The sequence below is a fragment of the Chiroxiphia lanceolata genome, chromosome 3 (genome assembly GCF_009829145.1).
Source record: "Chiroxiphia lanceolata isolate bChiLan1 chromosome 3, bChiLan1.pri, whole genome shotgun sequence".
NCBI lineage: Eukaryota > Metazoa > Chordata > Aves > Passeriformes > Pipridae > Chiroxiphia > Chiroxiphia lanceolata.
In genome coordinates, this window is record NC_045639.1 from 29,408,209 (window position 1) to 29,696,566 (window position 288,358).

The 288,358-nt window shown below is 39.0% G+C and overlaps 1 protein-coding gene across 3 annotated transcripts; it reads left to right on the top strand.

Moving 5' to 3' along the window:
• The first annotated feature begins 17,655 nt into the window (after nt 1-17,655).
• Nucleotides 17,656-174,140, top strand: LRFN2 (leucine rich repeat and fibronectin type III domain containing 2). Of its 3 annotated transcripts, XM_032684349.1 has the most exons (4): nt 17,656-18,008; nt 18,524-18,731; nt 134,333-135,725; nt 172,409-174,140. In XM_032684349.1, the coding sequence occupies exons 3-4, from the start codon at nt 134,353-134,355 to the stop codon at nt 173,325-173,327; spliced, it is 2,292 nt and encodes a 763-aa protein (XP_032540240.1). In that variant the 5' UTR covers nt 17,656-18,008; nt 18,524-18,731; nt 134,333-134,352; the 3' UTR covers nt 173,328-174,140. The 3 variants fall into 3 exon arrangements, with proteins under 3 accessions (XP_032540240.1, XP_032540239.1, XP_032540241.1); XM_032684348.1 differs by lacking the exon at nt 17,656-18,008 and having other exon boundaries at nt 18,170-18,731; XM_032684350.1 differs by lacking the exons at nt 17,656-18,008; nt 18,524-18,731 and adding an exon at nt 96,755-96,977.
• The last annotated feature ends 114,218 nt before the right edge of the window (nt 174,141-288,358 follow it).

A 288,358-nucleotide genomic window follows, 5' to 3' on the forward strand; every position in this document is an offset into this window, starting at 1 on the left:
CATCCTGGTCTGCATCAGGAACAGTGTGGTCAGCAGGAGCAGGGAAGTGATCCTTCCCCTGTACTCTGCATTGGTGAGGCCACACCTTGAGTATTGTGTTCAGCTCTGGGCCCCTCAGTACAGGAAGGATATTGAGGTGCTGGAGTGGGTCCAGAGAAGAGCAACGAGGCTGGTGAAGGGACTTGAACACAAGTCCTATGAGGAGAGGCTGAGGGAGCTGGGGTTGTTTAATCTGGAGAAGAGAAGGCTTAGAGGCGACCTCATCACTGTCTTCAACTACCTGAAGGGAGGTTATAGCCAGGAGGGGGTTGGTCTCTTCTCCCAGGCAACCAACAATAGGACAAGGGCACATGGGCTCAAGCTCTGCCAGGGGAGGTTTAGGTTGGGTGTTAGGAAGAAATTCTTTACAGAGAGGGTTATCAGGCATTGGAACGGCCTACCCAGAGAGGTGGTGGATTCACCATCCCTGGAGGTTTTTAAAAAGAGATTGGACGTGGCCCTTAGTGCCATGATATAGTAACTGGAGTTAAATCAGGGGTTGGACTTGATGATCTTGGAGGTCTTTTCCAACCCAATCTATTCTATTATTCTGTGATTCTATGTGTAAAGACGAGTAATCAAAACAAGGTCTTGATTACAGATCCAGTCTTCATCAATCATTTTTCTTAATTATCTTGTTGTTCAAGCCTCATGATTTGAGTAATTTACTGCTTATGACAGTTTGCTGCTGAACTGAGTAACACTGTGCTGCTGAAGTGCCCCGTGGACATGATTGTACCAGACAGTCCATGGTCTCAGTCTGTGTCTGTGGGACCTATTTCCCTGTTGTACCTTGATTCCATGAAGTGTCATCAGATCTCCTTGTGGTTTAATAAATCCTGGGCTTGTTGAGAGAAGAGCAAAGACACATCCAAGAACAACAAAGTTGTCATTTCTTGGGCCATAGTTATCACTTTCTTTGATGAGGAAATGGCTTTATTTATTTTTTGCCCTTGACAGCCTTTGAAGTGTAGGGCCCATTGCTGATGGCTCAGCATCTTCTGTAGGCTACAGGCTGCTTTAAGGGGCAATCACTCATCTAAGTGTCCTGTGGAAGAAAGGAGTGAGGGATGGCAGACCTCAACTTCTATTATGACCTTTTGAATTCTAAAGCCATCTAACAGCTTGTTCAACTTCTAAGGCTATGATTCTTCTCAAAGACCTGCACGTGAAGTCTATTCTTGATGCTGAAATCTGAATAGGCCAACAGTCCTCATGTATGCTTCATAAATAACAGGAAACCAAGAAGAGGGATCACAGTGATTTGGTATCACATTGGTATCTGTAGTGACTTCTGAGAAGTGCTACCTGCTCTGCTTCTCCAAGGAAAAACCCACTACTCCTGTAGGTGAGGCAGGCACCTTGCTTCATCTGTTTCTCTGAATACTGAAATGCTTTAGAGGTGAGAGTTGCTGCTCAGATGACAGAAACTAAGGACAATATTTAGGCAAATGTCATGACTTTTGGGAAGAAACAGAGAAATACCTACTTTCAGAATATCAGTCTTCATGGTGTATGCTGTTTTCCTCAGTTTTTGCCTTGCACTTGTTCAAGTTAAATGTTTAAAGAAAACACCTAATTATTGATTTAAAATGTGTTATAAATTCACGACTGTTTGATTTCTGCAGAAATTCCTTACTAGGGTTAGTAAATCATATTTTTCACTTTAATTTCTGAGCAGATCCAGCTCATGCACACCTGATTTGCCATCACACAAACTGGAGCAGAGTTTTGGTAATTCAGGTCAAACATCTAATTCTGGCTAGGGTCCTGGATCTTGAACAGATGGTTTTCGTCTGCTTATCTATTCATCTTTGTAATGCATAGATTTATCATTCCTCCTGAGAAGTTTTTCATAATACGCAGGCATACTCCAGAAAGCAGAAAAAAATAGCTTGCTAGTGTGCACGAAAGATCCTTGTATATGGCAGTGTTATGTGTGGGGATTGCTTGACTGGAACACCTGGAGAGGAGCAACTTCCAGTTAATGTCTTTCCTGTGATGATGCATTTAAAAATTTACACTTAACAGGGTAGAACTTCCCAGCTAACTAACTCTTATATAAGGACAAAAATAAATGGTTTGTTCTCCCAGTTGCTAGTTTTTGCAGTATTAATAGTTCCTTTGTACTTCTAAGGCCTCCGTCTGCCTGTTGGATTTAACTGACCAGTTGGCTAAGTTATCTGGGAGAGAATAGGAAGAGGGAAAAAGTAGGATGGAAAGATGAAAGAGTATTATGGTAAAGCTCCCTTTCCCTAAGACGTTTATTTCCCCTTATTCTTAAGATATTCTTTTTCTTATCCTTAAGGTTTTTTTTCTTTTTGTAATTCAGATTGCATGTTTCTTTCCTCTTTTAATTTTGTGCTCCACCAATATATGGTTTCTAAACTTTGAAGAAATATCAACACAGACTCATGAGGTTACCATGTTGTATCACCGTGTTTTTTGTAAGGGATCGGTTTGCTGGTTTTTTATTTTCCTCTGTTTTTTTGGAAGGTGCATACTGCAAACCCCAGCCTTTTCAAACTAGAAAGAATATAACACAGGGCAGAGCACCTCTGGCCCTGCTTGTCACTTTATAGTGGAAAGTCAATTTCTGGGGGCAGAAGTTTGGCTGCTCTTGGAAGACAGCTTGAATGTGATTTTAATTTTTTCAGTGGTGGTCACAGTCCTAAACAGCTATTTAAAGTTACCCAGTTGCCTTGAGCCAAACACTCGCACAACCTAATTTAACAAAGCTTTTGATCTCTCATTCTCGGCAGCCTTGTCACTGTTAAAATGAATTAAAACCGAAATGGTCAGGCAGTTGGCCTGATACTTTAAAGGGACTATCATGCTCACCAACACATTTCAGAGAAGGAAGATGATCTCTTCTTCCCCTCCCATGGAAAGTTAAGTCCTGAATTGTCTCTCTCACACATCTTCTGAGGCTTGTTCTATGAGCTCCTATGTTCCTATTGCCAGCACACATAGTGCGATAAGGGTCACTGTGTGCCACCAGCACCTCTCCCTTTGGGAACTCTGGAGAGAGGTTTGAATATATACTTTCCAATTAAATTTTCAGTTGTAGAACAAAGGGTTAATTAATGACTTTTCCATGTGGAGTGGGCAGTTCTGATCCTTCTGCAGCCCAGCCTGGGCTTTGTGCTTCGGTAGCATGACTGGGTGAGCGGCACTGCACAGCGTGGCACTGCCCATCAGAGGGAACCCACTTTTCCATTCATGAAGGCAAAGAAAACAAGGAGAGAGAAGCTGCCACCAACACCCCAGAACACACTCTGGTGTGAGTTATAAAGCATGTCTGTGCTCTTTATGTGGGAGGCAGGCAACATTCAGTTAATTAAGGCTTAAGATATGGTTTATTACACTATGTATGTTCTTCAAGGGAGAAAAAAAGGGGACTGAAGTCTTGCTGTGAATACTTTTCTTTGCTCTGACCTGAAGTTAGTCTGACTGTAACAGCAACCATTCTTTTTAGTACTCTAAGTTTCCTCTACATATAGAACAGGCACTTCATCTACTGCACAGCACATGGCAATAGAGAGAGAACATATTTTTCTATCAATGCAATAGAGGTATATTGGGAATGACAACAAAACTTTAATATAAGGTCTAACAAAATATATTCCCTAGATCCTACTAAACTCTACAGTCTCAGAAAATATCATGAGAACAGGCTTTAACTATGACATTCTTTGGTTCTTTAACAATAAAGAGTAGAAATATTTTTTTTTCCTGAGGGAAAATACTTTTCAAATAAATTCTAGATCCTCCACATACAGAATTTGTAAAAATAATTGCAATTCTCGTTATAAAATTGACCAGAGCTGTTCAAGAAACAGTTGCACATTGGCAAATTCCCTCTGAGCTGTACATTTCAAGAGTGATGTGCATCCCTTTGCAAACAGCTAGCATGGGGTGACTAATTTGCTAAGACATCAGGAATAAGCATAATTAAGATAGTCAGTATGCTGATTCTCTGCACAGGAGTGAATTGAATAGTCAGGGAACGGATGGCTATTCTTTTCATAAGCCTGACCGAAGTTACAGCTGCAGCTCTCTATAGATACAGATGGGCAGACCTGTGAACAGAATCCAAATTTATTACATTTATTAGATTTATTAGTCTCCTTACAATCATCTCCATAGGCAGAGGATGTTCACTTGGTCTGGACTCCTCTAGCCTTCCCCACCCAACTAAATATGCAGTTTATTTCACAAAATGAAATAGACTACTACAAAATGACAGCCACTAATAAGGTGGCTTTACTGGGATCTGTAATTCACTTCTTGATAAAGGCAAGAAACCATATGATGGAGACCACGAAACCTTTGCTACCACTTTTTGCATTATTTTTAGAGCTGATTCAGACATTTATGTAGGTTTTTTCAGATTGGTTTGTGCGGGGCTTGAATAGTAGATTTGTATCAGTTCTGCTGTGTCCAGTACTTTACCACAGTTTAAGTGCTTAAACTTTAGTAATTTTGATCCAGCTCTTTCTTATTTGACTGTACCTAGAAGATGGAGGTGGAGAAAACCTGCCCACTCATCATATTCAATGCAGGGTTTTCCTATGGGGCATTTATTAAGGCATCATCCAGGGGAGCTCCAAATGAGTGCACTGATAGAACTGAAAATGTTTCCTTTCAGGAGACTGCATAGAGGGCACAGTACACAGGTCACATGCATGCCCTGCTCACAGCTACTCTGTCAGGTTTTATACATCTGTTGCATCAAAGAGCAGCCACTACACAACTGAAGTGATGAGCAACAGCAGTTACCAAAGGGGGAATGTGAGCTTAACTGTGTCACCTTTTCTGCCTTTGATAAAGACCTTGTGTCAGGTTCTTGAGGAAATTTTGACTTGCAGCAGCCTCCTGAATCTGACAACTGGACTCTGCAACCTGGACATCCAACCTTCAGCTGAATGTATCTTCCTTTTGGGAGCATCTTCTCTAATATAAACAGTAAATTCAGACTCAGTCTTATATGCCTCCAAATTACTTGCTCTTCTGGAAGATACCTTTAACAACAGTTTTATGAAATAGTGCCATTACTGCAGAAGTTGTGTGATGTGCATAGAGCTGGCGCAGAGTAAAGTTTTTAAAGGTTGCATATGTATTGTACCTTTTTTCCTATAAAAATCAAGCCTTCTCAAATCCACTCCTGTCACAGATCTCTGAAACCTCAGTCACACTCTAGAGAGCATAAAAAGTGGCCAGATCTACATGCATTCACAGACTTGCATTAGTGATGTTTCTCCTGATCAGGAACTCAGGCTGTAGATGAAATTAATAGCAGATATTATAAGCTTGAATCTTAATCATTATATGTTTATTGGTCTTTCTGAAGTATTTTCACCCCACTTACTTGACAATGCCTAACAAATGCTGTTTCTACAGATTGTCTTTGACCTTAATTTCAGTTTAATTACTTCCCACCAAAGGAACTTCCCTCATTCACACTCTGAACTTAGTTAATAAACACTTGAACTTCCAGGTTTCTTAAATATTTTTCACAATTAGGTGTCTTTTCTGCCATCAGGGATAGTAGTTTGTGTGTACAAGTACTCGATTGGAAATATGGCGCAGATGCCATGTATTTCAGGTGAACTTCAGTACACTTGGGATCTTGACTTTGTTTTCAGTGCTATTATGAGGCTTGATTTAGCCTTTTAGATATAATACTAAACTAGAATTGGCAATTGAACATTTAAATTAAATTTAATGCAATCAATTTAATTTTCACAGTTTTACATTTAGACGCCTTGTGACTTAATCCATCTTCAGAAAACAGTATACCAAACTGATAGCTTTCATATGAAAATCAGTAGAAATAATATTTTTAGAAGAGGTCTGTTTGCAATATGAAACTCTCTTTTGGACAAAAATAAGACTATTTTGAATTTTCAGTGAAACTTAGGGTTCCGACAGCTTAAGTACGTTTGAGAGGAGCCCAAACCTCTATAGCATTCAGAAGGAAAAAGATACAAACTCATTTAAAATGAATAAATTGAGAAGAGGTGGAGAGTGCAGCTGTTTCTTTTTTTGGAAAGCACCTTGTGTTTCTGCTTGGCTTAGCTCTGTACTTAACTGTCTCAGCCCTTTTACTGCACCTAAGGAAAGCTATACTGCGAGTGAGAGTAGATGAGGTTCACAGCAAATGGGTTGGTCCCCAGCACTAGGAGTGATTTCCTGTTACATAAAAAGAGCATACTTGGCAGTACATGAGCCTATTTGGCTAAATTATTAAAATACACACCTCAAAGAGAAGGAAATTTATCAAACATCAAAGTAAATGGCCAACTTTATGTGTTCAGTAAGGTCTGATCCAAAATCCACCAAGGAAGGTGAATTACATTTCTGTGTGATTTGAAGGACTTTGGTCCATGAAATGTCAATGGTTTGACAACTCAGATCAAAGTTCCATGCACATTTGCATTCCTGACAGTGTAGATAAGTGGTTAGTGGGCTCTTTTGCCTGGCCGGAGCAGGTTTGGTGTCTGGCTGTTACTGGCAGCCATGACAGATCCCTAACTCATAATCTTGGTGTGTGTTCCCTTTATCCAGGAATAAGGGTGCTTTTTATCACATAATTTCACTCTTGGCCTGTCTCAGCAAAACTCCAGATGTTATGTGGGTGCATAAAGGTAAACACTGGCACCAGTTGCATTTCCAATCATAAGTAACTGGGCAGTCCAAGAATTGAGCGGAAGTCTTAGTTAATTATTTAAAGTGAGAGTGAGTTTCATGTTCTGTGACCGGATTTTGTGCCAAGCCATGGTGTAGGTCTCACTGTTTTTTCCCTGGCTGATATCTTTTTGAATGCTGTCTGTGGCTGAGCCATGTTCCTTGTGTAAATGAACAGACCTTGTTCCCAGACAGAAAAATTAATTGAGAGTGACACAGCTGGTTTTTGGTGTCTTCTTGTGCATCATACTGTTGTGCAGCCAGTGACAGGAGCTAGACCTGAAGCCACCACTGAGCTCCCACACAAACATTGGAACAGGGAGGGGAGGACTGTGCCCTGGATCCCAGCACTGAATGCTGCCTTACTGCTCTTTAACATCTGCCTCTGTTTTTGCTCATCTGTCCTCTCTCTGAGCAATGCTGTGTTTGATCAAAAAGAATGCTCTACCAAAATTGGAACATATATATATATACTTATATAAATGCCCCTTCTGCCTGCATACATTAGAGAAAAGCACTTACACATATCATGTGAGAACAGAAATAATTAGGTGTTTGATTGTACATCAGGCTTCCCCAAATGCATTCTCATCATACATTCAGTAAACATTACAGTTTATTACCAAGGGAAGACTTTGCTTTTATTATTTTTGTAGGGGAAATTGTTCTGGTTTCTATAAAATACAATCTTCTAACTAAAGAGTCTCTTTGTTTTGAAACCTTTGGCATGAAAGAAATTAACATTTCAGTTTCACAGCTTTTACAGCTGTAGTGAGTATCTCTAGTTAGCTGGTGTGAATAAGGGAGTTTTTGTTGTTTGTTTGGTAGCATCCACCTCAAGTTCACAGCACTCAGGGTTGATACACTAATACAAGATGTTGTGAAAGCATTAAAAAAAAAAATTGCATACTTCATTGATGTCCCACAAAATTATTTGTGTTGCCTGGTGATGATAAATTCATCAGCCCATATTTTAGTTGCTGCCCAGAACAGTAAGGGAGAAGAAGGCCATAAATGTCTTCTGTCCCCTATGGCTCCCTCATCAATTCCCTTTTTGACTTCCCACATCTTTTTTCTTTACCTTTATTTTCTCCTCTGCTCTACGCGCCCTTGTTTTCACTCAAATTCTCTGTTCTCATACACATGTAAGTCTCAACACCCTTTGTGATGTTCCCTTTCATGCTCCACCTTTCTGTTTCATGCGTGTACTTTTGGTGCCTCTTCTCTCTCCACATTTGATTAGTTTGGCTCTATCACTTCATCTTTTTTTTCCCCTAATATTCATTCATGACTGACAAGTTCCCTTCTTTTCCCAGAAACCCTGCTGGGAGACCTGTCAGTACTTCTATTTCCCTCTTTTCCTCTACTGCAAACCAGAAATTAAAGCCTTAGGATGGGTTGCAAAGCAGTTGGGCAGCATGGAAAGAGTAAACACACAGGGGCATTTGTACCCTTGCCTTCCTGCAACACCATCTTCTCCTACACTGCTGTAGCATGGGAACATATGCGAGAGACAGAGACAGGGATGCTTTGGAATGCATTCAACCCTTGTCTTTGTTTATAAAGCAGGACAGTGTCAGCTTTACATTAGGTGTAAGTGTTTCCGTAGCTAGATCTAGGCAGGAAAAGCAACTTCCAATTAAGTTACAGCAGTACAAAGTGTGAAGACAGAGATATATATTAACTTAATGGACACTTCAGGGCTGACCAGAGAAGGCCCTTTGTGGGATGTTAGGTCATCAGACAACCACAGTTCTGAAGGCTCTGCTGCTGGGTAGGCCGTTCAGACCTAAATTATGATCAAAGGGCCCAATTCTGTACATCAGCACACATTAATTCATCTCTCTGACATCTTACCTGGTTTAAAAGCTCTGTAGACAAGTAAGATTCCACTTTTAATGTAGCTGGTCATGTGTAGTGTACCATAGCCTTTGAAGGACCCCAAAGTCTCTGAGGCAGCTATCCAGCTGTCACAGAACTTGTATGCATTCCTGTGTATGTATGTACATGTCTATTAATATAATTTCACCTTTTCTTACACTTATCAAGGCTTTTATACTTGACTAAATTACATCCTATAATGCCCAGCTGTACCTTTTCTACCAGTATCCTCTACCTTTAATATTTTCAGCTACCTAATTATTGTGAAATAATTATTGTCTCCACAGTTTTTCGTCTAGCTATACAGTAATTGTCAATGTGTTCTAAATATTCCATTTTATGCCCAATTACAGAGACAGTGATTTCCAGGTACAACATGGAAATATTTCAGGCTTCTGCTCTGGTGGCCTCACATTCAATCTTGTGTACAGAAGAAGGGGCAGCTGTCAAAAAGAAAGCAAGAATTGCTCATTCTAGTTTGTACGTTTATGTGCCTGATTTCTTAGAGATTTCTGTAGCTTTTTCAGAATAATTTCCTTTTAACTTCTATGCAGTATTTATTCCCTCTGTTGTGCACCAACTTCCAAGCCTTATTGTATGTCTTTGTTATGCCTGTAACCACAAAGGCATTTTCTGTCTCTCCTATAACACAGCTGTGATAAAGACACAGCAGTTGATCAGTATCCAAGTCCTACTGAAAATTGTGGTTTTCCTTTATTCTGGTGTGAAACTGAGCTTGCATTGAACACTATTAGATAAAGGTGAGGTCTCTTGAGGTAGGTCACATAATGACAAGACAGGTAACATCTGAAGAGGACCCAAAGAGGTGAAAAGAATAGTAACAGAAGAAACTCACTTCATTTGACATAGCTATGAATATTTAACATTTTATAAGGAAATACAGAAATGGAGTCCACCTTACTATGATGCTCTAGGACGTGCAGACTCTCTTCCATGTGTTATTTCTGTGAATACGCGAGACTGAGGAGGCTGGGGAAGAGAAGTGGCAGCTCATGCAAAGATTGTCCAACCTCTATGGAGCAAACCTATTGTAAAAATTGAATTCCCAAAGTTTTTACATTGGGTGTTAAAATATTGAGCTGGAATACACACACCTGGCAACAGATTATTAAGTTTTTAATAAATGAGAAAAGATTTCCTCCACATGCGCTTATTACTTACATACTCTGCTGCAGTGTCTCTGAGCAGAATAGCAGCAGAGTGAAGACACTCTGAGATGCCTTAGATATGCAAGGTCTGACTGAAGAACCACAGATCCCACTTCCCTTTGGAAGCTGAGAGCACAGAGAACAGTGAAAACCATGTCAAAATACTATGTATTGAGGTTTTTCTTAAAACACAAACTTATCTTCACTCTATGCTCGAGAAAACCCAAAATGTCAGAAATTACCCTTTGTCCCCTGTTGTCCTCACAGCCAAGTAGTTCTTGTTGTGTCTCTCTCTGATTGCAGCTTAAATTTATGTACTTTGATTTAGATCTTGCATTCGCTGATGTTTTTTAAGATAGCTACCATTCTCTCTTTGATTTCTCACAACATTAAGAAGTAAATAAGGAAGAAGATGTGGATCAAGTATTAAGAAGATATGAGGTAATTTTCTCCTCTCTTCTTTTCATCTGATGGAATCAAATAGGAACACTCATGCACATCCTGCACAGGCTTCCTAGGTCTCAGACAAGTGCCAGGAAGGAGCTGTCAGTCCTGCCTTTCTATAAGCACCCACTTTTATCAGTATGAGGCTCAGGGAGAGGGAGCAGTAAGGAGCCCATCTTTACCCCAAGCTGACCCCAGCATAGCAGACAGAGATCATACACTGCCTTCTAAGGGGTGGCATTACCTCTGAGGTTTTCACACCTTTTTTCCTGTTCCTTTTTGCATCAAACTTTCCCAAGTCAGATCCCAAGTTCATACTGCCTAGTTTGTGGGTTTTCTACATGCATTATTGCTGCTTTTTTTCTTTTCCACCAAAAATATTTTGTTGAAGTAATGTAAAATTTGTTTTAGGAAGACAAATCCCACTTTTTGCATCATTCTTATGCTTCACTAATAAAAATATCATCTTGTATTATTTTTTTTTTTTGCTCTGTGTACTGCAAGGCCAGTGATACAAACTTAACTCCTTTCAGAGATCTGGGGTTGTTCCTTTTAAGTGCCTGTTCCCATACTTGTTGTGGTGGGAGTTAAAAAAATGGTAACCCCCAAGGGGGTGGTGTCCCTTGGGGTTGATCTAATCAGCCCTCATGCAAAATTTAAACATGCCACAACCAGACCGGAAAAGAAGGATGATGTTGTAGCTGTAGGAGAGAGTGGCCATGTTCTAAAGCCATGAGGAGAAGGGGCAGGAGCCCCATTGGGGGCTAGCCCCCCCCCCAGTCCCCTGCTGGGGGGCTGCAGGAACTTGGAACAGTGTTAAACTGGGCCAGGTACTGTAGTTAAGAGCTGGGGGAAATATCTCCACTGCGAGCAGCAGCAGGAACGTCAGCAGAGACAGCAGTGAGCAGAGGCTATGGCTGAAAGCCAAGAGATAAGGAGAAGCGGTAGAGATGGCATGCAGCAACGCAGAGAGAACTCCTGCGAGGAGAGAGAGACAGCTGGCAACAGAGCAGAACTAAGCTCTACAGAGACAGAGTTTTGGGGTAAGAACTGAGCCAAACCTCCCAAAACCCTTTTGAGATTCCTCCTAAGTGGAGGGGGTGGACTCCTACTGGATGAAAGTCCTAAAATGCAACATACAGCAGAGAGAGGAGCTAAGAAGCTCAGACGTCCTGGAAGCTGGACCAGGACGTCCAGACGGAATGTGGAGGGGGTGACCTTGGCATCCCCCGCTGCTGCTGCCAGGCTGGTAGTTTGAGACAGAGCACAGGAGCTCTGATAGAACTCTTGAGACAAAGACTTTCAACTGAAAGCTGCTCGAGACATTCTGACTCAGACGTAAACCCCCTGAGGAAAGGGACCGTCACGAAGACCCCCTGCACTTCGTAATATGATGTGGTGAGGAGAGCTTGTCCCTGCTATTGCAGTCCATGGGAGAGAGGGGTGAGAGGAGACCCCCTTGTGTGTATTGGAAAGAGATCCAGCTACAACAATCCAAGTACAGCTGCTGCGTGGAAGAAGAGAGACACTGCTGCCATGAGAGTGGAAAGGATCTTTCCTTTTCCCTTCCAGACTTTTATTGGAGGGAGAAGAGATCTGATCCATTGTAAATACTGCTTTATCATAGGAGAGATAGTTAAGATTGTATATATAATGTATTATAATATTTATTTGTGTAGTGATTGTAATATAATTCCCTTCCCCCCATATTGAGTCTTATGTTGTGTCTGGAAAACCCATCTCACATTGGGGTGAGATGTGAGAGGGGGGCTTGGACTCGGGAATTGAATTTTAGGGGTCTCAAACCACAACACTTGGCAAGCCTAATAGCTTGCAGATAATTGTGACCACAGAAACTAAGTGCTTTCTCAGTGGGAAGAATGGTCCTCTCTTCCCACAGTTTACAATGTAGATTATTGAGGTTATTGATGAATGTGTTCCTTTCACATCTCCATGCTATAACTGTTAGCAAATATTGACCTTCTGGTGATGGCTGTAGTTTTCATACAAAACAAGAGTTTGGCCAAAAGATTCTCACCTCTACTGTGTACTTTTATTAATTTAGATACAAAATTGTAACCATTCCATTCCATGGTTGAGACATGCAATTTTGAAAGGACCAGAATGATTCCTAAACAGCTTAAGCAGCTGACCTTGTCCTAGATATAACTCTTGTTCATTATATGCTAGACTACCTGTCTTCTCACATGATTAGCATAAGACTGGTTTCACAACATTATCCCTGGTTGACAAATTATGTATGAGGGTTACCTGTCCCCAGTCTCTCATGATTCCTCCCTCTTTAGAGGTTGGAAAATGACAAACAACCTTCTCTTCCTCCAAACAATTTTTTAAGTGACAATTAGAAAACAAAACAAGATCTGTAGCATGTAAAGGGCATGCAGCTGGTGCAAATATGGGATTGGCAGGGGAGTCACTGCAGCAAGCCCCAGTCAGGGTAGTGGACAGCCTGACCTCCTTTACATTGCTTCTATTGCCTGCGGAATTGCAACAGAGGATCACAGCCTAATGGCATCCTCTTCAACCAGGGACCTCCTGCTGCATGACAAGAGCACGTCCTCTTTCAATAGTGAAAAACATTTACATCCCTTATTCTGTGTGGTAAGGGTCAAAATACAGAATGAAGTCTCTTATTCACACTTCTCTTGTGCCATGCCTTTCTTGTACTGAGCATCTGCTGTCCCTCTGGATTTCGCTGGTGGCTGGGAACGTTCTGTGGACAGAGTGAATCAATGCCAGAGGTTGCAAACCTACCAGGATGAGGTCCTGTTAACTGATGGGCAGGTGACAGAGTACTGCTGCCTCCAGATGTACTGTGAAAGCTAGTGCTGTATTCTTCATCAAATTAAGAGAATTGGGAAAGCATTCCTCAGGCAGTCTCTTTATTCTGATGAATGCTATGCTGAAACAGATGGCCATTAAACAAGAAGTTTGCTCGTTTGTTTGTTTGTTTGCTTGTTTGCTGAGTAAATAGATTGCACTGGGCTCAAATAGAAGTCATTGTCCCCCAGTGGAACCAATCCACTTAGCTGGGAGAAACTTCTGCTATTCCTCATTCTAAGTTTTCTGATCAGGAGATACCCAACTATAGCTAATAATTATCACTTTGGGGTTTTGATAACATACCCTGAGTATATTCTGAGTAACAAAATGAGGTGTGGACATTTTTTGACAATGGCAGCAATTAAATATTGGATAGATTTATAAAAAGAGTGAGGAATGAATGCTCCATCGCTTCAAATTTTTAAATCAATCATTTTTAAATAATCTTATAAAAGATACTTTTTGTATCACCCAATACTATGATGATAGATGCAGAAGCCACAGACAGGATTTCTATAACTGAGGTTATGTGGAAGGTCAAATGAGATGGCCATAGTTATCCCTTCTGGTCTTAACCTATCAATCAAAGGGTATTAAATTTCATTCACTGAGCTGGACATGTGATTATGCAAAACAGAAGTACAAGGATCTTTCTGCTTGTAAAGTGAGCACCTGGAAAGTATAATATCTCTGGGATAAAAATATTATGATGACCTTCTTTCAGAGCATCTACAAACTTAGAGTGGATCCTCTTAAGGTTACTTAAGTATCCTGGTTATCCCAGATGAGATGAATGCTTAGAATGGAGTAGATTATGAATGTATAATTTATTCTATGACCCGAAAAAACTTTTTCCTGGTATTTGGAAACCCTTCTGAATTCATCTGCAAAACAGACAAGGGAGTTGATGAAGCATTTTAATGAAGTTCATCTTTGTATTTCCTATGGGATATTGGTCTATGCTTTTTATAACAGTGTATTGCAAAAGGAACCTTCTGTGATGCCTTTGTCTCATGAATAGCCTCAAGAACCCTTATTCTTCCACTGCACTGTGAAACAACACCTGGTCTGGAAATTTGGGATTAAGTTTTCCCCATGCTAAGATGCAAGAAACTGAAAGAAAGTACATTCAGTTTATCTGTTGGCTGGAGCTACTTTTAAAAGCAGAGGGATGTGTGGGTGGAGGATGTGAGAAGGAAATTTTATACCAGTGTATACATGTATAAACAGACATTCAATGATTTGTAAAGAGCTGAGCTGTACAGCACCCAAGACATATACAATCTTTCCTCAAATCTCCAATGTTTCAAAGCTGGTAGGTTCAGTTCCTGGTAACTGTTTTCATCAGTAGGGCCACAGGCCAAAGTTTTTTTAATTGTCTTTCAATCAGTGTAATTGATTGGCAGCCATTGATTAAACAGTCATGTGGACCAGTGCCGACTGCTTCAGTTTGGAAGGGAATGGACAGGAAATGGGAATTACCAATGTCTACGTGTACATGCTAAATTGTATTGTCAGTTAGATGGCCAAAGACTTCAGCATGTTGTCTGCTATGCTTAAGAAAGGAGAATTATATTTGTGGTAGGTAAAGTTGTCCTAGAAGTCACAAAAACATCTCAATTTTATTTTTGTCTTGCTCTGCTGTCCTAGTTCAAACTTTTCTTAGCTTTGGTGTTGTACCTGGCACTGTATGTCAAAGGAGAGCATCCTCATTATGTAGTTTCTGTGTCAAGCTAGGTCTTTTGGGTGGTTTCCACTGTACAAGGGAACTTGTGTGAATGTGGTTTTAAGTTCTTTATGAGTTGTCTTCATATAGAAATTATGCATTCTGTTGGGGAATGGGAATAGCTGCATCCCTTGAAAGCTTCAGCTGCTCAGCAAGGTTCACAGAGCACAGAGTTAGTAATCTGTATTCCTGGTCTCTCATGAAATTTCTAGATCTAAGTCAGGAATGGGAAATTGAACCTCGACAGTCCTTTCAAGGGGTGAGTGTTGTGGGCCTGAGAGATGATCATTACCTAAGCAGAATGAGAGTTCTTCTGTGGCTCTTTGGGTGGTGATGGGAATTCTGTGAAGGTGGAAATAAGAGCAGATTTAGCTCAAGAAACCTTGTTGGTTGACTGTGAACTAAAGCAGGATTAGAGAGAAGGGACACCTGAGCGAAAGAGATGAGTGGGTGTGGTAGCCTGCTAGGAGGTCCAAGTAAGAAAGAGGTTGATTGACTGAGAAGCTCTTTACTTTGGAGCAAAGGAATATATATGTCAGGGGTGGTTGGTGAAGAGGAGAAGCTAAAAGGCAAATGCCAGAGACCTCTCATTAAATTCCAAAGGGCATCACAAAGCTAGAAAGCACACTGGCCTTGCACAGTGGGGAGCCACCACACCATAGCCTCATGTAAACCTTTCTTTGGGTGATTTTTTTCCCCAGGATTATATCATCTTTTATTATTCACTGGTAATTTTCACTGTAAAAACTGTAGCTGGTGAAAGATTTTTGGAAGATTTTTGGAGTGCATTGGTGGAGTACATTGATTTCTGTCATTGCAAGCAATATTTTCCTTTCAAATCAAACTCTGAAACACTAGTCTCAGAGTCTATTATTAATTCCTGATGTCATTAAGAGAAGTCTTCTCTGTCTGCAATGCACTGACATTTATTTTGTAAGGCACTGACAAGATTAGAGCTTTGATTTGGTTTTCTAACCAACATGCTTGATCCAGGATTCCCAGGAGTTATGTTTAAAGTTAGCTTCCTAAATTCACATTTCAGTCATCTAAAATAAAGTAAGTTTTAAAAATTTAATACCTAGTTTGTCAGCTTTCAGGTTCTCAAATCTACCTTTTTTCAGGCCATTTATTTCAATGCCTAGTGAGATTACTGACTGTGGTAACTCTTAGCCTTCCTTCCAAAAGGGCCCTTCAACACTGTTCCATATAAAGCCAAGGCTGCAAAATAGGCAACTACTCTCTCTGCAGTACTTCCTCCTCTGTTTAACCACAGTCTATCTCCCATACGTGCGACATCTGCAGTCTTCAACCTTAGGGATATGTAGATAGAGCCACTGGGAATGCAGCAGGTGTGGGTAAAAGGAGTGAGACAGGTTACAGTAAGGTATCTGAAGTTTGCAGCAGAATCTACCCCTCAAAAAAAAGTATTTCTTACTCTATGCAACCATTCTCAAAAGTATCTTCAAAGTTTTAAATTAAGTCTTGTTTTACTTTCTAGGAGCCAAATTCGTTATTTGCATAATATTTGGGTGACCTGGTTCTTCTACCTTCACTGGATGGCCTCTTGAAACATATTTAATATTTCCACCAAGAGTAAGGAGTAAACAAGGAGAGTAATTAGCCTAGATGAGGCTATAAAAATATACTTCTCACCCTTCAGACTGAAATACTATAGCTCTTTCTGAACTCTTGCCCTTTTTTTCACACTGAGATGTTTACAAAGCATCAGAAGAGTTTAGTCTTTAACTCCAGGGTGCCTAAAAAGAGCTGTACTTTGTGCTAACTACAAAGAACCTCAGAATCAGACCTTACATGTTTAATCTGGACGTGCAGAAGCAGACTGTTCCACTGCTCATGCTTCAGTGCATTAACTAATCTTTAAAGAACAGGGATTAAGGAGAAGCTTTGCCCACAAACAGGTTAGCCCTCTCTGTCTAGCTCTGGCAGCAAATGCATTCAAATTCCTCAGAGGTGTGTAGTGCTCATCCCTGTCTAGAGGCAGCATACTGGATTAGATGGACCATAGGTATGACTCAGGGCCACAGTTTCCAGGTAAATTTCCACTGAAAAATTGTACTACTGTCTTGGGTTTTGTTGGATTTTTTTTGTTCCTTCCATGTGCATTATTAAATCTTTTGTCTGTTGTTGAATTGATACTGGTGTGTGGCAATTTCGATGAGCTGGGTTTTTATCTCCTCTTGTTTAGTCAGCACTCATCTTTTTCCTGGCTCTGTCTAGAAGTCTCTTCAACCAGGAGAGGTAGAAGAAAATGTGTGTCTCTGTGTCTGGAGGATTGGAGAGTAGAACCTGCCGGTAAATGGGAAAGGCTGATCAATCCTCCTGAGTTCCTTTATCTCAATTCAAGTTTTATTTAGACATTCCAATGCTGTTCAGTACAAAGGAAGAACTACTCCTCACCACCAGCACTAGAAATAATAATATTTTACATGGACAACCTGTTCCTCTTTTTGTCATTCAAGTTGCTAAAATATAGCAAGGGAAAATTGTTTCTAGTATTGAATAGCATGAACGGAGCTGACAGTGTTATTAGAATTAGAGAATTGTTTAGGTCAGAAAAGACCTTTAAGATCATCAAGTCCAACTGTTAACTTAGCACTGCCGAATCCACCACTAAACCACCTTCCTGAGCACCACGTATTGTATTTGTCTATCTCTCCCTACATAGATACAGATAATATATGACTTCCATGATAACATTTCAGGCATCGGCACACCTGAGAGCTCTTTGCAGCTGCAGCTCTTGTATTTTGCAGTAAAATTTCTCTTCCCTTCCCTTTTCCCTCAGCTTCCTCCGCCCCCAGAGAACTGACACGCTTTCTACTGACAAATGTTGAGTGTAGCTCCTGCGGATTTAGCATGTCAGGCTGTGTCTACACAGCTTAGGTTTCTATTATTATGCAATGGCTTAGAGGGCAGTGCTTTGTCACATAATTACAGAGCCAATCTGTATTAGGACCAGGAGTTTGGATGCCTCTTTCTGTACCAACTATTCGCCTCCCGCCCATTCAAGCCTCCTCTCTGACAATCTTACTCTTAGCTTCTTTTTGTATCCTTGTGCCTCTGGTTTCTGGTTTTCTCCCCTTTCCTATGATACATATTTGTTTATTTCAGAAGTAAGGGGTCTGACTGAGTCGTGCCTGCACGGATTCCTATGCAGCACAAAACACTTGCTGTATGTTGCATCGTCAGAAGAGGTAAGAAGAAATTCCTGAAGCTGCCTGCTAGTTCTCTCGGGTTTTTCACTCTCTCGCTTTTTTTTTCCTCCCTCCCTTTTTTTTTTTTTTTTTGGTGTGTGCACATTGCTTGTCTTACAAGCCGTGCAGGCTCTGCCATCTAGAGCACTTTGTGAGATCACTCCACTTTGCTGTTTTTCCTTTTTCCATCTCTGCGTGACTGTGTGTGTGTGTGTCTCCCAGTCTCTCTTCCCCCCACGGTACAACTCGGCCCCCCACCTCAACACACACACACATACACAGAAGCTGGGCTTGCTAGTATGGAATTGAAGACTTGCAATACCAAAATGCATGTGTTACCTTGGGATGCACTAGGATCAGAATGCTCGAAAAGCCTGCAGGCTGCTTAGTCCTCCAAGACTGGGTTTTTTAAACCAGACAGGAAAAGAACAAGTTATTCACTTTTTTGTTCTTTCTTTTTCTTTTTTTTTTTTTCTTTCTTTCTCTTTTTTGTGCTTTGGATACTACTGAACAAGGAGTCTCAGGGATTCGCACGCTCGGACTTCATTGAATCAGGCTGCATCTGACAAACAATCTTGTCTGCATTTTGGTTTGCTAGAGATCAACCGGGATTTTTTCTGATTCTATCTTCTTTTGAAAAAAGGATGCATGGCACAGAGAGAAGGTCTAAGTGCCTGTTTGAGACTATTTTACTGAACCTAGGATAAATGTTACTTCTCAAAGGTAAGTACGAGGTTTTTTTCATATATATATTTAAACTGTATAGTTATAATATAAACCATATATAGATATGTACCCAAAACATTTTACAGTCAGTTACCTCTGATGGTAAAAAACCCCTCAGTCATGCATCTTAAAGCATCAGAGAAAGGTATAACTTTATCTCCCTTTTCATGTTAGCTTAGATAAGATTGTTCATGTGGAGAAATGGATCTCATTTTGGTTTCTGCTTCTCTTCATATGAAAAGGCACTTCAAAAAGAATATTTATTTTTTAAATGTCTATAGGATTTTTTTCCTGGTAGTTTTAAAACAGTGATGGAAAGATGTTTAAAATAAAGGGTAGTTTGGTTTCTAATACAGGAGAACTGAGGAATAAAGCTGTGAAAGTGATTTCAGCTTTCTGGAGGAATTTGTAAATCCTGCAAAGCTAATGAAGAACTTTTCTGAACAGATCAACTCTGCTCCCTATGAAACCACACGGTAATGAGTGGGGACCTTGGAAAATGTCATATGAACAAAGAGAAGGCATAGGAACAGCTAGAGACGGGAAGGGAGTGAGAGGTGTGGTGGGGCAGTAGGCACCCACTTCAGTGTCTGCTATCACAGAGGCTGGTGTTCTTGGTAAAGTGATGCCTCTGGTGATGGACATCCAGAACTGGCAAAGTGGGCTTGTGGGGGATGGGGTACACAAACAGGTATATGCTATGTCATGACTGTCTGACGTCAGACATGTATGCTTTCTGCAAGATTAAGTGTAATGAGAATTGAGGTGGGGGAAGCATCTAAGTGGCAGCACAGGACAAGAAACAGCAAAATGGAAACTGAGTCTCTTCCTGATTTGCATGGACATATGCATACTTTTGGGACACAAAGCAAGTGCATGACTGAATAAAACAAGAAACTAATGAAGTAAAAGAAATTGTCAGTGCAGTCAACAAGTCCCTGTATGATAGATTAGCAACTGGAAATGTAAAATGATCAGTTGTGGTAATGTATGTAAGGAAGGCTTCTTAAACTGGGTAACTCCTACCTATCTAAAAGAGACAAAGAGCATTGATTTAAAGCAAGAATATTTTTAATTTTTTTTAGACTAGCTGATCTAGTCTTTTTGGGGTAATGTCGTGGAGATACTAAGATGAGTAAGTTTTATTTATCTGCTCCATCTTTGGGATTAATATGACAGAAAAACTCTTTTGATGAGAAGAGGCAGCCAAACAGTAAGCATCACTTCAGTCTGTAAAGTCACAGTTAAATAAATTGACACCTCTTAACTTTATTGTACAATGTTCACCATGAATAAGTCCAGCAGATGCCACACAATAGTTACAGGGATTTTCTGTTCCTACAGAAAGGGGAAACATTATCATGCAGGGGATCAATTTCCAATTGGACCTTGATGTGTACAGAGGCTGTACTCAGGCAAATTTGGGCTTGTGGTGAGACGGAAGGGAAATAGATAGTTTCTTTTACTGGTTACAGTTTTCTTGTTTACAGCTTGTCCTGTGTCCATAGTGAGTTTGCATTGCCCACAGATCACCACTGGAGCACAACAGAGTGCTTCTTGTGTGTGCTCTGCTAGGAGCTGCTGCATCGCAGCAGCACAAAGAAGAGCTTCAGACCTTCTCTGAAACTGCTTCTAATTCTCAGTGAGAGAGTGGATGCAATAAAAACCAAAGTGCTAGGAGACAGGAAGCAAAATTATCATGAACCAAGTAATTTTAACCCATGAAACCCAGTAAAGATCTGTATCACCTCTTGGATCAGAGATAGTCTCTGTCCTGTTCTCTCTAGAAATGTGACTCAGCCTCAGAGTCCCTATTTGCTGCTGTCCTCTCTGCCCCATGCTGGTATTCACAGAATTAGTGTTTCTTGTTTAAATTTACAGTTGGGCCACAACTGATCATTTTTGCCAATGGGAGGTGTAAATGGCACATATAGACTTGCCCTGTAGCCTCTGTTCTGCCTACTGCTCAGGTGCACCTGAGCTGACAGCTCCCTGGTAAACCTAGTCAGGGTGCTTCTGCTCCCCCTCTTTGTGGACTACCCTGGCCACTGACTCGATTTGCAGTGTAATGACTACAGACCCATTTGATCTGTCTCCCCCTCCCCCTCACTCTGCCTTTTTTTTTTGTTGCCCTTGTGGGAAAAAAACCAAATAAAACTGGAGGTTGAATCAAAATTATCAATGTTTAACCAGTAGTAGGTAGGAATATTCTTCAAGTGGCTTAACTCCCTGCTGAGGGGTTGTGGACTGATAACCCTTGGTACTGCGTTTGCCATACACCCTCACAGAGGGGAGGGAGGGGATAATGACAGCACCTGTTCACCCCCAAATCCCTTTTTGCATTGCTAATGCATTTCAGCCTTGACCTACAAAGATCACCTTTGGGAAAGAAAGGGTAATTTTTTCCAAGTGTGTACTCAGTCTTTTTTTTCTGGACTGAACACTCAGCCTTACTTTCTTTGTGTTTGTCATAGTGTGCTGTCATAGATTTGTTTCTGTAGAGAGATTAACTGTCCTCTAGGTGCTGGACTGAAAAGCATTAACACTCTTTTTGAAGGGCAGAAGGAAGACTTCTGTGGCTCCTTCAAGTCAGTCCAGATGACTCTGTAATTCATTGTCCAACAGCAAATATGCCATTGCTGTATTCCTTGACTCCTCTTTGCTTTAACCATGTAGAATCTGACTGTAGTAACTAAGGATCTCACCAAGGGGCTGAGATTTACTCTGTCAGTGTCCAGAGGCCGCGTGTGCTTGCAAGGGCTGAACAGCTTCCAGTTATCAACTGAAACTTGTGACAAAAGACAAGGTTTCATCTGAGTGCACCAGAATAATAACAAAACCCACAAATCACAAATCAGTGTGATGCAGCACTGCAGTGAAGGGCCAGCTGTTACTCTTTGCCCAGCCCTACTCCACCCAGGATGCACAGAGGGAGGAAAGCCTGTAAGAGATACTTTTGCTTCTAGGAGCTCAAACCTTGGCATGAAATTAACAGGTCATTAGAAGGCCTACAGTGATGTCTCATGGAAAACTGGGAAAAGGGTACATAATTTAGAAGTATTTTTGCTTCCCTTGCAGTAGCAATTATCACCTTACTTCAGAATATTTACATGACAATGTTTCTGACTTTTCTCGCTTCCTGTCATTTGTTTTGTCCTACCTGTGATACAGGTCTCTGATGACATCAGAGACATCCCTCATCTTCGTGGGAAAACATTTGTGACAAATCCAGGATGCCAACTTCAGCATATGAAATGAGCAGTCACAGGAAAAGTTGGAAAACATATCTTCAGTTAAAAAAAATGCTGATTTGAAAACATGGGAGAAAGGGAAAAGATGCGTTGGCGGGGTCTGGTCCTATGTAGAATCACTATTGACCTACATAGAAGGCAGAGTTGAGTGGGAGTTTTTCAGTATAAATGTTTTTGTTTTTCTCAGGAAAAACAATTTTTTATCAGAAAGAAACACGGTTGGAAAATTGTCAGTTTTATGAATTTCCTGACTGAAAAGACTATAGGGACAAAATTTCCAGAACATCCCATCTTACTTTGCTTTCTGGAAGATAAATTTTATTATTTCTTTCCAGTTCATGCATTTTATATGAAAACTGAAAATAATTCATATGTAACTTGATCATAAAATCCCATTTTGTTAAATGACAAGCAAATCTTTGAGTTGAACTGGAATTAAACATTTCTAGATCATTAGAAGGCTGACATACTTTCAGTTTGGGACAAGGAAACTGTAGGGACTTTCTTTTCAACTCCTGGGACCAGAAAACTTTTGTCTGCCAAGCCTTACCTGGAAGTGAATTTATTTGGCTAAATGGGATTATTCTAGGAACATCTTGACAACAAGTGCTGTGAAATATCAAGGCCTCTGACAGTCTGCTCTTGAAATCTTTCTTCCAGCTATGGAAAACTTATGTGCTGAGAGAATATGGCAGCTAAATTACAGTAGTTAGGAGAGGATGGCTGCAGCAATAGTACAAGCAGTGCAATGGAGCATTTAGGAGGCTTCTGCTAATCACACCTCAAGAAGGAACTGGTCTCTAATCCTCCGACAGATCTGCTATCAGTGTGGTCTTATGGAAAGAGGTGAGATAAGGAGAGAGCCCTGGAATAGCAGTAAATCCTGGGTCCTGGACAATGGTTGGTCAGAGGGATAGGGTAGGGCTGGTGCACAGCAAGGTAGAGTCTGAGCAGAATAGAAGGTGGATTAAGGATAAAATCAACAGAAAGTACATGATGGCTGAAAGCACCTTGGCTATTTTAATAGATGTGATGTTGCACTGAAAATCCCTGGAAAACACGTGTGTGGCATTGGTGTAGAAAATTATTGGTGTTACTCTTTTCCTGAAACCAGAAGAGGTAGGTCAGGACTGTGCATAGGTCTTTATGTGAAGGACTCAGACAAATTGCAGCAGTTGTCCAGTTAGGACTGTAGAGTTTGAGTTGACTTAGTTGGGAGACTTAGTTGGAAAGACTATGGAAAACCTAAATATGATCAAGTCACATGAATTGTGGTGATCAGACACACCTTTGATATTGGAGGACATAGATGCATTGGTGAAGAAGTAAGGAATTTTTCTTCTTCTGCCTTTAGAGTTGCAATTTGCTTTAGCAGACTGAGGAGCAAGGGTGCTCAAAATGGCAACACTTACCAAGGGTCCTTAGCCATTCTCTTTTCATGTCTAAGCTCCTCAGAAAAGCTTCAGTATACATGTCAGTCAGAATGAGTAATCCTTCTTTTGTTACAGCCTAAAGATAAAAATTAAGAATGGGAAAGGAAAAGAGGATATCTTAAACATGCCACATCCCCTGTTGCAGTGGTAGGATGGATGGGCTCTGATATCAGTGAAAGGGCAGCACCTCTATGGCTGCTAGAAAGAAAAAAACTGAATGCACCAGGATTTATATTAGATCCCTCTAACAGCCTTTAAAAAAATGTATCTATTCTTTCAGTACAGAATGAAAACAATGAGCAGTCAAATGGCAAAAGGAAAAGTCGAGGAAAAAAATGTCTGTCATGGCTCGTTCAGTATTCCCTGTCTGGCTTGAAAGTAGCCAACAACAAATGTCTGTCTCCTTAGAGATAAAAATCAAAACCTTCCCAATCATTTAAGTGGTCATTTGATCTCCATCCATTTGTGAATATTCCTGTGACTAGGTAAATACTTGTGATACTCAGAAAGCTCTGCATGGTTTGGATGTGAAACAAGTATACTAAACTAAGAAAGAAAAAGGCCAAACTGTATTGATAGAACGTAAATTATCTGGACTGAGACCATTTTGTTGGCTTCCTAAACTGAGAGCTAGTTGGCATTTTGTATGAGTTATCTTCAGTGTAAGTGAATGTTATCACTGCTGCTGGTAGATATTTACTGTATATTGTTTTTTAAATAAGGGTACAACATTGATTACTTGCTCTCCAAATTATTGACTGCACTTTCTCCCTGTTGTCAGGTCAGATAACTTATCTCCTTTGGAAATGTTCAGTAGAAAAATGTGTTTGCTCCTAGAAACTCTCATGGAGAAGAGGATCAAGGGTTTTTGGGGGTTTTGGTTTTTTTCTTTTTTTTCTTTAAGGCTACCTATAATCAAAATATCTTGTAGTTGTCCCTGAAAAATCTCAATTTGTTTTTCAAGTACCACTGTGAGGTATGTGAATATTTTCTAATCCTGTTTCACATGACCAAGTAGCACACTGAGCCATGAAGTCTTCAGCCAACAGTGCTTTGGAAGGACAGTGTGACTTTTCTTTATCAGTACATCTACATCTTCTGTTCACAGCTCCCCAGATGCATTTTGACAGCGATAACTTCTTGAGGTGAAGGGAAGGTTGTTGATAGGCTTCAAAATTATACTGTGTGGTTAGAAGTCTCACAGAGAATGAGCTTTCCCCTGTCCACTGTCTCTCAGCACCCTACCCTGACTGGACCTGATGGTCCTCCGGCTGGTGGGAGATGAAGTTTCAGGGACAGCAATTAATGACATTTCCTTTAAGATTCAGGACTGGGTGACAGCAGTTTCATGTGAGAAAGACTGGAAAAATTTTGGCAAGATGTGAGGGAAGAGAGAAAGAAAAATCAGCTGTGGTACAGCTAAGAGCTGTCTCTGTCTCTTTAGTTATTTCTATGACCCTTCTTACTACTGAGCCAGAGTGTCAGGCTAGGCTAAGGATAGACTTATGATGTGTGTCTTTGGTCACATTATACGTAGCTGATACTGCCCTCGGCCACTGTAGGTTGTTTTATTTGTCACATCTAACCTGTTTTAGCCTTTCAGTGAGCATGGGAAAATGTATTTAAGCCCTCTGTGCATTTGTTTCTGTTGTATCAATTTTTTTTATTCACCTCGCTGGATCAGTGAGCTGAATGAGAATACTGTATTGTTTTTATTTTTCCTGAACTGAAAGAGGTTTTTGTTATCATCTAGTACTTATAACCACTCCATTCTTAGTAGAACCTATCAACAAGCTTTCAAGTTAATGTAAGAGACCTCTAAAACTTGCCTGGTCCATCTTCGTATGGTCTGTTCCAGAATGAGTGCTGAGATCTGTCTCTTCAGTGCTGGGTGTCTAATGCTGTGACAGCAAAATAAATGTCTGTGATGATCCTATTGGTCTATGGCTCAGGAAACTTCACTACATTTGAGATTGTACCAAGAAAAGGAAGCAGTCCATCCTCCTGCAAGAAGGCTGATATAGGACATGGTGAATTTCTGTGCACCAGTGACTTCTATCCTACATCAATGTCCTACCACAGAATGGAAAAATCAAAGTTATGTCGCATTCTATCTCAACTATATGATTTAAATTTAAAAATAAATAATACCCTCAGGCCAAGTAACAGCTGCTGCAGTTCTTTCCAGCACAGCTCATTGATCTCGTCCTCTCATTTGGCACATCCTCCTGCTCCCATGGCGCTGTAGTTAACATTAAATCACAGACAGATCACATGGTGACCTAACTGAAACTGAGACCCAGTTGGGGTACACTTTGTACACACAGATATATGGGCCCTTACACCACCACCTCACCACACACTGGAGAAAGACCTCAGAATAAGGTCTTTGTTAGGCTATGCTCTCTCTTTCTATTACTTACAAAGGTTATTACTTATTTTGCGTTAGTCTAATCATGCTCATTTTAAGGAATTGCTTTCAATTTTATTTTTTTTTTTATAGCATCTGTTGTTTTATCATGAAACTGTGATGAGCTTAAAGCATATGTTGGAAGCACAGTTTTCCACAAAAGTCCTTCTATTATGGAAATCAAGTATCTTTTAGGAAATCCTAAATAAAATGCCTTCCAAGTTTAGTGTGTGATGTAGTTACACTCATATGTTCTCATAATAATTCCTCCCTTTTCTTTATATTGACAAGTACATGAAGGGCAAAAATGAACTCTGCAGCCAGCTGTTCTTCCTAAATATGTCTTGTCTTGATGGCTTAGGTAAAAAGAAAATTGCAGTTTGAACTTCATTTGTGCAGCAAATCAGGTCTGTTTTCAGAAGCCTGTTTCTTCAGTCACAGTATTTCAAGATAGGAAGCCAGGATGTGTTCATGTCCCAGTCTGATTATGCCATATTTGCAGAGAATTTAGTCACAGGTGGCAAAAACATTTAAGAACAAAAGAATATAGTTTTGGACCTTTGTTTCCATTCCTTCCGCTCCTGATTAAATTTTCAAAGCCTTTCTGACATTTAAACAAAACATTATCTGAGAGCTGTTAGGAAAGAATATGGGATCTTAGATTGTCATTCTCAGAATAATTTCCACTTTGTTTCAAAACAATCTCTCCTATAGCTATAAACTTGCTTTAAAACATATTTTGGGGCCCTTTTTTTGTTATTGGTTTGTTTTTAATTTTGCTTGGCTTTTTTGTTTATTTATTTCGATAGTCTTACCAGGAACAAGAAAAAAAAATTTGCCTTGCCAACACACAGTTCTTTTTGTTTAATCATATTGTCTGTCACGTATTGGCCTCATAAGCCACCTGCGTGCCTGTAGCAAATGTGGATAGTGCCTTCCCAAATCTTCGTTCGCGAAGCCCAGCCATTATTGTAATAGAGTATCATATATTACTGAATGCTTATAAGGCATCAAGCAGTAAAATCACAATGACTTCAGTTAAGAAAAGGACAACTGAGCTTACCGGTAGGCATTTGTAAATTGAGGAAGTTGGTTCTATATAATTCTGTTGATAGATGTTAAGATCTGGGTGACATTAAGTGATATAAGTCATTGGGATTCCTGCTAATTTGCCTGAGATTTCTTTGACAAATGTGATATTCAAATGTCCATGCTTTCAGGTGTTTTAATCATTCAGAGAAGCAGCAGTACCCTTGGGCAAAATAAAAAATAAAGTAAGAATTAAATCTTAATAAATTTTTTTTTAATTGATACTTCTAACCATCATTAAAAATTAATAAAAATAAAATATAGACTGGATCACAGTAAGTGCATGTTAATATTGTTATGCAGTGAATCCTGGCATTGCACAAGGGAAAAGAATAGCAGTACCAGCCCCCGTGACATACATGTGTATTGGAATATATTCATTTATTGTTGGACAAAACCAGAAAAAAAGGTTTGAGGGAGAAAGCATAACCTTGCAACTAAGGTTTTGGTCTTAAAGTCAAAGTAGGCCTGCAAGAAACAGTCTATGCAGGACTTAATAAGGTTTGCAAAAGCCCACATTTGAATACAAATGAAAAGGGAGGACAACTGTCATGATTACAATTTGCTTAATTTTGGAAAGGTATTCTCCTGTTGTGTATTATACATTAAGTCACTTCTAAAATGGAAATGCTAATTTGAAATTAAATGCTCTGATAATTAAATTTCCACTGCAGAATCAATAAATGTTTTTGGAAAGATGAAATGAGTCCAACTTAAAGAAAATATTTTCTTTCTGTTTAAATAAAGTATCACAAGTCAGCTCAAAAGAATATATATATTTCATTCTTTTCTATCCCTTTTAATTTCTTTTTCCAAATCATTAGACATATATGTTCAATACATATGTGTGTACATATGGTCAGATGCATTCTCAGCCGTGGGCATAACTTTGCTTTCCACTTCTGCTTTTGCAGTCAGAGCTAATAGTAACATATGTTAGAGACCTGTCTTAAGCCTAAGAGTACTGATGTTTATGAAGGGTTTATAAGACTAGTGAATAAGAAGGATACACTCAGGGGAGTAACTGTGTTGGCAAAAGGAGAGAGACAACTTAATGAGAGCTGGTAAAGAACTTCCAGTCAGCCTGGGACCTGGAGGAGCTCGAGAAGTAGTCCCACGGCAATCTCATGAGCACAAGACTAAGCATAAGCTGTGGATGCCCTATCCTTGGAAGTGTTCAAGGTCTGGTTGGATGGGGCTTTGATCAACCTGGTCTAGTGAAATCTGACCCTGTCCATGGCAGGGGTGTTAGAACTAGGTGATCTTTAAGATCCTTTCCAACTCAAACCATTCTATGGTTCTGTTAACTTTTTTTCATTAGAGAATAGGTTTTGTTTAAATTAGTTTACTATGTTGTGGGGGTGGGAGTGGAGGTGTGTCTGTGTGGGGTTGTTGTCAGTCAACAATATCTTCATTTGTTTTAGTTTTAAATACTTTTGGCTAGAATGTTTATGGATTTTGTTTTAAAATGAAATCAGACTTTATACCATGTGAAAAGCTTTCATGCGGCATTTTGTTCTATTTTTAAAGAAAATAAGTTTTTGTATTTTCTGGAAAACTGATACTCTCCAAATTATAATTAGTTAGTCTAATATAAATAAGTCAAAAATTTCTCTCAATTTCTCATAAAATATGCTTTCCTAACATTTTTAGGGTTGCTGATAGCCATAGAGAGATAGTTCCACTTCTCGTTGTAGAATTTTTTCTTTCCTGTTTTCTCATTTTTTTGTTTTCTTGCCCTAGTAGATCTGTTCTTTGTGGATGGTTATGCACAAAGGGAACAGACAGTTTATGGCTTCTCTAAACAAAACAGGCTGCAAAAACGCTGAATTTGTTTTAAGGTTCATGAGATGGGTAATATGAAGATAAAATGGCAATGAACACATGTGTAAGCTGTCACAATTCCTTATCTCTAGAGAGAATTAACCTCTGAAATGTATCTGTATGGAAGCAACGGAGGGTGAGGGTGGACACAAATGAGTGATCATCAAAGAATTAAAAAGGACTTCATCACCTGAGACATGAAAAGTAAAAGAAGCAGCTGAAAAAAGTAAGAAAGTTTCCTGTGCTAGAGGAGCTACCTGTTCAATGCTCTTAGTACTGGCAGTGCTGTTGGCTGGTCCATGGTTCATATTCTCTTATGTATAAAAATGAAGCTTGCAAATACTCCACTTTTAAATATGTTAGGGACTATCCTTAACAGGTGATTCATCTCTCTCAGCCATGGGAAAGGGGAATGAGGAGTTCCTGATAGCTTAAATCAAAATCTTCCTAGAGTGCAGAGCCTTTGGAGACTCTGTATTGGCATGCTGACACTGTAATAACAACTTGATCCACTTTTAGCACATCTTCCACAAATATTAATGAATTGATCCTTGATGCTTTCCATATAAATTGGGTTTGTGTTACTACTCCAAAAGCAAGATAACTGGCACATGGATTTTGGCTTAAAGTAGTCTGAACACAGGCAGTGTCTTACAGCAGAGCTGTTGATCGGATCAACCATTAAACTGGATGTCCTCGTGCTGATGCTTAGACAGTGGTGAGGTGGTGCTAAACTGGTGGAATGGAAACCAGATCAAATCCCCCAGCTGTGCAGCAACAGCAACAAAGTGAGCTATGTCTTCACGAGTAAGCCCACTAGAAATCTTCATTTAGACTTTTTATATCAGCAAGACTATTATGAAAATGGTACTCAGATAGCAAGCATTAGCTAAAGTAGGAGCCACTGAACCCTTTTGTACAATTTTTTGCATGCTTTAACTGAGTAGAAAAAACCAATCGTGACATGCATTATGTTTATTTTTGCTAGGTTTACTTAATAGTCATTTGGGAGGGATATGGATATACCAGCATCTGGAATTATCAAAACAAACAAAAAAAACCCCAAAAACAAACAAACAAACAAAAAAACCCCCACAACAAAAATAGCTACACTTAGTTTTCTGTCTTGCTTGGAATGCTATAAATCTTCCAAGCATATGTCCAGGAAAACCCCCTGTTCCTCACGTATATTTTATTTAATATTGTGAATGGTCATACTGACTGATGAAATTCACACTAAGAGAAATTCTACTGATACAGTTATTTTACTCCAGTGATGGATTGAAACCTTTTATTTATATAAAATATACAGCATTTGTGCTTTTATTATGCTACACCTAAGATTTATTTGGCCTCTTAAATTTTAGGGCTCCTTATTTCAGCTGAAGTTCTGGAGGATGTAATTTGTGTTGGCTCATGGCTGACTTATTCCCTAAGTTTTCAGATGAAGAGCTCAAGGAATTCTAGTCTCCCTGTCCTCATTCTGCAGATAAACATAACCTCAGCCTCTGATAGTGAAAATGGTCAAACTAGCAAAATCAGAAAACTCACGTAACCTAAGATTATTGTCGTAGTTATTCATTAAGAAAAATGCAAACTGTTCATAAATGGTTCATATGGGGAAAAATGTAGAAGTCACCTTTTATAAGATTTATAATTACTCATGTGAACTCATAAAAAAAAATCGTAAGTCCCTTGATCAAATTTTTTTTTTATTGCTTTTACAGGAATGCCTTTAAGTCTGCACTGACAAACAAAAAAATGCCCTCAAACCCAATAAGGTTCTGCACTGCAGATGCCCCTCACCCATTTCACATTTGGTGTGATTTGTTTGAGTTGCAACTAGTCCCTCATTCTACTGACTACAATCCAGTCTCAGCTGTCCAAACCTCTGTTACCCAAAACAGGGTGATGGTCCTTCTGTGTCTGTCAGCTGCAATGATAACTCCCATAATTACTCTGACACACTTTATCTCTCATGACATTCAGTTGCGTGAAGATGCACTGCCTGGGAAAAGCTTTTTTTGATGTCCCACTCTAACTCCCCTCTTTGTGCAGTCAGCAGCAGCATTTTAACTTGTTCTTCTTGATATGAAAGCTAGTATGTGACTACAGCGGAGACAAAAACAAAATAAATATTCAAAACCAATCAGTGTGATTAGCACACATAATCCATAAGAGAAGTAAGAACAGCAGTAATTATTAACTATAGACACTTAACTCCCTGTGTCGTCAATAAACGTGATTTCTGATTTCCTGAGATTTTTCAGGCAGTGATTCATTAGAATGGCAGAAGGAAGAGATTTTGGCTGACGCCACAAATATATCCTTATTTGCTGAGATGCCTTCCCATACTCTCTATCTTAGGAAAGGTTAAAGTTTAGGGGTCTAGTCCCTGTAGGAGTATTGGACATCCCTGGAAAGTACTGTGTGAGCTTTTCTGTTCAGTACAAAGTGGTACTGCTCTGTAGGTACAGCAGTTGATTATCCAGTTACAGTAAATTGGTCATTGTCTTTAGTGGTAACCATGCATTAACAGGGATTAACCAGTACAATTCACTGTCTACAACAATTCATTTGGGTGCAGCTTGAGCCGTTAAGAGACTTCAGTGCTCTTATCAGTGATGTTACATGGTTCTGGTCTTGGAAGAAGAACTGGAAAAAATGCAGAGAGGAGCAGCCTGGATGTATTTATGGAGCATTTCTCGAACAAATAATGATTGAATTGCCTTTTTACTCTACAGCTTGGAAGGAATTTATTCTGGCTTGACATCATAAAGATATCTAAGACAATGAAAAATATTTTTGTTCCTTGTCTCTTCCAATATAAGTCTTAGAGGACAACAGATTAAACTGGCAAGTGACAGGTCGAGAGCAAAGAAAATGAAGCATTTCTTCACTTGGGACTGTGAAAAGCTCTGAAACTCTTTTCTGCAGGATTCAGGGATTGCTAATTGTTTACTTTGATTTATAGACCAATTGGAGAAGTAAACAAAAGAAAGACACAGGGTTTTTTTATGTGCAAAGACATTATCTTCAGCTAACAACATTAGCTGGACCACAAGTAGCTAAGAAGCTGACAGTATTCTGGAAAATTATCACCACAGACTTGCATTGCTTTTAAGTTTTTTGATTGGCTTCCCTTATTGAACTAGTAGCAGAGACAAGATACTGGGCTAGATATACCATAGCCATGACATAAGTCAGATTTGTTCGGACTGATTTGATTCAGGATACTCTGACTCCTACAGTCCCCATGGTACAGCCTGATGCCTTGTTTGTCTGAGTCCACAGCTGTATTTCAGCAGGGTGCAAGAAGGTGCAAATTACTCAGTGCTTACACATGTGGGCAGAAACAGTGGTCTTCTACCAGGCTATTGAAATAAAGCTTCCCTGCTGAATTTACTAAGTTATTAGCACCCTGGATTCAGAAATGGTGCTGATATAATCATGGTCTCTGACTCAAATACTTCAGATAGTTTTTATAGTATTTCACTCCTTGTCAGGTGAAAATTGCTCTCTCTGCACCCGCTCTATAACTTCTCTACAGTTGCAGTGGCTGGCTCTGTTGGTGGAAGCACAAGGAAGTTACTGCTGAGATCTGGTAGTGGGAACTGGTAGGCATTCATGTACTTATTGGGAAAAAAAAGTCAAATTGTATTATGGGTCTCTTCAAGCTGGAAAGAGGAGAAAAAGTATTCTGCTTTCTCTCTTGAGAAAATATTGTTCTAAAAGTCTAATAACGATAAATTCTGGGTGTACGGACAAGAGGTCTCTTGGAAGGCTGTATTTCCTTACTGTGCAGGAATCTGAGCTCTTGGATATAGTATTTAATCCCTGTAATGAGTTAGAAGGTATGGTAAATAGGGGAAACACTTTCAATAATTTACTGGCACCTGCCTTGCATCACCAAGGAAGTTTTTGCTTGGGCTGGTGGAGGATCCTTCAGAGGAGACTTTTCAGACAGGCAAGAAGAGAGGAAAGGCTGTGAACCAAGAGAAGAAAGATTGGGGAGACTAAAGAAATAACAAAGAGGTAACCATTGTCAGAACAGTTCATTTCTGTCTAGGCTGATGTCTTGTTTTGTTACAGTTCTTTAGTTATGAACCATTATGGTTCATAGTTATGATTTTAGTTATGAAAATTATGGTTCAAATAACTAAGTTACGAGACTTCTCAAGACTCAGCACATAAGAACATCAGAAAGCAGGTATAAGTATATAAAGGAAATATAGTAAATGTGGTAAACATTATATAATAAAATATGTCTATTTCCAGTAATTTTTCTTAGGCTAAATTTTTAAAATCTTTAATCAGGTGCTGTTGAGGTACTCTGAAAACCTAAGGCAATCCTGAATTATTTTATGAAATAGCTGGGTCCCAGGAGGGGATTCTTTAGCCAAAATTCTCAGTGATTATTGTTTTCAATAATAAATAATGAGTTTAAGTCGTGCAACTGCCTGCTCGTCTAGACGCATAGATAATGACCATTGTGGTTTTGACCTGCAATGTAAGAAAGGCTGACTGCGTTGCCTACCCTATTTTTCTCTCCCTCTCTCTCTCTCTTTTTTTTTTTTTTTTTTTTTTTTAATGATCAGAATTTCTAGATTTTTCTAATGTGGTAAGATAAAAGAAGCCTGCCTCCAAGAGAAAGCTGCACTGATTCTTTTTCTAATACAACCATTTACAGAAGTGCTAATGTGTCCTAGGAAACATGAAGGCACAGTTTTGTTTTTAGAAATTGTTCTACAGAGTTATCAGATATGATTTTTTTTTTCCTGCTCAATTTTTCAAGGATTATTTTTAGGCTGAACAGAAAGAAAAGATTTATTGACCTCAAGATTCATTAGACTCAAGATTATTCCACTAATCTCCCAAGGAAGTTTATAGAAACTTTGTGATTTGAGATTTTAAATATAGCTTACTGGGGGCAGGGGAACCCAAACCTTTAAAATGTGACACATGAGGAAAAAAATGTGTTAGAAGAGAGAGAATGGACTAACTGGCTTGATAAGGCTATTTTTTTTGTACATAGCTTCTATAGATATTTGCACAGAAGCAAGAACATTGCTAATTAACTGCTCATCTACTTCATGTGCTTATGGCTTACCAGCTATAGTCAAATCCCATCTGTCACTTGAGGACAATTAAGTGGGCTGAGAAGTATCCTTTTATGAGTGCACCTGGCCAGGAGGTGGTATTCCAGATGGACAGCAGGAGACACCTAGAAGGGGGAGGGGGGGAGGCTGTCTCTTCACTAGGCAGTTGCAAGTTGTTTAACCTGTTCATATTAAACAAAAAAAAATTGTTCTGGAGTGGTACTGATAGGAGCATAACTCATACGTGTGCTTCCAGTATCAATGCAAGAGCTGCGCAGTTTTCTTCAGACTGCCTAAGGTTCTTGTCTCCAATCTTGTATGAGTTTCGACACTGCAGAAAGTCAAAGATCTTTGGAAATTGCAAAAGCAAATAAATGGCATGAAGAATATTGGAGTTGAGGAAAAGATAATATGCACCCAGGTGATCAAGTGAGACCCAAAGCCTGGAATTGGGCAGTGGCCCTGCAGCATATGTATATGATACTGTGTCTTGGTTCTGCCTGGGACACGGTCCTGGAGGCTGCCCAACTGTGTTATAAAATAATCAGACTTGACTTTTCATGGTGTTGTCATGGCTTTCATTTTGTGCATATTCATTCAGGTTGCTCTTGATGTCTGTTGCCTGTGACTTAAGATGCAAAGATCCTTTCATTGGAGTAAGAAAACATGTGATGCATAATTGTATTTGTCCCTAAATACAATGTTTTCTCAAAGCTCTGAGCAGTTTCAGTGGCTCTTTAGAGGCCGTTTTCAAAGTTTACAGCAGTATGCTTGACTAATGAGGTAATGATAGGACCTCAATTATGTGCTGCAAGTTAAGAGGAATCCTTAAACTGCCATTCAGCTTCAGTTTTACTGCTGTAATTTTAAAAGTGTCTGCCCTCCCTTTCTCTTTAAGCAAAATCATCCCACCCCATTTGTCAAGATAATGACATCCATGGCCAAGCAGGGCCTCTCCTTCCAGTGATAACTTTCTTCAGAGGAATGCCATTAACAGCCTCATTTTGTAACACCTGAATATAGATAGTTTAATTTATCTCAATTCTATTTTTTTTTCAGCTGTTACTTGCCATATCTGTCCATTATACATGATCAGGAAATTGAAAGAAGGGTCATCAGCCTTTGTGCTGATACTTCCCAGTAAAGATTTTCCATATGCACACGTACACATACATAAATAATATATATAGTTTTTGTCTATAAGTAGATGTACATGGAAAAGAGATTTGCTTCTTGGTAGGCAAGAAAGAAGGACTGTAACTTTTCTGGAAGTAGATTTTGCGAATCCCAGAGTGGTGATAAATTGCAGTGAGTTCTGTGGTGCCTCCTGGCAGGGCTGCACTGTCTGCAGCCCCTGGTTGGTGCTCAGGCCAGAGGGAAACATCAGTAAAGCTCTGTGGCAAATGTACCTTCCTTCCCCTCTGTGGGAGGACAGATGAATGTCTGACTTCTCTGCTCCCCCTTACACAGTCTCATATGGGAAAAGGTTTCAAATAAAAACACTTTTCATTTTTAGAGCTGATGGGTCTGTAAGGTGGCTGTGAAGAAACAACAGGTAATACTGTCTTATTAACCATAACTATTCAGAAATCATCACTCTAAACATCAGATGAGATAGATTATGTCACATAAGCTATCTTTTGTAGCACTGCCTATTTTTAAGCTCCCTTCTTCAATTTCTGAACTATTGTGGATCATCTCTAAAAAAAAAAAATCTTTCCTAACCACATGACTCCAGTATTTGGCAAAGTAAAACTAAAAACCTCTTTTTTGAACCTTGCAGCACATGCAGAAGTTAGTGGCCCTTAGTCCTTACAGTCTATGGTCCTTGTGCAGCTGGATAAAGGGCCATTTGATATTATTCACTCTTTGAGCATTTTAAATGGAAACAAGACAGTTTCCCAAAACAAGGCTATGCAGGATTTTGTGGGGTTTGTTTGTTTTTTTAACCTCCTGTTAAAAGCAGATTACATAATAGCAGCAGAGATTGGGGGTTTTTTTGGGGTTTTTTTTCCTCCCTTTTTTTTCCTCTATAGTATTTAAAATATACTTTTTAAAGTTGTTGCTTAAGTATTCTGAGAGCCAGAGACTTGAACATCAGTGTATCTGCTTGTTCAGGAAAACAGTGAAATGAAATGGATTCTTGCAGAGAGGGAAACTCGTTTGTCTAATCCTGCTGATCAAGTCAAGAAAGATGAAACGAAAGCCACCAACATAACAGGTAGAAAAACAAATTAAGATACTTTCATTCTACCTTAGCAAAAGGATTAGTGTAAGGAATGTAGGAGAAAATTTTGAACAGAATTTTGTTTAATTTGGGCTCTTCTCAATTTAAAAGGCCTACCTGAACAGATTTTTCTCAATCACAAAAGTCAGGTATAAAAAACAAACAACAACAAAAATGAGAAACAAACATAAAACCTAAAAATGTAGGTATACTCTTTCTCACCTTCCAAATTAAAAAAAGATTTTTTTTTCTTTTTTTTTCTTCTTTCATCCTTCCATCCTAATTTGAATCAAGGTCTTTCATAGTCCTCCATGAGGGATATGTCATATGTATTTTAACAAATTTTTTTAATTCAGTCTTCTCGATTAGCGAAACTCTCTCAAGGTAAAAATCACACTTTGATGCCTGTGTCTGGCACAAGCACACATAGTAAATAATACAGAAGAATAATTGGGCATATCTTGACAAACTAGATACCCAGTTTCAAATGACTGTGATTACACTTTTTTTCCCTCTTACTTTTCTCACTAACATGACAGCAAGCATGTTTCCTTCAAAGAACAGATTTTGAGCCCGTCAGAGAAAAAAATTTAAGCTCAGATTTTTCAAATGTGCTCAGCATACTGGATGCAGATGGGGTGTTAAGGGCTCCAGTGTTCTATGGGTTGTTTTTTGATTGCTTTTTTTTTTTTAATGATCCTACAATAGTACTTCTGGCTACAAAATAATTTCGAAAATTCAGCTTCTATGTAAATGCCTCAGGTCTGTGCTAGACGGTTCTTAATAATCTCTTCTCATTTTAGAGAAAGCACTTTGGCTGTGGGATTTTCAGGTGTTCTCCCAGTTGGTCAAATTCTGCTGTTATTGAGATTGCTGAAAATAATTTAACTTAAATTGGTGTTAACTGCTGTGGGTGCTTGGTCTTGCTTGTCATCTTTACCCTTCATCCATAGGTATATGTTTAGGAATAAACATCTGAGCTCACAGAGGACTAAACTTGTGCCTTAGCACAGGTCCAAGCTGTTTGCTCCTCTATCGTAGGTGGATCAGGCATATGTGATACCACATGACTTACATCTGTCAACAGGTGTACTAATTGTAGCTTTTCCGTAAACCTACAACAAACATCTGGGCTTTAGATGCCTGTATAGAGGTGTTCTGTATGCAATCCTTTAGGATTGGTGAAGAGAAGTACACTCTCATGGTGCACCTCTGCTCAGCTATAGTAGATGAAGCACTTAGTAAGGTAGATATCTATAGTAGGCGTAATAATGAATCGTCGCAGAACTGCTTAAGTCTTTTGATTTACTCACAGTGGTCATCAGACAACAAATGTGAATGTCTATATAACAGGCCTCAAAGCTGAGATCAAAGCCACTGCTGGATGTGGTTATCATTGTGGATGGAAAACAGTGGTCATTCAGTGTGCAGAAGCTCTTCGTGTCTATCTTCATTTTACATCCTTATGTTATTTTTGCCCCCCTGGTTTCACTTGGGAAAAGCAGTTCAATATTAATTGCTTCTGCAGCCTTTATCTACAGCTCAGATGCTGTGTAGCTGTACGCTCCACTATGCTTTTTTCATTGTGAAACAATTTGTCCCTGGGACTGTTTTAGTACCACAGACATAGAAATGTAGCAGTGACTAACTGATTCACTCTTTAAGACATTGTTTATTTCATATTGTATCCATCTATGCTATGATGATACCCTTCCTCTTTTGGTTATGTTCCTTGAACTCTCTAGATGCTAATTTAGGAAATTCTTTGCTTAGCTTTTTTTTTGTAAGCTTTTGTGTTGGTGGTATCACTATTATTTCTAGAGACAACAAGCAGGAGATTTTTGGTATCTTTGCTTGGCTGGTGATTTTTTTTCTCAATACATGAAAATATTTTTATTTTTAACAGATGAACCTAGGATAAAAGAGACCAGATCCTAGCACATCAGCGCTTTCTGGTACTGCTATGGTAAAATGAACACATAATTCCTTGACTTGTCACAAGATAATACATATCTGTGTGATTTTTTTCTCCACCTCTTCTACCTCCTATTTTCTTAGAGCATATGCTCAGGATGCCACCCACAACAAAGGATCAGTGTAAAGGATCTGTTGCAAATTACCCAACTGAGATTGATTGATTTTTCAATTTATGCATTTAACTCTCTTGGTTAAATTTCAACTTAGACCTCAAATGAATTTCAATAATGATACATGCCAAGACCTACATGCTATAGAGCTCCTGAAATTCGATAAATCCAACATAAGTAATTAATGGATATTTAGTCACTGGTTGACCTTACACCTTTCTAATAAACCTCTAGGAAAATAATAGGTTAACATATAAAGACCCCTTCTGAAATGTCCCTCATGGATTAGGCTTCCAGTGGTGGCAGGCACTGAAGCTTGCAACCTTCCTGTGTTTGAAGCCGTCTTGTTCTGGAACTCCTTGTACTTCTGAGGTTTGCAGAAATCCTTCTAGGATTTCTTAAACGGGATTTATAGCCAAGCAGTAAAACAAATTGCAGTAGAAATTCCTAAATTATTGTGCTAGGAGGTCTTCTAAGCTGTACTGAAAATGTAATTCCTTTCACTTATGACTCTTGATTTATTGTTTCTGAAAGAAGCCCTGTATTCTGGTAGCATTTTAGTTAACTTGTTTTGTTGTGGCAATAACTGCATTTTACCTACTTTTCTTCCTCTATATCTCTCAGTATTTGCTGCTGTTAGAAGTGAATCTCATTCAGTTCAAAAAAGTTAGCAAGATAAAGGAAAAGAAGGAAATCCACCTGTGACCATAGCATTTAGAGGAAAGGATAAAGGTTCCTTTGTAAGACAACCAAGTGAATTGGATAGTGTTTCCCAGATCAATTGGAATATTGAATATTTGACCAGCAAAATAATTTTAGAGTTCAAAATCTGCTTCTGTTTCTATTGGAAATGTGAAAAAGTAATTTCTCACGACTTCCATGAAATGTTTGTAGATGAGGGTGGCAAGATATCTAGCCATACAAGGCAATCATAGAACTCTTGGGGTTTTTTGCTTTTTTGTTTGTTTTGTTTCTCTGTGCAGTGAAAAGTTAGGAATATGGAACTCTCACAGCCTTTAGACTCTCTGTTTTTCCTCTCCCCAAAAGAGACAAGGTGACCTGCATGTAGTGTTTTCAGTGCTATGTTATGAAACTGCAAAGCTTGATGAATAGGCAACTGCAGTTTGTTTACAGAATCTTGGCACAGAAGGTCACTAGGGCTTTGAAACTCAGCTGAGATCCATACATTGAATGGCAGATCTGTGTAAGCACCTGCACTGTTGTTGCAAACTCTGGCATAAGGAATCAAGAGTCACATTTTCCCTGAGATTATAGGCAATTTTTATGTTTCCAGCTTTCTGTTAAACAATAAATCTGCAGTTACAAGTTAGTTCACAGTAAGAAGAAAAGCTTATTACTTGTGGGATCATTGAATCTGGGGAAGGTACACAGATTCAAGCCATACTGCCAGTGAATACACATTCTCAGTTACCGGCTGCAGAGCCTGGGAAGCAGGGCTTTCCCAAAGCACAAAGTCAGGAAAATAAGAGTTCTCAGCACTGCAGGAGGTCTTTGTCTCCACCACCACAGGAGAAAAGTGAAGTGAGGTAAGCACACAGCCAGGCTTTTCCCTTTACTCTGCCCTTCATCAGGAACATGAACACAGACAGCCATCATAACCACTGATTCACAGGGAAGGAAAGGCCTGGCGAGATGCAGTCACCAATGCAATATGCTGCTGCCTTCTGCTTCCAACCTGCCTTGCAAAGGTTGCCTTTTTCTCTTTGTTGTCAATTTGTTAGTAGCTGAGCCTTCCTTGTTGCATTGCATTTCAGTGGGTGCTTTTGTTTCCTGTAACACGTTTCTTTTATGTTGTCTTATGCTGCCCCACCTATACTGTGGTAAGCGAAAAGTAAATCCTTTATAAGTGACTACATGGCAAGCACAAGAGAGACATAAGAGACATTGTCTGTTCTATTCTTGTGGCTGAGAAGGGATTTGAGTTCTGTACAATGTGCCACAAAAGATTTCATACAGTGTTTGGAGTTTCATTATTTGTATCCAGAGATAACTGAGACAAAGACAGTTAGATGCATCTGCTCTTGTCACCTGGATTCATGTTTTGTTACAAAGACCAGGGGGAAAGAAAAGTCAGTCTTACTACAGTAATGCTGTATGTCATCCTTTTATAATATTTTATAATACTATAAACAAAGTCCTTCGTTTGAACTGGGGAATTGTAGTGAAAGAAGAGATTTTCACTGAAGTGTCTTTATGGTTTTAGTTTTGTTTTTTTTTTTTTTTTGAGAAATGAAGGAGGCAGTTTAGGTTTAGAATTATGTCTATATAAAAAATCTTTAGTGGGTAATATTTTTTCAAAAACGACTTAATGTGAAGATGCAGACATACTTCCCACCCATGACCATTTAAAATAATAAACACTCTCTAGGACAAAACCATCCTCTGTGCATTGCACTTTCCCATTAACAACAGTATTGAAAAGGTGCAACTAGAAGTACTCAAACCTTTGCTTAACATGCACATAGCACTGTTTGGGGAAGTTTAACACTGGAGATCTAGAATGTAAATCATTCCATCAGTTTCTGCTTTGAGGAAGGTAATTAATTTTCTTCTAGTATGATAATGATGTATTGTTTTTTTAACTTGGTAAATCATGCAACAGATTGGTTTTGTTTCACAAAGGAACAAGGAAAGGAGTACAGGCTTAGAGGACAGATAAAATGTCCTAAATCTCCTGTTAAACCTGATTCAAGTAAACCTAAACTTTCAATTACAGTTCAATGATAGTTAAATAAGTCCTTCCTTTCCCCAAGTCCCAGAAGGTATCCTACCTACTGACAGCAGTTCTTGAATCTCACTAGAGCAGATAATTTGAGCTAAATCATACATTGTCCCCTCATCATGCGTTCTGAAGGAGAGGAGGTGATAAGTGTTTTCTGAGGTGTTTGATATTTGTATTTCCCTGAGGTTGTGAACATTGATTACAGAAGCAAGTCAGAATCCATGTAAAAGGAGTTTTCTGCTAGATAAGCCTCTACAGTGTGATTTGACTGCAGGTCAAAGAATGACTTCTGTCAGAAAGGAGAAACCATATTAAATTCCAAGGAGGCCCTCAGAGTTAAAGGCCAGGGTAAAAGGCAGCAGTACTATTAGTGGACTAGATACCATTTTACCCTGCGGAGCAATTTTGTGGTTTCAGACATTTTCCTCTTGCTTCCGCAAGGAAAGGTGGAATAACCAGACTTGGGTGTTCAGTTAGAATATTACAGCCCAGTTTCAAAACCTTGTTCCTCTTGATGTAGACTAGGAACATGGACCCCTGTTTCCCATCCTCAGGCAAATCTCTGTAGTCTCCCAGCTGCTCCGAAGTTTGCTTATGGTTGCTTCTGCTGCACACGCATCATAAAAAATGGGCATGTGTCCAGGCCAGAGAGAGCGAGTGGGTGAGCATGACCAGCAGTGTGGGCATCTGAGATGCAAGAGGTGCTTTTCTTGTCATGTGTCTGAGTCAGGAAGAACAGAGACCGTGTCTCCTGCCTTGGGTAAATGACACTCTGAACTAGCAGGTAACTAAAGGGCTCTGGTTTTCTTCCCCCCCCTGTGGATTTCAACAGACTAAGTGTAGAGATTTGCTGCCCTCTTTTATGACTAGCCTCTCCCAAAAGAAACAAACATCCTGTCCAGCTATTGAGGGGAAATGTAGCTTATCTGGATGGCATGAAACTGGCTGAAAACTGTCACATGTGAAAAGTTAGAGTAAGTCTCGGTACCTTCTATTTGAAGTGACACCCACCCCTTTAAAAACTGGCATGTTTCCAAAGAGATGTAAAAACCCTTATAAATTATGAAGAAAAAAATTCATATTATATTTAATGACATATTCAAGGCTATCTTCTTTTTTTTTCTTTTTATTGAAATCTCTTCCCCCAAAAAACCCATTTAAGCTTGAAAAATCTCGTTCCAAATCAGAAATACTTTGGAGGAACAAAATTAACAAGCAAGAACCTATTATCTCCACATCTGTAGCTGTGTAATCACAGTGCAGATGATTGATTGCCACTTCCATGTGTCTATAGGAAGACTCAATCTTTTCTTTCTATAACTAAAACTGAAATTGATGCTATCAGAAGTTCTGTATTTGACAAATCTAGTCTAATGTTCTCTTGCAGAAGAGCACTGTAGACAAGATCTGAAATGATTTCTTGTTGCACAGGAGAAATGTTTATCTGGGAGTCATCACCATATCAATGTGGCTTTGTGTTACATCGCAGTACTACGTCAAAGAAACAAATTTTTGTGGCATAATATTTTGTTTACCATGAATAGCAAGAATTCATTTTGAAACCTTGTTCTGGGTTCTGTTTCTTTAATATTAAAAACTTTATCCAGTCTTCTCTGGGTTTGTTTGGTCAACTAGTAAGACACTATGGAATTTCTTTGCTCATATCTCCTGTCTGATGAGCAGAAGAAGATAAATGAGGAAAAGTGTTAGAATGTATTTTTTTCCCAAGTCCTGTATAAAACACACAACTTAGCCTAATTAGCCAGAAGATGTACCTTTTTTTGTGGAAATAAAGGTCAATTTGGGTTAATCAATTTTTACTACCTATGCCATCTCTAGATGGAACGGGGGAAAGAAGAAGAAAAAATTTCCTTGTTCTGCTCCTGTCTTGGAAAACCATTTTGCCACTAAGTAAAGCAGATGCTGCACAAACTTCTAGAAATTAGAGAGTTTATTATTATTTGGCAGATGGATGTGCTTGCTTCTAATGGCCTGTTTTGCCTTGATTACATGCGTCATGTCACTTCTGGCTGAGCACAAGGAATATGTTGGCACATTTCAATGCGGACTACCTGTCGGTAGGAATATGCTTACAAACAGTACAGTTACAGCTGGAACTAACATATTTTTTATTGCTTGACCGAAGCATAGCATTGCTTTTTGGGCCCTGTGAACTAACTAGTTTCTACAGTAAGTATCTTAGCAAGACATGAGCTCCTTGCTCCCAGCATCCTCCTAGGAACATGCAGTGTGATGCCGTATGATGGTTGAGTGCCAGCCTCATATCATTAATGGGTCCCTCCTACCTGTCGCTGCCACCTGCTCAGCCAGAAGGTAGGTTGTTTGTTTTTTTTCAAGGAACAGAGACCAACCCCAGGTTTCTGAACATTGTTCCTGTGCTTAGTAACATGGCACCTGTTCATACCCTTATGGTATTATTTTGTACTGAGAGTTTTACAGTGTCAGCCAGCAAAATTCTCAAGGATCACTTTAGGCTCAGGCAAAGTGGGTGCTTGCCAGTAAAGCAGACAACTGCGGGGGAGGGCAGGAAACAGAGCACCTTGTGGTTCTCTGTACTGTTTTGAATGTGTTTAGGAGCCTGGAAAGCTGAACCTGAGAGAGGGCTTATGAAAAAGAAGCAGTAGTCACTGCTGCAGAAGCACAGCCGCCATCCTTCTCCCTGGCAAACAGCAAATTCAGCTCTCTTGATGTCTCATCTGTTTCTGTCCATTATCTTTTATCTTGTTTCTTTCCATAGCTGGAGTTATGTATCCCTGTTAGAGGCTTAACTTTTCATCCTTGGGGATGTGAAATTCTCACCGTGTTCCTCAAAAGCTTTGAGGTGGCCTCATCTGTCACTGTATATCTGGTTCCTCTACCCCACTTACATAGCTATGGAGTTTCTGGGAGTTATGGGTGCAATGTAGCAAATTATTTGCTTTCCCACATCCTTCCACAGAAGACTGAGTGGGTTTTTTTTCTCAGGCAGGACTGGTACCTTTGAAAGCATGCACATTTCTATGTTCCTCTAACATCCAAGGACTGATGGTGCCTTTAGCTTGCTCCACCTCACATTCATGCTCTCTGTGCCCTCTCTGAATGGGCTTCACAGAGAAAGCTCTACAGCATATGGGGAAGACAGGGATTTTGAATGTACTTCATGAACACTGCAACTGCACATACAGTGGAGCTTTTTCATCCCATGAGAATGAGGAAGGACCTAACATTGTGTTAAATGTGAGGGCAGAAATAGACACAAGTGACTGCATAGTCCAACCCCCCTTCTGCTGAAGCGCAGCGTGCCTGAGCAGCATGAAGGGAGCGAGAACAGCAGACAAGTCCCTGCACAGATGGATTTTGGAGTGGTGTGGGAGCACCTCCATTCTGGAGCAGAGCAGCTGGCTCACAGTGTCCAAGCAACGCTAGACCAATCAGCGGAAGTGCCAGTCTCGTGGAAAACCTGGGAAAACTTTGGCCAGCTTTCAGCATTTAATGCTGTGATGCTCAGCAGAGGGCTGTAACTGACACACGTGATTATGTTGTCAGTTCTCTCTCTGTTGCCAAAGAAAGTGGTGTGGATCCCGTGGGTGACGTGCAGCTACAGCTGCTGAGCCAGCCAGCTCTCAGGCCAGCCTGGTTGCCTGCCACCCACGTACCAGCTGAGCCCTGGCTGCTGGGTATGGATTCCAGTGGGTGTTTTTCCTTCTCGTTGTGGGGTATGTTAATTTTGCATCCTGCCATACCTCTGGCTGGCATTCCTTCTATAATTTTTTTGGGGGGGAATCTCTTCAAAATAGCTCCATGTGGATGTCTCTGGGCAAATAGTCTTTTGCTTTCAAATGCTGTTAATGTACTTGAAAAGAGCTGTACAGTGCATGACCATTAGCATTTGTTAAATGGATGGGCTGTGCTAAGTCCCAAACAATCAGATGTTTACATTAAGCGGACTTTCCCCACACCTGCTATACTGGCGTCTCTCCAGACAGCTCACCGTGAGGGCACAGATCACATGGCTCTCCTTAGGTACTCTCTGAAGCTAACCCCTTGGTACCCTGTTCCCTCTTTGGGTATTCCTTTTATAGCAATTCCAATGCCCCACTTTCATTTATCATCATCTTTTTTTTAAAGCTCCTGAGATCAGTGTTGGTGAAATATTATTTCTTTTTTCATTGCTGGCAAGAAAAACTAAGCAAATTACAGAAAATCAAGTCCCAAGAACATGGTAGTATACTTCACTCTCATGGTGACTGTTGTGTGCACATACACAGATGTATGTACACCTGCTTTATCCAATGTAGCGGTGATCACAAACAGTACTGAAGTTAGTTTTCCTAGAAGTTTAAATGGATTGAAACAATAAGTTTGCTAGCTCAGATTTCTTTCCTGGGTTCAATTTGGTACCCCACAAACAATACCATAGCTTTAGTTACAAGAGTTCTATTTAAAACTGAACAGTTTTTCTTTGCATTAAACATCAAAGCTCATGAATACTCCCACCTTGCTACGACTGTACCACGCAGTAGAACCCTCCTGAATTTAAAAAAGAAACAAAATAAGAAAAGGGCAGAGAACATGACATGATACTGCTGTTTAGCATGATCTCAACTTCACTCATGCTTCTAAGTGTTTATCAATTAAACAGCAAGAAAATGATAACCAGTTCTGGCTTCCTCTACAAGCAATGCCAGGCTCTTTTCAGTGGTGCCAAGGACAGGACAAGAGGTAACAGACACAAGTGGAAACAGAGGAGGCTCCATCTGAACATCTGAAAACACTTTTTCACTGTGAGATTAACCAAGCATACTAACAGGCTATCCAGAGAGGCTGTGGTGTTTCCATCCTTGGAGGTATTCAAAAGCCATCTGGACTTGATCTGGGCAGCTGGCTATGGGTAACCCTTCTTGAGCAGTAGGACTGGACAAGATGACCTGCAGAACTCCCTTCCAACCTTAACTGTTCTGTGACTCTGTCATTTCAACTTTAGTCCCTCTTCACCCTTATTTTTTGAATATTTTCTTCCAGGGCAGAGGAAATGATGGGAGGAAAAGAGAAGAATGACACAGAGTGATAAGGGAAATCTTTAGGAACGTTGGCACAGGATAAGGAGAAGTGATGGAACCCCTGAAATGTTAGGGAACAAGAGGTTGTCACAAAAGAAACCTGGAAATGCAGAGAAGCAGAATGCCAAGGATTGGCCACAGATGCAGAAAATTTAGCCCAAAAAAGTCAATAAACCTATAATCAATAAGTCAATAAGCTCTGTGTGTGAACACTATTGACTTGCACATGGACATAGCCCCATAAGGAACTTCTTGGATGTTGAGTCCTGTTCCTTTTTATGACACACAGCTGTTGTATGGAGCAATGCTGTAGCCCTTAGCATCAAGAGCCTAGGCTCCCTGGCAGTTCTTGCCATTGAAATGAGTTTTGTTCCAGGTCCAGGAATGGATCATTTGTTAATAATTGCCATGATCCTGGACTGCACAGATAATGTCAGTCCAGACACATAATGAACACAAACTGAAAAAAGGGCTTCTCTTTCTTTATAACCTGAAGAATATCAAAAGAAGCTGTAAGAAAACAGGAAGCATTGTGCCTTCATCACTTTGACATAACCAGGAATGCTGCCTTTTTTTGTGTGTGTGCTTGTTTATTTGTTTGTTTTCTTATTTCCCCCCTTCTCCTCCCCCCCACTCTTCCCCATGCTGATGTCATTATGTCTTTTCTTTATGTGACCTGAGGGGAGTCACTGATGACCTCATTATGGGAAAGATCCCTCCATACCACAGAACAGATTGAGACTGTGCCCTTTCAATAATTTTTTTTAATTGAGTTTTTTTTGTTCAGTCATCCTGCTCAGCGGTAAATGACAGGTGCCACTCCTCTGAAGAGAAATTACATTGAAGTGTGAGCACAAGAGTCCTTTTAGGAGGGCATTATATTAATGATAGCTAGCTGTGTTAATGCTTAATTCTCTGGTTCTTTTAATCTTCTTTGAATAAAAGTATGAAACAGTGATATTGCTATGTCCACTCAGAGTTTATTCACAGCACTTACTGTGTTATTTATCTGTCCTTACTAGCAGTGACTTTCTTGGTTTCCAGCGTATTGTTCCTGAAATTGCTTTCTTTCAAAGAGGCAAGACCATCTGTTCGTAGTGAAGAGAAAGAGTTTTCTGTTTAGTGTAGGGGGTTTTGTTGTTTCTTTTGTTTGGTGGTGGTTTAGGGGTGGGTTTTGCTTTTTTATTTTGTTGGTTGGTTGGTTGGTTGTTGTTGGGTTTTGGTTTGTTGTGTGTGCGCGCTCTGTTTTTTTTTAATCTGTTCTTAATTAATAGATTTTTGGTGCAAATTAGCTGCATCAGAGGAGGTCTTACTGCTCAAGGCAAGAGAATTTCCTGTAGAGTCTGCTGATGTGTGTGTGTATGGGGTAGCTGATGTTAGGGGCTGGCATATCTTGGCTATAGAGAGAAAGTGTTTTAGAGGTATCCACACCAAAAACTATCACTGCTGTCAGCAGGAGAGGTTAGCGGGCTCAGTGCATAGATTGAAAAGGACCCTCTTTGATATGATTTCTCCTGTTGAGGGACTTTTCTGGTGGAAAAAAGCATTAAGATGCCTAACATGAATGGGTGAGTGGATTGGGTATGCAAAGAGGTCTGACAGTAACACCTGTCCACTTTTGCTGTCATCAACCTCTCTCTTCTCTCCTAGTGTTTGTACTGCACATTCTGCTGACACTTTAGACTTCCCTGTTTTGTTGGCCACCTCTTGTGCTTTCCATCAGGTCAAAAGTTCTTGAAACTAAACATTCTTTTTTAATGCTGAGATTGGCTCGGTTGGTTAGAGCAAGGTTATGGTCTATGGGTTTCATCTCTGTTTGGGCCATTCACTTTAGAGTGGGAGTCACTGATCATTGTGGGTCCCTTCTAACTCACAATATTCCGTGAAACTCTGTGAAACTAATTCTCCACGTTTCCTCTTCACAGCGTTTCTAATTTTTAACTTTATCAGTACATCTTAGTGTAAACCTGAAGTGTCCCATGAGATCTGCCTTCTGTTTCCTGAAAAAGTGTCCTCTGAAGTGGCCTCAGAATGTTCACTGAAATTTCTAAGGTAAAAGGCTTTTTTTTTCAGGGCTTGCAATATCCAGACAAACTTGATGTGTTTTCCAGAGATGCTCAAATGTTCTACACTGTGTTTCATAAATGTTGTATTGTCTTTTCCCTTTGGCACTCACATAGTCTTGTTTCAGTAATTAAAAGTTATAGAAATTGGAACTTTTTCATTTAATAACCTTCTTACTTGTTGTTTGCACAGATGACTATGTTCTGGTTAAAAGCATGTAGATATCTTTATAAACAAAAAGTAACCAGTTTGTAAAGGGAGGAAGGCCAGAGCAGGAATACGCTAAGAGACAAAAATAATATACCTGAGACATGAATTCAGAAAATACCAATCAGGTCCAATTTTATGTGGAAACAGTGGATGTTCTGAATCTTTAAAGACCATAAAATTCTTGCTTTCTTTTAAAGTGCTAACCTAGTCTATTTTGATTGACATAAAGTGAGAGATGCCTTAATATCTGACCAATCTCTTATTAGGGCACTTTATTTACACTTGTCGAAAAGATGGTCTCTTCTGTCTTTTATGTCTGTGATCTAAGATCCAGCCCTCCACTATAGATTGTAGTTGGTTTTTTGAAGTGCTGCAATATAAATCAGCAGCAGAAATGGAATAAAAGTAAATCTCTGGCTACTTCAATAAGGGGGAGGGCAAGGGCACCTGTTTGATTCTCAGTCTGAGCATTCAGCTCTGAGCCACTGCATATTTCATGTGGTTATGAAGCTGTACATTACTAGCAGAAGTCTCTTAGCATGAATGTATGAGTACTTGATAAAGACCTGGTGGTTTCATCAGTCTGTAAGAAAGATCAACTTTTTGTTGTTGTTGTTAATTTTATTTTAAGGAAGAGGAAATATAAGGCATAATTTCATCTATTTTGGGGTAATTGTCAGTGGAAATAGGTGGTGTTGGTGGCTGGGGGTATTCAGTACCTGGAAAGAAAGTACTGAAGATTTCAGTCCAGCATACCCTCCAGATTGTTTTGATAGAGGAATGTGACAGTAGACCAACTGCCCCTACATAAAGAAATATATTCTCATGCCCTCTGTTGACAGTGAAGGACAAAGTTTTTCTAGAAGAGATGCCAAACACACTGTGCTAACTATGCGATGCACAAACATCCTAATAAAATAGTTAGGTATGATTGTATTTCTCTCCACTCCTCAGGTGATTAACTGAATGTTGGTCAGTGAGCAACAAAGTCCATGTTTTCATGGGACTGTTCTCTTGTGGCTGTTTTTCGAAAGATGCATAAATCCATGAACTTTTCTATCCAAAATTAAGATCTAGTTAACTGTCCTACCTCTATACATCGGACTAGCTTTACCCAGTTTCTGCTCAGAGGAGTCTCTAAATCAACATGTAAGGCAGATGCAGAGACAACATGATTTCTGCCCCCAGCCATCTCCTTCCCAGGGCACATGGTATATATTTTATTGGAAATTGCTCCTGGCAGTATGTGCCACTTATTTTCCTTTAATCCTGTTTTCATCTCACCTCATAATGATTTCAGGAATGTTTTTAGTTTCCAAAGCCAAGGAAGCAGTTTCTTCTAGGCAGCAATTGCATTTGCTGTTAAATAAAAAGAAATGCGCTTTTCTGGCTAAGCTCTCTAAAGACGATTGTACAATCTGTACTGTATGCTTGGAAACTGCTGCAACAAGAAGTGTACCATATGGTGTATGTGGCATTCCCTTACCTCAAGTGTTTCCTTAGTCAGGCTGGAATGGCTGGTAATGAGCTAATTTTTGAACAAGGAGAAATATGGGTGATTTTTTTCTTTTTTTTTTTTTGGTCTTTTTTTTTTATGGGAGGTGGGGGAAGGGTGTTGGAGTGAGAAGCAGAAATCTGTACGTGCCAGAACTAGGAGAAGAAATGTTGTTATTCCTCACCTCTGCTGGTTATCTCATCAGCTTCAAATATATAGAAAACAGGAACCTCTGTTGAACAGAGGTTAACATGATGACATCATAGGAAAATAGAATTTAAGTAAGAATGGTTTTAGCTCCTCCTTCCCATTGGCAAAGGTATAGCCCATAAACATGTGGGAAATGGGCATAATAAGAAGGTGAAATGTAATGAACAGTTGTCTTTTACTGTGTGAGAAAAAAATGGGAGACATAGTATCCCTGGGAAGCACTTCTGCGGGCTGTATTCTTCTTGGAAGTTGCCTTAGAGTAAAACCCTAGGAGTGTGATACAGTTAAAACTGAAATTTTCTGTACCTGTGGGCTCCTGAAAATGACAGACAGAGAGGGAAATCCATTTAGACCATCACTGCTCTCCAGCAAAGTAGTTTTAGTGTATGACCATATTTGCCTGATCTACCCTAAACAGAAATAGCCAATTCAGGGAAATTGCTGACCTGTATGACCAAGTTGACGTGAAAACTGTTTTAGACTCCCTAATACCAGATGTACTGGTCATGGTGTGTATCCTAGTAAAGGATATTCTCTCTGAAATAAGCAAGTACTAGACGACCTGACCCTACAAAAGCTTGAGATGGCTTTTTTCTCTCCCACTGAAATGTTGTATTCTACATTTATTAAAGATGAAGTCCATCTAAAGTGACATGCTGCTGCCACTTAAGAGTGTGGAAAAAACCGGTATGAATCTAAAGCACTGCATTCAGAGAAATAAATTGTGCCAGCTATCCCTATAAACTAAAAGGTAAATTGACCTAATGCCTTGCAAACAGCTAGATTTGATCTAAATTTGCTTCTCATAATGGAAATAACATGTCCTGTACCTGCAACAATGTAGTAGCTCCATAAGCAGCTGTGAGTCCCTTTAGGCTATAACTATCCTTTCCCATTTTCCTGATGAGCAAGTGTTTATTCCAGTATTTTTGTAATCAGATTTCTGAAGACAAGCAAAAAGAAAACAAGGAACAAACTAAGTCTTATCCCCAAACCTTTAATACCCTCTTCCCCTTGTTTATCATGGTAGTCATCAAGTATGCAGTTGGAGGCACATGCCAGCCGAGAATACTGCTCTACTGCTTGTTCCTCTTGAAATGACATTTGTTTGCTATTGCCAAGTCCACTGTAAAAGTTAATCTGAGAAGTCTGAAGCTCCTTGAAATGTCTGTTTTGGTCTCAGTTCTGAGAATATGGGATTTATGTGGTGGTAACTAGTTTGCAAAGATACGTTGTTGGTGGAGACTCAGTTTGGAGAATTTCCAAAAACTGGTAGATTTAATTTGGAGAAGCATCTGTTGACTAGAGTTTGCAAGGCCTGTGGTCAATAGCAATCTCAGTAGAGTGGAGTCAGGCACATTAAGGATAGATGTCTGTGATTCATTGTCTTGCGCAGAAGTCTAGAACCTGGATAGAAGGTTCTTGAGCTTTCATATTCTTATTAGTCTGTTCTGATGTCCTAACACAGGATAAATCATAAGACCAAAAGCAATACATTGATCCTAAATAAAGGGAACATTCTTTATCAAGAGCCAAAATGCGATCTTTTCCTACAGGCTATAAGTGTTACAAATCCTGTGTAGAATTTTCTGTCAAGAATCTTGAAACTAACTTGAGAAGAAGATGTGTGGATTGTGGAAAACAGGGACATTCTGGGGGCTGAAACTGCAATTTTGTATAGTGCAGGCTGCATGAAAAGTAGGGTGAAACAGCAGCACCCACTTATTCATATAGTGATCAAAACTAGTCTGCAGTTCCAGTGTAGTTACACCATGAATATTGTTAGTGCAGTCAAGAGCCAGCAAGTGAGGGGACTCCTATAGAACTGCTTTTGCCATGAGAGTTGTGAGGAGTTGCCTTGGAAAACAAATTGAGCAAGGGACTTCCCTGCTGATGGCTCTTGTGCAATGATTCAAAGCCCCAGGATCCTTCCTTGAATGCAGATGGTCTCATTACTCCCTGAACTTTAGGGTTATCCTTTATTTTGAATTTTGGGTTCTCACTTGCATTACTTGGGGATAAAGTAATAAAGTATGAACAGAAAATGGAAAAAAAGGCTGAATCCCTTTTGTGTTCCTTTCTTATCATTTTAGCTAAAGACACTACAATGGGGATTCATTACAAAATAAATATGTATAGTATTAAAGGGCAAAGAACAAAATGCTAATTTCATGAGTTTGAAGAAAGGCATCAAGAGCAGAACATTTAATTATTAGACAAACAAAAGCTGAATTTTCTAAGCTTATACAGACATTTTTAAGTGAAAAATAGATTTATATTGTAATGACTGTTAAGAAACAGACAATTATCTGTGAGTTATCACTAATTTATTGAAATGAAGACAAACATGTATTATTTAATTTGTCATTACCTGAAGTCTCCAGAAGTTCATAAAGGTTTCTCACTATGTGTTTTTTATGTGTGTTAGAGAAAGGAAAACACGCCTGAGCCAATTAAATATATTTTCATAGACAAAAAAAGTAATTACATATATGAGTATATCTATATGCTCAGGTAAGAAGTCAGTAAACACTTGCCCATTACTCTGTATGGAATCAGGCTTTAATTCTCCACTATTATACTTCTTATCATTTATAAACCTGCAAATCAGAACTTAAAATGCCAACATGTTGATTTGCAGTAATTTGCACTGGTGGTGTTAAGAAAAGGAGAATCAGAACATGAAACTTCAGTGTCAGTTCAGAAAACTGTCAGACAGGAATATGTGTCCTTCTGCTGCCACGTGGGAGTGGAGTTGAATTACAAATGCGAAGTTGTGTTTACACTGTGGCTCACTATCTCACTTCCTGGAATGCTTAAACCCATTCAAGGACAAGGATCATTTCACACTCTGAGGTGGAAATGGAACCAATTTCACCAATAGTGAACTATCTAGTCAGGGGCCACCGGAGATAGAAATGATTCAAACTCCTGTTTCTTCAGGAATACTCAATCATGCTTTACAGGACAGACCAGGACAATAATAAACCTTTGGGGGTTGTAGTTTGGGCTCCTTGTCCAAGAGCTTGAGAATATATTATTTTATACATTTATTATCTATAGAACATGTGTTGTAACTCTTGGGAGAAACAGCTTTCAAACAGAATATCAAACATTGGAACAATGAGACAAATTCTTAAGACTTTTAATAATATACTGGCTTCCAGTGGAAGCCTCAATGTAAATAAGATGTTGATCTAATTTGAAAACCAAATACCCCATGATATTACATTGGTAAAATTCAAGATACGGAATATATTCAGTTTCCACAAAAATTTTCCTTTTGGGTTTCAAATAATGGTAGCTTCAAGGGGGTTTTGTTATGGAAAAACTCAGCTCTGAGGATGGATTCATTTCCACCTTGGGATAAAGAGGAGTGTTTGCTTTTGTATCATTTTCAAAAATCAATTTGACCACAAGGCTTACCATGGTAGATGCTTACCTGCAGTTCCATGCCAAAAGCATTAAAGACACTGTGCTACATTCTAATTGGTCTAACACATGTGAGCCTAAATCTTCCTTGTGGTTCTGAGCTGCAGTGAGTGAAAATCTTCCCTATTACGCAGACATGGGTTTAGCTGAAAAATCACTGGATTTACTAGGGAATCTGTTTAAGATGCTGTGTGTCTCTGGACAACCTCTTGACCTGAACATACCCACTACTTCTCACGTTGTGTTACGTCAGGAAAGGATGAACTTGAGAACAGTATCTTAGTTGTACTTCCAAAACTGTGCTTATCAGCTTAGTATTGTCACCTTCCTGCTGTTTCATTTTAACACACACTGCTTTGCACACATGTACTGTAGTCCTTATAAATACTTGCTCCAGCTGAAAGCCAGATCTGAAAGCAGATGTGCTGAACCACACTATAATCTGCATCTTTTAATTTTTAGCGTTATCTGAACAATCTGTTTGTTGACATGCTTCTATCTAAAACTTGAACCCTTTCTGGACTGTATTCCACTCTTACAAATATCAAACTACTTACTCTTCTCCCAGCTCCAGGAGATAATAAACAATGCTACAATCTCATTTGCCACTAAAAAAAAAATTATTTTTTAGTCTTTATTAGTTGTGAGTGGAAGCTTAGGAATATGTTCCCTTTCTCCACAGCTCAAAAAACCAGAAGCAAATCAAAAAGCATCTTGGCATGATAACAGTATTGAATTTTCTGGTTTTTTCTGTTGGCTCAATTTATTATTTTGTGTGTGTGCGCTTTTGATATTTAAGCTCCTGAATGACAAAGATCTTATTTTAGACTTCCTGAAATAAAATTCCATAATAACTTGCAGAGGTTTTTGGTTGAGTGAAAATTCAGTGAAAATTAAAATTGTAGCCCCAGTATTGTGCCACCACTTTGAGCAGAGATTAACTTAATTTCTCTGAAACAAAGTGTGATGCCAGTTCTGTGTCTGAGTGAGGACATCAAGATCTCAGTGGAGCAGGAAATATGGGCCCACAGTGTAATTATCTTCTGGCCTCTAAAGATCAATATTACTTTATCCTGCAACCACTCAAATCTTATTTGAAGCTAGGAAATACTGATATATTGATGATGATCAGGATAACAAGCATAAGGATCCAAGCTGTGATAACCTAAAATCAGGTGAGCACTATTTTTGGCTTCTTCACCATTCCCAGGAATTTCTAATTCTTCTTTTTGTCTGATTCATTTTTGATCAAAAACCTTCACCATGGGTGGCTTACCTGACATCTGGAGGAGTCACATCATCGACCAGACCATTGTCCCACATGCCACCTTCATACAAGTAATAACAACATCCACAAAACACGTTTCTTGGGCATGGTGAAGTTTTAACACCCTATGGTTGTCAGTGTTTACAAATGAGGTGTGATTGTCAGTCACTTACAGAATTGAAGAGGAATGGACTGGATGAAGAGGGAGGAGTGACCTTGAGTTAACGGAGACTATTGTGGCATCTCCTATGCAATGAATAATCCCATAGTTAATAACTAGCTTGTTCTCATCCATATCCCTTTTCATGTGCACCTTCTTTTATTACATCGATGATCAAGTAGTCGGTGCATATGGCTGGAGGCAAGGAATTAAAAGGTATAAATAACACACACTTTAATTGAAATCCAACTGTGAATGCCTGGCCTCTGTGATTAAACCTTTTATTGCATGGATTGTCCCACCACAGGTACATTCATACTACTGAGAGAACTACTTATCTTAACAAAATAAAAAAAAAAAGCATTTTGTCTTTTCAGATGTCCAAATTGAATCGTTTGAGAATTTCTTTCACAGTAACAGGGCAAGTACTATGGATATAACGAATGCCCTTACATGGATGCAAAATCTTTCTCTAGACTGTTCTGCTCAGATGCTCATGGCAAGCACTTTGAATACACCAACACTGCACAGAGAGACTGAACATGAGATCCAGCATTAAGTATATTGAGGATCAGCTGCCTTAGGGTTTTCCACCCCTATTACTGCTCATTAATGGGGTCCCTAGGATTTCTTAAAAATAAATTCAAAAAAAATCTATTGGATTGGGTTGGCTGCCTAGGGTTGCCTTAGTACAAAGGCTTGATGCTGGATTTCTCCAGGCTCTCTGCCTTTATCAAACTTCAGTGAACAGGCTTGATGAGCAGGCTGCTGAGTTAGCAGTGAGACTCCTAGGGGGATTTAGCTGTGAGAGTAGATCAACATTTGCCTGAAAATAGGGGCACTGCTGGTGTCATCCTTCACACAGTGTATAGCAGAATGGGACCTTGATTACTGTCATAGAAACAGGAATGGATGATATTTATTATAGATCACTTGATGGGTAGACTCTCTGCAGTGATGATGAATTAATGTTTTCCAGGGGAGAGGGATGACTGGCTGTTGCTAAGCCTCAAATTTAGGAGGTTGGTTTGTTTATAGCTCTGTCTGGAAAGAATTCTCCAAGCATTATCCAAGATTTACACCTGTGTGATATGATAACCAGACTGAAAAAAACACTGTTCTTGACAGCAGTATCCAAGTATTTTTCCAATTCATGTGTGTCACATCTGCAATGTGATAGACTTCTTTTAACAAGTCAGTGCTGATATGAACTTGATGCTTGGTATTCCCCAAAGAAAGTTATGTGGAGGAAAACCTCTGTGTCCAAGCTGCACAAAAAGCTGATTGCTGCAGAGAATGCAGAAAAATAACCCTAAACCAAGCTCACTGTCTTGCATTAGCAGTGAATTACCCTGATAGTATATTTTAAATTACTCAGTTAAAGATATTTGGCTTCTCTCAAGGAGATTTATCAGCTAAGACAAGCTTTTGTGAAATGTTTTTGAACCTAAACTACATAACAGAGGCCAGTAAATACAGCCCACCAAAAGGAGAGAAGGGCCCTGGGAGCCGTTAGAAATATAAATTATTTGGTTTTACTGCAGTATTCAGCTGGAAGGTTCTCCCTTGATTTAAACAGATGCTTTGTTTTCCCCCTTGTTGTCTACTCCATTTGCACTTGTCCTGCCAGATATCCAAAAGCAGTTAAGCCAGGTAAATCAAACAATTGGTTTGTGTTGCTCTTAACAAACCTGGTCGTATTTCTAGCACTGCAGTAAATGTGCCAATTGAATATGGCACTGTGTAGAATTTGAACCTGAGCTGTTTGAGCCTAAATTGTTAGGACTTTCTTAAGTCTTACAATTTTTTACCTTATTTAGGTTGCTGGAGCATGTGTTTCAAGAAGAATGCCCTTGGTATTTGAAAGTAGAGAATTTAGTAGTCTAAATTATAGAAAGAAATAGATTAGTTTGGTACCCCACAATCTTCTTGTAGAAAGGGTTCCCCAAACCCTTTTCAAATCAGCAGGTTCCGTTCCAGGGAAGGACAGGATGAAGGTTCACCTCGCTGCAGCTTACACTGGGATTTCTCTAATGTATCTCTATCAGCTTCTCTGAGACTGCTTTTGCTTTAAAGCAGGGTAGGAGAAAGCAGAATCCTGCAGGGACTGTGTAGGTAAAAGCAACTGCTCTGATGTACTCTACAGTGGTTCATACACAGCTGGGGATGTATAAAAACTGTTTTATTGGCAAGGGGACTGTTAACCAAGGCACTATGGTTATACAGTAGTACTATGGGACCAGTAGGTTCCACAAGAGCAGACACTGTGAATTTTGAATTACTGTCACCTCTAAAGCATTATACTGCCAATAGTGCTGTACCTCCACACAGTAATTTTCATTCAGCACTCAGATTTTACCAGCTATTTTGAAGTTCCACTTCAAGTTAATGTGTCCTCTGTTTCATAACACCACATCTTATTGGTTCAATGTCATCCTAAAACAAACGAGAGAAAGACTTTATCATATAAAAAGCTTGGTGAACATGACAACATATATACTAGGGGGAATGACTCTGTCTCCTGACTGCTCAGGAGACTACATATGCTTGTTCTATTTTGGGCCTCTGAAAATAATGCTGAAATATTTCAGCTTGCCTTGAACATTCTTCCCGTCAGTACATACTGGGTTAAAGATAAAGCAAGGAAAAGGTATGAAAAACCCAAACCAAACAATCTTCACAAGCTCAACCCTGAGCTGTTTTATTAAGCATGCCATTCTACAGGGCAGAGGCTGTAGAAAGTCTTCAGTCTAAGGCAGAGTGAAGATTTACTAGAAGGTTTGTGATCTGTTTACTGTGGGGTAAGAATAAATCAGGACAATGTACAAAGATGGATTATGACCCCAAGGAGTCCTTGTATTCTGCAGTCCTTTTGAGTCTTGTTAACCTACAAGATTTGAATCTATTCAGACCCATCAGTCCAATTACAAACTACTTGGCTTTTTCACCAAAAAGAATTACTTTTTTTTCTTTTGGTTTTTCTCTCTCCCATTTTCTGTTGAAAAAATGGTTACCTTACATACATGCATTAGGTCTGGTCAACATGAGGAAGTTTTGATTTTTAACTGTGCTGATATAATTGAACTGGCCAAAAACTTGTAGTGTGAATACAGTTATCGACAATATAAAAGTCAGTATCTTCAGTATATCTTACTCCATTTCAGCAGGAAAAATAATTTACACACCTATAAATCACCTTACGTTGTTCAGACTATATCTACACTAGGGCTTTTATTGTAGCACTTCCCTGGTAGTCAGACACCAACTTCCTTTTTATCCTGGCAGTGAATCAGGATGATTTGGCAGTAGGCACAGTACCATACTTTCCTGTGTTTCAGTTTTCCCAGAGCAAGTAAAAGGTAATTGTTAGATGTCAGGAAAAAAAGAGTTTTCAGTTCTTGAAAAGTATAAAATCCTTTTGATCTGAAAAAGTACATAAGTTTTAGCTAGAAAGCTTCGTCTGAAACCCAGACATTTAATTTCTGAATTATTCCTCTGGGTTTCTTCAGAGATACTCAGATTGTTCATTTTGCCAATCCGCTGTGCCAATCTGCTCTAAAACCCTCTGTGACACTCACCTTCCAACTACAAGTCCTTCTTCTTTCAGACATGTTATAGGTCATCATCAATGTCCTTATTAAAGGGCAAAGGAGCCAGGTGGTAAATGTAGCTCATAACAGAGGACTTCTACTACCTGAAAAGTCATGGAAGTACTTGTACATGAAAAATGGGAGAGGAAAACTATTTGCTATTCATAACTTCTTTTAAAAAACATTGTGTTCTTGTTCTCAATAAAAAAAATTTCACAAGGAAAGGACACTTTGGGGAAAGAAAAAAAAATCCTCCATCTATCTATGCCCCTTCTTTACAGCGTTTTTCACCATGTTATCTAAGATGAATGTGTAAAGAGTGAACTTCAGGAAGCCATTACAAGAGGCTTCTGAAGCATTTGGTTTAAAAGCAAAGCATATTAACACACTGCTTGCAAAGGATAAGTTCACATGACTGTCTGACCCATCAGACTTCCACTTCACTCAATTCTGAGGTTTTACGTGATTCAATGACAAAAACAACTGTGCTGCAAGGTGCTGACAGAAGAGGTAGCAGAGAGAAGGCTGTATTTCTCAGGCCACAAGTACAAATTCAGACTTCATGCCACACCAGAGTGCTTTTGGACTCTTTTACAATGTTGTTGTTAGAGTTTGAGAATCACTGTACAGAGCGTACTCTCTTCGGCCTTAATACAAGTTTACAGTAGTATTATAAATATAAAAGATAATGTTCAAAACATCCAAAAGTTGTTGCGCACCTGATTAATTTCAATTAGAGTTCCCTGAGTCAGATCACTACCAAACAATTCCTCTGAAATATAGAGGGTTGTATAAGCCAGGGACCCAGACTGAAGCACTCATGGACTTCTAGGTAATTTAAATCTGGACTCAAGCATGTTATTGACATGTTTATTTGATGTGATTTTTCTTTTTTTTTTTTTTTTTAAGTCTCTGTCCCTTTATTTGTGTGATTGGATTCTGATGCCATATTAAAAGAAAACAAAGCATTTGCAACTTTCACAGCCTAGGTGGAACCAGGAAAGGTTAAAAAACATTAAGAAGCCTTTTCTGGGTTTGTCAGATTCTAATTTTCATTTTGTATTCCCAGGATTTTGGGACAAAAATCTGTAGTTTGTGTCCTTGCACAAACAGAGTACCCATGCCTTTTGAAGCAGATACATTCCTACTCACAATCTCATCAAATTACAGACGGGCTGAACACTGATCATCCAAACTTTTGGATTTTATTTGCATGACGGAGTGTCATCACTATATTACCAAGATCAGTAGTTTGGAAAGTCATGATTTGATTGCCTTCATTTTAATACAGCTCTACCTTGGCAATCAAGTATTCATAAATGCTTTGACTGCAGTCAGTCTCTTGGGAGGCTGTGCCTCCAGTTAGTCCAGTAGCAGAGCTGGCCTCTGAGTCTGAGCAGCAGCAAGACGAATCTCACACATCTTTAGCTGTACAGCCTCTGGCATGGAGCTTATTGCTGTTTTCTAGCCCTGATGCCCTCTCCTGAGTGCTTTACCCTTGCACAATTTTTATAGCATAGCCGTATTTATGCCTACCCTGTACCACTTCATATTGTCTCCCCATCCTGCTCAACTTTACAACTTTACTCCTGGTCCTTATCTGCTTAGCTCTGTGCTTCTGAAATAATGCAATGGCCTTGCTCCAGCTCTTCAAATTTTTTTCACTCACTTTTACAGGGATTCCCATTGTTCTCGAGTTTTGACCTTCTTTCCATCTTAACCCTCAAACTGGAATTTCCACCCCCGATTCCAGACTCTGCCCACTCACCATACTTTATACCATATTGTAGTGGTTTGCTATGGATTTTGCCTTCTCTGTGTTCCTGGTTTGTACTTGGTTCAAAGTTAATACATGGATCTGTCCTGTTTTTACCATTACTGGTCCAAATTGAAGTCTACAATTTTCCACATCTTTGTGAAGAAAAAGTCTACTGTTCCAAAGTAAAAGCATTCACTTCCATTACCCTTGATCGGAAGAGCATTTGGGCTACAAGGGGCTATATTGCCATTTTCTCCAACTGCTCCCCATGGTCAGACTAAAGGAATTGATGTCCCCTCTGGTTCAGCTACTGGCCATTCTGTTGTCCATCCCTGTACTTCACTTTTATACCCCTCTATGACATATGGAATGATCCTGCAGGCAGGCAATTTATGATAAAGGATCTCACAATGCATTTCAAATTGTTACTGTCCCCAAGATGCATTTTCCAGACAGCTGGTTCAGCATGCAGGGGCTCACAACTCAGTATTTTCCATCAATGTCTTATGCACATTAGGATTGTCAAGGGAATTTCATCAGGACCATTTGCAGAAGGAGTGAGCTAATAGAGAAATGTCTGACTCAGTTTGCAAAGAATTTGTCTGGCGATGCCTATTAATAATAATGGCGATGATGATTGTTATTGTTTATTTCACTGGGATGTATGTCATTCAGATGTAGATTTTGGTCTGTTGTGACAGTTTTATTTGTGATCTGATTTTCCCAGGGGTGTGAATGGATTGCTGTTTATACAATGCAGCTGTGTTTTGGGTAGACTAGTACATAAGCTCTGGACATGATTCTTCTCTGAGAAGCTCTGGTTTTATTTTCCTGTGACAACACTAATATGCAGCTTTTACAATTGGTGTGAATGGTGGATTTTCTGCAAATACATCAGAAAATTTAGGAACACAGAATTTTTAAGCAATTATAATTAGTACCAATTATGGAGCTACTATAATTATAAAGTGAAACAAAAAGAAAATAAAACACAATGAAAACTCAGGCACAAATAAAGATTTGTATCCAGAAGAGTAATTTTGAATTGGGCCCTGTCGTTCAAAACAGATATTTAAGTCAAATAGTACAGAACAAGTGGCTGCATATATGGCAAAAAGTTATTAATTTATTAATATATTAAATGCTAATACAATTTATATAATAATTTACAAATAATACAATAATGTATTGTATTTAATTATATCTAGCTATATGCCATTATTTTGTAATATTATGTTATTATATATGTCATATTATATAGCCAACATAAATTATACATTAGTTTTATTAATATATATTTATGTACATAAATTTAATGAGAATCATAGAATCAACCAGGTTGGAAAAGACCTCCAAGATCATCAAGTCCAATCCTTGATCCAACACTGCCATGGTTACTAGACCATGGCACCAAGTGCCACATCCAGTCTCATCTTAAAAACCTCCAGGGGTGGTGAATCCACCACCTCCCTGCGCAGCCCATTCCAATGCCTGATTACTCTCTCCGTAAAAAATTTTTCCTAATATCCAACCTAAACTTCCCCTGACAGAGCTTAAGATCGTGCCCTCTTGTCCTAATGCTGGTTGCCTGGGAGAAGAGACCGACACCCATCTGGCCACAACCTCCTTTCAGGGAGGTGGAGAGAGTAATGAGGTCTCCCCTGAGCCTCCTCTTCTCCAGGCTAAACAACCCCAGCTCCCTCAGCTGAAGATGAAGATATATTTTTAAACTGTATAATAGATTAGATCAAGTCAATCCCCCATTAAAGCTAGTATCATGACTCTAGCAGCAGCTAAGTTCTTCAGCTGGAAAGAAGAATAAAATCAACCTTGAATGTGTTTAGGCAGTGGTGGTTTTCTGTTATCAGGGAACAGGAGCTGACTAAAAAAGGGAGAGTCAAAGACTTGAAACAGTTCAAAGAAACAGGAAAGAAAACATGGGAAATGGTTTCTAATTGAAACCCTGATGTTAAAGCACTGAGGGAGGGGAAAATGATCAGGAGGAAGAATGCTGCATGGCTGAAGAGTCCTACCTCTTAGAATAACAGGGTCTCTCATCTTAAGGTAGTAATTAGCATGCCATGTAAGCACTGATGTGTTGCCTTTTCATTTCCATTTCATTTTCTCTCTGGTTTCATTCTTTTTTCAAGGATACTTCACATCCCAGCACTATACAGCATTAGAGTAGGTAATTATAGGTATGTGCTTTCGCATGTTTGTGTCTTCACATACACGCATAAACACAGCGTGATACATGAAGGATTCCCGAGCTGAAATTGGTAAATTCAGACCTACAGAGTCAATTTATAAAGCAGATCAGACTAGACTACCATAATCCTATAAATCTATGCATCGACCTTGTGAATCAGAGCCTCCTGTAAGCTACAGATAGGATAGTGGGGATTTGCCAGTGTGGGCTTGGAATGATTGCATTACTCACAGGTAAATAAACCTGGTCTCTATGAAAAAAAGAAAACATACAAGGGACTCAGTAACAGATGTCATTCAGTCTCAAAGCAGCCATTCAGCCTGTAAGTGTATCTGTGTTCACGAGTGGGGAAAGGATTCTGTCAGGCCAGAATATGTAGCAGTGGCACCTTTTCATATGTACCACACATAAAGGTACACCACTGAAAAAGTTTGGATGGGATCTCACACTAGATGTGGTTTTTTCTCGGTTATAGGTTGTGATTTTTGAAAATGCCTTGTTATTTGTAGTTTTACTGCTGTATCTGCGTGCAAAACAAATTTTCATCCATCCAGGCAGCATCTGCAGTGTTACTTGCATTGGCATTTGGCTGCGGGGGAGGCAGAGGGTTCTACACAAGGCATGTGGCTTTAGGCTCACCTTTTCTGTTGCACATCCCTTTCCTTTCCCTGGTTTGCACTATCCTACCAGACCTAATCCACAGTCACAGACGTAAGAGCTTTATCCTCTGCTGTGTTGTCCTCAGTGGTTCATCTCAGACTAATCCAGTGTCAGTATAAAAACAGATTTCTCACTTTGCAGAGAGGCTTTCAGCAGCTTCCTACTGGATCCAGACAGCAAGAGGTGTGTGGTGTCAGAAGAAAGAGGGCTGTGATGAACCCTTGGCTCTTGGAAAAGCAAGAAAACCAACGATGAAGTCTTGCATGTCCTCTAGTGCCTTCCATCTGTGCACCTATTCTGGTATATGAATCAGCTCAGCCACAGCACACTGTGAGCAGAGAAAGGAGAATTGACTGATTTTTGCTCATGAGGCAAATGAAGTGTAATCCCATAAATGCATAAGTATATAAATTTTAAAAATTGAAGGAATTTCAGTAACTTTATTTTTGGGAAGTACAGGTGAGTTAGAAAGGATCTGTAGTTTTGAGTTACAAATATCGGGATACTGTCACTAATTTCAACGAGAGTTGAAAAAACTCAGCATCTTTGACAACTTAAACATCCGGTATGGGTCAAGGTCAGCATTTAAACTCAGCCAAAAATCTTGGGGAAAAGTGATGCCTCTGATTTATTGTAAGGTCATGTGGCCCTCAGTCCAGGGAATGAAACCAGGAATCCTGACTCCAGCTCCTAAAAAAGCTATTTCAGCCAGTTTTCACTCCGATACATAGCAATGGAAAAAGCATATCTGTGGCCAAACCACAGAAGAGAATTTGTTCAAGTCGAAGGAGCATTGTGGTGTGTCTGTGGGCTCTCTCCTCGTATCTCGTGGACTGTTTCATGTGGTTAATGGTTTGGCAGAGGAATAATTGATTAGGACGAGCAACTCGTGAATCTTGGAGCATTTTGATTTTCAATTTAGATAACTATCAGAAAGGTCAGATGCTTCTAAGGATCTCCTCCCATTCCTTAACTGGAGAAATCAAACTGACAGGTGTGTCACCTAAAGAACTCTACCGCAAACTGTATCAGAAGTGCCAGGAGGTGCCAACTTTTTGAATAAATAAGGAATCTACTCTGATTATTTGAATCTGTGAGACATTTTCCTGATTTGTTACGAGAATTGTCAAAACTTTGAAGGGGGAAAAAAGAATAGAATCCTAGCCCTTACATCTTAGTTTATTTGATGTCCAGGTTTTGGCTGGGGTAGGGGTTTGTTGTGGTTTTTTATCTTATTAGCTTGTGGAGTGCTCTGTTTTGAAAAATTTGGAAACTTTTCCAGAAGTTTCATAAATTCCTCAAATAACTGCAGAAACTGTAATAACTACCTCTTTCAGAGATAAACTACCAGCACCCTAGATCTTCAAAAAACAAAAGCAACAGTAAAGATGAAAGATTTCTGTCAAATACCATGTAGATAAGCTTGATGGAAAACCATGAAACTGAATGATTGTATCTTACCCAGTCCCACTTTATAATCTAAGGATATCTCATGTCAGTCAAAAGCCAATGCAGCTCTTTATGCTGCATTTCCCAAGTTTTGCTCAGTCAATGCCCACATGCCTCAGATGACAAGTCTTACAACAACCATCTGATCCATCATCAGGAGACTCCTGCTTCCCCCACATCCTCATTCTTCTACTTAGCCATGACTGCAGTTTACATACTATTTAGTTTTGTCCCATTAAGTCATTGTTTTAGATGTTACTGTATAATTAATAATTCAGAGTAATAACCTTTGAATGAGATACCTTAGTGGTTATATAATTGTAGCTACCCCTTGTTCAGATTTTCTATAAACTTTTACACTTTTGTTTCATGAAAGTTTCCAAAAAATAAATGATTTAGAGTAAAGTCGTGTCAGGTCACAAAACTTTAGTAACAGGAGTCTCCCTGACCCTCACAGTCTGAAGTATCTCTGACCTGACCTTCCTAAAGAATCTAAAAAAGCAGACCCCGAATCTATACCTTGAATGTTTCAGTAAAAAAAGTATTTGTTTATCTCTGCCCATTATGTTTCTTAGTTTTTAACAATGATGGTAAATGTGAGTACGAAAAGGCTATTCCAATGTTATACAAATGTGAATTGCCCAACTCCTGAAGTCCAAGGGGGGAAGGCAGTTCAGATAAAATTATGATAGCCAAGTTTATTTCAGCTGTCAACACTATGAAAGGTGTCCTAACATTGATACTCAGAGCAACTGCATCGAACAGTTAGGAGGAGTAGACGGCGTATGAGCAGGGGAGAAGAAAATAGAAATGCTGCAAAATAGTTTTTTCATTTATTTCTTTTCAATAAGTATTTTCAGTGTGTCTCTCACATTTGATTACTGGGCTTTTGTTTAAATCCAGAAGGACACAGAAATTGATGAACTTGAGCATTTTCAAGAGAATTCATCAGGAAATCCAGCAGAGGTGAAGATGTTCATCTGAGCAGCAGCTGTAGTCTGATCTCAGGCATTTCTCAGCATTCTCCTGTAATACTCTTACAGTCAGGATTGCTGAAGCAACAGGCAGCACCCAGGAAAGTTTCACACCCTTGGGAACTGATCAAAGAAGAAGTAGAAATAGACTTTACTCCACCAGCGAGGTGACTCTTCCTCTCTTGAGGCACCTTCAAAGGGAATCTGAGGGTGAAAGGATTACCCTTTAGTAATCCTTCAGTCTCATCTCTGTGAATACAGTCCCCCTGTTCTTTTTCACTTCTTTTAAATAAAGTTATTGTTTAATAATAATCTCATCTAGCTGAACACCTATTTTGCCAGTAGTAAAATGGTACCCTTATACAAATTTACTGGAAATATTTATTCATTTCCAGATGTGCATAAGTGGGTTTAATTGGCACCACTGTAATGAAGTTAGTAATGCTACAGACTTCTGCTGAACTGTGAAGTGAGCTTATAGAAACAGAGAGGTGAATTTGGGGAATTTGTGCTGCCTTCTGTCAAAAGGCAGACAGGAAGGAAAAGCAGCAGAAAGACTTCTGCTTGTTCACTTAGTGGAACTAAATAACTGTATTTAATTTTCCAGATATTCATATTGTTAGGTTGTTTTTTCAACACTTGCTGATTATGGCTGGAAATTCCATGGGTTGATATGGTGCAGTACCAAGAACTTGTGAATGATCTGCGGGTAGAGATTATTGTTTTATTTTGGTCTGTGTAGCATGACATCAGTAAGAAAAATGATACGACCCCAGCAGTGTGTGCAGGGCTTTGTGGCAGGCTGTGGGCAAGGTGGACCAAGACCTATGTTCTCATTGTACAGATTTTGGTCTTCTGGCTCTGACATTCAGTATTTCTCAGCAAGCTGCCAAGAAAAAATAAATGTGAAAAGGGAAAACTTAAAAGACTGTGAATCATATCTCAGGAACTGCTAATGATTGCCCTTCAGCTGCTAGCACAATGCCTGTAAATGCCTATTTAGGAAAAGAGCAACATGAATTCTAATGCCAGTGATCAGCACTCTTATGGTTAGTAGTTACAAGTGTGGTGTCATTTTGTGAGGTTAAATCATATCTCTTCTTTCCCAACCAAGTGTTCAGAATGATTTAGTCTTTTTTTTTGTTGCTCATTAGAGAAATCAGAAGTGGGAAAAAGCCACAGTGGTTGATGTATGACACCCTCTGATACTAGGAAAGCTAGAACAGACTAAACTATTTCAGCTGGAAGAGATTTACAATGATCTTCTGGTCCAAGTGCCTGACCAATTCAGGGCTGACCAAAAGTTAAATCATGTTAAGGGCATTTTCCAAATGGCTTTTAAGCACTGACAGGCTTGAGACTGTCAATCACCTCTCTAGGGTGCCTATTCCAGTGTTTGATCCCCCTCTTGGTAAAGAAGTGCATCCAAATATCCAGGCTGAACCTCCCCTGGTGCACCTTTGAACCATTTCCATGCATCCTTATACTGGATCCTATTGAGAAGAGCTCAGCACCTCCCTCTTCACTTCATCTTGCCAGGGAGCAGAAGAGAGCAATGAGGTTACCCCTCAGACTCCTTTGCTCAAAACTAGACACGCTCAAATTCCTTGGCCACTCTGCATAGGACACATTTTTTTCAGCCCTTTCACATCTTTGCTGCCTTTGTCTGGACACATTCAAGGATTTTCACATCCTTCTTAAATTGTGGGGTCCAGAGCTGCACACAGTGCGCAAGATGAGGTCACACCAATGCCAACCTGTTTTCCTGTAGGAATGTTCTCTCTTTCACACTGCAGGGCTGACAGCAGAAACACAGGATACAGATTACTTCAGCTTCTGTTCTGTATGGATACATGGTCATAATACTTTATCATGGTCCTATCTATCAGTCCAGAAATTTTCTTCTCCATCTCTTTGCAAACATAGTGCCAAATAGTTGTCATGATCCTTTTCTGTGAGATATTGCTCTGCTGTCTCTTATTTCTCAATGTTATGATACTTTCCTTCTGTTAATTATAGATTTAACTGCATTTGAATCCACATCAACCCCATAATCTCTTCCCTTTTTCACCCATCTTGCTGATGTGTTTCAAACTTTTAATTAACTAGGCATATTTTATGTTCTCTTATTTTTCCCTGTTTCCTTTGTATAGTGGAATTCAGAGAGTCCAACCACAATGTCTAGGCAGTCCATAAATACCACCTAATAAATATAAATAGGAATGTTCTCTGGATTTACTCCTGTGACTTGGCAGTGGTTGAAGAGCCTTATCCAGTCTGTAGACAATTAAATTAAATGTAGTTTTTGGAGGGGCCTTTTGTCAGAAATCAGATATACCTTATAACACTTTTTCATACATCTGTATATTTCCAACCAAATTCATTAATGATTTTCATGAATATTAAAAAGAAAAAGAAAAACAAAACTCCAAAATTAAGTCAAGATGTTTATATTAACTTGTTTCTTATTCAGAATAGAAAGTACGGATCCTTGTTTTTCAAAGACTGTATAATGTATTTTTCTCTCCTAGGCTCAGACCTTCACATACCAAATTTCAGTCTGAAACACTGTTTTTTAAACTACATACTGTATTTTTAGTCTAGTTCATCTGTTTCAGTATTTAAGCAAGAATTAGAGCTTTGGACTCATGTTCAACAACATCAGTATTGTTTGAAAGGCTTGGTATTTCTCTTGAAACTATCTGGGGTAGAAGACTCAAAATTATCCAGGACACTTACATTTTTCTAATGAATCAACACTGAGGAAAGAAACCTCTGACCATACACGCAGACCCAATAATGAATCACTAAGAGGCGAAGGGAGATCTGAGGAGGGCAGTTGATACTTTCTGTTGCATGGGTTTTGAATGTTCTGATAGCAGGGCTAAAGATGCCAGCTTTGAGATATTTATCAAGTCATTCTTTTTGATTAAAAAAAAAAAAAAAAAGAGAGAGACAAATAAGTAGTTGTTCCAGGGAAAGTATTACTGGTGGGAATTTACAGCCAGAAAGGTTATGTTTCACCTTTAACTATAACTATATTGGTCATTAGCTCTTCCCCTTCACCAGCTCTGCTACTAAGTATAGTCCCTGGCTCTCTGATTGCAGCTAAACTCTCCAGAGGGAGAGAGAGAGAGTTCCTGTTTCCTTCTCTCCTAATGTTTCTATGGGACATTCTAGTTTCACAATGGGTGTCCCAGCAAGGTGGATCACAGGCGTGTAGTGAGAGAACTTCCCCTGACCAGATATGTTGTGTGGAGAAAGCATATTTCCAGCAATACCATTAGTTTGTCTAGTACAGTCAATTAGCAGATGTCCTGTCATTATAATATGCTCTTTCCCCTCAGTTTAGTCGTGCTATTACTTCATTCTGAAATAAGCTCCCTAAACAGAAAAGGAACTAGAAGATAGACATACTTGCAGGTCAAATGCCATGCCAAAATACAAATATGCCAAATAGTAAAACCAAGCTAAAGTGACTTTCATTTCAGGTGAGGGGAGGACTTTTAGGTCTGCTGGCTCTCACTGTACCATCAGTCAGGCAGCAAGCTCAGCAGCGTCCCACCAAACCATTTGCCTTAGGAGGTGGAATAGCAGGCAGTCAGGCAGTGGGGCAACGTTTCCTTGTCAATAACGTTCCTGCAGATTTCAGACACATTAAGCTGGTGTTTTTTCAGCATAAAATAATTCTGTGGACATTTCCGTGCAGCTGCTGTTCTGACAATAGTGATTGACAGAAACAGGCTGGGAAACGTGCTCAGAGCTCAAAAGAAAGGCTGAGGAAGGCAAACTGAGTGCAAAATATGGGGTGGAGGGAGGAACTGTGTAGAGCAGGAATCTGTGAGGAGGTTTTTCTGTATGCCTAATATTTTGATTATGTGGAAAAAACCCCTTTCCAAAACCCCCCTTGATCCTTGTTGTTCTTATTCTTTTGTGGAAAACACAACAAATCCACAGGCAACAAAGATTGGATGGGATTGTATCCACTGTTTCTCACTATATCAAATGCTACTTTTTTTCTATTAATTAATTCAATTAATTTCTTCTGTCCTTCCTCACTTGTTCATATCTTGTTCTCGTGATTGAGTAAATACTTTCTGTTCTGAGCTCTGAAAGAGTATGACACCTCGTTTTTAAACAGATGGGAATGGATTTTAAAAGCAAATCATGGTTTTTTCTCAGTAGTGATGCTGTCCCACTTAAAGAGATATGTCTGAATACGATTGTGGATAGATAAGTACACACTTTTTGTTTATACTTAATGGGCTTCTTTGTGGTGCTAAGAAATCTGTGAAGGCATCTATCTGTTAAGATATGTGGTACCAAACTAATAGACGGAAATCATTGAGGATATTATTTTCACTCTGACTACCAGTTTGATTTTATAAGTTTCCTTATCAGAAAATGCAAATGTCCCAGCAGTATTTTGTTAAGGGATATTTTGATATTTTGCTTAACCCTAGAGAATGAAATCAAAAGGAAGCTTTATTGGTTCAATATAAATAGCTTATACAAAACACAGCATCCTACTCTGATGTATAGGATTACAAAAGAGCAGTATAAATCTGCACTTTTAATGCTATAACACAGAACTGTGCAGATGATAGAGGTGCAAAGCTACATTATTACAGGTCATTCCCAATCTGTTTTTAAAATATAGACTATTTCTTCCAAATAATATCATCCTCAACCATTTTGTTTATATACACATTCTGAGCCATATTTTCTGTAAATTTAGGTTTTTTTTCAAATTAATCTGGGTGACATTTAGCCCTGTGAATTGGGTAGAATGAAGACAGCAGAATTTTGAGATTTAACATGGCAGAGGCAGTGCCTCTTTCTGTGTCCTTATTCACAGCCCAAACTTCATCGTTTCCACGTTCATCATAAAATCCTGACAGTCTTAAGATGCCTTCTCCTCAGAAGTGTTCCTTGAAAAAATATCAAGGAACAACTTTCATCTTCTGTTTTAGCTAATGTCCCGTTAAGTATTTGTAATGTTTTATTTGTGCAAATGGTCACCTGATTTCCTCTTTTGATCACTTGAAACAGGAGGATAGACTGTTGGCAAGATTATTACACAGCATCATAATGGTTAGATTTTTTTGGTCCAGAAAAGGTATTTTTCTTGGCATATTCCACAGAGTAAAAATTTTGAAGATGCATTCTATTTATCTATATATGTCTCTTCATGACAGGGAGACCAAGAAAGATATTATTTGAGACAGTGTTTGAATTTCAGAAAAACAAAGTAATCCTTGCAATCAAAAGAAAGCAAATCAATCCCCAAAAGCATTCAGTGCTGCTTTTGTGGCTTATATGGCTGTGCCTGCACTGACGAATCTTTCTGTTTTCCCCAGCCTTCCTTCACAGTTGTCCGAGGGGGGCAATTTCTCTGAAGGAATTAGGATTCTCTTCCTGCACATTTACTCAGATTTCCTTTCAAAGGATAAGTAGCACACCTAGGGACTGGGTGTCTTGACTGGATAACTTGACATCTGTTTAGATAAAACTTACATTTAACAGTAAGCTGTGCCAAGACTCGCTCTTCCTAGTAGCTGTCTGTCATAACAATTACTGCAGATTATGTTTAATTGAATGATGGCAGAATGGTTCACTTAGCTCCATTCTTTTGGCTTTGTTGCTGAAGATCTGAAACTGCATCTGTGGTACAATTTGCAGCAGAAAATGTGTTTTCATTCCAAGGAGGTTGAAGCAGTTTACCAGGTTTATCCATTTGATAAGATCAAAGGGGTGGAGAATGAAAGAAGCTGTTCAGATTTATTATCATTATTATTAACTCAAATGACAGTTTCTGGTCAGCACTGTTTTTCATGATGAATGGGAGGGTATTTCAACCACATTCACAAATGCTTCTAAAAATATCCATGCTACAGGTGATTGACAGCTCTTTGAATGTTTTAAAAGAGAATGGGAGTCTGTTACAAAAGACGAACATGCATCTTGACTCAAGTTTGACACCTCTTTTTTTTCTCTCAAGTTCCTACTCACTTTCTAAAACATTTTCTTATTAGATGATCTATCTCATCTTTTTCATCTACAGTTAGAGCAGTATTGGAAAGTTGCCTTCATTTTTAACTCAAGTGATAACCCATCTTAGAGACTCAGATTGCTCCACTGACTCTTGGAGATTGGTCTGACATCTTATTATAAATTATTGCTAACCTGTTTCTGAAATTCACAAAGAATTTAAGCCTACAAAACCAACTGGTATTTAATATCAGTGTGATTTATTTATGATGAAAGTTTCAAGCATGTTAACTAGCATTTTAACATCAAAACTCTAGACCCTAATATAGGCAAGTACTGGTATAATTATTGGTATATATCCTAACATTTCTGAAAAACTAGAAAAACTCTAAAAGTCTAGTATGCATATTGAAAACTAAGACAATATGGTTGAGAGGTTTAAAAAAACACTCAGAATTAGGACACGTGTATTCAATATCCGGCAAAATTATTTTCTTTGTATTTATTATATACATGGTTTGCTTTTGTTAGAGAAAAAAATAAATTAGGAAGTGACATAATTTCAACAATAATGTACAATTTGCAAAGAAAATAGATGGATTCCAGTACCATAACCCTTAAGAAGTCAGATGGTTTTCTTTAAAAAACAAAACAAGACAAAACAACAACAGCAAAAACAAACCAAACCAAAAACAAAACAACTCACAAACAAAACAAATGAACCCCCCAAAAAAACAGTGCAGTTAACAAAATAAAATTTTGTTGATATTTGTGAATGAGAAAAGCTTTGTGCTTCACATAGTCAAAAGAGCTGAAATGAGAAGCATTCCATTTAGAGATGATTTACGGTTTTCACAGCTTTTGCTTCTGCTATTGCTTCAAAAGAAACCATATTTTCTCTATTCTATTCTTTCTTGGATGCGAAACAATAACATTATATCATAAAAAATTACTTTTATTTATTGCTGCTTGACTTACCAAATCTTCCTAGATGCTTTGATTAGTGTGTTTATTATTAACCTTTCTCAGATAAAATCTAAGTACAAATAAATCAAAAACCTTTGGTCACTTGGACACAAAATTAAAATAACCTTGACCTATATTGTTTTATGTTTGCTGCCACTTATCTCCTAAAATTAACCTTCTCTATACAGTCAATATGCTAGTGCTCAGCAGTCTCCTATAGAATGGACATTTGATTCCATGTCAGGGTTTCTTGCTTTCATGTATTTTCTCTAGCCTTGGGGAAATATTTTTTTTTCTTTTCCTTCATTTTCTCAACAGTTTGAGAGATTCTTATCCATTTCTACCAGGCAGCAAAGGTGAAAGCATATCTATAATAAAAATGTGTTTAAGGAGAGCAGAGCAACGTGCAGTGTCACAACATTATGACACTGGTATCACATCATGAGATGCAAATGCTGTGCTCCCAGGCAAGGAGCATGCCACACAGCCACTCCTGGCAGCATGTCAGAACTGCTCCCAACTTGTCTTGTTCCCTCCTGCAGAAGTGATAAAAACCTTCAACCCTCATTATCCAGTACTATTAGAGCACAGTATGGCAAAAAGCAAGGGGGAATGGGTAAGATAGATTGTCTTGAGGTTTTTAAGGAATATTAGCTGTGTCACTGAGGGTTTTCCACTTTTAGTTACGATCACCGAAGTAGTGCTCTTTCTGGGTCTTAACTTTCATGATGCACAATTTACTTTTTGGATAGTCGTTATAGGGTATTGATGACCAGTTTAAATCTCTTTCAGCATTTGGGCATGATAGCTCTGCAACAGATGGATGCAGGGAAAACAACCCCACGAGCTGCTGAGCAGCTGGAACCAAGCTCCTTGGTTATGTTGAGAGCCATGTTGTGATTTATGGTTTAACCATGGAGTTTCATTTAGCCACACATTTAGCTTTAGAACTCATTAAATGTTTCAGCTAAAGAATGGATGTGAGCTCCTTTCCTGTCCCCAAACTCCGCATTTGCTTTTCATATCAACCACAACTGGTCATACAGCCTTTCCTCTTGATAGGACAGCCCCAGTCTTCTACTAACATCAAGAGGGTATTAGTTGCCAGGTTAGCACCGCAAAACAGGCTCATCTGAGTTAAGAGCAACAACCATAGGCCACAGAGAAGACGTCTGTGAACTATCTGACAATCATCAAGGAAAACTTCACCCTAGACAGTCAGACACATTCTGAATGACTGTGCAGTCAAAAGTGTTTGAGAATGGTGCTTTGCATTTCTTATACAAAGGACTTGGGGAGGGGAGCGGGCACAAGAAAGGGATCCATCCCTCAAAGGGTGGACATGTAAAGGCTAGATACAAATAAGCAATATCTGCAGAGACCAGGTCTATGTCTGACAAGCTAGGCCTTGCATGGAGGGCTGTGGAGAGCAGTTGGAGAACTTTACTGATGTGTGGTTAGAATTTTGTAGCAGTAGAAGCTATTTGGTGGGGTAAAACTCTTTTTGGTACTAATGATTTTGCATAAGCACTCAAAGCAGGAGTTGCTCATGTTATCTTCTTACCCTGTGGCTGCAACAGTGGCTGCTTATCACACCTGCCTTCATGCTTCCACCATCCCCATCCCCACACTTCAAACTTGATACCAGGAGGGGTAGGGAAAGAATGAAAACAGAGAAAATGAAGGTGGTCTAAATCTGACCATGCTATTACACTGAACTCTATGTGGCTGACTGGAGGAAATAGTCTGTGTACTGCGCAGAGGAGTCCCTTCCACAAACAGAAGTGTCAGCAAAGAAATGCTCAGGAGTAACCACATGAGGGGCAAGCCTTAGCATCCATCTTGAATTCTTGTCACTGAAAATTTTCTAGTGTTTTATAAATAGTGGCTAAGGTGGTAGTGCTTATTTAAGTACATGAGATGTAGAAAGAAGCAAGTAGGGACTTGTTTCAATCAGTGGAGAGAAAAAAAAACAGAAAAAAAATCACTTGTAGTATAAATATTTTTAATCCCTGCAGTGATCGTGTAAAAGATACCTGTAAAAACTGGATTCTTATTAATCCCAGTTGGTTCTTAGTTGTTGATTAGCAAACAAACCTAGACCTATTGAAATTCTTGCCATTAAATGACTCCATAGAAACCAAGGAGCATACTACTTTCTCCACCTAACAAAAAGATCAGCTCGAATGCTTATAGTCCATCATCTTCTTTTCCAAAGGTGTGGCCATTGACTTCTTCGTCATTGTATGGAAGATAGTGCTAATGGTTGAATTTAGCTGGTCAGTCGTGGTTGTCAGATAAAATGTGTTGTTCAGAACCAGATCTCAGTAGTATTTGCTCTCCAGTGTACATTATGAATAACTACAGACCTTGATAACCCCTTGATCTGTGCAGCTGCTTACCCTCTCAGAAACAGGTAAGTGCTGTGCTGTGATCAAGCCCTCTGTCAGAAACAGAGATTCATTAGAAGGAGAAAGGAAAACTCACTTCTAAACAGTTTGCACTACAGTTTGTTCAGGATATGAAAGAGCCTGTCTGCTGTTTTGAAAATTGAAGGGATAGTTCCTTTCACAGTCATTAAACCTCAGTAAGGATATTTTAAAAATAATCAATTGTTTTAGTCGGAGTGAAATAAAATGTCTTGTTGACTCTGTATTGTAAAAGCTCCTTTGAGATTCCCCTTCTTCAGTTAGATATTTTGGCTGAATTGATTTAACAGGACATCTTTTTCTTGCTATGAATACAGAAGTGGTATATGGTTGAGTTACACTGTGTGCCAGGATGCTGAGGCTCAGCATAAATAAGATAACCTCACAAATAAACAACAGATGGCCGATGGCCTAATGCTTTGCTTTGGGTGTACATGACAGGGATTTATTCTTTTAACCTGAAGAATGAGCCTCAGAAAGGCTGAAACTGCAGAAATGTACGACATGCGGGCAGACACAGTTTGTTATGGGGATTTAGTCTGACCAGATGGTATTAGAATACAGGTCTATTATTAGGCATCTGTTTCCCATCTCAGTTATATGATGCGTAAGACTTAGATTAAATTCCCCAAGGAAGGTCTGGATCGTTTACTAATTTGTACATGCGCATCTCTATTTGTCTTTCTTTGAATCCAAACAATGGGCTACATCCTGACCTAGGTTACAGAGATATACATTTATAAAGTGACAGAAATGTAACTGCTGGCAACATATGATCTGTGTTTTCACTGCACAGAGAACTCCGTAGTGATAAACTATTAGTTAAGGATTCATACCCAAACCAGAGAGAAGCCTCTGCGCTGAGTAAATGTGCATGGATCCATTCGATAAAAAGGCAACAACATGTAAATGTTCTATAAGACCTGAAATTAGGTAGAAATAACATAGATTAGGATTTCTTTCTGCCTTATCTCCATTTTCCTCTATGTTAAGGTACATCACGGGATCAGTACTACGGATGTCTTCATGTTAACCTCTGCTGGACTTCAGACAAGAGCTATTCCAGGCTCTGAGAGGTGGGCTTCAAAGCATCTGCAGTAATGAAAATCCCATGTCTTGTAACAAGTCAAATGTCTTGTAACAAGCCAAAAGGGACTTCTGAACTGTGCTTTTGTTCACTCTTGTGAACAATGTGGAGCTGATCAACAGACCCAATGGCTTGCCCAGAGGGATCAACCCTCTGCTGTCTCACCTACAGCAGGGTTGAGCACAGTCCAGGATTCTGTAGCAAAACCATACAATTTCCCCCTGGTCTGGGTGACCTCACAGGATTGCATGCAATAATGGGAAGGAGCAATAGCCCTCAGCAGGACCTCAGGCCAGTGACTTGCCTTCTACAAGAAAGCTGGAGCTGCTGATAGCTGTATAGCTAAGAACAGACCAAGCTGGGTCAAGGATTTGACTGTGTTTTACCAGTATTCCCCCACTCCTTTCCCTTCCTGCTCCACTTCTATCAAACTTCATGCAGGGGGAGGACTGTGAGCTCTGAATCTCCCTTAATTAACACTTCCACTCAGAAGCCTTGGAGCATGAGACAAGCATCCACAATACTGCACAGCAATCCTTCTGGTAGCTGTGTCCAAGCCCTCCCAAAGGCAAGAGGATGGCAATTTCATCTGCTTGACCTCTCTATGGGACAGGTTGTGTGAAGGTTGAGGGAAACTAACCAACTTAATTAGATAAAATACTCCCAACCCAGTATCTCAGTCCCTTATCTTCTAATATTTAATAACAATTATGGTTTAGCGCAGCAAAGGTGTTGCCCTAGATGTATCTAAATTGTAGTTGAGGCTGTTGTGGTATCTCCTGGGTTGCAGTGGAAGGGAGAAAAAGATTACTTTAGCTCCAGCAAAGTGTTTCTGATAAATATGTAAAGCAAAATTCTGATTACATCAAAGAAAATAATGTACTGTTAAGCTCTACTTCTCTGAAGAAATTTCAGGCTAGCAGAAGTTGCTCTATTAATAAATAAATATACAGATCTAACAAGCAGTTCTCTCTCCTTACACAGAGAATCTGAGGACTGATATGCAACCACCAAAGTAATTTTTTTGCCTTTGAATTTCCACCGTCTTCTGCAAAGCAAAATAGTACAATAAATGGCTGTCCTTATCAAGTTTGTTATGTCATTTATGATCTAAGCTGCAGTGTTTAGGAAGGGGCGTACGTTACCAAACTTAGTAGTGTTCAGGTATGAACAAGCTCTTATATCTGATCTCAGCTAGAGTGGGAGAATAAGTGCTGAAATTCAACAATTTACCCAAAAGCTATGTTCTCACCTCAATGGTGAGTGAGCCTGCATCCTAGGGCTGCTAATGTAAGTGAGAGGCCCATCCTATGCGGCTGAAGGCAATGTCTAACTCACCAGTAATTCAAATCTTCTAAGTGTATTAGGATGAGGCTACTACAGCATTGAAACCACACAAGTATGGGACTTGTAGAGTTTAGGGGCTGTACATCTATTATGATGACTTTGCAGATCAACCTGAGTATGCAGTCACTGTTAGTCCGGGATTTCCAGGAGTCCATCAGCTTTGTCAGACCTACAATTACATAAAAGTCCATGTCATTTATTCAGTCAGGCAAGTATCCCAGCTACCCCAGACAATGCTTATGGGGTAGAAAGGAAAATTGGACACCTTTTCCCTGTTATTTCTGTAACTATAAATCAGTCTGGCTCAATTAAACCCAGTTTATTGCATATCTCTTCTAGCTGTAGAGTGGTTACAACCTTATTTAATTGCATGGTACTTCATTTTTCCTAACTACTGAGCCAGTCTCTTGAAAAGTTAGAAGACAGATGAGGCATGGTAGTAACATAGTAAGTTCTCTAAGGAAAGTTTTCTAAGAACAGAGTAGAAAGAGATGGATGTAGATCTGAGATCCCAGTAAGCCTTTGGAGGTGGGGAGGGCAGTTAACAGCTAGGGGACTAGTCAAGCTATTACAGCCCTGAAAAAAAATCAGTGCCAAAGGCCATTGCACTGATCTAAAAAATGCTGTGGATTATTAAATTCTGCATTTTCATTTCCAGCATGAAGAATCATTCTAAGTGAAGAGAAAAAATAAATACAAAAATGGGAACGGAGAATAAAGCCTTTTTCATGAAAAGAGACGTAATGAGCAGAGAAAATTGCCTCTTTTCATTACAAACTTAAACCTGACCTCATGCTCTGTCTCACAAGCTGTATTTTTCATTATTATTCTCAGAAATATCTTATATTCCATGTACTTATTCTTCCTATTGAAGAAATTTAGACGATGGCAATGACAGTGATGAGGAACCCTGTTTTATGGGAGCTAACCTGTGACCATCCACTCAAGGCTTCTAAAGAGCCTGAAAGTGTTTCTCTCCCAGTATTTATAGTTAATTAACACTTTTCACCCTCAGCTGATGATTTCAGATTGAGTAAATTGTATCTATCATTGCTAAAGTGGAACTGTCAGATATATGAACCCCAGTCTTCTTCCATTAAAAAAAAAAAAAGAAAGGAATAAGCTTTACAGATAGATAAAGCAAGTAGGAGTCTACCCTTGCACAGTCAGTCTGCAGATGGCAAAAAGAGAAACTGTCAATCTTGTATTAATCACCAGCAACAATTGTTTCTCATTAAGCCTAAAACTTGGCAAAAGTACTGTATCTAATTCTCTCAGTATTTTACTGAGGTGGTAGAAGCTGATGGGAAAGAGTGCCAAAAGTATTTATGCCTCCTTCATTAAGTTAAATAGAATGAATTTGAGTACAGCATTAGACTTCAATAGAAGCAGGGGCATTTTGAAAAAATAAAAGTCATTAATGTAGTTAAAATCTTAAGTTAATGACATAATGCGATATCCAGGTAAGGAGATGTAGAATGCTTAAGTGTCCAGAAACATACTCTGAAATGAGCCTGAATGAGAAGAAACACATTTGATTTTTTTTAAAATTTCCATATTCCATCATTTTCCTTTAATGACAGGGGATCAACCAGCACTACCCACAAGTCTTCAACACCATGCACCATTTTAGGAGCTTGAATCTGAGTTGCTTATCAGTCATAGTCCAGAGGCTTATTTATGAGCTGCTGTTTCCCAGCACATGGGGTTTTTTTATTTTTTTTCCCATGTATGTACGACCCACATTCCTGAGCACACTCCTGTGCATTTGGCCATGTCAAAAAGTTTCTGAAACAAATAGTTAAGATTATATATGGCATTATATTATTGGCTTATCTCATCATCATTCATAAGCTTTCTTGAATCTTGTTTCTCCATTCTTTTCTTCTCAGTCTCTCTTCGCAACACACAGTTTCCGGGTTATTGATGTCTTGGGTTTTTTGTGAAACTTTACTCAGTCCTAGTTTTTTCATCTATTTTGGAGATATGTATCCACAATATTCCCTTATTCCAGATTAAAATTAAGTGGCTGTAATAATTTGAATTAAAGGAAAGTTTGTAATTTGGTGGAAATTGTGTTGCTAGTATTCACCGTCTCTAAAATGTTTCAATTTTCTTTCTTTTTTCTCTTTTTCTTTTTTTTTTTTTTTCTCCAGAAAAAGTAGATTCAAAATATAATCTTTTTGGCCAATGAAATAATTTCTTTTCCATGCAGGTTTTTTAATGGAAAAAATATTCATTATTAATAACCAAAATTAAAGGAAGAAAAAATAATTTTACAATTTAGTTTTTCTTCCCAAAACCTGAAAGGTGCAGTTGTTTCATGTGCAACAAGCATAACTCCACAGTAATTCTGCCAGGTTACACCATTTGGGAATCTGAAGCAATGTGTCAGAGATTAAACTTGTTTTTTTTGTTCTGATCTGGTTCAGTTGTGCATTGCTTGAGTATGAGCTCTCAAGCCTCTTCTAAGATGAGCATATCACTTATCCAAAGTTCAATAATTTAAGAATTTCAGGTGCTGCTAAAAAACATGATTTAGAAGACCTGACGTGTTTTCAAACTTGGCTGACACCTTGCATCTTCAACAGAAGTTGACAAGACAGTTCCTGGTCTTCCAAGTTTCTTTATGTGGTCTTCCCTACTCCTATGTCTGTCAGGATCAAATATTTATCATTAGACAAGATACATTACCCATTATTTTAGGGGAAAAAATGGTAGCAACGTATCCCATAGGATATTAACACATACAAAGAGTCTGGCAAGGTTAATTCTCTGTGCACCACTGCCTCCAAATGAAATCTTTGTAATTGAAGAGGGAAGACCTTCTCTAGCAAGTATTTTCCTTATTGACATGATTTTTTTATTGTTTATTCATGCTCACTATAGCAGGGAAGACCTATTTTCCTCCAAAGAGCCTATGTATACTGCTTTCTAATTTTCCATTTCAATGGCTTTATGACTTGTCCTTCAGCTTTGCAGAGTTTTCTCTTCTAGAAGAATTTTCCTCCTCTTGAAAGAGGCACAACTTGAGAAAGAGTACAATGTAGACTCTTTTTTCCAGTTAAAGCAGTTACAAAAAAAAAAGCCCCAAGAGGTGTGAATGGGCCTTCTGTATTTCCTGCGGATGACCTGCTGGCCAACCAAGTGATTTAAGCCTCAATGTAAAAAGCACTATTAGAACAGGAAGGAGTAGTAATGCAAAGCCATCTCTAGAGAGCAACAGACTCAAAGCTTTTTGCAACTATTTTGCAGGTACAAGACTGGTTGGTCTGTGCTTGTTTGGACTTGGCAAGAGTAAAGGACCCCATGGACTCGGGCTCAGTGACTCTGTGATTTAGGAATCCAGCTCCATACCAAATGCTGACATAACTTGTTTTACTTTTTCATTCAAGTGATTCCTGTAATTTCCCATGAAACCAGAGTGATACATTTAAGAAAAAATTATAGATTATTTCCTTTTCTTCGGGACCACTGTGAGCTAGAAATACCCAAAGGAAACCTTAGGTGATTTTTTGATTAAAATTCTGGATGTTTAGGGAATTCATTATTGTTATGTTTTGGTGGTTTTTATTTTAGGATTTACTACAAGATAGGGCATTGTTCCATATAGGGAAAGTAAAATTCTTTTATTGAAAGCACTTTGTAAACATGATTAAGCTGTTGCAAAGTACACTGCTAGCTTTCTGTATGGAAAGTTAAGGCCAGATCCCTCTGTTATAAACTGTGTTGTCTGCAGCTTGGGGCACTGGGGACAAAAGTCACAGCCTCTACCTTCATCATCACAGCAGCCACCTCTTTAGCCTCTCATGTGCTGCAAAGATTTCTCAAGCTAATTTTCATTACTCTGGCTGAACAAACTTTTAGGCCGTAAAACTGCAAAAATACAATGTGAATTTCTACTCCCCACTGTCTGCACACATCACACAAAGGATTGAGAAGGCCACTGTTGTAGATCTGCATTTACTCCACATGAAGTTTCAATAAGGACTACATTTATTTACTCTCTGAATGCTTTGTTATACGATGGGAAGCAGTCCATAATCAATATCTTTATCATACAATCACAGAATAATATGTTTTGCAAGGGAGCTTGGAACTCAGGAGGTCTTTTGACCAACCTCTTGCTCAAAATGGAGTCAGCTGTGAGGCTGGACCAGCTTAACCAGATCTTTATTCAGTCAGGTCTTGCAAAATTCCAAATATGGAGACCACTCCAATGCTTGACCGGCTGTCTTCATTGTGAACAAGTTTCTTCTTATACCCAACTTGAAGCTCTCCTGGTTTAATTTATGACAATTTTCTTTTTTGTTGTCCCATCCTGCTTCTCAATAAAGAGCTTGGTGCTGTCTTCTCAGTTACTTTCTTGGACATATTATAAGACTAGGACCCCCCTAATATTTTCCTTCTCTATACTGAAATTGTATGTAGGCAATTTTCCTTCTTTAATCATTGGTGTCACAGTCAGTTAGTACCAAGGTTTTGGTTATTATTATTTTGTCTATTTGTTTCATAATTAAATAAGTATTATAAGTGAAATAAATTCCTCTGTTATACAATGATAAGTATGAGTAAAGTGACCCACAAGTCTATAGACACTCATCAGTCTAGCTCAATTCCTGTGTTTAGTCAGGTGGAAATTCTCTGAGATTCAGTTTTATCTTCTTAATATGGAAACTTCATCTGCTGAGCCACTGGAGGTACAATGCTCCTCTGCTCAGCAACACAGTGTAGGTCTCGCTATTTCTTTGAAAATGTGGTGGGAGATGATGTAGAATTACCCATTCACTCATGGGGCACATCATCTGCAATGGGCTGAAGGCAATCTTCCTAACAGGACTATATTTTTTAAGATTTTGGTATAATTGTTTCAGGAATAGGGTCATGGCTCTCTGCGCAAGAAATTTGCATATGAATTAGGAGACATGGTTTCAATTCCCTGTTCCACTATGGATTTCTTTTTAGACTGCATAGGTCTAAATAACAGGGCTATTATGTAACCTTTCCTTACAGACAAAGAAACAAAGCAGGTATTTCCAGGGAATGGTCAACTCCTTCCTAAAACAGACACTTAGAGCAGTTCAGCCCTATAAGCACCTCTTTTTTCCTCATAACTTACAGAAAAGCCTTTTTTTCTAGCTTAAGTGCAGAAACCTACATTATAGACTTCTAAAGTCAGATGAATTCTTCTCTCAGTTTTTCTGAGCCTCAGTTCTTGCCTTTAAAATTGTCACTGTGTCTCAGGAGGGATTCATTGGAAGGATAAGAGCCTTAGGGATTTTGAGGCATCCAGTGCCGTGTAATAGACTGAGCTAGGGCCTGTGGTTTAGTTACATATATAAATCCATTAATGTATAGATAAAACAGCTGTGTTGGGTAAAAGCAGTACAAAGATTATAATGGAGGATCTGTAGCTGAAGTCCTTTCAGAAAAAGGTACAACACACCTCCCAGCTTCTCCCTCCAGGTAAGGGCATGGAGAAGGTGGTTCTGGTTCTCCATGCAGGTCAATCTGCCTCTCATGAGCAGCACTGTGCTAAAACGGAGGAACCAAATTAATGAAACTCAGAAATTCACCTCAGCTTTCTCGGTTGCAAATCGTGCTTTAAATTTTTATGTGGAATGGTGTGATGGGTATAATGTACGATTCCATTTCAGGTAATTACATTCTCCCTGCTTAAAATTCTCACTGTAGTTTCCACGGGGAAAATGATTCTTCATTCCTCTCTCCTGCACCCCACTGGGTAGGTACTATTGCTGTCAGAGAGCGGCTTTTGTGTGCCACCCCATGTCCTCCACGAACATACATACACAAATTGTGGTGATGTTAGATTGAGCCCTGCATATTCAGCCTTTTGTCCTGCCTGCAACTGAAATTGGTTGGAATTGCCTGGGTGTAGCCGAGAGCAATATTTGACCTGCAGTTTTAAAACCATAGGGGATGAAAGAGGCTGTGAAAAATCAGTGTTATATTCAGTCTTTGCATCTAGAGAACAACGTTTTATCAAGAATCCAGAATCATATAATTCTTTGTCATCCCCCAGTGAAGCAGATTAATATCATGTGATGGATTGTAAAACCAGATAATCTGAGGCAGGGTGATGTGAAGAAACTTGCTGGCTACCAGGAAATGTGAACAGTCATATGATAGTCAGTGTAGTCTGGGCTTCTCCAGGAATTAACCCCCTCCCAGCTGGATTACATAGTTCTACCAAAAGTGATTTAATTGGCTGCTTTACTAGGCAAACAACCCAGAAGAACTGATACGGTCACTGCCTATTGAAAGATGTAGCAGTCAGAAACCGACTTGTCTTAAAGCTCCAAACAAAACTGGCAGCACTTTTTAACTAGGCACTGAGATAATAGGAAGACATGGCTAAAAGCCAAGTGGATACTACCTTTTCCCTTTTCTGCCAAATCCATCCACAGAGCAAGCCATATTCTGTTTCTCTCAAGGCAAGTTCCACAATTCATTTGGGTTTAAAACTCCCTAGTCGCACATGGGGTTTTGTTGGGGTTTTTGTTGGTTTGGTTTTTTTTCTTTTGGTTTTTGAGAGGGTATGTGTGTGTGTTTATTTGGTTTGGAGAGTTTTTTGCTGGTTGTGGGTTGTTTGTTTTTTTTTTGAGGGGGGGGTTGGGGGGTTGAGATGCTATGTTTATATCCCCAGGCAGCTACCACACTGTGCTGTGTGGTAGAAGTCCTGGAGTCTGCTTCCTGGTGGCATGAAATGAGGCAAGAAGACACAGGTGTTCACCCTACAGACCGTATGGCTTCATTCTTCTACATTCCTACAATTGATTGGTTTCCCCCTTTTTTCCTCTTTTTTTTCTTTTTTTCCTTTTTCTTTCTTTCTTTTTTTTTTTTTTTATTTTTAATTCCCTTGCAAATGTTTCCTTCTCAAGATATATTTACATTTTATTCATGACTCTGTCAGGATTAATTTCAGTGCTTCACGCTGCCTGTGACTCCTCATGTATAATGAATGAAGCAGCAGCTGCTGCAGCTGACAGCCTGGGCATTCCAAGGGCACACACACACCAGCATCACTGGCAGCTTTTTACCAGGAAGGATCTTAATACCCCTACTGTCTCAAATCCACTTCTAGCCAGGGCACGCTTCAGGAAGAATTGTGGCAGCTCTAGCAGAAGACACTTTTCAAATTACTTTCTTGCTGTTTAACTATGTGCATTGATAACAGCAAAGACTTTGGCTCCATCACTGTCTTAAGGCTGAATCTCTGGACTTGATTACTTTGGTGAAATCCTGTGGAATTACTTAGCCATCTCATTACTGTAAGAAACTAATCCTGGATCTGGAGTGGCATACAGACACAGACTCTGTTTTTCCTTTTTCATCACACAGAACAACTTCTTTATATCATAACTCTCCAGAGGACAAGGATGCTTTTGCACTGAATAAGCTCTCAGGGTGTCAGAACAATTCCTGGCTCTGACACTGATTTCTTGAGTAGCCTTGGCATTTTGCTTCCTCTTGGTGTTACATGCTCTTTGCCTTCAAAATAATATTGGCTAATATTTCTGTTTTCCTCCTAGTATTTTGCCTATTTAGATTAGCAGCTTCTTTAGAGGAGTGTATTAGATGTTTGGATGGACCCTAACATCTTGATCTTGGAAATTTTTAGGTTGAACCATAATAAGAGCAATCATAGTAATAAACCAATGTTTTCTGGATTCCTAATTGAATTGCTACCTCAGTCATCTACAGTACTCATTTACAGTCAAGCTAAATGAGAACTGTAGAAGTTATCCCAGCAGTTAGCATTTTGTCTCTTTTTTAAATGCTGTAAATATCAAGTTTGAGGTAATTTGGAAAAAGGTTTTTCAGATTAATTTTTAAAAACCAGCATTTCTAGATGATCAAGTTTGTTTATGTTTCAATATTTCTAATGATGACTCTTTTAATTTTAACTCTATAAGTTTTCCTAACATTCTGGCTTCTTTGCAATTTTGGGGTTATAAAGCAACTTATCAGCATACCAGATTTTCATCTCAGAATTGAACTCTATTTTCAAACCATGTCAGGCAAAACCTCAGATGGCATAACTCTCTTCCATCTTCACGTCCTCTTGTGAATACAGTTCATGAAGTAAGAACACAGAATCCCTTCCAGTACCATGATTAACTATTAAGTTTCTTCTGGCTAATAAAAGTCGTGTCTCTTTGGAAAAAAAATCAATGTTGAGACTTATAAGAGGGCATCATTAAAATTTCTTCCAAAATACTGTGTAAATATTACAGTCTTAGAGAATAATTAAATATCCAATTCCAGAGAAATTTGACAGATTATTTAGGTAAAAAACTGTTCGTCCAAGGAGTGATGTTTTGTGCTGGTTTTTGCTGACTAATTTTAACTCTGTCAATTTGATAAATGACAAGAGTTTGTTAATTTTTCACATCTGGGGAAAATGAGGCCCATATTGTGCAGATGGTTTGCCATAGATTCAGTCACTGGAAAAATCCTGATCAGTACTTGGAAGGATTCTTAGCCTGCAGCAATGCATACGGTCCAACACAGTTGGCTGGCATCAACAACCTGAAGTAAATAGTGAGGTGCCACACAGCATACAGCACATATCTTAATGGTGGATTTTGCAGAGAAAATGTCTCTGGCCCTTCACTCTGCCCACTGCTGCAGGAGAATGAAGTACCACTATGTTTGAACACGGGATATTTTCCAGCTCATTTGTTCAGTACTTTGGTAAAGCAGCTACATCCAATTACTGTGACTTCCACTATTTCTCCCTTCCCACAGTTCTTCTGTACTTGCATCTCTTTTTTTTTCCTTTTTCCTTCTGCTAGCTGAAGACAGCACAAGGTAAATTTTCCCTTTCATGAAGCAAACATCTCTCCAGTCAAGAGGTTCAGATTCATTCAGATAAGCTGTCACTTATGTAATTCTTCTTTACCTGTCTTTTGTACCCATACAAATTTTGTGACCAAGACAGGTCTAAGAGAATTTGTTAAACAGAAGAATTTAGATGCTGGCAACTCAGAAGACACTACTCTTTTCTTTGCAAATGCTAATTTTTTGATCCAGAATGGTAATGATCAGGACACTATGCAGATATGATCCCCCATGCACTGAGTTGTTCATCCTTGCCATTATCAACTGCACAGTAATTCCCTCCTGTGACCCTTAACATCCTGGCTGTGGTCCAGGCTGTACTGTTAATACATTTAACATGCAAATCCAAAAATATACCCCATTCATCTGGGTACTCTATTCTTTATTGGCTGTCGTAATGGTATGTGTTGTTGCTATGCATGGTTAAATGTTGAGGGACTGCTCTGCATTTTTGTGGATTTTGCTATTTTCTGTACTGCATTTTCTGCTATAGAAACATCTAGATTCATGATTCCCAAACTTGTGAAAGCCAAGCCTTTATATCATCCTCAGGAGATAAAGCCAGTCACACATATCCTGACTCCCACAAGACACTGAAAAAAGACTTATTTTTGCATAATCTGCTTCTTGGAGCTTCACATCCCCCAGTGCAAGATACCTTTGTTTTTATTGTTTCTGATATCTGTCAATAACCTGCCATTATAGAGAAAGTCATGAGACCCCGAGTAGAGGGGTAAAAATATTCTTAGAAGCTGAGAGGGCATGAGTGTAATGTAATTCTTCAAACTTTGAAACTCTAACATAGAAAGGTCATTCTGGTGTTGAGTGCCACTGAGAAGAGGACATTCTTTGTCTTCCTTGTCCTACTGTAATTTATTCATATGTATTTATATCATAACGCCACAGGCTTTATCTTTATCTTTGGCTGTTTGATCCCAGCAGTAAGGAAATCAAATTGCTCATTTTTCTGTCATGAAAAATAATCTAAATTCTTGGGAATCATCATTATAATATTTAGACAAAATAACTTGTCAAGAGCACAGTGGATGTCTGGACTTTCCTTCCAGTACCCACCTGAGCCTGGGGAAATGCATGGCTCAGCTCCTGGGGTTGTCTATGCCATTAAGCATTAAGCATTACTTAGAGCAAGGAGAAGACAAGAAGGCATGCCTGCTGGTCTCAGTTCTGACTCTGCTCCCATTTGCTCAGTTTGCTGTGGTGTTCAATGAAGGGCGGCTTATTCTTTTCTGCCTTTGAAACAGTGACTGCAGAAACTTGCTCACCAGTGCCATGACAATGATTGTCTTAAAATTTAGTTAAAGGGCCTGAGTAAACCTCACGTGTTGTTGGCAGGAAACCAACCAGAATGGCCTTGTGTAGTCTCATAGGTTAAAAAGTTCTTTATTATGCTCAAGGTAGCAGTAGGGATATGCTCAGTGGGTTTTCTGGGTCTAAAATCTTGGTTACAAACCAACTGAATGATCCACGGCACATGGATTGATGATATTTTCTTAGTCCGAGTCACCAACAATTCACAGAAAAATACCTCATTTTGATTTCACGCAGAGAAGAGTCAGAACCAAGAACAGAGGCAAACAAAACTCTTCTAGTCCAAAGCCTGGTTAGGAGAAGAACCAGACAACAAGAATGCTTCTGTACACTTTACCTGAACTGTGTAAATTGACCAATGCTCTATCAAAAAGCCAAGGTGACATTTGCCTTTGGCATGAATGATATCTTCATGTTAAGGTTATCTTGCAATAATATGTAAATATGAAAAATGCTGTAGCAAGGACTGTTAAGCCCCCCAGATACTTCCAAGTTAGAAATGAATCTTCAGGGACCTTTTGGGAACTGTTTGTCTCCCCATCTGAGTGAGTTTGTTGTTCTCCCTCCTTCACATTAAGGAAAGATGAAATGACGTGTTCACTGATGAAAGAAAGTGCATCTCGTAATAGTACTATTTTAAAAGTAACCTTTATTTTCAGTTTGCTAGCAATCCCTAATTTAAAATACTATATCTTAAGCAAATTTGGTTCAGCAATGCTGCGATTATTATAGTTTAGGATTTTAAAAAGTGCAAGAAAAGGTTCCTGGGCATCCAGATCTAATTGTTCATCCTGTCACATTGCTAGAAAGATCCCTGGAGAGGATTTGGCTTGTGGACTCTCCCAGACAATCACTCAGGTGTGCAGGGGTCACAAGATTCTCTCAGTATCTAGCTGAGATGAATCTACTCTGTTGAAAGGATGAGGGAGCTCAGCAGTACAGATGTACACCAGTCTGTAGCTGTTCTCCTCAGTGCTAAAGAGGGTACTGGTATAATTAATTTATGAGCATGAGAAGCAAAATCCCTATATCTACACACATAGCTTCCTCCCCCCCCTTTTTTTTTCCTTTTCTCCAGGGTAGATAAGATTATTGCTGCATACAGGCTTCATCTGCTCTTACAAGATTTTAAATTCAGAATAACAAGACAGAAATCAGTGCAAGTAATCCTGATGGCCCAGTGGCAAAAGAGATCAGAGACACAGGAGGAATTTTCTTTCATTTTTCTTAAACTAGAGTCTAAATCCATAATTATTGAGGATTACTTTACCTCTGAAACATCTAAACACCTGACCAGTTCCCTCAAATCACCCAGTTTCTGCACAGTGATTTTCTATCCAGACCTTTAGATTCAGTAACAGTTTATCAAGTAAAAGAACACTGCAGGCAATACTTCTGTGGTTAGTATTTGGAGTGCACTTGATTGCATTAATACTTGTACATGGTGTGTTACATAAGCAGAAAATGATTAAGACACATTTGTTGAACTGTAAAACTGTTGTTCTTACCAATAATAACAGCCACCATTATGCATGCACAATGCAATCAGTCACTGTGCTTCAGAGTGTCAGCTGATTGCTTCTGCTGCTGAAGGTATGGAGGGGAGGGTCAGAAAGCAATTCTTTGTCCTTAAGTATTACCCTAATTTAAGAGTTGAAGAAAGGTGTATGCAATGATCAGCTGGTCTTACAGAGAGTGGCAAACACTGCTCAGATCCAGGTTAGGTTTGCCTTGGTGTTTTGTCTGGGTCATTAGAACCTATAAGGACTCTCTTTTCTCTTTGTGCTTACTGTGCCATGAAGGATCTTTCAGAAAACTGGAATTGCCTCTGAAAGGCCAGTCTGATGTTACCACATTCACCATTATCCTCTGTGCTCGACCCACGAGCCAATTGCTCACCCATGACATGGTGTGTTTATCCAACTGTGCACTGGACATTCTGCTCAGAAGGATCCTGTGAGAGACAGTATCAAAAGCTTTACTGAAATCCAAAAAGATTACATCAACTGGCTTCCCTTGATCAGCTAGGTGGGTTACCTTGTCATGAAAGGAAATCAGTTTTGAGAAGCAGGACTTTCCTCTCAGGAAGCTGTGCTGGTTAAGTGTTTTTCAATACTTCCTAGAATAATCTTCTCCGTAACTTTTCCAGGCACTGAAGCGAGACTGACAGGCCTGTAGTTTCTGGGGTCCTGCTTCTTGCTCTTCCTGAAAACTGGAGCAATCCCAGCTTCCAGTCAGCTGGGATCTCTCTGGATTCCCACAACAATTAGAAAATCATCAAGAGAGATTTTGCGATGACATCAGCTAGCTCTTTGAGAATTCTTGGATGAATCCCATCAGGTCAAATATCCTAAGTGTGTAGAGCCCTTCCCAAATCTTCGTTCGCGAAGCCTAGCCATGATGATGATGATGACTCTTCCTATAAGAGTAACCCTTATAATAATATCAGGCAGGTCCACATGCCCATCCTGCTACCCACCTGCTTCTCCAGGACTTGTCCAAGTCAACCACCAAGGCAGGACAGTCAGCATTTTTATTTCTCTGTAGACCATGAAGATAGTCACAGTCCTACTTTCACACACTAGCACCAAGCAAGCTTCTGCAGCCTAACTCCAACTCTGTGCCAGAAAAAGAGGGAGCAGATTAAGGCCAAGCAACTGTCTGTGAGTGATTAGAAGCAAATGGGATTTGGCAAACACCGAGTTGGCAGGAGGCATTAGAGAGTAGTGCTTCATCAGTGGGTTCCCCATGGTGCTTTGAAGGGTCATTGTGTGTACTGGCGGGATTCTCATGTTTTCTCGTTTCCTCCGTCCCAGAGGCATTTTGTAGAGGAAGATTATTCTCTGCCACTTAATCCCTTCACCCCTCCCTCTCCCCACAGCACACCCTTCCTTCACAGGTTTGTTTATCATGCCAAGCCTTGATACAGGGTTTTGCTGTGCTGTTTCTCCTCTGCCCTTCTTTCTCTCCTTACGCAAATTTTTGTTGCAGAAGCAGAGCCTTAAGAGATTTTTGATCAGTGAAATACTCAGGGCTTCATGAATTGCTTCTGCATTTAATAGGATGCTAGGAAGGAACTGAGTGAATGCTAATGGAGTGCTGGAGGAGGAGGTGCTGCTTCAGGTTTGTCCTCACAGGCATCTTAGGCACTGACAGGAAAAGTCTATAATTCATTACTGTGATAGAGGCACCTTCTTTTACTGAAAAAAACAGGTAGATGCTCAGGAACCCATGGAGTCTGGGGTGGTTCAGCATTTTCTGGCCATTTTCTTCACACTGTAACTGATCTAAGCAAATTCCTCTTGCTGCCTAGGCAAGGATGTTTGTCATATTGGGGCTGTATGGTGCATCTGGAGACTATCAGATCAGACATAAAACCAGGGATTTGAACTCCCCCTAAATTGCTCTATTCCATGCATCTTAGGAGTTAGAAATGTCTAAAGGTATAAACTCAGTCAGAAAAAATATATTAGCATGGGAGCTTGGGTGAAATTTGAGTAATTTGTTTCTGAGTTTTGTTGAATTATTGAGAGTTGTGGTTGTTTTTAACATTAGCAGAGATAAAGTTTTCAGTGGAGAGTGAGATAAGGGTCAATGAGAGGAATTACATGTATGGGAGGAAAAAATAAAAACAACAAACCACATTCAGGCTGTGGAATGTGTATTCATCAGGCTAGAGTAGAAGAGAAGAATGGGACAGCATTAAATGAAGTTTGATTTCAAAAGGCTGAAATAGCTTCAAGAAGGCAACAGGATTTTGCTGCAATGGGGAATGTAGTTCCTCCAGACAGAAATACAGGCTACCATAGAACCATGTGTATTTCAGTCTGCAAGCGTATCATGCAGGTGTGGTATGGTCCCCATAGCAATCAACTGAAAGGTTTCCATAGCTGTGATGGAGCTCCCCAGATTCCTCCTCGATCCCCTGAAGCCTGGCTTTGCTGACTAAGGCTGTCCTGCATCAGGATGTTGGAGGTGGAGTTGTGCATACCTGACCTGACTGCTACATACATTTGTTACTGTTCCTCTATGATGAAAGTGAATAAGTTACCCATGGATGTGGGTGTGAATATGCACTTAACTCTGCTAACAAAATTCCAGGGTTTGTCAATCAATGTTTGAGGAGTTTATCTTGTTCATACATTAAACTGTCTGGTGAATTATCTGAGTCCAGTTTTGCCTGCTTCAGCTGCAGATGGCAAACACATTGAGCAAATTCCTAGTGAACTGATTACTCAGTTTAGCATTTAAACTGCCACATTTAACATTCTTCAACCCTCATAAACATATTGAACTACTAAAAGTATTATGGCTGCCAGGTTTGCTGTGTCATTCCTATAAATTAACCTAGGAATTTAATCAAAGATATGACCAGAAACAAGAATAACAGGAGAATGTGCTGACATGATAAGTATTTAAGTCAGAGAAAAAAAAAGTTGTACTGAGAGTTAATTTTCAAGAAGATTTGCTGTAAGTAAATGTAAAGGACACAGGTGCAATATGTTGCAAAAATACATGTGCAAAGTTATACCGTGTGTCAGGTCATTTTTAGCAATCATTTTCACATTTTCAAATTTCCAAAGTCATCATTGAGGGGAAAACTGGTGAGGTACTTGAAATCAACAGTAAAAGTTTCACGGGCTTGTGTGTTTCAAACCTTATTATTGATGTTTACAACTATAGAAAAAAAAAAGATTGATCAATTTCCATCAATTGAAATCTCCTGCACAAACCCAAAATTTATCTACAGTTATAGAGGCAACACCTTCCACGGGCGACTGTGTTTTCACTGGAATTGAGGACACACAGTTGACCCTTTTAGATAATCAGATTTTTCCCATATTGAGGCAGGACATTCCTGATTTTAAGTGGTTCCAGGACTTGATATGACTCAGGTCTGTACAGAAAATTGGCTCAAACTCTGTTTGCTGAGAACAAAACACAGTGATTAATCTGTGTTGTGTGCATACATAGCTACATAGGTGGGGCACATTTCTACTTCAGAGTGCTGGCTCATAAGGACCATTGAATAGCCACTAGGAGATGCAGAAGATCCAAAAAGAAAAATAAACCAAGGCCATTTAGAAGATTGATTGGTTTGCTGATTTATGAAAATAGCTGCATCTCATCAAATTTACAGATGCTTCATGGTGTCTAGGGAGGGGGGAAACATTTTCTTTTGTAAGGAGGACACAGGTATTAGTGGAGACATATTAGTCCAAACTATCTGAAAGAAGGAATGACCATATGAAAATGTCCTTATTTGTCAATTGCTAAGGGAGATACACTGCAGCAATTGCATGTCATGCTCACTCAATAAAAAGACTTCAACTGTGATCATGACTGCTAACACAACTCAAAGACAACTGTGAAAAGATTTCCGTTGTCCCTAGTGAACTTCAACAAAGACTGATGTTTCTGCTTTATGACCTCTGGATACAACAAGGAAATTTTTCTTTCTGCCAAGTGACTTTCACTCTGTAGTTGAGGGAAGGAAGATTTTTCTCTTGTATTTCTTTTTTTTTGGTTCATGGTTGTTAAAGAGGGTCTCCTCACACTCTGGCTGTCAGGGCTGTGATCAAAGCTGAAAAGGTATTGTAAATATGTTTCCTGATCTCTAAAATGTCAGGACTACATCTCCACAAACTATTCATATAACCCAGTAAAGGTGTATTTAGGCATACTTTTCTCTCCCTTCTGGAGCTCTGTTGTCTTCCACCTTGGGTGATACATCACTAGATTTTACCAAAGAGACGAATAGGGGTTGAATAGTATAGAAAAGGACCTAACTGTACCCTTCAATTCCCCACTAGGTGCCATAACTATCTGCCTCAAATCCAATTCATGCTATCATCCTTCATTACTCTCCTTTTACCCTTTAAGACATGAGTTATGGCAATGAAAATTAATTGTTATAATCATCTCTTAATTTTTGGAACATTTTGCTTTCAGTTTATCCCCTTACAGTTTATATAAAGAAGTTGTTTGAGGGCACAGATTCACTGGTTTTAGTTGTAGACAGAAGATGTCAGCACTTCCAGAAACAGAATCACCAAATGCCATGTTGAATGATCAGAAAATGTTAAAACCACCGTGAGCACTCACAGAAATCTTTGTCAGGAAAGTTGCTGAACAGCACCTAAGAACTCATTGGCACAGGCATAACTTGGACACGGGCATCCAGAACATTATTTACCTCTTCAAAACTAGGCAAACACACATAGCCTTTCTGATGCTTGTGCTCTTTCACAGAAGGTTACCAGGAAAGATATGTAACTCACACTGCTGTTGTCCACCAAATTAGAAGCTCTTCTGTAAGAAGACTTCATCATGGCAAATCCCATTTATATCCCATGATAAAGTGGTTTTCCTCTTAGCAACTGGTATAATGAAGAGATTTTTTTTTTTCACATATTGTTTCTTCTTCATTGCCTTTGCCATCCCACCTCCCCTTCTAATGTTCTTGTCTCCATATTACTTGTATATTTTTGTGAGCAAAAGGCAGGATGCTCTTTGGACATTAAAACTCTAAAAAGCGTTCACAAGACCTAGTGAACTGAGTCTTAGCCCAGGCACAACATTTCTTTGTGAAAGGTTTTATTTGTGAAAGAGTTAATATGAATGAAATACTAATTTCTCTGTTTGTGTCCATTAGAACTTATCTGAATCTTAATGAAAATTAGAGAGTTAACAGATGCTTCACTGGTATTTATTGTACCTGTTCCTTTCAATCCATAATGCATAAATTGTGGAAAATAAATGGAAATGAATCAAAGTTATAAATATGGGTCTGCAAAAGAAGTTGTTTCGCTTGATAAAATGGGCCCTGTGCCTGCCAGACATTGATCATGAACTCCCAGCTTTGTGTGGCATTCTTGTCAGAAGATAACTATAATCAGGGAACTGCATGAAGTTTATCAGGTGGTTGCACGAACTGGCTAAATGACTAGTTATAGATGTTACTGGCTCTGCTCCTGAGCCATTTCCTCTGGAAAGCTCCTTCCTGCAAAGTATGATTATTTCTTATTTCTACAGTGTTATACACACCATTAATCTTCCTTTTCATCCTAGTTGTTGCTGTCACCTCTTTTCATAGCCAGAAGGGACTTAGAACTGCCAAACAAGAAAACTCCTGTCCCGTAATCTGCTGACAATACAACATATCTGCTTCCAGCAGGAAAGCTTCAGAGGCTGTGATCCCTTATGGACATCAACTGAGGAAGAACATTAAGAGTAAAAAATTCCCTCCTAACTCATCAGATAGGAAGGTGTAGAAGAAACAAAAATTCATACAGATATAAGTAGCCACTGTCTGTAGTGGAAGTGGTTCCTTGCATATTGAGTTGCTGGGTACATTTTTAACCTTGCCTCATGGATTCAGAGATTTATTTGAAGTTTCCAAGGGATGTCAAGAATTGGTCTAAAAGTTGTGAGAGCCTGGGGTGGGTGGCAGAAGGTGGAAACTTTCACCCAGCCTCTAACTACACTTTTAATTTCTCCAAATACTCCCAACAGAGAGAGAAGATTCATTAATGTGGCATGACTGAAAAGCAATAATCTGGGAGGCAAAAATAGTAGTATCATGCTGTATGGTGTAAAATGTTGGCTAAAAGTAGGTAGTGTAGAGACCAATGTAAAGTACTCTAAGACTGGCCAGGAAATACAGCTGTTGAAGGAAGCAGAAAATGAGATGCATCTTGTTTGATACAATTCAGAAAAGTGTACAGGGGTCAAAAGTCACAGCCAGTCCCATCAAAGGGAAGCTGTCAATGTGATCTGGAGTAGAAAGTAGCATTTCAGTGTATTTAAACTGAAAGGGATTTTCTCTACTCTCGGCATAAATTATTTCACTGTCCAATGTCCTGCATGTGTGTGTTTTGATCCAGCTTCTGTGATGTGTATTGTCTTCCAGGGGTTTATGTGCATCTGTGGTTACTGAGAGTAGCTACTGCTGACTAATTTAGGCACTTTGATTAGATGCAATGCACTCCAAGAGGTTCTCAAGGTTTCAGTAGAGAAGACATAGGTGCAAAATCAACATCTTAGTAGCTGTTACATTGATCCATGTTTTCTTGAAGGAACAATGCAATTTAACCTTGCTGGCTGTTTGCTTATCACAAAAAACTGCAACATGACAGCAACAATATTCCTGTGATTAATTTTAGATAACATATCTGTAATTATATTTTAAGTGCTTTTCTTCTCTTCCTTTATTTTTTTTTTGCTTTTCTATGTGTGCACCATCTCTCTCCCATCTGAGAGCACAGCTGATGACAGCTCAGTGATACCTTACCAATGTACTAGGAAGCATCACAGTTGTCAAGGCAAAATGTATTTTTCCATGTGCTTGGCCTAAAAACACTCTGTACTGTATAAATTTCCTATGCTTAATACACCTGCCTCTTGTCAAAAGCTAGCAAAAGGTAGAAATATGCTTGCTCTCTACAAAAGGGAATGTTTTGCTTGAATGAATGCTAATCAAATGATTAAATTCAGGTCAAGTTTCTCTTCAATGCTTCAGTAGAGTGTTATGGTCCAGTTACAGGGGATTACTAATCAACAGGTTTTGGATGAAAATCAAGCAACTGAAGACCTCTTTTGACTAATGATCATTAGGCATTATATTGCTAATTATGACCAATGGGATTGTATACTTAGAAATCCCTTCCATACTAAAGCATGCCACATATATTTTTTTTGGCAATTTAATGCAGACAGGCAAACTAAGACCTGGAAAACTTCCATGTGCTCCTGAAAAACAAGTTTTGCTTTTAATCTAGACAAGAGCTTGGTTAGGCAGTGATACATATACTGACACATCAAAGGATTTAGGATGGTCTTATTGCTCTGTACAGAGAAATGCCCTACAAAGATGGTGAGACTAACTCTGGCCTGGGAACAATGCCACTGGGCTATCACAGTGTTTTATTCGGCCAAATAATCTTATAAACCCAGGTGCATTAGCTATGCAAAACACTATGTTACCCTTGTCCTTGAGCCTGAGCTTGCCTGTTTCTGAACAACATTGCAGCATCACATCCATAAACATAGCTGAAGGGCTTAAAAGACCCTGTAGGGCCAACAGACACTCTTTTTGAAAGCCACTTATTGAAATTACATTCACCATCTTAACCTTAAAAAAAATTAAAATGTCTAAAAATACTTGATTAAAAAGGCAAATGGACCATGTATGCTTTATAAATACCATGTCAGCCAATCCAAGTAGTAAAATTCCCAAACAAGTCATATGGGACAAGGCCTGTGATATTTTGCTGAATCTCAGTCCCTCCTTTAACGGGACTGTCTGTGGACCTCTTCCAGCACTAATAGCAGTCAGCATGGACTTGGTGTGACCTTGGTGACAGAAGACTAGAAAATGAGAAAAATCTCAGTTTCTTTCCTGGAAACGGAGAGAGTGATTGAGAAATTATTCATGTTTCTTCCTAGACATGTATTATGAGGCATCAACTGCCACTCAGGTATTCGTGTTCGTAATAAACTAATAGAGCTCCTTCTTCAGTTTTCAGGTAAGGTGTGGCACTCCTTGCCATTGGGCTATTAAATACAAATCACATCATTTATCTCAGAAAGTTCATAATTTACAAAGTCTTGGGTCTTCTGAGAATATTCTAGAGAAATATTGATAAATGCTTGCTCTGTTCCTCCCTAAACGTTTTGGCCACTATAAGATACTGAAAATGGATGAGGTAGTTCTTCCATCTTGGTCTTTCATCTAAAGCAGGATACAAGGTCTAGCTCTCATATGTCCATTAGCTCCTGTGATATTGTTTGCCATTTGGCATAGCACTGTTCAGATAAAATCTTAGGCTGCCCAAAACAGTCAGTTATTAAAATGATCTCCTGTCATTATTGTTTTCTGATATAGGTGATGTAAACTATGCTGCTGGTGTTATGAAAAAGTTTTTTATTCACGTTCTTATCTCTAGGGTAAAATAGTAGTTTAGAGTGTTAGACTAGGAGATTGTAAAGCTAGGTACTACTTTCAGATATGTTACTGGTTTCTCACACAGCTCCAAAAAAAAATACTTCTCTGTGCTTTTTCATCTGTAAAATGTTGTTGATGGCTGAGTTCTTTGAAATTATTTGGCCATATTAAAATGGAAAGCACTGTTTGATAGCTTAGAGCTTGTTATTATCACTGTGCAGAATTCAGGCCCAGCAAAATCAAAGCATCATGTCAAAGCATCATGCCTGCTGTCCTCACTTATATAACTTCATAAACTCTGGAGCATTTTCATCTGATGGAATCAAGTTAGGAAAGATGAGCTTCTGTATCTCTTTGGCATTCTGGATCAAAACACCAACTAGTACATCTGGAAATCACAGCAAGGCTTGTTGATTTTGTTCCTGTTGTATATTATCATAATTCAATTATTGTCACCCAGGGTCTGTAAGCCAATTAAGTCAACCACAAAATCACAGAATTGTTGGGGTTGGAAGGGACCTCTGGAGATCATCTAGTCCAACCCCTCTGCCAAGGCAGGATCACCTGGAGCAGGTTACACAGGAATGCATCCAGGTAGGTTTTGGATGTCTCCAGAGAAGGAAACTCCATGACCTACCTGGGCAACCTGTTCCAGTGCTCTACCACCCACAATGCAAAGAAATTCTTCTTTGCGTTGAGATGGAACTTCTTATGTTTTAGTTTATGTCCACTGCTCCTTGTCATGTCACTGGACAGCACCGAAAAGAGTCTGGCACCATCCTCTTGGCACCCACCTTTGAGATATTTATATGCATTAATGAGACCCTTTCTGTGTTCTCTTCTCTAAACTAAACAGGCCCAGCTCCTGCAATCTCTCCTCATAAGAGAGATGCTTCAGACTGCTCATCATCTTTGTGGCCCTCTCCAGTAGCTCCTTGTCTTTCTTGTACTGAGGAGCCAAGAACCGAATACAGTAATCCATATGTGGCCTCACTAGGGCTGAGTAGAGGTGCAAGATCACCTTCTTCAACCCCTTGGCCACACTCTTCCTGATGCACCTCAGGATACCACTGGCCTTCCTGGTTGCAAGGGCACGCTGCCAGATCATAGTCAACTTGTCATCTGCCAAGACAGGTCCTTTTCAGTAGAACTGCTCTCTAGTAGGTCAGCCCTAAACCTAAACTGGTACATGGGGTTATTCTTCCCCAGGTGCATGACCCTGCACTTGCCCTTGTTGAACCTCATCAGGTTTCTCTCTGACCAACTCTCCAGACTATCATGGTCCCACTGCATGGCAGCACAGCCTTCAGGTGTATCAGCCACTCTCCCCCAGTTTATATCATCAGCAAACTTGCTGAGGATACACTCTATCCCTTCATCCAGGTCAGTGATAAACAAGTTGAATAAGACTGGACCCAGTATTGATCCCTGGGGAACACCACTGACAACAGGCCTCCAACTGGATTCTACTCCATTAATCACAACCCTCTGAGCTCTACCATTCATCCAGTTCTTGATCCACCTCACTGTCCATTCATCTAACCCACATTTCCTGAGCTTACCTATGAGAACCTTATGGGAGACAGTCTCAAATGCTTTGCTGAAGTTGAGGTAGACAACATCCACTGTGTGTAATGAGCCTTTTTCTCCCTCCAAAAAATATTAGGGTGGTTGAAGTTCCCCAGGAGAAAAAGGGTTTGTGACCACAAGACTATTTCCAGCTGCCCATAGAAAGCCTCATCAACTTCCTCCTCCTGATAAGGTGGCCTTTAATAAACACTCACAAGTTTCACCCATACTAGCCAATAAGTTCTCAACTTTTTTGTCTGTCTCACATAAAGAGCAACTCCACCACCTTACCTCCCTTACCTATCCTTTCTAAAATGTACACAGCCATCCATAACAACATTCCAGTCATGTGAGCTTTCACACTTTTAATTATTCTTGTTTATTCCCCATGCTGTGTGGCATTTGTGTACAGGCATTTCAGAGTGGTAATTAAGCACCCAGGTTTCCTAGAAGGGGCATAAGAGGATTCACCATAACCATAAACAGCCTTGATGTTGCCCTATGATTCTCATCTTGAGAGACAGCTAAGGAATGTCTGTTGGTGCACTTGTTGGTCTGGCTTACTTCCCAGGAGGAAACAAGGGCAAGAGTATTGCCACTTTGGACCCCACCCCTTGAGTCCAGATCAAAACAACCAGCCAAAAACGGAAAGCTGATCTTCACCTCTGTATCTGCCTGGCAGCCTGACTTCCTCTGCCCATACAGGCAACACTGCAGCTGCAAGTCCCCAAGGCTTTCCTTCCTCTCACTCGCTGCAAGGAATCGTCTCTTGTATTTTCTGTAACTTTCAGGCATCTCTGCTCCATTCTTTCCATAGAAATAGTTTCTATTTGTAGTGTCATTATGCTGTTGGGCCAATGAGGCTATTTAATGAGCAGATAATCTTGTTCTTTCATAAGGAAAAATTGCTCAGCATTACAGTTTATCCACAAAGCAAACAGATTGTCAAATAAAATAGCATATTATGCCCTAAATAATTAAATAACCACAGAGATATTTGTCATTCTGCTATTCAGCAGACTGGTGTCAGCTGAGAAAGCAGATATCTTATTGCAAATGATGTTGGCTTCTCTTTCAAAGTGCAGTTATAGAAGGAAAGCAATTGTCAAAATGACAGAGTGGGGTTCCATATTTTTTCTCTCTGTGACTTCCTTAGCAAATTTGTTTCATTTATACAGTTACACAGTGATTTTTCTAACTACCAGCACTGCTACCTCAGACTTAGAAAATTGCACCAGGATTCCTCTGTTTCTCTTGTGCCACTACCAGAGAAGGTAGCTCAATCAACATTTAGCTGACAGGTTTGTTGATGAACAAAGCAGAACAGGATTTTGCTCTCTTCTCATAACAATAGTGGCTCGTATAGCTGAGCATAGTTGCTTTTTTTTTTTTTTGGTCATCTCTGTGCCAGCAGCAGTGGAAGATAGGAGTGGTAGAAGGAATATGGTGCTTCTTCCATAATAATGCACAGTATTGCTTCAATGAATAAAAAGCAAGTTTTCAGCTGAAATGGCAGAGATCTTTATTTGACTCATTGCACAGTAAATAGATAAACTGGACAACTGTGCATGTTTGGAATTTAATGCAAGAAGATGTTGTTCCAAATACACTGTTGAGTATTTAAATATTAATAATGCTTTAAAAGTATCTGTGTTACTCATGTAGATTTCAAAAGATCCAAAGCTATATGTGTGTATGTTTATATTCTCTGCTCCTGGCAGATTTTCCTTCTCAACCTTTCATATCTTTCATTTAAAGTAACAGGTTTCAATTCAATCCATGTTTAGATTTGTTGCCTCGAAAGTCAACATAACCAGAAACACCTGCTGTGTCCCATTGGAAAGAGGGACTGTGAGGCTGTGATATACCCAGCATGTGTTTTTTCATTTGTGTCAAGTTGTGAGCTATATGACCCTAAAACTGTACACCACATCCCCCAATAGTAGACACTCCAGCTAAAGTAATATTTAGAGGTGTACAAAATCCGTAAGTACCGACTTTCTATCTCTCCCAGAACTGCGGACATAACTAAATCAACTTATGGCTTCACAGGCATAAGAGATACAAAAAAATTGTAGTAATAAAGATTTTATTACTCTAAAGTATCTCTAAAATAACCTTTTCCCCTCTCTCTTAAAAGGGAAGTAAATGGAATACATGATAGTGTGGCAAGAGTGTTTTATAGGTATGCTTGAGTAAGGCAGCCATTTGAAAGTCATGCCAATAAGAGGTCAGCTCCTGCTGCCATTATTCATTTGTACAGGCTTAACAACTTCGATACAATGATATACTTGAGCAATTTGAGCAGGATTCAGTACAAAATATTAATTTCAGGATGGTTTATTGGAAATTAGAAATTTTTATCTATGATATAAATAATATTTTGGGTTATAAAAAATGAATTGACATTTTAACATCTTATTCTCATTGCTAAAATAATGGCCACCTGTCAGGCTACTTGTTTACTTTTGCCCTTCTGTCTGCTGTGTCTGAAACTGGACCACTCTGCTTTACTTTGGATATTCAATCAATATCACTTTCCTGTTTTCAGTTCAATTATGGGTGCTTCAAAGTCAGAGTAGTTACTTTCATCAGCTTCTTTTCATGGCTTTGTTTGCTCTTCATCTTGAAATTGAAACATTTTCCAATAAACTTCAGCCATAGGACAACTGTTTCAAACAAACCTTTCCCTCAGGGCCTTATCTGTCCTTCGTAAAAAGCACATTGTTGGTCTCTGGTTCATCTCTCTGCTGCAATCACCAGCACTGTAAGTATTAGGGGAGAGCACATTGTACATCTCCAACTCTGAGGCTGCTGGAAGTGGTTTGGTCCCCACAGTGGCTAAACCATCTCTGGAAACCCAGAAACACCAACATGAGACGATCCCAGCCACATGTGTTCTCATCATCAGCTTGTCTTGGAGCATTTTCTGCTTAGTACTAAATCCTGGGGACTCAGAGACCAGAGAGCTGACACAGGTTTTTCCAAAGAACATCTCTGCTGTGCACAGAGCTCCCTGATAATAATGGCACAGCTGCACTACCGTGGTGGAAAAGGGATTTCAGGCAGCTGAGGAACAGGCTCATTGGGCTGCTTCTCTGTGCTTCATTCACCCAGTGAGAAACTGGTTTGTGACTAGGTCTCAGAACTGCTATGGTGACAGAAATTCTGATAGTAATAATAGTTGATGCTTAGAAATTCCTGTATCCAAGCACTTCCAACAAATTTAAGGCTGACATTCCTCAATCAGTATGCATGAATGATTAAATGAAGAATTCCTTCATTGGTTTTCCTGTCTCATTCTTCTTAATCCATCGAACTCCTGCCATTACACCATTTCCTGTTATCAGACACTTGTCAGTCATAAGCAATCAGGCAGGTACTTCACAATTAGCAGGGAGAAAATACACAATTTCTTTGTGTACCAGATGTTCAAAGCCAGGAGCAGAATAAGCCAGAAAAATGCTCCACCATTGATGTGCTGCAAGTCAATGTCCTGTAGCATGGCTTGTTTTCTTGGTTATGCTTTCTAATTTTTAGTAATAACTCAAGAAGAGTGAGGGCTAGCTACTGCTGTATTTGGCTGTCTTTATATAGAACTTAGATTATTCTGTCTCTTCAGTTTACTTAACAAGGGTTTGGTGCTGAGATGCTTCAAAAGAGGCTTGCTATAAAAACAAGAAAATAATATCAGAGAGATTTTTCATTCACAAGGAAAAAAATCACTAGTGTAAGGAAGAAAACAGTCCTGGAAGCATCAGCATGGGCAATTAACCCTTTCCAAACCAATTGTTGGGCAGAATATTTGCTGTACTTTATCAAGCTGACACTCAGGGTTTTCTTTTGAGTAATTTTGCATCTGCAGAGGTGGGTAACTGAGATTAGAATAAATGTCTGGTCTGTGTGATTAAATCTATACTACTTATCAGCAGTACTGAGAGCTCTCAATTGCCTCTGAAGGTCTGTTGCCTGTGCTCTGGTTTACATGTAGAGAGCGAGCCAATGCTTCAGAGTTTTCAGTCTACTCACCCAGATCAAAAGAGGGATGGGAGGAGAGAGAATGGTCCAGAGCAGCCAATGAACACACTGGGCAGATGAATAGCAAAGAGGAGGGGGCCAGATCTCATGAGAGTTATGCAGACCTCACATTAGAGCGTGACACATTTTGTCATTTGTTGGTATCCACCACTGTGTCATATTTTCCTCAATGAAATTCCAAACCATTAAGAACTTGGGAGTGTGTGTCAATTTACCCAGATGAAGTAACTGGGAGAACTGCTATGGAAGAGCAGCATATTAGCTGCCCCTCTTAGGTCTTCCTAGGATAAAATACAGTCCATTTTCAGACATCTGGAACTGCTGCATCTTAAGTTAAAAAACCTGAAATCTTATTGAATCTCAACTAGATGATATCCATGCCTGTTTTGGAGAGTCCCCATTGTCCTAAAAAAATTATTATTTTTTTTAATTTTGGGAATTTGGAAAGGGTGAATGGGATTAAAATATTCACAATTTGTTGCAGAAACTGTATGTCCTGGACAGTAGTAACTAACATCTTGTGATTTGTGTGTTAAATTAGACATTATTTTGTTGTTGTTTTCCTTGAAGTTGAGATGCATTATTTTTGTCCCCCCAGGTATGAAATGCTTTGCCTTGATATTCAACTTTTTTTTATTTTCCCCTGACCTCTTTTGTAAACTTTTTTTTTTTTAATAATCTAGCATAGTTAAAGAGAAAAGAGAAGAAAAGCTTGCCATGCATGTGTTGACAGGCTGTTGCTCGTTTAAATGATTGCAATCAATAGTGCAAAACTGTTTCTCAGAGCCTGGGTGAGGAAGCATCATTGTTTGAGAGGAAACCTGAAGTGAAACAGTTCACGTGCAAGGGAGTGTGCACTGTAGTGTATCCCAAAACATACAACAAACTTTAAACATATTAAGAAATGCTACAGTCAGATTAAACAAGGATAGGGAACTCTTTGTGTTCTTTTCCCTTTGCACAATGTTGCAAAAGTTTTAGCATCTTCACATCCTGAACATGGTTCTGATCTAAATTCCTTTGGAAGAACAATGACAGAGATTGTTTCTAAGTGGCATGGGTGAGATGTTGTTTAGTATCCTCTAGAGTCAAAGCTGAACTTTAGAGGGGACCAGTGGGCTCCAAGGAATTCTTTTCTGAGAAATTAGTTTAATATGTCAGCTATCAACTCCTAAGGTGAGTGCACAGTGTCATGTAGCTACCTCACACAATTATTGAGGAAAAAAGAAGGGCAGAGAACATGGTAGATGGGTCTATTGCATCTCTGCCACCTATTTATGTAATCAATGCCCAGGGATGTTCTGGATCTCTCTGGAATATCCAGCCTATAGCATTCTGCTGTACTGCACATCTGCCAGCAGCTAAGTAAAACCAACCTGAGCCCTGTTTACTGAAGCACCCTCACAGGGGCTACTGGAATAAAGATACACTCAGTTTTGATTAGTAGGCTGAGGAGTTGAGCAGTGCTGTGGGAATACCATATACAAAGCACAAGACAGCAGGCAGAGGTCAGTAGAAGAGGAAAATTAGGGAATATTAACAGCTTTAGAAAAGACTCCCACCTGAATTCCCAGTCTTTATGGAATGGGATCTTTCTAATCCAAATTCATTGGAGCATAACACTATTCATAGTAGTGAAAAATTATGCTACCAAGGACTATTGAACATATCTTTACTAATAATAGATATTTTTACATAAGGTAATAAAACATAATCATTGAACTCAGCTTAAAAATTGTTACACTGACAATGAAGGTGGTCATATTTACTCATTTTGAGGTAGAATATTTCTACTTTTGTGTGTGTATTGTTTTGGTAAATGCTGCTGGTTAGATGGTACAGCCAGAGACCTGGCTGTAAGTATTTTGGAAAAGCATAAGTTTTCATCTTTTTGTGGGAGGAATATGCAGTAAACCAGATTCAGTACAATGGGAGACATTTGAGAGAAATATTATATATGGTTGACAAGCATTTGCTCATGACTAGTAGTGCAGAGGGGTATTGATATCAGGTGTGAGCCAGTGTAGCCGTTTTTATGTTATTATTGGCTGTGGTAGAATGAAGAAGCTTCCTTCCCCCACACCAGAGCACCTCTTAGTTGTAACACTCAAATTAAATTTAAAAACAATTTTTGCCATTTGGCACAAAATATGTTTATTACCTCCCTGTTTCTCAATTATCTCCCATCATCTCTGCACACTGCAATAGGGTGAATCTGAAACCAGTGTACCAGACTATGCTCTTGGGCATTTTGAAATCCCATGAAAATACTTTTCATGGGAGATGTTGAGATTTTTAAAGAACTTAGCTGTAAAAACCCAATGCAAATGATTCATGTAGTTGATGGTAAAAGCTGAGAGAAAAATACTTGTTTGTGTAAAGCCAGAAACCTTCCACTGAGGGAAATCTACTGTAACTTCAGCATTTTTCTTCTGTGTCCCTTGGCACATCCTACCAGGGATTGACATTTTTCTTGACAGGTTTCAATGCTTTTAGCAAACACCAATCAGATAAAAATTATGTTGTCACTTAAGGTGGGTATGACAGAAAATCATTGTTCTTTTATTTTTAGGGTAAACTGGTGCAGGAGGAATTAAATTATTTCCCTAAGGTCAAGGGGCAAGTCAGGAGAGAACGAAAGAATCCCAATTAGAATTTAATTCTGAAAGAGCTCCTAGTGTTTTGAATGTGTTTTCTGAATACCCAGATGCAAATAGTACAGGAGATCAGGAGATCTATGGAGTGGGTTTCTCTTTTTCTCTCCTCACATGTGATTGGTGACTTCTGGAACCTCAGAAATATGACTACCAACCTTTTCCCAGTGTTTCCACCAGAGTTTTCAGCTGTGATGAACTAGCTGAATGTTCTGTTGATGAGACATTTTATCAAAACACGTCCCAAAGGCTTTGGGTGAATCTGTTTGCAATGTGCTGTAGTCATGAGCCTCAGTCCCCACGCTCAGAGTGAATGAAAGTGCTCTCTGGAAGAGTTTGAAAAAGCATCTCCTCCACCTCCTATTAGAAACATGTTAACAAGGATTGACAATATCCATATAGATCAAATTCAGAGTCAGTTACTGCAAGTGGGTGGTTCCTGTGGGCTGTCTTGAAGAACAGTAAGAAGCTTTTTTCCAGATGGCATGCTGAGCAAACTGCCTCTCACAGCTTTATGGCTGGTGAGTTTGGAATTTTATGTTGTATTGAAGTTATGACTCTGGATAGGAAACAGAAAGCAGCATGAATGGGCAGACAAGTGATGCTGGTGTGCCTTCAGGGAGGAGTAACAGCACTGCAGGTCAGATTTCACCGTTTATGATATGACATTAAAGAAAGATAATTGAGTTATGAAGCTAGAAATCATCAGCTCTTTTGCTTCTTGAAGAGAATTTTGGTGCCGCTGAAAGTAGCAGATTGGTAGCCCTTGAGTCTGGAGTCTTTTTGTTTATCAAAGAGCAGGTACTGCATGAACTTGCTCTCCCTGAAAACTTCTAGGGAGATGAGATTGATTGCTTACAGTCTTTTTCAGTTTCTTTATTTACTATTGAGTCTACCTTCAGGGTAGTTAATTTTAGTGGTTGAACCCAGGCCTGCTTCAAAGCCCAATGCATGGATGAACAACTCTTGGTTGGTATAAAAGAGATTTATCTAGAGCTCTATGAATGATGATGAAAATTGTTCAACTTATGTCCTATAAACTGCCAAACATCTGTGTGACAGCACCACCATCCACTTGTGATTTCTGTCTCCTGAAGGACCCATCCCTGCTACCAGGTCTACCAGAATGGTTCCTTCTTTTGATTATAAATGATCACATCACATGTCTTCTAATCTCACTCCAATGATTGCAACTTGTAAGATGTCTACACACCACTGAGCAACAGGAATAGACTCTACTAAACGAGTAATGCTAACATAATGCTCATTCCTGAAAGTCTTGACCTTTCTGGAAATGCAGATAATAGGTGACGGCTTCTAAGTGCCTTAAGCATGTTCTTTGCCTTCAGCTATTTCCCCAGATATATTTGAGACACCCGGGGCATAGAAGAGTAGCCATCAAGCCCAGAAATGTTGTCTTTCTCAAGAGAAATAAGAAAGTAATAAAAGACATAGGTACATATGACTTTCCTTGACACTGATTTTCAAATTTTGTTTAACCCAGTGGTTCTCAGAGAAAGGTGAAAGATGTATTCAAAATAACTCACATTCTGCCTTTCCAGACTAAGTAATTATTTGCTATATACTTTTCTTAACCTAGACCTTTTATATTTGTTGACTGCTTTTGACTTGAAAAAAGTCAAAAGCACTACCAAAGTTGAATGAAGGCAGCATCTGAGAGAAAAAACACTCAGTCTGGCTAACTTTATTGTTCCTAGAGATCAACATGCCACACATCTGCTACAAGCTGATTGCTGCAGTTTCACCCATGCTGCAAGACAAGCACCACAAAGCCTCAACCATACTGATTTTTTACTCTGACATGGGTTGAGTTGAAGATGCCTGTTTGCTCTCTGCCTATAAGGATGCTTGGCATTCTAAGCTTAGCTTAGGCAACTACATTACTTTCAGGCAAGTAAAATTAGATGGCATTCTGGAGCCCTCAGCATGGGAAAGACATGGTCCTGTAGGAACAGGTCCAAAGGAGGACCACGAAAATAGTAAGAAGGATGGAGTAACTCTCCTATGAAGACAGACTGAGAGAGTTGAAGTTGTTCAGCTTGGAGAAGAGAAGGCTTCAGGGAGAGCTTAGAGCACCTTCAATATCTAAAAAGAGATACAAGAGAACTGGAGAGGGACTTATACTTTAAGAGGGCTTATGAGAAAGATTGGGACAAACTTTTTAATGTGGCCTGTTGTGATAGCACAAGGATTAATGGTTTTAAACTAAAAGAGGGTAGATATAAGGAAGAATTTTTTTGCAATGAGTATGGTAAAACACTGAAACAGTTTACCAAGGGAGATGGTAGATGCCACTTCCCTGGAAACATTCAAAGTCAGGTTGAATGGAGCTCTGAGTAACCTGATCTAGCTGAAGATGTCATTGGTCATTGTAGAGGAATTAGACTAGGTGGCCTTTAAAAGTTTATTTCAACCTAAACCATTCAAGGTTCTATGACATCGATTCTATCACCAGTGCACAATATAATCATTAACATTTGTAATAATAACATACAGAGGCAATATTCACCTTCCTTGGCTGAAGTTGAGGTAGGTTGTACAAAAGATTTGCTTCCTCTAAGCAATTCTTACTCAAATGACAGAAGGAAACTTCTGTTTCATGGGGGATAAATCTCACATCATAGTCAGGGAACAGAAAAAGTGTACTTAAAAACTAAACTGAATGAGTTGATTGATAGAGATCATTTAACTTTCTGTAATACGTTCCTTTCTAAGCTGCCGTGAAAAATAAAGTTTTATTCTTTGGTTAGCTTGCTGGATTTTTTACTTTAAAAAAAATCTAAACTTTATACAAAGGGCACACTTCAAAGCTTGTACTAAAATTTAAAGGGTTGTTCTGATGCATTAAAACCATGCAGATTGTGTTTCTTTTTGACTGGCCCTTCCTGTTTGAGTTAGGGGTCTTAGACCTTCTATACCCTACTGAAAGTGAATGTTTAGGTATTCAGAGAAATCAAAGTTTAAAGGAGTCCCCAGAATTTCAAGTGGCATTTCCTAACATAAAAACTCATGGAAACCATTGGGTCAGAATATAAACTAAAAATCCAAGAAAGGCTGAGCACAGACTGAAAGAGCAAAACTAAAGAATCAAAGTTTACACACTTCTGAAAAAGCCTTCTAGTGTCAAATGTCAAAGCTCATCTGGTTTTCCCATCAGCTTAGTCCTAATAATAGAAATAACTTTGAAAAAAAAAATCATAGTAGAACTCTTACTACACAGATTTTTAGGGATTTAAGAAAGGTTTAATACTTAACCATCTTGGTTATGTGTGAGTATGAGCAGAGCACATGCTCTGTGCGATCCCTTATGTTCTAAATCTATTTCAGCAGCTGGGCACTGGAACCACAGAAGAAAAAGTTGAAAAATTTGTTACCAGTAAATCATCTTCTCCACATGTTATTATAGCAGGACCTTTTCCAAATAGTCAGTGAAAACCTATTTTTCCTTTGTATGTATAACAGATTTCTTACCTTTTCCTGAGACTATTACCAGAATTCATAGTTTCATTTTAGAGTTTGAATGAAATTTCTCACTTGACTTATTTCCCTACCTGCTTTATTGGATCTCTAATTGCAAGTTCTCTTACCCTTAATCTTCGAGTCCATGTAGACAGCTGTCATGCTCCTTTTTCCATTGATGGATTTAGAGCAGACATTAAGTCTTTTAGGTTGTTTTGCTTTACTTGGTAGGATCACTTGTAAGGTGCTTATGGGCTAACTCTTGGAAATAAAAATTGGAACAGGCTATCCATCCCTCCAAACATTCAAGGTCAGGTTGAATGGGGCTCTGAGAAACCTGGTCTGGTGGAAGATGTCCTTGCTTATTGCAGGGACCTTTTAGGTCTCTTCCAAACCAAACCTTCTATGATTCTATTATTCTAAGTCTTATCTTGGTTTAGAGACAATACTGTAAGATATGGGTATGTGGGGAGGGTAGCATGAGTTTCCTTCACTTCCTAATACCTATAGTACCTCTCCTCATCCTCCAAATGATAATTAATTTTGATGATGCACGATGAAAAGTATGTGGAGGGAACCCTGGGTTGGAAGTCCCAACCCAAACACAATGTACAGAGATCTGTTTAAATGCAAAGGCATCAAATACTGGAGGAAACTGTGGGCTGCAGCAGTAACACTGTTTTGTCTGGAGTGGCAGGAGGGGAGGATGAAAGAGAAGGAGCCAGCATTACAGTACCAGTGATACTACACATTATGCATACTATGTTTGTAGAAAGATAGAGGATACCTCAGTCTCAAGTAGTGAAACTTTAGGCAGTGACATATTGGCTGAGACAACTAGAAAAATCTGTAACACAACAGGCTTTTTTAACTGATTTTTTATTGGTTATTTTGGTTTTCTAATAGGCAACTGTCACATAACACACAAATGCATCAAATTCATTGGCAAAATTTTACCCTGTAAACATTGCAGAACTTGCTCTTTTCCTTTACACTTAAAACAAGAAACAAAGAAACTCAAAAAACAAAAGCCATACACAAAAAAAAAAAAGAAAAAAATAAAAACACAACAATCCCCCTCAACATTTGGACTTAGCTTAGTTTCAGGTAAAAGTAATATATCAATTTACACCTTGATAAATAGCCCTCTTTTTCTACCTGATTGCCGCAAGTGCAGCTCCAATGTGATGGCAGGAAACAAAGTGAAGAAGAGTGGAAAAGTGAACATATATATTTTCCTCTTTGCTTTTTCCTTAAGTACTTAAAAACAGGATCTCATGCCAAGTTCTAAAATAAAGGTCTAGTAGAAAGAGTACTGGCTGTCAAGCACTCTGAAATAAACCCACCTGTTCAGTCATCACTTCAAGAAAGTGTTGACAGCACTACAACAAATTTAAATGGCAAATGATGGTCCTGTTCACCTGATGGAATTAATTTTTAGGACTGTCCCTAAGGAGGTCCTAGAGATCTTAAACTTGCTGAGGAGCAACATATTGATCTCTATCTAAGTGTCTTCATGCTCAAATTGAGCTTTGGGTGGCAATGCTTGTACGGGAGACAATCTGTCATTTGTTATCAAGCAGAGCTACAGATCTGAATGCAAAGTAAAGAATGGGGAGGTTGTCTGTTTTTGAGGGCTTTTCAGCAAACTTAAAGCACTGATTCTGGTTCCCTCTGAATTTCTGCATGGGTCTTAAAAAGCTTTCGCTTAAGGTGATGGTGGAAATCAACCTTGTATGTGTCATTATTTGAGTGTGCTGTATATAACTGTGTTTCTACGATACTGTTGGAAGAGAAGCACAGTCATCTTGTGACATGTAGTATGAGGAGGGAAGAAATGAAAAATCTCCAGTCTTTGTTGAGTGTTGTCATTACAGCCCTCCTGGCCTATTTTGTCATGTGACTAACTATTATGAATATAGTTAATTCTTTGCATGTCTAGATTTCAATCAAAGGAGTCACAGAATTTACCTGCAGTCTCTGCTTTCGTATGTACAAACTTACAACTGTACAGTGTGAACAGAAGTGGAGAACAGGTAAAATGACCAGGTACTATATTTAGTCAACAATTCACAAAGTTTTTATGAAGTACTCTTCAGATTGTCAAGGTTTCACTAGCAAAATATTCACTACTGAAAATTTGTATACTTCTTGCCAGTAATGTCCCTGCAACTAAATCCCTTCACAGACATATTAATGGCTGCAGATCAGCGGAAGAGGTAATTTGAGACCTCCAGAGCTACTTGAATTAATCTATCCCAAAGATTGAAACCTTACTGCTGGAGCAAATTCTATGCCTTATCCCATACTGACCTAAGTGATAATGTACTAGCATTTTTTTTAATAGAGTAAAGCATTTTTTTTAATAGGGTAAAGATTTTACTTCAGGGCAGCTGACTGACATTTACTCATTCTCTTGGGAAGAGTAGAGTGATTTAGGAAGGATCTGGCCTTTTTTCTACTCGTTTTATCTCCCAGTATTGGATAGAGGATTACTTTGCATCTGAAGTGGACAGTACTGTTGACTAACATTATAGAGGAGTCACAGTTCTTTTCCCAAGTAACTGCAGGAGACTTAAATGTAAAGGTCAGAGATTTCCTTTTATATTAAATCTTTGTTTTTCAGTAGACTATTGAAGGATTCACTGTCCAGTTTCTATCTGTTAATACTTAAGTCAAATATTCTTTTCTCAAGGCCATGCAGTTATATTCAAGGAGGGTCTACAAAGCTCATTTTTATATTAGAAGACTGTCCTGCAGCTGCTTCTTCTGATCACAAAGCTCCCTGAAGCAGAAAGCTATGTCTAGTAAAGCTGTGGCAATAGTATAAACCTATCACATTAAAATTAATTTCAACCTCTGCAATTAAAGCTGGCATATGGACCTGCAACTTTTTAAGATGGAAGGTGAGGTAGTTAGAAGGCAAATATTGGTGTTGCTGCTGCCGTAAGAATAGAATAAAAAATATACCTTCGTGTTCAATAATCTGAAACCAAAACCCAAATATTATTTTTTGAAAAGTCTCAATACATCAGCCAGTTAGAATAAATACTGGTGGCATACAGAATCATAGAATCATTAAGGCTGGAAAAGATCCCTTAGATCATTGAGTCCAACTGTTAAGCCAGCACTGCTGAGTCCCCTACTAAACCATATCCTTAAGCAGCACATCTAAACATCTTCTGAATACCTCCAGGAATGGTGACTTAACCACCTCTGTAGGCAGCCTGTCCCTATGCTTGACCAATATTTCAGTGAAGAAATTTTCCCTAATATCTGATCTAAACTCCCCTGGCACAACTTGAGGCTATTTCCTCTTACTCTGTCTCTTGCTACCTGGGAAGAGACCAACCCTCATTTTGCTGCAACCTCCTTTCAGGTAGTTGTAGAGAGTAACAAGATCCCCATCTGGGACTCCTTTTCTCCAGGCTGAAAAACCACAGCTGCTCCTCACTGGACTTACCCTCTAGACCCTTCACCGACTCCACTGCTCTTCTCTGGACTTGTTCCAGCACCTCAATGTCTTTTTTGAAGTGAAGAGCCCAGAACTGAACAGAAGATTCAAGGTGTGGCCTCACTAATGCTGAGTACAAGGGGACTGGTCCTGGTCCTGGTCCTCCTAGCCATATTATTTCTGATCCAGGCCAGGATGCCACTAGCCTTCTTGGCCACCTGGACACACTGTTTGGCTCATGCTTATTTGCTGTAGACCAGAACCTTCAGGTCCTTTTCTGCTGGGCAGCTTTCTAGCCACTCTTTCCCAAGCCTGTAGAACTACATGGGGTTGTTGTGACCCAGGGACAGAACCCAGCACTTGGCCTGGTTGAACCTCTCACCACTGGCCTTGGCCCATCGATCTGGCCTGTCTGCTTTCCCTTTTAGAACCTTCCTGCCCTCTATCAGATCAACACTCACCCAACTTGCAAACTGACTGAGGGGGCACTCAATCCCCTCATGCAGATCACCTGTAAAGATATTACAAGACTGGCCCCAATACTGAACCCAGGGGACAAAAAGAAACATAGCTGAAGGTTGATCACAGGATGAAAGAAGAGATGGTAGGAAAGGTGGGAAACTGAGGAGGCAATGTCTTTTGGACAGGTATCTGATGTACTGGAGTGTAGAGCTACAGAGAGATGGCAGATACTGTGAGACATTGCTATGGGACTGATATCTGCCCTTCTGTCTGACTCAGCAATAAAGTAGCACAAGTTGGTCCTAGCATACTGACAAGCGGTCACAACATTCAGGTTGTCTGGGGTGAGGACAAGGTATTTTTCTGCCCCCTTGTCCCCACCATTACTACTAGAAATGTGGCATAGTCCATGTCAGAGGCTGCTGCCAGACTGTGAAATAATCCAGTAAAGCTCTTGCAGTGACTGCAGGCTCAAGAGAACTCAGTTACATCTCACACCTCTGTGTTTACCTTGTTCTCCCTTCTTTTAAAAGCTATAAAGTGATATCCGAGATTATATACTTTTATTCTTGGTGGCTTATGGATGTGAAAGCCCATATCAAATAAAATTGATCAAAGTAACTGTAGAAACCAAACCAGGCAGCAGTTTGTCTCTTGGGTGAATTTTGTCATCAAGTGTTCACAGAGAGTTATAGGCTTAGCTGGCCCCACCTAAGAGAGGCTTTGTGAGGTATTCTGCTGTGCAGCGATAGAGACGGTGGTAAATAGCATTAATGGTGAGTGACAGTCATGCCCTATTTCTTCCACATCAGTCAGCTGTAAGTCGGTTTCCTCCATTAGGTGAAAGTTTCCTTATTCTTTGCATAAGACTGAATTTCACACTGAATTATGAGATGCATAATCAGTGAGCAGGAATTTATACCTGTTGAGGAAATGGACTGGTAATTTCGGGTTATGCACATACACAGAAAGGAACAGAAAGAAAAGGAATGAGCATCTGTGAAATCTGGCACGCAGGGGATTCATAAAACTAGACATAATCCGTAGAACAACTGCAAGGGGAAGGGTGTAGGTCAAGAAATAAACTACTTTATTAAAAATGTAAATTACATTAGAGCTATAGAATGAATGCCAACATTTCAGCTTACTTGGGAATATGACAGGAAGGAATGATTGACAATTTTTTTTCTGCAAATTAAAGTCTGCTTTTCTCAATATCCAAAATATAAAGCTGTGGGCTGTATAAATTGGGTATTAAACCTAAAAATGAGCAATTTGAAGATCTCCATGAACCACAGTACAATGATAAATAAGGAAGAATTAAAACAAAAGCAGTACCAATGGTATTATTTGCAGAAAGTCTGAAAAAGAGCATGCTTCTATGATCTTAAATATAGGGATTGTAAGTATGGATAAATACTCAAAAAGACATAACAAGAAAGTGCAGATGGTAGAGCTGACAGGATTAAATCAGTATTGGATCCTGGACCCATTAGTTATACAACAGAAAATGTAGACAACTGATGTGAGTCTTCTGTGTGTGTGTATGTAACCGTGGGTGCAACTGCCTGTGCAATTTGCTTACAAATGCTTTGAGATATTCTATGATTAGTGCCACTAAATAATGTGAGCTGCGATCATTACTTATCATTATTTTATTACTGTTGTAATAAAGATCTAGAAATAGACATATTAGATGTAAATCAGCACTGCTCTGTTGACTTTTAATTTGGGCATGCTTATGTGCATCACCAAGCAATTGTTGAGTATTTAGATATAGGTATAAGGGCAGATTCTTATGCATAGAGAAAACGCGTTTTTCTTTTACCTGAGATAAACTAGTATATCGCTTTTTCTCTCACCATTTTTAAAATTTTTACAATGAAGTAGATATTTACCTGTAAAATACCAAGCATTAAGTTAATATAAATTCAAACATTAGCAAGTGATAAAAATGAATTCAGAGTAATTCTAGTGTATTACTAATAGATTTAATCATATCAAATTTTACTACCTCTTGAGCTGGTGCTCTGTAAAGCTAAGGTAATGGAAACATGAGATTCATCTTTGTTAAAAGAAAAAAGAAGTTTTGATGTTCCTCATGAATTATTTGGCTTGTGCTGTGGTTTTGAGATCATTGATCAGACCTGGTCAGAGAGTTGCTCCTCCCCATATGGGAAGCCTTGTAGAGAGGGGGATACTGCACCAGGAGGATGCTGTCAGGATGGCAAGTCGGAGCCCCTCTACGTACCTGGGCTTAGCCAGAGCCTACAGAATTCTCCATGGCACCTTCTGTAGTGAGCCCAAGACACCTTCTGCAAGGCTAGAGCTCACAGCTTCTATTTTCTTGCAAGTTCTAGCTCATCTGTTTGCGTTTTGCTGTTCTGAAATTCTGCATACAGTTTCCATAACACGGGGCGTCCCCCCAGATCTAACGTATGGGGCACTGGGGGGCTGGGTGTTGAGCCCCCATGGGAAGAGCCACATGTCAAGTAAAGGGGCTCAAAGTTATTATTCCTGCATACACAGTATCTGCACCACCTGGAGATCCAGCTCTTCTGGATGAAAAGAGCTATAAATGTGAGGTACTATTAGCACATGGCTTTGTAGTAAGCCACCCTCAGGCCACATTAAGGTTTTTGATGTTTCTCAGTTGCACTCTAAAGGGATCTTAGCATGATTTCAGAAAAGGAAAGAAGAAAAATAAAGAACTTTCAATCTCTTTTTAAATTTTAAATAAAAATGAAAGCACTTGTATTTTGATTTTGATTTCTGTTTGGAGATGATTATTTGTTAAGATGCAGGCTGAGCATCTTGATTATTCTCTTTTAAAAGTGACCTTGATCTTTTAAAAATGTCAGTTAAAATAAAAGATCTGGTGACCTTTTTATTGAGGTCTTCAGAGAGCTGAGAGAAGCTATCCCTGTCTTCCCCTGTAGCAGGAATACCTCCTGCTAGGGAACACAATATTAGACTGAGTTAAAACTGCCCGGAGGGCCATATTGATGAGGGGAAACTCACTCTCCACGGCCCTTTTAACATTCAGCAACAGCGTAACTTGTTTGTTTCCTCCGTGTTGGAAATGTCAACAAATGTCACCCAAGTTCTTTGCTTTCCTTTCTTATCTTTTGACATATTATTTGATATATGTGTGAGAGTGTAGAGTATGTTAATAAAGGAGCTTTACTCTCCAGTGTATTAACAGAGTGAATGTAAGGCTGCACCGAAGAAAGGTTTCTTATATTAGTTTTGCTGCTAGAAAAAAAATAATGCTCTTCAAAAGACTGAAGAGAGATCAAAAGAAGACCTGTTATCTTGTAGTGTTCTATCCTTCTTCTAGCATTAGGTCTGTGTTCATTACTCTAGGATTTTCCTTGAGACAAATTTTGAGTGTTTTGTCCAGACCACTTAAATATGCTTTTTAGCCATGTGACTCCCATTCCTTTCCTGGGAGACAATTTCACAGATAAGACTTCTGGGATCAAAATTTCAGAAGTCCTTAACTGTCCTTCATACCTTAATAAAAAATTCATAAATTACTTAGTTACCCAAAAGTGAGATTCCCAAAGGTTCCCAATGGTACCCAAAGCTTGTAGGTGCACTGTTTGCTTTTGGAAATATGTCTGCAGTTCCTAAGCCATTAAGATTCTTTGAAATTGTAGCCTTTGTCTTTAATGAGACTGCAGATATTCAGGTTAAATTATCCTTTGAAAACAGTAATTTATTATACATTATAACACTAGGTACATAATATAATCAGACTAGGTAGAATATGACATTTAACATTTATAAGACACTTTTTGTACTAGTATAATTATTTAATTAGGGCAGTGCTGAGAGGCCCCAAAGCAATTTGGTTTCTAATTTGCATATACTATGCGAATGTATAGAAAGAAACAATTTCAGCCCAATCTGCTTTCAAATGTGTTGACAGGACAGAAAAAAAATGAGGAGTGAAAGTCTTTGCTTTCATTGTAAGGACAAAGAACTTACATAAAAAATATTAAAAGAGTTTCCAAAGTACAAATACCAGTTGTCTGTCACAAAGCAGTGAGTTTTAAAAGCAGTGCACAAGATCATCTTTCCTTTTCATCTTCAATTGTTTTATATACACTAAATTCTGATTATTTATATACTTCTGCAATATGTTAAACAATTCTTTTTCATCTTTAACAGTCAGATGTTTCAACTATTTGTAGACAGTTAGTCATTGCTATATATATTTAAATTTTGGTGGTTTTTTTTTTCTTTATTCCAATCTGTTCCCCTAAGAAAAGATAAAATAGTTCTATTAGAACATCCCTAGACCCATCTGTGAAATTAATACCCTGTAAAACATTTAAAGACTATGTACCAATGATGTGCTGTCTCCTTAGTGAAATGTGCTCTGATTGCAGTTTTCAGCAGCCAGAGTGGGACACGATTGCAAGGTTGAAGCTCCAGGTATGCAATCTTGCCACTGTCAGTAATCTCCAGTCTCCTCCCTTTCTTCCCATTTCCAGCCATGGAAATTTCCATGAAAACCTTGCAGCTGCAAGGCTATGAAATATCAGGTATCAGGAATATCCTGAAATAAATAAATTTTGAAGTAGTATAATTTTAGACAATTACTATTAGGAGAGGGTGAAAAACCACACAGGAAAAATAACAAGTCTTGTATAACTATTCTATGTTCTATGATTTGTGACCAATTTAAACTACCCCCTTCAAGCCCTGTAGTTAAGTTTCATCTTGCTTTTGCACTACAGGAAGGAAAACTGTTTAAAATTATGTATAATCAGGGGACTCAGATGGAGAATCTCATCTAACCTTAATTCTGATGACCAAATTTTGTTAAACTGGTGGAACTAGGGGTTTTTTTACTAATTACGTAATTGTAGAATGATAAGCAAGGGTTAAATGCTGAAGGCTTCAACTGATTCCTGTTACAGCACACCTGCAATTGAGGTATAACTAGAGTCAAGAAGCTCACAGCTCTTTTCATTTTTTCTTCACGTTTCCTCTGTCAAACTTCTTATTTAGCTCATTTCTGTACAGAAGGTGGAGGGCAGCCTGTAAAATCAGCCCTGTCATTAAAGAATATTCTCCTCATGCCAGCAATTTCTTGCAGAACACTGTGTGAGTGTATCCGAACTTTACGATGTTTATATTATTTCAGTATATTGCACCATATGCAAAACACTTTCCAGCTGCTTCCTTACTCGTGACAGTAAAGGAGTAACTCACACTTTTACTGGATTTTAAGGGTGGTAAAATCCTAGAAACCGAAGGCTTCTCAGCAGTAGACATTTTTTATCAAGAGAAGTTAGGTTTCTTTCATGCTTCAACAAAACAACAGTGGTTGTCAGGTTATGAACAGTTTGACAGAGGGATTATTTTGGCTGTATATGACACAAAGATGAAAGCTCTCTGTATTTGAGATGAAACATGCTGTAAATATTTTGGGCTTGCATGTCACTGCAGTGATGATATAGCCTGTTCCACAGGTAGAAACAAAACTTGCTTTGCTATCAGGGCATTATGTACTGGGGGCAGTGAAGCAATTCACAGGTGTTCCTAGAAGCTCCATCACTTATTTAGGGTGTGCCTTCCTATTTGCATATTTTCCCTGTGGCTCTCCTCTATCATTTTTCATTGTAGTGTCTCACCATGTTCTTCAACATGAGCTGTGATCTAATGGAAGATATGATACTTGAGGGAAATATTTCCATATTATGCTAGGTTCAGTCTGTTTTCTGACCTTGTTTGTGTCACCCCTGTATTCTGAGGCTCTTTACATGGTGACAGACATACATCTATATTTCTGGGAATGGAGCTTTTCTTTAAATTTTTTAATTCCTTACATTGTATTTATAACCATATTATATTCAACACTTTTTTTGGGAAGACATTAAAATGCACTATTCCAAAGGATCTTTAGTCTTCACCTTTTACCAGAGAAAATTTGCATGTTCGGGCAAGGTACATTGCTGTGCAGTACCATCAAGCCAGGAAAGACAGAAAGCCAGGACATGTCAGAGAGATTGAACTGCCTACCCTTCTTTTGTTTCTGTGTCATAGCAAAGCCTATTTTATCAGTGTTTTCAGTTTCTCTACTTAGAGTGATGAGCTCAAGTTTCCTTGCCTTGATCCATCCCCCCACTTTCTACAATAGGCATAGGAAAAAGTGACATGATGACCTCAATTGCTGCCACAATTTACCTGAAAAAACTAAGGGGGGGGGGAGTAAAAAAATTTGTAATTTCAGTTGATTTAAGTGGGCAATAATCTTGAAAGGGAAAGTCTAAGATCCTTGCTTCCCTAATCATCATTCAGTTGCAATCATTCTCAGTCATTTTGACAAAGGATTGATTTCTAGCAATGGGTTTTCCATAATTTATCAACCAGTCCAATCTGACCCCACTTTGTATATGGAATATTGATCCATGAATGTTGACTGTTCTCAGCAATGCATGGTACCTAAGCCAAGACTGCAAAGTGTGATGGATGAGGGAAATCATTAGCTTGTGGTCTGGAAAGAGGTATTTGCTATAATAAGAGCCAATTTGGCAGAATCATCTTCATTAGAAATTAATTTCCTTGTGAATAGAATTCATTATTGCAGAAATCGCTGGTTACTTGGCTTCATTATGCTCAAAGTTGCAGGAGAGGTAGTGTTGTAGACAGTGCAAGGGCAGAAGCTGTTTTACCTCTGCACTGAGATCAAGAATACCCTTTAGATAAGTAACGTAAAAATATGCAACCCATCTACACCACAGAATACTTGAGTTTGGAAGACACCTTGGGAGATCATTAAGTCCACCTGCCTGCTCAAAGCAGGGTCAGGTAAGACGGGTTGGCCAGGGCCATGTTCAGTCAGGATTGAACATATCCTAGGATGGAGACTCCTTTATTTCTCCAGGAAACTCATTCTGGTGTTTAACTGCCCTCACGGTAAAAAAAGTATTTTCTTGTGTTTAAGTGAAATTTACTGTATTTCAATTTGTGCCTATTTCCTCTTGTCCTGTCAGTGGAAACAACTGAAAAGACTCTGGTTCCATCTTCTTTATTCCCTCTCATTAGGTATTTGTACACATTGATAAGACTCCCCCTAAACCTTTTCAAGGCTGAACAGTCCCAGCTATCTCAGTCTCTATAGCAGAGTGCCTCCAGCCCCTTATTCATCTTTATGGTCCTTCTCTGAACTTACTGCCATCTACCCATATGTCTTTTGCCCTCAGGAGACCAAGATTAGACCCAGCAGTAAAGAAGTGTCTCATCAGTGCTGAGTACAGGGGAAGGACAGCCTCCCTCAAATTGCTGGCAACACTTTACCTGAAGGCTGTTGCTGTTCTTTGCCACAAAGGCATATTTCAGATGCACATTCAACTGAGTGTCCACCAGGATTCCCAGGTCCTTTTATGCAAAGCTATTTCCCAGATGGTTGACCATTCATTGGCACAGCTGGGGCTTTAGGTTGTTGTACCTGCAGTCTTGGAAAAGATCCATTTGATCTCTTTCTCATAATTTCTGATGCTGTCTAGTCTGCTGTCCTTCCCCTGCAGCTCCATCCCTTGGAGACGGCAGGCCCTTCAGCAGCATACACCTGTGGGCAAAGAGCCCATTTAGCCCCAGTCCCACCATGAGGTCCGAGGCACCTCTGCAGTCCCAGATGTGCAGAGCTGCATTGTCCTTTGGAACACTGGTCTGAAGGGAGGTCTCTGATGTACTTGGAATAGTTGCTGCAATGGGTTCTGGAGAGTGTTCCCTGCTGTGTGTCACCACCATTGCAGACCTCCCAGCAGAGTTTCTGGTCTTGCTCTGTGCATTAACTGCTATGTCTGCTGCCTGCTTCTGCTCTGTGTTTGTGGTACACACCAGCATAAATGTGGTTTGCAGCTGAATTAACTACGTGGATGCTGATGGGTATTTTACACTTCCTATTGTGCTGTCTCTTTTCTAGGTCCCAATATGTCATTACTAAAGTGTTATTAAACCCTTATATTGAACATTATGTTTTGAATCTCAGTACTGTATCCTGGGCAACGTAATTTTTCTCTTCAGTTATTGAGGAAAATAAAGCATAAAGGGGGATAGCAGCTGAACAGAGATTACAGACTAAATTATCAGGAAAGGAGATCAAGCATCCTAACCCTTAGCTCAATGTCTGCATTACATTTCACTTTTATTTGCTGTGGATTAGTAACTGTTTGCTGTTACCAAGGAAATGAGAGACTTCTTGGCATCTAACACGCCCACAGTACACCCTTGCTATTGATAAATAGGAAAGGGATCATGAGTATACTACAGTGCATGTCAGAGATGCAAAGAAAAGCAAGCTATCGAAAAGAGATAAAGGAAACAAGATTGTCTGAATGAAATCAAGAAATACTTTCAGAGGGGGTTACATTGTTGTGATTGTTTAGGGTTTTCCAGCCAACTCAGACATTTGATGCTTTTTTGGCAAAGAATGTCACTCACTGCTATCCTGGTAATGGCACCCTGCAGAGGGTCTGTCACAGATGCTGTATATACCATCCCTATTTTTATTGTCAGCAGGTACCACTGAGTTCCTCTGTACTAGAACTGAGATGTTCTTGTAAGACAGCTCCCAGTCACATGATGATACACATTGACAGGAGGTCTTTTTACCATGTTTGGTGTCTTTTTCTAGTAGTCTGTGACTCAGTTGTCTGTGTCTTGAGATCCTTCCTCACATTTTATAAAACTACAGGTTATAAAAAAGAAGACTTCAAAATTTAGTGCAGAAAAAGGAGGGGACAGATCAGTCTCCAGAATTCAGACATACAGAACGTCCTCCAGGAGCCAACAGGCAAGAGGTAGCATGAGTGGGAAAATGTCAAGCAGGAAGTAATTCCTACAGGATGGAAACTTCCTTCCCATTCTCATTTTGAGTCATTACAAGGATGTGCATATGTTTGCAGACCTTGCTGTGAGCAAACTCAGAAGTGGGAAAATGAGTTGGGTGTGTATTCAGCAGATAAGTTTCATCAGGAAACCAGGTTAGGTTGGAGTGTTATAAAATATTTCTTAAACTGAACAGTGTTACTCTTTGATTTGCTTGGTGGCAGTAGTAGATGCTCTTCTTGAGTCATTTCAACATATGTGGGAAAATCACTGAGACCTGTGATTATTAAAGAGGTGGTTTTTTTTTTTATTTATGGATTATGATTATGTTATTATTTTAATCTCTTCTTTTATATGAACATCCATCTCTTGAGAAGAATTTCTGTGTTCTCACACCACATGGTTGTAAATATACAGGTAGCATAAGGGAGGGGAGAGTATTTTTCTCCTATATTTAAACTGAAAAATGCATCTGAAGCAAAAAAATCTTCCATTAATAAGAAAGGCAGCATCTTGACATGATCATGGGAAGGAATGAGGGACTGTCAGGATCACTCTGGATTTCAGCAGCTCTCACATTAACAGGCCAGCACCTCACTCCAGGAGGCCAGCATCTTTTGTCTCACAGTAGCAGATATGCCATTGCAGTTTGAGCCTCCTACCTTGGGGAATGAACACTGTGGTCCTGAAACAGCTCTGGTTTTATCCAGAGGCTCAGTTTCCTTGACACTTCTCAGTCAGGTCAAGTGTAACATTTGTGCTGATCTTATTCAGGCTGGTAGCTTTTGGCAGCAGGCAAGGATAACATGTTCATGCTGGTCTACTTAGATGTGACATCATCCTTGGGTAGAACTGGACAAAGTGGATTGAGGCATTCTGCAGATCCTGTCAAGCATAGAGCTGTATTTAATTAGCTCAGTCTAATTCAGAGAGACCTTTGCCACACCTCATGCTTGCTGAATACATGCAGCTCAGTGGCACAGTGCCTTTACTGTGTTATTGTTGCTGAGCTCTGCGTCCTTCTCTAGGGTCTCCACTAACTGCAGATCCTATGAAAGCGATCAACAGTAACAATCACCATGGACATTTTTCCCACTTTTCTTGGCTGAATATTGCAGTTTTCCCATCCTGGGGAAAAAAATAAAATTGTGTTTCAGTTTTCCATAACATTTTTTGCTGCAGATAGGAAGCTTGTACTCCTCTGTTGATGAACACAGATGTTTGGTTACTAATATGGGGGAGTTTTTAATGTATATCAGACTGGTATTTTATAAACAGAGCTAGCTTTTACCCACTCTGGGTTCCATTAAGACAGTGTGTTTTGTTTTGTAGTTGTTCTACAGGACTCTTGTTCTTTCTTTACAGCATAGATTTGACTTTGCACCTCAAAGTTTGAACCATCTTTCTAATTATTTCCTGAATGGTGGAAGATAGACAGAGAATTTAAGCAGGGAAAGTCCAATAGTGTCGGTTGTTGTTTTTCTAACAGGTCAAGAAAATAAATATAAATATATAGACCTCTAGGTTGTGTTGCAATTTACTGAAAAATGCAATCTATTCTTCGAGAATGCTTATCAATAGTGAAACAAGTGCATATGCTGTAATATGGGAATACCTCTAATTATTTCGCCTTGGTTTTGTGTTAATGCATCTAGACTTAAGGGCAGAGAAGAATGTGTTGCATCTATTGCAAATAAATCAGTGCAATTAACTGCTAATATATGCAAACTGACCTTAAGTGCTAATACATGGGTGATTCTAATATCAGGAATCTAGCTTAGAACAGGCAGTAAAGGGATCTGGCCCTGGATCAATGGAGGAAATGTCTTGAACAAATTGGGACCAGAGAGGTCAGTCTTCTGAAAAACATAATTAAATTGGGCCTGAACTGGAAGCCTCACACATCAAAGAACTGCAGTGATCAAATGATTAGAGAATGAAGGAGCGGGGGTGGAGTGCAGCAGAAAACTCAAAAGAAACAGCAAAGAGTGTATGAGACAGCAGCTTTAGAGATGGTATTTGAAAACCAGGAAGTGTTTAGAGGCAAAGCAAAGGAAAACTAGTCAAAGACAGATTAAGTAGAAAAGCCAAAAATGTGTGAAACAAATATCAGGGTATGTTGGTACACACTGGAAGGCAAAGAGTATGTAAGGAAATGAGGAACAATAAAGCATGCAGAAAGACAGTATTAGGAATGCAACAAGAAAATCCTTGGGTGATGGAGCCTGTTGTTTGCAATATAAATTTAAATGTAGCATATAGCATCTGGCTGCTCTTATCTGATAAGACTGTCATTCTCTGCATAGTTGGTGAGCAGAAACTGCAAAGTGAAGCAGAATATATATTTGAAATATTCAGGTCTTATATATTTTGTTTTATCGCATGTTTTCCTTTCATTTTAATTTTAAGAGACTTGTTCTTTTTTTGCTGACTTAGTGCCAGTAAAGATACTATATGGAGAGCCCTCGGGATTGATGACTTTTGTTTCCTCATAAATATACACAGCAAGTGTAGCAGAAGATCAGCTTTCCTCATCTTGCCTTCCACTCACCTTCCTCTACTCTAACCTGGAAGACTTTCCATCTTTCCTGGAGCAAGATCTCTGCAGAGAAGACCGAGGTTGATGAGAAGCTCACACTGAGCTTGCAGCTCATAAAGCCAACCATATTCTGGGCTACATCAAAAGCAGTGTGGCGAACAGGTTGAGTGAGGAAGGTGGTTTTCCTCCTCTACTCTGCTCTTGTGAGACCCCACCTGAGATACTGCGTACAAATCTGGTGGCCCCAATGTAAGAAGGATGTGGAACTGTTGGAGCAAGTCCAGGGGAGGGCCACTAAGTTGATATGGGGACTAGAGCACCTCCTCTGTAAAGACGGGTTGAGAGAGTTGGGTTTGTTCAGCCTGGAGAAAAGAAGGTTGCGTGGAGACCTCATAGCAGCCTTCCAGTATCTGAAGAGGGCCAATGGGGAAGCTAGAGAGGAATTCTCTGTCAGGAACTGTTGTGATAGGACAAGGGGGAATGGCTTCAAACTGAAAAACAATAGGTTTAGATTGGATGTGAGGAAGAAGTTCTTTACTATTATGCACTGGAACAGGTTGCCCAGAGAAGTTGTAGATGTCCCAACTCTGGCAGTGTTCAAGGCCAGGTTGGATGGGGGTTTGAGCAACCTGGTCTAGTAGAAGGTGTCCCTGCTCATGGCAGGAAGATTACAACCAGATGATCTCTAAGGTCCCCTCCAACCCAAAGCATTCTATGATTCTATCGAATAGCACATTCATGGAATCATAGAATGGTTTAGTTGGAAAAGACCTTTAAGATCGCCGAGTCCAACCATTAACCCAGCACTTCTGAGTCTCTTCCTAAGTGACACATCTACGTGTCTTTTAAATACCTCCAGGGATGGTGATTTAACCAATTCCCTGGGCAGTGTGTTCCAGTGCTTGACAAACCTCTTCGTGAAGAAATTTTTCTTATATCCGATCTAAACCTCATCTGGTGCCACTTGAGCCCATTTCTTCTTGTTCTACTGCTTGATACTTGAGAGATGAGACCAACTCCCACCTCAGCTTCCTTTCAGGTAGTTGTAGAGAGCAATAAGGTTCCCTGAGACTCCTTTTCTCCAGGCTAAACAACCCTATCTTCCTCAGCTGCTCCTCATAAGATTTGTTCCCTGGACCCTTCACCAGTTGTGTTGCCCTTTGGAAAGGGCAAAACCCTTCAGCCTCATTAGCATGACTGAAATGTCATGATACACTTGTACTGTTGTTCTTTATAAAGTAATAAACTAGGGGTGCTTTTTGTTTACTTTCCATTTGCTTTCCTGGTGCCATTTCCTTGTGTACTCATTTGTACTAATCAAGGTTCCTTCACAGTCAGGAAATTTAGAAATGTACTCCACTATATATGAACTTGCTACTGGTGAAAGGTGAGACTCTGAGCTACTGTTAAGCCTTTGAAAAAGAAGAATGTGAGATGTCAGGAAAGCGGGAGAAATATCTTTCAGGAGCTTCTGTGCTGCAGATACTCAGAGCAGCAAATGGGGCACAGGGGATAGAGTCGCTTTAGCCATGAACAGACATCCACTGCCTCCGACTTCTGTTGACTATCAGCCTTGGGAAGATAAAAAACAAATTACTGAGTTAGGGAAAAGGCTGTACAAGCTGTCTCTTATCTGTGATCTTCCTTTCTGTGCCGTGACAACAGACTTACCCATAAACTGTTTTTATATACACACACGGTCTCCAGATATGTTGCAAACAACTGATTGGCAGAAGTCAATACTTATGTTACAGAGGAGAAAGAGAAGTTAAGTGAAACTCATCCAAGACTGCATACATACTAAGATAGTGCTAAGGTAATCCAGGAGCTAATGTTCACATTACGGCCATATTTCTTCCCCAGAGACGCAAGCATCACAGTCTCTCCTTTCAATGTAATTATGCAAACACTGTCCATGACATCAGATTTGTATTAAAAAATTGTACAATGACATACCTTATGCACAGGAACATCACTGTGCAAAGAGAAACTAAGAGAGTTGCGAGAGTTGTGTTTTCAATGAGGGACTTGGTGAGCAGATTATGACTCTTCTTACTCACATATAAAAGTGAGGTAGAAGTTGCCTCTTTTAAGGTGCTTTGAGAGCCTGGTATGAAAGAACAGATATTGCCACCAAAAGTCCATACCTTCTTTCTTTTTCCCATCCGGTGACAGGATGGGAAATAGGTAACTATATAATCAGATGCAACAAAGTCTACAACTTTGAGAAGCTGCTGTTCACATGGTAGAAGTGATGGGTATGTTAAGACGTCCAGAGAAACAGTGAGTCGTCCTCCTGTGTGGGAATCAAAAAGTGATAGTTACTAGAAAAAGAAATTTTTAGACACATCTAGTTCCACCCAAACTAAGTGCAAAGTGAGAAACTACAGTAAAAGGTTTACCAGGTTGATGAAAGCGCCTAGAGACTGTGGCGGCCATGTGTTGTGTCATGCAATGGTACAGCAGGGTTTTTATATTTCCTTCTCAGAACTCTGCTGATTTCTTACTGAATCATGAGCTAACCACAATGACAAACCATATTGGAATTGTATTCCCTGTAAGGGGGGACCTCTACTACCAAATGCCCCTGCTAACATCCTTAGGAGTCGTAATTTGGGGCATTCAGGAAAAGTGTGGATTTTTTTTTTTGTGGACTTCAAATTTGCCTTGTGTGTGTTTCAAAGGATCTTGAAATCTTTGCATGTCACTTTATGTGCCCAATTAAGTTTATGAGAAAAATCAGAAAAAGATCTTTTGGTATGTATGTCTTGGTTTTCCTACCAGTGCCTAATTGCGTGTGGGTTGTATATGAAGGGAAAACTGCAGTCAGCATTTGAAATAAATAATAATTCCTAAGGAATATGGACAGAGTCTGTCTCTAGGGCTGAGTGGTCAATTGAAAAAAAAAAAGAAGTAACAAACCCTGATAAAGAAGAGAATCCCTATTTTAATTACCTTTTTTTCCTTTGATGTAGAAGGAAATAAGAATATATGAAGATTTTTATGAGAATTAAAGTAAGCTAGGGATAAAGAGTTACCTGAGGATTTTCTGTTATGGCTCAGAGCCAAGAGAGGTTTGGATTCAGATCATGAGAATAGGCCTTCAGTTGTATTTTCAGAAAGCAATAGGATCTGTTGATGGACATTTATGTTTCACGCCATAGGCAATATCTCTGAGAGAGCTGCTGCTTAGTACCTTCGCAGCTTCTCTATGAATTCCCAAAATGAGTAAGAGACAGAATAACTGGTAACTTCTCTGCTGTACTGATAAAGCAAAATATAGTATTGCTGTAAAGAACCAGATAAATAAATGAACTGGATGGTTAAAAATAGTAAAGGGCTCAGCTTAGCTGACTCATGATTTTGCAGATAAAATCTGATGGAGATTGGCACACAGCATTAAAACAGGAAACAAAGACAAATGTTGATGACCATTAAATGAACAAACAAAAATGAATGGACCTTCAGATGGTTTGGGGGAGACAAACAAACCATCCCAACACATTTATATTTAGTGCTGTTGAAAATGGTGTTCTGCATTTTTCGCGTCCTTCTCATGGGGAAATCACCATCCTCAGATGTGACTACAATGAAAAGTTCTAGGAACCAGACCAGATAGATCTGTTGCTGATGCAGCACACCCTCCACGCCTGGGAGGACAGGTTATTTCTTTCTCTGGTTGAGAGCTACCAGGTAACTGCTCAGATGATTTGGGGCTTCTTACCCTCCACCAGTGTCTCAACAGCTGGGTCAGGCCATTAGGGATAGTGTCTTCTTGCCCCTGAAGAAAAGAGCCATTATATGGAGCTGAAATAAATACAGTACACATGCATATATCAAGTAGTGTTAGCTAAATGTGTCTGCTTGCCAAACAACTAAAACATCTACCCAAAACTTGGGTTTTCTAAATGGCCTCTTTCTCTTCAGTTTGTTTTTGTATGCTTAAAAGTAACTGGCTGCACATGTAAATTTTGTGAATTATCAATAGCCAGATTTTTGTCCCAACAAATCAGGCACCTAAAGACTGTACTTTCTAGTCAATGAAGTTAGAATAATGTGAGTACAGCTATTTTCACAGGTAAAATCACACCAGTCAACAGAAGTCTGGCTATGATTACAAGGTTATAAGGTATCATTCACAAGTTATGGCTAGAGCTTGATATTTTTTTTCTATTTTGCCAGTAGTTTTACACACTGATAAGTATCAGTTCCTGTTGACAAAACCTGTTTGTGAGATTGTTCAGATTTCATCAGACCACTTTAGGAAAGGTATTAAATGAAGCATTCAAAATACTTGCTTCTAATGTTTCTGAGATGTAACCTTTTCATTTGGAAATGATGCGTTTCGTGTAGGTATTTAGCTAAAGTACCACAATATTTAATGAGTGAGTAAATCAAGCATGCCTATTGGATTCATTCTACAGGGCCATATTAATTTAGTTACTACCAGCACAGCAATTAAAAATTGAACCATAAGCTTCAAGACAGATACAAGTGAAACTGACCTTGGCATTGAAGATAAATATCGTTCTAAAATAAAAATTTCCATCTTCTGCAGCACAAGAAATTTAGGCTAATTACTAAGTGTAATTTTAGGCCCATATTTCTTTTGCTCTGTTCTCTGTGTGTGCATGGAGGCTTTAGAGTTCAAGCTTCAAGTGGCATGATGCCAGATCAGACAAGGGCTAGCGATTAGTTATAAAGATATAGTGGCACCTATACCCTTTGGGTGGAAACTAGAAGAAAGTCTGACTTCCAAAGGATGTGTGTCCCTGTCTGGCCTAGTCCTGAATTGTGTTATGACTGTAGAATGAGTTTACAGCTTATTAGACACTGTAGAGCTCAGAGCATTTTAATAGCAGAGTGGACTACGTCATGTCTAAAAAGGCTGAACTTGGGTTAAAGTCTTTTCAGTAGCCAGGATATTAATAATGACTGTCTTCCATGTGGATACTTTGATGTCCAACAAGAAGATGCATAATTTCCTTTGCAGAAGTCTAATAAAGCTAATGAAGTCTCTTTTCTCTGCTTTCATGAAACTTATTATATTCTATATTCTTGAAAAGTGTGACTAGTAAATATTTCTGAGGCTTCTGCACTTCAGACTTTATCTGAAGTGATGAAAATGTCCCAAATGTATTGTGGGTAAGTGCCAGACAAGCAGATGCTTGGAAGTACACAGAATGTGTTCACTAAGTTTTATTTTCTCACAAAATGAATCTCAGAAGCTTGGCTAATTTTAGACATTTCTTCACACTGAATGGCTTATGATGGTGTCTTCATTTCAGCAAAGAACTAGTAAAAGTCAGGTGGGATCTAACAGGCCTACACCTGGTTTCTTCCGGACTTAACATATCTTGCTGCATTTCCTAGGACCTAGGATGTAAGCACGTTCTAGGATATTAGTGCTCTAGGGAAACTAAAGCCACTAGACAGACATATTGTCCAGCAGCCAGAGGTCCACATCTTTGCCAGAGAAGCTACAAATATATTATTTTTCTTCTGGATCAAAACCACTGTGAAAATGAAAATCTTCATGTACACACATCTGCCTCTACAGTCTAACTCTTCCTAAATACTACCAAACTAGGACTACTTCAAGGGCAGTCAAGCTCTACATCTGGGGGTTAGGTTTCCTATTAACATAAGTTCACTTAAGACAGAGATAAGAGTACGTTAAGAATGAGGAAAAGAGAAGCTCCCAGAAAAGAAAATTCAGTTCCTCCACAGCACCTAAAAAAAATGAAGAAAGGTATATTAGAAAGGTACCGTCCCTGGAAACTGTGTCCCAGGGTACTTGAAGACAGTAGAATCAGAACCACTACCCATCCACCTCTTCTTTTTTTTTTAGTCTCTTTTTTTCCCAGCCTGTATGGTGCAGCATATTTTTCTGACGGTTACCTTGTACTTGGTGCAAAGGTTATTGGAATTTATATGTAAAGTTCAATGAATATAGAATTAAAAAATGCCTTGGAGACATTGCTGAAATGAGATGCCAAATCCCAGAATTTGTATCATTATGAGGAAAATTTGAATACAAAACACCAAGGTTTATGGCTCTTGCACATATTAATTCATACCAATCCTTGTTCTAAGAGGACTAAAGGGGCTATTTTTCATCTTGGGCTGAGACAGGAACTCTTCCAGATTCACTGACTAGCTGTGAGAAGTATACTTTATCAGGCTGATAGATACCTTTAAAATGTAAATCAGAATGGTGAGCTTATCACAAGACTGCCATTAGCAGCCTATAAAATTCTTGATGTTGCAGGTTACAAGACATTTTGCGAACAAGGTGAGAAAACTGGTCAGCAAAAGCAGACCCTTAACTTGACACTTTATAATATGTCTTATATGAAAATTACCAGAACTGAAAAAAAAATAATAATATTACAAATCCACCCCCTTGACAGCTAGAAATTACCTTGATTTCGTGGGAGGGTTTAGATTTTAAAAGATGTTATTATAATTGTGCAGACTCAAGAAGTGTAGTATTCCCTGGAACCACCCCTGGAAGTGTTCAAGGCCAGGTTGGATGGGGCTCTCAGCCACCTGGTCTAGTGAAAGGTGATCCTGCCCATGGGAGGGAGGTTGAAACTAATTGATCTTTAAGGTCCCTTCCAACCCAAACCATTTTACCATTCTATTATTCTTTGAATTCGTACCTCATCTTTGGCCCAAGTGCTTTGTCTTTCCAGAGAGAAAAAGGAAAACCATTTGTCCTATGGAAACCCCCGATGAGTTCTCCTTAAGGAGCTCTGTGCAATTTTTTGTCTCCAATGTCCTACAAGTAGTCCTTTGGGTTCATACCTTTTTTGTTGTGTTGTAAACTGTTCACTTCAGGTTTACATTTCAGAAACACTCAAGGCTCAGAAGCTTGAAATAATGATGCTAGCAAAAGATCACAAAGGATAGACATTTCCTCTGTGAACAAACAATATTTACATTAATACTTTCAAATGTATTCAATTACTGGAATGACAGTGGCCATGATATTTCCATCCCTGTAAGGCTTTTACTGATTTTGCCTCTTGCTGGTAAAAGCACATGCTGCACTCTGTGTCTTTTTCATGCACACGTGCAAGCACACACGGGCAGATGATGTGCTTTCAAGCCATTCGCAGATGGTTTCCCCATCAGGGTTTACTTTGCCTTTTAGGCCTCCTTCTTCACATCCTCCTCTCGGTGCTTCAGTCCCTATTTTATGTAATTAACTTCTGTTCTGCCCCTCATTTTTTTTTCTTTTCATAAATGCATTTCACTCTGATGCTCAGAGTTGACTGTCTCCCCAAAGCACTGTGATATTTAACAGCATCCGGAAAAAACATGGTTAGAGAACTGAGACACTTAGAGGAGACACTGCTGTCGTAAGTGTGCATTCACGTTTTTGAATAGATATTCAGAGGGTGGGAATGTAGATGAGGGAGAAGCTATGAAAGGGCTTATTACTAATTAACTGTATCTATTTCTCCTCCTTTTAAACTTCTTTTTGTTTATCATTTCAGTTGGTAGGGTAATACACTAAATTAAAGTTGCAGAACACAATTATAATTAAGATTGAAAAAACCAATTGCCTGTTAGCAAACTACCAATTGATAATAACATAAGGCTTATTTATAGTTCATTGCTAAGTATTCCACAGATTTGCATCAATAACGCATTTGCTAATCTCCAAACATTTTGTTCAGCAGCCTTTTATTTACTATTGGAGGTAAGATTACTCTTCTCAAGCCATCCTTTCTAGAAGGATGCCCAACAAGCAGTGGGCTTTCATCTTGTTTGCAAAGTTCAGCAAACATATGCTTTAGTCGTTTCCTCCCCTATGAAATAGTAATAGCCATATATAGTTACTATCATCACATCATGCGGAAAACCTTGCCGTAAAGATCATACTGTACATTGTTCAGTACTCATAGTATCTTTCATTTCTACAGCTACTTTTTCTGACTCATCTCATGTATTCTAGAGAGGAGATACCAAACCATCTTACCCAGTGGAGAGATTGGGAACCTTTAGTCAGAGTCCCAAACACTGGGCCCCAGTTTTCATTCCTTTCACAAGAAAGTAGAGCAAGACCTGTTTAAAGAGTTTTTTAAAAATTACTACTAATAGATTTTGTTTTGTATTTGGTGTGTATTACTGGGAGTTTAATACCTTTTATAATTTCTTTTAATTATTATAAAAAGTCTGCATAACTGTCATTTTAGATGTGTGATGGAGTGCAAATAATTGTGATGCAACTTTTTTGTGAAGTGTGTTTTTTGTGACAGATGAGTTTGAGTGGCCTCAGAGCACTAATCATTGGAGTTATCCCATCATATGTATAGCAGTTAAGAACCAGCTTAGGCACTGGTGACTTTCTGGCATACCCTGATTAGGCGTTACAGGGACGATCAATTAACACAAGGGTGTCTTATCTCTCATTGTGCCATGACATCTCTTGAAACACAAGTGCAAAAAAACTCCTAAACCTATGAGCACTGCATGATTGAGAAGGGATATGTCATATACCAAAGACCAAGGGTAGTAATGCAAGTTTATGTGGTGGATGTAGGTTAAAGAGAGACAAAATGGCTTTGTTGAATACTACAAGCTGAATTATGCCTGTAGCTACTGCCACAGGTGAGGGTCTTGGAGACTAGAGCACACCATCTTAGCAAAAAAGCCTGAGGGATCCTTTACAAAAATATAGCTCTTTGTCTCCCTGCTGCTTTATTTAGAAGGAGAATGAGGGTTAGAAACGAATGATCAACCCATTCCTCAGCCCTGCTTGATAGCACGGTCTGTGAAAGGGAGAGACAGAAAGAAAGCAAGATTACCCATGTCCTGCACATGTGGAAGAATGGCAGCAAACCTGTGTAAGTAGATATTCCCAAACCCGAAGCAGGGCTGCGACTTTTCCCAGTCACAACTGGCCCTGTGGACCAGGCTGTTAATACATTTAGTTTATTCTTCAAAGACAGATACCTTACAGTTCAAGCTGGAAAAGCATGTGAGACCTGAAAAAAAAGGAAATAGTGGTGCAAAGATGAATGGGGCAGGATGCAAGGAAGGGCCATGGAGGCAGGCAAGAGCTTCGCTGTCACTACGACAAGAGAATTGCAGTCTGAGAGCACGAAATTGTCAAAAATCTTGCCAGGAGACTAATGTAGCACAGATTTCCCCTGGATCCATTCTCTTTGGAGCTAGTTGCGGTCATCCTTTCCATAGGTTGGCTGAGCACAGGTGAATCCAGGTGACAATCGTGCACGTAATTTCTTCTTCCTGTACTGTCTATCATTAATTTTATTATGTGTGGGCAAGTGACCTGCCCCAGAACTGGTCAGATAATTACGTTGTCATTATTAACCACATTACTGATGGGGAAAAAATGCAGTTATTTTTATCCATAAAATCAGCTGCTTCAACCCTAAGACTAATTCCTCATTATTTTGCAGCAGTAAGTAATGATTATACGTAACATTTCTAGCTCCTACCCTCAAAGAAGCAGACAGTACTCCAAATGAAATCTTTCAGGATTTTTAGTAAGCCATGCAATCTGATGATGGGATTTGTTCACTACCAGCCACTCAATAAAAATTATAATGCTGTAACTAGAAAATAGGCAGTCATGAGACCCTATTACCAGGCATAAGGACTAGCAATTCCTATCCTGTTCAGATTTGGAACCAAACTCACCTCTTTTTTTCTGTAGAAAAAAATACTTTATCTGGAGAAACATATTTCTATAACATTTATCCTTCACATCCTGAAGTCCTGATGCCTTTAGGTGTGACTACTGAGAGGAGTCACTGCAAAGTCTTGCTGGAGGTAGATGTTAGGCAAAACGTAAGAGGAAACTTATTTATATCATAACTGTTGATATTCCTTGTAACTCTATTCATTTCTTTCAGGTACTGTTGCGTGATTTACAATGGAAAAATTGTTCTGCAGCATCCTGGTGTTTGGAATGGCTGTCACAGTCAATGCTTGTCCCAAATATTGTGTCTGCCAGAACCTGTCTGAGTCACTGGGGACTTTGTGTCCCTCCAAGGGTCTCCTTTTTGTGCCACTGGACATAGATCGAAGGACTGTTGAACTCCGTCTTGGGGGTAACTTTATTATTAATATCAGCCGACAAGATTTTGCCAATATGTCTGGACTTGTTGACCTTACTTTGTCCAGAAACACCATCAGTTACATACAGCCCTACTCTTTCACCGACTTGGAGAGCCTTCGGTCTTTACATCTGGACAGCAACAGACTGCCTGACATTGGAGAGGATATTTTGAGAGGTTTAATTAACCTTCAGCATTTGATTTTAAACAACAACCAGCTAAGCAGCATTTCTGATGAAGCCTTTGAGGATTTTTTGCTGACATTGGAAGACTTAGACCTTTCCTACAATAACCTCCGAAGCATTCCATGGGAATCTATAAGAAAGATGATAAACTTGCACCAGCTCAGTTTAGATCACAACCTGATAGATTATATAACAGAGGGGACATTTGCAGATCTTCAGAAACTGGCCCGGTTGGATCTAACATCCAACAGACTGCAGAAGCTCCCCCCTGACCCTATATTTGCCAGATCTCAAGTAATTCCATTAGCCGTTACCCCGTTTTCTCCACCTTTGTCTCTCAGCTTTGGGGGCAATCCACTGCATTGCAACTGTGAGCTACTGTGGTTAAGGCGACTTGACAGAGATGATGATATGGAAACTTGTGCTTCTCCTCCAGGTCTAAAGGGAAGGTACTTCTGGTACGTACGGGAAGAAGAATTTGTTTGTGAGCCTCCCCTTATCACACAACATACTCACAAGCTTCTGGTTTTAGAAGGGCAAACTGCTACGCTGAAATGCAAAGCCATTGGGGATCCCACTCCCATCATTCACTGGGTAGCCCCTGATGACCGTCTGATCGGAAACTCTTCGAGGACAGCTGTCTATGACAATGGTACCTTAGATATACTCATCACCACCTCCAAGGATTATGGAACTTTCACATGCATAGCAGCCAATGCTGCTGGAGAGTCCACTGCAACAATTGAACTCTCAATTGTTCAGCTTCCCCATCTCAGCAATGGCACAGGTCGATCAGCTCCCCCGAAATCCAGGCTCTCTGACATCACCAGCTCCACCAAGTCAAATCGTGGGGAAACAAAAGGCCCACCAGAAAGGGCTGTCCTGGTGTCAGATGTGACCACTACCTCAGCTTTGGTCAAGTGGACAGTGAGCAAGTCGGCCCCTCGGGTAAAAATGTATCAGCTGCAGTATAACTGCTCAGATGATGAAGTCCTGATCTACAGGTAAATGCAGTTGTTTGGTCCTCTGATGATGACAAGGGGGCAGAAATCAGTATATAGATTCTTTTACTGCTAGGTCACTGATTTGACTTTGAAGTGAGATAGCACTGTCACCAGTAGCATTAGTAGTGTCTGACAAATTTAAGTTACATCTGTCAGTTTGCCTGTTGTCTGTTCATTGCTTTTCTGCCAAAGTAATACACTACAAATTTCTGTAGTATTCATTGTCTAACAACAGCTGTTTTCAGTGAAATTTCCAATTAAGGAAAAAATAGTACTGCAGTTAGTAGACTCCTTACTAGGCATAAGAAAGAAAGGAATACTTGAAGACTAGAAGTCAGAAATTTCCCTTTCCACCTCCTGTAGGTGGGATTGAAACACACTACTGAGAGAGGAAGCGATGTGGGAGGAAGTTTATGCTGTCTACCCATAACACAGACTCTAATTACTCTGTGATTTAAGATCTGGGGTTGTTAACAAGAGATTTTTCACCTGTATAAAAAGACCTCATTTTTTAATTCACTAAGAAGTGTTTTACACAACTGTAATGGCTGACAACTTTGTATTAATGTTTTATACAATATTAAGTGCAAGAAGAGATAGATATAATTTCAGATGCAAGCCCTAAATGTTCCTTATGTTCCTCCAGTTCTACAAACCCTCTGACTTTTAATGATGTAAAGCAAGAATTGCTCTTGTAGAGAAACAACAATAAATTTTAGAGATTAAAAATGTGTAGGAACAGTACAGGAAAACAGCATTACTGGTTTTTCCTTCTATATTATAAGAATCATTGACATAGTATCTTCATGCTAGTGATGAATCCCTAGAAACCACCCTTTCCTTTCTTTTAATTGCAAAGGAAGGACTATCAGATACATTGAAATGAAGTCTCTCTTTGGTTGTATGTGAGCTACCAGCAGAAGCCAGAATCTCATGGAAAAGTAGAGCCAAACACACCAAGCATCCTGAAGCACTGAAGAAAAATTGGATTTGGTAGAGGAATAATGGGTTTTAAGGTTTGACTCTAATTTGAGTATAAACTGTGGCCAATACACACTCAAAGCCATTGACTTCCTCTGTAGGCTTGCTGTTATTACCATTGACTTCCTCTGGAGGCTTGCTGTTATTACCTGCTGGCTACTCTGTCCTTCTCCTACTGCCTATCAGGGAGAGCTGAGGCACACATCAAGTCACAGTACCCAGCCTCCAGATCCCACAACAGGCCTTGTTATTTTATTCTTTACCATAGTATAATTTTCTTTACCATGAGGAAATATAATTTTACTACCTCAAAATAAGAGGTAGTAAATGTTCATATGTCATTTTTCCGTCACCCTTCTCTTACAATAAAATCCAGTTTTAAAGTTTCTTCATAGCTGAATGTTTGTGCAGTACTTTTATCTGAATCACTTGTAGAACAGAAAGAATAAGGTAATTTATTTAGCTACTCCATATTCACTCATTCATTGTCAAAATTAAGAATATTGACCATCAAGTCCAAAGAACAATTTTTTAAAGAATATTTATTAAAAATACCAAAATAATCTGAGGAAATTCAGTTCTGTCCACTTCCATTCCTCAGTTATAAAAATATGCTGAAATAATCAAATCAATTAACAAGTGGACATTATTTGCTTTGCTCTGGCTACAGAGCAAAGTGGAACAGCGGAATAATGGAACCTGTGTGTTAGCTTTGGGACTTGCAACTATATGGCGTTAAGTAGAATGAAAGGATAACACTAGATAATGATAGGGAATTATAATTAGAATGAAAGAAAACATACCAGTTCCATTTTTTTCCCAAGGCAATGCTTTTGGCAAAACCTCACCAGTGTTTAACATCTGTAAGGCTGAAAAGTACTCTGAAGGATGTGTATAGTCATATGTTTGCAGGAATATCTCTGCAACCAGAAAGAGCGTCAGGTGTTGGAAGTGGTTGCACGTGTCCATTTTCAGAGGAGGAGGATGGCCAGGTAAAAAAACCAAACAATGCAGAAGGGAAGACATGCTGTCTAGTAGTTGAGTGGACGAGAATTGTCCATTTCATGGACAGAAATGACAGAAAGATGCTATCTTACCAGCCTGGTCTAGAGGAACAAGTGGCTGTCAAGGTGTCAGGCAACTCTAAATTTTTATCCCATCTCCAATGCTTCCTCTCAGTGAGGATTTGGCCCTTTGTTGCTTTACTTGTTTTTCAGAAGCAGTGAGGAAAGTGCTATTTCTATAATCTCCCATCAGGCCTTTTTGATGATTCATTGATGATGCATAACTCTTTTCATTCACAGCTCTCAAAGGCACTTCACCAAAGAAAACAAATTTTATTTCTCTACATTTTGCACAGGGAAAAATGAAGCATAGAAAGATGAAGTGATTGTCCAGCATCTGAGAGTTAATCAATGGTACTCATAATATCAAAACCAGTTCTTACGACTTCCAGTCAGGGAACCACTCAGTCCCTTAGAGTTAATTAACTAAATCTGTTTTGCTTTAAGTGGTCCGATGCATATCACTGCAATGAGCGTGTAGAAAAACCTAAGGGAAAAGGATTTCTACAGTGCTCTGCTTTATAAAATGCTCTGTATGTGCTAAATGGGACGTGACACTGCTTAGCTGCTAAAATGATGAACACTTAATACATGCTAAGATAGTCAGTATATCAGGACTGAGACACATTGTCTATGCTCAGCTTGAAGGAATCCTGCTAGTAAGAAACATATGCACAAGAGAAAGAAATTTGCCGCATTCTCTGCTAAGAATTTTTCATGAACAATGTACAAATACTGAAAGAATGAAAGCAGAAGTTCTCCCCTACCCATTGATGTGAGCCCCATCTCTCCTGATCATTACCCAAGACACCAGAGTGATTCCCCTTTCCATCCTAACTGTGGTCTTCCACCAGAGCTGTAGATGGTGTTAAGGGGACAATGGCTCCATGAGAATTCAAGGTTTGAGAGATAGTGGCAAGTGTTCTCTGTTGGGCATCCTGCTCACACGGAGCTGAAATTGTACCAGAATCTGAAGTTTGGCTTTGGATATATCAGTGCCATTAGAATGACAATTAGCAGGAGGAGCATTCTTTGTCTGCTTCCCCGTCTGACTTTCACTTGTATTTGCTATCTCAGGGCCTTTGCTGAAGCTAGTAGCCTGTTTTGATGACTTTCAATGCATTTAGAATGCGTGTTTCTGATACTGATCTAATGAGCAGGTCCTGGATCAAAATTCCGTTCCACACAGTTTCCCAGAGAGTGAAGGAGAAGCTAGAGGAAGAGAGTCATAGCTTCTGCAGGTCCCAGAGGCAGCTTGGTCAATGTCAAATTGCAAAGACAACAGCTACCCTAACATGGACACCAAATCAATAGCCTGAGGCTGCCCAGATGTGACATGCTGTATTATCTTTACCACATCATTAGGAGAAGGGAACATACTCTATTTAGTGGAGCATGCACTTAGTTCTTAGTGGTATCTCAGAACTTCTTTCGTGCCTTGACCTCTGCTCCTATTGAAAAAGATCCTGCAACAGGGGCCTGTGCAGGAGATGTGTGTCCCACACAGGCAAACACCATCACTTTACTGATCTATGTGTGCTCCCAGTGGACTCTTTCTTTCTCTCTGACTAGTCCTTGCACTGTTTTTTCTAATCCTAATGTCAAGATAATATTTTTTCACCTGGAACAGAACTAGGATTACTCTCTTTGTAGGAAGAGTGAGAGGAAAACTTGTTATGTTTTCTGTATTTTTTTTTTTGTTTGTTTGTTTTCTACTTGCTTTTCTTGTTTTTTGGTTGGTTGGTTGGTTTTGGTTTTTTTGGGGGGTTGTTTTGGTTTTGTTTGTTTATTTATTTTGTTTTGTTTTAATTTGCATTCTTTCTCTTTTCTGATTTTTGTTGCTTATTGATTCTAAATTTCCTTTTCTCTTCACTCTCCTTAATTGTCCTGTTCAATTTCATGGTATTCAAACCCAGATGGAGAAAATGGAAATTGTTGGTCATGTTACAAAACCTCCTCATGTCCAGCAGGTGTCTGTAACAGTCTAATAAAACTATGACAATCCCAGCTATGGGGGAAAAAGCTGGAATGATTTGTTGAACACGCAAGTGCCATTTAAGGGTCTCAGGGGCTTCCATGTTAGTGAGAAGGTTGGGTTATTCCAAACAGGGGATTCCACAATCTATTAACATTTCCAGTAACAGGGTGACATAAGAGGAAAAATGGATTTACATTTCTTGGATCCAGTTTTTACATTTGGGGGAAAAGGGATTTGATATTTCCAATAAGCAAGATTATACTGGGGAAGGGTGGTCAGTTTTTCCCGAAATAAGGATTTACACTGGGACGGAGAAAACAATGAGATATCTGATAGCATCATGCAAAGTCTCTCTACTTCCTGCTGTGGGAGATCGGGACAATCCACATGAAAGGAATGTCAGTGGATCTTGTCTGATCTTTTATATGATGGGTTTTTTTTCCCCAGCCTCTGTGGCCCAAGGTTTCCTGTTTAATCCTAGCAGTTCCTTTTCTGTTGGTATCTGAATTTCAGACTGCAACAGGTCTCTTCTATTCATATATACAGGTTAGGAGGGCGCAGCCTTTTGGAGTGGAAATTGACAGTTCTCTGAGAACTGCAAGTAATTTTTTTAAACTACTGTCCCATAATAAGGTCGCTTGGCCAGCACATGTAGCCATGGTTCATACTTCTCTGATCCAACAAACCAGATCTACATGGGCACTAATAAGATGTGTCCACAAGTGTTGAGGGATGTGGTTTAAGGTCAGTGAGAGGCCATTTACTTTGAACAATAATGGCATTTGGAAAAGATATCTGAAACTGGAGGCAATCAAATATAATTCCTATCTTCAAACCAGGCAAGAAGGAGGACCCAGGGAACTATAGGCCTGTCAGCCTCACCTCCAGCACCTGGAAAGGTGATGGAGAAACTAATCCTGGGAACATTTAGAGAAACATGTTGGATAAGAAGATAGATGATTGGGAATCATCAGCATGGATTCACAAACTCACGCTTGACAAACCTGATAACCTTTTCTGATGAAAAAGCTGAATAGGTGGACAAGGCAAGAGATTACCTTGATTTCAGTAAGACTTCCAACACTGTCTCATAATATCCTTGTAGAGAAGCTGATGAAGTATGGGCTGGATGAGCTGTAAGGTGGAGTTAAAACAAGCCAAATGGCTGAGTCATGAGGGTTGTGATCAGCGGCATGAATTCCAGCTGGGGACAGTAACTAGCAGTATACCCCAAGTCAGTAATGGTCCACAACCTATTTAACATCCAATTCTATTTAATATCTTCAATAATGACCTGTATGATGGTAACAGAATGTACCCTCCGCAATATTTCTGGTGGCACAAAACAGTGAGGAGCGGCTGATAGACCAGTCTCATGCTGACATCCAGAGGGACCTTGACAGGCTGGAGAAATGAACAGATCTGAGAAGAACACTATGATATTCAGTAAAAGGAAAATTCCAAGTCCTGCCCCTGAAGAGGAATAATCTCATGCATTGGATATGCAGGGCCCACCTGGCTAGAAAGCAGCTTTGCAGGAAAGAACCTGGCGGTCCTGGTGGACATAAGGTTGAGCATGAGCCAGAAATGGGTCCTTGCCATAGAGAAGGCTAATGATATCCTGGCCTGCATTAGGAGGAGTGTTGCCAAAAGTTTGAGTAAGGGGATTCTTTTGCCCTACCCAGCACCGGTGAGACCACACCTGAAGAACTGTGTCCAGTTCTGGGCTGCCCAGTACAAGAGAGACACAAGTATACTGTAGAGAGTCCACCAAAGAGCCACCAAGATGTTTAAGGAACTGGAGCACCTCACATTTGAGGAAAGGCTGAGACTCATCAGCCTGAAGAAGAGAAAGCTCAGGGGGGAACTTATCAATTTTTACAAATATCTGAAGGGAAGGAGTGAGAAGATAGTCAGGCTTTTTTAGCAGTGCTCAGTGCCAGGGACACTATCTGAAAGTGCATGTCTGAGTATCAGGAAATTTTTTTGCTGTCAGGGCAACTGACCACTGCTACAGGTGTGTCATAGAGATGGTAGAGTCTTCATCCTCAAAAGCCATCTGAACATGGTCCTGGGCAACTGGGTCTAGGCGAATCGATTTAAGCAAGGGAGTTGAATGAGATGACCTCCGGCAGTTCTTTGTAACCTCAGTCATTCTATGATTCCTGAGTGCCGCTCAGGTGAGCACTTCATTTGACACTATGAGTTAATCACTGACGAAAAAATATTTTTAACTGTTCTAGAAAAGTACAATACAATTTGCAAAGGCCAGAGCCAGGTGAATTTAGGTATGCTTAGACAGCTATGTGGGTTTTAATGCCTTCTTTCATCTTTTCTGTAATATCAACCACCCCTAAACACACACCAGTGACAAAAAATGTGTACTGTGCTCATCACTTTTAGCCAAGACCAGAAGTTTGTTACAAATTGCACAACTGATAATCATTTCTTTTTTGAAGGAAAAATATGCAGAAAGAGCAACCAGTGTTCAACAGGGAAAGGGATGGAAGAAGACCAAGGACTTCAAGGCAATATCTGTCCTTAGTCTTGGGGTTAAAAGAGCAAACACTAGTCTATCATAGAAATCTCTACCTGTTCCTCTCAGTCTGGGCTCTCAAAAGTGTTTTAGTTGTGTTAGAGCATCAGACTTATGATCAGCGCAACTTAGGCACTGGTATGTTTAATTCATTTTGAATAAGGGATTGAACTGAAATATAAAAATTTAGAAAACAATATCTTTGGGCCTCAGTTTCCCACCTGTAGCCTGGGTTACAGCATTGCTTTGCTTCATAGGGATAAACACATTAGAAAATATTATGGAACCAGGGCCCACATAACTAAATAGGGAGACTTGCTTTGAAGTTTTTGTGTGGTCTGCAGCAACAGGGATAGTCATGAATGATTAAGATGGAACATTACATAACTGCAACATTTGAATTCAACTAAGGCACCTGGGGAGAGAGATTGTGGGTTTTTATGTGTAGAGCACCCTATATGATGTGAGACCAAATCTCAGTTTTGGCCGGTGGGCATTGATGAAATACATTCATTCACTACTTTTTCAAAAGCGAATAAATCTGCAAGTGTTTTGTAGAACTTCCCAGGTCATCCTGAGCCTTCTGGCTGTGTTTTGAATTAAAGTAATGATGCAACCATTTAAAAATGTGCATCTGAAGTGCGACACGCTCACTAGATTTATGAGAGATTTAGGTCTGCTTTATTCTGTGGTGTTGTGTACTAAGAGTGATAAAAACAGCTGAACAAATTAAGAATTACTATTGCACTATAGTCTCCCTAGCTTATAAATTCAGCACTAGGAAAAAACAATATTTTATAGGTTTCTGAAAGCTTATTTTTTCCATATATATTTTATGTAGCAGGCAGTCTAAGCATTAAAATATGAATAAATGGCTCCACACCTCCACTTTATTTAAACAATGATGCCGTGGACTTGATTACTTAAACAATATAATAATGATTTACATTTACACAGTTCCTTTTACTGCGAATGCTTTACAGACTGGCTGAACAGAGATCCCTGCTATCCTGTCACTTCTCAGTTAAATATTGGCTGCAGTTTAGCAATCAGGTGATTGTTCAGCTCCATTTCATGAGGAAAAAATAACTTCGGCATTTGCACTTATTGGTACTTTAACCTAGGTAGGAAGTAATTAACTGAGTTTCAATTTCCCACAGAACGGTGGTATAAATATACTCATGCACTCATCTAGTCAGCTGCATGTCAATAAGAAAGTACTTTATGACTAAGGTGCTGAAAATTTCAGTAATATCTACGTCGTGTAAAGATGTTCTCTCAAATAGCAGTGCCACACTGAGCACCAGGTCATGCATCCGAGAGGATGCCACTGTCTAGTGCTTCTTGCTAGGAAAGCCTACTGTGTGATCTTCCAGCTAAAGACTGAAAACAGAGGAAGCCCTGCCCTGTTGCTGTTAGGGCAAATTGTCTCAATAGCCTGATGCTGTAGCAAAGTGTGTTATGTTATTTACTCTCTGAGGAAAGTTAGAAATACACAGAACAGGTAACTTTAGAAAAGACATTTATTCCGAAGGACCCAAACATCCCCCTTTACTCATGATTTGGAAAAATGAAGGCTTGCAGATAAATGCCTGATTCTTCTATCCAGTTTTTTCCCTTCCACCCCTGTCTTTAACCTCACTAGGCAGTGACTTTCCTCCATGGCTCATAGCTGGTGCAAAAACCCCTCCTCAGCCTCAACGTGTGAGCTGAGCTATTTCAGTTGCATTGTATGCAGGATACAAACTTTGGTCAAAGCATTTGTAGAGTTAATCCCTAAAAACAACCACTGGGAAGAAAGACATCACGTGAAGACATTAATTATCATGTATTAATCTTTTGTATTTAGTGGGTAGAGAGAGTCACTGTATAAAAATAAAACATGAAGTCACAATCCCAAAGAGAAGCAAAATTTATATGAGCAGAGAAAAGAAAAGTTTGATGTGGACACTTGGTACCTCAGGTCATTTGGAGTGGTTTGCAGCAGTCATGTGCATTGACTTCTAGAGGACTCTCAGCAAGTGCAAGCTTGCTGAAAGTCATCAGACATAAGGAGGAAGCTGCTTCACAGAAGCACACATTCTGGGACTGTGAGGGTTTTTGTGTCTGCTGAAAAAATTTTCATCTATCTTTTTTTTGTTTCTTTTTCCAGGAGAAGTACAAGGACGGGGTTTTTTAGGATTGTTTATTGCTTGTTTGTTTGCTTGTGTTTGTTTTTTTTTCCCTCTGCCCCTTGCAGTATGAGAAATCTTTAAAGAATAAGAAAGAAAATCTAGTGAAAATGAGAAAAATTATATGTATTACCAGATAATGAAGTGGAAAATAGAAATATAAAATATGAAATAAATATTTAAAAAAATTATATATTCAAGAAAAGTAGATGTACATCTTAGTAATGTCCCTACAGTAATCCTAGATTGTTGTGACCAACTATTATCCACTTGCTGCTTGAACAGAAACTGAATCCATTGTTCAGAGCAAGTCCAGATCATGAGAAGGAGAGGCAGACCATGCAGATGCTACCCAGACCATTATTTTCTTGCTTGATCACTGACACAGGAAGGCAAAATACTAAATGACCATTTAACCGTGCAGGAGATATGTCCCTTTACATGAGAATGCAAGATGTATGTGAGGACTTGTGAGAAGGTGCTTGTGTTACTGCCAACCATGCTGCAGTGCCCCAGCAGAGCAGAGAAGGGCAGGGGAGCACCTTCTGCCAGCTTGGAGGCATTCTCATTTTCATCAAAGTTTAGCTACTGTCAAATAGCATTTATTGAGGTATGTGGAGAGGTTGTATGCTGCAGTTCTACCCCCAAGCTCAGCCTCAGGAGCTGATTACAAAGGCAAAGAGCCCGATTCTCATCTCAGCCCCTGTTGTGCTGTTGGAAAGTAACTCCACCAGAGCCTTTCATAAGCTGGAAAGGAAAGCAGAATCAGTTTAGACAATGCTCTAAGGCATATGGTCTGATTATTAGGACTTTCTTGTGCAGGGCAAAGAACTGGACTTTGATGATCTATATGGGTGCCTTCCAACTCAGACTATTCTCTGATTTTCTCATTCTGTGATTCAGCATAAGACAGCAGTATTCCTGTTTTACCTCTGCTACCAGTTATTAATTCAGCTCATTAAAGGCTCAGCATTTTCACCTGGGGGGGAAGATGAGCTAATGCTTGCCCATAACATCAGCCACATCCCCTCTCTCAGATGCTCTGAACCTAATTGCCAATATCTGTCCCCACCTGTCATTGAAATAAAAAGGTACAATCTGATGCCAGTATGAACTACTGAAGTAAGGTTTTGATTAAGCTTCAGGTGAGCCAACAACATGATCTCTAAATGAAAAATTTTAACATATTCAAAGCTTTAACATGTTTCTTGTATATGTAACGCACATTTAACCACCCAAGATGCTCCACTTGACAAGTTTTCACTTCATGTGGTGCCTGTAGCAGGTTCCCAATACCACTTGTCTCTCTAGTGCTGATCCATTGAGTTCCAGGTGGTGTCAGAGATCCACTCTCATCTATTCCTCGTTTTGAGTCACTTCTACTGACATCTGGGTATTTTAGGAGGAATGGAAAATTATCAGTGACCACAGAGCGTGAGAACTCCTCCTAGTCTTTCTAAATCTGTACCTGAGAACTTCTTGCCTTCCCTCACTCCACCCTTCATTTCAACTGGGACACCAGCAATTCAGACTACTAAGAAATCTCCTTCAAGTGTGGTGATCCAATAGTAAAAGTAATGGCTGAAAGCTAACTGCTTGAAGTAGAGGATGATTTATTTTTATCCACAGGTGTTTTGCAATAGAGTTATAAATAAAAAAGCTTAAAACCATATCGTGTTCTAAAACACTGCATTGCTAGAATTTGCCTTGCCAGTTTGAGATCATTCTGCTTAACTTAGTTCCCACATACTCACGCGCAGGTTCCAGGCTGTGGGTAGGTGAAAGAGGGTGCCTTGACAACTCCTGCCTCCCCAGCTTTCTGATGCCATACCCCATACAGCTCCCATATGAAGTCATGGGAAAGCCTTTTTGCCCCTTTTAAAGCTGATGTTCCAGATTCTTGGTAGGAGGGCCTTAGAGAATGGCACCTGCAGCAGGTTCCTGTTACTCCTTGTCTTTCCGGTGATGACCAGTTGAGTTCTGACTGTGAACATTATTCTAAAGGTTGTGCAAAAAATTATGTTTATTTGGTTATGTAGGACTATTTTATCTATCATATGTATGAGACAGGACAAGGAGAATGGCAGAGCAAAAATAAGTAAAAATTACAAACACAGACAGAACTTAGTGCCTTATTTCACTGGCATAACTGCAGACTCATTTATCTAATTGCTTGCTTTGAATTTCCTGTTATACCCTTTCTCTTTCATACCAGGGTTTTTGCTTGAATGCTCAGGCTGTTTTCAGAAGAAAATGTCCTTTTTTTATACAATGATTGATCTGGTTAACCCTAACACATAATAGCGACGATACAGCTTGCTTTCTTAAAGACATGACTCAAAAATATAGAACTGGAAGAGACACACCACTGGAAAAATAATTAAGAAAAAAAAAAAGAAGACTACACTGGACTAAATAAATTATATTACGAAGCCTTCATTAGCTTTAGCCCTTAAAAGCATGGTTATTTTTTTGGATTTGTCTATAAAAGGCAGATTTTCTGAGCAAAATATATGCATTTAGAGTGAGCAAAAGTCTATTTTCGGGTCACGCAGTACAAGGTGAATGCAACACTTGTTTCTCATCTAAACCTATTTTGGGGCTTTAATTGGGATGTTGAGGGGAGTAGTATTTGTGTTAATACTTTGGTTAGGGAAGGATGAAAGAAGGGGATTCAGACAAGCTGAGGAACTTAAAACTTGAGGCAGAAATCAGGTTCATGCTCTGTGTAATTTTTTGAGTGCTTTACTCGTAGGTTTTCAATGAAGGTCTGTAGTACAAGGAAGTCATTTATCCTCTATTTGTTCTTAAAGGGCACAGGAGAAATGTAACTCAAATTTTCAGCCATAAAGAAGGAAAATGGGAGATAATAGATGCCTTTGAAAACATATTTTGGGTTATTTCATTGTTATACTACCCTTTTCCCCAAAATGTGTCTTGTTTTACAGTCTAATATGAGCACAGTACAGACACATACTCAGTAATCCATAATAATCTGTACTAAGGCCGAGGAAAATGGTAATCTAGTCCTAGCTGAGGATAGCAAGCTAGTACTTTAATCTAAAGAAACCTTGAAACTATAATGACATTGAGAATTGTATATGTTTAAAATTAAAAGTTCTGGTTTTCATAGCAGGGAAAAGCAGTCCAGCCAGTCAGCAGGCTGATCTGCCCTATTACCACAGCCCTGTTGATGTCTCAGAGTCACAGTACAATCACATCAGGTCCCGGAACATTTGATAAGAATCCAACAAAGTGACTCTGCCCAGAAAGGAAACAGGCTCCAGCCTCTGGCATAGGGCACTTTTGGAGGAGTGGAAGCAAAATCACCCATGTGATGGAGGTGGATGCACTAGTGCTGAGCAAAAAGAAAGAGAGAGAATTAATATGGCATCCTTGGATGAAAAAGGGTTCATCCCCTACAGGGCTACAGCCATGCTTTAGGATGGCTTAAAAATCCCTGGAGACAGCAAGGTACGGCTATGCCATAACCCTGTTTTGTTCAGCTACTCCTGGTTCACAGATTAGTTTGTTTGCAGAGATGAACAGTTTGAGACAGCCAGCACTAGGTATGAATTTGTGCTGAATTTTCCCATCTGTCCTCCCTCCCCTTCCCCTTGCATCACTTTGAATTTGTCTAAGCTTGTAATATATTTATTACCTCATCATTTACTTCATTTTGACAGGAAAACAAATATTTTCTTAACCCAGCCCTTTTTTTTTTTTTTTTTAATTATCCATTTATTTAATCAACTTAGGTTGTGGAATTGGCCCTTATGTAGATATCCCAAACTGTGCTCTGAATTTTTCTCAGAGTGGGGATTGCACAGGCAATAGCTGCCCAACTGACATATGGGCAGCTGACAGCATCAAGACACCCCACCAGCAGCTCTGTCGTCTGGCAGATTGCCTCAGAGAGTCAGGCTTGATGAATCAGTCCTTCTGCTGGGAGGGTGCTGGGAGGGTGGGGGATGCCTGTGCCTCTTTTCCAGAAGGCTGGTGCAGAATAAGAAAGATGCACAGCAGTGATCACAGAGCCTCCACATACGTTGTACAGCAGAGTCCAAGTGAACTTGAATCTTCCTAATTTAAGTATGCAGAAGTAGAGTTTCAGCTTGGTTACTCTGGGGCAAGGATGTGTCACAAGCTTGATGCCCACTCTTCTTCTGCATGTGCAGTTCCATGGCCTAGGGGACAATTCGTCAGCGCTGCCAAGGTTGGACAACGGGAGAGGGGAGGCCAAATGTTCTCGTAAGCTGAGCAGGCAATAGAGCCAAGAGGACCCCTGCTTCTCTCCTCCACCAGCTGCTCCTTGCAACCTCCTCTGGTTGCTGTTTCAATGAAGTGACAGCACCTGAGCAGGCAGAAAAAGGAATTGGCACCAGGGAAGGAGTCACCTTCAGAACCTGGCTCCTCCAGCCCAGGACCTCATAGAGCCTGCTGGCTGCTTTCAGAGGCTGCTGGCTGAATAGAGGGCAGTGACAATCCCATCTTCTCTGGATGGTATCAGACAAACCTCCTGCTCTCTCAGTGGCACTAGCAAAGCTGCAATCTCTTTGTTAGAAAAAAGTGGTGCAGAATCACCTCTGGTTCTTGTACTATTTGCTTAGGGAGATGAGCCACATTGAGGACACAAAGCTATACAGTTTAAATTCTTTTTTCTTTCTCTGGGGACACTAACAACTTCTATGAGGTGAAGAACTGTGTGCAAGGGGAAAGATGAAATAAACACTGGGAGCAGGATTCACAGCTGTGAAGAGTATTAACAAAGGCCTGAGGGACTGCAGTAGTCCCTTTTCAGGGCATAGTACTACACCTTTGTACAGCATCAGACTGGTGTGGGGTGAAGAGGTGGCAAGACCTTGTGCTATACAAACACTGCCTAATGGAAGCATATGATGTTTTAACTCTTTGGTTTTTTTGGGAGGGTTTGAGGTTTTTTCTCACTGAAATCTAACTTTTTTTTTTGTTTCACCTTTCCTCTTTTTGCCCTTTCAGGCACTCTCATGGTAGATAATTATGTTGGCTGTGGTTTAATTAGTTAATTATGCCAGAGCTGGAGTATTTTTCAGAGCAAATCCTTTCTGGTTTCCTCCTAGAATTTTCCTTGTACTTCATTATGTGGTAACACAGGTGTTAATAACTAATTTCATTGGGGTTTATGAATATGCTGGTTATCCCAGTGAAGTAAAAAGAATAGTCCTTTGGAGGGCAGAGGTGGCATGCTCCTGAGATTAGCACACTGATGTAAGACTTCCTGCAAACTTTAGCTGATAGTTTGGCTTTCGAGTAGAAAATAATAATAACGATAAAGCTCTCCTCTGATAAAAAAAAAAACACAAAACCAAACAACTGATTTTAACCTTCATATTAACACCTTTAAAATAAATATTTTATCTTGGAAGTAATAGGCTTTTTGAATTTTGCTTTTGCATCTCAAAAAAAACCCCAAACAACCATTCCTTTTTCCTTAGCAGGCTTAGCTTGTCAGAATATAAATCTTGCTCCTGCTGGAAGATGTACTGTAGGCAAAGATGTAGGTGCTCACTGAAATGCTGAGCTAGAAGTTGCAAGTAAATATAATCAAAAATGTCTGGTCTTTCTTGAAAAACCCAAAGAAGTCAAGGAGCAGCACAGTAAAACAGGCAAGGAGAGCTCCTCCTTCTCCTGATTAGCACACATAGTGGTAAAGTTTATGTTGCTGCAACATGGAATTGTAATGTGTGTTTTCTCCAGTGGTGCCAAATTCCAGGGAAGTCCTACAACTTCCTGTCCAAGTCCATAACACCATGTAGTGATGACACTTCTCCATTCCTTGCTGTTTCGTAGCTATCCATTTAGAGTCATTAGATGTTGTTCAACTATCAAAGGTATTAAGCAAAGTCTTAGACTTTCTACTGTCTTACTCCTTTCACAGTGGGTATGTGGAATTATGCTGTAGCTAATTTTCTTCTTTCTTGGCACCCCCTGAATATGGCTAGTCACAGTAACAAGGCCAGGGTTTTGACAAAACATTTGTGAACCTGCATTTACTACGAACTTGTTCAGAATCACTCTTTAGCTCAAGGTGGCTGATCTGTGACCTTACGGCTACGTGGTGCTGACAATTTTCCAGCTCTGCTGATCATGGGGACACACATCCTGACAGTTTGCTGGTCCCCATACCTCCTCTAGTTACAGCTGGGTTAACATGCTTGCTGAGCTTCATGTCCATCAGTTAGAGGAACTGTATATGTCTACACCAGGTTAAAACCTTTTTTCTACCCTCTGTACATCATTTCAGTCCAGAAATGTTCCATAGTTTTAAGGTAGCAAAGGAAGTCCAGGCAAAATCAAGGAAGAAGAGTCCTTCTTCCTCCTTAAGGTCCCTAAGGACATGATTACAAGTGTTTTCCTGGCTTCTGCCATTTTCCAAATCAGGTCACATTTACTAGTTCCCAAAGAAAAAGTGTTATCTTGGGGAAATTTTGAAGCCAGTGCCTCAGTTTACACAAAGTAAATATTAATCTGGCATATAATGGGACAGAACCACGATGTAATTGACAGTTCCTTACATCGAACAAGGCGCAGATTTAAAAACTGATTAAAAAACCCCCCAGATCAATGGTAATTGGTCTTTCAGTCTATGCAGTAGCATGCAACATCTGTCTAGCACACCCTCAAACACCTGCCTCTGCAATGGCTATGAAAATGCAAACCATATATCAACTTGGTTTTATTTTCTAGCCCTGTTTAAAATGGAACGAACACTGGAATATCTGTCCCATGGGAAATTACAATATTGCAACATCTGTTTCTGTCAAGAATCAGTCTGAAAATTCTCCATAACTGTTGTTTTGTTCGCTTACAAAAGCAAAACAAAACAAAACAAAACAAAACAAAAAAACTTTAGAAGTATTTCATTTGGAAATATAGAAATGTTGGCATCAATCTCTTTCTGGATGTTATGGCTTTGGGAATGACAGCCCCATCCCCACCATATATCATGTCCCTTGAGGAGTCACTTTCCTCATGGAAGTAAAGCTCCCTAAATTCATCACATTCACTTAGCTTTGTCTACCCTCACCACAGAGTGCCTCTTTCCCCCCGCTATTGTCTCTGCTTTCAGCCCCTGTAATGGCAAAGGGATGCTCAGGTTATACAAGAAGAGAGGATGGCCATTTGTGGGTGAGTGGGAAAGGAGCAGAGGGCAGAGTGGAGGGGCAGAGCAAAGGCTAGAAGTAGAGCACCCCTCACACATGCCAGGGAGTGGAAGAGCATTGTGGCTCTCCACAGCTATAGTTTTCATTTTCATTTTTCTTACAAGAGATATGAAAAAAATTGTCTAGCAGAAACCCCTATTTTAACATGAAAATTATGTTTCATTTGAGATATCCAATCAACTTTGCTGTCAAAATAGCAAGGTTTTACAAGATGCATCTAGTGTTAGTGCCTATAAAAGCTTTGAACATGTGGTTCAAGAGACATCCAACTAACGCAAAACACTTTTGCACTTTACACAATCTCCATCAGGGAGGGGATTGTTTGGCACAGGTAATGAGTCCATCTGCCAGACATAAACTGAACAGCTCTGCCTCATGCAGTTGCAGCTGCAGGAGCTGAAAACCTCCAGCTGAAGTTCCTGTCCTGGGAGACATCACATTTGTCAGCCTTTCTCCAACAGTAGCAATAGACATCACGCTTGTCCCAGCCCAACTGCACCCTCCCCACTACAGCTTGTACTTAGGTGAAACAATAAAGCCCTCTTATATACTGTCAGATGTTTTGCTCAATTTTGAGTGTGTGATGTTTGGCTTTTTGCTGGCAGTGACAGCACAGCTTACCAGGTGACACACATTGCTGTTTATCTGCAATGCCGTCTCTTACATGTTGTTTTAATGACAGTTCAAAAAGGCAGAAAACTGCACAACATTTAGCTAAAGGTAGAGGAATGAAGACGGAAGATGCAATCTGAAAAGGGTGATGTGTACACATAGAAAGGTACATGAAGGCAGAGGGATCAATTTGAGGGGAAAAAGACTTCTTTATCCTTACTCCTCCTTTCCATTCCTAAATAAGAATTGCATGTAATTTTGCTTAATGGATTCCTTATTTCTTTTCATTTTGTTCCCCTCTGGATTTTCCCACAAATCAGGAGTTAAGTCACAACAGACCTCTTTTCAGGACTGGATCCTCTTTTCCCACTTGTGATTTAGTTCATGACCAGGCTTAAATTTCTTCATTTTTATTTTCTATACAGAATTATCAAGCTTGAGATTTTGTGAGACTTTTTGCGAACTACTGTAACTATGATATCTATGACTGTTGACTTTTCTATGCATAATTTTTTTTTCTTTAAATGTTTCTGCTAGATAAATAATTTGAGTCTGTGTTTTATGATTTGACTGGCTGTTTATCCTTACACTGTCTCTTCTTACCCCACTATTTTTAGATACCTTTTATGATAACCATTCTTTTACTGAGCACAGATAGATGAATATGTACTTAGGACACAGTTTTATCAGTCACCATAGGATGTTACTGACACGTGTCCATAACAAACATAATGATAACTACAGTTGAGATAATCACAGGTGGAAGAACCTGCCATGAGGACTCAGAGATTAGAAATTCAATGTTGCTTCCAAAGATGGATTAACACACAGTTCCCTAAAAATCCACTATTTTCTCTACTCCACCACAGAGGTAAAATGAGGTGTTTTCTTTTGCTGTAGAGCAGACCGGGAATGGAAGCAGAACAGACTTGTCTGTAGGTTTCAGTCCTATTTTTCATCCTCAGAAGCTATGAAAATTTAGCTGATGTTCAGTGAGATCTGGATAAGCACCAAAACTTTGCAATGGCCTAATTAAGCTTTTCTTAATTAGGCCATTGTTAATTTTAAATATCTATATGTAGAAGAACTCAGAAAATTGTAGATCTATTTCCCCTAAAATGAAAAGTGAAATCATAGAAGGTATAAAAATATGTAGGAAATAATATTCTATTCCATTAATATATTAAAGGTTTTCACTGAAAAAAAGGCTTCCTAAGTTCTGCTTTTGAAAATCGATATCTGAACAGGCTATTTTTTTTCTTGAACCAATGAATACTCTTGTTAAAAAGAAAAGATGTAATCAAACTACTTAATTTTAACTTTTTTCTTTTTTTTTAAATAAACTACAGCTTCTAAGAACAAAAACATACTGCCTGGCTCCTCAGGAAGAGATTTCCGTACCACCTAGCTCCAGCAACTAGTTTAGAGGCAGCTCAAGGAGTGTTACCTTTCCTTCTCCCACCAGCTCCAGTGTGTAGTTGGAGTGGGGTGACAGCTGCTCTCCCTTTTCTGGGGGTCACATCTCAGGTGAACCTATGAGTTGGGCTCACCACAGGGCTGACTCCTCATCTTACCAGGATGGGGGTAAGGCTCTGTCTCTACATAGTGATTTTGGGATCTGGCCATCCAGGAAGGTGGAGTTTTTAGTGGCAGAGCCATTCCTGGATGATCCACTAGACTAAACATAGTCCAGCTCTCTTTGATACATTAATTTATTCTACAGAGATACCAGAAATAAACGCTTTTGGTGGCTAAAATCAGCACATATATCTCCAAATGATGTGACCGATACACTACTCCCACGGGCAGCCCTTTTGAAAGCTGGTTCGTGATGTTATTATAAATTATACTGCTGCTTTTGGGATAAGTCGTGTGCTTCCCAGCACAACAGCAGATGAAACGTCTGCCGCAGACGCAGATACGGTGGACAATAAGCGATGTCTGCCTGTCTAACATTTTCTTTCTGCAAAGTGAACAACAGTGAACAGAGTTTAAGAAGTGACAATAACCAGTCTTAAATTACTTCTCTGATATCTCCCATCAGAGATCTGGCTTCTCCACTCTTGTGTACATGCAATCTGAGAACTATAGCCTGATTTGTGAAGAAACTCCTAGAGAGGAGGTGATTTTTGTTGGCTTGGAAGCATTTATGGGTTTGTCTGTACCAAGGATGTTCCACCACTCCCAAATTCTGAAGCGTTGAGTGAGTTATGGCCCTGAGGAAAGTAAAATGCAACTATTAACCATTGGTAGCAATGAGATATCCTCCATCATGCGGTCCTGTACCCTTCAGAAAAAGCTATTAAATGTTTGGGTGTTTTTCCATGTCACTTTTATTACTGATAATAACACACAGAAGTACCTCACAGTCAAAGGCATGTTTTGAGTGGAAGTGGCTGGATACAAAACAGACAGCCTATCTCTGGACACTCCAGAGCTGGCGTTAAATACCTTTTATGCATGGAATGTCATGATTTTCCTTTTTCCACAGTGTCTTTGAATCCCCTTCAATTTCAACCAGTTATCCTAGGTATTTTCCCATAATTAAACTCTGGCTACTTGTCTTCATGTTTATCATGGCCTTGGGCAGGTTATCTGGGACCACCTGGGCTTTCTCAAGCCTATCCTTCAATCATTTTACAAAAAACTATTGAGTATTTAGACAGTCATCTTGGCCATTAACAGACCATTCATCACCCACAATATTATTCTTTATATTCCAAATCTCCACAACCCCTGCCCTCTCCTCCGCAAGTATAGCAGCTCATACCATCCTCTGACTCTTCCAAAAGCAAAATTCATAACAGCTTTGAATAGACTATGTCTCCATCCTGCCTCAAAGTCTGTTTTTTGCTTATTGTTTTTTCTTCATATATAGATATGTAAACCACTCTATCTTTCTCAGGCTGAAGCAAGGACCTATACATTCAAAGTGGAAATGAGCTATGACATTTTAACCCTATGGTATGAACCAGAAGAAGGAGGTGCACTCAACAATTTTTTACCCTCTGAGAAGTGCTTAAGACCCCATGTCTGGTAACCACTGTGAAGTGGAAGAATCCCTGTATAAACTCCTCAGCCTATGCTGGCTTCTGCTGTCCAGAATGTCAGATTAAATGATCATGACTACCCATGCTGCTCTTAACTTTGGAAACGGGCCTCCTACAAAGACGAGAATGTGAAAGCAGTCAAACTGTCAATCAAAGTCTTCTGGTAAAGTCAGCACATTCAATAAAACCAAACACCTCTGTGCACATCAATGCTACAGCTGTGTGCATTAAGGTTTCCATTGCCTTAACTTCTCTGAGTGTGAACACTCATTACTTTAACTGGCAGTCATGTCACAGCAGTCATATAGATCTTCTCAGGCTTTATAAAACATAGGTATTACATGGCCTCATCTTCCTTGAGAATTAAGCAGAGCCTTTTTAAGTGACGTGGTAGAAGGCTGTCAAACTTTCAGTCAGTGCTTGTCTCCAAGTACCGACTCTTCCAAACAGTCCTGAAAGTAAGGCTGATGGAAACAACAGGTACTGATCATTTCAGAGACATATGGTCTAGAACCTGATAGGAAAAACCCTACCAAACCTTAAGCAATGTCCACAGGTGCAGAAAGCACATGGCAGGATCAAAGTCTCTTTCTACCCTTGTTGATTCCCTGGGTAAGCTATTAAGCTATGATCCACTAGGTGTCTCCTATCCTGTTCCTCTGGAATCTCTTGTTTTGATTTTATCTCAACAAGGTACTGCCTATAAAAAACACTTGTACTTGAGTAAACTGAGAAGAGGGTATTATGATACTTTGCACTGGGCTGCAACTGAGATGGAAAAACATGAAAATGTATACTTCTTTCTTACTTGACTATAGGAAGGTTCTTCACTGGCCAGTCCCTTGGACCACTGTATATTTTGAGCACTGCAGACACTCATTCCTGCCCTTCAGCTTCCCTTCTGTGTTGTTAGTAATTGCAAAAGAGGTTTGGTCTAGATTATCCTCTCCTCTAGACCTCTAGATCTAGATCTGTCTGGCTGGGATTGTTAGTGGTCATTGTAGTTGTTCATCAGTGCCTTTCTCTTTGCTGCTTCTGCTGGTGTTATTGGCATGTCTGTGTCAAGGCCTCAAGTACCGCAAAGCCAGCAGGGCTGCAGTTGAGAGACTGCAATAGCATATTTCTTTTAAGAACTAATCACAGGCTCAGTGCACTGATGCAGGTTTGGCCAGGCTTAGCGAGAGCAAGCTCAGGCCAGAAACACTTGCTGACCATCACTGAAGGAACTGTTAAGACTGTGGCTGGGTGAACAGTCCCAGTGCCAGAAAGCTGCCTAAGACCCCTGTGCACATCCTTGTGACTCTACTCTGATTTAAACCAAGAAGCAAACGGTGGTGTGTTTACATTTTTGCTGTATCATCTTTTATGGTCATACTGACCCATAAAATTACTATTTCTCTTTATCTGAGTCTTTCTGCATCCACTGTAAAATGTTCTTCCTCCTGTCTTTAGAATCATGTACTCCGGACACAAACCATCATCAAACTTGCAATTTCTGCTCAGGTAAAGGGGTTGTGTGTAAGTCAGTTTTCCTAGCCAGATCTGCTTTTGTCATACCTTAGTGCTGCTGCCCAAAGGGGGGATGGGGCAGTGGCACAGCACGGGTTCAGGAAACCAGGTAGGGTGCAGGTAGAATAACTTTATCGAAGCATGCACGGGGTTCTTTATCAGCTCAGGCGGGGAAAGGGCCAGAACACAGGATGGGGCATGAGACAGAAAAACGGGGGAGCAAATCAGGATAGGGGCACAGGTAAAAAGGGGGAGGAACTGGGGAAGGAAAGGGCAAATGGTAACTGTCTCCTCTCTGCAGCTTCTTCAGCCTATCAGAGAGGGGAGCAGGGGAAGCAGGGAGCAGGCAAACTCGTGGCAAGCCCGGGCGTGTCTAAGCTGTGCACTGTGTAGTGTGAATACAATGAAACCACATAATAAGAGTAAAGTCCCTATAATAACTGTAAGGTCCATATAATAAAGTCCTGTCAATTGCTGTATGTTTTTCTCCATGCCTGGAACTGTTCCCATCCTGAATCTTGCTCCTTCACACCTTAGTAAACTTTTGTGTGGGCAACTACAGTAGCCATTTCTCTACTAAGCTTTAAATCTGTTTTAACCAATGCACAGAACCATTGGAAGAGCCATCTCCACCTGTATAGGATTGCCTTATAGTAAAAAATAGTGCCAGGTGTTCCTTCAACTGTTTCTTGACTTACATAAGACATTTCTGTTCAAGACTATTCTAGTTAGATAATTTTTAATATTAGTCAAAGCATTTTGGTATCCTCAAAGTATTTGTCTGAAACTGTAGTGAATTCCCATGAAAAAAAGACCCTTTGCTGTCATCACATGGGTCACTCTGAAACTTTTCATAGGTTCTTGAGGGAGACAGACTTTGCAATTGGAGAAGATTGCTTTGGGATAAAATATTACAGTAACATCTTCTCTCTCAAACTGAGAGTAGCATAGAAATTTGTAACTTTGAAAATCCGGCTTTTCACATGGTTATAGGTTGCTCTCTTCAGAGACAAAAAATGCGGTATAATGTCACACAGAAATTATGAACACAAAAGAAGGAAAACTTTTGTACATTTTCTTTTGCATCTCATAAAACTTGTCCCTGAAAGTAGAGCGAACAAAGTTTGTTGAGCAATATGTAAAAGGCCAGTTGTAATGGGAGTGGGCTTTCCTCTCTCGAGGAATCATGAGCATGTTGGAAAGCAGTAGACAGAAAAATGCTGAACATGAGCAGTTTGAGAAAGAAAAAGCAAAGCTATCATCTCTTAAATTCTCCGTTGGGGACTGTGTGATAAGTGATGCTTACAGATACACTCCTACAAGATAACCCTTTTTTTAGGCTGCACCATATGTTCAGGAGCAGCAATCACATTTGTCTTTGTGTTGGAGGGAGGGTGGAGTGATTCATTCCATAGCAAGATTAAAAAAAAAAATCCACATAGCAGTGGCTTCAGAAACATGACTATGAAAGTTCTGGGACACTCTAGAGAATAAAGAGGCCAGTATCTGCAAACAAACCCAGAGTGCACATGAGAAAAAAGACCCAGGTGAAACTTGTGGCAGGCAACCACGTGTTTACACTATGGATCGAGAAATTACTCTGGTGGTTACATAAATATTTCTGTTTGGTCACCTTTTCTATGGCAATGCAAAAAGTTGCCAGCATGGTCATTAAAAACCAACTAATTTTCTGAAACGTGGTTATGAATTTTAGTCATGAGAAAGCAAATTCTTTTCTGCTGCTGAGGTGTTGAAACCAATTAAGCATTCTTCAATATTTCATTGAAACTTAATCAGTGTGAGTCAGAGTTTTATCTTCACTAAGTGCATAGCCACATGAATTTAGCACTAGATTCATCTTTGACTTGTAGCTTACAGTCAGGCTATTGCAGAAGAGAGAAACACATGCATTGTGAGGAATCATTTGGCTCCGTCTGTAGTTTCTGTTGGCTGAGGTAAGTTAATTTTAATCTACCTACGAGGCACATTAGATAGTAACTTCTCAGAGTTATGTAAAAGGCAGTAGTTCATAGAAGTTTTCAGCAGTGCCACAGTTTTCTCCACTTCATCCCCGATTGCAGCCCTTTCCAACCACCAAGTAATGATTTTTGGCACTGTCACAGTAGGGCAAATATTTCTCAAGTCATGTCTAGGAAAAGGATTCACACTGAACATGGAGGGATAGTACAAATACACACCTGCAAAGACAGAGTGTTCATGATTGGGAAATGACTACACCCTAAACATCTGTTTTGAAAGCAATCTTAAAGTAAATGAAAAGCCACTGAAATGCTTAGACATAGGATTTTTCACACCTTTACTGTCTCCTGAGAGAGGTACAACGGATGAAACAGGGGTGTGTTCTGCCTGACATGTCTCCAGCAACTCTGGAAACAAAGGCAGCTCCCAAGCAGATTTTCAGAACAGAAAACAGACTTTATTAGGCCATTTCCATTTTTCATTTTGCTACAGGTTTTGGGCAAAATGTGGGGCTTCTTCTTACAGACACTTGGGTATGGGCTACATCCTCCCCTCTTGTTCTGTCAGAGTTACTGTTCAGCAGGTTTGCAGCTTCATTTCTTCTGCTGGTGACCCTCCTTCTGTCATTTTTGGTGAGGCAGAGAAATAAGGAAGGAAATTAAACTTTTTTTAAAAAAATAATCTCTTCTTTTCAAAGCCAGGCTGACTTCTACATCAAGAAAGTAGGAAAGGTCATCTCATCAGTCAAGATGCTCAGGTCTAGACCTCCTTCTCTTATCATGTAAAAAGGCAGATAGTGTGCCTGGCTGAAGTCCTTCCACAGACTGATAGTACTGCCTACCCAAATTTCACATGTCATGGGATTAGCAGTCTTGGTGAGACCTAGGAAGGGTACTAAATCATCATTTAGAGAAGTGAACTCAGAGCCCAGCAGCTGTTTATCAAGTGATATAGAGGAAAGTTTAGGACTCCCTCTAACCCGGTCCACTGCAGAGAGACCAAAATCGGCAGTCCTGCTAGTGAAGCACAACTTTGCAGGACTTCATAAATTTGCTTCATTCCCATGCTCATATGCTCTGAGCTGCACTTCAGTACTTCTGAGGAGACCATTTATTGAGAAAAGAAGGGAAGATGCTTTACTGAGTGCATCATATTTTGTTCTTTCTTGACTGCAGATCTAAGAAATCTCCCAGCCCATATAGTGGTTAAGGAGGGTCATGCTTAAGTTTCCTCTTAAGGTTTACATTGAGTCTTAGAAATGTTGAGTCAAATGCTAATTATTATACTGATAATATAATTACAAATATATATATGGGAAAACAGAGTCGTATAACTAATATACCCTAGAATGCAGTGCTGGCTGTGCTCTCCAAAGAAGCCTGAAATCTTATATTTCTATGTAATGATTTTTTAGAGTATTTATTTTATCCTCCTTTCTAGGAATAAGTCTGGATTTTGACTCCTTTTTGGAGTCTTTTTGGAGGGGTCATACTGAGGTTTTGTTGCTTCTTGATGTGAATAAATGTTCAGCTCAACATTTTTGTTCCTAAATGTAAATGAATATTTGGCAAATTTCTACCACTACTCATTTTGACAGGACGAGGACGGCATTGCCTTATCTGATAGTAGAGGTGAAAAATGAGGTGAAAAATGATTCTGTATTTTTTAAGCAGGCAAAGGTTGTGCATTTAGTACCATTGCGTGTTGGATTTACATTTTATTCCTTTTGTTGCTTTTGGTGTCATTTTTGCAGGTTGTACTTATTTATGCTATCTGTAGTTACAGTAGGAAAGCTCAGAGATGATTTTACAGAGTGAAGAAGTCAAAGTTTTTCAGGCTTTACACTTGAAGCTCTCCAGAGCAGAGCAATCTGTCAGCCTCTTCCTTCATTACTTCTTTGAAAGTTTTTCAAGCAAAGATAAAGAAAAACCCATTCTTTCATTTTCCTTTCAAGAGTACAGAGTGCTCTTACATGTGTGATTCCACAGTTAGAGTTTTTCAAAGAAATTATTCACAAGCTGTTTTCCATCATCTGTAATGACCTCACGTTGATGCCTATTACATGTAAAAGCTTTCATTCTCCTGGTGGACAATGAAATATCCATGACTGCAAAAACCTCCAGGTATGATGGGTAGTAATTAATCATGATAAAGAAATAATAAACCTAGCAGATTTGGATGTAGCTATGTCAACAGACTGATGGCATACCTACTGTTCGTTGTAGTTAGGTTTTATGTGAAAACTAATTAACTTGTTGATCACCTGCCCATTGTCTGAGTCTATTTGGTCTTGAAACCGTACTCAGCAAGGCTGTGTAATTTAAGCCATAAGTGGAGAAACTTCAGGAGCCAGATAAAACTAATCAACTGGCAAAGCTGAAACATGACAAGAAATTCTATTCTCTTCTTAATGTTACACCATCTGACCTAAACAAGAGTTTGGGTCCAGTGTGTGGAGGTTGATGCTTGAATAAACACCTCCACAGCTTTTCAGGATGCAGCTGGTAAGGTGACTGTTACAAAAGCGGGGTACAACTGAATGGCTTAAAGGGAGGAACAAAAAGAGCACTGCACAAAATGGCTCCAGCCTTAAGTAACATGGGTAGGGAAAGCACTGGAACAGAAGGTGGGGTTCAGGCGAAGCATGCAAATTATGACCATATAAGGAAAAAATATAAATATGCATAATACTGCAGCAAAACTCAACCAATCAGAACACAAGAATCACATAAAAAGGTATAACATATATAAAACCATACAATGACAATAAACCAAATACAGAATTTATAATTTTCAATCTCTCAACAGTTGTGGTTCTCTGAAATAAAAGGCAGATACCAAATTTAAGCACTCTTATATTTGTTAACTCATTTAATAAGTAACCTCACTAAAAATTAGGATTTCAATCCTTTTCTGGTATATACAAACCTTATATGTACTTTCTGTGAGTGAGAACTAATTTGAGAATGGCCAAATAGCCAGTACCTTGAAGAAAAGCTAGATCCAATAAATATTGCTCATGCTTTCCTCTTTGCAATGAGTTCACTATTGAGATGCATAGCCTAGGATTCTGGACTGATGAGATTTACTAGGCTGCTAGTCATCTGTTTCTTGGCTCTTAATTGTGGACAGGTTTTGAGTTATGTCATTAACCTATCAGGTGACTCATGTTAGCTTCCATCAATTTTCTCTGTCTCATTTGTAACATGTAGGGAAGTAGTAGACTACTTTGTAGTAAAGTTTACTCATGTACCAGAAATCTCTGACACTTGTCTAAGATCCTTTAGCAGAGAAACATATTTCTAGATGATAAAATCATGCTGCTGTTGGAAGCTATAACTGACTTCTCATTTTCTTTCTCCTGAGGTAATTATAAATTAAAACTTGGGGTTTTTGCTGGATGGATTTTACTTTCCTTTTCAGTAATGGATTTGTCACTCTTCACACATTATGGTTTCAGTCCAGGCTCAGCTTTGAAAGAACCAGGGTGTCTCTGGTTGCTGAGAAATGCTTTTATCTAATTTTGGTATCACAAACTTAAAGGATGTAACTGTGTTCTGGTCTTTTATAGAGCACTCCAAAATTTCAACATCTCCAACTCTTTCTGTTCTATCTAGTCCTTCTATCCTTCCTTTTCCTTTACTTTATGTGCAATACCCAGAAAAAGGCAAAATGTCAAACCTCTACTTTAGGAAATGCCTTCATTATATGTCTATGTTACCTTTTTTCCTTTTTGTTTTCTGCTTTTTTCTCCCCTTAGGAGACAATGCTTTTGACTATTAGTGATTTTTTTACCCCTTGTTCTCATTCTGCAATTGAGAAGAACATTTTTACCCCAACATTATTTCAAAAGTCACTCTGAATCATTCTGGTTCTCTTTACCTTGTACGTGGCTGTGCATTTCATGGATACTTTTCTTCTAAAAGATTTTCTCCCTCTTCTAACTAAGAATCTAGAAGCTTGCTGATTATTATTAACTCAAACTTTTCCTTATTGTTTTTCTATAAGTTTCCTTAATTTACAAGAAGCAAGCAATTCGTCTGCATCCATTTTATATAGTAAAAGGTATTTCCAATGTTTGCTATGAGGCTAGACAGTTTGCCAGAGAGGTTCTCTGAACATAGGTAAACTATGGCTGTATCTTTGGTGAGTTGATTTTCCTTTAGCTCATTTTTGGAGAATTGGTTCTCCCTTTCTGCTGGGAATTGGTTCTCCCTTTCTACTGGGAATGAAATTCATTTTTTTCAACGTCATGATGAGAGAGATGCTCAAGATTCTGGTACATAACAATTCTCTATCTCTTGAGACTATCCACAACGAGTTCAATCACTGAGGTGGGGGAACAATTGCATGATATGTGCTTAAACTTTTTAATAATGCATAAATTGTGTCAAACTGATGCTGAGATACTTTTCTATACAGACCGATATATCAGTGTATACATGGTTTCTGTGGGTAGTGATGCCTATTTCATTTAATAAGATTCTTTCTTTTGGTTGGAATAGCTAAAATAGTCTTGTCAGCTGTTAGCTAGCACCACACTTCTCTTACCAGCCCACAAAGATTTTTTTGACAAAAGAACTTGAAACAGCATGTTAGAGTTTGCTTTGACCAGACAATTACAAAATCCAGCCAACATAACTTCAAGCAGTGCCTGGAGGTTTTGTCATTCCAGCACAACCTTCTGGACATAAAATTATCCTGTGTGGTAGGACACTGAGTTTCTGCAGGACATGGGAGTTGCAGAGTAGCATAAGTGCTCTGAGTTGTAAGTAATTGCTAGTGAGTCACTAAGAATCCTCCTCTTCATCTCAGCTCACATGAGCTCATACAGAAAAAGGGGATGGATGTCTGTTAAACACTATAGGATCCCATCATTATAATTAGTACAAATTTTTCTACGTGGAAATAAGTGAAAAGCCCCACTTGTAACTCTCATGAAAAGACAGCATATAGCTGAATCTCACAGCTGTGTTCTGCCAGGAAAATAGCAGATTCCCTCTTCCAAATTAATTTTTCCAGGTTCCTAAATGTGCTCATTACTTCTAATGTTCCTTCCCTTCTGGGAACCTCTACTGGTATGGTAGGATGACTTTTTCTGATGTAACTGTCCAACACTGCAGAAAAGAATTAAGAATTACTTGAGTCAGAGCGAATAACCACGACACTCCAGCCAAGTGTATGAGCCATCGGTCTATAAAAACCTGGGAAAAGTGTGTACCAAGTCCGAACTCTGCTTAATGACTTGAACACACATTTCACAGATAACTTTTACCTCCTCCCACCTTTAGAAATGGGGTATTTGTAACATGGGTTTGCCACTATCAGTTACTGATTTTCCATGCTGTTGAGTAATTTCAAATTTACTGACTGGCTCTTTGCAACATTACTGTGAATTATGATAGCTTTCTAACCCTACATTTACATGATACAGAGTGAATTTATTAGTGTGGCTATGCATTGTTTCCATAAATACTTCAGCTTCACATTTACTAAGAGAAATATTGTGTGGGCTTTCAATTACTCTGCTAATGAGCTTAAATATGTTTTAGTTGGATTTGAATTAGTGTGAGGAATTTTTTTTCTCAGGCAATTAGTATAATGAGGTGAAAGGTGTTCTGCGTGTTGTTGAATAGCTTGGGTGTGACTGGATTAATCTTCTGTGCTGTCAAACCTTCCTAGAGTGTGTCTGGTTTCCCTTTAAACATAAAATATAATGTTCAGGGCACTAAATGTCTGCTGCTGTCATGTCCACATGAAAGAAATCACAGCATATATCAGAGAGCTTGAAAGTCTAATTTTGTACTCTCATACCAACATGAACCAAAATGAGGTTGTCCCAGTGCAGTAGCTTGGACCTGGACAGCTGACCTGAGCACCTTCATTGATTTAAAGCATTAGAAGATGGTTCTGGTGATGTTCATTCGTCCAGAGGTGCCTCACCCATTGTGCCTGCCTGTAGCTCTTTATTGTTTACAAGAATCTGACTGAGAATTACTGAGAGTTTCCTCTTAGAGCAACGGCTAATGGAGGGGAGCAGAATGCCTTGTACTGTGGTTCCCTTTTCTCAGCCTTGTGATGTGCCCTAGAAGCCTACGCTTTGCTCTGTCACCGGATGACTGACTTCAGTGCATCCCCAGGGGACAGTATTCAGCAGCCCATCAGATATCAACATAAATTTATATTCTCTGAGCTAGTAGTTTAATGTTTGGGGTTGGTTTCTTTTTTACTTTCCCCTCTCGCACAGAGAATATATTCATTATCGGTATCTCCCTGGCTCACCATCTTGTGACAGACATATCAATTGCTTTTGTCTCTATCTTCTCTTTCCCACCTCCTACCCCACTTTTCCAAAAGGAGCAGAAAAATGTATAAGCAAATTAGGAAATAATAATGAAATGATATGTACTATGTGTTTTATTTGACAAGACAGATTCTCTGAAGGGCAGTTGGATGCATGAGTGATGAGGAGACAGGTTTCAGAAAAGCAGGAAGGGATTTGTGTTTAATAATAAATGTTCCGTCTGAAGGTAAAGTTATGATTGTATGTCAAAAACCCCCCCCAAAACGAATAAAATAAAAAATGCAGGAAATTATTCATGCTGAGTTGATTTAGTTTTTAATGAACAAGTCTGGCTACCTCCTGGTATTATCTGACATTTGCTTATGTTGACATCACTGACAGAGGAATTACGTCCTGTTACTGATACTAACAAATATCTATTTTCCCAGGACACCAGAAATACAACTGTCATTTCTTTAAAATGCAGGTCACAATACGTGTCAGTCTTTCTCAGATTCTTAGATTAAAAAATCTTGAAGCAGATGCCAAAAGACTGTGAGATCTCACACAGCAGTATACTTGGTACTTTGTATTTATTTTTTTAATTCTTGAGGCTTTAGGGCAACCTGAAGATACATGTTCAAGGACTTCTTTTGAAATTTGAAGGGTCAGAAATTAATATCTATTGCCAACTTAATTTTTAATAACATTTTAGATTGTACTCTCATTCCATGACTACAGAAACTAGGGCTTTCCAGGATAAAAATACAGAAAAAAACTACACCAATATGTACCATAAAACTTTCAAGGAAATCACAGTTGGCAGCCAAGAAGAATGCTAAGTGTGTAGTCCAAATTTGTCAATTACTTGTTCATGCTCCCAGGCAATACATCATGTGTGGCATTTTCACTTCAATTTAGAACCTCCTAGTTTTCCTCTGATCTTTTTTTGCCCTTTCCTCCAGCCTTCTGAATATCTGTCCACCATCTGAACTCTTTCCACTGCCTTGATTCACTTCACTACCTTTACAACTGGTTTGGTTTTGCTGAAAGATCTTCACTCTTTTCTAGTCCAACTTTCTCCAGCATGTCCCCACTGATACTTTCCCTTTCCCTTTCCCCTTTCTCTACCATCCTACTTTAATCCACTGAGATTGAAGATGGGCACTCTACCCAAAATGTAGGACTCTATCAAACCCTTCTACAACAGTTTAATGGAAGATTAGCTAGAAAAGTTGTGGTTTTTTTTTTCAGAAAGATCTGTGAAACCGGAATGAAGGAAAAAAACCCAAATATTTTATAATGGGGAAAAAATTACTGATGAAGTAAAAAAAGCATTTTCAGCATGAGATTTTCTCAGAAAAAAAAAAAAAGAAAATTGTTCAGATTTCAGTGTTTCACTTTTGTGGATCAATTTCTAGCTCTGAGAGTAATCTAGGCAATACTTTGGCACCTGAGTGAATTCAACTTTATATAAGAAGAAATCTGGGAGTGTGCTGTGAGGTAGATATTTAACATCATGGCATTGCTACACAGGAAAATTAGTGTGCTAATTAACTGGAATATGATTTTATAGAACACTATTTCACCCTGGCACCCCTTTCCCCCTTCCTTTCTCCCTCCTCATTACAAACTATATTGCATACTGACAATGCTTAGCACTACTGTTTACCAGTTGCTTCATAATTAGTGTATAGTCTATAGCTGAACTGGTAAATTAATGAGGGCCCAGAAACATTCCCATGCCTCAGAACCTCATCATCTCTACTGCTGTCTTGATACATTTTCTTGCATACTTTTTCTACCATGATTCAGGTGTTAACATTCCAACCACCATATACAGCTTTGATATACAGCTTTCTAAAATCACTCTGTAAAAAAAGGGAATTTACCAGCAGAGAATGGATCATTCCCTGGGAGGTGTCTGTCATGGGACATGGCATGTAGGCACAGAATCTTATAGGAAGAGTTTGAGTGGCTAGAAAATTCACACTTAAAGAATTAAGCTTTTTTACTTTTTTTTTTGCCCTCAGATACAGTATTTAATAAATTTGCATGACTCCATTTTGAACACCTTGAATTCACTTCAAAAGGAGAAATTGTATACAAGTAGTATATAGACCCATATAATATAAAAGAAAAATTGTGCATATGTAGTATACAGCCCTGGAAAAAAATAAAAATCTAGCAGGTCAGTATAAAACTGAGTCTTGGAAGTTGCAAGTGTTTTCCCAAAGGACTTGTGTTGACAGGTCCCTGCAAGGCCTGTTTCAGGCCTCAGGTGGATGGTATCACATCCCTCTTTTGATGGAGAAAAGGAACAGAATTGCCTAACCAATTAGCCTAATCTGGGTTTTGTCTAATTTTTCAGTTTTGCATAACCACAGTATTAACCAATGGTTCACTGCTGCTAAACCCCCGTGCTACACAGAAGAAAAGAACTCGTTTGTATATTACAGTGCAATCGCCGTATCTACTAATTTCCTTCAATACACTACAGGCCTCTTTTGAAAGGAGATTGCTGGCATTATCCCTATTTTATAAATGAGGAGACTTACAGTACAGCAAAATGAATTCTCAGGAACTGAGAGTTACTGATAAAGTGGAGCCTGATATCAGTGTAACTGATAAAATGAAGAATAAAACTCAGTTATCTTAAATTCTCAGCACAGTTCACTCGCTGCAAGCTTCAGTGCTCACTTGCATCTGGGATTATGAGTGAAGTCTGCAGCAAACCTTTTTCCCCTGTATTTCTAAGTAATTTATTTTCTAATTTTCTTAATATCACCACACACTGAAGTGAATAATTAGAAAATTGCTTGATTTCTGTATGTTGTGTCCACAAGGACATAACAAGGATGTTTTAGTGGTGATGGTGGTACAAAATAAGGTTGATTTCAAAGAAGAGTTCTAGCACTATCTTTCCCTTTTTTTAAAAGGGTCTCATTTTGGCACTTTCACAAAATGAGACATAAATCTTCATGGATTGAACAGAATGTATTGTTTGAAAAAGCCCTGCAAACTTTCATCTCGACTTCATAGCTCTTCATCACACATAAACTCTCCTGGGAGCATTTGTCTATTGCTGTTCTATTTCTGATGGTTATGCTATGCCCATCCTGGCCATAGGTCTCCTTCTCTTCCAATAAGTGATGTTATTGTACCAAAGGGTGAGAGAAGTCTTTTTGTCAATTAAGAAGGTCAGTTGTAAGATCCCTATGCTCATTTCATTCCTTAGAGACAAGGTTTTCCAGAGAGGTCAGAACTGTGTTCTTATATGAATAGTTTTCCTTGGGGTATTTTGACCTTCAGATAGGATTCAAGAACTAGATTAAGAATCAGATTAAAAAATCCTGGTACCAGTGTGGAGATTTGCCTGCTCCTCATACTCCAAGGAGAATAAATCAGAGGAGAAAGACAGAAATTACTGTGTCATGTGTCTGGACAGTGATATTTCCATAAGATTTTCAAATTTTGCATTGACCTAGCTAGGACTACATTTACGTTTTCATTGTTGACATGTTTCTGTATTTGTTTGTTTTCCCAGTCCCCAGATTCCTTAAACTGTATGCATTAACCTATATGCATAACCCTTCATAACCTATATGCAAGTCTTTTGCTAGTTGATCTTCTCTTGCAGTTATTCAACTGTTTGTTTTGGTTTTTTTTTTCCCTAAAGAAAGTCTAGTACCAAATTTAGATCTCTATTCCTCTTCTGTGATAAGAAGCATCTAGGCAAGATCACACTGCCCTGAAGAGGAAGTGGACAGTATCGGGCTTGTTGCTTCAAGATACTGCAACTTTTAAGTATGTTTACTATCTGTGAACATCAGAATCTTCAGAGTTCCTAAAGCTAACAACTTTCAAAAGCTCTTTTTGATCTCCCATGAACCACATCCTTGCTATCTGAAAACAGCTTTCTGTGTTTAGCTGGACTGAACAAAGCCCTGCAAGATCTCTGCCTAGATCCAGTTTTAATGGCCCCTTTTAGTTTTATGGCAGCTCCTAGCTACTGAGTCCCAGTGGCAGGATAGGGTGGTGCATGATTAATGGCACTACATGTACAAAACAACCATGAAGAGACACACCTTGTTAGGCTACAAAGCAAAGATTGAAGTGGCACCTTGCAAATACCTGTGTTGGGGACAATCAAAGAAAGAGTCATCAATATCCTAGAACGAAAAAGAGTCTGCATTGATTTTAGGTGTGGGGAATGTTAAGAGATGTCATCCATCACAGCTCACTGGCAGTATGTTTGGGGAGGGTAGATGAAAGCACAGAGGAATGCCAAAATACTCTTAAAATTTGGCAAGTTCATGAAAACAAGATTGTCTTCTCTGTAAGATAGAAAACTAAGTCTAAAAGTAATTACTTAATTCCTAGTACTCTTGAAATTGTTGCTTATTCCTACGTTCAGCTGTTCTTTAACAGCTACATTAACTTTAATATTTTACAAGAACATTTAAAATTTGCTTACGGAAACATCCAAAATTCTTCATTTTGGATGTATGTGGAGAGTTGATTGCTTTTTCTTTAATTGAGATTGCAACTGTGATTTTTATAAAGCTATTATTAGTCCAAATATTACCACAGCTGTAGCTGCCAGCATTGATTGAATTTAGAAATTACTCAGTTTCTTTTAAAGGCTAAGACAAACTTTTATAGAAGTTTCAACACAGTTAACCTAGGCAAGCTTTAGAACTAGTTATGGCCTCACTGCTGTACATTTAAAAATGGATTGGCTTTACATTTTTTGCCACTATCACTACCTGCCAGTCCTTGAAATATTTCAGGCAGTTACATTTCCTTGGAAATTGGTGTGTAATTGTGTTTGAAAAAAAGCAAGTTGTAAATAATTTAGGCTATCAGTGTTCACTCGATGTGAATCGGGCATTAGTGGATGAGGCTGAAAGACTGTATTTCTATTTTTGTATGTTTGCTTTTTAAACAGGAGAAATACATACTCACCTGTGGCCAGACTGAAGGGTTGAGTAAGGGATGTGAATGTATAAATGCAAAGATGATCATACATGTGCAAAGTTATATAGTATGTAAACTCAGTTGTTTGCTGTTTGCTTGGAGAGAATGGTCTCTCTTGTCTCTCCACATTTAATCATTGCAAAGCAAAAGGAACCACTCTAACAGATAGTGTTATAGTTCTCTTTTTCCAAGAGTTATGACCCAAGTCCAAGATCAAGTTTATAGGGCTGACTACTCTTTCTGCTAACAGTGCTATTTGTTTGTAATGAGGTTTCACAGTGAAATAATTTCTGAACGACTTAACACACTGCAGATTTTTTTAAGCATGTAGCTGAGATTGATGGTGAAAAGTGGAGTATAGCACTACAGAAGGACATAGGAAGCAATTAGTGAAACTGTTCAAGCGTTTAAAATCAGTTGTTTGAAGAACAATAGTATTCTGTTATTCCATATGTCATCCTTGGTGTGTGCACATGCAACTCCTTGAACAATTCAACAGAGTGCAGTCTGCTGTGGGCAGTGGTGTTTTGTTCACAGAGCCACAGGGAGGAAAGAGCAATTAGAAATAACTTGAGATCAAATATTTCAGCTTTTGGAAACCATTTTAGCAGCAGTATCTGGAGTTTTTCATGAGGGCTGCTTTATGACCTCTGGACTCATTCTGAATAACTCATATCTGCGTCAAACAGCTCCATTAGGATGATAAATGTGTCTAGAATCTCAAAATACAACATTGAGTAAACCTGCCAGATGATGTTTCTCAATGTTATTTCTCAAGTGTCTCTCACAAATATTTCTCTTCCTTGCAGTTTTTTTTTTGTGTGTGTTTTTTTTTAAAAAGGAGCCACATCCTCGCCTGTGGCCAGACTGAAGGGTTGTGTAAGTGGCGTGAATGCATAAATGCAAAGATGATCAGAGGCTTATCTTTTCAGTGTCTTGACGTTGCTGCTTCTCAGTGCAGATCTGTTCCCTCCCACTGTACAGAAGGTCCTCTGCAGAGCTGCAGTTTATGCTAGCTGTGGTGATAATTTGAGACTAAGGAAGCCTGGCACTCCGACAAGGAATATGCCTTGTTTCTCTGCGTGGGCCTTACCATCCCAAATACAGTCACATCAGCTCACTGTGTGTTGTAAGTGCCTGTAGGGCTCCCTTGTTGCCGGTGCTAAAGACCTGCAGATCTATGTCATAATGGGCTGTTTTTAATTTCAGTTTTTTTCTCTCACCCAAGCCTGTAATGTAATGTAACAGTAAAGAGAAACATGCATGGGGTATCTCTACCCACCAGGCACCAAATCTTGGATTCTCCACTGTGTTCCACTAATGTGCTGCAATTTTCATCAGTTTGAAGTGGAGGTAGACCATATTCATTCCCATCTGCTAATTTTGAGTGCTAGTGATGCTCTAATACTGCATGAGTTCAAATGACTGCTTAAGTTTTGTGGCAACAAAGAATAATGTCCATAAATGTCCCAACTTGGAGCACAGATTAGACCTAGCTATTTGGTTTTTGGAAGCAGGCCTAGCTATTTGGTTTTTGGAAATGGATTCCTACTTGAATAGAATTCTTATTTTAAAGAAACCTTCTTCTTTCCACCTCTGTCTCTTCCTGCCTCTCCTCACACTTCCACAGCCCATATTGCCAATGCCAGTATTTCGTTTTCACTCACAGAGGGGAGGTGGTTGCTGGGAGAAATTTCTGGCAAAGATGATGATAGCTGCATTTTTAGGAGATATTTTCCACAGTGGGGAGTAGGAGGATCAGGAAAGTAGGTGGGAGGGTGGAGAAAGAGAGAGAAGTGGTTGCCTGCCTTGCCTTCTCAGTCAATGAGAAAACTAAATGTAGACCCCTGTCTTCACAAGGTAAGTAACCCACTGATGTTAGACAGTAAATGTTCAGGCACCCATGAAACAATGTGACAATTGCCAGGTTGAAACTCAGCAAACAAAAGGGTCATTTGCACACTCAGAAAGAACTGCTCTTTGTAAGCACATATTTTTATTCTGAGTTATCTCTTCAGGTTTGGATATATTTCAGAATAGGACAGATGCAAGTGAGGGGAGAGAAAAAAAACAAAACAGACTAGTTTGGTCTGATTTTTCTTACTCCCTTTCTTACACATTTGAGAGCTGGCCCTCAAAACTTGCGTGTTACTGAATGCTGGGATGTTGAACCCACAGGAACTGGGAAGCTTGAATGCTTGTTTGAATTTTATGGCTCTGACTTGTCTTTGCCAGTACCCAGAACAGTAAACACAACATCATTCTTATGTCTGTTCTCTCTTTCACCTTTGTGTCAAGAGTAACCAATTCTTTTTTCTTTTTTTTTTTTTTTTTAAGGATGATACCAGCTACAAACAAGGCCTTTGTTGTAACCAACCTTGTTTCTGGAACAGGCTATGACCTCTGTGTCCTGGCAATGTGGGATGACACAGCCACAACCCTTACTGCCACCAATATTGTGGGATGCGCCCAATTCTTCACCAAAGAAGACTACCCTCAGTGCCAGTCAATGCACAGTCAGTTCCTGGGTGGGACCATGATTCTGATCATTGGAGGCATCATTGTGGCAACTCTGTTGGTGTTCATTGTAATACTCATGGTCCGTTATAAGGTCTGCAACAATTCTCAAGGGAAGATGTCTAATGTCAGCAATGTCTACTCACAGACAAATGGAGCACAACCAGTTCAGAATGGAGTCTTGCCCCAAGTCAATCCCAAAGTGGTGGTGAGGAATGAACTTATGGAGTTTAACTGTCAGTCCGCACGGAGCAGCATCTCCTCTTCCTCCAGCTCTGCAAATAGTCGTGACTGCGACAACTATAGCCTCCAAAGTGAACAGGGCACATTGTCCAGTAAATGGAGGCCTCCTGCCAGGTCAAAACACAATATTGACCGGCTAATGGGAGCTTTTGCCTCCCTGGAACTGAAATGTCAGAAAAAGGAGGAAATGACAGACTCCAGAACTTCCACGGTGGCCCGCCACTCGGACAAAGAGCCACTGCTGGGCCAGACGGAGTCAAAATTACGCAGCTTCCTCATGTTGCCTCTAGAGGGCAAAACCAAACGTAGCCATTCTTTTGACATGGGGGACTTTGCTACATCTCAGTGTTGCACCTACCCAAAAAAGATAACAAACATTTGGACAAAGAGGAGCCTCTCAGTCAACGGCATGCTTTTGCAGTATGATGACAATGACCTAACAGGCGCAAAAGGGACTTTCGGGAGCTCAGAGTGGGTAATGGAAAGCACAGTGTAAATATCAATGTCTCCCCCCTCCTCTTCTCCCTTCATATGTTATAAAGCATGGTTTGCTTCAGGGCCATGCAATTTGAAAGAGAGGAGAGGAAATGTTTTCAATTGTACTGGCCAAAAAGATAGACAAACAAGTAAGTAACAGGGATACTAAAAGAGCAAGAAGGTCATGAAATGTGAATAGGCACGTATGGCACCATTCCTGTCTGGCCCCAACTAAACCATGCGTGAATGTTTCAAGGAATTTGCTAGTTGTATTTAGCATTACTTTCCAAAAGTTACTTAGACTGTTGGTGAACCATCACACAAGATTAAACAAGGAGGATGAAAAGGGGTTTAACAGGAGAAATTTAATTTTACAGGGTTTCTTTTCTTTTTTCTTTTTTTTTTTTTAAAGGGGCACCTCTTTCTTTTCTTTCAAACACAGAAATACACTTCTGTGGATATGACTGGTGCTAGGATATATCTGGTTGTTATTGCAAATGATTTTCTCAAAAGTGCAGGCATGGCACCCACGGGGACAGATAAGAGCAAATTGTTCAGCATAATCTCATGGTGTTAACTGTGACATCTGGGCAAACAATATTTGTTGTTGAGTCGGCTTTTGGTTGGGATTTATTTACTTCTGTTCTGTTTTGATTTTTTATGGTTTGAGTTGCTTTTTTCCCACAACAGAAAGTATGTTTCCATGCATTTTTTGGTTTTGTTTTTAGTCTCATCAAATCCCCCAGATTAAAAGGAGGTATGTACAAAGGTCAAATTTCTGATGTACTGTATAATCCACCCCCAATACCATCCCTTTCTGTCCTAGAAAAAATTAAATCTAGGGACAAAGAAATTATAAAAAAAGAAATCATCCTCTTCCTTCTATCTTCATAGTCTCTGCTTATCAATGCTCAAGGCAGATTGCAGCAGCTATTGGTATCTGTAAGGGTGTTGCTATCAAAGATGGGAAAAATAGTTATCAAGATTTCCTATTAAAGGATAAAGCAAGGGAAAACAAAAGTAGCTCTACATTATGAATATTAATGGCTTCTAGTGAAGGTCACACTGCCACTCTAACTGCCAAAGAAAACACTGACCCTATCGTGATGAAAGCTCCTTGTCCGTACAATCATCGCGACACAGCTTGACTGTACCAGTAGCGCCACAAGAAAATTAAGTTTTTGTGTATTTCAGAGGATTGAGTATGGTCCAAGTTAGCCACAGCAACTGAGTTCAATTTGGGTATCCCAGAGCAGAGGGTCTCCCATGTGCCCCCTGCATTACATACAGCCTTCCCCAGTCCCTGGTGTACTCTTGCTTCCCTGTCTCTCATGCTCAAGAAGATACTTGCTAACTACTAACAGGAGCTGTTTAGGACTTCTAAACTGATTCTCAAATTCGTTTTTGGTAAGTGTTGCTGTGGCTGTAGAAATACACATGGTCAATCCAGCTGAACTGATTGTCCTTAACAATTTTACTGTGATTTCTAGCATTCTGGTGGCTACTGCAACTGTCCTATCATTTGTTCATTAATTTGTTGGCTCTAAGTGATCAGCTGTCGGGAACCATTCTGAAATTGCACATTGTTACTATTATTTACATCGATTTTGTAAAAGATGTGAAGAAAGGGTGCAAGGTACAGAGAAAATAACACATGAAAAAAACTTTATGTATATTTTTTTTTAAAGGTTCAGAGATATATTGTGACATGGCTGTGTACTTGATCTTGTATTCGTCATGTTTCCTACTTGGAGTTTTAAATAATGACATCCCTGTGATCAGAATATTTTTTCCTTTCATTTCTTTTTTTTTTTTTGCTACAAAATGTACAGTAAAAAACATACCTGGGGAAAAAAGTACCTGCTTTTCATTTATTTGTTGTTCTGCAGTCTGCTTTGAAACCTAAGTAAGGAGAAGTACTTGGTTTTTAAATTATCTTGAAAATTTAGATGCTTGCTTTCTCTTTTTCACAAACTGTCTTTGAATTCAGGATTTTAGGTATAAATTAGGAATCAAGAAATTTATACCTTTTTGGAATGCATGAGAAAAGATCTCGTAAGGAGCATTTCACCTCTTTTTCTGTTGTTACATTTATACAGATCTATATTACTGATATATTTTAAACCCTGTTCCAAAATCTGCAGAGATAAGAGGTAGCCTTTTTTGACTTAGGTCCTGGCTTTCTGTAGGTTTTTGCTCAGATTATTGCTCATCAATACATTAATAGATTCAAAACATATCCAGTCAAACTTTGTTTGAAACATTTGTCAAACTGTCTGGTTTTCTCATGCTTTCCATGATGAATGACACCTCTAGTGCCAGAATCTACATAATCCAACTGTCCAGATGGCACCTTCATATTAACCATTAATAACATATACATTTGTGTTGCACTAAAAACTCTTACGTAATTAGTTATTTTCTTTTCCTTGTTCTATTGTGGTGCGGTTGGCCCTTTTAATATGTTGCTGCTTCATTCTGAACATGACATCTAGGTTGTTTTTAATTTAGCCATTAAGTTCATCTTCAATATTACTAGCATATGAAACTGTGAATTTTCAAAGTATATCCTATACTTCTTTCTTTCTCAGAGAGGAATACTTCTTTTTCACTTTCTCATACAAGATTAAAGGAAGTAAGCCAACAGATGCAGTTTTAAAATAAGGGATAGTTGCCAAAAAAACAAGGTAATAAATTCCACATTCTAACAGCTGCATTTATTACTGTTAATCACTATTGTAATTCATTTGTCTTTCATGAATGAGGATCAATTCACATTTAGCTAATCTGTAAATATGGAGCAAAATTAAACAGGCACCCAGCAATTACCTTTGCTGCTCACAGCATTTGGGAACAACAGGACTCAGGAACCTATAGGTGAAGGAGGGAGCCCCAGACGAGTCAGCAGGTGGCCAGCCCTGCCTGATTATTCTTCTGTAGTGCTGGTGCATGGTAGGGATTCTTTCTTGTTTCACTTCTAAGCGAACTGCACATCAGTGGCTGGTGAAATGATATATAGAAGCCCACTTATCTGGATGTAATAAATATTTTCACACATTGAGGAGCTGAGCTGGCTCCAATGGCCTAGTCCTCTTATCTCAGAAACCTACACTGAGAAATTTATACAGTGTCTCACAAGTTAATATGTGGTAGTGTGATGTGTGGTTGCACCAACTGTGCTTTAAGGGCAAGCATCAGGTAGAGCAGATAGTAAGGAAAACAACAGAGATCAATGAGAGGCATGGGAGTAATTAAAGACATTTGCATATGCATATGTAACCCCTGTAAGTTAGTTTTTTGACCTGTTTCCTAATTGTGAAACTAGCTTTTTTCCTAAAAATATATGCCACTGACTTGAAAGAACATGATATTATACCACTGTGAAATTCTGCACACAGTTCTGATAAAACCCAACCCAAATTCCCAAAATATCATTCCAGAGAATATTAAACAAGATGATGAAATGGAAATTTCTGAAAGTAGTGATTATAGGGATTTCATTTGATGTCTACTAGGAACCAAATGGTTTATGAAATGAAAATAAAGGAGTGTGTGTGTGTGTGTGTGCTTATGAATAGGAAAGCAGCCCATACTATTTCCTTACATTTATATCCTAAAAGATTTCATGAATAGAAATTATGTCCTGTGCAGAGCTAAGGGTTGGACTCTATAATCCTTATGGTTCCCCTCCAACTCAGCATATTCTGTGATTTCAGGTTTCAAATGTCCTCTCTGAGTTTGGCAGTTCTAAAGAATAGCAAACTTTCACAGAGGAAGATAACCCCTTCTATATGTCTCCAAACTACACCCTGCACTTGGTTACAATTTGGATTAATACACTTGTAAAGCAATGCATAACAAAGGAGAGAGAGGTACCTGTGCCCTGCATGATGCAAGATGAAAAAGGTGGTATATTTTCCTTTGCTAAACCTGTTTATATATGAGACCATGGAGTTGATCTGCTCTGGAAACAGAAGAAAATAATATTCCAGAAGGCTCTGCTTGTTTCATTTCTCACTCTTCACCCAGCAAAGGGTTGCAAAGACAGATAACCAAAAAGAGGCCTTGGAGATTTCTGAGTGAGTACAATAAATGCAGCAACAATTTAAGCACTTCCTAACCTGAAGGGCAACGAATAATTCCACCTGATAACCAAGAAAATATTTGAGTCTTTGAACAGCTTGAATGTCACATCTGTTTGCAATAGTTTGCACCCATTAACCCCCAGGTAACCCGCAGTACACCATATGGTGCACGCAGCACATCTTTCTACCTCTTGCTGCCTATATCTCTGGAACCTTTTCCAAGTAGCTCTCTGTGTTCAGTGTTTGTAATTTAATACTTGGGCAATTCTGGATGTGTAATAATCTTCTGCATGTGGAATTATCAAGGGACATTATTAACATCTTGCATGTTTCACCTTTAAATTTCCCTGAACATGATGAGTGGATCCCTCCGAAAACATTAGGTTTGGGTTTAGGCTGTAGGCCAGATAAAAACCAAATCAAAGAGTACCTCGAAAACCTTGCTTTTTATATAGAAATTTTGTGTTCTATAGTATGTTTTCCTTGCTCTAATTAATTACTCCTTAATCCCCAAAGGTACAGCATTCCTTAGCAGCTGTCAAAAGGCCCTACTATACAAAACAGTGCCAGATGCTTATTCCCGATATTACACTCTCAACAGATGGCAAATGTCAGAGATATAAATATATACCCAGATACAGATATATCAGCAAGTGCATGCATTTTTATTTATGCATATATGTTCACATGCACACATGTACATGTTGTGCTCTTTATCTGTATGGTTTATGGTGTACAGATTTCCTAGTTTGGTAATAATGGAACATTTACATTTTTTATGAAGTACTGATGGGAGGAAGGGAGGGAGAACAGAAACTTCCCCTTTATAAGAAGCAGATTAGTTGATAATCTTCATCTCATCCCAGGTGGGAGAGATCAGTGCTTCAAATGAACTTAATTGGAGGTGAAAGAATTCATTCATTTCCTATGACCACAGGGAAGGCTCAACTCCTACGTTAGGGCATTTATCCAGCTGATGCTCCCATCACATGCTGTAGATAAGTCTCCTGTCAACGAGGACTCACGTTTTGCAGGGATACAAGCAGCCATAGGGAGCTGTTCTGCATTCACTGCCCCTGTTTGTGATCTTAAATGTGCTGACAATGTTGTGCATTAATTGGTTAGTTAGGTTGTTATACTCAGATATACGTGGAGCCTGGACACAAGGCTAGAGACACTGGTGGGAAAGAGAAACATTGAAAATCAATGGCCTGTATTAGGAGAAAATAAATTCTTACTTTACAAATCCATAGATCTTAGTTTCTAAATAGGAGAGGAAAATGCTCCATTAGTTACTTGTTCAGTTACAGAGGTGGGCATCAACTTATGGTTAATGTTTGCTCATAATACATTTCATGCAATGAGAAATTGAATCAATATCTTTCATGACACTTTTCAGATTTCTTGTGTGTGACTACTCTATTTTAAAAGTATTAATAATCCTCTTCTCTGCAATGAATAATGGAGGAATATTTTAATAATGAGATGTTAAATACCACCTGTACCATTTCTGATTCGAAGATGGGTGTCTGAACAGGAAAAAGAGACAGCTGTTCCAGGGAAGTTGTTCCTCTTGGACAATGTTACTGTGCACCAGCATGAAATGTAGGATCTGAGAAGGCAAAGGCAAAGTTTTATACCCTGAGACTTACTAAGACTACAACAAAAATCCAAAGAGTGGATGTGTTAATCTTCCTTCCTTTCAACATGACTCAGAGATGTGAAACTTAAAATAATTAGGCTCATAGTTCTGATGTGCCATATACAGAAAAATGGCTCTTGTTGGACAGATGTGATCCAAGTGTTGCTGCAGAAGAGAGTCATGACATGCTGGTCATCAGTGGAACTGGTGTAATGCACAAAAGCTGGTGAAGCAGGATTCCCAGGAGAGGATCACCGCACAGGTCACGGCACAGAAGGGAGCCATGATTCCTTGGTGATATAGGAACAGGTTAGAACTGGCTAGTCCAGTAAATTGTGCTTATCCTAGTATCCTGTGGCAGTGTTCAATACTAGTTATTTCAGAGAAAGCACCTTTAGGAAAACTTCAGAGAGTTCTGTCCCAAAGCCTGGTGGGCTGGAAGTCCTTATCCCATTCTCCATAAGGAAGCAAAGAATTTCTTCCAAAATTCACCCCCCGACAATTAAAACAGAACATAGATCTAAAACTGTGACAAAAATGAAAAAACAAGCTCTGAATGACTCCTCTTGGAGTTCCTGCCTCTGAGTCTGTCAAGCCTGACTTTAAAAAAAAAACAGTCCTTGCCATCTGAGACTGGGTTGCCTGAGACACTTGGAAATGGACAGATGAGTATTTGCAGAGATGATGAGAGCATTTCTCATTTGCAAAAAGACCAGAGTGTGCCTCCTGTGTGCCTCACTGTAGCTAAACACAGACCGAAGTGCACAGCAACAGCAACCACATTAAAACCCATAACTACTTTATCAAACATGAAACTCTGTGTCATAATGCAACAAACAAACAAACAAACAAACAAAAAACCCACTACCTCAAATAGTGACTTTCTCACATGGTTTTGAGAAAAAAGGCAAGATATTTGTTCATGCTTTCAGATATGCCTCTGGATATGATACAATACAAAATTTGTATAGAAAAAACATTTCATGACCTAAGAGACCATTGCATACTATGTGCAATGATATTTGGAAATGAGATAAGAAACACTCAATATAGCACCAATTTGATCCTAAGAAACTGATGTTCCAAAATTTAAGGTCAGTATGAATTGTTGTCTTTTTTTTTTTCCCTTGTTTAACACAAGACCGTAAATGATGGTTTTCTACCGAACAAACCTCGGTGGGGTGGGATCATGGACCTTTAAAGTTAAGTTGGGAGGCCGGTGCTAAGCTCAGTAGGTGCATAAAAATGCAAAAAGGCTTGGGACCGTTAGTACAAATGCTTTTAACAGCTGCCAGACAGCCTCAGCTTGCTATATGGTTGTGATGCTACACAAACACATCCAAAATGACTACACAGATTCAAGTGATTGAAATATAACTGCACGTAATACGCTGAGTGTTGACTAATGGTCAGCACTGGTTAGAAGTGATGAATACAGATGAGACCAATGCAGTTTTGGTTGCAGCTTCTGGGCTACAGGTATCTGCACCTGCTGAGAGCCCAAATCACTATGTTACCACCAGCCTTGGCCACCCAGAGTCTGAGGGGCAAATCCCCTGGGTTGGATTTCCTTCACAGAGACTACCAAGAACAATCTTGAATGAGGTTAAGGAACATTTCCCTCCTTGGGGAATTTGGGTTACAGATCTCTCCAAGACCTCAGCCCAGAAGGAGGACCCTGCTTCTGCCACCTGGATCAGCCTGTGACAGCTTGAGTTTATTTGAGAAGGAAGGAACATACATCTCTAGCCTGGCCTTCTGGAACCCATCACCTCTGTCTCTCCCACCTCTCCAGCCTCCCATGAGATTTCATTCCTCCTCTGTTCCTTTTCTTTACTGATTTATCATTTGATTTCAGGTAAAAGGATATTTTATCTACCATGCATGTCAGTCCAGCTAGTTCTTGGAAGCAATTGCATACCACAGGAGAATTGACATGGCTGATTTGCTTCCTGACCATACTCTTTTCTCAGTTACTCTGTTGCAACTTTACTGCTGTCTGCAGTGACTGATGATTACAATTACAGTTGTTTGAATTATTCAGTGTAACAAGACAACTAGATGAACTGAGATCCTTCATCACTTCATCACCTCACTGAGGACCCAAATTTCCCAAGAGGTATCTGTCATCATCCTCTAATATTCTGTCAGTAGGTACAAGAACACAGTTCAATACTGGGGGCCTTGATACCTTTTCATTCCCGATTAGTAGTTTGGGGGTGGCTATTTCAGGGTGATTTCTTCAGAACAATCACAAAGCAAACATTATTTGACCATATACACACTGACCAAACAGACCCATTGGTTTGTCATTGTTCCAGCAGGATATGAAGTATAACCCTTAGGAACATCAAACTGGTGACCCAGTTTTCAAACAGCTAAAAGGCATTACTGTGTCAGGTATATTAGATTTGTTATTAATGTCACTATGTTTAAATTGTATCTGGATGATACCAGGTGAAGAGCTTCAGAATTAATCTCTAGGACAGGTGACCTGGATCTCATTTTAGTGAGGAGAGGATTTCCTACCCTTCAGGTGCCTTATCCTCTCCTGAATATTTCTGAGTATCTACTCTATATGTTTAATAAGATGATTACTGTATATATTTATTTTATATATCTACATAACTTAATTCCCATAAATATAGAATGCAGTGTGGCATGTTCCCATTATCCATACTACTTGTAGTATATATAGGTGGGCCATACTGCTGTTCAAAATGAAATCCTGTGCATTAGACTACATATCACCCCAAATCAATCTAGAGTAAATATCCACTCTTATAAGAATTTATATCCCAAGCACAAACTTGAGCTAAATATAAAATAATGACAGAAATATTTACATATGCTTTCTGCATAAAACATCAATGCCAAAATTCTGAACAGAGGTGGGTCTGAATTCTTCTGGTCCTAATCTCCCTCACAAGCCCTAGTATAAGCTAACCAGAGCTAGAAACCTGCATAAATTATAGCAGTGCTACAAGTTTAAACTTTTTTCTCCTTTTCTGTCATCTCACACAGCAGGATTTATTTGGCAGCCCTTCCCAAAAGAGCTGGAGGATAGTCTTTTCCCACAATTATAAATCTCCCTTGGATGTTTTGTCCTGTAATTTTTTACTTGATACAAAGCAGTTGATGAGGGAATGATGTTCTCTGTACCACCTCTGCTGGTGAAAACCAGTCAGAGTCAAAATGTGTGTTGTTTGCTCATCCCATGTTATCTTCAATTCATAAATATTTATGTCATTTACTTTTAATTTCTATGACTGCATGGGGAGTGGTCCTTCTACCACTGTCTGTATCAATGTACAGGCATGAGTACAGGCATTCTCCATTCGTTATGTGCTGTTCATCATGTCCTCTTCATTACTTGACCATAGAAGAATTTATTCTTGTCCAGCAAGGGACTAGAAGTAATAACATTTGTTTCACCACAAATAGCTGTATAGGGAATGTAGTAGTTAAAATCAGCAATATAACCAAAAATCCTAAAATAAAGTATTCTTCTGCAAAAATATGTGAAAATGAGACTAAGATTTGCTAGCATTAGGCATGATCAGAAACAATTCACAAATGAAAACACAACAGAAATGAGACAGATCAAATTCATTAGATTATTTATTTGGAAAATATAAGTCTAAGAGCTTTGTGATGAGTAAAAATGGAAATGATGATGTTTCCTGAACTGTGCAGCATCTACTCCGTATACATTCAAAGTAAGAAAGTCAGCTGTGAGGCCGACGTAGACTTAGAGCATGCAGTTTGCAACCCAAGACTGTATAATTTCTGAAAGGTTTGTGAAACTCTTGAAGGAGGAATGCAATTACCAGAACTGGGATTAACTAATAATAATTAATGAAATTTGTATCCTAATTTGAAAGGCATTTTCTTGAAGTCCCTGATGGAAGGGAAAAAGAAAGTAAGGTACTCAAATGAGTTTTGAAATAAATAAATTATTTTTAAAAAGGCTGAGAGTGGATTTGCAATCCAGACCTAATACTCGGTTTGCTCCTAGTATCCAGATTATAGGGGATTATCACAGATCAAACCCCTTTAACAGAAAAGAGCCTTTTAAATCCACCTCAGCATTGCCCTTATTAGGAGTGAAGGAGAGAGGCTCCTTCCGCTGGGAGGAAAGAAGCCCTTAATTCATGGTGTGTCAGAAGAAAGGCGCTTGCTTCAGCACTGAACCAGGTTAGTTATGGCCCTAATTTACACGTCCTGGTGGAAGAGACGACACCTTTAAGCAATAATGAACAAGTGTGCGTTGACAGAATAATAATCCTGGATTGAAAAGGTTACAGCAGAGAAGGTGGTAAAGCGAAGTGCCTGCTTTAATTCCACTGGGTGCCATAATACCAGGACTCAGGAACTGCACTTACAATATAAAAATAACATTAGTGTGGCAATTAGGACTTAATGGTTTGTGGAGAGAAGTCTGCAAGACTTTATAAAAACATCCAGATTAGTCTGTATTCAAGTTTTACTTCACTCACTTTTTTTCTGGCTGTATTGCCCTCTCCCTCAAAGGCAGAGTGGGATATTGTGAAGAAATGCTTGAGGAATCAGGGCCACTTCTCAGTTTGTATACATAAGGGCCACTTCTCAGTTTGTATACATGGGTATAATCTCAAGGACACTTCTGTCAATGTATTCAAACTGAAGAATCTGACCTGGGGTGCCTCAATAAAATTGCTGACCTAGAAAAACTCATTTTCTCCAGTGAGCCAACAAAAAACAAATCACTAGATGTATATTGACATGGTGTCCTATTGAAAAAGTTTTGAGCTCTCTTAAGCTGCAGACAGCCTACAACAGTTAGAGAAATATGACTCAAATGGGAGCTTTTAGAGTGAATTCAAACTCCATAAATTTCGTTAGGACTCTTTGCTGTTCTCAGAAGGAAGAGGTCACCCAGATTTCTGGGAGATAATTTGCATTTCTTACAGTTCTCTTTGATTCTTGTAGGTCCCTGCCACCATAATATCAGGGTGTCAACGGCCTGGCAGCACTGAGCTTGGCAGAAAACCCTGGAGAACATGTGGAAATTTCTCCATATATGGGGGCTTGGTCTTTTTGCAGTTCTCTACATGGCACAAGATTTTGAATTTCTACAAAAATATGTTTCTTCAATAGTCTTCATATATGATATCCATTCAGCACATCGAAGAGTCAGTGGCTGACACAGTGTATAAATCTCAGCCACCAAGGCAAAAGTAGACAGCGCCAGCATCTCTATTCCTGTCTGACCATTGCACAGTTCTGAAGCTGTCTAAAGACTGGATTTACACATGGGCCTCTGACTACTGGCAGCAACAGGAAGGGTCCAGCTGATTTCCTCAAACTTACAGTAAAAACTGACAGAAATAAATCATGTCCTTGCCTCTCCATTGATCTCTCTTCTCTTTTCTTTCACACACATACAAATTTCTTCTTACCTCTAGGTAGATATGTTTATAAGACCATACATTCTCTGTCTGAAACTGAAAGCTCAGACACCACACTGGTCTGTATTGATCCACGTACTGTCAGTGCAAGTATTCTATTATTTCCAAGGGAGATTTCAAACCACCCCTTTCCTTTTAGGATACCCTTTTTGTAGGTTTGGTGTGAAATAAAAAACAAATGTGCAGGGTTTTGTTTTCCTTCTTTCACTAAGCCTACAAAAATATACAGAAAATTTGGAAATGTCAGGAAAAAAAGCCACAACTGAAAAATTCTTTACAATGAGGGTGGTGAGGCACTGAAACAGGTTGCCCAGGGAAGCTGTGAATGCCCCATCCCTGGAAGTGTTCAAGGCCAGCTTGGATGGGTTCTGTGCAACCTAGTCTCATGGAAAGTATGCCTGCTGTTTGCAGTGGGGTTGCAACAAGATGATCTTTAAGATCCATTTCAACCTGAAAGATTCTTTGATTCTATGAAATAGAACTGTGTGTTCATTCATATGTACGTATATAAATACATATATACACACATCTATATTATAGTTCTGCCAGACTTCAGGGACAGACTGTTAAAGTATTTCCATGGAATTTTCATTTTTCTCACCAAAGAAAAGTAAAATGGCCCAGGTCACAAAAGGGGAGAGTGTCCTAGGTAAGAGGTTGAATGTGAATACACTGCCCTAGCAGCTGTTGATCTCTAGTGCCGATCACACTAATCCTTCCCCACTAAATATCAGGGACCAGTGGCACTTTGTATAGATGTCCTCACCTTCACATCTCATACATACAAGTTACCACATCATCAGATACCTACCGTTGGTAGTGCTTCTGTTGGGCTTCTCACCTCAGCTCCTCCCAGCACATATTCAAGATGTTGATGGGAGGGAATGGGGAATTCCTCTATATTCAACTAAAATGGAATGACTTGAGAATCAGGGATGCCTTTTAGGACAGCTGCTCCCTAATAGCTCTTCTGTTAATCAGCACCTATCCAGGTTACACTCTTTTCAGCTTTAGGAAGTATTTTACAGAGGTATGAGTAAGAATATGCTTGTGTATCAGGCTTGGTTTACATGAGATTTTCCCATGATTTTCTGCCCTTCCACACTGTGGAGCAAAAGAGTGAAATTAAACTCAATAGCAATAAATGTATTGCGTCAGTGTTGGATCTCTAATTTCATCCTCACCTGGTGCAATGGAGTTTGAATATTTGATTACTGAGTTTATCCTTTTCTCAGATGCACCTTTTAACATGGTATTCTGCTCTTCATTCTGTCTGCCATGTGGGAAATGTATATATACTCATACATATACATTGCCAATGTATTCTTTTAAGTGGATGCTTCTGAAGCAAGAGGGATTTATGTATTAAATACCAAAGAATTGTACTCCCAACTTTGATCTCTGAATCAAGGGAAACACAGCAGATTTGCACAACACAATCACTTGCAAATTGCCTCCCAGGGCATCAGTGGAGATTGAATCCTAGAGTAGAGAAAGGTGGATTTGCCAAGTCTCCGAGAATTTGAATATGTTTTCTTGTTAACACATTAGTCACAAACTCCTTTTGCCATTGCTGGGTCAGCAGTTGAACACAGTGATATTTCGGTTACCCAAAGGGAGGGGAATCTGGTAGAGAGGACAGAAGATGCAGTTAGTTTTCCTGCTACAGTCTACAGCATCCTAAGGGTAGCTATCTCATGGAGAAAAGAGAACACAGTGTGATGGCCCATGCTCAGCACTGCAGTATGGTAGTGACAGAGGATATACATTTACAGTTTGTATTTAATGTAGTATTTATGTAGAAATATCAAGATTTATTTGTCCAGAGTATCACAAAACCCTTACTACCTAGAAAACTGTCCTCTGTCTTTTTGGTTAATGACTACTTTATTGTGCCATATTTGTGGTCCCATAGTACTGAATCCAGTCTATTAAGACCTATCTGAAAAGCTGGACCTGGGGCATGAATCAAGAACAGTCACTCTTAATAGAGGGGACTCTCTAATCAAACCTTGTTCGTGTTTTTTTCAATTCTGCATTATGTTCACATTCCTATTAGAACAGAGAGAGCCCAAAAGGTATCTAGGCCACCTAATAACAAATAATAAGATTTAGAAAAGCATCTAGATTATGAATCTGATTGGTTTTCAAATCTCCAAATCCAGGAGGTGACCCATGAAGTATTTATCTAACACTTAAGACATCTCATTGTCCTGTATATCTGTCTCCTGGTCTCATTTATCATGTCCTCAATGCTACATGAATAGGAGACTTAAAACCCTGTCTTGCATTCTTAGTCTTTGACCACTGTTAGCATTCCTGCAAGGGATTTTTTTTCTCTCCAAGACAGAGATCATAAACACACTTAAATTTTTTTGGATAGATGACCTTACATTGAACAATCCATGTCCAAAATCAGAAACTACCCTGATTTCAGGTTCAAATTTTCTCTCTTTGAGCATGATCACCCCATGATCTTCAAGCACTGACAGATGACATGCAAAACCAAGTGTAGAATCATGTGTAGAGAAGAAAAAAAAAAGAAAAAGAAAAAGAGTGACTACTTTAATTACTGCAAACAGGCATTGACCTTGAAATTCTTAGTATATTTTAATTTTATGAGCCATTCACATACTGGATTGATGGGAACAGAATAAGTACCTGTTCTGAATCCACAACATTATTAGGGCTGATTTCTAGTTGAAAATGTTTCAGTAAAAGGGTTATATGTTTCATTTAGATAAATAATGACAGGATCTTCAACTATTCTTGCTTGCATAAAAATTCTAAGGACTGTCACTCTGTATGCTTCAGGGCAAAAATGGACCCAATGTCAGTGATTTTTATCATGATGCTGCTATATTTGTTGTCTTACATAGAGGTCCTATACTTACATTATTCTGACAGATTGTCAGCTTCCATTAAAAAAAAAAGTTTTTAGCCCTCCTGACTGTGTCAAAAAACTTGACTAAATTTGAAAACCAGAAGGTGATTCAAATGCCAAATTTATTATTTTAGCACGATAATATCTTGTGATTGTGTTGGAATGAGCCTTGCTGACTGCCAGCTATGGGACACAAACTAGAGATTTCAAGAGACCCATTAGAGTAGTCAGTCCTTCTCAGGGCCTGCTAGGGAAACCCATCACCAGCTATTCCAAGGGTGGGTTTAATCCAATCCTTCAGGAGGAAAATAGCAAGTTAACCCATTGCTTCTCACTGTCAATTCAAGGTCACCTCTCAGATGAGCATCGCTCATTGCACCTGCAGCTCCTTGCCTCGCTGGGGGCTCCAGCCTCTGTGCATGCTAAGCCACTAACTGGATAGCAGTCCTCCTCCACATCTTCCAGGTCACGGGATTTTAAGGTAGAGAATAAGGTTTAAGATTAACTAACCTCTTCCAGATGATTACAAATAGTAAGATGAAGCAGGATTGTGAAAAGATGCTGTGGGCTCCTGCAAGCAGGGGACACAGCAGGGGAGTCTCCTGCCCCTGCTGGGGGGTGAAGAGTGCCAGGCTGAGGGGGAGCAGGCGCTGACGCTGGCACTGGCAAGGGGATGGTCAGGCTTGTACTGCAAGTGGCCACATGCACAGCTCTCTGAGCCATCTGCTCTGAATTAGACTGGATTAAAAAGACAGCATAGCCAAATCCCTTCGTGCTGTTTGTGGGACATAGATTTATCCCATGTGAAATATGGCTTAGAGGAAAGGACTGCCTCTCTCACCTGAAAGGCAGTGAACAACAGGAGCTTCTACAGCCATGTAAAATAAACACTTCCCCTAAATAAGAGATGGCACTTTGGCAGGCAGTCTTTGTTTTGATACTCCCAGCACAAAGTTAAAAAAAAAAAAATGAGGACAAGTACCAAAAGCACCATGCAAGATTTTCTACAGGCAAGGAAAGACACAGGAGGACAAAGCAGCCAGTACAAATAGCAGTGGATTCATAATCATTTTACAGAGAGGGAGGGAACAAAAGAGGAATGTTTTGAGGCAATATGTCCTTAAGCACCATTCCCATCACATCTCTAAAGAAGACAGATATCCATTTAATTCCTGGCTTTCCTAGGTGGCTGTCTTGGTATGGGAGCAACAAAACAAAAAAACAAGAGCTGCAGAGCAAGCCTATCGTCAGGGTTTCAGGAGCCTATATTTTTTATTGAGTTCACCATTATTTCGCCTTATTTCTGCATACATATTGCTCTTTGAGAGACTGTCCTGACCCCAGTTGTCATGACCCACCATGGCTGCCCAGCATTCAAGTTCGTGAGTTAGTAATTGTGCTTACTTACAATTTCTAAACCTATATAATGGCCCTTTGACTGGATTAAACTTTGCTTGTTTCTTTTCTAAACAGCTGCTGGCTCTGCCTTAAAGATGCCCGCTTTTCCTTGTGAATGAAGCATGCTGGAAAACATAAGGGAACAATGAAGTAATACTAACAAAGGATGTGTTTAGTTTAGAGAAACTAAAAAAATACAGTTCCAAATGAATTCAAGCCCTGTTCCTGTTTCCCTAAATAATATACAGACTAGAACGTGCTTGTTACTTGTATCCACAGTTCAAGTCTTTTAAAATGAAAGCTCTCCTTGCCTTTATAATATTTGGAAACACAAAAGGGGAATGGTGAACCCAGTGCCGTGCAAGAGACTGAAGCAAGGTTGGAACTAATGCAAATAAAAAGAGACAACAGAAATACTACAGATAAAGGCAGAGAATAAAGATTCAGAAAATGTCATAAGAAGAAGGAAAAATGCTTTTTCTTTACAGATTCTGAGCAAAAATAGACCTTCATCAGAGAAGACACATCATTGTTATACCAGGAAGATGAAAGGATTTACACAGTTTCAAGGAAATTTTTGAGACATGATAGTGAACTCTTTTACAAGAGTGAAAATTAGAAGCAATTAGAATCAATGTCATTATAATTATACATTAAATTGACTAGGGCTGAATAGGGTTTTTTTGACATTTTGTGTCAGAAATTACTGATTAATAAAATAAAAAATATTTATGTGAGTAAGTCATTCCTTAGGAGGTTTAGTTTACACAGTATTTCAGGAAAACATAGCAAAACTGTCAAGAGAGGACAATATACCTACATTTCACAAATAAAAGGCATAGTTTTCCATTGAAAATGTTTTTTTTCTATTATGAAATGAACCAAAATACAATTCAACAATGAAAAATAAATTTAAGAATGGTTTTCATTTGTGTTCCAGTTCGAAATAAATGCTTTTTTTCAGTGTTAAATTTTCACAGAAATCTACTTCCTATTAAGTATTAATAAAGACATCCATATGACTAATCAATCTTATTTGTTTCAATGCCATCATCTTTGACATAAAATACGTTATACTTCCAAAAGCTCTAATTTTATATGTCCTTTAAGACTGTATCAGCCATATGACAGCTCTTGGCAAGCACTGTACTGTGGTATGTGGCTTGATTATGCTGCAAAACTTAATAGAAACTATATATTTACCATATATTTTGGTTGGTCCACACATTGTTTGAACAGCTCTGTATACAACATAATTAAACTAGTAAAAGGTTCTGCAGGTAAATCTTTCAAGTATGATACTCAGGTTTTATGATTCTTGTGATAGGCATTGTCTTCTGCTTCACTTCTGAATGGGATCTAGTAGTAGTGGTACTACTTAGGTTTTCCTGCACATTATGCAATATAATTCAGCTAACCGCTTCAACAAAAACAATTTCATTGTTTTATGAAATTTGGAGAAAATGCTCTTGTCAGATCCCAGCTAAATTCTTAGAATAATCTTGGAAAAGATGATCAAAATATTCTATTCACACTTGGCCTCTTAACTACAAAGTTTTTCAGAAAATTTGCCACAATTTACAGAAAGAAGTGAACAAGTCGCCTGTTGTGATATTTTAATTGCCAAATGACACCGAGATCTATGTTAAGTGGCATAATAAGGTCAAATAAGATTACTTACAGAATACAGCAGATATCAGACCAGATTATGGAAATGTCAACCTAGCCTCACTGTGTCATCTGTGAGAGTTTTAACAGCAACTAAATAAGAGGTCTGTTATTATGAGCTAAATATAGCCCCCTTCACTGGTTTCACAGTAGCCTCTATCCAACAGGTCAATTGACCTGGGTGAAATCACTATATACTGGATTTTTGTGGCAAGGTTTTGGTGGTGAGGGGGCTGCATGGCTGTCTTCTGTGAGAAGGTGCCAGAAGCTTCCACCGTGTCTGACAGAGCCAATGCCAGTTGGCTCCAAGACAGACTCACTGCTGTCCAAGGCCGAGCCCATCAGTGACAGTGGTAGTGCCTATGGGATAACATACTTAAGGGGAAAAAAACCTGCACAACTGCAGACGGGTCCTGTGGGAAGACCATGCTGGAGCAGGCTCCTGGCAGGACCCATGGAGAGAAGAGGTCATGCTGAAGCAGGTTTGCTGGCAGAATTTGTGACACTGGTCCTGAAGGACTGCACCCCACAGAAGAGACCCACGCTGGAGCAGTTCATGAAGATGTGCAGCCTGTAGGAAGGACTCACACTGGAGAAGTTTGTGGAAGACTGTCTCTCATGGGTGGGACACCATGCTGGAGCAAGGGAAGAGTGGGAGGAGTCCTCCCACTGAGGAGGAAGTAGAGGTGGAGATAACCTGTGATGAACTGACCACAGCCCCCATTCCCTGTCCCCCTCTGCAACCGTAGGGGGAGGAGGTAGAGAAAAAAGTTCCTGGGAAGAAGAAGAGATGGGGGGAAGGTGTTTTACGATTTGGTTTTATTTTTCATTACCCTTCTCTGATGTGGTTGGTAACAAATTTTCCCCAAGTCAAGTCTGTTTTGCCTGTGACAGTAACTGTTGACTGATCTCTCCCTGCCCTTATTTCAACCCATGAGCCTTTCCTTTTTATTCTCTCTCCTTTGTCCAGCAGAGGAGCAGAGTGATAGAGCAGCTTCAGTGGGCACCTGGCGTCCAACCAAGGTCAATCCACCACACGTCAGTGAGCAGCACAATGAAGTTTGTTTACGGTGGTAAAAAAAATTCCACACATGCAAGTCTTTCTGGCTCATCTATAGAAGGAAATTAAAGGGAAGATCAGTTTGTCTCTTCCATTTAGCTCTGTTTACCAATATTGGAAGTTTCTGTGGTAGGCTGCTAATTCTGTTAACTGGCACTTCATAATTACATTCTCAGTCATCTGTTACTTAAGACAGATGATTGTCCTCAACAACTCTTAATAAAATTAAGACACACCTTTCTGGAGGTCTTACTTAATTACTAATCTCGTGACATCTCTGTAATCTTTTGGATTTACTCCTCCTGTGTGTTCCTCTGATCTGGCTGTTCCTGCCAATGCTAACTGCTATGTGGCAAAACTACCAATTACCCTGGCAGGACCTCAGCCAAAGGCTGTTGTGGACCTAATGAGGTGTACCCAATCAGGAGAAAAGTGCGGCTCCATTTCAATCCCCAGAGTGATAACCACATTGCAAGAGTGATCAGTTCTTGGTTAGAAATCGACAAACGTGCGTAATTGCCCTGTGTGATCTCCTGCATAGCCAGGGTGGGGAGGGAATTGGGTAGCCATGAGAAGCACAGGGAGATCCATGGACTGAGTCATGTAACGCGTTGTGCTGCAGGAATAGCAGCATCCGTCTTTGCTGTTTATGCTCGCATTTGTAGCAAACAAGAAGGGACATTGGGCTTGATTTTGCAGGAATGAAAAGTGGTCAAAACCTCCCACTGATTTCAGGGAGACCAGAAGCAAGTGCTTTGCAAGGACATAGTGCTTTAGATAAGGCTAGAGGAAGGAGCACCGTTTAAAAAAACAGACAATAAAGAGGAGAGGAGCACTTAGACTGGGATTAATGTTACCTACTTTTAGCCATCTAAAACCTTAGTGCCTAGCATGTATTAGTCATTTAGACTCCCTCTGCAGAGGGAGGGATGCACTTCAAGAGGCTGATCAATCCTTTCTGCTCCACCAGTAGTATATAGGGGTGTCTTTAACAGAATTAGGATGAAGTAGTCTTCCATAAACAGATCATATAAACCCTCTGGATGGCCACCAGCAACAAAGAGAGTGAAATCCTTTTGAACATGACTCAAAATCTGACTCTAGTTAACAAGCACAATATTCTTTCCATTGACTTTAACTGGTGATATATTAGTCCATAGTAGTGTTAATCCGTAGTATTAATACTCTCAGAGGACTCAGATGGACTATTTTGTGCAAAAAAATGTTTAAACCTGAAGGTACTGTGGAAATGCATGGGAGCAAGCAAGCAATGATGAAAGGAGAGTAAGAAACATCTTGCTTTTTGGCTCTACACTAGGGCTTTATTCTTTCCTGCCAATCTACCTACTGGCACTTGATGCTGTGACCATACAGGTTTGTCCAATCCTCCTCTCAAAATGAAATCCACTTTGTGTGGGGAGAAAACAACAAGAATGATACAGAATCCACATAAGAAATAGATAAATTCTTGTGTGATTTTGGTCAAGTCTGGAAGAATCTGATAAAGATATGTTTGACTTGTTCCAAGTAAGCTAATATGTGATTGCAATAAATCACATTTACTAAGTCAGCCTTTACTGAGTAGCACTGCATTTGAATAAGTGTTGCATGAAGGATATTGAGACAGGCTTAATGCAGAAAGTTTTATTAGTGGGGTCTGGAGGTGAAGACAAATACTCCAAAGTTACTGAAGGCATTAAAAACAATGGGAATAGAAAGAGAGAGAGAGGGGCAAAAGATAAATGAAAGCTTCTCCCTGTGAGCAGCTGGGAGTCATTGCTAGGCAAGCATTCCCCTTGCAGTATCTCTCATAACAGTTATGATAGTGATGGTAGCCATCAACACCTTTGTCCCCCAGCACTTCATACCTTATATCAGGACGTGTTCCAGATCCTATGAACTGTTCCCACTCATGATGCTCTTCATGCTGACTCTAGCATGCTTAGCTAGACACAGGTGCTGCACGCAGATTGGCACTAAATTTTGTGCATGTGTTTCAGTGGATAATCCCAACCAGGCATATAGATGACCACTGCCTACTTTGCTATGCTCTGAGTTTTGTGTTTCCCTAACACAAATTGAAAGTCGTGAGGTGAGCTGTAGGAAGGCGGCAGGAAGGGCCATTCTCCATGGCAATTGCATCCTGTAACAACTGTCTATATGATTGGTGTATAGGCTTGTGGGTATAAGGCAGTGAGGGAAACCATGAGAATAACAGAACAAAACAAGGGAAAAAAACTGCCCTGGCAGCTCAGAAAAAGCTCTGCCACAGGAGCCCAGGTGAATAGTTACAGGGAACTTTGTGTAAAGGCAGATTGCATGGATAGGAAATGGAAAGTATTCAGCTTCACAATGATTACAGCACCTAAGGCACTTTGCAAGAATAAAGTGTCCTTTGGCTGGAGATTTCTATATTCCAGAATTATTTTCCTTAAAGCTGGATCAAAAAAAGACAAAACCACACTGTACCAAAAACATTGTGTTCCAAAATTCTGAAAAATGCTGCAATCTGGCTTTCAGGGCTTCCAAAAATCTAATGTTTATATTTTCAATTAAATTAAATTGACAAAAGTGTCATATTGTCTTTCCCTCAAAATTAAATTCTAAGTGTATTTTTGCAACACTTTCTTTTTGTTTAAAGTAAAATGAAACCTGGAAAAATATTTGCAGTTTTCACTTCCACACTTAAAAATCAAATCATGGAGCTGAAATCAGCTTTAATGAAACAACATTTTCTGTAGAGAGAATTGATATAACGTGTAAATATTAAAACATCTCTTTGAACCTTATTTTGCATAGCCCTTTGCCTTTCTCACTTGCACATTTTTCGCTTCATGCTTCCCTTTAACCACCTACATTAGACCTTCAGAGATGAACTTACACCTTCACATGTATACATCTAGGTTTTTACTATGCTATTCTTTTTCTTCTGGTAATGTCCTCCTTCTTTCATTCACTATCTTTTTGTCAAGTTCCTTCCCATTCTTCATTGCACTGTCACCCTCTTCATCTCTTTTGCAACATGTCCAAGGGAAAACTTGGAATACATATTTCAAAAAGGGCTATCTACATGTATAATGAAGATAGGGATCTTTCAAAACCTTGTAGCTGCCATGAGAAATCTGAGCAGTTTGTCTACTCTGCCTGAGGACTACCCTACCAAATGCAACCTTTTGGCTCGCAAGAATAAACTTCTCCCTTCTCACTCAGTACAGAGCCAAGGTCACCAGATCCACTGTCTTTTTTTAGAAACTAAGTGGTAAAGGTGTGCTATTCTTCCCCTGAACATTTCAGATTTTCTCCCTAGAATATCCTAGTTAGAGGAGACAGAAGCAGCCATTGGTTAGCAGGTCAGAAAATCACAACTGAATCAAATAATTCTGACCTTAAATGAATAATTAAGTTCTTGTATACTTCACAGCGTGAGAAATTTCACTTTGTCCAGCCTAAATTCAATGGCACAAGTGAGCCCCTTGATGTTTCCATAGATTACATGGCATGTACACTTTGCCAGTTAAATTCTGTATACTGAGAGATGAAAACCACCCCATACTTCAGACCCAAGATCACACATTTCCAGAACAACTTTTCTTCCATATTTATTCATAAACATTCTAGCCTTTCAACCATGTATTCCCAATTTATTTTGCTGGGCTCTGCGTGTGAGGAGAAGATCTTAACTGTGTTTCTACTCCTACAAGAAACATTCAGTCATCACCAGTCATGACTCAGCTTAACTGCCCAGAATTCATTGCAAAAACACAATGCAAATAAAACTTGCCTCTCCATTTATACAAGGAAAAATGCTTGCTTTTCAGTAATGCATTAAAAAAAAAAAACCCAAACAAAAAAAACCCAAAAAAACCCAAAACAACAACAACAAAACCAAAACAAACAAAAAACCAAAAACCCAAACAAAAATACAAACAAACAGACAAACAAAAAGAGACCTAGAGATTTCCAATTAACAGGCTCTGTATTCCTCTGTGCTCAATGTTTAAAATAAATTGGTTGAGATTATAAACTGTGCACACAGTAATAATCTTGCTGTGGTGGGTTCACCTTGGCTGAATGCCAGGTGCCCACCCAACCGCTCTATCCCTCCCCTTCCCAACCGGACAGGGGAGAGAGTAAGGTGGGAAAAGAAAACAACACAAATCGTGGCTTGTGATAAGGCAGTTTATATTTATGTAAAAAAAGAAAACAAAAACAACGTGCATGTGCACACAAAGCGGAAGCCAGCAGTTAATCTCTACTTCCCATCAGCAGCGACAATCGGCCACTTCTCTGAGAAGCGGGGCTCCAGCACACGTAAGAGTTGTCAGCAAGCAGCCATCAGAGACAATGAGTGCCTCCGGTCCTGCTCCTTGCCTCAGCTTTTATATCTGGGTTGACATCATATGGTCTGGATTATCCCCTTGGTCAGTGTGGGTCAGATGACCTACTTGTGTCACCTCCCAGGATCTCGCTCTCGATTGAATGTTACGGTGCTGTGCTCAGTAGTAGCCAAAAATGGATGTATTGATCAACACTCCTCTAGCTACCAATGCAGAGCTACTATGGGGAAATAAATTCCAGCTCAGCCAAACCCACCACACTTGCTAAGCACAATTCTGTGCTTTATGAATCAACCATGCCTGCCTGGAGTAAGAGGCAAAATAAAACTGTGGAGAAACCATCAAGACAGCAGGGGAATGAGAAGTGCCTGCAAGTATATGAGTACCAAATTAAGCAGAATTTATCTCTACACCCAGAATACAGCAACAGAGAGGCCCTATTCATCTCTAAGGTCATGTCTTACGCTGATAGCCCATAGGTGTACTACATCCCAGAAAATGCAGTGCAAACCAGTGCCTCTTAGTGGATGCTTGGCATGTTGCAGGGTCAGGTATCACGATTTGGGTCATAACCATGCTGAGGGCTCAGTATCAGTTTGTAGGATGAGTCTCTTCCCCATGGTAGCAGTTTGCTCAGTTATTCTCCTCACTCATCAGATATATTAGATGAATAGATTCTTCACTTCACGGATCATCACCAGCTATGATGGCTCACCTACTTTTTTATAAGGCAAAACCATGAAGATCAACAAGGCCTGCCATAGAAATAGTCACTTTGACTAGAAGAGGTTAGAAATTTGCACCCAGTAACTCATCAGATAGCTGCAAGGGATGAAGGGAAGATAGTAAGGTTTTAATGTGGATGAAGGATATCTCCAGGTGATCTGGTCCAGCCAAAAGGGCAGATGTGATCTTGCCCATTTTACCTCTGAGCAGCAAGAGTATCCCATGAGCCCTTTACTCAGTCAGTGTCACAATGCTACACATGAACCTAAGCCTTCTGCTAGACATGCCAACTTTATAATTCCAAATGGCTAATGTAGGAAACATTTCTGCATGTTTATGCTTGCAGATTTTCCTATTCTACTGGGTGTTCAGACAAGCTCACAAAAGAAGCTGTAAATGAATTAGCAGGCAAATTGCTCGGCACAGTGGAAGATTAGAAAGAAAATGCAAGGAGAAAAATGCACATTAAAGCTATGTTTGCTATAAAGAAAGAATTGTCTTTTCCTTTCATATCCTAAATGACTCTTAGGGGGTAAGGCAAAAAGAAAAAAAAAATAAAAAGAGGAGACAAGAAAACAAATCTCATATGAAAAAGCAATGTACATGCCTCTCCTCTGTAACGTTCTACATCTTAAAATGAACATAAACTGTCACCTCCTCCAAGAGATAACAAACTCCTAGAAATGAAAAAGTGCACACTACCCAAAGATGGTCACATGTATGATATCACAATAACCTGGGATTTATTTGCATCACAACAGTTGAGGAACTGTTGGTTTTCGTAAAACATTGACAGACCAGCCCCTCTATGTTCAGGAAATTTAGGGGCAACCAAAACTAGAAAAGACTCACAGGAACAAGAATATCTAAAACTGAAGAATTCCTTCATCATAAATAATGATTATGGTAATATAAAACTTTGCAATTGATAAATTCTAATTGAGAAGTTCTAATTGAGAAATTTCAGAAAGTTTTTGGAAGATTAATAAATGCTTAATTTTTCGATATACATGTGAAATAGTTAAATACTGGTTAGCCTATTTTTTAGGTGGAGGAAACAAGTGTAATTGATTCACTGAGTCCTGCTAAGATTGAAACCTTCTCAGACCATAATTTATTCACAAGGTAATTTTTTGGTTCTTTCCATTTGTCAGCCTACTTAAACTATGAACATAATAAGACGAAATAGTAGAAAACACTTGAACACATGCTTACTTCATTTTTTCTTAAGAAAAAAAAAAAACAACAAACCAACATAAATTCCATCAGATTTCATTTAAAAAATCAATTTTTTTATTGCTCCAGTGTTCATTTCTGCAGAAAAGTGTTAAACTAAGTATCCTTGGTATCTACCTGAATAGAATATTTAGATTATCTAAATTGTTATCTTAGCAAGGATTCTATCAGGCAGCCAGACGAGTGGTTTATATTCACAGTGCTTCATACATATTACCTTGCCTGGTGATAGTAAGGTTCTAAATTTTTATGTAGTCGTTGTTCCAAAAACATAAATGTTACTGTACAGTCACAACTTTTCACGGCCCTGCACTTTTCACCTGCAGAGCATCAAAGGCATCAGAAGCTGTGCAAGTATTACTTTTATTTCACAGATGGGAAAACAGAGCACCCAGAGACACACAGCAGCTGAGAAGAGAACACAGCCCTGATAACTAACCATAATGATGCAAGTCTGGGCTTATCCCACTTAATTTTCAGATTTAAATAGGAAAGCAAAGTGAAAACTGTCAATGAGGGAAGGGAAAGGAGACGGAGAAAGAGAGAGATACATCTGGAACACAGCTGAGGCCAGCTCCACTAAAGGTCAGATTTATCTCACTCATGGTATGTGCAAACTGGAATACACTGAATGTCAGCCAATATCTTGCTTTGGATCACACTGTTAACTAGATCAGTGATTAATATTTTCATCACACTGAGAATGCATGTGGTCACATCAGTTTATTTAAATCTAGCAACACTGGACATCTTTCCCCCAAATAGCTAAAATCTACATCCTTAATTTTAACTAATCCTGGTCACAGGTCCTAGGCTAAGGAATCAGTCTTTCCCTTAGTAGTCCTCTTCAGTGCACATCTCGATACATCTTTAAAGTAGGCCAGGATTTGCTGTGGACATTGCACCATGCTAAATGCATTGACACCACTTCTTTGAGGTCTGCAAGCCACACAACACCTCACATTTTTCATTTAAATATTAATACATGATTTATGTTAACATCTTTTTACTGCGTTTTACATTCTGAGAAAGCACTGAAGTTTCACCCACAGGTCCTCACAAACTATGGAGTAAATATACTCAACATCCAAGAGATATCTGTAAATTGAAGCAGCCAGTCACATACCCTTGCTACTCTGACAGAGATTCCTTTCATTGATTTGTTACTAATGAACATAATTTGAGTACTGAAGGAGCTGGCAGTGCAAAGTCACTCCCTATCATCTTTAAAGAGTTTTGGCAGGTGGAGGAGGTGTTTAATTCCTGGAAGAAAGGTAAATATTAGAGATATCTGCCAAAAAGACAGGAATGAATAAGTAGACAGTTTTTAGAGACAAAAGGAAACATTAGAGTTTATCTACTCTGATCTGCTAAAAAAACACACACAACACCACAAAACAAAACAAAGCCAAAGAAACCCCCCAAACACACAAATACATACACAAAACCACTTAAACCTGTCATAAGTTTCAATTCCATGGATCTTACATCTAGCCTCTCTGTTTGACAAACGAATCTGGTTAACCGGATGGAACCCCAGTCTCACCACCCGATTTAGCAGACTAATATCTTTTGAACTAAGCTGGTGGAAGTGTTATATTCCTTGCATTGAAAAGCTATGATAGAAATATTTCCTCCCAACAAGCAGTTCAATAGAAGTTTTTTAGACTTCTTTGCAGTTATCTTAGTTCACATCACAGGCATCTTACTCACAACCAAAGGCTACTGTCCACAGATACTTCCAAAAAAACCGAAACCAATGGTTGTCCTTGATTGTGACACTGTAAATTTCAAGTGTGTTGATATTCTCAGGGCTGTTGCAAAGTAAATATCAGAAGGACTGAAAATAAGAGGTCTTTATATGACCAATACCTCTTAGTTTTTAAACATAGGACTAAGATTTTTAAAGTTATAAAAGCAAAATCAGATTTTGCTAGAGACAATAGTAGCACTAGTAAATTCATCATATATTTTACTAACACAAATCTCCTGTTGGGCGTTTGCATTGTTTGTCTTCTTGCCACCTTTAATTCAAGGATACTCCTACCAGTCAAGCACTGCAATAATATGCTGACTAATGCTGTATATGGAGGCACAGAGTAACTTGAGTCCTGTGTGAACCAGCATTATTTGCTTAGTCAACATCAGATGCTTTCATTAAAATCAATATTGAAGTCATACTATGACACTGGCCATTAGCTATTGGGGGCTAAAAAAACTCAAACTTTGCAGTGATAACTGCAATATCATTTCACAGACAGACCAAAATATATGAATTTATATACCATTTGGGAAATCACTCCAGCCACCTCAGAGTACCTAATATGAAGCTCTGAGATCAGATGAAGACCCTGAAGATCATCTGAGGAGTCCGTGAATTGTCAAAATCCTTGATCTTTTGATGTAGTTCCTATTCAGTACTGTCTAGAAATGGGAAGTGAAAAGAACGATTGTGATCATGTCAAAATCATGAAGAAGTAACGAGATTGATGCTAAAAAGAATTCCTACTCTCAGGAATGGTACATTGCAGGATATGGAAATTTGGTCTGAGTTTTAGAAACAGTTTCAATTAAGATGATGTTTTAACTTCCAAACCCTTGCTCTGTGACTTGTGAATGTTGCTTGTGGAGTCTAAGGAAGTTAAAGTTGATTTGTCTCACATGCTAAGAAAGGAATGTGTTAATGAATACAAATTAAACCAAGATATAACCCAATCATTAGTATATACACAATAAATGCTACATAGCTTTCTCTTTTTTTCTCTTTATACACACAGTATATGAGCATCTTATTTATAGATACACACTGAAGATATAAAACCATAAAATGTACACTATAGGTACATACTATACATGAATATTCACTACATAACTCAATAATAGTTCTACAAACATGAAACTTGGAATCAAATAGTTAAAAACCTATAAATCAAATGTTTTATAGCTCATGTTGAAGCAAATATCTGGCTTTCCTCCACATATGGCTGTTTATAGGATACATGGAAAACATCAGGTATCTTAGGGATTAAGAATCTCTCTGTAGCTAACAACTAAGAAGCTCTGAGAAAAGATTTACATTCCAGTCTTCTCCTGACCTTCAACACCTGACACAAAGTTTTTGGAAAGCAACTCTCCACTTCTGGACTATTAGTTATGCTGAAATTGTAAGTATCATTCACATCACCTCTCTTTCCCTGCTCTTCCACCGTTAAGGATTTGACATTTATTCACTGTTCATGAGACCAGAAAGGAAAATGGGTGATTGTTATGAGTTGGTATTGAAAATGTTTTTTCTGCCTTTCTTCTGCAGCACTAGCGTTTTCCAAAGTTTGGAGTTCAGACAACAGAAATGTCTAACTCTGTTCTGATTGCCCAGCTGCGTATCAAGTATTTGAATGGCGCTGGCAGATGAGACATGAGACCTATGAAGGATGCCATGCCTTCATGAATTGCCATCTGGAAGGCAAAATAAGCCTATTTTACCTTCCATGCCCTTCAGTTTTGCAATTGATTTGAATACAAGTGGGTATCTAAAACAGAAATAGACATCCCTATTTAAGTAGCTAAGTTCCACTGGTGGTGATAAGGATTAGATATCGGTATCTTAAATGTTCATCTCAGATTACAGAGCATTGAATGAGCCCATTTGGCTTTGTGACAAGGTTTAGCCTCCACAGATTTGATGGATAGTTTACTTGAATATTCTTGGCTTTAAAGGTACTTTATTTTCCTGTTTATCAGTGCATTTGTTGTATCAAATGAGGTTCATGTATTTATTAGCTTGTGGCTCAGTACAAATGGGAATGTAAGGGATAATTGCTGAGTGAAAGAGACTGGCTTAACAGAAGACATCTCTGAATCTAGCATGAAGTTATGCTCAGAAACTTGCACATCCATCATTTGCCACAGAGTGGAAACAATCTCAGGAACATCATCTCAATGACATGGCTGCAACAGTTCAAATGTAGTAATCAAATGCCGTATGCTGTACATATAAATGCAGATGCAGCTGTTAGCTTGGAGCAGCTCTGAAGTGACCACATGGTATGGTTTTAAGCAGCTGCCTGAATGCTTCTTTACACCCAAGAGAACATCATGGCTTCTCAGGTGCTTTTCTAATGTAGTATTTAAACAATATACTAGTTTTATAAAATTCCATGTAAAACACGTCTTTCTTAATAAACTAGATAACTCTAAAGAGTTAGTGTACTAATAAAAGGAAGAGCTCAGACCCACAAATGCTTTTAGGAACTTAATGCCCCTAGGCATTTATCTCCCATTAGACTTTGAATGGGTGAATTAGGACATAAACTATACTTCTGAGCTCAGGCCAGAGGCTTTCTCTCCTACATCACTAATTTGGGAAGATTTTCCAATGATCAAAGAGAGATACACCTCTAAAGATACAGTGTTTTCGTGGCAGAGAGAGGAGATGGCATAACACACATCCCTTTTTTTCTCTACTAGCTTGAAATAACTGATTTGAAGAGATGCACAGAATGCTTCTCTTCCTCCCAAATAAGGGACTAGTTAAGTTCATTTCACTGGAGGCAGTGGTGTGTGTTGCAGTGCTTCAGTCTACTGCTGCTGAGCCAAGGAAGCAATCTTTGCACTCTCCTTTTTCCCTCACTTGCTGAAAAAATAGAAGATTTCTGTCTCCTAGAGATGCCAATCCAGCAATTTTACAATCTCTTAATACTCATATTGGACTGAGAGAACGTTTAGGTTTCTCTGTCACACCCGATGCCCTCGTACTACAGCTCAGCCCTTTTATGTACAGCTGCCTGTGGGTTCTTCCTACTTTTCATTTTACACTACGTAACTGTAAAGGACTTTTATTCTGAGAATTATGTTCAGTTTGTATTTTAAAGCAGCTGGCATGTCCAGTACAACATCAGGCGGCTTAGTACGGACAGGAGCTTTATCTGAGAAAACAGCAATTTAGTAGCAAATGAGCTAATCTGGAGCCTGCACGAGAAAATCTGCAGCTTCAGAAACCCTTGTTTTTTGAGCTTTTCTGCTTCAGGGACACTTTGAAGCATTTACCCCCATTTACACCAGCCCAAGCTTTGCAGCTCCTGCAGTACAGGAAGCCCTTTGAGGCAGTGTGCTGCCACTGGCATTTTGAGCTGCACAGACTGTGCTCTGAGCAGGATTAGCCCGGGTAAATCACTGGCAAGAGAGACATTTGCTGGCTAACTTTTCTGCCACTTTGTCATTCCCCTCCAGATATGTCACATTTCTTGCTCAGTAGATTTCCACATGCACCCACAGTGTAAGAGAACTCTGCGCAGTTTCAGTTTAAGGCACTGTGGTTAATCAATGTCATTTTGGCATCTAGTTGCTGGGAAAGGCTGCCTGGCATTTCTGCACAGACCCAGGAAGCTGTTTACTTTCCTCTGACCCATAAAGCAAGGAAGAAAAATGGTGACATGTCATTAACAAGATCTTCTGTGTTTCATTTTATGAGTGCCAGCTGTTCCCCAGCAATCACTCATATAAAACCAGCACTAAATCCTGACTGCTGGGGGATGCAGCGAGTGCAGACCATGCAAGCACTGAGCAGCTTTCCAGTTAGGAACAGAGTAGACAGTGCTGTGGCACCATGTGGGCCAGCAGCTCCCCAGGACCAGGATTGCTGGGAACTGCAGGGGATCCCTGGGCTGGCAGGGAGGGAGTAGGACATCCTGGGAGGCATAAGGACAGTCCCAGCCCACGACATTTTGGGCATCTCCCTGGGGATGGGGTAGGCCAAGGCCAGGCTGGGACATGGGCTGGTGGGTCTAGGCAGGGCAGGGCTGTGGGGAGCAGCCCTGCCCTGTTGGGTGTCACTGGGGCAGAGGCTGATGGCCCTGGGGGACTGCCATGGGGTCCTGGGCCATGGGCAGGGTGGAGGAAGCCCTGGATACTGGGCAAGGGCAGGTAAGGCTGGTGGCACCCCCAGGGGCCTGGTAGATAAACAGAAGCTGTGTGGAGGACTTCTATAAAAAGGAAGGCCCTGACTTTAAACAACTCAGGTAGGTAAACATCTCAGTGCTGCCACAAAACTATAACAAGCCCATGATACCTGGTAGTGGCTTGGCCAAAGTTTGTGTTGTCTTGGTAATAAAAATTAATGCCAGTATCCTGAATTCAGCCAAGAGGGCCCAACCAAATAATAGCTACAATGATAGTAATTGTGGAGTAACTGGGGACTCTTCCCTGAAATCCAATGCTAATATCAAACTAAACCCCTGCAAACCTCTTCTGGCAATGCTTGGAAGAATGCCTAACCTGGAAGACTGAGTATCAGACAAATAACACTCAATGCTTCACTTGAAGAGATTCCTAAAATAACTGGTAAGACATATCAAGGGCAGGGAAACAATTTAGATCATAGTTTTCTGACTTGGTATCTCCAAACTGGGAAGGAGCTTTAGTGTTTGCTACTGCTTGCTATGAATCTAGCTTATTTTGAGCCAGAAATCCAGCTTGGGAGTACCCACAGACATTCTCATTAAATGCCTAAAGATCAGTTCCTACTTCATTCTGTCAGAAATTTAATTTATGTGAAGGGAAAGCCAAACAAAAAAGAAGAACAAGAGCCTCTGTAGCAAAAAGCAGAGGACCTTCTGCAACGTATGCTACTGAAATGAACACAAAATGGCAGCAGGCTGCAGCAAACACTTGGAAATTTAAACATGCAACACATAGAAAATGAAACCATAATTGTTCCCAACAATAGCAGCATAAGCCATAGCTAGCAATCACCTGAACCACCTGCTCCCCCAAGTAGCAGCTCTTAACACAGGCCTGAGATTGGAAGATCCTCTCACTTCAGACATATACTTAATTCACATCAGAAAATGGCAATAAAAATCGAGCGTTTTCCTCTGCACTTCAACATGCAGAAGATGCAACAGCGGGATTAGACACAGAAAATACAAAGATAGAAATTGTATCAGTCATGAGAGTCTGTGCAGCACAAGCCCAGTCCTGTTTCACACAAATGCTGACAAAACTGATAAGCACATTTTCTCCTTACAGTCAGAATTTATAACCTGAAGTGGTTGTTATAATGGAAAAGTAAATGATCCCCAGATACTCAAATCAATCTTGTGAGAAATAACCTGAATAATGAGTTACAATTGCAAGCGATGAAATTAAGACAAGAACAGTTAAATAAGGATCTAAAGGAACAGATAACATTTAGTATGGTATTGGAAACCTAAATTAGACTTTAAAATGTATGCAGAGACAGAGGAAAAGGGGAGAAAAAAAGGAACTGGAGCAGAGGCCTCAGATAAAGATGAGCCTTTGATGAGAAGTAATCAAAAGCAATGTCAGATTCCCATTATTTGAGGAAAAATCCCCACTTCAAATAGAATTTTTGATGCAACTGGCTTTTAGAGCTTGGCACTATAGGAGGATTTCCATTTACAGTGTAAAATACTCCAAAATGCTTACAGCTCAAATCGATTTGTTGCAGATGTGATTAGAAATTGTCTCTAAGACCCTGCTGAAGCATAAGACATGGAACTGAGCTAATAACATCTCCTTCACCCTCCACAGTTTGGTGCCTCACAGTCGTATTTGGTCTTCACTCTCACAACAGAACAATGAAAGGAAACTATTATTCCTGTTTTAAAGGATGAGACTGCAATAGGTGACATTTCAAAATCACCCAGAACACTAATGACTAACTGAAAGCATTTATTGTAGAAGAAGAGGATATAGGATCCTGAAATAGGATCTTGATTCAAAATCAGATTTGAAAAACAAAGAACAAGCAGTAAGACATCTTAGTATTTGCCATTATTGGATTAGGTACTATGAATCTTGTTTTCCATATAGGTTTAGTAAAACTGAGTTTTCCTAGAGTTTTTCAAAAGCTCCAACATATGAGGATGGAATGCACCTCATCTGACTGCATATGTCTACAGTGTGACCATTTCACTGATTACTCTAGCTTTATAAACAACAGGGAAAAATAGTCACTCCTAGAATGCGATTCAGCTTGCACTAAAGCAGATGTGTAACTCAGGTCAGAAGACTGATGTTCTCTCACTGTCCTCAAAAAGAATCTGGTAGGATTAGTTCAGATATTACCTCAGACATGTATGCTGCAGATGTCCACAAGATGAAAGAAGTACCTCGGGCACTGGAAAATGATAATTAAACACTAGGAATAGTAATACATAATGACAATTGTCATCCAGATTCTTCTGCTTGGCATTTTAAATTAATAATGACAGAAACACTAGCAAGAACTTGAACAAAAACTATTTTGCATTGGCAGGGAATTAAGGATGGAATAATAGACCTCTGCTACTATTTGCTTATGCATATTCATCCACTGCCTATTTATTTATCTAGTTCAGACATGTACTTCCCTATGCAGAGGATTTTTAAGGAATCTCTCAGGTTGTCAGTCACCTTGAGCCTGAATACTTGTGCTAACTCCCATGATTCTGTCCTGCAGACTATATGATAAGTAAACCATAAGGAGATGAGGTCATTACTGAGAGGTGAAACAGTGGGAATGATCTAAGGGGAAGTTTCGACAGATTGTTTCTGTCATGAGGCCAGTTACACCCGCTTTAAATTTTCCAAATAGCTCACTACAGTCAAAAAGCTGAAGAAATTCTTTATGATGTAATGGAAAATATCAAAGAAAAACTCTGACAAGAGACCCACTACTGTCCAGTTTGGAGCTGCACAACTTTCCTTCAGGAAACACTGATTTTGAAGACCTATAATATTGCCTGTAGTATTTAGTGCTGAGTTTGGCTTTGACATCAGCTGGCATTAGATCAGCTCCTTCTAACACAGCCTTGATTATCATGCAGAACCTGAAAGATGTTGGAGTAATCAAGCTTTCATGTAATCAAGGGCACATTAAAAGTATTAAATGCATACCTAGAGACACGACTGTGTAACAGCTAACAGGCAGTTACAGATCATTGGCTTTGCAAAATCACAGAGACACAAATCTTTTATTTCATGTTATTATTATTTCAGAGACATTCTGTAATCCAACCAAAGCACTATTAAAAAATAATTAAAGAAGTTTTTATCTTTATTGTATTGTGCTATTTAATTATTGTCATGGCATCTGGAGAGACTCTCCTAGCTGAGGATGGTTATTAAAAATAAAATACATTGTAAATAATAAAACAATCATTAATAACCACCTTTTCAGAAACGGTGATTTTTAAAGTACACTCTGAGGAAACTCTGCTATGTTATAAAAAGAAAACCAAAGCATGAGAAAGTTTTGTGATTTCTCCAACAAGTTAGTGTTAGTAGCATCACTATAGCCTAGACCATCTGCTTCATAGTCTAATTTTTCTCTCATTGGGATAAAGTCCTAAAGTGATTCTTGAAATCAGTCTATTCCCATTGTCAATGACAGTGTTAATTCACTAAACTCCAAAAACTTAAGACACTATCTAAATATAAATAAGTAATCTAATTCCTACTTGCTTTTATATTGGTAGCCAAGAGTCTGAGTAGCACTGGATGAAAAGACATGAGTCATTGGACACCAATGTGGTTCAAAACATGGCTTAGACTTCACATTAAAAAAATAAGGCTTGTTAAGAACCATATGCTTATAGCCGAAATCATATTAAGGTTGTCTAACAATCAGCTAAGGTTCTCAGTACCTGGTGACTGTGGTGCTTGACTCAGAAATGTACCAACAGATTAAAGCGTCTCTGGTGTGGAAATGAAATTGCGTTTCATGAGAGGTGAAAGATTTCAGGAAGGAAAAAAGAAGTCTCTGTAAGGTAAATTATATTATACGCACAGTTCGTAAATGTGAAAGGGACAGAAATGTACCTGCTCTGCAAAATAAATTCTCTGCATCAGAAGAAAGAAGACATCAACGCATAGTCAAGGCCAATCTGCATGACTTAGTGATTATGGCACTGAGATTCTGTGGGTTTTTTTCACAAATCTCCGGGGTTTTTTATAATTTTTTAGTTTTTCTACAATTTTTAGCATTGGAGTGAATTACAGGAAATCCTGTCGTACTTGCAGGACAGGATTGAGCTCTGTGGGCTCAGAGCCCTGTTCCTGATCTCACTAAATACTTTTTCTGTGACCTTGTGTATTTTTCTATTTTTTCCTTTCTTTAACTCCTAACAAGGCATCCTGGTAATAGCTTAAAAATACACATTGGGAAAATATCCATTCCTTTCTCTGAAGATTTGATATCTCACTAAAGCAGTGTGGACAAAGGTAACACATGTGAATGTGCCAGACGAAACTCACCTGGGAGGTAGAATTAGTGGGGTGATTTTGAACCACAGAGTAGAATTCTTTTTTCAAAACACAACTATCTCTAAGTGCAATGATAACTTGATTTTTTTGTGTGTGTGTTATATTTGCCACTGATCCTCTCTTTTTCTCTCACTTTTTTTTAACTTCTGGTAATCCCTCCTCCAAGTCCTATTCCCAATGACAGTAATTCATAAAGCTATTTGGAATACATGGGCTGTGAAAGACTTTAATTAAGTGATGAATGCAATTTTTGTTTCACTCCAGTCTCATTTATTTCCTGCAAGAAAAGGCTAGGAGCAATTTTGCAGCACATTGCATCATAAATCCTAATTTGTGTATTTTATTCCTATTACAGACTGTGGTGAACTTGACAGAATTCACTAGACTCTCTCCAGAGAAAGTCCCAATAGAAGTCTGGATACAAACAGCTCTTGTTCAGTGCAACTCTGATTAAAAGGACATGTAAAGCTTGAGTCCAACTTGCACTGCTCTAGTGACTACAAGACAACCACTTTAGACTGATCAGAGTAAAGGCCAACAGTAAGGTCACCTGATGTTTTGAAAGAAACACCCTGAAATAATCTAAAAAGGACAAAAAGTAGTATGAAAAGCAGATCCAAGTTTGTGGAGGGAAAAACAAAACAAAAAACCCTGTTGAATTTTAAAACGGAAGAAAAAGCAATTATCGATAGACCTTAATTAGAAGGTAGGATGGATACTGTCCTTTCATTCCTGCCCATAGCAGTAGGAAGACTGCAACCATTTCTTGGGTTCGTGGATTTTTTAAAATGAAAGATATGATATATCTTGGACTGTCCTCCCATATACTCACAAAAGAATCAAAATTCCTGTTGAAACAAAGAAAAGATAAAGAACAATAGAAATTTCTGAGAATTCACAAGAGGGGAAAAAAGCAGATGACCTGAATGGGATAATTATAATTTGCTACTATTATTGAAGAATAAACCAGAGAGAGGAAAGGACAAGGCACGGAAAAAGGTCAATCGGAGAAAGAAATATGCCTGAAGTTTGGTCCCAATGAACAATTGTCTCCCTATTCAGCAATTAAAGCAATGGTTTTCTATTCAGTTTATTCACTCTGACTTATCACTCAAGAAAAGGGAAATAAATCAGGCTGGTGCCTGACCTTTAAAAAACACTAGATCCCACTGAATCATTCTGCCACTGACATAATTTGATTGTCTCTTCAAGTGCCTTTCTACACATCCAGCAGCTGGCAATAACAGAGTTATGTGCCTTGTGTTTTCATGAAGCAGCCTTTTTCCCTTGCTTCTTAAGGTAAATAAAGTATAGCAGTTGGAAACAACAGAAAGATACATTTATCATCATGTCCACTGTGCCTGTAGAGAGAAAATCAGTGCCAAGAATGAGATCTGCGTGAACCTCTATCTGAAAACTCAACATGGCATCAAAATATTTCATGTTAAAGTATTGAAAACTTTTGTTTCCTTCTCTTCACAGTTATTTTTAATGTGTTGTTCTGGCTTCCACAAAGATAAAGTTCTCAAACACAGAAGAAAAATCTCTATTTATAGTTTGAGCTCACTCACACAGGTCTGGAAATCTCCAAGGAAGATAACTTCGAGAATATTTCTGGAGAGATCCAATAAATGAATGGAAACACTCTGCTCCTGTATGTTTATCTAATCTCAAGATGGAACTCTTTCCTGATATGAAAAGTTTTTACCATGCAAATATTTTTACAACAATATAAAAGAGAGATCCATAGTTATTTGTGAACTTTTCAAGGTTCGTAGTTAGACTGTGGACATTATGCCAGCATCAAAAACGAGGAATCTGATAATTTTTTTGCGGCATTTTGTGTCATAAACCATTATAAGAGCAGAAAGCAGCAAAACATAAGCTGCTTTCTGCACTTATCCTCATTTCCCTCCCTGCTCTAACCCTTATGTCCAAAGTAGATGATGTAGAGAAAGAACTAAAAGTGACCTAATACTTATTGCTCCCTCTGGATTTAGAAAAGTAAGGAAAGACATTTGCTTTGGACCTTCAATGTAGTTTCTAGTACATATGATGGGGCTATGAAGTATGTCAACCAACATACTTGACCTGTGTACAAAACCATTATCATTACCATTATTGACTGATTTGAGAGACTCAGCTGATTATTTACTGACTGCATATGGAATAGAAATGAAAATAGGAATTTAGAGCAAGTGAAGATCAAGGAAATGTGATGTATAGAAGAATGTTAAACGAATACCACTTTCTTTTCCTTGACCTTTGTGTCTGAACTTGCTGAAAATTGGCTCTTTTAAGTTACCCATTTAGGTCTCCTAAGCCACTGACTCCATGCTATCAGAAGTAGCAACCTCTTATAACTACCAAACAGCAGTAATTTTTGTGTCTCCAATAATTTCAGTGTATTTAACTAATAAATTCACTCATTTTGCTGTTCTTATCACTGCTACTTCAATCTTTAGGAACCCTTTTCTTATTTGAAGATTAAAGTTATTCATAGACTGTTCATATCTATTTATTCTCATACCAATATTTTCTTAGCTTAAAATGGCTCTTCTCCTTCCCTGATCTTTATTCCCCTGGAACATTTCAGCAATATTCTCTCTCCATCTTTATTTTTCTGGCCTGGGTAAGGCAAGTTTTCTTCTAGTGTCTCTTGAGCAATAAATTAATCATTCCACTATTCATCTGGTAGTTCCTTTTTGCACTTATTTTAGTCTTATGATTTAGTCTTTCTTGACTATAGCTTTACAGAATTTTTAGTGTTGTAAAACACAATTACTGTCATGATTTGAAAGTTTCCCACACCCAGCATATATTTAATTGTGGGAAATGAGTATCCATTTTATCCTTTTGTCAGCAGTGTCTTGTAGTTTAAATAGCTCTCTTCCTTCTCTGGTGTTTATCCTTCCATTTCATTCCTAGGTAGCAATCATCTGGCTCTTCAGCTTGCATTTTGCTAGGCTGGGCAGCCTACCCTCTTTCTTTCACAGGTGGATTTCCATTTTCTTAATCATTTTAGCAGTCTTCCTTTTTCTTTGCTCTCGTCTGAATTTGTCTTTCTTGCAGGTGGTGACACTCGCTCACAGTGTTCGAAACAACACCCCCCACACAACTATGCTGTTAACATTCCCACAGAGAACATTTCACTTTTTAATGATGACATCGTATCAGTGCCTCACAGTCATTGGGGGACTGACAGGTATATTCAAATAATTTTCTTCTATTTCTGCTCTGGCCAGTAAGATCCCAGGGCACCACAGAAATTATTTTCATTTACCCCTAGTGCATGATGTTAAACAGTAGCTCATTTTGCCCTTTTCCTTTTACCCTGAATCTTCTGACATTTAATTCTTCATATGTAAGATTTCAAAGCTGATTTCTGTAGCTGTTACCTCTTGTGTTTGTGTTGTTGGCTTCTCTTTTTCTGTTACAGGATCAGGATCATTCACAATAACAACATACTGTATTGCTCCTAATATTAATTTTTGAGAAAATCCACCAATTATTGTTTTAAATACCAAAAATTCTTGTTCTAACAGTACCGTTTTTGTATTTGGTCTGACTTTTCTTAACTATCTCCTGCTTTTGGCACCTTTTTTTTTTACATCTTCCTGCACAGAACTAGTAATCCTTAATTCCTCACACAGCTTCATAACTGAAATTATGCAACTCTGGCTAAAAAAGATTAGACGTTCTTCCTTTGTATAGGAAAAAAAATCAAACAAACAAAAATACAACCGAACAAACAAAAAGAAAAACAGAAAGAAATCAGATTATCCTGACAACATGTACATTTAATAAGACTTTATAATATCTTATTCCTCTGTCTCTTCAATAATTATTTTTTTATCAGTTTTTAAAATATTTCCAATGGTTGACCCCTGGATTTCTTGCTTTCCAGTACACTTCTATTCTCTTCTCTTCTCTTTCTACATTTTCCTCTTTCCAGTTTGTGCCATTGCAAACTTCAAGTATAGATTTTAAACATTTCCTTCATGAATGAAGATTTCAATTGCCAGTTATTTCAGAGTTCTGGGCTGAATATGATCTACTCACCTTCACTTGAGACTTTTCAATATTTTGGTTTTAGTTTTTTATTCCCATTTACTATCTCCTCTTTGTCTTCATTCATATCACTGGTCATACTTAAAATTTTTTAGCCAGTGTCCTATTCCCTTTGCCATTTCATATACGAATTGGGAGACTCCTGAGCTTTCAGCCATCCTTTTTCCTATTTGACTAATTTTCTCCATTTACACTCTAATGGCAATTTTTGAGCAAGTTGTTGTTTTTTTCTAGACTGCACAGACTATGGAACAATATTTTAAAAAGGCATAAATCCTACTTAAAGTATCTTCGGGGAAGGTTGCCTTTTGAAATGTTCCTCTCTGTCTGGATTTTCCTGGATTCTATCTTTACAAGAACAGAACATGTCTCTTGTCACTCAAACTCAGTCCTGGGAGTAGTAATTCAAAAGGTTTATACTCCAGCAAAAAATAATGTGGCAAATCAATGTTAATGGCAGTTTTTTCCGGCTTCCAAAAAAGACTTCTTTTGATATGCAAATAATGGAAGTTTTGAGTCATCGCCATGGTAAGAAAATAAATGAATAAAAGTAACTGATTGTGGTTTATTAAAATATTTTATTGTTGTGGCTTTTTCCATTTACTCCAGTAATGCTTAAATGCCAGCTGAGAAATGGATCGTTCTGTGTTTCAGACTGTAAAGCATATATGGGATGACGATGTCTGTCCTCAAAAGGCTAATCCTGGGCTGTGTTAGGATACATTCAGTGTAGGACATGAATATTCCTTCATGCTTTCTGGTGTCCAAATGACAAACATAGCCAAAGACGCATGGGCCAGTCAAGCACTTTTCCATGCAGGGGCTTTCTGAAGAAGGACGGCTGTAGAAGAGAGAAAAGTCAACGTCCTAGTTAGAGCAGGTAGGACCAGTTCATCACTGTGTGGGTGTAACCCAAACTGTGTATTCTACACCCTCTATGTCATTTCCTAGGAACTATTAACAATGGACCATTTGCAGCAGCTGCCCAGAGCACATCTGACCCCTCAGGCTATAAGCTGGACGTTAAGAAGCCTGTGAGATAGGAGGATGTTCCTATCCTCACACCAATGACTCAGGTGTGATAACTCCCCTCATTAGCACCTCCACACCCAGCCTGAGGGGTCATGTCTGCTAATGAGCCATTAAGGATTCCAAAAATATCTAACAACTCACAATCACCCATTGTGAAACTCCCCGCCCTGGGGGAGGTACTGGGCATTCCCACCCGAACCTGAGTGTATATAACCTTGTGGTCTTGGGACTTCTGGTACCACTCATCGAATCCAGAGGAGGACCAGAACCTTGACCGGACTGCAACCACCACTCTCAACCAGACTGTGACCACCACCCTCACCAACAGGTTTTCCTTTCCTTTCACTTTGGACTCAGGGGGACCATGTGGGGCTCAGCACAGGGGCAAATGAACACCATTCTGCTCATGCCCCAGGGTACTAGGTTATACACCTGGGTTTTGTGGGTTAAAACCAATTGTTTGTCTGTATAATTGTATTTATTGTATTATTTTTATTAAATTGTAACTGACTTATAATCTCTTTTGAGTTAGGTTCATTTCTCCTGACAGTTTACCTTTAAACCAGCACAGTCAAGAATATGCTTGTGTGGGAGAGAAAAAGATAAACTTTCTGTAGCTTTTTTGCAATACTATAATGAGTTTCTTTTCTCTACAGGTTTTTTTAACTCTCATTTTAGTGTTCTGTATGTACTCATGGGTAACCTGATCAAACTAGTGGTAGGTCTGCTGAGCTCTGAGCACCACGTGGAGCACAAAAGTCTCCAGTTTCATCAACACACACCCTTCTATTGACAGTGCGGGAATGATTTAGGAAACGGTTTTAGTTGCAGAGGATTAAAACACTGTTTTGTAAAACCCTTTATTTCCTTGAATCTCTGTGTAGGCTGGACATTTAATACAAAGAAGAAAATATTCCCAGCAACCTATCAGTCTCTGCAATTTCCTTATTTGATGGAATAATTTATTAGGTTCTTGGCTGCATATCATTCTATTTTCATCAGCGTTGCATATCTACAGGTAGTTATTCGAGAATGATTTTTGGAGATAGCGATAAAAAAAATTACTTTTGCAGTGGCCACTGAACACATGTAAATGAAACTAATTATGAAGTGTATTGCTCCTCATGGACTGAATAAGAACCTGTGTGGCTCTACTGGTCCTCTATGTTCATTTGTTGAAAATCTATTAGTAAGTGCATATTTTAACTTGTAAATCATTATCTCCACAACTCCTCTGCACAGAAAGAATGGAGGTAACCAAAATGATTTTATGCAATCCAAGGCATTGCAAACCCGAGTAAATCTGCTTACTAGCTTTGACCTTGTTTTAGAAAAAGAAAATGTATCTGCAAGACATTCTGACACACCACTGTTCATTTCTTTTTTACTACAAATGGCAAGCAGAGATGCCTATCACGTCACAGCACAATACCTAGATGCCAATGTTCCACAAATATTTCCCTACACAATTGATTCAATGTTTTCTCCTAGTCTTTCCAAAACCGTTTATTTACAGCTCGTGAGGTAAGCTTTGCTTGCTTATCACACATGCTGCAGGGAGGGCGATGAACCCCAGTACAAGATAGCAGCTGAAAGGTGTGTCAGATGGTAGACATTTTAAACCATTTTTGTCTATTAAGTAGCACTGCCACTTCTGCCACTAACTTAGCCAATCTGTCTAACACAGGAAACCATGTGTCAAAAGACAGGTTATAGTAGGCTTGCAAATGTATTTGTGTAAGTCTAGCTGTGGCAGTCACCAGTAAAGAAAATGTGATGTAGATGTCAGTGTCTACATCTGTGATATCTGTCATCAGTTTTTATTTTAATTTGGAGCCTCTGTTGATCACCTGAGACAATTTATCGTTTCTCTACTTACAGATTTGGGGTAACAAGTAGTTCTAAAAACTGCAGGGGATTTATGTTAAGCTTTTTGCAAAGAGCCAGGTGAGCCACTTTCAAAAGGTAGGCTCAGAACCTTTGAGGCTCAATAAAGTGAACTGCTGGGTGCTGCACTCTGTTCACAACCATCCCATGCAGTGTTACTGTCTGAGGGAAGAGCAGCTGGATAGTTGTCCAAGAGAAAGGGAACCAGAGGTACTGTATGACAGACAGCAGTGTGCCCAGATGATCAAGAAGGCCAATGGCATCCTGGCCTGTTTCACAAATAGTGTGGCCAGCAAGACTATGGCAGTGACCATCCCCCTGTACTCAGCGCTGGTGAGGCCACACCTCAAGTCCTGTGTCCAGTTCTGGGCCCCTCAACACAAGAAAGACATTGAGTTGCTGGAGTGTGTCCAGATAAAGGCAACAGAGCTGAAGAAGGGCCTAGAGAGTAAGTCATCCAAGGGGCAGCTGAGGAAGCTGGGGTTGTTTAGTCTGGAAAAGAAGAGGCTCAGGGGAGACCTCATCACTCTCTACAACTCCCTGAAAGGAGGTTGTAGCCAGGTGGGGGTTGGCCACTTCTCTCAGGTAATGAGGAACAGGACAAGAGGAAATGGTCTGAAGCTACACCAGGGGAGGTTCAGGTTGGACATAAGGAAAAATTTCTTCACTGAAAAGCTTGTCAAGCATTGGAATGGACTGCCCAGGAAAGTTGTGGAGTCACCATTCCTGGAAGTGTTCAAGAAACTACTGGACATGGCACTAGTGCTACGGTTTAGTTGACAAGGTGATGTTTGGTCAAAGGTTGGACTCTATGGTCTTGGAGGTCTTTTCCAATTTAAATGATTCTATGATTCTTATGGAAAATGCGTTCCCTTTATTGCTTTTCAAGCCACACATCAAAAACCAGGCATCCAAAACTTAATATCCCTTTTAAAATATTCAAACATAGTTGATGATTAGCTCAAATGGATATTCATTTTGCTTGCTTTTTGAAAGAGCATCCATGCTCAGCCGTGGCAAGAAGTGTGCAATAGAATTTTTCTTCTAATCAATCACTGAATTATGATTTGAGTTTGGATGAGTACCATAAATGCAATTTAGAATAATATGGTCAGAACCATGGGGTAGTACAGTCCGTAATTTGTACAGGTCTCCCCAGCTTCTTTAAGCATCAGAGTTCCCATTTAGCAAGGTAATTAAACAGCTTCAAATATGCATCTGTGTGTTTTGACATACTTCAACAAAGAATCTTCCAGAACTACCACAACTAGACTGAAGTAGTCCACCACCAATTGGTAGACAAATATAGTCCCCACAATGTGTAGCCTGAGATATTTTATCAATTTCTTAGAAAGATATATACGTAGTCTGCACATATGAATATGTTTTTGTCTATGTGTGTATACTTATCCCTGCCTAAAATTACCATAGAACAAGCATCACAAGAACAGGTATCTGATGCTGTCCAAGTGAGAAGCAGCATAGGTACCTACCACATATCATAGGAAGTATTGTCTGCCAAGGTTTCCTTTTTTAGCCAGTGAATGGTATTGCATCTCAGAAACCAAAATCTACTTTGGGGCCAGAGAACAAATTAACTCCTCCTCCTCCAAACTACCTCTCTCCCTCTGTTCTCTCCCCTTGCCCACCTACAAGTTTTAGAAATCATAACACTGCTGGTGCTTTTTACCACTAACATAATCCTTCATGCTTTCTTCTGTAATGACTACCTTGCCACACCTCCTTATATTTCCAAGATCTAAAGGAAAGATGGAATTTGGGCCAATCTACTGAACAGACTCCTTCATGAAATGTAAGTTTATAACAATTACTTAAATGTTATGATTAGTCTCACTGTCAGATGATGCCACTGACTAATGATATACCCCTGATGTCAGTGACAGATGATGAGCTGTCAGCAATAAAGCTGCTTAGAGTGGAGAACTTACATATTAATCAGTTATGATTTCATTTTTCCACACTACTTCTAATCCCAAATCACTGAAAGTCATGAAAATACAGCTACCCACTGAGTAGCTGATATGATCAAGCTGATGTAGACTGCCATTATAAACTATTCAACATAAGGGGAATGGAAGAATCTCTTCAAGACTTTATTTTACTCCCACTGTAGAGCTATACCATCCCCTAGTCCCATGGTAAGTACTCCAAAGTCATCTGTCAGTTTGGGATCAACCCTTCTGTTCCTAACTTGGGCTATGGATTATCTGCTGTAATTCTCCTCAAGAATGACAAGATGCTCATGAAATCACTTGTAAATCTTCCCCAGCTTTATCAAGGTCTCAGTGCATGGGCTGCAGTGACACGAACAACTTTTATGAAAGGTGAGTGCAAACAAAGAGAACAGATAAAATGTTTGCTAATGAAAAGAACCCAGTGGTACAATACTAAAGGGGGAAGTACTGAATGAAGTATTCTGCCACCCAGATGTTAGTTCAGAAGTAGCACCATAAAAAAAAAAAAATAAAAAGAAAGAAAAGATAAAAGTATCCATAAGAAATTGCTCTGAGACCTTGGCTGAAAGCCAAGGTAACCTGCAGGCAATAAATAATATTTCTAAGACACTGAACTTCTTACACGTGTGGTAGCTATGTACTGGCTACCATCGTGGTAAAGCATGAGTTAAACACAAAATTCAAAAATGTTAGTTTGTTTGCAACTTCTCACCGATCATAAATGCTAGATTTTAGCTCAGCTTCCTAGCATTTCCTTTCAATTGTGATTACTGCTTTGTTGCATATCCAAGTGCTGCCTGGGAAAATGGCAATGGAAGGTGGAAGAGTGGTCCAAAGCACTGAACACTTGTATGTTGCTGGATAGAAATTTGTGCTTCTCATTCTCAAAGCCATATTCTGTAGTGCTCATCTGGACTGTGCATAGAACACTAAATTTGTGACAAATCAGAGAAATTGTGGTGGTTGTCTTCCATCCTATTGAAGCTTCACTTTATTTTGTCTAGCACATTGTTTTAGAGATGACTGTCCTGTCCTTCACATGGTTGTTGCCTGCAGCCAGGACCATTAAATTCTAACAAAGATCCTATTTAATGCAAGAAACACCTAAAGCTTAATACCCATCGCTGGCTGCATAAAATTGTAGGCTGTCAGTATGTGTTAATGAATCCATCTGGAGAAGATAAAAGAACCACAAATGAAATTGGATTCAACGTTCCAGATAAACTGTCTTTTAACATTATTAAAAAAAAAAAAGGGGGGGTGAGAAAGAAAAAAAAAACCAAAGATTGGTTATTCTCTTTCTTTTCATGCAAAATAGGGAAGGGACAAAGAGATATTAGGTAATGCAGTCAGCTTCCTAACTGTTTCAGAATGATATTTCTGAGGCTATTTCAGTTGAGGTAGGTCTTTCTTGCCCAAAGGGTGGTCCCTCTCCTATCATTTACTGAAGTATGCTAAGCCTTGTCTTTTAGCAGGAAAAAAAGAGGCAGAATAACAGAAAAATAACAACAAACTTGGTCTGGTGGGGTGGGGAGGGGTGTGAAATCCTTTTCACAAATTTTACAGGGGTAGGAAGAAAACATTTTTGTGGAAAGTAACCTCAGACTCTCTCTCATTTATGTCAGTAGGTCTAAATGTAATGAATAGTAAATACTAATACCCGAGTACTACTTTAAGAGTAACTGTAGACAAAAAAATAGGCTTAAATGATGTTCATGCACATTTCAAGAGTATTTTACTAAGAAAAGAAATGTGGTGTTGCTGCACAGTGATTAACAGTCCAGCTCTGGATGAATTTTCCTATTTATTTCTGGGAAAAAGAATGGGACACTTGGACTAGGACTTTTGAGAATTTGAGTCAAACTATGATGTCCTCTATGCGGTTCATCACAATCATAACACTGTCTAAGTGCCAATGCATTAGTTAAGTACTCAGCTTTGTTTCATATAAATATGAAACCAGCTTCTTGTTTTTCTATTTCCCTCAGACAAAGTGAGAGAAAATACTTTTTGACTCATGGTCTTGGAGACAGAGTGACTCTAAGGTGTAAAAATGTAGGTCTAATTCTTGGAAGCAAATATCATTTTTGCATTCTGTAATCCTTTTATTCCTACCCACTCACTCATGGCTTACCTGCCTCATCCTTTTTCTACTCCAAGTCCTCCTTTTCATATGCCACAGGTAAGAATACAAAGCCATAATAGAAACCTAGAAAATCATATACATAAGACCTATGCAATATATATAGATTGAACTAAATAAAAGTGGTAAAAAAAATAAAAATAACAGCACACAATTCCTCCTCACATGATATGCAAAGCTGATATATGTGCGAGTTATGCCTAAGTATTTTAATACAGGAGCCTTGGGTCACCTCTAATGTGGGTAATAAACAGCAGCAAATTAAACATGAGCCCAAGAGGAGAGAGGCATTAGCAAATAATTGCTAATGAGCAAGCTTCTTAAAAGTATGAACATTTTAACTCCACTGCATATGCTTAAAGGAGCTGTGGAGAACTGAGAAGCCCTCCCTTACAGACAAATGTTGTAGAACAGGACTTATTACTGTTTTGTTTTGGTTTGTTTTTTTACTATTAAGTAATGTTGTCTCCAACTGAGAGGTGCTGTGGGGTGACAGAAAGGGACTTATCTATTATCCAGACAAATGTGTGAAAACAGGAGGAGGAGGAGTGTGTGTGTGAGATATTGTGCACATAGAATTTTATGGCTCTGAGAGACACCCCAGTGCAGAGATTATCACCTAGACAAGAAGTAAAGCTGTTTGAAATAAACTCCTGGCTCTGATCCTGATGTCCAGTGTGCTTCACATGACAATAACCACTCTACCCAGATCAGTGTTGGCACTCACTGAGGGAAGCTGATAAAAGTTTCTTTGAAATGCAGCAAATGAGAACATTTAAAATGGCTTTTTTTTAATCAGGTGTGCCCACAGGCAGTTAGTGGATCAGAAAGGAAAATAAAAGTTCATTTGTTAAGTAACCACTGTTGTAGGGGCTTGTGTCACCTCTGCTTGGATCGCTAGATCTCCACTTACTCCATAACTGGTGTGGAGTGAACTACCCTCACAGGGAACCATACAGCACTTCTTGTTTCCTGGAGAAATGCACTCAATTTCATGTTAGAATTTGTCATAATTCTGTGGAATTGAAGCCATAGTTCTTTGCCATATTACATCATACTGCCAGAGGCAAAGAAAAGACAGATGGCAGGCCTGGCTCTGTACCTTATTGACACCATAGCTGGTCCAGGAGAACATACTATGTCCAAGCAATCTGCCCTCAAAAGCAGTCATATGTTAGAGTGAAGAAATACATTCTTGTGGTGTCCCTCAGGGATCAGTGTTGGACTCAATCCCCTCATCCAGATCATCAGTAAAGATATTAAGCAGAACTGGGCCCAACACTGATCCCTGGGGGACACCACTAGTGACCGGCTGCCAACTGGATGCAGCCCCGTTCACCACCACTCTCTGGGCCCAGCCCTCCAGCCAGTTCCTGACTCAGCACAGAGTGCCCCTGTCCAAGCCATGGACTGCCAGCTTTTTCAGGAGTGTGTTGTGGGAGACGGTGTCAAAGGCTTTGCTGAAGTCCAGGTAGACACATCCACAGCCTTCCCCTCATCCACCAGGCAGGTCATCTGATCATAAAAGGAGATCAGGTTCGTCAGAGAGGACCTGCCCTTCCTAAACCCCTGCTGGCTGGGTCTGATCCCTTGTCCATCCTGTAGGTGCTGTGTGATTGCACTTAGGATGATCTGCTCCATAACCTTGCACTGAGGTCCGGTTGACAGGCCTGTAGTTTCCCGGGTCCTCCTTCCAGCCCTTTATGTGGATTAGTGTGACATTTGCCAACTACCAATCATCTGGGACCTCCCCAGTGAGCCAGGACTGTTGGTAGATGATGGAGAGCGGCTTGGCGAGCTCTTCCGCCACATCCCACTAACAATGCTCCCAGGACGTCTCAGCCTCTTCAACTGCATGGGGAAAAGACAATTAATTTTATTTTGTAACATGGGCAAGTGGGTCCTACATTAAGTGCCTGTAGCACTCAAAAAAATCCATTCTACTGAATACAATACAAATGCTGTTCAGCTAAAGCACTAGGCATTTAACTGGCTGACTTTCATGCTCCCTTCTTGCTTTTAATAGTTAGCAAGAACCCATAAACACTGGGGAAGTGGAACAGAATTGTAAACAAACTGAAATTCATAGTCACATGGTTATATATTTAAAAAGAGGTCAAAGTACAGCAGCCCTCCATTACAATCACAGATACTGTGTATGCCTCATTTAAAGGACTATATACAGATTATAATGGCAAGAGGGCCTAAAACAGAGTTCTTGTTCTTTTCATTTTAAAGCTATGACCCTCACCTCTTCAAGAACCACTGTCAAGGTGATAAGGAGAAAAAAAACACAAGATGCACCAGTAGAGAACTAGAGATGAAGATTTCAAATGCAACAGGGAATGGAAGGAACTTTTATGATTTCCAGTATAAATAGTTTTCTTGATTTCTTTTTCTTTCATAAAAAGGACAAATTTCTGCTGCTAATCCATCACTAGCCCACTCAGTGGCTAAAATACCGGCTCTCTGTTATACAAACTGACACCATCATCTTTTACTACTAGGTTCTGTGAGAACACAGGTGAGATGTTCCTAAAATTAACAGAGGTTCAGGTTCTTCTCACACCACTGAAAAACTCTCATGATGTTACTACTGCCATACAAGTCTAAACCTGATATAAGTTATATCATAATCAAAGTCCTATGCATTAACTCAGTGAAAAAATCTCTCTTCTGGTTTATTTGGATTTTGCTACAGTCAATAAATTTATAATCCAGGAAATTCTTTGACGATCCACGAATTCAATAGTGCTAGAGACAGAGGAAATATTTATTTACTATCGTGATAATCTGAAAAATTATGATCTTTGATATATTATTAGTATCAGCTCCCTTATGCTCCAGTCATTAAGAAACACACACATTAATGTCAGTTTTAAAATTCCTTGTTCACTAGAGTAAGAAAAGAAGTAAAGGGATTTAAAATCAATATGGGAGATACAGGTAAGACACTAAAACAACCCTTCTAGTGGTAGAGCTCACAAATCACCAAAGTGAGTATGGAATATCCATTGTGAGATGTGTTTAAGAACAAGAAGGACAAACTTGCCTCGGATAATTCCAACCGATTTAACCAGTGCCAGGGTACAGGTGACATATCCTCAGAAAAGCTCTTCTAACTCTTTCTATTGTGACTTGAAATTTCACCTTTTCTGTTTTAACAATAGGATTTTTTCATTTATTTTGTTTTCTTTGTCAAATGAGAAGATAAAAAAAGCAGTTTGCCTGTTGAAAGATGTATTTTTTGTATCATAATTAAACTATAACACTTTTGGGTCAGATTTAGAAACAAATTGTTGGGGTTTAAAAATTACGGAGTGCTATCTCAGTATTCCAACTCAGCTTTATTACGAGAATCAATCTTTTTAAAGATACAATTAAAACCAGCCATACAGTGGACACAGCAATAATCTAGAATAATCGCTCAAATAAGATACCATATCCAAAAAAGAATGCCAGAAATTTCTCAAAATAGGGTTTTACCAAGCTGAAGTGAGTTCGTTTTCAGTGAAGGTTTGCTCCAATGCTTCTTTTTGTTAATGAAATTCATACTTTAGCTGACTTTTGATATTACTTAAATCTCAGTGAATGAGAAACAGGTTTGGGCTTATCTTCTACATACAAGAGAATTTCACCAGACACACTTTTAATATTGTATTTCTCCCATATTGTAAGCAAACTTTGAATCTGAAGGAACAGCCAATAATGGAGTATAAACAGTATTACAGCAATATGTTATGTGGTCAATCATACATGTGATTCAAAAAGTCTTCATAAGAAATGTACCACCAACCAGCTATAGGCTACAAATGGTTCATTCACATTAAATAATGAAAATATGCAAATTGCAAACACAATAGAAATACGTGCACATAAGTTCATGAACCAGGTATTAACCAAACATTGGTAAAAATCATATAACATAGTTGGGCAAGTATAATTCTTCATTTGCACAGATTGTGTCGTGTTTAACAGATTTTGAACCTTCGCTGAAAATTCAATTACAGAGCATGGTGGGGATCAAATGGTATTATTACATTTCCACAAATATAGGAGAAAAAGGAGGTGAAAGAACATGGAAAAACTCTTTAAAAAAAACAACTACAAACTACAGGGTACCTTAAATATAATTCAATAAAAGTAATTTTGCACCTAAGACAACGTAATCTCACATTTCTGAGATTTGTAATACATAGAAGGAGTTGGGCCCAAGGGCAGTGCATACTTACACTGGCAATGTGTAAGCTCTTTCAATACTCATAAAATATTATAAAGCTTGATCTGACATAGTCAGCAGACAGTCTGCACATTATGTTGTTATGAGTTCAATTTCAAGAACAACTCAGAGCCAAAGTAAGTAAATAAACTAAGGAAATAAATAAAATAAAGGAACTAAGTAGAACAACTAATCTTTCAAATAAAAAAAAGAGGGAAAAATCCAATGTGACTGTCAGCACTATCAACTGTATTTCTGCAATATTGTCTTCAGCTCTGAAGATCAGCCCATCTAGCAGAGTTCAAAAACATTGACAACAGGAAATAAGCAAGGGAGTAAGCAATTAAAATGTCTGTTATCTTCAGCACCTGTGGAAAGAGTAACTGAAATGTGATTCTTTTATGCCAAGAATATATGGGCTAGCAGCTCCTGCTGCTTTTAGAGGGTGAGTTCCTGAGCTTTTTACATATAGGGGATGAGGTACTGTTGAAAACACTGATATCATGCAGAGCTTCCTGAAATTAGTTCCTACAGCCATACCCAGTCACCCAGCATCTACGAACAAGCTATTTCTCACAAAAATTAACAGATAGCTGCTCTGATCTGGATACTGTGCTTCTATGAAACAGACTCAAAATACATTCTGGTTCTTTGTGAGCCCTCCCTGTGAGAGAGACAATGGAACGGGATAGTGAACTTAATTTTCAAAGGGTCTAAAAGCAGTCCACAATTCTATATATTGCTAAGTACATTGCTAGTCTTCTGCGTGTCAGTGAGTGGGATTGTGAGCTGCCTCCTCACAGAAAAACTCACCCTCTGAAGTTTTCCATGCTGCACGCTTCTGGCCATATTAAGCTGCATCTTAAATGTCCAAAATAATAAAATTAAACACAACACTTCACTCCTCAAGTATGGGCCTTCAGTTCTGAAAAACATTTCTGAATTTAAGGCGTCAGAGAACCTGACTGAGTCAACTGCAATTGGGGATCCAAAAGGTGTGAAGAAATATCCAGATTTTCTTTTAATTATCCAGATAAAATAAAGCCATCAAAGAAAATCCTGATGTGTTGGTGTCAATTTTTCTGGAGGAATAGAAATGTATAAAAAATTAAGTGACTCAGAAGTCTCTGAAAGTAAAGTACACTTGCTAGGCAACCATAAGTACCTTGTGCAAAACTTACCATTGAATTGGCTTCCCCAGGACTAAACAACCTGGTGAATGTGTTGCACTTTTTGCCACGTGTCATGCATTTAGGTGTTCCACAGGAGCTGAGAGCATTTTTGTTGTCTCTGGGCAGGAAGAGTTTAAGATTCATGTTTTGGTTGCTGACTGGAGAAATTGAACCCTTCTACAAAAATCTACAAACAAAAATACAGAATTTTCTAAAACTAAACTTGTTTTGGTATTATCATTTAGTCATAAGGGACTGCAAGCAAAATTTCAGTCAGAGACAAACTGTTGAGAAAAAACAGATGAAAGAGACGAATGAAAAACCACCTGGACTGGTACTAAGTGAAGTGACAGAAAGTGAATGACTGAGCAAATGGAGAATTTGCTACTGACATTAGTGACGACAAATCTTGACTTCCCTGCTGTTCAACATAACCACTTTTTAGAGAAGTAGTTTACTGGGAAAAAATATTCAGCACCTACAAAGAAACATTGATTTCTCTCAGCTCATTCAGTCTGACTTGGGAAAGACAAATGACAAAGGTGTTGAACGGACACCTGTGTAAAAGGAGCACATAGGCTACTGTATAGAGCTACAGTTGCTCCCCACACCAGGGTAAGCTTTTCCGGTTTACTACTGGCCAAGATGAAGGCTGTAGGTTGAAATTCAGAAATTACCCACCTATCAGTCATGCAGTTTTAGGACTTGGAAAAGAAAGTCATAGCAGGCAGAAGAAAATTACCTTAGGCCTTTTTGAAGTCTAAGACAGTTTTAATGCAGGTTTCAAAATGCTTTGAAAATCCCCTCCCAACGCAGCAAACATGGATGTTTACGTAACTGCTGGCTGGGGATAAGACATGCAATTGTTCCTCACTTTATATCTTGCTTTCCAAAACCTATTGTCTCACAATACTGCAAAGCTCTGAGCTCCATTATGGTTAAATTGCTCAGTATTACTACATCCTACTGCTGTCGAAGGTGGTTTGTTATAGTTACCCTCCTGCCAGGCTGGTATAAAGAAATAAATGATACATTTTGATACAAGGCTATTTTGCTGAACTGGGTGGATTAAAGAACTGGTAATAAATTCTATTTTCTCTGCTAGGCCACTGGTACAAATAAAGTTCAGTTCAATAGCAACCAGAAGTTATTGCCACCTGACAACAGAACTGAATCCATATGAAATTGATTAGCAGTTCACGGTCAGCATCTTGGAACTTGATCATGAAATTACCACCACGTCTGTCACAAATTGGCCACAACGAAGCTGTGTTAACACCAGCACCCAAGGAAAAGTGGGGTGGAACACTGTGCTTTTTATGTGCCAGGGAGAAGCAGGTCGCATTCTTCAATTAAAAAACTTTCTTCATAAAAGGTTCTTTTTCATGACTGAACTTTTTTAAAGGAAATATAAAATTCAACACAAAAATTGATCTTTTTTTTTGGAAGTGTCAAGTTGAAATATTTTTCATTTTACCTCAAAATGTTGTTCTGCTTCGGAAATTTATTTTTTAAGGAAGGAAAAGAAATTACATGTTACAATGAGTGTTTAAGATGACAGTTAGGGTGGGATTCACTTTCCCTAACTTTAAACAACCATAGTGTAGGAGTCAAACTCAGACCTAGTCACTCCAGGTTTTCTTTATAGTCAATGGAGAGAAATAGGTACATTAAAGGTGTGATTCATCTGGCCTATTTTAAATATCTACTTTAAGAGCAGTAATGATCTTAAAATTACTGTCTCTCTCCACTGCCTATGGTATGAAACTACAGAGACTATCTCAAATGGAGATCTAATAGAGACACCTACTACTGGTCAGATGAGTCCTTTCCCAGTTGTCTAATTCTCCATTATATATCCTTATTTTTCATATAACAAATAATATATTTACACTTGAAATAAAAGGAAGGTTGTATTTGCTTCAGAATTTTCATTTGAAGAACAAACTTCCAAGCCAATTCAAAATTTAAAGTGGGAAACCCTATTAGCTATGTGTGAAGCTGAAGATCTACTAAGGGACATTTCAGGAGGTAGGAAGGATGAAAAATCATAGGTTTTCTCAGTCCTGTGTCTCATCCAATTATTTCTACTTACAACCATTGAAGTCAACAGAAAAGCTACAACGAGGTTCTGTGGAATGGAGAATTCATTGATTTTGCACTCCACTCTCAGCTGTCAGGAAGGAAAGGGGAGGAACAAGACAGCTAGGATAGAAGAGTGAAGAGATGGGGACAGATGGGACTGGTCATGGGAAACATGCAGTGCGTGGAAAGAGCATGAAGAAATAGATGTTTTAAAGAGTGGCTGAAAAGAGGAAGGGGCAACTGTGTCTGAAAGGAAGGGAAGTTTGTAAGAAAGGACATAGAATGGGTAGCTCAAGAAAAGGATATGTAGAGACATTAATATTTTGCTTAAATTAAAAAATCCAAAATGAGGATAAGTATTTTCTCACAGTTCTGATCATAATTTCCTAGCTTGCCAGACACACATCAGACAAAGTAAAGAGTCACTGTGGATCCTACTCTTCCCTCTATATTTAGTGTATCCTCATTCAGCTCCAGAGCTGTTCACAGCTTTCCTTACTCTCTTGCATCTTTTACTTCCACAGATATAAATCTTTTTGTTACAGACCTTTGGTCGCACTGACTCAGATTCAGCCACATTGCCAGGAATATAACTAATTTCACTCAGCACAACCAGGTTTATTAGTAAAAACAAATTTACATTGATTGCCTCTGAGCTTATAACACATACTTTCTCTATCCCTCTGCCTAACAAAACTGTGAAGGAGATTTTTTACTTGCCAATAACCTCACAAACAAATTATCTTGATTTTAACTCCGCTACTCAGGCTAATCTCTTTTGGATTTCCTAGCATTTACACAGGAAATGGTTCATTCATTTTAGGTGGTGTGTACATCTAGTATTTGTAATTCAGGGAACAAGTTAGGTGGTTTGTTGTGACATTTTTCTTAATAATGTGGGCAGCGCTGCAATGTCTTTCTCCAACTATCATTCTCTTGGTGAATGCACACATTATTTAGATTGAGAGTAAGAAACTCAGGTGGTTTGCAGGTACAAGAGAAAGTATCTGCTGGGAAGTTCAGGAATAAATTGATCTGTGCCTTTGTCTAGAATGGAATCCCATACCGATAATGGGGTTTCATGCAATTACCTTTTAGCAATCTTCAGCTGCCTTCCCTCCCTTACCACTTTCTTCCAGCTAGGAGGAAAAATGAAAATATAGGAAAATGAAAATACAGGAAACTGTTCAAAGTCAGACCAGGAACAGGCAGGAGTTTTAGGCATGTCTTTAACACTGATTCACCCTACAGCTTCACACTAATGTGTATCCTCTCTGCTTCAGTGGAACAGGTCTCCTAGGCGATGTCAAATTAACCACACTTCTGATCCTGCACTCCAAACCAGACACTTCTACCATCCCATTATTACTATGCAAATCTACTCTAACAGGCAGCCTCAACCCGGAGTCTTAACATCTCATTGCTTTAGAAATGGGCTAAACTTCACTTTCTTACACAGTCACACAATCCAATGAGTGGCAAAACAAGTGGGCTTTAGACATCCCAAATAGCCTCCTACCTCCATGTTTTCCTCACTGATCTCTAAAGAAACTATGTGTAAATGCAATATTTTGGTCATGAGCCATTGTGTCATTTTGAGTTCTTGCACTTCTTCCCAATTTCACAGGAGAGATATTAAGTACAACAGCCATAATTTTTAATGTTGTAGCTCACATAATTTGGCAATGACTTCCTTTCCTGAAAGCAGAGGATACAAGCAAGATCCCTTGACAGTGACTGTCTTTTTGTCCATTCCTCTCATACCCACATCAGAGTTTTACAGGTCTTCACTGTCCATTCAGGAACTGATCTTCATGCTGCACGGAAGGAATAATGGATATGTGAAAGTTCACCTGGGAAAGATGCATATTTTACACCAGCAATGATCAGAGCAGGTCAGAGCAAATCAGATCAGAGCCTTGATTCAAAAGTTGTGATGGATAATGTGACAACAGAAAAGTCCTAGAATATGAATGACCTTTCCTCTTAATCTATGAATTATTGTTATCTTTGTCTGTAGAAAAGGTTTGAAAAATAGCTTGAGAATAATGGGACTAGCATAGAGGACTAAGCAAAGATAGCATAATTAAAAGGGAAAGTTTTGCTAATTACTCCCTTTTGGTCTTAAGTGCCACGGGACAAGGTCTACAGTTCTTTCCAGGACTACATTTTTCCTCAAACACACCATTAATAAGGTTTCCTAGGTCCAGTGCAGAATCCTGTAACTTACAAAACTGTTCAGATATCTGTGCTATGAAAAATGGCTCATAGCTATGCAATTTGACACACAGATCTGTTAAATTTAAAGACCAAGAGTAAAAGAATTCAGGAGCAACAAGAAGTCAGTGACTGGGGTACCTTACACACAAGTAGCTTTATTCTTTTAGCAACTCAGAAGGCATGGTTTTCTGTGCGCCCAGATTCTCGTGCTACCCCATCAGAACTGCATACCTACTGGATTGCACTAGTGCACACCATGCTTAACCCAGTTACAGGTGGTGTCTTAGTACCGCCATGAGGCCTTAATAATTTTCTTAGTTCATTAAAGCATCCTGCTCACCTTAGCCACTTTCATCTCTGAGGCAAATTTATTCTCATGAAGAGCCTTGCAGAGCTCAGGCAGTCTTCTCGTGTCTGTGAAATCTCGATCCTTCATGTCTGATCTTTAATTGCAAGTGGCTGCAGGGAACACCAGTAAGCACCAAGTACAGATATGCAGTAATGAAATGTGTCTGGAGTAGTGTTCACAAGCATATGAACACCAGTGAAGATGTTCAAGTCAACATTCAGCACAGACACACCCAAATGAAACACTCTGCTCTAGGAACAATAACTCACTAATGGGGTTTTGTGTGTCTTAGTGAAAGAAAAGGGGTAGAAAAGTAGAAAAAGCTTCTAGTTACTGCAGGAACAGATAAAAGGGAAATTTCAAATTTCCATTACATTCTTTTTTCCAAGACTCAGCAGACAATATGGAGATTCAGCCTAGATTAGGTTTAATATTTAAGGTGGTGACAGCACTATTGTCAATTAATCCTACAGAAAATAAATACTGCTTCTGGTCCAAGTTTCCCCTGCTGCCTTTGTCTGGATCTGTCTATGTTGCAAAATTCAGGTAAACTTAGAAATCAGTATTAAAATAAATGTTCATATAAAAACATAACTGTTCATTTTTATACAAAATATATCTCTACGTATCTTTAAAGAGAGAGCTTAGGTGAGAACCACAAGTAAATGCAGATGTTTTCCACACAGGTGTTTATGCATGACTGTCATGATTTGAGAGCCCCAAAAATCCAATTCCCTAGTCCAAGCCAGGTATTCTCTTACAAGAAGAAGCCTTGTACCCTTGCCGTACCTCCTCTGAACTATTTGGCTAAAATGGGTCAGATAAACCAGTAACTAGTGCACATCTATCTATTGATGTCTAAATACAGAGAGATCCAGCACAGTGTGTTTGCTCCAGAGTACAGTGAGGGTAGATTTAGAATAGCACACAATAACATATCTGTATAAAAATATTTACTGTCTTATAGTTGCAAATAGAAGTCAGCCCAATGTATAACTCAGAATTTAACCATAATCCCCCAAAGCTTTCATATGTTGCTGTTGACACACCTTGAAGCCCATATTGCTACATCATTGCAGATTTTACTGTCCCTATTTGCTAGACCACAACAGTGTAGATATGATAGCAAGTTTATGCTAACATCTTTTTGCTGGTCTGATATATTCCCCATGGTTTTTGCAGGGGAAAACAAGTATCTTTTTCTTCAACAGGCTCAGAGGGCATCTAGCATTCTTGTTTTAGCCGGTAGAGCTGACAGTGACTCATTTTGCATGAAAATACAAAAAGTAAGATAAACAGGAAATCTTGTGATTCCTGTCTCCACAATTAGGCTTTAAAAACCATTAGAATGATCCTGTTTCTCTATTAGCCATCATGGATCCTGGCCAGTTCACAAAATAATGAGTATCAGCCTGATCTCTGGAAAACTATCATGGTTCTGAACATGCAATCTCAGTTGGCAAGAGGGGGTGGGAATAACAAAAAGAAACCAAAAACATCTTACAGAATTAATTAGGAGTTTGGAACACAATTTGCACCTGATAATCAAATGAAGGATATGGTCATACTTCATTGGGGAAAAAAACATTGATCACAGAATAGAAATCATATGCCTCTCCTGTAATCAGAAATGCTTAAATGTATGTCACATTGCCTATAGTTAGGACCAACCACTCCTCCTCTAGCCACACTGATAAAAGTCTGTGTGTGGGATACTAAGCGGCCCTGGTGAGTTATGTGATGTGTCTAAAAACTGAAACAGGATCTTATGTATGTTGCTCTTTATACAGATAAATATGTTTCATTTCTATGAACTCTTCTTTTTCTTTTCTTTCACCCATTTTCTACACACTATTTAAGATAAACAGATTTTCTTGAATGCAATTCTTCTCTGCACAACATTCTATCATGAGAAATATTTTGAAATGAAAGAAAATGGAAATGTTCATTTTGTGTGAATCACAATTTTACTTCCAAATGTTATTCATTCATTTACAAATCCATTCTAACAGTCCAGATAATTTCACTTTCTTTCCCACTTTCATACCAAATCAAACTATAACCCGGAGTTAAATAAAATTATTTTAATTTTTTCCTCCTAATATAAAAAAAAAAAAAGAAAAAAGAAAAAAAGCAAACCACTTATTTCAGCTCTGGTGTCTCTTTCCTGCTCAGCCTCAGCATAAAAGGAGCTAAGTGCCTTCCAAGCCAACAAATAGTTACCTTTTCTCTGTGTACATCGCACCAAGCCTTTACATCACCTTTCAGCACTCACTACTACAAAGTGATCATAGGCATTCATGAGAAATTATACCTCACAACAGGTAAGGTTCTGTAAGAGGGAGAATGGTGATGTACCAGCATGAGAGACAGCACACCTCAGCAGGGAGACAACTAGAATTTGGAAGTCCTGGGCTCTAGCACTAACTATGCAGTTTTAGGTAAACCATGTACCAGTTTTCACATCAGTGAACTGTTCTTTTCTTTTCTTCTTAAAATATTTCGTGATCTTATAATTCAAAATGCTAAAGAGCAGAAAAAAATAAAAAAAAAGGATAATCCTACTAATAATGATATTGGGTTTTTTCAACGTCATGAGTTTTATTGCTGTGTTTTTTCCTTAGCTAATTAAAACTACATACAAATAGAACTGGCTCAGGACCTTTCAGATGCTTAGTATGATCATCCACAAAAAAATAATCTTATAGATTTTAAAAAAAGATAATACCAATGGTCTCAGAAGGATATATAATATTGGAAACTTTGCAGAATGTTAAAGTCTAAGAATCCACAAAATTGATGTTTGTGAACTTGAAAGATGGTCAATACAGAAGTGTCCTAGAGGTCAATATTGGGAACAGTGTTTTTTAATGCATTACTAAGTCCATAAAGGAGGTAGACAGCAAGTTATTGAAAACTGATAAAAGGTTAAGTTATTTCAGCTAATAATAGCCTGCAGAGAATTGTGAAATTCCCCAGATGTACTTAAAGTCATTGGAACTGTGGGCATCATGGTGGCAGATTAAATTAATCTTGGCTAAGCAGGAAATATTGTACATTGACACAATACAAAAATCGAAGTCACTGACAGTCTCTAAGCCCAGCAGTCTTCTACTCTAGTGGAGAAAAAAATGGAGGAGCCAGCACAAGCAGATCAGAGCTAGATGATGAGCACAGTTAAAATTACTCGAGTTAGAGATAGCATGAGGCAGATGTCTCCTGCGAGCCTGAATGCAAACAGGGTGTTTGATGTCTTAAAACAAGAGGAGACAATAACGAAGAACATATTATTTTATATGTTTTTTGTGATGTAATACACAGCCTACTCAACCATTTCATCAAAACTGCTTGTTCATCTTTAAGAAATGTAGAACAGGAATGATACTTAGAGGCAGGAGGAGAGGGTGCAGAATTAGAGACCTGGCTGGATTAATATGCAATGAAGATTATTTATGCTGGAAGGGAGCTTCTTGAAATATTTCTATAAAGATTTATAGGAAATATTTAAAAATTTGAATGATTCGATGAAAAATACTGTCTTGTTAATATGAACATTTGAGAGGCGAAAAAAAGGAGAAATATAAACATAAGCAAGCTCAGAGCTCTCAGTGCAGGGAAGAACTGTGAAAATGCTGCTGAAGTTAAGGCAATGAATGTGATTTGTTTTAAAAGAAGGACCAGACAAGCTGTTAACCATTTGTAGTTCGGTATAAATACTACATTTTAAAATTCCAGCTAAACCAACCAATTTGATGAGCACCAGTATTTGATGGGCAAAAAGCAACTAGTATACTTTCTGTGCGTTCTGGTTATATTTCCTATCTCAGGCATTGTAAACTCTGTTCTCAAGTAATTTGACCAATTGGCTATAGAAAATTCTAGCAAAAACCCTTCCCTGCTTATCCTGTCTGTGCCTATGGAAGTCTGACATGTCTCTCAGCTACAAATGGTCTCTGATATCCAGCCTCTGTATTGCTTTCCACAGGATCCTGTCATCCTCTGTTCAAGTCTTTAGTTAGCCCTTTCTAGAGGGTTTGGTTCTCTTTCTTTAATTAAGTTGGAGTGTTACTTTATTCCACAGTTTGCTCACTGAAATTAAAGGCACTCATCATGGAAAGTTATTCTTTAACAAAAATAGGAGAGGAAAGAGTGAATAGGAAAAATTATCATGGCTTTTTGGTCTAAGAGGGCAAAAGGTTGCCCCGGTACAAAAATATGCTAAAATCTGTCAATATCAGAAATAACTAGGATAATTTGCCTCACCTGTTCCTTTGTTCCTAGGATACTTATGGTTAAGTCATTCCTGTGCTTGTGTGTGAGATGTATTAAGTCAGTATGGCGCTCCAGGACTCCAGTTCAGGAGAGTATATACACACAGAAACATAGAATCATAATTATCCTGAGTTGCAAGGGACCCACAAGGATCATTGAGTCCAACTCTTAGCCCTGTACGGGACAGCCCCAAGAGTCACACCATCCAAATGCTTCTTGAACTCTGTCAGGATTAGTCTTGTGACCACTTCCCTAGGGAACCTGTTTCAGTGCCCAACTACCCTCTGGGTGAAGAACCTTTTTCTAATAAAGTAACCTAAACCTCCCCTGACACAACTTCAGGTCATTTCCTTGGGTTCTGCCACTGGTCACCAGAGAGAAGAGACCAGTGCCTGCCTCTCCACTTTCCCTTGTGAGGAAGCTGGAGACCATTATGAGGTCTCCCCTCAGTCTCCTCTTGTCCAGGCTGAACAAGCCAAGTGACCTCAACTGCTCCTTATATGGCTTCCCTTTAGAGACCCTTCCACATCTTCCTGGCCCTCCTTTGGAGGGTCTCTAATAGCTTTATATCTTTTGTATATTGCCATGCCCAAAACTGCACACAGGACTAGAGGTGTGGCACACAGTACTTGAGGTGAGAGTACACCCAACAGAGAAAGCAAAAGTATAGCAGAGTTTAAGTTTCAGTATTTTTTCTGAATGGAGGTTTCTTGCTGAATCACAGCCTTATATTAAGCATTTAACCTATTGTCTAGCACTCTCTGTTATAAAGCAAATGCAGATGCATGCTGGTAGAACAAGCTCCTTGAATCATCCTAGAAAAAGCTGAAATGACACTCTCTATTATGCTTCACAATGGGAGTTTCTCTTGGCTCACTTTGCTTTATTCTTCAAATCAGAAAGGGAAAGAGAAAGAAAATACTTTTTTTCCTAAGGTTAACTGAGCTTCAGAGAATGTCAGGTCTGGTCTCTCTTACTTTCCTTGGGATTGCCCAGATGGCTCCTTTGAAATGAATGTGTCTAATTTTAGAGCAAGAAAGGGGAAAAGAAAGCTAGAGAGGCTAAAACAAGGTGACTTTTTCCTTCAAATGTTGATGAGTTAAGATTCTATGGAAACATTTCTCTCTTTTCCTTTGTTTGACTGTCTCTCGTCTCCCTTTTTTAGTTTTTTCCCCACAGAGATGCCTGTTTGCAAACTTCAATGTAGCACAGAGATGCATCTCACCTATGGAGACTGCTCTGTATTTGATTCAGCTGGAATGCTCTTAAGTATGTAAAGACTCATTTGCCTTATTGGTTTTATGCGGCCAATCTGAGAAAAATATGTGTCAAAACCACTGTAATATCATATTAAACAGGAGTAATGAGGCATGAATTTCAGGTTACCAAGGGAGTTGCCCATGGAAATGAAAGAATTAAATGCATACGGTGTTTTTTTTTGTTATTACAGCTGTAATAACAGTTGTTTGTTTGTGAATGTGTACATGTCTCAAGTATAAATCTAATCACTCTAGATTTGCTGTGTAACTTGGCTTTCTTCTGTGTAATACAACAAAAACTGGTATACACAAATGAAAAAAATTTAAAAGTAATGAAAATGAAAAAATTTTAAAAGTAAAAAGTTGCATAATTAGAGCTAAAGAGCTGAAACCACTGCAGACAAAGGATATAGATTTCAAGTGAACTTGAATGAAATCTTTAATATCTTTGACATTTTCAGCTTACTACTAGCGTAGCTGGCAATGGTGTTTTGCAATCGCATGCACAATGCTTTAGACAATTTATTGTTCAGTTTGTACAGTTCTTTGTAATAAAAAAATCAGCATAGGTAAAAGCTTAAGAAAAAAATGAGAGATTACACACGACAGAAAAGTGACAGACAAACGAGTTTTGCGTTTGTCTGTCATGACTGCCATCCGAAGAATAAAATCTTCACAACAAAATCTCCCAAGTTCTTCTTAACATCTAGTTTCAATCCCCCGCCATGGGCAGGGACACCTTCCACTAGACCGAGTTGCTCAGGACCCCATTCAACGTGGCCTTTAGTTATTAAAGCAATAAATAAAATGATGACTTTATATAAAAAATATTTAAACTGTTTCTGTTCCTATAAACCTGGCTCATTTGGGAGCTTGATGAAGATCAACAGGCAAAAAAATGAGCTCAGGCACTGTTTCATGTTACTGAGTTGAGTTTGTGTTATAAATTAAAATTAAAAAACTTCACACTACCTAAAGTTTCTCTGTTCTATCTTCAGTACAAAGGTAAATTAATTTTCTGAAGTTCTCTTTGTTCAAACAAAGGTACATAATGTTAGATGGTCATATTTCTCTGTGTTACTTTGAAAGATAATGTACAAGAGGTCTGGCGTAGGCTAACGGTGGAACTGATTGAGTCTAGTTGACTCTGACCTCACCAATGTAAAGGGGTAGCTGAAGCCTGGGCTTAATGACAAATTGACCACCACTGTGTCATTTCCTTCAAGAACATCACTACCCTGCATTCCCATGGAGATGGAAGCAAGGGTCCATGTTTTACTTCAGGTACTGTAGGAAAGTTCTGTGAAGTGGGTCTTTGCAGCCCTGATGATGGGTGTTTTTAAAAGCTTTTGCCTAAGGTGTACCTCAGCACCATTTAACCGCAGTATATTTTCAAGATATTGTGTTGAATCAGTGATTCTTTTTGAGCAAGAAGAGAGTGGCAGCAAGGTACACTTTGCTGCTAACAATCATTAACTTTGAACATTGGACAGGTGTACCAAGTAAAGGTCCTGCTCCCAGGACTCTGATTTCAGTGGAAAAGACAAATCCTTAGCTTCTACTTGTTTTGTTGTTACTGAATTCAGTAAATGCTGTTTTGTCTGATTGTCTCTATATAAAGGATATACATATTGGAATAAATATTTACATAGAAGTATCATTTAATTTTGCTTCTAGAGAGCAAACTATTTTCAATAAACTGGAGCTACGATGAGACTTGGGAGTATTAATATGCAAATATTACAGTGAGGTCCACTTACAAGAATGGGCCTGAATTATATATTTGTAATTCAATATCCCAAGATTTCTAATGTATTCTTGGGGATAATTGCAGCTGCAGTACAACTGATGTTAAATACAGTGAGTATACAATTTTTGTTTTCCATTTTTTTCCTGGTTTTCTTCATCAGATTCTTTTTATTTCAGATGCTAACTATGATTGCCCCAGAACTCCCCAATGTACACCTATTACAGAGTTAATTTCCTCATCTCAGCTGTTACATTTAAAAGGCACTGAAAATAACATGAAGAAAGCTTCCTATTAGGGAATGCAGTGGAAAAATACCAACAGATAGTGATTCTCACAGCAGGAGATATGAAAGAAGACAAAAGCTAGCACAAAAGAGATTGGGAGCTGAGCTGAGATGCAAGAGTGTTGCAAGGAATGGAGACAGATCCATATCTATAGTCATCACTTAACCAGACAAAATGAAGGCTCGGAATTCCACCAGCATCCTAGTAAGTACTAAAAAAAAAGATTTCTAAGGTTCTCGGAAGTCCTCAGTTTCTATTTTTATGTTTAGGGAGTATTTTTACAAGGGGCAGAGTAGCACAGTTAGTGTAACCTTTGACACCTGGACTGAAATGTACGTGGGCAAATGACTGCTCTCACCTCTGCTCCCTTCCACCTCCACAGGGTACAGCCCTGAGCCCTGCTCAGTTCTCAAGGACATCTTGAAGCCTGCAGACCCGAGAGGCCCTCAAAGCTTATGACAATCCAGCTGCCAAAGACATTTGCAGAGCCCATTTAGAAAGTCTGGTCCTCCTGTTCTTTATGTTACAAGAAGGTATTCCTTTGCAAAAGTATTTTCTTCTCATAATAATTGCTATTTTTGCATTATTTTTCTATTGCTACTGTAGTGTTTGAACATTGGAGATAAAAATCAAGGAAACAACTGTGGAAGAACAGATTTTATTGCCACACCTCAGACTTTGGACAGTACACATTATTTGATAGCAGCTTTTCATCTATTTGCCTTTCTATGAGAACAGGTAGACTTGTATCTCTCTTTCAATTAAGGATAGTGTTTCACTTCCATTTGTGCCAGTAAAATCCTTCAAAACTCAGTGGAACAGCACTGGCAAAACACCTTGGACGTAAGTGATTTACCGTTATGAAGTTGAACCTGATGAAAGAGAGAATAGAGAAAATACATTCCTATGGGTATAAGAATAACAGCACTGCAGCGTTACACAACAGTAACTATTGTCTTACGAGTTATGGACTGGTGGCAGTCTGTGGGAATGGACATTGGAAAGTGGTCTATGAGATGATCACAGAGAAAAAAAATAAAAAAGAAAATCAGTCTTGTGCACACTTATGCAGGCAAGCAAAATAAATGGGAGGAAGGAAATAAAAGGAATAAAAGAACAAAGCTTAACTTAGTTTGTATTTATTTGTAAATGAAAAGCATTGTGGCAACACTTCAAAAGATGGTGCAGAGATCTCCCTCAGACAGAGTAAGTGCCCCTTTTTTTAAAGTTAAATGGAAGTTTCATTAAAGAAAGTGATAAGTATTATGACACATTGAGAAGAATCAGCAGCACCAATGTGATGAAATCTATGATTATTACTGTTCAAGACAAAGACGTATAACAGTGGTTGATGAAAAAAAGTGTAAGGAGACACAGAAGATATATTAACAGAGCCAGGCTCCAACCTATTTGTGGCAGGAAATTCTGCTTTAGACACAAGGGACAAGATTTGCTGCCAACATTATTCATACTGCTTCATTGAAATAAATGGAATTACACTGATTTACCTGTCAAGGTCCTGCCTCTTACTGTAGAAGATGTTACTGTGCTTTGGTTTGCAAGAATACAAAATGCTTCCATTAAAAAAAAAAAAAGCAATTTTAGCCTCTACTCCACTGTACCATATCAGTCACTTTTCAATGAAACATATTTCATATGGAAATACTAATTCTTGTTCTCTAGAAAAGGTCCATTTTGAATTTTAAAACAGGTAGTGAAAACAAACTTGTCAAATTATGTGAGATTCTGTGAGTTATGTAACTGAATATTCCTTTTTGTTTTAACATTTAAATGAATTCATTGTGAGAAAGAGGAGGAAAAACAAGAGTTTGTCCTGATTTTCATTTCACAGACATATGTTGTATTTATCATCATTCAGGACAGCAAAAAATCAAAAACATCTTGAAAATTACCTTGAAATAGAGAAAATAGCTATAATCAGATGCCTGTGAGCTCAAAAATCTATCCAGTGTCTCCCATATCGCAAGCACACCATCTCCCACCCACTCTTATATTGCCGCATGAGTTAATTACCCTAATGGTAATCATTGTATCAGGACCTCCCTTTTATATCACTCCATTGATTGATCCAAGTCAGCAGCTTAAGTGTTAAAGAAGAAACTTTGTCAGGGACTTTGTCAAAGGAGTTTTGTGCGGACTGTTAATTTGCAGCATGCTATTTAAAGAAAACGTCTGCTTATCAGAGGATAATCTCAGAAATCTGTGGGTTTGCAAAGTGGCAGGTACCCAGCTCTCCTTTGGCTGAAAACAGCAGAGTTTTACTTTCATATCTACCTCCCACGTACAGAAGATTTTGCCTGGTTTTTCTGCTCAGTTCCTCACGACAAGGCATTTCAGGCCATGCATTTGAACTTCCTTGGAAGTTTCTCTATACATTTAAAATGAGGGATGCTGAACCAAGTACTAAGAACTGAGACATGGGTACATGTTGTCATAAATATGAGGGATTGCTCTGGAGGTTTTTACTCACTGTTTCCAGGCTCGGTTGTTTGTACTTTTCATTAGTGCAACCATACCATCCCTTCAGTCCTTCCTGTTGTCCTTCTTTCAACTTATCCTGGCTTTGCTAGTGATGTGTGAGCCAACACAGATCAACATGGCTGTGATCACCAATCTGTGTCTGACATACCATAACTTATTAATGTACTCAAAAGGATGCCTTTGTCTGGTCTGGATAGCTCTTGGCAACCAAAAAAAATGCAACCTAATTATGTCCATTACCTACTTTGAATTACCTGTTACGAAATGGGTCAGGTTGGAAGGGACCACAGTGGATAACCTGATCCAATCTCCCTGCTCAAGCAGGGTCATCCTAGAGCACATTGCACAGGCTTACATCCAGATGGTTCTTGAATATCTCCAGTGAGGGAGACTCCACAACCTCTCTGGGCAACCTGTTCCAGCATGCAGTAGCCTGTACGGTAAAGATCTTCCTTATATTCCGGTGGAACTTCCTGTGCATCAGTTTCTCCCCGTTGCCTCTTGTCCTATTGACTTGGAACCACTGAGAAGAGCCTGGCTCCATCCTCCTGACACCATCAGATGAAGTCTCCTCTCAGTTGTGTCTTCTTGAGCCTGAACAGGCCCAGTTCCCTCAGCCTTTCCTCATAAGAGCGATGTGCCAGTCCCTTAGTCATCTTTGTTGCTCTCCACTGGACCTGCTCCAGGAGCATCATGTCTCTCTTGCAATGAGGAGCCCAAAATTGGACACAGAAATCCAAATGCGGCCTCACCAGGGCTGAGTAGAGGGGCAGGATCAACTCCTTTGACCTGCTGCCAATACTCTTCCTAAGGCACCCTAGGACACCATTTAACTTCTTAGCCACAAGGACACACTGCTGGCTCATGGATGGTTTGTTGTTCAGTAGGACCCTCAAGTCCTTCTCCAGAGAGCTGCTTTCCAGCACGTCAGCCCCCAGCCCACACTGGTGCATCGCTACCTCTGATTAATTTTACTTTTGATATTTAGTACAAATCTCTGCTCTTAGCGATTATCTGGAAAGGGCATAGTGTTTACTACATAAATATTTAACTAGATATTTTTTAGACATTCAAAAGTATAAAACTTCTGTTTGCATTTCAGTAACCTAATCATCCAGTGACACAAGGAAATTTTTACTCATCTATCTATCTCTGGTTTTATCCAGATGTAAACCGAGGGTCGAATTCTGCTGTTACTAATGCCAGATCTCTGCACTTGTGGATCACAAAGCATATAGATAGAGGTAGTTCAAGCAGGGCACATTTTCATTTTGCATAGGCACTGACGGATAAGCCAGACGATACAAGAGGATCTTATCTCTGCATGTGTCACCTGCAAATAGCTCCTATTTCAAATTGCCATCCAGCTGCTGCCTTGGAAGTCACACTATTTCACGTTGGGTGTTTTGAACAGCTCCCCAGGAAGAAGAGACTAAGGGGAGCAGAGATGAACCTGTTCCCAAGGCCAGGCAGATGCCTTGGAAACATCCTCCTAAAAGCAGTTGTACGTCACACTTCTGTTACCACTTGCATCTCAGGCTTGTTCTTTTAATTTCCACAAAAAGTAATCCCTGTAGCAGAATCAGCAGACACATGGATCCAGGCTTCTTCAAGCCCTATAAAGCTGTACAGAAATTACCTGCATGAGGAACGGTCTTTCCTCTTTAATTGTGAACCATACTCGGCTGGAACCAGTACATATGAAGATGCAAGACTGCCCCATGTCTTTCTATTTTTTATCTTCTTTCTCAGTGTAATCAGCAGTCACTGGCTTCACCACACCAGGAGTTAGTGGTTGCTGGGACAGTTTCCCTCTCGAACTGTCCCTCAGAAAGAGAGCTTAATGTTCCTGCCTTCACCTTCTTAGCTGCTTCCACTGTGTGAGGAAAAATTATGAAGAATCCTAGTGGGAATTCTGCTGAGATGGTACTTTGCAGTCACCCATATCCCTGAGAAATGTTCAGGATCAGCTCTACTGAGAATGAGGACAGCATGGTTTTTTGTTCTGTTTGTCTCAGGCTTCATCTGCAATGGCCCTGCCTTTGTTGATTGAAAATTATTCCCGATTTACATGATGTCAGAATGACATCGGCAGACCACAGGAAAAGCATTTCATGCAATGGTTATGTTTGCCTGATTTATATTTTTCTCTCAGTAAGTTTGGCTAAAATCTCTGCCTCCTAAAGCAGCAACAGACAGATCTGATCACTGAATTGAGGACAGATGAATAATAACTAATAATAAGCTCTGCAACACAGCAGGGGGCTTGAAAGTGGAAATCTCTACATCAGTGAAGCTGGAATGGAAAATTTCATTAATGAAAAATTCGTTTGGAATTTATGCTTGTCTGTGCGAGCAGCTGGGCTTGATGGAAGCACAGGTGATGCAGCTACTTTACTAGTTAGACCTTTTCCTCTCTGTCCTTGTTTTAATTAAATGAAGACATTCGATATAAAAACCTTTTAACACCTCTGTAGGTACAGGCAGCAATGTGTGTCATGAATTCAGGCAGACTTTAGTTCTGATGACTGTATTCACAGACACAAGAAACTGCACAGAAATCAGAGAGCATTGAAATAAATCTGCTTCTTCCTGCCCCAGTTCTGCTCTTTTTGTGAACTCATTGGAGTAAGTCAGCAAAGTATAAAATGCTTGAAGACAAAAACTCAAAATATACATCTATAAACATTTTCATGTACGTATATAGGTAATGTATATACATGCATTGTAAATATATACGTGCATAATATACAAAAAATGGATGTGTATCGAGGGGATTTATGCTAGCATATCCCCTCAAATAGGATAGAAAAGTTTGGAAATGACCTCTAAGATCATTGAGTCAAAATGTTAACCCAGCACCACCATGTTCACCACTAAACTACATCACCTAGCATCCACATGCCTTTTGAACACTTCCAGGGATGGTGATTCTACCACTTCCCTGGGCAGCCTGTTCCAATGCTTCATCACCCTTTCAGGGAAGAAATTTCTCCTAATACCCAATCTAAACCTCCCCCAGTGCAACTTGAGGCCACTTCCTCTCATCATGTCTTTTGTTACCTGGGAGAAGAGACCACGTATCGTCTGCAAGTCCTTGCATACCCGATAGACTTCCTGCACTTTCAATTCATTCCACCATAGTACATGTCATTTTTGGTTTGTAGTAAATTTGAGGGCTGCTTTTTACTTCTACAAAATAAATTAACTGCTAGGCCTTCAGTGCAGTTCTTTTGTTTTTACTGTGCTTAGTTACGAACTCAAATCAGAGTAATTGGCCCAACTGCCTCCAGAACACAGAACTGTCACGCGGTAATTGTGTTCTCTTAAGTTTTTAAGTATTTGCATGAAATCCTACATCTGCCACAAAACTTCATAGGAAATATTAGGACCAACTGAGATCAGTATAGCTCCAAGGAATTTAAATTGAGCAAGCTCAAGGAAAAATTAGATTTATATTATGATTATTACTCCATCTTATTATTTTCTCTTCATAATATCATCGTGATTTTAAAACATAATCAATAGACACTTCTCTGGAATCCTACTGAGTACAACAAAAGCAAAAGAGGTATAGGGACTCCATTTGTACAGCAAAAGTAAGCTCAGCAGAGCCGATAAATCCACACAAAACCACAGGCATGCATTTATATTCTGTTACCTTCTTTGGTACTTAACGAGTATCTCTGGGTCCTTTGCCTACTCAGGTCCTGATAGACTAAGGCAGCACTGTTAGCAAAGGCAACGACAGTGAGATATGGAAACATCCTATTCCCCACCTGCAGCTGTTGGACTTTCTGGTTTCTGCTGTAAGCCAGAAGAAGCACAACTGCTATAAGAAGGATTCTACCATGATATTTGGTTCACTCAGAAAATGCAGAAAAAATCTTGTCATGTTGAACACTTAATCAGTTTTTTTTCTTCAAATGTGACATTGCCAGAGAAGCATTATCTACCTGGTACTCATCCAATGTACAGCAAAGAACCTTAAGAAGAGGAAAGTGAAACAGTAATGTGACAGTCATATTCCAGGCAAGTATTTGGGAACTCCACATAAAAATTTTAATCAGCATTATTTTATGATAGGTTTAGGAAAGTGTGGAGTCAGACCTCACAAATGTGGGATGTGATAATTCTATTCTGATCTGTGTGCCTACTCATGTGATACTGGCACTAAACAATTCTAAATTACAAAGCAACATCCATTCACGTTCTCAATTTGTCCAGCCCCATCTGTGTCACTGGCATGATTCATTACTTCTTCTGGACCAGAGCTTGGCAGAGGGATGTGCCTAGTTTTCATGAAACATATTCCATTTTCATGCCATGGAGAAGAACACTTTTGTAACAGCTGCGAGTATTCTTCTGTTATTACTACTTTATATAGGTAATGAAGCAGTTGAGGAAATAAGCTATAGAAAGTTGTGTAGTTGTCTAATTATCACAGTTCATAGGCAGTCTAACAGAACTACTGACAAGGGTTTTATGTGAAAGTACTTTCTCAATCATGTTCCACAGACCAGTGGCTGCATGTGAGATAATCCTTGGTGAATTTAATTGCTTCGATACCTGGCATAAGAAGAAAAGATCCTCTTCTTTATTCTGGATGTGTATGCTGTTAATGGAGTTACCAGCAGTGAAAAGATCCAGAAGTTTAGGAGCTTCTAGAACAACTTCAATACTGTGTTTTTAGGTTATCAGTGAATAATATGAAATCTGACACTCTTTTGCCACTGGTTCACAAATTAAAAATGGGAGTGTGGGCTAAATGCATCAGATGAAGTATTCATAATGCATAATTCAAGTGTTGGAAAGGCAATATTCCCATCAGTTTCAGAAGATTGGTCATACGTGTTTTGGTTTCCCTTCATCTCTTTTTTTTTTTTTCTGCTTGCCTTTTCTTTTCACATAACCCTGCTTTCATCACTAGATGCATAACAACTTTCATCTCTGAAGAAATAAAAGTTACCCCCAACCTAATTATCAACTACCTTTGGTCAACAGATTGATTTAACCTTTCATGGTATCCATACTCTTAATTTATGATTGTAAGGAAACTGAAGCAGGATGTATTTAAAATCCTCTCATGCAGTTCTCTTCCTTACTTCTCTTCCTTACTGGGAAAATAATCATCATAATTTATGGGCACTGATACATACAATCTCCATATCCTCAGTGGGGTATTTCATACTCTATCTCACAGTGTTAAGAGAAACGGCTGCAAAAACCCAGTTGACAGCTCCATTATGTTTAGATCACTGTGAACCAGAGTCTTCTAGTTTTCAAACATGCCAGAAACAAACACAAGTATCCTGTTATTACTATGCATGGGGAAAGCATTGAAAGATGGAAATCTGGGTCAACAAGGCTTGTTCTTGTGGAAAAGCTGTCTTTTGGGCTTCGAGTGTAAACATATATATCACTCCTAATATCTTAAAGTGATTTTTCCCATCATTGCCATAATTAAGGAGATGAGAAGAACTGAATTCGATGTAAATCTTCCTCCTAACAGAGGAGTCAGCGGAAGCTGTAGAAGCAGTTCACTGCAAACAGATTTGGAGACAGTCTTCTGTTTCAGATTGCTCTCTAATGGTAACAAATAGGCTTAAAGTTTAATGTCCTTTTCAAAAGGTGTTAGCATACACTGTTACAGCTGTGGTTGCTATTCAAGGTATTATTTGCAAATTCTATTGCAGTCACACTTCACCATATCCTGATACAATATGAAGTTCAGCTGGAAAATATTTCCAAGATCATTTTCCTAAAATCAACCACTTTCAAAATTGCCTCTTAATTTTCAAGGACTTCTTCCCACAATGAAATAGACATTTTTCAGTGCATTGTTTCCTTGCTCTTCTCTCACTCTCCACCCTCCCTCAGCACTCAAAAGTAAAAAATGAAAGAATAGATGTTTGATTAAAAAAAAATGTCCATCTGCAGCCAATAGAAAGAAAACTACTTCGATTTTTGTGAAAACTTATCACTGATGGTCCTGGTGTGCTCAGCTGGAGGGATAGGATAACATTGTTCACTGCCTCTCACTGTTTTTTCAACCACTCTATATAGACTTGGGAGATTCCCCGAAGACAACAAACCTGTCCACTTCCGGTCCATGTATTTGTTAGGTAGGGATGGCTCCCCAAACAGCTCAAAATTTCTTGCTTGCTGTTTTAAGTGTGGCTAGTCTAGTAAACATTCTTTCACATTTTCTATATTAATGTATTTTAGTGCCCTGCAGAAATAGGAAGAATTTCTTTACAGAGAGTGTAATCAGGCATTGGAATGGACTGCACAGGGACGTGGTGAATTCTCCGTCCCTGGAGGTTTTTAAGATGAGACTGGATGTGGCACTTAGTGCCACAGTCTAGTAACCGCAGTGGTAGTGGATCAAGGGTTGGACTTGATGATCTCAGAGGTCTTTTCCAACCCGGCTGATTCTATGATTTGGATCAGACATATAGAGATTACAGTAGTGTCTGTAATTTTTCTTTCTTTACTGTTACATGTTTCTACTACTGACATAGGAAGTGGGATGTGGATAATTATCATGTGCAAGCTGGGGCTTAGACCACTGGTTTTTGGAGCCCTTTGGAGCACCAGTCTTCGAGATCCCCAAGTTAGGTGCTGAGACTGAAGATCCAGGGCCCCAGTAATGCCCAGGATTTTGGTAGAATCCCAATTAGCAGAGTTCATGTGCACATCTCTTGACCCATAATGACGCTAATGCACACAACCCAGTGAAATACAAGCTGACCTCACCATATCTGGATCTGTGGCTCATTCATACAGGCTGCCACTGCAGAGTGACCAAGTCTCTGCAGCCAGAAATCACCATGAGAGCGGAATAGTCAGGTCTCTGAGATACCAGAATACACATCCTGGGAAGTGCCAGGAGTTCTCATCTGAAACATGGACTCTCATTACAGCAGGACCCTCCCATGTGTGTCCCTGGTTGGGCTCTTGGGCAGCTCTGTGATGACAGCAGACAGCTGGGCTGTATAATTGGCCCCAGGAGAAGGTTAATCTTCTCTGTTCAAACAGCTGGATGCACGGTACCAATGTTGTACTCAGAACAAAGAGGAAAAAGAGCAAAAGATTTAATCTGCTCTGACATGGCAGCGTCCTTTTATGTTCAGAAGGCAACTTGTTGACAAAGAGAAATATTGCAGAGTGATGATATTTCACTCCCTTGATTTTACCTATTATTTATGAATAATGTGTGATTTTAAGATATTAAAGAACAGTACTCTAGTTCAAGGAAGGTACATTTTTTCCACAGAGAGATGTCTGACCTCTTGTGCTAAATATTAGTAACTGAAGACATATCCAATACACCATGTGGGATTTTCAAAGTTTAATACCTCTACCATTACCACCAATTACACATATCAAACAATGCATGCATATACTGAGGAAGCGCAAATTCTCCCTCTGGGGTAAATTCTGATGATTAAAAAAGACCACTTGTATCTCCTTTCTTCCAGTATATGGGTTTGGAAATCTATATCAGTTCATTACAGATAAAAGAGTCACTTTCTCCAGAAGCATCCCAGATGTGCAACAGAGAGAAAGTACTGATCATCACAGACCCCTGGTGTCTAACACAGAACAAAACAAAAGATGGGCTTAACTGTAAAATACTAGAAGCCAACAGATTTGGCATTTCTATTGAGATGTACCAATTCTCAGTCAACCTTTCATTTTCTGTGACTGCAAAAGGGATTTTTGCTATCAACTTCCATGGCAACAGAACGAGGCTGCTGATGCCTTTTGACTTAGTTTCCCAGTCAATAAAATGGAAAGGACTGTACCTCTTTCATGGGCATGTAAACACTCCAGTGCTGGCCATGCATGCTGAGATCCATGTATTCAATTCCAGAGTGTTATTGAAACTCATTGATGCAGCTCATTACCAGGCTGTAGGCCAGAGCAGCTTTTAAGTCCCTTCCAAGGCAGCAAATTTTGGCTGTATGATAAACATAACCATGCCTATAATCAGATGCATCATAGATACAACACATCTGTGATCACAAAAGCATAAGTTCATTGAGTGAAGCAGAAAGGAGTGATGAGGTAGAGGAACTGCAGTAAGTGGTGGAGGTAAGCCCTGCCAGTAGTAGCACACACCTCCTTGTCCAATGTGAGGGCACATCTCCGCATTTCTTTCCTTGCTATCAGATTGCTGCTGCATCTGTCCCTGAAACATCTAAGAAGAAAGATGTCTATGACTGTGCATGAGGGTGCACACTTATCCATGGATGGATTGCAAAGGGACTTGAGGAGAACGCAAGCACTCAAATCACATTGTAGTACAAATTCTCCAGCTCTGCTTTAGCTAATGATAATTTCTTCCTTGTTGAGGTTATTTACATATTCAACATGGTTAAAAGAAAAAAATAAACCACAAATCCTTTCAAAATTTAAATACTATTGAAATAAACAAGGCCAAGCTAAAACTCATATTCAAAGATATTGGCAGGAGATTCATGTGGGGTTAACAACTGTGTTGGTTCACCCTGTCTCACTTTCCAAAACATATTTATTACTGCATTATTTTTCCCAGTTTATATATCTTCACTCTTGCATAATGTATTTTAAGAGTGGAATCTAGTTTATTTCAGCCCTAGGGCCCCACCCTGTCATGTTCCATTGCATCAGGTTTTATAATCATCACATATATATTTCTCACCCTAATCTTACACAAACTGTTCTCTCTTGCTATTTACATTTTAATATACACTTCAGCTTCTGCAAGTTTATTTTAGCTTTCTATGGCCTGGCTTATGTAGGAATTCCAAATATTGTTGTTGTGCCATGGAAAATTCAGTAGCACAGGTATGTAATTATGATAACTATGGCAACTATGACCTTTTTCCAGAGCTGACAGAATACAGAAATCTGACCTTCACTTATGCTACCATGGAGGGGCTCTTTTACATTGTAGCTTCAGCAGTTCCCAGCACAAGAAATAGCTGAGTTTTCCTACTCCTTTGTGACCCAGAGTTCAGCTATAAAAACTGTGCCATCTGCTGAAAGGTCATACTCCAATCTAATGGCCCTGAGAATTGTTTTTCCCATTCAAGCTTTGCTCACATCTCTCTCAGGGAACTATCATGAGCAGCCAGGCATAGTACTATAGGGTGGTTTGTATCCAGATTGCACCATAGTGCCAGCTTCTGGAGAAACTTAAGCTTGTTTTTACCACCTACTATAAGCTCCATATATTCATGGGGACTCGGTAGACACCCTTGGGATAATGACTATCTACATGTGTGATTTATCAGTCCAAAGTGCCTGAAACATCATTGCACACAAATGTTTGGGTCTTTTATACCATGATGTCAGGCATATGTGAGATGGAACATGGCATAAGAGGAGCATGATAACTTGGGCATGGAAGTCCTAAAGAGGTAACACCGAAAGAACATACGCAGTAGAAAGCCAAGTACAGAGTGGAGGGGCCCAAACAGCTGTTCAGCAAAGGATCACAAATGTGATTAAGGGGCTGCAGCACCTCTCCTATGAGAGAGACTGAGAGAGCTGGGACTGCTCAGTCTGGAGAACAGAATGATCAGGGGGGACTCTTGTCAATGTATATAAACACCTGAAGGGGTGCGAGGAAGATGGGCAAGGTGTGAGGCAATGGGCACAAACTGAAACTTAGGAGGTTCCTTCTGAACATCAGGAAACACATTCCCACTGTGAGGGTGACAAAGCACTAGCATGGGTTGCCCAGGGTGGTGGTGGAGTCTCAGTCTTTAGAGATATTCAAAAACCATCTGGACACAGTCCAAGACAACCTGCACTAGGTGGCCCTGCTTTATCAGGGGATGTTGAACAAGATAACCTCCACAGGTCCTTTCCATCCTCAACCATTCTGTGATTCTATGAAATTTTTACCAGGATTGAATTACCTGAAAACACGAGAAATTACCTTTTTACACTCAAAATGAATTAGGTTTCTAGACATATAGTAGAAATAATAATGTTTAAGAAAGACAACTCAGTGCAGAAGACTGAAATTTTACTCTAAAATTTGAATGTGACAGAGAAATATATAAGTTTGCAAGTTTTCAGTGGAATTCACAAGTCTGGCCAAAGCTCCTATTTTTCATCTGTGGGCCCATCATGTCTGGATATAATTAGGACTGATTTTTCTTCACCTCTGAAATAACACAACATATGTCATTAAAGTAAAAATTGAAAGCTTTTCCAAAGAAGAGTGATAATCCACACTTGCAGCAAAAATTTATTTAAAGTCATGACATGAACTACTATCTTGATTTTTTAAGGAAAGGTGGAAGTCATTGACACAAAGTTGGTAATCAATTTAGTCTTTTGCAAGGAACAGAAAGAACAAAATGAAGGAAATGCAAATAAAAAGCACAACCACATAGCACTAGTTATGACTTTTCTCTGTGATGCTCCATACCTATCAGCACTCTTATTAAGCATAAAAAACAGGAAGAGCAATGTGTTTTTTAAATGTTTAAATTACACTTTATTTTATCTTTCTGCGCAGATGCAAAGTTTGCTGGAAATTGCTATCCAGAGCTAGAAGGATTCACGCCAAAACCCTCCTCCACATGGGGAGGTATTTCAGGTACTTTTACTGAAATCAGCACATGTACTTCCTGCTGCAGCCTTTGTTTGAGATATCTCCTTTACGTATTTTGTTTTTGTTAAGTTGATACAAACGGCAGAACCTCAGATCACTGCATGAGAATCTTCCTTGTTTTTTCTGACACAATTTTGTAGCCATCACTTTTTCTCAGTATGTGCAGCAGTATACATCCATCTATTCGTCCATTGATTCATATAATCTTTTTAGATATCCATCTATTCATACCACATACATCTCATATGTTCCCCCATTTATTCATGTAAAGAAGCACTCATCATAAGAAACCAAAGTGTCTTGCAATGCTGAAAGTTCTGACAGTTTTTCCTCTCTTATATTCGCTGCCACAGAAAGCTGTGAATACGAGGGCAGTTTGACTGAGGTCTGTGGGCTAAAATGTCATATATTAAGTAATACAATCCCTGATTCTGTGCAATGTGACAATCAGTTTCCAGCTGATCTCTCCACTCTGCTTCCAAAGGGAAACCTCAGTGTTGTTAAAAGCTTTCCTAATATTAATCTGCTAAATGAGGTGGCATAGGGCCAGTAGAGAGTTGTTGATGGCAAAAAGGATGGAAACTAAGACTTAGGACACACAGCTAAGCAGTGTACAGATCTCTGCTTGAAGACAGTTAGCTAGTATTCAAGGACAATCACTGTTGGAAAGAGTAGTACTGATGATGGGCAGCTGGCTAACATTAAACATAGAAAAGTTGTGGGAAAGGAGCCTTTTTTGGTGAAGCAGTCTTTTAGAGCATGAGGATCACAGGATCAGTATGGGGCTAACAAATCCTGATAAAGGACCTAAAACAGTGCAGTGAATGCTCACAGATGTAGTATCTGAACCTAAAACCAGCTAAAATCTTGACGCTGCTCCAGAAACACGCTTCTGTGAATGTAATGAAGAATCATTTCCCTTAAATTGAATCAATCTGTTCCTAGATCAAAACTAAACAACCAATATAATTCCCAGAACTATATCAATTTCTGTTGCACTGTCCATTGTCTACCTAGCAAGTTCTCCAGCCCTTCACTATCAATTTCCTTTAGCACATTTAAAGAAGTTCTATACATGCATTCATAAAATTCAGTTTTCTATCAAATGCATGTGGTGATAGGAGAGGTATTTAAAATACAAAAATCAGATGTGCTTCATATTTTCTGCAGAAGTATGAGATCCAAATTTAAATCTAATTTTCACTCTTAAGTTATCCTCGTGATACAACACAGCGAACCACTACAGATGAATGCCCATAACTCAGGAAAGAACTTGAAATACAAATCCTGATCTGAAATCCAAATCTAGATGCAAGTGTGTACCTTGCACCCCTCTTGTTTTCTCACTGGCCAAGGAGCAAGAACGAATCACCTGATAAGGATAATAAGACAAACAAGGATTGTGCTTCAAACAGAGAAATTCTTCTTTTCTCTCTTTGTGTCTTCATGTATTTAGTATGCCCATCATCTCCTTCTGTACTTTTCACAGTAAGTCTACCTAATGCTTCTCACAGGTATCCATCCAGAATCGCCTCCTGAGTCCTCTTCTTTACAACTGATGCCTCAGACTCATACCCTTACAGAAGAGATATTCTTCACATCAGCATGATTGCTGGGACAAAGCAGATTTCCCCTGACAGCTGTTCAAGAATGAAGGATCACTGAAATGCTCAGCCAATTTTTTTGTATTTCTCAAGACAGCAGGAATGCCTGGGAATTATGATAATTGTCCAAGAGGGGAAAATGCATTTTCTAAACAACATTGTTGACAGTGATAAGAACGTACAAAAGAAGAAATCAACAGTCAGTAAAAGCTGATGAGCATGCAATTAAATACAGAGATAAGAAGTGCTGTATTTCATTACCCAAGATTGTTATTCAAATGACCTTGTCTCTTCAAGTTTATGCTTTTCAAGAGGAGGAGCAGTATGCTAACACCTATGCAGGCAATCTCAAAAAATGTCTTCTGAGAGAATAGTCATACATTCCTCCAAGAAAGGACTTTGTTGGAGTGGTTCCAATACTTCTCATTTCTCAGATGGGACAAATTTTTCAATGGCATAGGCTGTCTTGGAAGATTTCCACTTGTTTATAAATTTGTGCGCTCTGTAGTCAGAAAGCATCATTGTGATCATGTAGTTTGAAAATTTCCACACAGAGGCTATGGTGTTGGTTTTTTTTCCTAGAGGCTGGACTAAAGGGTGTCCAAAACTAAAGTTTTGCCTGAAAGACTCTTGGCAATGGCAAATGTATCACCTCCTCCATGGAAATTCTTCCAATCTTTAATTAACCTTAGTGTTCAAAACTATGGTTTATTTGAAGCTTGAATTTTTCTGATTTCTAACAAATTGGATTTTATTATATCTCTGTCTGCAAGGCTGCAAATCTTCTCATTATCATAGCTTTCCATGCCTAAGGACTTCAATAAAATAATCAGGTAATCCTTCAATCTTTTTTTTTTTTTGATAAACTGAATAGATTAATTCTTGAAGTTCACACGGGAAGAGTTTTTCCAGTCTTACTTTTTTTTAGCTGCTCTTTAAATGTAAGTTGTGTAGCTAAAAGTTATTTCAAAGGGGCTGGCAAACACTGGGTAATCTCTTCCTAGCAAGTAGTAAAATTAACAGAGGGCACATCGAAAATTTCAAGAGTCTGTCTCAGACATTCCCAAGTGCTAGTGATGTACACCTGTTAGACTGCAAGTGCCATATCAGAAGCTGTAAGCAGGAGCCATGGTTGCTGGAGAGAAACCTCCAGCTGACAGATGTTAGTTGTGGTAGGATCTGCCTAAACATGGGAGTGTAGTCCTGGTCAGATTGCTAGGAAATATCCCATATGGTTCCAGCTGCTCTTCTGAAATGTTTGGGTTTCTTTGTGTCATATCTCCCAGGCAGATGAATCCAGTTCCTTAGGATACTTAAAATGGTGCCTGTTTATATATAAATATATTTTTTTAATAATTGAATCTCACCTTCTGTGTCACGTTAAAGTAATTCAGAAGAGTTATGAAATTTAAGAGCATCCTCAGAATTTTGCCATTATGAAAGCCCTATACCACTGGTGAATTTTACAAGGAAGATACACCGGAACAACCAACCAGGAGTAGAGTTCCACCCATAAGTTATCTTAAAAGTAAAGATTTTGCTTGCTGACAATCTGTATTTACTATTCCCTTTTCATCTCTGCTGCTGAAAGAATTTTAACCCACCTAAAGTGTCCATGTCCGCTCTATTTTTTTTATTTCAAGATTCCATGTGGTATTAAATCCAATTCCCATGAGAAATCTAGAAAATTCATTTTACCAACAAAGTTGTTTGTATTAACCTGACTCATAATCTTGCCAAAAAAAGATTAAAAGTTTATTTGACAAGGCCTACTTTCCACATAAGTAAGTTACCTGATATTATTTATATTTTTACTTTCCAATCTTTGATTAATAAAGTCACAGATTAATTGTTCCATTAATTTATCCGCCACTGAATCAACCTGAGTGGTCTAGTGTTTACTGGTCTATTTCCTTTTTCTCTTTTAACATATATTAATTATATAAATGGCAGCCCTTCAGCAATATAGATTGCAATCTAGATTTTTCCTTTTTTTCAAGAGATATTAGATATTAACATAAGCTGTTTATAAAACTTCATAGTTTATTTACTGCTTTTGCAGAAATTATCTTAGCCTGTTGATTTTAAAATGTTTGTTTTCAACATAGGCTGTTTAATACTGTTTTTTCTTGTGGAGAATGAGCCTTATTGCTTATCTTCATTATTGCATAAACCAGGTAAATCTCTCTGCCTCCATCTAGACCTTACCAGGCAAGAACAAAACACGGTACTGAAAAAACCAGTTTATACATGTGCGTGGCAGATGTAATTCTGAAGCTTCCCAGGGTCATCCAGGGAGCATACTTAGGCTTTCTCTGTTGTCTTTCAAATTATCACTGCTTGTGAAAACACTTTCACAAAAGTAACAGTATCATGAGCATGCACTGTGTACCAACACAATGTGTTCTCTTAATACCTATGACTAAGATTCCATTCATATCTCTCTGACTAGCACCGAAAGTATCGTTGCCTCAGATAATTGTGACTCCTTGTACTCATTTTCTCTCTCTTCTTCTGATTGTGTATTCATACTGTAAACTCTCTGGGACAAAGCTTATCTCGTGAAGTCAGGAATACCTACAGAGCTCCTATTAAAATTATGGGTTTAATGTGATACCTCCACACAAATAATTGACAATACCAATGACAGATAGGACAGGCTGGTGATGGTATAACTCAGATGACCTCCCTTTGATCCTTACAGTTTTCATCTCATCAGAGGGCTCTCAAAACACCACAACCAGTTGGTTACAGAGAACATGAATCTCAGCTGCTTGTTTGAAATTTTAATTAGAATGCAAAACAGATGCGATCCTTGCTACCTTCTATTTATTGGCTCAGGGCAATGATTTCTGTCCCCCAACAGCAACCAAAAAACAAAGTGTTTTACAAAGCCCAACCACGTGTAATTTATTATTTTAATTTTTTCTTCCTCTCTCTTATGCCATCTCATATATATTTTTGTCCTTTCATTTCTTCTCAGTGTAAGTGGAAAACCAAATGCATCATCCACATATAAAATACAGATATAACAAATAAAAATGGTGCATGCACATTTATAGTTAACAACTCAAGCTACCACAAATCCTTCTTCCCCAACAGCCCAGCTTCACTTCTCCCATTTTCTCTATCCTGCCACTAAGTGCTGGAACATGCAACTTCACCTGGGATATTTTTAAGGAGCCTCTGCACCCAAACACATGGCTCAGCTATAAGTCTTTATAAATAAAGGTCTGTGTAGGTAGCAAAACTGTTGTGGACATGTGGCAGATATGAATATGTGTATAAGATGAGTGTGAAGACCCAGTTTGGAGATGACAGGAGAGATGCTTTACAGCCACAGTCTGATTCTTCAGAACATGCTCAACAGTGTGCTGCAAATGGGACTTCAGACCTTGAACCCTTTAATAGAAGTTAGATTCATCAAGTTAGGATGAACTCTTCAGGAGGTAGAACTAACCTCCTCCCTTGTCTTCAAATGCTTTTCTTCTCAGTCTTCTCTCTTCTAGACCTTTGGCTTCAGGTGTATTTGCTTCAACTCACTACTTTGATGGACCCAGCAGGCCACAGGCAAAGGTGATTTTTTTAAGTACAGAGGGTGTGAACTGCACACTGGGAGGCTGTTCTGAGTCAAAGAACTGATCAGTACAACCTTATTCATTTTGAAGAGCTACCAGCATCAATGTGATTACTTCCATGGTCCAAATATTCACCAATGTTTGGGCTGCACACTCCAGGCCAGGAGAGAAACATCATCCTGCTCTGTTACCCATGCTGAGAATTACCTTGATATAAAACAGTCACACTCAGTAAAAATGTTTATCCTGATAAATAAAATAATCAGACTCTATATTCCTATAGCATCAAACTGACCTAGTCACTTCTATGGGTTGACTCAGTACCTGATCTTAAGACTATTGATCGTTGGGCTCAGTCCTATTTATTATTGATGACCTGGGTGAGGGGATCGAGTGACTCCTCGGTCAAATTGTGAATGACACCAAGTTGGATGTTGTTGAGTGTTGTTCTCCTAGAGTATAGGAAAGCTCCGCAGAGTGAGCCAAGTGGCTCAATGTGGGCCAAGACCCCTGGCATAAGATTCAACAAGGCCAAGTGCTGGGTCCTGCACCTCAGCAAAAACCAGCCCATGCTACAGTCTGGGGGGAAGTATGTTTGGAAAGTGGCCCAGCAGAAAAGAATCTGGGGGTGATGGTGACAGCCAGCTAGATATGAATCAGCAGTGTGCCCAGGTGGCCAAGAAGGCCAAGGGCATCCTGGCTTATATCAAAAATAACGTGACCAGCAGGACCAGAGAAGTGATTGTCCCACTTTACTTGGCACTGGTTAGGCCACACCTCAAGTCATGTGTTCAGTTCTGGGCCCCTCACTCCAAGAAAGACATTGAGGTGCTGGAGCATGTCCAGGGAAGGGCAACAAAGCTGGTGAAGGGTCTGGAGCACAAGTCCTTTGAGGAGCAGCTGAGAGAGCTGGGCTTGTTTAGCCTGGAGAAAAGAAGGTTCAGGGGTGACCTTATCGCTGTTTACAACTACCTGAAAGGAGGGTGTAGCCAGGTGGGAGTCAGCCTCTTCATCCAGGTAACAAGTGATAGGACAAGAGGACAGATCCTCAAGCTGTGCCAGGGGAGATTCCGGTTGGACATCAGGAGGATTTTCTTCACCGAAAGGGCTGTTAAAGACTGGAATGGACTACCCAGGGAGGTGGTGGAGTCACCATCCCTGGATGCATTCAACAAATAACTGATCATGGCCCTTAGTGCCATGGTCTGATTAACAAGGTGGTGATCAGTCAAGGTTGGACTCAATCTCAGAAGTCTTTTCCAGGCTAAATGACTTTGTGATACCAACCATATTCTTGTAACTTGCTCACATGCCTCAGTCTGAACACATAACATATGTAATCCCACACTCTCCTACAAAGTCTGTCTACAACACACACTCCTGTACAAAGTCTGTCTAGAATATTAACTTCTAGCCATTGCAGCTCCAGCAATGTGCTTGCAATTTGAAGGCAGATCAGTGACTTGTAAGTGCCCAAACTCATCAAATGTATTTTGATGACAAAGTAATTTACCATATAACTATTTTTTTTCTCAAAATCATCAAAAAAATATATGAGTTAACAATAGATTCAAGACAAAATTTGGAATTCATAACTATGGGGACAATAATAGTGTTTGATGTTCAATTTGTGAAGTAACAACAGCAAGTTATTAGAGAATTCCCAAAATAAGGGGCAAAAAAATGACTAAAGAGAAGACACTACATGGATGGATAAAACACAAAACAGTAGTATATTGATAAGAACAGTTGAAACAGGAGGAGAAAGGAAAAGAAAGGTCCCACCATTAAACAAAGTGCAATATAAAATTGATAATGAGAGCCCCAGTGGACGTTCAAGGCTCTCTCCTTGTATAGTACTTGGAACAGCTGGAATTAAACCTCACAAATTACGAGAAAAGCTTAGGAAATTTCTATGCTAGAAAAGTTGCAGAACTCTAAAATACGGACTGGATGGAGCAAGATTGGAGTATTGAACAGGACAAGACGGGGCAGGTGGGAGCTAGAAGAAACATAAGACTATATCCTAGCTTCAGGGCACACTTAGCCCAGACTTTTGTCCTCAACAGTGGTCACTTGTGGAAACCTAGGAAAAGTGAGACCAGGATAAGAAAGTATGATGCTTTCTACTCTAACACTTATCCATGGATTTCTTGTGCATTTTGTTTTGTTTATGTAGCAACCACCAATAAATATCTCCACCAAGCTCCTCTCCCATCTTCCATTGAACCCATTGCAGGAAACTCCTTGTACCTGCAACATCCACTGGCAAGGAGTCCCACAGATTTGTAACACGGAGAAGATCTGTTCATGCAGGAGCAGTTATTCTTGGCATTGCACCAGCAGTATCCCCTGACACATATCTTCAGACTACCGTTTATCAAAACAGAGGTGGCTTAATCTTCCACGATCATACAGAAATTCCTAAGAGCAGAATGCTGTAAGAGATGCAGATTGATTGTGATCAGAGGTCATGGCATAAGTGTGTCTGTAGCTACCTAACTAACAGCACACAGCAGTAGCAACGCTAACAATCCCAATAACTTCATGCTTTTAGGACTAAGGTAGCTTTTTTCCTCACTTTTCTTTGACATTTTAAAAGCCCAGCAAGCTATAAGGCTTGAAGCAAATTTCCTTGTAATTGCATTGGTGCATCTGCGTCTCATCTGTGGTTATCACAACCAAAACTGGTTGTCAGCAAACTCATTTTTCCCCTGCTCAGTGAATTGCACTGCTCCATTTCTAAGGGCAATGATCTCAGCCAAGGGAAAGTTAATTGCTACTACTTACCACCTGAGATAAGACACACACACCCCCAGTAAGTAACCCAGTATGTATCAAATGTGCAAAGGAGAGAGAACCAAGTTAGCATAAAATCATCAAATCTTATGAATCCTCTCTATCAACAAAATACACAGATGATTTGGTGTCCTGCCTTAGGCAGCAGAGTCTTAGAAAAATCAAATAAAGTGTGGCTGTCACACAACAAAAATGACTGCTTGTATTTTTACCCAAACTTCATAAATTCAGCTAGATGGCAAGTGAATATAAACAGTTCTGGCAATGCCAGCACAGTCTGAAGGCAGAACAAGAAATTTTCAATGAGCTCCTTGCAAATGGTCTCAGTGGGCATTGTGACCATATGAAGATGCCAATTTATTCCAGCTATAGCAATATTGCCTAAAGTAGGGTCATTTTCCAGCAGTTGGTCTGACTTCCAGTTAACTTCTTCCTAATAGCAGTGGTTTGCCAGCATTTATTGAAAGCAAATACACATATAACATTCCTCCTATCTAAAAATTCAAATACGTTTTCATATTTTATAATAAAAAATAATAACAGAATATAATGACCATTTATGGATGAGACAAAGGAGAAAATAAATAACTTATTAATAAAGAAACCTCAGAAAAACTATGTCCACACGGACATGAAAACTCATCTCAACAGTGATTCAAGCACATGTACTCAGACTCCACTACTTAGCAGGATCTGTGGGTATAGGACACGTGATATCCATGGGCACAATGAGATCCAGGTATCAGAAAAGCATGAGCTGTGGATAGCAATTTCTCATTGACTCCTTAAACAAAATGTAGTTCCTATCTCAGTCTGTTCAAATTAGTCCTTCAGTGAGAACATCTCCTTGAATAAAACAGACCAAGGAATTTTTTTATTCTTTTTTAAGCCTGGCATGGCAATCAGGACAGTAAAATGATTATTACAATGCCCAAAGGTGGCAAATCAATAAAAACTACCAGTATATGGAAGATAGAGGATAATGTTAATTACCCATAAAAGATAATCAAAACTCAGTCATGGGGATATGAAAATGGAAATACATCAATAAAATAAATTCCTATTCACAAGAGTAGCTGGCCAATAAGTAATTTTTCAGTCAGGATCAGGAATAGGGAGCCAGGGCAGAGGCCAAGTAGACTGGAGGAATGGATAGCTCTGCTGAACCAAGCCCAGATATTGCTGCAGCTCTGGAAACATTTTACATTTAAGAAGACATCATAGTGACCCACACCATCCCCAGAAGTTCCCTTGCAATGGGTTTCGTATCAGTTTCTGTCTTACTCTTGGTTTTTCAGCAGTTTGATCAGAACAAATCTTGCAGGCTCAGTATGACTTCATGTGTAGCCAGTACTCAGGTTAAACCTACGTGTTTCCAGCTTGTTCTGTTGGCTCAATAAGCTCTCAACCTTTTCCTTCAAGGAATCTCAACCACAAATGCAAGAGCACTCCAGGGTACATGTTGAAGTGGTTACAAACTTCTTTTTCATCTGTTTGTGTAGCAGCTTGAACTGCTCTTAAATCCCATTGAGATGATTAAGAACTCAGCATCTCAGGCCAACCAACTTGCACCTCGGGCTGAGCATACAGGATCAGAGCTTGCAGAACTGAGCATGTGCTGAGGCCTCCTGGTGATCCTGCAGCAGGAAAGAGTAACCAAGCCTCAGCTCTCTTTGGTATAGAAAGAAACCCAAAAAGCAAACAACTAGTAGATATCTCTGAGTACGTTGGCTTCCGTTTTTTCCTCCCAGCTTTCTCAGGCATTAAGAAGGGTAATACTCATAGTTGTGAAACTTCCTAAGTTTTGCAGAAATCTTTGAGAACCTCGACCAAAATGTACTATGCTAGCAAAGAGGACAATTTGTGCTTGTTCTGTACTACTGGAGAAAGCTGGAGGAAGGCTGCTCACGAACATGAAGCTGTTCAGAAGTTAATACAGGAAGAATATTGCAAAAATGTGACTCATAGACTGTGAGTTCTGTTCCGCTTATATCACTGCCAGTGCAGAATATTTCAGATGACCTGACAGGAATGGAACTGTAAGTCAGGAATAATTTTCTCCTTGAACAAGTCAAACTACCAACTCTGTCTTCAAATATCCATAGCCCTCATGATTTCATTGACTACAACTGGATGAAAAGAGAGCAATATTGTCAAGTAAAGCCTGACCTCACACTCACTAGTAGAATCTTCTTTCCCCACTGCTCCCACCAGGCTGCAGATCCATCAAGAGGTGTACTGGAGGCATCATCTGCAGGAGTTTGGGGTTTGGTGCCTTGCTTTTCTTGTCTTTATTAACCTAGTGCCCCTCATTAAACCTAAGATGCAAACAAATAGCTTATTCATATCACATCAATTATACACTTCCTAATGAAGACAGAGAGTATTAAGCTGTCAGAAAACCCTTTCTTTGCAAAGACTCTGCAGCAGTTTTATTTCAGAGTTTCTTTCTCTTAGATATAATTTCTTTTTGGGAGTTCTCCATTCTGTGCTAATAGTGACACCTGGCTAGCTGACTGCTAATGCAGAAGTTATTTTCATTTATATTACTCCAGAGTTTCTGGTTCCTTCCAGTTGAGAATATCTGCATCTATCCATATTTTTGCTTTCTGGAGCTAGTCTTGCGAAACTGATGCATCTCAATAAATCTGTTTTCTGTCATAGCCTCACTGACTTCAGTATTATTACATGAGGAATGTAATCTTATTCATATGCTCAAGTCTCATAAAAAGAATTACCTGAGTTACTGGTGCTACAGTGTGCCTCTCAGACAATAAGAAGGCATGAGCAGGGCATCCAGACATCATGTTGAACACTTTCCTGCTTTACTTTTTTTTTTTTGTCTTTAGGACACTGTGGATCCATAAAGATGATTGGAACTGCTGCCTGGTATTTGGGAAAGTTGCAGGATGGTGTGGCAAACACCATTTCAGGAGCTAGGTAAGTGGAGGGATGATAAGTAGATTAGGAGAGTTTGGTTTACTCCACTCACAGGACATCTGCCTATATGAAGAGAGAGAAGAAAATACTCTACATCCTCCAAATGACGATAACACTGCCTGTTTCACCCACAGTGAACAAAGAACACTTTGATGTACAAGACACAGACACAGAGCCCTCCGGCATGCCTATTGGAAGTGGTTCTCTGTACAACCCCTTACCATGGATGACAGACCACATGCAAAGAGCACCTCACAGTTACTAAAGACACCTGATGTGTCCTTTCTTCAAAACACTCCTATCAAAAGTGTTATCAACTGAAGGCTTATTTAAGTTTGAGGTCCTTTGAAAATCTAGTTTTAAACTAATTTCTAATAATGTAATTTCCACAGCTCCAACTGGTTTCTTATATTACAGTTATTCTTCTTATTTGTTGGCATCTACATTGCTTAGAGGACCGTTTGGTGCTTCTCAGTATTTGGAACCCAGTTTCTCTTCTTTGGAAAAGTGAAGGTGTTTTACTTTAGTAAGGAATGCTTTCATTACCTAGGTAGACAATGACTCTAATTTTTCTCCATATTTTCTGTCTTTTGGTTAATCCTCACACCTTCATTGAATTTTATGGAATCATTCACTTAATGACATATTGCTTCCATTTTGTCTTTCCTCTTTCTACATCTGCCTCTCAGCCCAGGCGAAACTCTTCTGTCACAGAAGAACCAAAAGACCTGCAGCTAACAAAACAACAAAAAAAGGGTTTGAATCTAAGTGACTCAATAAACTTTACAAGGCTTGAGATAAAGGACATATAAATTTAAATTTCTGTTTTCAAGCAAAACGTTCAATAACTTTGTTGCCTTTCTTGGCTACTGATCCCAAAAAACACTAAATCCTGACAGTTAAAATTTTCTTAGAAGTAAGACGGAGATTTTTATTATTTTCTTAATTAACAATGTGACTTTACAGGACTGTGAGAAGATTGCTTGTCTGCTCTGAGCAGAGCATAACTTAGGAAAAAAATCTTGGAGGACTATTCAGGATCCTCATAATTTTGCTTGTTTTCCTCAATATCATATACTTTTGGCAATTGAGCTGGAAGGACTGACATAGCACTACTTATTTCTGAAATATTTAATTTTGATTTAAAACTGAAACACTACACTCAGCTAAACTGTACCATTCTTGATTCTCCAGTCAACTTGAAAATAGAATCATAGAATCATAGAATGGTTATGTTTGAAAGAGACCATAAAGTTCATTTAGTTCCAACCATCCTGCCACGGACAGGGATACCTTCCACTAGACCAGGTTACCCATATCCTTATCCAATCTGGCCTTGAACACCTTGAAGGGTGAGGAGACCACAAAAAAAATAACTTTTTATTTATTTGCTTTTAAAAGAAAATTAAGTATTGGAATGCATAACATTATAAAGTTATCATATAGAGCATTAATCAATAATATTTTAATGATGTTATTTTTAATGTATATGTTATACATTTGTTGGAGATCCTCAGCATCCATGTACTTTTTCCACTGTTCTCACAGAATTATAGAATGGTTTGGGTTGGAAGGGTCATGAAAGACACTTTAGTTCCAAACCCCTGCCATGGGCAGGAACACCTTCCGCTAGATCAGATTGCTCAGAGCCCCATCCAACCCGTCCTTGAACACTTCCAGGGATGAGGCATCCACAATTGCTCTGGGTAATCTGATCCAGTGCTTCACCACCCTCTGAATAAAGAATTTATTCGTAACATGTAATCTAAACCAACCCTCTTTCAGCTTAAAATCATTGCCTCTAATCCTGCCACTATCTGCTCATATAAAAAGTCCCTCTCCCTCCTTTATAAGCACCCTTAAGGTACTGGAAGGACACAGTGAGGTCGCTCTGGACCTTGGTCTTTTCCAGGTTGAACAACCCCAGCTCTCTCCCTACCTCTCATCATCTTCATGGCCCTCCTTTGGACTTGTTCCAGAGTTATATACCTGGCCAATGCTAAGCATTGGGGAAGAGCACCTTCTATGCAGAAACTCACCGTACCAAATCCTGAATTGTCTTGCAGAGCTTGCAGGGGCAGAGCATGTTATTTACGAATTACCACACCCAAAATACATTCCAAATATACTGTGAGCTTTCCGACTCATATGACACTACATGCTTTGTTCCTGAATGTCTTGTTGTGAAACTTAATTGGGAAGTATTTTACATGATTGTTATACCAACCTTTTAGACCACCACTGGTCCAGACATTTGCTGAAAAGGAGGACATGACTACTGCCCACCTGATCCAACCTCCTCCCTTCATCCAGCCAGATGGAAAATCACACAAAGCAATGGATTCAAGTGAAATCGTAATCTGCAAATGAAAAACAGAGGTCAGTGGAGCTCTTCCCCACTCTGATCACCATGAGGCTGAACATTGCTAACTGAGGCACAAGAGAAAAGGTGACAATTACATCCAGCATCGACAATGGGAGTTGTGATGAAGCTGAGTCTACGATATTTAGAGCTGCTGAACATTAACATGGTCATATAACCACTGCTTTAGCTTCCCTCCACTGCTGTTTATCTCAGGTTCATCTAGGCTACTAAAACAGCCCCTTGTGAGGTTATTTTTATTTCCACCTGCTGGGAAGGATGTATAAATGTTAAAATGAAACTTCTCTCAAGCTCTGAATTCACGAAAGTACGACATTTGTTTGGAGTCCATACAGACATACAACTGATAGTTTCAACTTACATTCATGGCATACAGTGTTAATGCTAAAATGAAAAATGTCTGTTCAAACTGAAGAGTGAAAGCATGCTGTTTAGATAGTTGAAATGAAATAGGCTGACATTTACAAAAGAAAATAGTTCAATTGTTAAAGGGACTAAGGGAAATGCTCGTGTTAGTTTTTTAATCCATTCTTTCTCTTTAATTCTTCTTTTAATGAAGCTTGAATCTTCCAGCTAGAGTCAAATGCATGCATGGTTTCAACCTCTCCAAATTAATTTTGTCAAGTTACTATTTATAAGAAAAAAAAAACTCTGAAAATGTATCTAGTTTTACTCATCTCATCTCACTCATCTCATGGCTGGGCTTTGCGAACGAAGATTTGGGGAGGGCACTACCCACGTTTGTTACAAGCACGCTGGTGGCTAAAGAGGCCAGTATGACATAGACATGTCCAGTTGCAAAAGGCACAGCAGAAAGACTCCTTAGGTAGTATATTCTGCAAGGCATGATTCTTTGTGTGTTGTCTTTTCTTCTCAAGAGTGATCCTGCATGCTTTCTCAAAAGCATCAACAGCATTATAGATGGTGTGTCTCCAGACCTCCCAATTGGAGGCCAGATTAGACCAGTTATGTTGATCAATATGGCCAAGGCGGAGATGTTGTTTCAGAGAGTCCTTGTATCTTCTCTTCAGGGCTCCTCTCTTGAGGCTTAATCTACCAAGCTAATATCTCATCCCTTTGTCTGACACAGCAGCAGGTAAGAGCTGGGATATAAAATACCCTGGGTAAGAGCTGGGATACAAAATGCCCCATGTCCCTCAACCCTTCTTGGTCTCAGAAAATTGCTGTTACCTTTATAGCAGTTTTTGTCCAGCCCTCTCCAAGCTGCTCAGGCGAGGCTTAATTAAGGTTTACTTACAGTAACTCTGTAAGTAAGTAAATACTACTGTCATTTTGAAAAGTCAGCCAAGCCGAAAACAAAACAAAACAAAACAGAGTAAAAATGCTGCCTAACATTAAAAGAATACAAGCACACATATGAAAGCCAGGAGCAGAACTGCAAGAATCAGACTTATGAGCTACAAGTGCTAACACCAGAATAAGTTCACAGGTTATATGAAAATCCTGGTGCTCATTAGGTTAATCACCTGTAGAAATACTTCTCTAGCAGCTTCTTTCTCTGACCATTCTGGTTTTCTCTTTGCCTGGCACATTGTCTAAGAGGCCTCTAGGCATAACTGGCGTTGTGGCCTACCACCTGAAAATTGTTCAAAGTATTTTTTATTATTTGCAAATGTTATCAACTTCACATGCACACTTGGGCTATAAAAGCATTTGATTTGTACTTTTCAGGAAGCTGATAAGCAGACAGCCAAACAGTCCTTCCACAGAGGAAGTTAGCTGCTCTGCATCTGTCCATTGCAGCACCCAAATCATTCTACCTCTCAGGGATACTAGCAGCCACCAAGCTCTACTTATTGACAAGTTCATCCTTAATATTGGACGTTTTTTAGGGGAACATGTTCCACATTTGAAAAATGTCCAAGAGACAGAGGGAGCTACAGATAAATACACAAGAAATAAGCTCCGGAAAAAGTACAGTTAATACATGAATAGCATCTGGTGGGATGCAGATTCCAACCAACAGTTGAGCTGACAAGAGTTCTATACTTGGCTGTCTGAAATATCATGCTCTCAGGCCAGTATGCTGTTGCTCTCTGTGACTACATACAAAATATATAAACATGCCTAAGGGTTCAGTAATGTTTTGATTCACTAACTTTCCACAGCTACCAGTTTGAAGTGACTGTGGGTTTGCAGGAGAAACAAGGCCCACACATAGTAAATAATATTTCCCTGGTATTCTCTTGATGAGGACGACAAGCCTGAATCTATGCCTGGCTATGAAAACCCTGAACTTTATTGGAGTGAGCTGGGCTCAGAATCCAGATCCCAATTATGTTGCTAAGGCACAAAATGTTTTATGTCTGCCTTCAGATATCACATCTGTCATTCATTGCACAGGAACCTTGAAGTGCTTTATTGACATTAACAAACAGAAACCTACACAATCTAAGTGTAGTGTCATCACTGGCACTTCAAGGGAGCTGTGAGAAAACAGTTCTGGGTTTGGCTGGCTGTGAATATCATTAATTGGTTCTTTAGTTGCTTTATTCTCTCCACAAGTGACAAAAGTGGGAAGTCTGGAGAACTGAAAATTTATAGTGATGGATCTAAGAGCCAATAGAAGAATACATTTTACGTGCCCAAGAGGAAAGCAAGCTGTGAAACCATCTTTTCGAGATAGGAATCAAAAAATGTGTTTCTCTTCCATTTTGGCAGATCATTAACAGCAAGAAAAAGTAGGCTTACAATGAAACTCAAGGCAGCCTCCAGTCCAACCTCTTGATATGACGCAGGATCAAGAGTTCATAGCACTGAGTAAGATATTAAAGGATCTTACTTATTTACTATCCATATAGAGATGTTCAATTGGGCTTCCCACTCTTACGTATATTCTACTCACTCACATCATTCAGATGCCACTGACATACCACCCATATGTTTATATTTTTATTCCTCTCAGGAAGTTCTCCTGTAATTACTCAAGAACAAACTAAATGCACACAGCTGAGGAGCTGCACTTAGGAGACCAACCCGGGATATAAAAAACCAAAGAATAAACTACCTCTGTACAAATGAATGTTGAAAACCTAAAAATAGTTATTACAAAAGTAATTACGTGAAACAAACAAGGCTTAAAAGAAAACAGACCTAAATGAGCTGTAGCTGGAATTGCTGAAACGTGCCAAGACTTGTGTGAATAAAGATAGCAATAACAGGACAAAACATTTGTGCTTAGTTAATAAATCAAAGGGAAACACAATTCCCAGGCACATACATAAACCACTATATCTGTAGAAGAAATAATGCAATACACAAAATGTGCCGCTGAATATATTAAGCAGTAGAGAGACAATTCTGCAGACAAACAAATGTCAAATATCCAGTCATCTCCAGATCATAGAAAATGACTTTGGTTAAGTATGCATCACAAAATGGAAAGGAGTAAATAAAATAGCACAACTCTTGGAAACCAAAACTATTGCATTATCATCTAGAGATTAAAAGGAAATAGGTGATGGTGAGATATTGTGTTGGTTTGGGATGTCAGTATTAGATCTATCATCATAGACCCGGCAGAGTAATGATAAGTTCTCACATAAGGGTGAGAGGTGACTGAGGGTGGTGAGATGCTGAAATAGGTTACCCATGTAGGTTGTCCCAGCCCCAGCAAGCCCAGGCTGGATAAGGCCTTGAGCAACCTGATCTAATGAGAAGTGTCCCTGGTCATTCTGTACATAATTTTTTGATGGTTACAAGGGCTGAAGGGGGAAATTTAGGCACTGGGAAGATTCCCATGAGCTACAGATCATAGAATCATCATGGCGGGAAGAGACTTTTAAGATCATCAAGTCCAACCATCAACCCAGCACTACCAGTGTAGCCCCTAAGCCAGTAAACTGTATCACCCACTACCAGATCTGGAAACCTCTCAAACACCTCCCTGGGTAACCTATTCCAATGGCTGACCACCCTAACAGTGAAAAAAAATTTTCTAAGATCTAATCAGAATCTCCCCTCTCTCAGTTTAAGGCCATTTCCTCTAGTCCTCTCACTAAGTCACAATTTTTTCTGGACCTCCAATAAGGACAATTCAGATAATTCCACTACTGAACACTTGATGATCCTTGTGGGTCCCTTACAGCTCAGCATGTTCTGTGATTCTGTGACTAACTCTTCTTCAGAGTCCAAAATCTCCTACAATTTTTCAAGGACAAATAAAACCCCATAGCAGCAGAGTTTTTATAAACATGTCTAAGATGTATTTATCATGTTAAATATGTTACTTTAAAAAAAAAAAAGAAAAGGAGGGGGAGGGGGAACACATCAACATAACAAAAACTGTATTAAAATAAATACCTCAAATATATATACACATATATGTATTTTAATGTCTCTAGAATTACTGACTCTGCTTTTTCTCAATGTTCATAATGAGTCTTTATCTTTGTTTCCTTTCTTCATGTCCTCATTTATGACATATTTTTTTTCTATTCACAATCACCAGCATCAGAACCGGAAATGTAATTATCACTTCATCAATCTAAAGGGGCAAAAAGCTAAAAGAACTCCAGCATTTCTAAAAAATTAAATAGCCCATTGATAATATATTCCAATTAGTTTGTTAAGTAAACTTTGGCCACTGGAATACACAGGTTTCATGGTATTTCCATACTCTTTCTTGCCTGGCTTCATGCCTGTCTCTCCTTCTCTTTGCTTATTTGAACTTTCTTACTTTCCCGACATACATTGAAGCCTGATTTGTTGTTTGACTTCTGCAAGAGATTCCATATTAGGCATAATCTCCCTTCAAAGAAGCAGCAGCCTTGGGAAAGATGACATCCATAATGATAAAAATTTTTTAATACACAACCCCACTGAACTTGTTGCCCAGGCTTCCAAGTTTGGAAAGGCTAAAAAAAAAGTAATTGGCTCAGATGTTTGTTAAAGAATCCTCCAACCTGACAGTTGCTTTGGAATTCCATCCAAATCCACTCATGTGGAATTCCATTCCATCCAAATCCATTTTGTTCCATGCGAAGCCAAAGAAATATATTTATGTGAAGGAAAAGATGTAGCTAACAGATCCAGGAAATAAAATTTCATTGAAATTTTTATACTTGTTTCTAGATAAATAGAAATATTTTTGAATCCGTATTTGATGGAAACTACTGGGTTGTTTCACCTGAATCATATAATCTAACACCTGCAATTTTATCTTGCCCAGTTTATCTTTATGATTATAATGATGTGCAAAACCAAAATATTTCCCCAATATAATGGAAAAATCAACATTTTCTTGAATAGGGAAATATATTTTCTGATTAACTATAAAAAAATATACTGCAAACAAGATTTTACATTATAAAATAGTGTTAATAACAAAAATCCAACTATATGCTGGTTCTCTTCAGAAGTGCAGACTTTAGCCTATTCAGAGAGATAGCTCGAGGGATAGCTATTAAGATTATAAAGGAAATTTAAAATTTATAACATCCTAATTGTTGAAGTAACTGATTTAGCAGACTGTCTTTTTGGATAGTCTTTGTCTTTTTTTTTCCCTGCAATGTAGAGGTTATGTAGACTGTGTGAATGCAACCAATCACAACATTGTAGAAAAGTGTTCTAAATTGCCTTAAAATTAAGGCCCCAATACTGATACTGACTCAAAGAGATGATCATATTTTAAATTAAACTTCAAGTGTTGAAATGTCACTAAAGATTTCCTCTCTTTCTGGCTGCAATGTAAGAACACCTTATAGTTACAGAGTTGGCTTCTGAGCAGTTCCATGTGCAGATGTGTTTTGCAGGTGCACACATGCAGAACGTTAAGCTTTGTCATCTTAAAATAAGATATCACCTTTCCTCCTTCTCTTCCTTGAAGTTGGTTTAGTTTGTGGAACAGATTTAAAGCTTATTGCTTTAGGTCTGCTGGTATGGTAAGCACACACAGCTTTTTTCCAGATGCATGCACACCCAAATGTGCACTTAGTCTCAGGTACAGTAACACCCTCATTGTTCCTGTCTCTTGAAAAGTAGGAAATTATTTATTGAGTTAGAAAAGTCCTCCACAATAAAAAGAATAGCAAATAACAAAGATAATATCAGAAATCATATTTATCTATTAGAGACCACAAAAAGCAACCAATTGCAAAATAACCACTTAGAAAGCGACAAAACATTTTTCATCTGTAGCATTGAATGTATTTTACAAGCAAAGTCAGTATCTTTATGACCATTTAAAAGCAGCTAAACAGAAGGGCATGTGGAGGTAAAATGGAGGTCACAGCAGGTGTGAGAAACAGGGAAGAAAACTGAGGTGCTACCACTGGGTAATGCTGCCTTTTTAAAGTGGGAATTTAGGGGTGTCAGCTGGGCATCCCTACCACCAACAGCAGAACAGCTACCAGGTGCACTGAGATGTAAGGAACATGCCTTGGAAAGAGCAACTTCTCATCTGGAATTAGACAGGGATTAGAAAGTGCAGTCCACATAAATCATGATAATCTCCAGGAGCATATTTTTGTATTTTTCGGAAACTCAGTAACGGCCATCAGTTTGACAGCACTTTGGGGATGCAATGAAGCAGGTCAGGCTGCTGTCTGCTGTGAATACAACTGACCTGTGGAATTTCAGCATAAAACCAGTGATGCTGATTGAGTCAAGAGTGAGACAAGAACTTTTTATCTCTGTGAAGAGGGTTTAATAAATATTTGTGTGTTAGCTTCTTCCATGCAATAAACTGCAAATGAGCCCAAGAATGTTAATATTTATATGCATATATATATGCAGAGTAGTGTCTGCATACAATTGTTATATAGGAGACTGAGAAAGATTTGTCACTTTACCCTTCCTCTTAATGGATCTTTATAGGATTAATCATAAAAATAGCCGTCTTTCATTTGTATTGACAATGTGCTTAAAACAGTGCAAAAAAGCATTCCTGTTTTAAAAAGGCAGAAACCCAAGACGTTAGAAGTTCCATCCTTGAAGGGTTCTGGCTTTTTTCTCCTCATCTTTCTCTACTATATTTAGATGCTCTTGCCCTAGTCCTCATCAAAAGAATAGGACAGGAAACCAATTTTCACAGGCAAACCCAGAAATTCCAGCTTCTAACCAGAGCTATATTTATTTCACTTAAAATTTTACTGGTTTTATTCATCAAGGGCTTGCTTTCTCACTCAGCATTTGGACAAGCATCTCAACCACACACTCACTTCAAAATCCCCAATGCTGCAGCTTGGCAGCCTGATAAGCCCCCAGTCTATTACTGTGGGTAGCTATCTCTGAGAGCCATCTTGCTCCTAACTATGACCTCATCTTCCGCTGGCTAAAAGCAAAAAAAAAACCCCTCTCTAATTTTGTCCTTCGTTCCCTAAGACTTTTTTTTCTTTCATTAGAGTTTCTGTGTCCCATATGCAATTAAATCATGTTGGTTTCCAGAGCCACATACTAGGGATGAAATTTCTAACAACTCAACAGCCTTTATGAACTGAAATCAGTCAGTGATTAGCAGACCTTTATCTGAACCAATCATCATATGTGTCAATTTTTCTTTTAAATCAAGTAGTGATGAGGATGACTCTCGGAAATAAGCAGGATAAAGAAGCATGGGCTATCCATGCCTCACTGTGGGACTTTAATCTCTTTTTATGAGCAATGATAGATTACAGGCACTGAGATTGCTAAAAGTATCAGTATGCCATTGCCTGTGTCTACAAATTATTATTAACTTCACCTATATGCCTAATTAGATAGTCACTGCTCATAGAAATATCTCTAAGCCTCATTTTCAGTGGTGCTTTTTTTTTTCCAATGTCCTGGGAAGGTAGTTAACCTTTGGCAATAAAACTGCCTCTTGCAGAGGGGTAGAAGCTGACAGAGTAAGGGAGTCACATAAGGCCACAACAGAAAATCTGTTGCCAAGTCAAAGTTGAACCCAGGTGATCTGGATATTATTAAGACCTCCTATGGATTGATCAATGGATATTTCCCATTTAAATCTGGTACAGTATATACTACACAGTATAAAAAGTGCAAAAAGTACACAAGTTTTCAGTGGAACAACATGTTTTCTATCTATGTGAGTTAGGTGAGGTTTAAGACTAGATACCAGCTTCAAGATTTTTTTTTTTTTGAAATAATAAATATATTCCACATTTTCATTTCCCAGACTTAAAAGCAAGTCTGAATAGTTCTGGTCATGACCACATAGGGGACAGATTGTCTTACCAAATGAATTTGACAGTGTTGTTTTTGTGAGGCAGCCAACAGAGAGGAGGCAGAATCTGATTTCATTTCCATGTAAATAAACACCTAGTAACTAGAGGTAAAAAAGAGAGCTAGGAAAAAAATAAAAAGGTGGCTTATAATATGTATTGCAGAAAGCCACAGCCCTCCCAAAACCTTCAAATGCAGTAGTTTCTTTCCAGAAAATAATTGTTGATTTGACAGACCACCAACACCCAGCTTTAATAGATGTAATTTACAGTGAATATGTCAACACCCATATCTGTCCTCATGAAGGAGAGACCAGAAAGACTAACAATATATTATCAACAAAAACCCCTGTGCATGACTGCAAAGAATCTGGGACTGAGGTACTGTGAGATCAGAAAAATCCTAAACAGAGGAGTTGATAGAGGGAGAAAAAAATATTTAGGGGAATGTCAAAGGATAGAAGGAAAAAATGTAACTGCAGATAGCTTCAGCAGATGTGAGCAGAGATCAAGAAGAATGAACTGAGACTAACACACTACTATGAAACACTCAGACTTCACAATGAAAAGAACATCATATGAATATAGACAAATTTTCAAATAAGCAACACATTGTAGAAACAGAGACAGAAAAAGCTACTAAATGTGTAAGTTAGGCCCCATCTTGAATCAGTAACGTAGTTAAATTGTTGATTTTGTTAAGAAGAATTTACAACTTGACTATAGTCCCAACTGGATATGCAGCCATTTCCTTGTCATGTGGATAACTGCTGACATTCCTGCCATCTTAAATAATTTGTAGTTCTCTAACCATATGTTTGTGAAAATTTTTCAAATGCAAATTAGACTGAGCCTTCAAACCCCTAAGGTTTTAGACAACTGTGACTTGTCATTTCCCTACACATGTAAGAGTTTCTTTTTTTGTTCCCCTTCTGAGATACTATGGAAAATAATTTTATGATTTCTAGTTCAAAGTTCACCTTGTTAAAAGTCTGTATTGATCTCTTCAGAGGAAAAGCGTGAGAAAATAAGCATACATAGAACAGAAAAGTCAATAAAATCATTCCTCAACTCTGCTTGGAGACATGAAACTCTTTTTGACATACTTGTGAGAACATTTAACCTTCTCTTCTTTCAGAAGTTGTCATCATGGCAAAATATTTTTGGCTTCCATAAAACTCACAGGGTTTCATTCTCTCAGGTGAATTAAAGGTAGTCCATCCTGCAGCAAGAAGAAGAGTTCCATTCCTCTGCTATGGCTCTAGAATAGTTAACTACCACAAATTGTTTCATTCCAGAGCTGACCAATGCAGTTCTGAATGGCTCTGTCTCTTGTGGGATCGGAGAGGAGGACAGAGAAGGAAACTCCATTAAATGCTACTTCCTAAGAATTTTTATTTACCTGAAAGCCCCTGGATCCCCACTGATTCAAACTTTTGCACAGAGTTTCAAAGATTGGGGGAGGAAAAAAAAAAAAAAGCCTTAGTTACTTAATTACTAGCTTTGCAAAATGACAGGGGTCTTTAATTTTAATTGATTTGCATAACTTAGGCTTAATTTTATATTTCAAAGTGCTTCCCAGAATTACGTGTTATATATTTAAGTAGGAATTGTGAAGAAGGCTAAGAATAAGAGAGGTTAAAAGCTGTAAAGCCAATGAGGGAAAAGCCTGACTATTGAGGAAACATGGTCCAGCAGCATGAGTTAATGTAGAAACTGACCTTGATAACATTGCAATAATCTTCATATCAGGATGTAATCTTATACTTAATCTTCTACTGAAGGCAGTGTGTTCTACTTAACTAGTAACAGGTCCAAGCTGAGGCAAAATTATCCACAGTGATTCGAATGAGAAGTTCTCTCCCTGTATCAAACAGCTATCAGAGTTTGGTTTTCAGTTTGCATTAGCTGTAGTATCCCAATCTTTTTCCAGCTTTGGCATTTTGTTATAAAATGCCACCTTCCTTTGCTGGACACATGCTTTTAATAAGGACCGGGATGTTTGTGTGCTTCTTTGAGCAAGACCCCAGTGCTCAGAGAACTGGGATTCTGCACAATCAAACTTTATCTCAGCTCCCCACTAGTCACCCCACGGTTCAGCTGGGAGGTACAAGAGATTTTCCAGTCATTGTCACAGACTTGTATTTCACAGAAGTTCTCTTATTGCCTTTTGGTCCTACCCTTTCTTCTCCGAGAAGTAAAATATATCCCCAGCACATATGGATTACTAACTCTCCAATCTATGGGGGGGGGGGTTTCAGGTGGCTTTGACATTAGCTAGAGAAGCTATTACATATTGACCTCAGTCAAGTGACAGTGGTTTTAATTAACCTTCATCCCACTGACGAAGTTAGGAGGTCAGGGAGAGGAAATTCAGCTCATTCTCACCCTGTCCTTGTGTGTCACACATTTATGACAGTAGCAAATAGGATTTGTAGTGAAGGGCAAGTCCTGTGACCAGAAGATACAATCCCTGCTCACGATAGAGTGAACTGGATGTTTTTGCAAAAGTATCCCTTATTATCAGTGGACGTAATTGTAGAGATACATGTTTATTCTATTTCCTAGAGTTTGGAATGTCTGGGATAAAAAAAAAAAAAAACAAAAAACCACAACAAATGGAGCTCTGTCCGTGTAACTAACCTGTTTAAACTGGCAGCTTTATGGCTGCTAAACAGAACTCCGCCTCTTAATCCATTCACTAAGGAACAACTGTTTACAGGTAAGCAGGATCGTCTGAGATAAGGATGCCAGATTTAACTGTACATTCTATCCCAAATTTCCTTGTGCATCACTGGTCAAATCATTTAGACTTTGTGTGTCTCAATCAACAAGGATAAATATGAGTTCCTTACTGCTGGCATGGATGGTGACAAAAAATCTGAAGTTTCTGAGGTGCACAGGAATAGCTAGGATACATTACTCTCAAAGAAGTTAAACTGGTTTTTTTAAAAAAAGAAGTCACTCATGAGGATTTCCAGCTTTTCCTCTTCTGCTGACAGCAATAACAAAGATATAATTGACTAAATGCACTTAACACCCCCCCTTCATCCTTTGGGCTCTTTCTCATCAGTTCATGATTGATGCATATATGAAGATTCAGAGCTTTTAAACGTGGCAGGAGGAACAGTCATTTGTGCTGCTTGTGCAACCCAAAAAGGTTGAATGGAAAAAATAGAAATTGAGCTGTCTACTCAACCTCTCACTAGACCTACTGTCTCTGCAGAAGCAAAAATGCCCCTAAGACCAAAAAGTTAGAGAATACCTAAGGGTCACATGTGCAGCCTTTCACCATTGCAGAAATCCACCTTTCTACCAGAGCTGCTATGCCTCTTTGACGTGAGGCTTCCCAAAATCCCAAATAGCCAAAATCCTCAAATTTTTTTTCCAAAGCAAAGAAAAATATTTGGCTGGAAGCATTCGCTTACATAGCTGTCACATAGCAAGCACACTTGGCTCTGTTGTTTCTCTTTAGTTAATCTTTTATTTCCTGGGTTGAGGACCAATAATGTGTGTATGGAAAAGACAACTATTTAATGAGTCCTTTCCACCTCCAGAAATCAAAAATCATCGACTACATTCAACTTTGTTGACTTCCTTGATTTAGTTTTAGGAAAGAGTGTTATGTGAAATTCTCTGATCAGCTACCCACATCTCCAGGAAATTTCTATACTTCTGTTTTGCTCTTAGAAATCAGTTAATCTTGCTTTCTGTAGGTACTTTCCAAAGACAAAGTTTGGCTGATAAACCATAAATGTAATGACAACTAGTTAACATTCCTTCTCCTCAACAAACAAAATAGAAGAGAACAGAGGAAAACATCTATCTTTTAGTAGTCAGATAATGAGTTAAAGTTATTATTTCTCAACAGAAGTTCCTCTTCTGTGCTTGAAATGTTTTCCTAAGTAAACCTCATTTCATTTTCACTGCCACCTGCTATCTCCCCCCCATAAGCAAATAGTTTCATATTAAAACTTCTGAGCGTGTCTAGAGAAGATAAGTGTCGTCAGATTTTAAGACTGATGGCCTGATTTGATAATGAGCTTTCCCTGTTCCACATCAAAATACTAAATTAGTAAAAATATTTGTGAAATTATTTCTAATCTAAAAAAAAAGAAAATTAATTTACTCTATGCTAGATTAACTGCCAAAACTAAAATAAAATATATATTTCTCATTAAGCTGTAAGAAGTTATGAACAGTGAAAGAGTTTTGAGATGGTTGATGTCCTTCCTTTGCCTAGTAGAAGTCTTCAATTGTTGTCAAATCAGTAAAATTCCAGCAGGTTGACTCAGATCTATGTGTCTACAGCAATTTTAAGTATTTCTGGGACATTGGAATCCCCAAAGTTCTCCCAACTGAAACAGCAGCTTAAAACTTTGCAACACAGGATACACTTGATTCAGCAGTATATTTAATCCTGTTATCTCTCTTTTAGGTATATGAATAATCCAAATGAATCAGTGGGATTATGAATATATTTAATAGAACTAGTTAACCACTTACCAAATCAGGACAGATGCAAAAATGGATCTGGATTGTTGTAGTTTTCTTGGTTTTAAAAAATTGGAGGAATCAGCATGAAATGGCTGGCTCAGCTCTTAAAGCCTTCAGGTAGAATTCACCCTGGAATACAACAGAGTTCATGCGTTAACTGTTTGAGAAAGACAAGGAACAACAACCCAAGAAGAAAAAAAAATCACAACTCCAAATATGTTTCTGAAGCACTGCATTTTCTTTTCCTTTCCCTTGCTTTTCAGTATTTTTAAAATTCATGTATTTAATTAAAGAAAAAGCCTTCTTTGTCTTGATTTTCTCTTCATAAAAGTGATTTCTGAAGCTGGATTGCTGCTGTATTTAATATCTCAAGATATAGTATAAGTCTACTTATGACACTTTCGTTGATTACCTCATCAAAAAGTAACTAAACAGAAAAGCAATAAACATTTCTGTAAACACAAGAAATGTAACAAGTCCCATAGGAGTATCATGTATTTCAAGAATAAAATCAACATATATTCTTCAACTCTCTTTTATGTTATGAATCAAGGCATTCTTCTAATAAAGCAAAGCCCCTATTCATCTAAATTCACATTTCTCTCACATAAGTATACAGAAAGCAAACGACAGATGTTAGTAACTACTTGTGAGAAAGACAGTACGTCACATTTAATATTTTTGCGTGCATTTAATGCACAATTCCATGTGCATTTCTAAATAATTTCTCATCAACTGCCTTGTAGAACACCTCTTAGTCCATGTATCTTCAATTTGGCTATCAGGATGCTACGGAACAGTGTAGAAAGCTGTGCTAAATGACACCTTCCGCAAACAACAAACTCCTCTCCCTTCATCTGCAACATCAGTCATTCCATCATAGAAGGCACAAATTTGAGCCTGGTAAATCCATGCTGACTTCTTCAAATTAGTTTCTAGAACTTTACGTGCCTAGAAACAGCTTCCATTAGGACATGGTCTGCAGCCTTTTGGAGGCTGAAGGCCAGCTGACTGGCCTATAGCCCAGACTGTCCTTGTTACCTTTATTAAAAGACGGGCAGGATCTCAACTACCCACTTTAGATTTCCAAATTCATACATTGGTGCATTACAAAGTTACCTGTTGTTTTGGGTTTTTTCTCACTAAACAAGAATATTTTATGTTTTTATATTCAAATTAGCCATTACAATACTTATTTCTTTGTATCAACATTCCTCTTTATAGAAACAAAGAAAACTTAGCCAAATCTCTCAAGAAACAAGAAAGGTTTCTGGTATATGCATATTATTGCTAAGAGCTAAGTGGAAATAAGAAGCAGTTGAGTATGTGCCAGGACTGTGCGGGAAGCCTGATACTTCTCTGAAACACAGGACTTTTCAAGTGTGATTTTGAGAAACAGTGCAGCTCACACACTTTATGGACAAGACATTCTGTAGGCATGATATTCATTGGCATGTGCCACACAGTTCATACACATTGCAGATATGAAATTACAGAAGGGAACATGATAGGAACATCTGGTTGGGATGTCTATCGTATTGTCATCCGTGACTGTGGAATCTGCATTTTTTAAGGGATTTTAGTAGACAAAAGTCAGTCAAATGCCCCTCAGGAGTGCTGAGTACATTCAGGTAAGGTACAGTAGACACTGAATTAAAGTTCAAAATTAAAAGATCTATTGAGTTCCCCTCCAGTGAAATATTTCTTAATCATCAGAACTCAGACATGAAATTGAGCAGAAAATGAAATTAAATTAAAGTCATGACACTGGATTTCCAAAAATTTTACCCACTTCCATTTCAGTTATCTCAACAATCCCCCAACTCAGTGCTGATAAATGATGTGTTTCGGGTAAGTTGTAAAACTTAGATCTTAAATTCATGAAGTTAGCAATTTCCCCAGAGAAGTGTTTTTATTTTCCAAAAGGTTGAATCAACTATTTCCCCTACTGAGTCTCAGTTTCTGTCACTCGCAGTTTATTTGTCATATGCAGCTACAGCTGGACATTCAGTTCTCCCTCCTTTTCAGTCACAAACTGTTGGCTCTCTTAAACAGCTCCCGACTTTCTGAGAATCACAAAGTAATTGCTCTATTCACTTCATTTTAGAGGGGATGAAGAGATTATTGTATACTGCTGGCAGAGGCCTTAAGGTTGAAAAGAGCTTTGAGAAGAGAGGCTGATGTTATTCTACAAGCCAAGGGGACAAAGGATGACAGTGTTAGCAGACAAAGGAGTAAGCAGCTCCAAAATCTGATATACTTCATGTCCATCATGCACCAAGACATATACTCAAGCTATAAATCCAGGCATACCTGCACTAAAGCAAAAGGTGTTAACTTCTAGTTTTCTGGATGTTACAAAACTTCAATTAGGTCTCAGATTAAGCTGCTTTACTTATATACTGAACTTCGGTGTAGACCAGTTATTGTGCATCACTGGTATCAGAGGTGAGGTTTTGCAACAGTGAAATGCACTTCTGAATCTCTTTGGGTTTTAATGCTCATTGACTTGGACAGGTAATCAATTGCTGTATCTCCAAAGGCCCATAGATATTGACTTTGGTCTCCAAAAGACTTTATAAAGAGTCATTTGGGGGGATACTTTCACTTCAAATTGAATTGTGGACCATTAAATCACTAGCAAAATACTGGAACAAATACGAGACATCAATGCTCCTTCTGCATTTTTAAATAGAGCACAAATGCTCCTGGCTGAATATGAGGTTCCGAGAAGGATCCCAGATTATTCTTTTTCCTCTGGTAGATTCTTTAAATTGTTATAGATTTTATTGCCCCTACAGACAAAATGCATTACTTCTACAATTCTCACTCTGCTTCTCCCATAAGACAATAATACAGGTACCTTACCATTAGGCATGAATCAGCTGTGTAAATTCTGGGGAGAAAGGAGGAGGAAAAATGATGCAGCAATAAATTAACTTAATGCTTATCTCTTGGTTTCTTGCCTACACATCTGATAAAAGATCTAGGGTTGAAAGAGATGGGAAATTTTACTTTAAATAGTGCTATTTTGTGTCATATTACCTTCTATGAACAGAAGATTAGATTACTTTTTTCCATACTCTCTTGAAAAATGAGTGATAATAACAGAATCAGCAGAATTAATAAACATTAATGACGCAGCTTGCTTGGCAGTAACTGATATATTGGAATTCCTGCCCTTTTCACAGAATCACAGAGTCACAGAATTAATTAGTCTGGAAAAGACCCCTGAGGTCATCGAGTCTAACCTCTGACTGATTACCATCGTGTCAATTAGACCATGGTACTAAGTACCACGTCCAGTCTTTTCTTAAACACCTTCAGGGACAGTGACCCCAGCTTTCTGGGCAGTCCATTCCAATGCCTAATCACCCTTTCTGTGAAGAAATTCCTCCAAATGTCCAACCCAAACCTTCTGTGTACTATCACTAGTTGTCTGGGAGAAGAGGTCGATGCTCACTTGCAATCTCCTTTCATGTAGTCGTAGAGAGTGATTAGGTCAACTCAAGCTTCCTCTTCTCCAGGCTAAACAACCCCAGCTCCCTCTCCCACCCCTCATAGGACTTATTTCTTCTAGATGATTTCTATGAACCGGCAGTGTTTGATATGTGTAATAAACTAGTAATAAACATACCAATTTGCAGGCACAAATAAGAGACTTTTTTCAAAAAAGAACTAGCATTTAAAAAGAAGAAAATAATAATACAGAAATGTTGGCTTTAGTAACCTTTTTTTTTACTCATTAATAGTTCTTGAGATGTTCTACATGAACAAGTTTAGGCATGATAACATATACATGAACACTATGTAAATGTTTTTGCTAAGTATACTAGCTATATTCTTCTTCTCTGCAATGTATTTACTGTGACGTATTTGTCATGTCCAAAACCACAGCATCCTACTGATATTTTTACTTCAGTAAAAAAAACAATGTGCCTCAAAATCCTCTGTAGCTCCAATTCATGCCTGCAAGTCAGCATCTTCCACTTGTCCTCAGCCCTCCACCACCTGACACTGCTCTTCAGCTTCCACATTGAGCCAGCCCTGCAGCGAGCCAGTATTTGTGAGATGCAGGATATGAGTATCTGTACCATAGGCACTCAGGAGTGAGGAAGACGTGTGTCAGTGCTGCAGTGTCAGGCAGTGTCACACAGCCCTGATTTACCAGGCAGTTCTCGACTCTCCCTAGCCCTCCTGGCTTATTTGAGCCCAATACCAAGTATAAATATCTTGCACTAAACCCAGACACAAGACCCAGGATTTTCCTCTGCCCCATGAAAGACTTTAAGTTGGCCTCAGAATATGCAGAGGTACTCTCTGCTTCAAAATTAACAAGGTGTTACTAGTATTATAGGCAGGTGCTAATTCAGTGGAAGGGGTAGGGAAAGGTGAATTGGAGATAATGGGTTTTAAAAGGGTCAAAGAGACATTTAAGCATTGTACAGTACAAAAAATGTTATTTTATTATCAGGAATAAAACTCCTTTGTCATACTGAAGTTATACTGGCTTCAAAAAAATGGGCTGTTAAGAAGGGGAGTCCAAGTACAGCAGAGGAGACAGGCTGTCTGTGCATTGGGAGACTAAAAAAAAGTGTAGATGGATCAAAAGGCAGATGGAGAGGCAGGCAGGCAGGCAGACACACAGAAAGGCAGGCTGACCTGCCTGTCTATCAGTCCAAATACTTAGAACTCAATCAGAATATATTTCCAAAGAAATCAACGTACAGAGAATACTCTTACATGATCAGCATGCATCCCTAGAAGTACAGGATCAGGAGCCATCTCTGCCTGCAATCCTCATTCAAGACTGGACTTTAGTCTCTGGATCCCCGCATCAACAGTAAGGTCCATTGGTGCAAACTGTGGAGGGTGCACAGAATGCTTCCTATTGCACATCTGACAAAAGGGAACACACCTTCCCAAAACAGACCTCAGTTCTCTATGAAGAAAAGCTTAGTGTCCTCACCATCTCCCTCTCCTCCGAGACTACTCTCACTGCCTTAGCCTTGGGAGGTTACATGGTTTCTACAGGGGTTTAGAGATATACCATACATCAGACCTGTGGTCTTCATCAGCTGCATAAACTCCAGGAGAGAAAAGGCCTTTAGTTAGGAGTACTGCAGAGCCTATAGCTCCTTTTAATCTATAAATAAGATTTGTAATGCCTCACTGAGGAGAGACAATGAAAATGGCCTCATTTCAGATATTAAACTACCGCCAAAAAATATATCCAAGGAGATTTATATGCACAGAATAATATAACTATTCCTCTCAACAAGCAGCATAGCAAGAGTTTAAAGCTATCATCCCATGTTATTTGTCTCTCTGCCGTTTTAGTGCTGATAGTATTTGGTTTTCTTTTCCTGTATGGTCAAAGGTGATTTGTGATCTCACTGACTGAAATAATTTCTTGTTCTTCCTGTCTCTTCATCTTGTTTTGTACCCTTCTCATCTCTGATTGTGCTTTTTACCTGTTCCTTCCAAGTCTAGAGCACCTTCTATTTTCTCCAGCTAACCCTTTAATTTTCTTCACATTTCTGACACCAAAGATTTGTCAAAAATTTTTCTACATGATATCTGCCACTTCAGGTTTGCAAACTCTTCCCTAGAATTGGGGAACTGAAGCAATTCAAAGCATGGCTGCAGGAAGGAAAGCTTGTGTTTCAGTTTCCCTCACTGTACCAATAAGACACAAAATGATTTGCTGCCACACAGTGATAGGAAAATACAGTCTGGATACAAGAAACAGCAGCAAGCAGAGAAATGTTGAAATGTACCTTTACCCAGGCAACATCAAAGTGTTTACTGCCCCATATTTCTGCTTCCTTCCACACCCTCAGAGCTGCTCAGTTATATGCATCTTCTATTCATTAACATCTAATTAAGCTGTACATCTGCTGCAGCTTTACATCAGCATTGCATTCCCCACATTAAAATTGCCTGAAGCTTTCTGTAATTTTTTTCATATTTGTTTCTGGTGCACTAAGAGCTAAAAAAACTTTTTCATGCTGATTGATAAACAGAAAGAAAATAAACTCTGGGTTTTGAAAAGGATGAAAGAGCAAAGTATGCTTCTCATCCAAACCCAATCTCTCCTCAGGGATGTGCCCCAGAGAGGCAGGGAGGTTTCCTTTAATTAAAGGAACAATGAAAAGAAAAGAATATCACAACTGTAGACACCACAGTCAAGGTAGAAACTGAGTAAAAGTAGAGGCTTTGTCTTTTTCTACCATGAGAAGTATTTGCACTTTATCACTTTACCCCACTTATTCTGCTGCTTCTTTCCAGCTCATTTTTTTCACAAAAGCTAAGCCAATGTCATAGATTAACGGCCAAACTCAAGGTGATTTCCTAACTAAACTTCATACTACCCCTCAGGGTGCATTGCTTAGATATCACATGTACAACAATATTCCAGAAAACAATGTTAGCTGGTAACATTCTTAGCCTCCTTTTTTTTCTGGTTCTGACAGGGCTGAGAAAAGGAGATGAAGCAAGCAGTTCTACTGCCTGCTGTCACAACTAGGCTCACCCATTCTCTTTTTTCTGAACATGAACAGATTTCTCTCGAGTATTTTCAAGTCATCCCTAAGTACACTGTTGCTTGGACTCTGGACTTCTTGATTTCTACCAACATTTTTAACTAAAGCAACATGAAATTACAGAAAGATGCTCAAATGCTAAACTCCAGACCAGGATAAAAATGTATTAACCGAAGGGGTTTATGATAAAGCATGCAGTGTTGAGCCTTTACTTCTATCGTAAGTAGCTGTATTTTCTTATCCATACAAAAGAAATCCCACTGTGGCACTTCAGCACAGAAATATCCACCATAAAGACACACTTACTTTAGCAAGGCAATGCTTCCCGCCTCACTGCCAACAAGAAAAGGCTTCCATGAGGTCCACAGTTCTCAGACAATATTGCATATACTGATTGCAATATTGATAAAACTGTTTAGATTACGGCTGTCATCACTCAGGTTCTTTGACTTGTTAATGCTCCAGAAAGGCTCGATGCTTAATTACTGAATATGGAGCTCTGTTGGCAAAGCACTTAGGGGCATGATCACATCTATCATTTTCTGAGATTCACTTCAAATTCCCTCTAGTAATACACACAGCAGTGCATTTTGTACACATATCTCAAAATATTTGAAGGACTTCAATATCAAGAGCACGTGTAAACTACAAATGAAAGTTTCATGGACATATTTTAAGAACAGAGATATTTTTCCTCTTCTGCTTTACCAAGTAGGCCAAAAATCTCATGCAAATGACTTCTAGAGAGTTTTATCTTATTTTGAGCATTAAGATATCTTTTATAAAGACATTGAGATTTGATTTAGAAGCTGTCAGTGACAGAGAACCCATCATAACTGGAGGAAAGTTGTTTCACTGTTACCTTAGTCTAGCTTCCAGCTCCTGAATCTCATGGATTCATCTTTCTGACAGAAATACCACCTACAAGAAGCTATCTCTTCCCACAATCATCTCTTAATTTTCTCTTTGATGCACTAAACAGATAAAATTTTCTTGGCTTCTCTCTAGAAAAATGTATTTTTCTATTATTCTTTTCTCAATCCTTTTCAATCCTCTATAATTTTTTTGAAGGATGACTATTAGAACTCAAAACAAAAAGCGTATCATTAGTGCCAGAGATTCGTGACTCATGACAGCAGTTATAACTCTCACTTAAACAATTGAAACAGCTAGAAAGAAACATGCTAGTCCTTCTTCATGCCATGACAACTGTCGAAGCAGTACTCCTTTGTTCATATATGATATTTCCCAATCAGTTCTAAAGAAGTTGTATTAAACCTTAGCTACATCAGACTGCCCACTCATGTTCAGTTGTTTCATTGCTCTAGTGCTCTTTAGTTATTGATTTCAAGGGGGAAGCTCCAGTTTTCTAAGAAAGACACACTTTCTGCATATCTGGAAATAAAACTGTATAAGATGAGGACACAAACACATTTGTGTCAAAGTACATGCACTTTACTTCTCTAAATGATCCAGAACATCTTCTATTTCCCATATGCAATATACCATTGTTATTGATTTACTAATTCTGTGTCACTAGAAATAAAAATATAGTATTTAAAAATGCAGTCCTCCTAGATTAGACCATGTCAAGAATAAACAGTGGCATCATCTGCTCAGAAACAAATTATTAGTCCTATGACTTGAACTTTAAATTTACTCTCAGTCCGTACTCTACTTCTGTGGGCTCTCTTGATTTTGACTAGTGGTAATTTTCTCATCAGAACACACTGTCAGTATATTACCTGTCCTAAAAATGCCTTGGATTTATTATATCACAGAGATACTTTCATTGAACACATCTGAGATCTCAAAAACGGCACTATCTATCTTGACAGAATCTATCTTCTTTAAAAGCGTTCTGATGACATTAATTATACTGCCATTGCCTTCTGCTTTTCCATTTGTGTCCTATCATTGCCTTTCCTTGATTGTGCCATGAGTAGATGCTTCATGGCTTCCTAGGAAAATTTACTGAATCCTTTAAGTGATTAGAATTAGAATACATATAATTCACAGAATCACAGAATATGCTGAGTTGGAAGGGACCCACAAGGATCATCGAGTCAACCCTTAGTCCTGCACAGGATCATCTCCAAGAGTCACATCATGTGCCTGAGAGTGCCATCCAAACACTTCAGGAACTCTGGTAGGCTTGATGCTGTGACCACTTCCCTGGGGAGCCTGTTCCAGCACCCAACTTCACCCTCTGGATGAAAATTTTTTTTCTAATATCTAATCTAAGCCACTAGAACATTGCCATTTTTTCCAATATTTGTTTTAAAAAAAATAATCCATGTCTAAAGGAGTCCTTTACCCATTCTTTTCCTTTTATTTAAAGAAAATACTCAGCTGCTGGTTTTCAACACCCTTTATGAATAACATTACAATATGGAGGATTTCACCATTATTCTAATTTCCAAAATATTACTAGAGCATTCTGCTTTTTTTGCAGTAGTATGCATCTGTGAGTACATGATGGAACACTATAGTTTTTTGTGCACCCTAAGATGATGTTTTTCAGACTGGATCTATACAGAGATATGATGCCTATATTAGCAGAAATAAGGTGATTCTACTCCAAAGTTCACTAGAATTTTAGAGCAAGGGACTAGAATTCCACACTGAGCAGTAAGAAAGGGTTCATGACTGTCCTTATGGATGTTGAAACCTTATTTTACTTTCTTGTGTACATATATCCTGATGGTATAATTTTTTTTCCTCAGACAACTACAGGCAGTAGAAGAACACTTGACTGCCATTAGAATTTTACTTAATATGGCAAATTATGATTTTATTGGTCAATCATACCTCATGGGAAAGCAGAAGTCGTTTATACAATGTATAACTTGGACCAGTCAAAAATATTTTTATTGTAAAGAGCACGTTCTGATGAAAAACTGCCCTCAACTGAAAAAATGTTTTATTGTAGGGGAAAATAAAACTCCAATTCACTTTACTCAATCTCCTTGAACAGGGAATACAAAAATCCCCTTTTTTCAGTTTTGAAACTGAGAAAAAGAGATAAAATAGAAAAGTAAATATGTAGAGGGTTTATTCAGGGATAAAAATAACTGTTGAAAATAGCAAGAGAATAAAACTAAACTTTTCTTTGCAAAGTTTTCATGAACCATATTTCTCTTTTTGATTGACTTGGGTTGTGTCATCCAGAGCAGGAGCAGGAACAATCATCACGTGATATAATAGGACTCAGTTTGAATGGTAAATCACTGGGATGAACCACTTGAATTAATATTAGCAACATGAGTGAAATGGGTTGGAACAAACTATTCATCAAACAATTTCAAATAATAAACTAATTAATGCAAATTCTGATGTGTTCATGGAGAAATAACAAATGCAAAAAGTGCAAATTCCACTGTCAAATGAATTGTTCTCAGGGAATAATTCATCTAGCTGCAGAAGACAGAAGAGAGTTGAATGCTAATGGGTAAGAACAGGAACACAGCATAGAAATAACGCTAATTCATAGATGGCAGTAAGTCTACTGACTGCTTGGGGAAAATGGAAGTAGGTACTGCTGAGCCTCTTGAAAAATTGGATGTATCTTAGGTTTAAGCCCATGTTTTCAATTTTGTAAGATTAATATTTCAGACCGCAGGCTCTCCAATAAAGTATCTTGAAATGAATCTGCAACATCTAGTAGAATAACTCTGCTCTCAACTTTAAAAGAAATAAGTTATTAATAATACACGGTTATGGGACTATTTGTTTCATTCTGTGAAATTTTGTAGAATCTCAATAAAATAAAACATTGTGTTAGAATAATTGTATAAAACAAATACTGTAGAGTCATTATACATTAATTTCAAATATGACCTGTGCTCTTCAGGCTTACCTATTTGCAATGTTCTCACACCTGCTTGTTGAACATTGCAGCCCCAAAGAACCAGCTCCTGTTTCAGTAATGCAGAGCTGTCACGTTCATTCCAACTAAATTGGGCACTAAGCATCTTCTCAGATTTTGCTGTTTCAGTGTGGCAGAGCAGTAATGTGTGCCCAAATGTATACACACAGAGACCTGAATGCATAGCTCATTTCTTTCTGCATCATATTGATTAGTTTTGCAGAGGGGTTAGAGAGAAGGACCTGTGATGTGAGTTGTCATTGATTTCCAAGATAAATGAAGAACTCAGCAGCAAAATCCTTCTCAGCCAAAAGATAACAACACTTAAATACAGTCTAAGCAGTAAGCAAATTATTAGCTTTTTTGAAGTATCAGAACTACTTTTAGATAACATTAATTTCAAGCAGATGAATGTAGATGCTTTGTCCTTTTCAAGGTGCTTCTTTTGCTTTCAGTTTCAACTTTTTGTCCCCATAGGACATTATAGGATGCTACACTGTTTACTACAAGCTTAAGTTGCTGTACTAAAAATATCTGACTTTGTTTTGTATTCTTGATCAAACCTATTCTAACAAGATAATAGTTATGTGCACACTCTACAGCTGTCAAATATATGTTAGATAGTGAAACATTTATTAAATGTGAGTGCTAATGACAGGAGTATCAGTTACCACTACATTTCTTAAAAAAGAACAGAAAAGGTTGTTCAACACCTGTACACACTGTTTTGTACCAAACTGCTCTAATTAGCACATTTTGAGATATGATTAGAGCACTAGAGGAAGCTTTCCAAATGCCATCAATTATGGATGTGATCTTAAATTATTCACTTTGAATATTTTTTCTTACTATGCCCTTTTATCTTCCACTAACTTTTTGTTGCATGCTACAAGTCCCCATTAAACCTCAAATGGAAGTTTGTTATGTTAAAGAAAAAGTAAACTGAAAACTAATCAACTTCTTTTTTTTCTAGATTTCTTGTTCTAAAAAGGGAGGATGTGGATGACAGTCAATTTTTTTCCTATTAAATTTTCATCATTCTCTACCTCAGTCTCTACCAGTATTGGAAGAGTGATACTTACACAATCATTAAGCATGAAAATTTCCATCTCACATTAAAGCAGTATTATGGAATGCAATAAATTATTTGTGTAATCATTCATTCTTATTTCTTTTAAAGATTATTATATCAGGTGAGTTATCCAAGACTCTGGTGTATCACAGGTAGTATCATATGTAGAGTCTAATAGGTTGTAACTAACATCTACATGTGATTTCATTTTCAATATGTGCTGCCCAACCACTTGTATTACGAAGAGGTTGAAAAACATTTTCCAGTCTCACATGCAACCAGACCTGTCAGGAATAAATCTGTGCAAAGAAAGGAGAATAGTTCTAGGAGGGAGAGAAACAGAGACAGGGAAGGGTGGAGTCATAACATAAGAAAAATGAAGGAGACTTGGTGAGCAATGCAGAACAGGACATAACAGATAATTGATATACAGTTATCTAAAAATAAAGCTCATATCTACATAGAATACATAGGAACATAGTAAAAGGCTCCCTATATATGTCTTCTGGACTAAGCAGAATAGTCAAACAACCCCAGTACACATGATGACTCAACATTGCCCTGGATTTTACCTTTTTTCCTAGGTTAAAGTTCCTCCTTTAAAGCTTCCTCTGGGACCCGTTAGAAGCTACTAGCACATACTTGTTTTGTTAAATACTGCTGATAAAAACCCAGTGAAAAGGAATGACAATTCCCTTAAAAGCTGTTTAAAATTTGGCTTTGAAAACCAGAGAGAAGATATACTCCAAACTGCACTGCTATCATTTCACACAATAGCCACATTCCTCTTAAGGCTAAACCAAGCTGAAGTTGGTCTCTGGATAGGAAATCCCCAAGGAAAAGTCCAAGGAAAACACATTTAGGAGCAATCATTCAGAAGTCTGTTCTCCTGCTGATTCACTAATGTTTGGTTGGTGTCATGTGAAAGCTGTCATCTTACTGATAAGAGGAATTACCCTTGCATTTGGCATCATTAAAGCTCTTGTGAGA

Bases quoted from the DNA above. Each gene is read 5' to 3' on its own strand.
- LRFN2 (XM_032684349.1), top strand. From the start codon at position 134,353: ATGGAAAAATTGTTCTGCAGCATCCTGGTGTTTGGAATGGCTGTCACA. The intron at 135,726-172,408 runs GTAAATGCAGTT...TTTTTTTTTAAG, and splicing joins GATGAAGTCCTGATCTACAG to GATGATACCAGCTACAAACA.